At 41.0% G+C, this 288,358-nt stretch overlaps 5 protein-coding genes and 1 non-coding gene across 20 annotated transcripts; 4 read left to right on the top strand and 2 right to left on the bottom strand.

The window, feature by feature from the left end:
* The first annotated feature begins 68,581 nt into the window (after positions 1-68,581).
* On the top strand, positions 68,582-163,470 carry JAM3 (junctional adhesion molecule 3). 2 transcript variants are annotated; one of them, XM_045080335.1, is made up of 10 exons: positions 68,625-68,729; positions 96,619-96,693; positions 149,855-149,920; positions 150,431-150,544; positions 155,930-156,082; positions 156,579-156,781; positions 157,761-157,860; positions 160,222-160,351; positions 160,447-160,501; positions 160,806-163,470. In XM_045080335.1, exons 2-10 carry the CDS (start codon positions 96,633-96,635, stop codon positions 160,839-160,841), a joined length of 918 nt encoding a protein of 305 aa, XP_044936270.1. In that variant the 5' UTR covers positions 68,625-68,729; positions 96,619-96,632; the 3' UTR covers positions 160,842-163,470. The 2 variants fall into 2 exon arrangements, with proteins under 2 accessions (XP_044936269.1, XP_044936270.1); XM_045080334.1 differs by lacking the exon at positions 96,619-96,693 and having other exon boundaries at positions 68,582-68,729.
* Positions 163,471-164,321: 851 nt separating this feature from the next.
* Positions 164,322-234,611, bottom strand: NCAPD3 (non-SMC condensin II complex subunit D3). Of its 2 annotated transcripts, XM_013062140.2 has the most exons (35): positions 234,453-234,610; positions 231,905-232,059; positions 230,268-230,430; positions 217,659-217,843; positions 216,361-216,525; positions 216,191-216,252; positions 215,927-216,014; positions 213,599-213,732; positions 211,998-212,070; positions 211,078-211,203; positions 210,697-210,949; positions 209,263-209,319; positions 208,925-209,014; positions 202,860-202,933; positions 201,767-201,901; positions 200,610-200,830; positions 194,509-194,700; positions 193,884-193,981; positions 193,673-193,788; positions 189,549-189,656; positions 187,302-187,416; positions 187,101-187,208; positions 185,324-185,562; positions 184,316-184,395; positions 178,438-178,575; positions 177,993-178,126; positions 177,541-177,740; positions 175,205-175,315; positions 173,100-173,237; positions 172,208-172,374; positions 171,844-171,983; positions 170,671-170,748; positions 165,214-165,285; positions 165,075-165,135; positions 164,322-164,984 (listed from the first exon to the last, which is right to left on the bottom strand). In XM_013062140.2, the coding sequence occupies exons 1-35, from the start codon at positions 234,514-234,516 to the stop codon at positions 164,876-164,878; spliced, it is 4,449 nt and encodes a 1,482-aa protein (XP_012917594.1). In that variant the 5' UTR covers positions 234,517-234,610; the 3' UTR covers positions 164,322-164,875. The 2 variants fall into 2 exon arrangements, with proteins under 2 accessions (XP_012917594.1, XP_044936262.1); XM_045080327.1 differs by lacking the exon at positions 189,549-189,656 and having other exon boundaries at positions 234,453-234,611.
* Positions 226,728-226,829, top strand: LOC123392213. The gene has a single exon (XR_006606920.1). It is a non-coding gene; the product is annotated as a U6 spliceosomal RNA (small nuclear RNA).
* A 588-nt stretch (positions 234,612-235,199) lies between the features above and the next one.
* On the top strand, positions 235,200-257,510 carry VPS26B (VPS26, retromer complex component B). Its single transcript, XM_004763958.3, has 6 exons — positions 235,200-235,894; positions 244,753-244,909; positions 249,786-249,950; positions 252,856-253,031; positions 254,634-254,776; positions 255,185-257,510. Exons 1-6 carry the CDS (start codon positions 235,672-235,674, stop codon positions 255,329-255,331), a joined length of 1,011 nt encoding a protein of 336 aa, XP_004764015.1. The 5' UTR covers positions 235,200-235,671; the 3' UTR covers positions 255,332-257,510.
* Positions 257,511-257,944: 434 nt separating this feature from the next.
* On the bottom strand, positions 257,945-263,681 carry THYN1 (thymocyte nuclear protein 1). 9 transcript variants are annotated; one of them, XM_013062148.2, is made up of 9 exons: positions 263,531-263,681; positions 262,677-262,804; positions 260,830-261,011; positions 259,956-260,024; positions 259,741-259,800; positions 259,519-259,611; positions 258,859-258,954; positions 258,473-258,623; positions 257,945-258,142 (listed from the first exon to the last, which is right to left on the bottom strand). In XM_013062148.2, exons 2-9 carry the CDS (start codon positions 262,717-262,719, stop codon positions 258,096-258,098), a joined length of 741 nt encoding a protein of 246 aa, XP_012917602.1. In that variant the 5' UTR covers positions 262,720-262,804; positions 263,531-263,681; the 3' UTR covers positions 257,945-258,095. The 9 variants fall into 9 exon arrangements, with proteins under 9 accessions (XP_012917602.1, XP_012917601.1, XP_012917598.1 ...); XM_013062147.2 differs by lacking the exon at positions 263,531-263,681 and adding an exon at positions 262,996-263,117; XM_013062144.2 differs by lacking the exon at positions 263,531-263,681 and adding an exon at positions 262,915-263,101.
* On the top strand, positions 263,166-283,221 carry ACAD8 (acyl-CoA dehydrogenase family member 8). Of its 5 annotated transcripts, XM_013062141.2 has the most exons (12): positions 263,293-263,397; positions 264,191-264,278; positions 269,227-269,327; positions 269,764-269,933; positions 270,709-270,818; positions 271,231-271,307; positions 271,709-271,846; positions 272,717-272,852; positions 272,948-273,045; positions 273,379-273,531; positions 274,164-274,308; positions 280,751-283,221. In XM_013062141.2, exons 3-12 carry the CDS (start codon positions 269,295-269,297, stop codon positions 280,801-280,803), a joined length of 1,113 nt encoding a protein of 370 aa, XP_012917595.1. In that variant the 5' UTR covers positions 263,293-263,397; positions 264,191-264,278; positions 269,227-269,294; the 3' UTR covers positions 280,804-283,221. The 5 variants fall into 5 exon arrangements, with proteins under 5 accessions (XP_004764017.1, XP_004764016.1, XP_012917595.1 ...); XM_004763960.3 differs by lacking the exon at positions 264,191-264,278 and having other exon boundaries at positions 263,166-263,397; positions 274,206-274,308; XM_004763959.3 differs by lacking the exon at positions 264,191-264,278 and having other exon boundaries at positions 263,166-263,397.
* Positions 283,222-288,358: the final 5,137 nt, after the last annotated feature.

The following is a 288,358-nucleotide window of genomic DNA, read 5'->3' as shown; positions in this document are numbered from 1 at the left end:
GGGGAGTAAGAATGCTTACTGCCTAGGGAAGTTGTGAAATACCACCTGACACGTACCAAGCAGCTATTATCATAATGGCTTAAACAGACGGCATCATTTCCAAACGAAGCTGTTTCAAGCTCTGAGAATATATTGTCAGAAAATTTCCCTGACATCATAGATACCCAGAGGAAGCAAGGAAATTCCTTGAAATGCACCCCCCAATGATAGTATTCCCTCCAGATTCCACTTCTACAGCAATCAGCTATCCAGTTTGAGGTGGATTCTGATTGAAATTATAAAAAAAAAAATTGGCAACAAGAATGTATATTGCAAAACAAAATGTGTTGCTTTTAAAGTGATTTTGGAGCCTCAGTAATTAGTCTAGCAAGTTCCAAAGATACATTCTGTAGTCATCATTCAGTATTTGTTTCGTTTGGTAATCTGCCTTTCTAAAAAAATAAGATAAAAATAAAAATAAACTGTGGAAAAAACATCTGTTATGAAGCTGTTTGGGACCAAAGGACCCCCCCAGGTTTTGTTGGTCTCCATATTATAAGGAACCCCTCCTTGGATGCCACATTCTCTCTTCCTGCCAGGCTGCTCCTGGGTCACTTCTCAGCTCTGGTGCCTGCTGAAACAAGACAGATGCTGCTATACAAAATAACTCAAGAACATACCAGAGCCTGTTGCTTCCAGCACTTGGAAAATTTGACATTCAAATATGCAAATATTTTATGGCACGAGGAGAAAAAAAGAGAGAGAAGGAGCTGGAAAGTCACATTTGAAATGAAACATACTAGAGATGTAAGCAAACTGGAATTTACACTTCTCGATTATAATTAAACTGGTGCTATTATCAGAGAAAAGCCCAGAATTTGCCTTGATCCACCGCAAGGGTCTCCTGTTACTGCTGAAGCCACCAGATGGGGCACCCAGACTTCAGCACCTCCTGCCCGCGGCATGGCTGTATTTGAAGCCCCAGAGTGCATAACTTTCTCCACCCCAGTGAAAACACTTATTGGCACAAAGGGCCACAGGGAAGTCAGAACACTGTCTTCACCCCATTTTCAATAGTGCGATCTTTATGTTGTTTAGGAAATGGCATGTCTTTAAAAAGGTGGGCTAAAACTCTGTCAAACAATCATCAGAGTGCTCCGAAACTTTGAGTTGGTTTTCCAGGAGCCAAGTCAGTCTTACTGTCTCAATGATGAAGTGAAGAGAAAAACAAACCAGAAGTCCAAAATCAATCTGGGTTGCACCATTAATAGCTGAGCTATTTTGATCAGTCGCTTAACCTCTTGGAGTCTCTATGTCCTCATGCATGTTAGTGAAGTTAGTTCATATGCTTTCGAAGTCACCTTCCAGACCTTCGAGTCTATAAAAAACTACCTCGGAAAGACTTGAATCAGATGGACCTGAGTTCGAATAACAGCTTCATTATTTACCTGTTTGGTGGACTCAGGCAAATTGCTTCATAGCATGGGGCCCTGGTTCTCATCCATAAAACAGGTATCATAATAACTTCTATCACACAAGGTTGCTGCAAAATTTAAACGCAATTATGGAAGTGAAGTCCTTGCCATAAGGTAAAGTCTGGTTTTACTTTCTCTCTCTTAGAATTTCTTCTTTTCTGGGATGGAAACCTCAGAGTACAACTAGATGAGAGAAGCGAGAGTTTGTGGCTGGGATACCTGCAACGTTAACTTCATAAACCCCAAGATAACCTTCAAAGGTCTAGATTCAGATGCAGTCACACATGGGACTAGTCACTTAAATGAAAGACTCCCGCTTCACGTGCACTTATATTGGCCATCCTCTAAAGTCAGTTACACTTCTGCTGCCCTACCATCATGATGTGGTACGTATTTAGTGACAGTGGTTATTTTTAATACCAATCTAACAATAACTTGACTGACTTTGCCAAATTTACTACCTGACTTCCCCTCCCATATAAGTCACAAAAAGATGTACAGAAATGAGTTTTATTTTGCTTTAACTTTTTTAACATTAAGATTTATTTATTTATTTTAGAGACAGAAGGAGAAAGAGGACATGTGAATGGGCTATGGGACAGAGGGAGAAGGAGAGAAGCAGACTTCCCGCTGAGCGTGGAGTCTGACAGGAGGCTCCATCTCAGGACCCTGAGATCATCACATGAGATGAAATCGGTAACACTATTCTCCTTTATTTAACATGGAAACGTGGAATTCCATTTGATTTAATTACTTCAGCTAATTCCACTAACATTTGCTTCCTATTTTTTAATACTGAGATATTATTTACTAGGCATTATGCTAGTATTCAAAATAAATGAGAGGAACATTTCTTTGTTTCGGTCAGTAAAGCAACTGATTTATCAACAGGTGTGGCTACGTTAAAAGACATTATTGGAGGGGTGCCTTGGTGACTCAGTCTGTTAAGCAACCGACTCTTGATTTCAGTTCAGGTCATGATCTTAGGGTCATGAAATTGAACCCCACATCGGGCTCCATATCCAGTGTGGATGTGCTTAAGATTCTCTCTCTCCCTCTCTTCTGCCCTTCCACTCCCCCCACATGCACGTGCACTAACTAAAAAAAAAAAAAAAAAAAGACATTACTGGCAAGGATACAATGAAAGAATACTAGTCCTAGAGAAAAACATTGTAGTGGTTGTCTACCACTGTTTAACAAATTACTCTGAAACTTAGTGGCTTACAACAATAAAAGTTTCACAAAGTTTGTAGAATCCTGGAGGAATCCAAAAGCAGCTTAGCTCAGAGGTGCTGGCTCAGGGAGTCTCATGAGACTGCAGTCAGGTGTCAGCCTGGGCTGCAGTTATCAGAAGGCCTGCTTGGGGTGGGGGATCCACCTCCATGGTGACTCATTTCCATGGCAAGACAGTCTGTCTGGTTTCTGGCAGGTGCTCATCCTCTAGGGTACCTCTCCATAGGGCTGCTCGGATGTTCTCATGACCTGGCAGCTGTGTTCCCAAGGTGAGAGCAGTCCAAGGGACAACGAGGTACAAGCCAGCGCCTTTTGTGGCCTTACCTTGGAAGTCATGCTGTCACCTCAGCAGTTTCCTACTGGTCACATGTGGAGCCAGTTCAGTGTGGGAGGGGACCTCGAAGGATGGGAGGCTGACCACCACATGGATTGAACAGAATGAGAATTTTGACTTTAGGCCATGGAGAGGACACCTGGGCAGTAATTCTAACCAAAGAGTAAAAGAAGAAGGAACAAAGCCATCCATTGGAATAAAGATCAAAGAAGAAACTGTTCGATACATATCACCTCTGTTAGGAAGGTAGGGAGTGGCTCTGATCACTAGAGGCTAAGCACCCACCACAAGGAGTGTAGGCAGGAAGGAGACTGTGGAAGGGTTAGAGGCACTGGGTCTTGGGAGGGCTGATGCTGTCCATCTGGGGTCCAGTGAGCAGAGGAAAGAGGCTGTGTGGGGCCGAAGTCATGAGTAGTGCCATCACCTCCAAGGCAACATCCTGTCACAACATCTGGGACACAAAGTGGGTGGGAGGGTGTGCAGATGGCCGTGTACCATCACCCTGGACTCAGCCTGTGGTTTGTTTGTTTTTTTTTTTTTCATCAAAGAAAACAGATCAACTCTTACATTTAGCCCACCCACAGGCTGGACTTCTAGTTTCCATTCCCTTGTTCCACATTCCTCCTATGAGCCCAGGACAATCCCAAGAAAGAAATATTATAAAGACCCTTCATTAAGAAGTTTTAACTGGACATCAATGTCCATGTGGCCCATCAAATTAGACCCTGAAACTGGGTCTGGCTAGGTTTTTTTCCCCTTTTAATTTATGTGGTCAGTATTGTCCTTCAAAATGATGATAACTTATATTTCAAAGTGTTATCATCTAGGGCACATTCCAACACTCCCTGCTCCCTATTTCCCATTAAGCAGATAAATGTGGTTTCCTAAGGCTCTCTTTTCTTGCCTAGGCATATCCTCGAGGGAATGCCTTCTTGCCTCTAGGCCCGGGTCTGGATAGCTCCTCACAAGTCTACCCAAGCTGTTTGCTAGCCTCTACCCCAGAGTGAACCCCTAAGAGCAGAGATGATTGTGTCTCTCCTCCCCTTTGAGATGCTGATAAGTAATAAAGTGGGCCTCTTCTTTCCCTTCCATGTCCGGCCCTGAAGATCCCAAATGTCAAGAAGAGGAAGGAAAGGAAAAACTGCCTACCAGTGCATTACTCTCCTTCAAGGGGCTGACAGAAGAGGGCTGGTGTTGTCCTCCTGGGGTCCTCAGTCCTTTGGGGGAAGTGAATCTGATTTCGGAGATTGGTGGGCTGTGCTGACACTGTTTACTCTGGTGAGGCGAAGAATAAAATCAGGATCAAGTGCTCAGAACCACCTGGGTTTTTCCCTCAAGGGACAACATGGTGCAGAATGCTGACCGTGAGATGGAAAGGCAGCTGGGAGCTTGTCACCCCGGAAAAGGACAACCTCTGACAAGAGAATCATGCAGAGATCTTTAGCCTCAGATCTCCTGGGGGAGAGCTTCTTTACTGGCTTCTATACCCTTTAGGGCCCCAGTTAGGTGCCAGGATCTCTGCCAGAATGTGGCAAGTCTGGCCAAATGAAACACACTATGCAAATCATAAGATCTGCCAAAGGGGGAATTGAGATGCAAATATGGAGAACAGAGATCAAATTGCCCTAAACTCATGTTTCAACAGAAAGATGTTCACTTTCCACTCTGTCCGTCCATCTGTCCGTCCATCCATCTCAGAGCTCCTTAGTTGCCTGGAGAAGTCACCAAACCCTTGCCAACTCCTCTGCCTGCGCTCCACTGCCCCACAGTTACGGCAGGCTCAGACTTAGCTATTTGGCCTCGGGGTCCTTCCGTTTCTAGGTAGCCCCGATACCTAAAAGATTCAGTCATCTCACTTCCTGAGAGCTGTAAAACGTTACTCTGCTTCACTCTAGTGGTTTTGCATGGATTATATCATACATGGGTTCAAATCTTACCTTGGTTTAGAGCCATCTTGTTTCCAAAATGCAATATTTGTTTCTCCTGGCACAATGTCCAAAAGAGAAGAATCTGCATATATTCCCCTTCAAGAAGAAAAGTGCCTAATCTGAATCCCAAATCCGAGTCTCTAATCCTTTACCTAATGGCCTGGTAAAGGCATCCCTACCCTGACAAAGGGCTTGAATACACACACACACACACACACACACACACACACACACAATACTCACACACACATTCTAAGAAAATTTTATTTCCAAAAACGTATTTAAAGAATATTTTAAAATGCAGGCACCCCAAAAGTAAAGTGGACAAGAAAGCTGAACAGGCAATTTACACAAAAGAATATCCAAATGGGGGGCACTTGGGTGGCTTAGTTGGTTAAGCGTCTGCCTTCAGCTCCGGCCATGATTCTAGGGTCCTGGGATGGATCCCCACATCGGGCTCCCTGCTCAGCGGGAAGTCTGCTTTCCTTCTCCCTCTGCTGCTGCCCCTGCTTGTGCTCTCTCTCTCTCTCAGTCTGCCAAATAAATACATAAATAAATAAAATCTTTAAAAAAGAATATCCAAATCACCGTTATATAATGAAAATATCTCAGCTTAAATAGTGATCGAAGAAATGCAAATGAAACGCACAAAGAGATACCACTACACACCCATCAGGATAGTTAAAATTAGGGGCGCCTGGGTAGCTCAGTGGGTTGAAGCCTCACCTTCAGCTCAGGTCATGATCCCAGGGATCATGGGGTCAAGCCCCATATCAGGCTCTCTGCTCAGTGGGGATTCTGCTTTCCCCTCTCTCTCTGCCTGCCTCTCTGACTACTTGTGATCTCTCTCTGTCAAATAAATAAATAAAATCTTTTTTAAAAAAAAAGGATAGTTAAAATTAAAAGGAGTGATAATATAAAATTTTCACTGGAATATAGAGCAACAGTAATTCTCATATGCTGCTGGCAGCTGCTCAAAATGGTACAGCCCCTATGGAAAACTGTCTGGCAGTACCCACTAAAATCGAACACATGCATCCCCTATGACTTAGCAGCCTTACTGTTAGATACATACCTGACAGAAGTGTGTACACATGTCCTCCAACAGACATGTATTGGAATGTCATAGCCGCAGCATAATCTTTAATGAAGACTGGAAACAAGCCGAAGGTCCATCACCAACGAAATGAATAAATTATGTTATATTCATATAATGGAATATTATTTACTGATGAAAATTAACAAACTGTAACTACACAAAACCATATAGATGAATAACAGGAACAATCATTAATCAAAGAAAGTAAGCATAAAAAAACATGCTGCATGATACCACATATATAAAATTTGTAAGTGGGCAAACTACCACCAGTCTTAGGTTGTTTTCATAAGAGAAATGTTCATGATTACCTTTAGGGCAATGGGAGAGATGGTGATTGGGAGAAGTTACCAGGATACTGGCAGTGTTCTGTTTTCTTGACTTTGGTAGTCAATATTTGGTTTCAAATTTTTGGTTTTTGATAATTCATTGGGCTGTACATTTTTCTTTTTTTTTTTGATATTTTATTTATTTATTTGACAGAGAGAGATCACAAGTAGGCAGAGAGGCAGGGCAGAGAGAGAGAGGGAAGCAGGCTCCCTGCAGAGCAGAGAGCCTGTTGCAGGGCTCCATCCCAAGACCCTGAGATCATGACCTGAGCTGAAAGCAGAGGCTTAACCCACTGAGCCACCCAGGCACCCCGGAGCTGTACATTTTTCTGTATGCTGTTCTGATCATGTATATGTTCAGCAATAAAAAAAAAATAGACAAAAAAAGATCACCCCTTCCATCCCTACATGCTCCCCATAAGATGTGGGTTAAGGACACAGATGGGCCCAGGCCCACATAGGATTAAGCCGTGGCTCCTATCTTACCACTTACATGACTGTGGCAAGTTACTTAACTTCTATAAGCCTCAGTTTCCTTTCCTATTTGGTGGGATGATAATGATTAAAAAATAGGGTTAATGAAAGAGTTAAATGTTCAAGAACATATTAAGAGCCCAGGATAGGGCTAAAACATGGTAGGTGTTCAGCTGGGGGTAGGTGAGACTGGCAGCTGTTAGTGCTTCTTGCTCTGCCATGAGTTCGCCTTGATCTATTCAGCCAAAACTGTGAGAGAGGAAAGTACTCTGAATATGAAATTAAGTTGAGAGCCATTTGTCTTCTTTAAGATTCAGTTACCGTATCTTTAAAATGGGATGAGTAATACCTGCCCCAGATAGCTCATAAAGATTAAGTGAACTAACATGTGAACATTTCTGGCACACACTGAAACCCCGAAGTTCATTTCTCTAGCAGTTTTTTTTTTTTAAGATTTTATTTATTTATTTGACAGAGAAAGAGAGGTCACAAGTAGGAAGAGAGGCAGGCAGAGAGAGGGGGAAGCAGTCTCCCTGCCGAGCAGAAAGCCCGATGCAGGGCTCAATCCCAGGACCCTGAGATCGTGACCTTAGCTGAAGGCAGAGGCTTAACCCACTGAGCCACCCAGGGGCTCTGAATTTTTTGGATTTTGTTTTTAACTTGGGATCATCCTTTAGTGAGGTACTATAGGAAGGACTGCGTAGAAAAGACTGGCTAGGAAGACTGTGGTGCTGCTCTGGTTTTCAACTGCTATATAACATTCATATTACCCCAACTCAGCAGCTGAAAACAATTTTCTTTTATAAATTTCTTTTATAACTCCATGGGTCAGAGAAGGGAGGGAAGGCAGGGGTCAGCTGGGTAATTTTCACTTGAGGTCTCTCATGCTGTTGCATTCAGATGTCAGCTGAAGCTGCAGTCATTTGATGGCTCAACTTGGCTGGACATCCAAGAGGTTACTTTCTTTCTGGCGGTCAATACTTGCTTTTGGCAGAGAGCTCAGTTGGAGCTACAGACTCTGACTGAGCACCTCCACATGACCTCTCCATCTGGTTTGGACTTTCTCAAAATATGGTGGCCCCAAGACTCCAAAAGGGAATGGGCTGATGGACAAAGCAAAAGCCACATTGCTTTTGATGACCCAGCCTTGGAAGTCATCTAGTGTCACGTCCCCCAGAATCAGTTGGTCAAAGCTATCACACACCCGCCCATAATCAAGGGATAGGGACATAGAATTTGCAGCCATCTTCCAAAGACATTTGTTTATTTATTTATTTTATTTATTTGACACACACACACACACACAGAGAGCGCCCAGGTAAGCAGAACAGCAGGCAGAGGGAAAGGGAGAAGCAGGCTGTCTGCTGAGCAAGGAGCCTGATGTGGGACTCGATTCCAGGACCCTGGGATCATGACGTGAGCTGAAGGCAGTCTCCTAACCCACTGAACCACCCAGGCACCTCATGCAGCCATCTTTTAAAACTGTCATAGGTGGGTGCCTGGGTGGCTCAGTGGTTAAAACTGTCATAGGTACACTAAGACTGCATGTGAATTCTAGAAACCTTCCCTCTCACATTATAGGCAACATTGCATGAAGGTTAAGAGTGCTGCCTGGCTTCAAATTCTAATTCTACCACTTGCCGCATATCCTTTCAAAGTTACCTGATGATCCTGTCTCTTAGATTCTTTATTTGAAACTGGAGAGTAAAAAAAAAAAGAAAAAAGAAAAAGAAAAGAAACTGGAGATAAATAATAGTACCATCTTCATTGGTCCTTCATAGTGGTCCATGGTAAACAAGCTCAATGAATTTTAACTTTTAATATTATTTCTACCCACAACTGTATCCAATTCCATAACCCTGGACTCTAGTTGTATCACTCCCAACAAACATGGACCTCTGCATTTTTTCCTATCAGATATCACCTTATTCCTGGGATGCTTGCTATTTGATTGTTTCTGGGGAAGATGGAACACCTATGTTACAGTAGGATAAGCACTTGAGTTGGAGTCAGCTGGTCTTCAACCCAAATCCTATTGCTGCCTTTTTTTTTTTTAATGGATATGGGATAAGTTGCACATTCTCTAAGATGCAGTTTCCTTTAAAAATAAGAAAAGGAGAAAAATAATACTTCCTTGACGAAAGGGCTGAAAAAATTAAATAAGGAATTTATAAAAGCACTCAGTACAGAGTCCAGCTCTGGGTACTTGGTATTTTGGGGTTTGGAGTTTTTTTGTTGTTGTTTTTTAGTTTTCAGGAGAAACAAAACATCAGTCTCAGAGAAGGTAGTCAAAGAAGCATTTCTCAGTGGCTGAATAAAACACCTTAATTAAATCATCCCCTTCAGCCAAGAAGTATAAACTCCTGGTCAAGAACAGCATGGTGATTATACTCCCAAGCATCACGTTCCCTCTTTCCTTGTCCCCTCCTTGGGACCTCCCTGCGAAGTTCCTTGCTTTCCCTGAGCCCTGGACCTCACAACTTGCCAGCCATTCTCTACAAACACACAGGCTAGATGGGCAGGTTCATGTGGCTCTCAATGTCTCTGATTCTTTCTAATGCCTTATTTTCCCACTGTGGTTGCTTTGACACAGTAACTTCGATGCTGGGCTTTTCTTGGGCTCTGCCCTCGATCCATCTCATGGACAATTCACTCTGGTACTTACAGGAATTTTCCAAAGAACAAAACATCAAGAAAGGACTTGGGATCCTTGCTGGGAGCAGGCCATGTCCTTCTTCATCTGCTCATTTCCTTTTCTGTGTCTGCTTTGTATCAAAGAGCTCTTATTCTCTGCCTCTTCTTCTCTCTGCCATATTCATTCATTCAGTCATATTCATTCATTCAGTAGATATTTATTAAACACCTATTATGCATAAAACAACCAAAACCTCTCCTCTCCAGGCCTTCATTTTCTTAGTGAGTGTGTCTTCACTGCCTCCCCAAGGGTCTCCTCCAATGGCTGCCACAGAGGAAGGGACGACCCACCCAAATGGCCCAGATGGGGTACTGCAGAGAACAAAGGTTTACTCTGGTGATGGCCCCTAAGAGCTTGTGATTTACTGCCATGCCTGGACCACAAGGATAGCTTGGCCGAAGGTAAAATGGGATTAAGGGGGGTCAGTGCAGGAATTCAGAAGCACAAATACCTCCTGAATTTGTAGAAAAGTATCAGTGTCAGAACTGGATGAGGCGCAATGGTCGGGGGAGCTGCACCTGGTCGGGTCAATGCAGAAAAGAGGGTCAAGAGACTATGGGGTCCAGACACAGTTACTTCTTCTCTCAGGGACGCATGTGTAATGTCAGTGGCCTAAAGATGGAGGTTGAAAACCACTCTCCCACTGCGGTGTGACAAACTGTAAACTAAGGGATAGTTTTGCTTTTGAAAGCAGAAAATGCCATCAGACTCAGAGTCCCTGTTCCAGAGGCTCTCCTGTTCTCATCTCCGATGAGAATCAGATACTGGGCATAAAAAGGGCTCTTGGCTTCAAGAAAAGTAGAGCTGCTTCAACTTCCCTGGATTCCAACCAACGGTGAATTTACCATTTGTCCAACCATAAGATGTGAAGCACTTCAGAAAGATAAAGCGGAGCCTACCTAACCCCAAAGCAAACTTGAATGTTAACTTTTTTTTAAAAGATCTTATTTATTTTTTTGAGAGAGAGACAGAGAGAGCATGAGCAGCAGGGAGGAGCAGAGGGACAGGAAGAAGCAGACTCCCACTGAGCAGAGAGCCTGAGGCGGGGCTTGATCCCAGGACCCTGAGATCATGACCTGAGCCAAGGTCAGATGTTCAACCAATTGAGCCACCCAGTTGTCCTGAGTGTTAACTTTTTAAATAATGATTATATATACTATATACACAAAAAATAAAAATTGTAGAAATGGGTCAAACCTGAACAGATGAGAACAGGTATTTTACAATTTTGAAAAACTGCCCAAGAGTTCATCAATAGTACTCAGTTCTCTTGAGTCACCTCATGACCTCTAGCTCAATCCGTCCTCACAAATTACGAATCAACATCAAATCAACATCTCTCACAAATCAGCAGGAAGATTCTATCATCAGAAGGTTACACAGATCTCAGATCTGTTGTCTCTGTCCTCTAAAAAGAATAGACTTAGAAAATCCTTTTGGGGGGCGCCTGGGTGGCTCAGTGGGTTAAGCTGTGCCTTCGGCTCAAGTCATGATCTCAGGGTCCTGGGATTGAGTCCCGCATGGGGCTCTCTGCTCAGTGGGGAGCCTGCTTCCTCCTCTCTCTCTGCCTTCCTCTCTGCCTACTTGTGATCTCTCTCTGTCGAATAAATAAATAAAATCTTAAAAAAAAAAAAAAAGAAAGAAAATCCTTTTGGGTATAAGGGAGGGAAAGTTTCCTTCATGAGGGAACAGTTAGGAACAAATTAGCCAAATTACATCAGGGTGGCATATATATTTACATTGATCTATGCATGATATAAATGCTTAATGTTTTCTGTTACTTTTTAAAACTTTGTTCTTTGTGCCCTATAGATGGTTGCCCATATTGTGACATCTGTCTTTAGACTACTGATTTCTCCAAGACAACTCTTTGTCTCAAGTAATAACTGTTATTTTAAAATATGAACAGGTATATGATTCTGCATGTTTTTCAACAACATGGAGAATATGATTCTGGGTGTGCTCTCAGGAAAAAAGCAAATCTGTCCCCCAACCCACCATTTGTCTTCTATCCCATCTTTTGCCCCTCAAGTTAAGAGGCACTTGAGAGGAGGTTAACACAATTTGGAAACATCTTGAGCAGAGAGATTAACAGGAGTGGGGCCATTGTGCCTGGAGAGTGAGAGCCTGAGTATTCTTAAATTGCGATGGAAGAAAGGAAGAGAATGTGCCAATGGTAAATGTTCCCAATCACTAAGAACAGAAGGTTCATAACTGGAAAAAGCAGACTAGAGAAAAGATTTGTTAGGGACACATGATTTAGTGTTAGAAGAAGTAGGATCCTGAAACAGAGGTAGACAGAGAATGAGGAAGCCATTAAAGCCAAGTTATAATTGTTATAGAGAATAGTGGGGAGCCATCAGAAGGTTTCAAAAATTCATGCAAACTTTCCCCCAAAGTGGGTGTGTTTTTAGATTTTTAGTTCTAGGGCTCATTGAACATATAGGCTTCACTATCAGACTGGACTATTTCAAAAATATAACAGAATCTAAAACCAGATGTAACGTTCTCCCCAACCTTACCAAACTGACTCATGGTTCAGTCCCCAGAGCAAGAGCCTGAGATGTGTGCTACAGTCGGCCCGTGCTCTAAGTCTCACGCCTTCCATGGAGAGCTCACACCCATCCCTGCACTTTTTGATCACGCTGTTCCATGGGTATTTTTAGCTTGGCTTCTTGGCAGTTTCTCAAAAGCTTTGCAAGATACTTATGGGCACATATTGAGAACTATACTGTACCAAACTGGGGAAACCTGCCCACTGCATTTTTACTCTACATCCTCCATCTATGAGGGTCCCTATCCTGCTCTCTGTCCCAGTTTTTCTTTCTGACATGCTTGGGTGCCAGAAGCCCAGGCTGGATCCAGTGTATAAATCAGCTTTAACTTTGGCATGAAATAAAAGAGAAAGCTTTTAAAGATATTACTTTTTTGTCATTAGGCAAAGAGTCAGTTCTCCAATAGACTAACCTTTATTTGACTTTAGGGGGCTAAGTATATGGCTTATGAGCACAGAAGTTCTGTTACATTAACTTCAACAAGAGAAAGCTAGACCAGAAGAGGGGAGACAAGGCTAGAGGAAGGACAAATTTGCCTATTTAACACCTATGAAAAAGTATGTAAGACTAGATCCCCTTTTTCTATTCACCGCAGAAGTTTAAGAAATATGGCAGCAAGACGAATGAAAATCAGAGTTTGTTGATGTTAGTTAGATAGCATGTCCTGTCTTAAAAGATTTAGAAACACTTTCCCTTATAAGATGTTTAAGAAGAGGATGGCTTGAAAGGAATTGTACCTAAACGCAAAGGCAGAATGAGCGTATGCTGAGTGGGAGTAGTAGGAAGAACATTGAGGAAAGAGTGACTTGAAGGTCAAGTCCTTTAACATCTCTGGACTGTAGATTCCTCTTCTACTGAAAAAGTTTAGGTGAAAATCTTTAAGATCTCCCTTGGCCTCTAACATTTTATAATTCTGGAGGTCTCATCCAGCTTGAGAAGAATTTGATTCTAAATGGTGATTCTTGGAGTTTGTAAGGTTACATCACTGGTAAATGGCAAGTCAATGTTCTCAATTATCTGTAGTAGTGTCTTGGACTCCTCTGATGCCACACACACACACACACACACACACACAAAAATAGATCATGGCCAGGCAGAATGCAGGCTCACAGAAAACCCCCATTAACAATGCAAATGAGACAGATAATCTTTGAATTACTGAAGACTTTCACTTGGAGGGGGTTAGTGGAAAGAATGGGGGCTAGGGGAGACATAAAAAAATAAGGCAGGAGAACCAAGACTTTCTTCAAAAAAAACACCATTTGGGGACTTGGAGCAGGTGGGAGGGGGCCTATAGATCCCTGTTCAAAGAGGAGAGAAAATCTTGTCAGAGGAAAGCTTGTGCATATTTATTCTTGCTCCTAGACAAATCACAAGCTGAGCTGGGAGACACTGACCTTATCATCATACTAATGTCCAGATCTTCCACGTCCCTTTTAGACAGGAGGCCAGTGACAGGAAGGGCAGAATCACAGGGAGGGCAGACTCACTTCTCTCTGCCAGTGATAAATGGTCCTACTGCAAAGGAGTAGCATTCACTAGGGCTGAAAACATGGCAGGATCTTAAAGCAATTGTTCTTCATTCAAACATCAGTGCCGCTTTCCTGTTCTGTATTTCCCTCCATCATCGGGAAAACCCATTGCTATGTCCTTTGATCAAATGTATCAGCATTGGCTTAAGCAGTACAGTCTAGTCAAAAAGCACTATGATTGGGCACTAGATGCATATCTGCCCCTCCTTTGAGAACTCACCACTCTTTCCCACCTGTGAAATGATAGACATCAAATTGGCAAGTTGCCCTCCCTGTGGCCTTATCTCCCCTCCTCTGGTCTAGACTTCTCTTTTTGAAATTAAAGAATGAGAACTTCCTAGCTCATGAGTTATATGCTTAGCCCACTGAAGTCAAATAAAAGTTATAATCGGGGGCAGGCGCCTGGGTGGCTCAGGGAGTTAAGCCACTGCCTTCAGCTCAGGTCGTGATCTCAGGGTCCTGGGATCAAGTCCCGCATCAGGCTCTCTGCTCAGCAGGGGGCCTGCTTCCCTCCCTCTCTCTGTCTGCCTCTCTGCCTACTTGTGATCTCTGTCTGTCAAATAAATAAATAAATAATCTTTAAAAAAAAAAGTTATAATCGGCCTCCTCTCGTAGGGTGGTAAGATGATCAAATAAGTAAATGTTCCTGAGAAGCTCTGTGTTAAGGCAGGCTGTTGCCCCTGGCTTCTCTGCTCAGTGCATCCCTGCCGTCCTAGACTTAGTTGCCACACAGAAGATTTCTCTGTCTCCCGCCACCTGGCACAGACATCTTGCTTCTCTCTGTTTCAGAGGTTGCTGTCTAATTCTCTTCCTTGCATAAAAAATCTCTTCTCTCTGGCTGATGTGTCTTAATTTCCCTCTCCCTTGACTGTTATTTCAGCAGCTCTGCTATTTAGCTCCATGGTGTCATATCAGACAGTTGGTAGATTGGTGGGGTATATCAGACAGTTGGTGGGTTGGTGACATAGCATCAAAATCCAGGACTGGCTTCTTGGTGGTGAGGAAGCCCTCTTCATAGCTCATTGCCATTTCATTGCTTTGCAGGGAGTTGTTCCCTTTGGTGAGAGAAGAGAAAACACCCTTTAATCCCACTTCTTCACCCACCTATTGAATACACCACGTCTTCCCCTAAGAAGTCATCCTGTAGGCCTTTAGGGCCAACAATGTCACAGCTGTGACTGCTGTTCCTATCCTAGTGGAAGGAGACAGAGCTGCAATAGGAGCTTGGGTATGCCAGTCCCTATTCTAGAACCGCAAGAGCCTGACTGCCTCTTGCTGTTAGAATATCTGCAGAGTGTTTCCCTATTTGTACGTTTTCTTCTCAGCACGCTTGAACTTGGTAACACTGGAGGTAAAGCTGGTAGGCTGCCTGGCATGCGTGACGATGCCTGCTGGCAATCAGGAGACAAGAGTTCCATGCCAGGCTCAGCCTCTTACTTGCTGGGTCATCGTGAATAGTCAATTCCCTTTTCTCTACAGCCTCAGTCTCTGGATTTATACCAGAGTTCATGGAACTGTCAGGACACTGCTGCCTTCGTCCTTTCCCCAAGAAGAACCACGGTGCAGTAGAAAGAAAATGAGCCTTGAATCAGGTGGTGTTCTAATCTGATCCCTGTTCCTACTAACTGTGTGACCATGGGTGAGATATAAAATGAGAATCAAATGATGAAATATGTAAATCTTCCATTCCTACCCACGTCTTTAAGGATTTTAAAGACAAAATAATATAATGTATGCAATGCAGGTCTGTGAGGAAACTGGCTTGGGACTTTAAGACCCTTTATGTTCCAACAGTTCATGATTCTGATTCTTTAATAGACTTATAAATCCTGAAGCTAGAGTTATAATCATCAGCAAAATCAATTATTTATTATTTATTAAAAACCTACTGTGTATTACTCTACTCTTTTCCTTGAAAGGCTTAAAATATAGACGGGCTGTATTTTCTTTAATCACTAACATATAAGAGAGCATATGCTGAATGACAAATGATGCAATTGTACAAACAAAATATCCTCCTGGTTTCCGAGGAGGAAGTGATTATCCAGGGACACCATGGTAACATGCTCTTCCCACCCCATCCCTCACATGACTCAGGGCTCCACTTGACCTTAACCAATCTCCATTTCAGTCAGAAGTCAAGCAAAATGAGTTATGGGCAGGATTTTAAAAATTCCAAGGTTTTAGTTTTCCAAAGGTACAGCATGTGGTCCTTAGGTCTTCCATGAAAATGTTCCTCTTGCTAGCCTAGGGTGCTAGCCTTGCTAGCTGGTCTGGGCTGTCAACAGGAATTCCATATGATGGCTCTGTGGGAGAAAAGGGCAGTGCTCTCAGCGATGGTCACCATTTTCAGATGGGAACAATGACAGAAGAGAGAGGCGTGGTTTTGATCTAACCAATCATCAGGCTAGAACTGAGTCCTAGCATTTCCCTGGGCTTGTAAAGGAAAGCTGGTGTCAAGAACTTTCCTCCCCACTTCAGAGATAGAAACTATAGCACAAAGTCAGAGAGTGCTGATTAGCCAGGCTTCAAATACATTCAAAGTAGAAACTTGTAGAAAGCACTGCTAGCCCAGGACTGTGAAGGCAAAGCATTCTGGGCAGACTCAAAGATGAAACCAAGCTCCTCTTGTGGACCACCCCTGCAGCCCTTCCCACACAGAGTGGGCTTACAGTGAGTGTGAAGCAGGTCCTATGAGCATGGGGACGGCTTGCAGGAGGAGAGGAAGAGGACAGAGCTCTCCTCAGGGAGCCAGTTATTCTTTTGCTGTTTGGTTTATGTTTTTGGAATAAATTGCTTGGTATAATAATAGAAATGAAGGCGCTGGAGTGAAACATCGTGACAGGAAGAGTTCCCACTGGCATCTCAATCAATTGTGGGTTTTGGCCCCCATGTCCTCTTGCTCATAAGCAAAGAGAATACTGACCCAACAAAGGGGGATGAGGTTCTCTTTTCCCCTCTGGTCCAATCTACCCACCAGGAAAGGAGAGTTTCTCTCACCACCATCTTTAATGACCCCAGTCTGACCTCCTAGGAGGAGGTCTTAGTGTGTTTGAACCTTATTTGTTTTCGTTTGGTTTCCCAAATGTTTTAGAGGGAGAGGATTGTTCCAGAGCTGGAAGAGACTTTAGAAGTCTTGTCCAATTCTCTCACCATACACAAGGTAAGGCTTAATGATTTGCCAAGAACCTATAGTTAGCTCACAGCAAACCCAAGGTCTGTGCCTGTGTCTTTTTACTTTGCTTGTTGGAAGGTTCTTTTTGCCATAACATCCTATCCCTGGTGAGAAGACTGCTTACTAGGAGCCCAGACATTTCCTGGATGGAGAGATATCCAGTGAATTCAAGGCAACTGTAGGCTTGCCCAGTAGTCTTCTACTTTGCATTTTCCCAGGTGAGAAAAGGAGTAGCTTTCCCTCATGCCCTTCCCCTCAGCTTTATTTGCCCAGTTCAATTCACCCCCATCCATCCTCCAGTGCTCCAGACAGGCATGACTTTCTCTAATGCTTTCTACTGCCCTGGTTTGTTTGACTGTCCCTCCATTTTGTTTTTAAAACTCCTTTTGCAGAGGTTCGTTATGAGCCAATATATAGGTCCATTATGCTGTAGTGAAGGCATTGGTGTACCTGGTTGCTTCCTCATTTAACCAAACACTCCTCTGAGGGCAGAGACCCTCTTTTAGGTGACAGTGCACCCTCAGCGTCTGGCATAGTGCCTGACACGTAACAGGTACGCAATAGAAATTTGCTGGTTATGTACAGAATTGCTTACATCACCAGCAGGTTTCTGGTCTGCTGAAAGATGTATGCTCTATCTCTGGGTCCTGGTGAGCCTCACTATGCTCTGTTCCAGCTTGGGGAGAAGAAAGTATGCCTAATGGGGACAGAGCGGCTATACAGAGTACTGAAGGGAGCAACACCTGGAGTGGAGGAGGCACCCGTGGAGGTGGAGGGAGGGGAGGGAGCACCCTTGAGATCAGCTGTGGGAGTTGTGATGATGACAAGTCCAAGTACACAGAAATGACAGCAGTCACTGGGAAAATCATGAGCCACCTTGGATGTAGGAGAAATGAAGGAGACTGAGCAGAAGAGCCCAAGTAACAGAACCAGGAGATTTAAAGAAATTTGTGACTTTGTTCAGAACTCTGATTTGTGCAAAGTCTGGGATCCCTCTTCAGGTTTAATGCCTAAAGTGTCATGGCCTCCCTGTATGTTTCTCCCAGATGTTTTCAGGCTAGGACAGAACTCAGAATGTGCATGACCCTTGGTGAGAGGCACAGGATGCCTGAAAAGTATCTGAGGTAACAAATGATTGGCAGGGTTGCCATTCAACTGCCAGAGTGGTGCAGCCCTATCATCAGCAAAGCTCCCTGCTTAGATAGGCTCAGTCAGCAACAGAGAGGGCCAGGAGTTCAATGACCTGAGTTTTAATCTTGCTCTTCTGCCATTGTGCAAGACCTTTGGCAAACCATTTCATCTCACAAGACATCAGTTTCCCAGTCTGGAATCCCAAATGTATTTTCTAAGTCTATTCTCCTATGGTTACCTGTCCCTCAAGCTCCCTCACCCCATGTGATCCCATGCCCCCAATCTGCTCTCCCATGCCCCCACACCTAGGGGGGATCAATGTTGCATCTTAAATGCCTCACAGTGACAGGACTCAGCAAAGATCTGGTTGCGGCAGAAATTCAAAGTAAGTGGATTCAAAGAGGACCAGGATTCAAATTCACAAATAGAGGATGTATAGCAGAAATCTTCCCAGCAAGGACATGTTCTGAATGATCACCTGGTGACTGACAGATGAAGGGAGGAACAGAACACAAGTCAGCAGGCTGGGCCCAGCTTAGGTCTTCCCTTCCCCCTTTCTTTCTGCTCCTGTATGCTGCAGGTGGGGGTAGGCATTGTGATTAAAACCCCCTGTTAAAACACTCTCCACCTCCTTGACAAAGTGACAGAAGCAGCTGGTTTCCCCTCCTCCAAGAAGTTATGTTCTCCCTAGAAGAGGCTAACCTGGCTCCGTAACATTCTCTTCTCCTTTCTCACTTTATTCTTTTTATACTAGCAGCTCAATCTATATGCTGATTGTTGTTGTCCGTGCATTAAGTGGCAAGAGGCTGCAGCCCACGAATGTTAAGTGGGGAGGAAACTTCATGGGAGAGAGTGGTTTACTGCTCTGCAGCTGGTGGAAGCTGAAGCATTTGTGAGAAGGACTTGGGGGAGAAGAACTGGACTGCATGTTGTGGAGAAGGGTGCTTCATAGGCCACCACAGAGCATTGTGCTTCGAGGTAGGTGTAAGAATTAGGACTTTCTTTCTTTCTTTCTTTCTTTCTTTCTTTCTTTCTTTCAGTAGGCTCTACGCCCAGCATGGAGCCCAACACAGGGCTTAAACTCATGATCCTGAGATCAAGACTTGAGCCAATATCAAGAGTCAGATGCTTAACCAACTGAGCCACCGAGGTATCACTGGGGTTTTATTTCTAATGGTCTCCACGGGTAATGTGTTGGTTAAATGGCTACCCAATCTGATGGTTAAGTCATCTCAATTGTGGAGTTCTCATGGCTAACAAAATGCTCTGGATATAGTCTGCATTCAGAATTCAGACAGGCTCAGAGCCCAGACCTACCAAGGGACACTCGTGAAAAAAAATGACCTTTGCTCTTCCTAATTTCATACTAAACACTGAGGGATGGAAGGAAAGCTCTGTGTAAATCACTTGCACCTGCCAAGCAGACTGAATCATGGCAGGAGTCCCTAAAATGGTCAGTCAGAGGTGGCATCAGAGCAGGAGGGAACTAAAAAACAAAAGAAACAAACACACAAACAAACACAGAATAGAGAGAACATCTCAGAGTGAGCAGAATCCTAACTCCCTTGGTTGGGCCACCTTCAGCCGTGGATCCTCACAAGAGCTCTGGGGCACTTGAGGAGCTGTCTGGGAGCACACCCTCGTCTCTGGCTCATGTGTCCTTGAGGTTAAAGATATGACTTTCCGAATTTTGTCTATTTGGATCTCCTGTCAATCATCCCATCTCTACATTCTCTGCAAAATCTAATCCTCATTCTTCTTACTGGTCAAATTTTCTCCTGATTTGGGATAAAGAGAAATCAAAAAGAGTTAGATCTTCTTTCAAGGCATATGTTTGATGCTGCCGCAGGCAGAGATGGAACAGCCGATGAACCCATCCAAAACCTAGCCACTGCCCCATGATATGGTCTGCTCAATCTCCCTCAGAATGACAGCATGAAAACAGTTAGACTAAGGTATCTTCATTGTTCTATACTCAGCTCTTCTGAAAGCTCGCTGCCTAATTTCTAATTCTGAAGACTCTGAATACAAACAGAAGCAGCACCAACTAAGTCTCTTCAAAAGCTAACTAGGCACTTTCAAGATAGGTATGCTTTGGTGCCTTCCCAGAAGGTGGTAGCCAAAAATAAAACAGTCTCTTTTATTAAATATTTGTTGTAATTTTTGGTGATTTGTATCTTCATGTCATCCATCTTACTGTTTCACTGTGAGAGTGATGTGTAGGTTTTCTTCTCTTTGGAATAGGGAAGAGAGAAACTAAGAAGTAAGCACTTCTTTTTCTAAGGTGTATGCTTTGTGTTGTCTCTGCCTGTGGTTGCTGCCCCCAGAGGTCCAGTCTCCACTCTGTCGGAGGCTTCATGTGAGCCATCTCAGTCCCCACAGTACCCTGTGGGTAGGAACTTTTCTCCTCTTTGTGGAGATGAGGAAACTGTCATTCAGTGAAGTTGAATTATTTGTGCAGATCTCGTGCGTGCATATTAGGATCCAAGTCCACATCTCTAGCTATAGAGCCTTGGCTAGCATCTCACACCAGCAAGTTCCCCAGATACCCTGCTTCTTCCTATGGGGGCATATCACTGTCTAGCCTGTCCAGAGACCTAGGAGCTCCTGCCCCTAGTTCTCAGAGAAGACCTCCAACCCCTTCACATTACCACTGGAAAATTAAAGAAAATATCTTTGCTTCAGAGTCTCAGAAGTTCCACAGCTTAAGAAATGCTGCTTTTTTTAACTGCCTCTGAATCACTCACCTTTTCAACCAGCCTCCCCGCTCCAGGCTGCAAGCGGGGCAGGTAAGGTGGGAGAACAGAGCAGCAATGAGCCAGCTTCATCCCTGAGTCAGTGATGACTCCCAGCGGTTTCTCCTCCACAGATTAATCACCTCCAATTATGGCTTCTGACTGGGCCGCGAGTCATTCGCAGCGTCGCCTCCTTTGTCTGACCCGCGCCTCCCCACCATCAGGCTGCCTCTTTGTCCAAAATGCTGGCTGCGTGATACACTTCCCAGCACCCCGAAAACGTACCCCAGCAGCCAAGTGACTCAAGAATAAGGACTCCACCCTCTTCCCCCTCACCATCTGGTCTCAGCACCATGAGTCTTTTAGGGGCAAAAAGAAGAGGGAACATGAAATTGCTCCCCTTAGGAGCCTATAGATGACTATGAACCCTCCATTAGCTGATTGGATAATACCTTGTTGTGTTTCTCCTCAGTAGTGACTAATAAAGCTTTTTCTCATTTCCACTAATTACCCCCTCCTCACGGAGAAGGATGCCACACAGCCGTAAAGGGTGTTCCATGGCTCATCCCGCACCCTCAGCCTCACGTCCCTCTCTGGCCCCACAGGAACACCTGCCTCCCTTCTATCCTGCCAACAAAGCCTGGGGCAGCTGGGCCCCTGCTGCCTTACTGCTTCCTCTTTGCAATTCCTAAGCATTCTCACTTTGGCTGCTGACCCAGGCACATGGGTACCCAAAGACACGGTGCCATCTGCCCACCTCAGGGAATATCACACTTGGCTTCCTGCCTTGGGCTGCCAGCCATGGGCAGGGCACCAAGCCCCCTGGGGGCATGAGCGAGAACTTAGTGCAGAGAATTGGGTACATCTCTGTAGTCTGGCTAAGTTTATGAGAACTTTCCCAGACCTTGTTTCATTTGATCTTCATGTCAACAATTGTGATTCTTACGCACACTATCCTCTGAGAAGAGGTAGTGCATAGTATTCCTGTTCTTTAGAGATAGGGAAAATGAGGTCCCATCTGCAGATCCGAATCACTCTCACTCAGTGAGTGGCAACCCAAGTCTAGACCTTGTTTTCTCCCTGATACCATGGTCCAGCCCTACCATTAGGATTGGGAAACACTGCCTGGGCATGATATAGGAGCTTAGAATTAGATAGACCCATGGTTGAATCCTACCCTAGTTCTATTTTATTTTGTGACAGATACTATTCTAAGCACTTTTCAAATACAGCATCAGCCCTTGTAACTCCCACAACTTCCTTTGGGCAAGAAATTATCAGTACCCTCAATTCGCCACTGTGAGAACGGAGGCCAGGCCACAGAGCTAACAAGGAATGTCTCTGGGGTCAGACATACGCACTCTGGTCCAGGGCCAAGCTCTTAACCCCTCCAAGATGCTGCCCCTCACTTCTGCAACTCCTGACTGCATAAAATTGGGCAACCACTTCGGTTTCCTCATGGTTTCAATATTCTCATCTAAATGTGATGACAACCTTTCCCCCGGGCATTGTGTGAGGTTTAGATGGGAAGATGCATACTGTATATAAAACACCAACCTCAGGGTCTCATACACAGAAAACAGTAGTGATTAGCACAGTGGACCCAAGGGCAAAACTGCAAGACAGAGGAGAATGAGAAGGACAGAGTATTTTGGATGGCATTAGGAGGAAGATTCCCGGGTCCCTATTCCCAGAGGTTCACTGTGGGGCAAACAGCAAATCTTAGGACACTCTGTGGATAGGGACCAGGTAACATGTCATCTGTTCCTGCCCTGGCCACACTCATTCCTTTTTCTAAGCATGTCTCTCAAGCCTGTCTGATAATCAGGATCTAAAATAACTCAGAGTCTGAAAAGCAAAAGGCTCTGTAATTAAGGTTTTTACCTACTGGGGACCTTAGTCATCTTTGAGAGACTGATAAAAACTATAAACCATTTCTCTAGAAAAATCTACATATACCCAATACATGAACTTGTTCTTCGAAGTTCAGGGATGATCAGCAGATTGCCAAAGGTCCATGTGACCCCAAGTTTAGTATCCTTATAATTATCATAGCTAAGCTAAGCCTGCCAAGTCTTTTCTTTTCCAACTTCTTACCTTGGTGATCTCTCCCCCCCACACACACACACAAAATCCCTAAGACCCCCCACCCCAGGTTTCCTTGGACACTGCTCCTGGCCAGTGCAGAAGCTGCAGTGGTGGTTGCTCCGGTAATGATGATGGTTGTTGCTAAGGGAGCCAGGAGGCAGTGAGGGGGGAGGTGAGTGGGCAGCAGCCCAGCAGGGCAGCACCCCCCCCCATATAAGTCTGAGCGCCTCAGGCCCTGGAAACGGTGTTTCCAGCTGGCTGCCATGGCAACAGCAGGCTTGGGAAAGTATTCATCATGGCCTGGACAGATTTCTCCAGCTTGCACTTGCTCTTTCTTCTCCCTAAGTGGCTAATTGAGGTTTGAAAAGGTCTGCTGTGAGTGGGCAAGGGGCACAAAGGGCAAAGGGCTGGTCACATATCCTGAATGGAGCAGGCTTCCCGGGAGGCTAAGAGGCTGGGGAGGGTATAAGCCAGCACCCAAGCAGACACCCTAACTGCTGGGGAAGCAGCCCCAGAACACAAAGATATTCATCTCTCTTCCGGGGAACTCTGCCCATCTTAGTGCTTGGAAGCACTCACTCCTTGCCCAATGAGTCACCTTTGGAAGGAGACTCACTGGCTATGTCCAGGTAAACTAGCAGCTGGGTGGGATCTGGTCATTTCCAGCAGAGCCATTCATGAGATGCAATGACTATGGAGGGTCAGGCTAATGGGAAGAGGTTGAGAGATGGGGTCTAATTTAAGTGGGGCTAAGGGACAGATGAGGTGAGAGGTTAATGGAGCAGTTTAAAGCCTCACCACAGTGTCAAGATCACCAATTCACTGGTCTGGCTGTAAGTGATTTTACCATTATCATCTAAAAGTACCATCCCTGTTACCAATGTATTGGGTGGTTTAAATGGAGTGCCTATCTTGACTTGATCTTCTAAGCAATTTTCTGGGTGAGATATTGTTCTTTTTTTTACAGATGGAGAAACTGAGACTTAGAGAGTTCAAACCACTTAGCCAAGTTATACAGTCAGAAAGCAGTAAAGCTGAGACTTGAACTTGGCATCTGTCTGCCTACAGATCCCATCTCTTACTGCAGGTAGCAGAAGGCCTGATGTGAGCATGACCTGTTCACCTCTCAAGGCAAGAACAAGCACCTCAGTGTGGGGCTTTGGGGTTCAGAGCCCTCATGGCCAAAAATGCTGTCTGCTACGATGCATTCTGCAACATGTGGTTTTTGAGCAGCTAAATTTCTTTTGAACCCCAGAACCTACTATGGTGATCAATTGGTGTCATTTTTTTTAAAACATATGTACAAAAGTAGAGAGATCTCATCTATGACCCCAGGCTCTCATTGCTAAGTGTGACTCCCAGGAGGCCCCCATTGGAAGAAGACCCTCAATGAGAACCACTGGACTCCCCCACTGCCAGAACAACCAGGGAGATGGGGCATCTCAAGGAGGTGGCCTGGTCTTCTCTGTTCTCAGAAGCTGTAAGTGTAAATGCAGTTGGCTAGGCCCCTCTGGGATTATGGAAGGAAACAGAATTATAATCTAAAAGTACCTACTATATTATGGGAATTCTGCACGTGTATTTGTTTAATCTTCACAATAACTCTTTATGGTTGACATTATCATCACCCCATATTATGGAGTGAGAAGCTAAGCTCATAAAGATCAGGTAATTTGACCAGGGGCAAACAGGACTTCAGCCTGAATACAACTGGCTCCAAAATCTGTCTGGTCGCTGCTCCCTTTTCTGACCTCCCACAGGTACTGTCTGCTCCTAGTGGCCTATTGAAGCCAGGAATCCCTAGTTCAGTCTCTGAGTGGAGAGTCCACTCAGAGTGGTGTTTGTCTTCCTTGGGTCTCCCTCACCCCCACTGAAGATGAGCATCTTTCATCTCACGCTATTTTATTTCTCTTTTCCCATTCTTCTTACTCTCCTGTTTCCATCCAAGCAGGAGATCAGGAGTCACAGCCAATAAGCCAGAAGCCAGAGCCCAGCTCTCACCATCTTCCTCCAGCTTCAGGCAGAGGAGGAGCGCAAAGAAGAGTCACCAGGGAGGCCTGGAGATTGGGTCTCCCTCCTTAAGCTGGCCTTGCCACAGGCTGTGCCCTCTCCAAATCTTACTCTATGATCTCTGCTTCCTTGGGAAGTTCTTACATCAGCAGGACCTGCTGGGATAAAGGAGGAGGTAGGGGTGGGAAAGCGAGTGCCCTTGGTATACCATTCCTTCTCTTGGAGAGACTCTCAGCCTGTATCTGGTCTCCCCATCCATATCAGAAGTAGACCTTAAGCTTACTTTGTTTGGAGTGTTGTGTCCCACGTTGAATCAATTGTGAGAAGGTAGTTTGCAGTCCTAGGAGGAGCTCAAGATGAGGAGTTAGAGACCTTTGCTCAGTTTCCAGTTCTGCCATCAAGAAGTTGGATGATCTTGAGCAATTCACTTAACCTTTCTGGGCCCCACTTTCCTCTGGTAACCACTGGACCAACTAGCCCCTTTTAACAGTCTACATTGTTTCTCTGAGCTCTGTAGTTCCAAATGCCCATTCCATATCTCCCTCCACAAACCAACGGTCCCTTCTACCCCCAACAGTCAGATGTCCTTATCCTATCCAGACCCACCAAGCTATAAAGAGTACAAGGCAGTTGGGTTGTTGCTGTTATGATTTCTTTTCAGGTAGAAAGTTGAATTTAAATTGTGCCCCAATCAGGACAAATGCTGGGATGCTCAGGGCTTCTACACAATAGATTATATAAAAACAGCTCACCTCTTATTTCCCTCTTTCTTTGTTCCTGCTCTTTTCCAATCACACAGTCAAGTAATATGTATTAAGTGGATGTGTCTGCAAGGCAAAGTGTAGAAATGTAATCCAAAATGACAAGGTCCTTGTCCAGGAGGAACTTACAATTCCATAAGGATACAACCCAGACAGCAACATTAAAGGCAAGCCTGCTGCCCTCATATAGTGAGGAATGAGAAAGGATTCCTCAATGACTTTTAACGTTTCTTTTACCCACTTTTGCTGTTAATTTCATGGTGATAACATGTATCTGGTGCCTGTCTTTGAGCCACGATCCTGTCTTCTGCCTTCTTATCTATGGAGAAAATCAAGCTCCCCGGAGACATCCATCCCCTCTCCTGCCAGGGCCTCGCTTTCCTACCTGATTGTGTTGACCTAGTTTCCACAAATCTGCAACGCAAAGGCAAGGATTTGAAGGCTGGGACACGCCGTTTGCATCTGTCGGAGCAAAGGATAAGACTACATACAGATGGAGGTTGTGAAGACAGTGGAGATCTGCCCTCCTCCCCACTGCGGTGCCTTGGCTGCCAGGTGTCTGTGCTCCGAGTGCTTTCTCTGAATTCCCTCACTAAGCCTCTTAGAGGGCAAGTGCTACTTGCTGCCTCCCTCTTCTCCTTTAGTCCCGGATGCCTCAACATCTGCTCCATAAATAATAGCTTCTCTAGAGCTCTTTATAATTTACAAAGTGCTTCACTTGTATTTTCTCATTTAATCTTCTCAACAATGCTATGAGATAGGATTATTATTGCTCCTTCTTTACAGATAAGAACCTGAGGCTCAGAGAGACTTAGTGAGTGGCCCAAGACCTCACAGCTGGACCCAGCTGACCTGCCTTTGGACTTAACTGAGCTCTTTCGGCTGGAGATGCTCCCTCATGGTTTTCTACATGAAACCAGGGGAAAAAAACTGCTTCTCCTCTGGGGTCCCCACTCTCCTAAGACATCACAGCATCAAGCTCTCACTCCATCTCCTTGTACTCCATGAGAGCCCAGAACTCAAACGCAAGAGATAGGGCTCCTCAAAGGAGTGAGAACAAATAAGAGAGTCAAGGGTTATGCTGGTGCCCACTCCCCACTTGCTGGTCTAAGGACTAGACCAGGGCAATTTCTTTGGTGGGACTCTTTAAAATACAGAGTGGGTATTGAAGGGTTTGTTGTTTTGCTTTGCTTTGTTTTGTTTTGTTTCCGGACAGAAATAAAAAAAAAAAAAAAAACCATTAGGAAAAAAAGTAGGTCTTTGGTCCAGGAGTCCCCTATGAAAACAGGAAAATACCTGGGTATGGAAGAAAAGCCAAGCAAACCAGAGAGACAGAAGGTAGCAGTCTCAGGGCTACACTGTTCTCTTTGGCTCCTGTAGGCAGGAGAAAGAGTGTTGGGAAATTTCCCTGGAGAAGAAGAGGTCTGTCTACTTCATAGCTGCTAAAGGGTCCCACAATGGGGCCTCTAGGTGAGTCTCTGGGTGGGGAGCAAATCTGCTACCGGTCGTATCTCAGGTAGGGCCAGAGCCAACAACCCCCATGGTGGCTGTAAAGGAGACAGCTGCACCAGGAGCACTCTGGGAGCATGGAGCAGAGTCAGCAGATATGTCGGAGGGATGTGACAGGCCAGCTCCAGTCCATTCCTACATAGACCCTGCTTCTGAGACACTTTCCAGCCACCTTGAGAATACACGTGGTTACTTTGTCAGTGAGAGACAGATACCAGGGAGTCAGGCTTATGAGGAGGTATTCAGGAAACAAAGAGATGGAAAGAAGTGGGAAATACGGAAGAAACATGGTAGAGGGAAGGACTGGACCCCAAAGATACAGGGGAAGGACAGACAAGTGACCTGAAGATGGAATAGAGCATGAAGAATAAAGCAGGGAAGGAACCTTGAGACCAGATGGTGAACAGGTAGAAAAAGGAGAAGGAGAAACAACAGAGATGTGGTGGGGGTGGCTCGTTAACATGCGAGGACAAGAAAACACAGTGCTGCCGTGCTGCCAGCCCCACCTCCCACTACTGGTGCTCACCATAAAACTAAGGGGAACCAGGAAAGGACAAGTCACTGACACTGGCTCACCTACCACTAGCCCTCCTCCTTCCTCTCCCTCTGTTGTCCCTGGCCCTTGGTGGCCCTGGGCTTAGTTCCTCACCCCTGGGTCCTTTACTGCTTTCCCCTTCTTTCAGGTTCTTTCTGTTTGTTCATCTGCCACAGTCAAGGGGCAGAAAATCCCAAAGCAGAGATTCTGCTTCTAGCTTTGCTCCTCGAGTGCTGGGTCGTGCTGGTGGAGTGACTTCCAGTCTGAACACCACAGTTTCTTCATTTATGAGCCTCCCATGAGAGTTGTAAAGGGATAATAGAGCGGATGTAAAAGGATTGTAAAATCACCAAAGGATCAGACACTTTAGATCCTAAGTTTATTTCTAGGACTGAACTCATCAAATCCTTTGAAGGGGAGACTCTTGCCCCAGACACTCTGTGCCCTCCGCCGTGTGTCCTGACTGAGGCACTATGGCTTGTCGGCCTGACTTCTACATACTCTGCAACTGCCTGGTCCCAAATCAGAAGGGTTATGAGTAAGCCTTGCTTGTGGGGAAGAGCAGGGGGGTTTATCAACATTTCCCCAGCAATTAATCCAAAATGGGGTCAGAGACAGCGACCTAGAGTTACAGCCATAGACGTTTTATTCCTGAAGCAGATCTAGGCTTTTAGCACATAGAATCATCTAGGTAGATTCTCAAGGAGTCACTGAATATGCATGAGAGTGAGAGAGAGAGAGAGAGAGAGAGAGCGAGAGAGAACGAGAGGATATGAATAAGGGGAAAATAGCAGAGAAGCTAGAGGAAAGCTGGATAAAGACAAAGGGGAAAGAAGACCTCGGGGACTGAGTCACGAATGTGGTTGGGTAGAGACTGGGGGAAAGGCCAGGGAGAAAAGAGGAGCAGGAGGAAGGTTCTGGGAGAGAAATAAAGAGGCCAAGAGAGTGGAGCCAGGAGCTGGTGGCGCAGGCAGATGGAACAACAGAGACAGAGAACAGAGCCAGAGGAGTGGGCACGCAGCGAGGCCTGGCAGCCAAGCCCTGTGGGTTTCCGTGGGAAGCAGATGCTTCCAGGGAGCAGCAACCGATGGTCCCCAAGCACGTGGATGCTTGTTGACTCCAAGCCCAGGGCAACCTCCTCGGCAGCCAGCCTTAACCTGGAGGAGCAACGCAGGTCCAAAGAGGCAGATGAACGACAGTCCTGTCCCTGTGGGACTCCATTGCCTCTCCTCCGTCCTCCTCCAGCTCCACCACCCCCTTGTGTGTCCCAGGAAGCCATAAGCTGCCCTATCACGCTTGGGAGGAAGCAGGCTGCATTGGAGGGGTAAGTGTGAGCCACAGCATGGTGTACTAGTCTGTGCATGGGTGTGCAAGCTGGTGGGAGGGGCAGAGGAGGTGGAGCAGTGGCTCTGGCAGCGTGGAGCCTAGTGCCGAGAGTCTGCAACGTGCTGGGGTATTATTGATCCTCAGCAGGGTACTCCTGGCCAAGTGGGGGGAGGGCGGTCCCTTCTCCTCTGGGTACCCACTGTGATCATCATGCAGCTACCGGCCACCGCCATGTTTTTCTTTTGCCCAAACCACCAGACTGCCTCAGCCCCTTCTCTGCAGGAAGGAGTCTGAAGAACCCGGGGGTTGTGGGTCAGAAGAACCTTGCGGCTTCCCTGGCCTCATTCTTTCCCACCACTACTCACAGGTCACTTTTCAACTGCTGCTGCAGACAGAGAGCAGTATCTACAAGATGCTGACTTGGGAGACCCCACCTCCACCTCCAAGAATGCTGTCTGTTAGGAAGGAAATTCAGAAGGAGCCAGGGAGAGGGAGGTTTTCACGGGGACCTAGCCATCTTTCCAGTCCAAAGGCCAGTCCCATGCTGTCCTCCACCATCCTCCTCAACGCCCCTTTCCAGTGGTGTCCCCAGAAAACTGCAGTGATCCCCACATCAGGCTTCCCAGCTGTGCCTGGATCACTCCTACAACCTGGAGTCCCTCACGTCTCCTGCACCCCAGGTCAGGGGCTCCTGCCAGTGGCCCCAGAGTGAACAAGAGCTGTGCCCTGGGGGGGACGTGATAGAGGAGGGGAGCAGGGTGTGAAGCACAGCGTCGGCGTGGAGGCACAATTCACTCAAGTGAAAGACAGGTACCACGGGAGCCAGATGGGCCAAGTAGAAACAGAAGTTAAGTAGGAAGAGACGGATAAACAGCAGACACCAAGCAATCAGCCAAGCATATGCTCCACAAGCAGGCGACACAAGCACCCAGTAGGGTTTTGGGTGGGGGAGGGGACACAGACCCACAGGCATGGGGACATAGGGTTTGCTGTGAGCTGGCTATTTCCCGGTCAGAACTAGAACTAGGGATCTAATCTTTCTCCATGGAGCCTCGGAAAAATGGAGCGCAGCTGTGCTGGCAAGAAAAAGGTGCATTTGCCAGGGTTGGGGGAGGGGTGCTTGGGCGCGCTGCCAGAGGGATCTGTCTCCGGCACAAGAACCAGAGTACCAGACATGGAAGTCTGAATAGACAGGTGCCATTTCCAAGACCCCAAAGCAGAGACCCCTACAGCTGAGTGAGATTCAGGACAGAGCAGAAAACCACAGCGTGACAAAGCCGGGAAGTCCTTCAGCCCTGCAGGTGCCGGCTTCCCCGGATCCAAGCCCATGAAGGCTGGAGCCCTCAGTCTGGGTGATGTCATCCCCTTGAGCTCCAAGCAGGGAAGGGGTGGAGCCAGGCTGGAGCTTTGCGGTGTTAATAGGCTCCGCCCCCAGACCGACTCCGCTTCTGGGCCCTGTCTGCCCAGCCCCCTCCAGGCCCGGCTTCCCCGCCAGCCTCTGGAAAGCTGGTGCAGGGGCAGAGCAGGAGAGGGGAGGAGGGTCATGCAGAGTCACCCCCTGCAGAAAGCGGGGCCTGTGCAAGGCATAAGCTTACCCTCCTCCACGACATCCATGTTCATTCCCATGTTCACTTATGATAGCTCAGAGCTTCCAAGACCACCTAGCCCGCTGGCAGGAGCCCAGTTTCTTAGTACCCAGCCTCCACCCCCTTCTACCTCTGAGCACGTCCAGAAATGCTCATCTGCTCTGCAAAGTACCAAGTGTCCACTGGAATTTCTTCTCTAGATACTGCTCCAGGGAGGAGTAACTGAAGGAGGTAAGTGCTACCCCAAGTTTGTTAGGGTTGAGCTAAAGAAATAAAAGCTCCGAGCTGAGTCTGAGACAATTCTAAGCCCCAAATCTAGACAGCCATCCTGCGGAAAGGTCCCTTCACCTCCCACATGCCCCTACTGGATATACGCCAGCTCCGTGACAGTTGCTGGCCTCTTTCCAAAGCTGACATTGGCCTCAGTGTCCTGCCTCCCCTCCTCTGGGGCTGCCCTAGCCCGTACCAGGCACTGTGGCTTGGAACATTGAGGGCTCACTCTGGGCTAGGCAAAAATTGGCCTTTCTGTGCCCATTTTAGATGTCAAAATGCTATTTGGGGGTTGCCACATACCTAGCTGGGAAGCGAAGATAAAAGAATCAGCCCTGGCCTGGTCTGTGGAGTTCACCACACCACCAGTTCTGGGTTGGGGGGCGGGGGGGGGGCGCTCTAGTTCTAGACACAGCTGGCTGGCACAGCCCCAGGGTCCAGGAGTGGACAGAAGCTCTCCCAGGTGTAAGCCCGGGAGCCAGGCCCATGTGTGCCCATGTGCCCAGGGCAGATGCTTGGCTTAGTGCCAGGGATCCTTGGTTCTGTAACCATGATGTGTCTAAAACTGACAAGAGTAAGAATGGGGGTGAAGAAGGAAGAAAGTCAGGACCAAGAGCAAAACTTCTACTTTGATTCCTTGAGCCCTAGACTGGGAGACTTTGGCAACACACGCCCTAGGACCAGCTCACACCAGAAAAATGCTACGCCTACCTTTGTCACCTGTCATGTGGGCCTCAAGACAGAGGAGCACAAAGTGTGCATGTGGGACACACAGTCCTATCTCCAGGTGTGTGCACACACTGCGTATTTCAAAGGCTGAGTTAAGAAAGGGTATATGCGGGGCGCCTGGGTGGCTCAGTGGGTTAAAGCCTCTGCCTTCAGCTCGGGTCATGATCACAGGGTCCTGGGACTGAGCCCCGCATCAGGCTCTCTGCTCCGCAGAGGGCCTGCTTCCTCCTCTCTCTCTGCCTGCCTCTCTGCCTACTTGGGATCTCTCTCTGTCAAGTGAATAAATAAAATCTTAAAAAAAAGAAAAAGAAAAGAAAAGAAAGGGTAGTATGCACGAGCTTGAGATAATTCATGGTTTTATACGTTAGTGTATATACTGATGACAAATGCATGTACAGGAAGAAAAAAAGAAGAGAAGAATGTATTTATGTAGAGATGTGAGCAGGGTCTGCATATGTTGCTTCTTCTAAGAAAAACATTATACAGACAGGTTCACAATGTGTCTGCAAGCACAAGCCTGGTGTACTGGGTGTGCAAATGTGTCCCAATGTGTAGGCACGGGTGAGTAAATGTATGAAGAAAACTAGCACCAACTGGAAAGGAGCACTTCCTGGAGCTGAGTCAAGGACTTCTGTGTTTTCCTTTTCAAGGGATTCTTAGAGGGTCTTCCTCCCTGAGGCAAAAAGCTGAGCATTGCTGAGCCCCCGGTAGTTGCCCCATGAAGATTGTGCTGCTTTGCTGCACCTCAGGCCTCCCCTGCTCTCCCCTCTCAATCCCACAGAGGGCCTGAGCAGATCAGTTATAGTTAATAACATTTAAATTCTGGCCTGAAGGTGCTGAGGAGGCCCTGGGAGAGAAGAAGGAAAAGGTGGCATGGACTTTAAAGAAGGGACTTGGAGTCAACAGATGTTATCACTTGCTGCCTGAAGGGTCCAGTCTCAGAGTCAGACCCGGAGTCCCCTGATTTGTGACTGGGCCAGAAGCTTAAAAGTCACAGATCACGTTAGGAACGCCCGCTTCCATGCCAGGGAACAGCACAGACCCACAGTCCATCACATCCCTGGAGCAGACATGCTATCCTTCTCTACCCCTCTCTACCCCCCCACCAGCAGGTGCCCCAACCAGAGAGTGGGAGGGGAAGGGCCTCTTCTGTGCAGGGCACCCCTTCTGTGATATCTGTAATGAGTTCCAAGGAGCAGAGAGCCCTTGCGAGATCACACAGGGGCGGTGGGTGCTGGGGGGAGGAGGAGGCGGCCAGCTGCCCAGGAAGCCCCCGGTGGTACCACGGAGAAGTCCACTTCCCCTCCATCACTGGGTATTTGGGCTGTTCTGAGCCCTCTCCCACAGAACTGCGATTTATAAGGCTGTAACTTCTACCAGGGCACACAGCCTGAGCTTCAATCACCATGAATGGGGTGTTAAATTCTAAATCCCAGTAGCAGCCCCTGCAGCCCCAGCCCCAGAATTCAGCTGCTAGGAGAAGCAGAGCGATGCAGAAGAAGGAGGTCCTGAGCGATGGCCAGGAGCACAGTTTTGACTAGCAGCTGGAGTTTTCCTCGCCAGGGCTCAGGTCCAGCCCCTCTGAGGGCCGCCACACATTTTCTCCTCAGTAAAGGACATACCGGTGTGGCACTGTGACAGAGTCAGGGCACTTTAGAGCTGGAAGGAACCTCAGCTCTGCTTCAGTGTCCCAGCCCTTTGTCTCTTCACAAGCAAGACAACAGATACCCCAAAGGAAGGAAGGGACTTGGCCAAGGTCACGAAGCTCATTGGTAGCCACACCAAGATTATCATTTAGGATTTTTGCAAATGGATTTCTATAGTTTGGTAGAATTTAGAATTTTTTCAGAAAGTTAGATAGTCTGAGCTAAGCAGCCAGCTTCCCCTCATCCACACTGGTAGAACACTGTGATTGCAATTCAGCTACACAGCTACCACTGCGAAATGCAGTACCGGCCCTCGGTACCGGCCACACAGCTGCCTGCCACTCTTAAAACAGGGGCTCCAAGTCCCAGGTCAGAGTACCAGCTTCCCAGGCTCATAAGCCCTTCAAATTGCAGGCTGATTTTTGAGTGTCTGTGCTCTAGATGTTTTTCTGGAGAGAAGTTCACAACTTTCATCAATTTATACAAAGATGCATGATGTGGAACAGGTTGAGAATCATTGTCTTGAAGCATCAGACATCCAGGCTCCAAAGAAGTCAAATCTTTGCAATCCGTTGCTAGGTTCTTCAGCAGCATTCACAGACATCAAAGGGTTGGGCTGTGCTTCTCTAGATATACGACTGTATATATGTTTTGTGGTATGAAAGGGCTTCTAAGCTCTAGAATATAAGTTCCTCAAGGGTAAGGTTCTCTATTTGTTTACCTATCTGAGATATCAGCCCGGGTTAGGGCGTGGAGCAAATACAAATTTGATTAATTTATTAATCTGTACAGTACTTCTCTAGAATCCCATATCCAGTGATGCTTGGTCTCCAACAATGACAACAATTATTTTTTCTTAAGATTTTATTTATTTATTTGACAGAAAAAGAGATCACAAGTAGGCAGAGAGGCAGAAGAGGGACAGGGGGAAGCAGGCTCCCTGCTGAGCAGAGAGCCCTACGCGGGGCTCAGTCCCAGGACCCTGAGATCATGACCTGAGCCGAAGGCAGAGGCTTAACCCACTGAGCCACCCAGGTGCCCTGATGACAAGAATTATAACAAAGAAGCCCTGAGGTAAGAAGTGCAAGAATTGTTTTATAATTCAATGTTGAGTTTCAGGACCTTTTTCACCTGTGTTAAAGGCTGATCACCTTGGGGAAGTTGAAGCAGTGAACCCAAAGCCCAGATTTAGATCTCCTGTTGAAGTTTATGTTGCATTCCACAACTGCCCCAGAACCTTCCCAGAAGCTTACTGCTCCAGTCAGAAAGCGAGAACTCCTGCAAGCAAGGGCGTGTCTCGGACCCTGGACCTCAGGAGTCTGAGTTCCCCATTATAAAAAGAGAAGAATTCTAAATCTGGCAAGGATCAGGGTAGACCCTGGCCTCAGGACACAAACTCCAATTCCTCAGCCTCTTGACCTTCTGTGTGATTGTCCTACCTTGTCCCCTTTTGCAGCTTCTGTAGCTCAGCTGCTAAGCCCACTAGGGATTAAGAAATTGGGGGCGGGGGAGGGAAGGGGAGAGAGCTCTCCCTGGAGACGTGGCTTTCTGAGGAAGGAGGAGGGGATGGGGTTCTCAGGGCACTACTGGGCCAGCTTTCCTCCCTTTCCTCAGGCTCACCCCCATAGGCTGGACCTCCTTTGGAGAGACATGCTTTGAGAGGTGGTTGTACAGCTGCTGCCTCTGTCTGGTCCTAAAAATAACCTCCTCTCTGCCCGGGTCCAGCTCAGGGCTGGGCCAGAGCTACACCGAGGGCTCACAGTCAGGAAGGGACAGAATGTGGGGTAGGATGCAAGTGTCCCCAAGATGGGAAGACAGGAGGAGGGAGGTTACCACCTCAGGACCTGCCTCTTGACTCTGGTCTTCTCTGTTGCCCCAGAAAGCTCCCTAGAGAAGGGACAGGTTTTCTCATCCCTGTGTTTCTGAGGGGACAATGAGGCATAGAAAGGCTAAGCCAGCTGACCTGGGTCATATACTAATACCTAACATTTAGGAAGACCTTACCATGTGCCTGTTTTCACTATTTTAAGCCCCATTGACATAAAGGACCCTATGATGTAGGTATTTTTAGTATTATTCCCAGAGACATGAACTCATCAAACTTAGGGTCAGAAAGTAGAGGCAGAATTCTACCTCAGGCAACCTCACACACACCCAGGCACAGCCAAAGTTGAGAACCCAGCGCACCCAGGGCACAAAAGGCTGAGGAAGAGGAAGTGAAGTCCCAGAGTTGCTCCAGAGGAGGGTACCCCAGGTGAGATGGGCATGGTGGCCTAATACCCACCTTCTAACAAGTTCATTATAATCACAGACACAAGGCATTCCTGAATCTGCTGCCCAGCAACTACTTGGTCAGACTGGCTTTGAATTTTTATTTTATTTTATTTTTAAAGATTTTATTTATTTATTTGACAGAGAGAGAGAGATCACAAGCAGGCAGAGAAGCAGGCAGACAGCCCGATGCGGAGCTCAATCCCAGGATCTCGAGATCATGACCTGAGCCAAAGGCAGAAGCTTAAACCACTGAGCCACCCAGTTGCCCCTGGTTTTAAATTTTTATATATATCCTCCCTAGCTATCCCATTTACCTCACATGCTGCCACTTAACCCATTTTCTTTCTTTCTTTTTTTTTTTTTTAAGATTTTATTTATTTATTTGACAGAGAGAGTGATCACAAGTAGGCAGAGAGGCAGAGAGAGAGGAGGAAGCAGGCTCCCTGCTGAGCAGAGAGCCCGATGCGGGGCTCGATCCCAGGACCCTGAGATCATGACCTGAGCCAAAGGCAGAGGCTTTAACCCACTGAGCCACCCAGGCTCCCCACTTACCTCATTTTCTGAAAAGGCTCAGGGACATGGTACCGGAGCCAGGTCTTGGGGAGTAAGGACCGCAGAGAGTCAGTGGATCATGCTCCTGGGCATAGGCAGGTGGGAGACAGCAAGGAACCTTTCAAGCCTGAGAGATGTAAATGCCCAGAATCAAGCAGACTTGGGCTTCACAGACAGGTGTGAAGATGGACAGAGGATGGAGGGAAAGAGATGAAAGGGAAAAGCGGGGGGGGGGGTGGTGGGGGAGAGGAAAGGAGGGAGAAAGAAGCGGGGGAGAGGGGAGAGAAAGAAACTGAGCAAAAAGTAGGTTCTCAAGACTAGCTGGCCACACTTTCTAGACTAGAGGAGGCCAAGAGGGGAATGACTGGGCCTGCGGAGCATGACAACAGAGGTACTGGAGAGAAAGCCCTTGTGTCAGCAAGAGGGTGGGGAAGGAAAGGACCATGCTGGCCCCAGGATCTGGATGCTGTAAACACTGCTTCAGTCCTGTCTCCTCTCCAGTTCCTCTGTTGGACTTGTCTGTTTAAGGCCCAAGCATACAGCATCCTCCCACAGAGACACTAACACAATTAACAAAACACATTCATAAATCTTGCATGGCGTCCAGAGCTGTCTCTTCTCTCCCCAGCATGGGGCCAGCTCCGGAGATCCTGTACAGAGAGCTGTCTGGCTCTCTCCAGAGTCAGAGCCTCCTGAAGAAAGCAGTGTGAACCTTAGTAGGACAGCAAGACCACTTTTTTCCTGTGGGAGCCCCATCATAAGGCGGGGACCGGGAAATACTAAGTAAGAAGAAGCTGGTGGGGAGGTGGATATGAATATGTGTTTGCGGAGGACTGGGGGAGTGGATCATGCCTTCTAAGCTCCAAATGAGAGCATTCCGCAGAGGCCCACAGAATCACCCATTTGGGGGGTATTTTACTGGGTAGGAAAAAGCAGGAGAGTCTATGAGACCAAGGGCATCTGCGTGAGGGTATGGGCATGACCTGGCAGCGTGGTTCGGTGTTTATGTTTTGTGGGGGGTTGTGTGTGTGTGCAGTCAGTCTGGAAGACTGGTGACTCACTAAAAAAGGGAGCTTTCTGATCTGAAGAGCTTATTTTCAGCTATTTTTATCTCCTCTTGTCTCTTGGCCCTTTTTTTCCCCCTTGTCTTTTTCAAATGTGGGGGCTGTGAATACTGTGTGTGCCTATGTGAATTTTAGCTTGAGCCAAGAGGTGGAAACCCCCCACCCCGGGGTTAATGCACAGTTGGGCTCTACAGGTGCACAGCAGGGGCACACTGAGACACAGAATATCCTATTCTGGTATGTCCATGTACAAGCATATAAGCAAGTATGTGTGAGGCCAGAGAGGTCCCTGGATGTTTCCACACCACCCACCTGAACCTGTGGCCACAGGCACAAGCCTCGGCTCCTGTCTTGGGGAGTGTCCCTGACTCCTGCCTTTTCTCTCTTCGCTCAACCACCCTCCGCTCCAAAATGTTGACATCTTATCAGGAAGGCCCTTCTCTCCTCTGTCAACAGGGAAAAAGAAATGAGCTGCTAACTGAGCTTCTATTATGACTCATTCTAGCCCATCCTCCTCACCCACCACCTTTGGCCCTGAGACACCGCTCCCCAGCCCTGCAGTCGTCCAGCCATCTGGGGCCAGCTTGTGCCTGGGCTGACAGTCCAGGCCTGAGAGATATATTCCTCCTCGTGGGAGCTCGCTCTTCCAGCCCATAAAGAGGAAGAGGAGAGGGAGTTTTCTGAGTGCTCTAGCTCCCAGGAAGACATTCCAACACATCCTTCCCTCCCTCCACTCCACAGAGGGAGCAGGCAGAGAGCAGACTGCATTCTTGAGGGTTCTAGAATGCCCACAGGTCCCTTGACGTAGGGTCTATGTTGAGATGACCGTGTACATGCTCACGTGGTAGTATGACAGTATGCACAGGTGCTGACAGCAATATACACAGCCTGTGGCAGATGCTCTCCGTATCACTCCACACACGCACGGAACCCCACTGCCCACCTTCCCACACAGGCATGCACATTGGCACAGACCCACGGTCAGCACACACCTGCACGCTCACTCCTGCTGGACCCCATGAGTGCTAATGGGAGGGCTAATGATGGGCAGCCTGAAGTCCACCACTTCCTTAAGTTTGCAGTGTATGCGTGACTGAAAGGCCCCTGGCCAACAGGGCCCAAACCGAGCCACTTGTGCCTCCTTGAGCCATGTAGTCTTCTGAAGGCCCAGAGGAGGAAACATTTGTCTAGTTTGTCTGCCCAAAGGCATTGTAGCTCCTGTGTCCAGTGGGCACTAGGGTATCAGCTCTTGAAGGAGCTGGCTATCTATCCATTCACCCACCTCATCCCCGTCCACAAGCATTTGGGGTGTGTGTGCTCATGTAGGTCATTATTGCAGAGGAGGACGAACTAGAGCCCTCAGAGTCTGGCAAGGAAGACAGACACCTATACAACTAGCTTGACAGAATATGCCACCAAGACTGTCTGTGCATGAGCTGCAGGGAGTCCCGCTGGGACCTGGGGGCCTTCACAGAGACGAGGGTAGGACTTCTGCCTCTGCCTTAAATGGCAAGTATACTTCACCAGTTTGAGGAGGAGCTTATGCAGGGGAAGCAAAATATAGCCGGTGACTCGGGAAGGGCATGGTGAGTGGTAGAACAGCAGGCTTGAAAGTGCACAAAGAGAGAGAGATCACATCCAGCCAGCAGGTAACTTGGGTTCAAATCCTGCCTTTACTAGTCTGTGGCCCTGGCCTCAAGAAAAGATTTTGAATTCTCTCTCTCTCCTCTCTCTTCTTACCCTACTAGAAGGAAAAAGTCTTTGCCTTTCTTGAAAGATCTGGTTGGCTTCCAAATGGGTGCCCTCAAGGCATCCATGCAGTAAGGAAACTAACAGGGCCTATCCCTCTGTCATGTTCTGAACTTAAATGAGAGACTCCATGGGAAGCTGTTGGCACGGAGCTAAGTAGCTTTGTACTGTTATTAGCTTCTTTTATGGCTAAAACAGTGGTTCTCAATGGGGGCAATTTTGCCCCCTGGAGGACATGTTTCAATATTTGGAGACATCTTTGTTGTGAAAACCTGGGAGGCAGGGTGGGGTGCCACTGGCGTGCAGCTGAGAGAGCCCAGGATTCTGCTAAGCTTCCTGCAGCACCCGAGAAGGACCCCACAATGCATTAGGCAGTCCCAAATGTAGATTGTGCAGAGACTAATGCTAATGCTTTCTAAGGAGAAATGACATAATGAAATCTAAGTTCCAGAAAGAAAATCCCATCAGAATGTGACACACTAAATAGATCATTCAGGACCCTGTTGGTCTGCAGAGGGGGTCTGAGTGGCAGCGTGACCAGCAAGGGAGCAGCAGGGCACAAACTCAAGGGGCATAGGAGAAAGGCGAGGGTTGGCCAGAGGTGGCTGGGGTTGAGGGAGGAATAGGCATGGGTCTGGTCTCCGGGGCGGGGGGTTCTGAAGCTTGTGAGACTGAGCCAACGGTGATGTTGCCTTTCACCACAGCCTCTGAGGAGGAGGCTGTTTGGCCCACCAGCATGAAAACACCTCCAACATTCTGGAGGTTAGCCGTGTGCCCTCCATGCCATCTGCTCCCACTCCTCCCTCCCCGCCCCCAGGTGCATAGGACCGCTCTTCAAGAGACCACTCACCATACCTCTCAGGGCCCAGGAAAGGTGGGCATCCTGCTGTGCCCCTTCTCCCTCCTTTTCCTTCCAGCTGTCCTTGAATGGATGGAGATGGAGACCCTGAAAGAAGGAAGGACTGCCCATGGCCCTAAGCAAAAGTGCCACAGAATGAAGATGACCACTCTGGGCTCCTGATGTCTAGCACCTGTCCATCTTTCAAGACACTGCAGCTCCGGTGGCCTGCGGAGGGCAAAGGAGAGGGACTCCAGAAGCATGGGCAGACTTGATCAGAACAGAGATTGAGCCTCCTTACCACCCCAAGTCCTCATGTCCCCTTGAATGAGCCCTAAAGACAAGTTAAAGGAATTGGGGAGAAACCCCAAGCAGTCAATACATCAGCAGGTGAGCATGTGATGTGTCCTCATGTGTGCTCAGTGTTGAGAAAGATGGTAGAGACATTTAGGAACTCATTCCTCACAAATATCAGAAATCTAATTGGGAGGGCAAGACAAAGAGACAGAGAATGACCAAAAGACAATTAATGGGCCTTGGTAGAGAATAAGGAATCCTGGATAAGGACTAGACCAGAGTTATGTCTGGGCCTTGGGGCCTGAAGCAGGGCCCTCACACCTCAAGAAGCTCCAGCTACCTGATCCATATAGACTACTTCTAGATGTCTGGCTTAGGGATGGTGGTAGCACTTCTATTGGGTTGGTTAGTCTTGATTGCCCGAAGCACTGTGTTGAGGACTCTGAGGCAGCCTTCAGGCGTAGCAAAAGTGCTGTGGTTAGTTAGCGCTGCCTAGGCTGAGTGCTAACAGATGTGGTATCAATGAGATGGCCGCTGACTACTCCGGAGTAAGAGCAACTGACCGGGATCGTTTGTAAGGACTCATCTGGTTCTCAAATTCTCTAATTCTGTGATTTCAATGGTAAATTTCAAGGTACTAGCTGGAAGCACAATAAGTCAGGGGAGGAAGAGCTCTGTGTGGGTTAGAATCATCAGGGAAGGCTTTGGGAAGGAGGCGGAACTTTAGCTAGGCCTTGAAGTGGGGGAGTGTGAGTAGCTGTACAGGAGGTGGGAGGACATTTAGATGCATGAAAATGGGGCTGAGCATGGGTTGTGCTTGGTACAGGAAGGAGGAGGCCAGCCTCACTAGAAGGCACTGTCTTCCTTTGGGCAGATAAGATTAGACATGCAAGGCTTGGTCATATGGAAAAATAAGAACTAACATTTATTGAGAGCTTACTATGTGGGAAGCCACAGAACAAAGATGACTTTCCACAAAATATTTCATTCAGTCATCACAATGCGCCCACAAGGTAAGTCCTATTATTAGCCTTCCTTTCTAGAAATGGAAACACATTTACAGACATAACGTGACTTGCTCAGGGTCACACAGCTAGTTGGAGGTAGAGTTAGGCTTTCAGGCCAGGTAATGTGTTGTTTGCAGGTATAACCTCTCTGCTCTTGCTTCTCCTCTCCTCTTAAAAGTTTGGGGCGCCTGGGTGGCTCAGTGGGTTAAAGCCTCTGCCTTCAACTCAGGTCATGATCCCAGAGTCCTGGGATCAAGCCTCACATCGGGCTCTCTGCTCAGCGGGGAGCCTGCTTGCTCCTCTCTCTCTGCCTGCCTTTCTGCCTACTTGTGATCTCTGTATGTCCAATAAATAAATAAATAAAATCGTTAAAAAAAAAAAAAAGTGGGGCAGTGAGGGAACCCAACCCTGCTTCCCCGAGGTCCAAAGAGAGAGCAGGAACAGCTGCATCTTGAAGAAGGAAGACCTAGGACATCAATCACATGAACAAACCCATGCCAAGAATGTGGTAGTATGGACACACGTCCCAGGAAGCACAAAGAACCGTGGTTCCGGGCTCTGGCACTTTCCCAAGCCCTAAATAATCTACCGAGTGAGGTCCCGGCATTGCAGGTAAAGCAGCATGTCATGATATTCCGAGGGTTTGGGGCGCAGCATGTGAAGGTAGAAATAGATTCAACCCTACTCATACCTCAAGCTCAGGAAGAGAAGGCAACAGCCTTGAATGATCTCATTTCAGAGATCTTAGCTTATAGCCCTGCCTTAGCCCAGGGCTACAGCCTCTGGCCATCTCAGCACTGTCCCTGCCTGGCACCTGGTGGTGTGCAGGGGAACTTCTGTCCCTTCTCCCTCTTTTCCTAGCCCTCTCTTGTCCCTTCCTCCCTTTCTGGGTTCAAGGGCAAGCCCAGCCTCTCCCCAGCTTCGACTCTTAGTTCAGTGGGACCCAGGGAGATACTGCTCTGCATCTCCCTGCCTCTAAGCCCCTGAGCAGAGGAAGAGACTCATGTCTTTTCATTCTTTCTTCACCACTAATACCACTTGTTCCTGACCACCCAACAGCCCTATACCATGCAGGCATGGCTCAGAAATTGGGAGATCAGTATGAAACCAGCCCGGGAACTCCCAAGCCTTTCTCACAATATCTCTCTGCTTCCTGACCCAGGCTCTCTGTCTCAGCTGAGTAAACTCACTCTCAGGACTCCCTGAAGGCTCTTCCTTCTGGCTTCTCCATCTGGCTTCAGGGCAGCCTCTGGGCTTCACTGACTGAGGAAGATACAGAACCATAACAATGGACTGGAGGCTCCCACAAACCACCTGCTCAACTCCCACTCTTGTTGTCCAGAATATGCTCATTGACTAAAGACCTAATTTTGTACTCTCTTTCTAGAACTTTCCTCCTTTCTAGACCACTGGGCCACAGTGCCCATCCCCACTGTCAGGAAATTCATCTTCATTTTCCATCTTAACTTCTCAACTGTCTCTATTCCTTCTTGTTCTTGGGAGTAGCGTGGTCTAACCCCCCCGCCCCAAGTGACACTCTTTGTTAGCAGTCCACCCCCCAAAAACATAAATCTGTCTTACCTCTTCTAAAGCATACAGTCCCAGTTCCTTGGACCTGAGGCACAGAAAGAACAATTTCCTTCCAGCCAGTAAGTGACAAAGAGGAGCAAACCTGGTCTTTTCCTTCATATACCTTGAAGAACCTGAGTGGAACTCCCCCCACAGCTCTCCCCAGCCCCCTGCGCTTTGCTCTTTCTTCCCAGTGGACCGAGTGGCCAGGTGTCCTCAGTCAGGCAAATCTCCAGCAGCCAACTTCCCATCTCTCTTGTTTCCTGCTCTTCTTGTGTATCTCTTCCCGTTACATGGGTACACATACACAATCATTTCAGGCCTTCTCTGGAGCTGTCCCCAACAGAACTCACATCGGCTCCAGTGTGAGAGGCAGGACATGCTGCTGGGTCTCTCTCTGTCTGGAGAGCGAGGCCATAAGGGAGCAGAGGCAGAGCTGCTCAGGCAGCAGCACTGGAGAGGGTCACAGCTCAGAACGGAAGTCAATGCCCTGTCCATCACCTGCTGCTTGGCTCACACACACACACTGAAGTCCCGGGGTACTTATTCCCACCCCCCGTATCTGCTGTGGAGCTTATAGGAGAGAATGGAACAGCCCCCAGAAGGCATTGAGGCATGCCCATGGAACTCATGAAGACAACCCAAACCTTTTTCCAGTGAGAGTGTATGTTATGGCCTTTGGCCCTCAAAGTGCTACTTCCTAAGGGAAGGGCACTTCACCTGGCTGGTGGGTGGGATGGACTGGAATAGGTGAGTGCCATTGTGGGAGGTGTAGCAGCCATTCTGACCCCATCATACCCTGTTGTCTGTGGAATGGAGCCCCAGTTACATAATGCTCCAGCTGACTTGGTATAAACTATGACTAAGAAAACTTTCCAAAGACAGTTGGTGGTCCTCCACCCCCCTGCAACTGGTGAGAACTACCCCCACAGAGAGCAGAGCAGAGATTAGGGCTCCTAGCTCCATGGCCCTGACTCATCACACACACAAACACTCCCCAACACTTTTTCCCAAAATGGTTCCCCTCCTACCCGTCCACCCTCCTACCCGGGCTGGGTGACAAAAATGAACGCCCCAGAGATCTTGCCAAGTTCTGGGCCAGGCTGAGCCCAGGGAACATAACATTCTCCATAGAACGAGGAGGCCAGCTCTCCCACAGAAACAAAGTCCATTCAAAGGAAAATCACCACTGACCAACCCTACTATGGTCACTGCATTGTTTCCCAACAACTTGGACTACCTGCCCTCAAAACAGAGCTCAAAGCTCTGAAATCATAAAATATTAGAGCTTAAAGGGAACCTAAAGGTCATGTTTAACTTCTCTCCCTCCTTATTTCCATGCATCTACTCACACATTCATATCTATCCACTCATCACTTAGTTATCGAATTCCTACTACATACTGAATTCCTACTATATACATATGGTGCAAGCAGTGGGGTCCTAATAGATGTACCCTCTTCTCAAGTAGCTTATCATCAAGGGTGAGAGAGGCAGGTTAAAGGGAAGTCACTACAGTATGATAGGTGCCATGACAGGAAGGACACCTGTTCCCACGGGGGCGGGGTGTCCATGGACACTTACTGGGAGAAATCTTACCTAGGTTGAGATACAAAAAGAAGGAAATCCCATTTCATTCAACAGGGGGTCTGTTCAACAGTAATATGGCCAAAGTACAGTGTTAAGCATGCTATATGAAGATGAGTTAATTGTAGTATCCACCAACGAATGGAGGATATAAATAAAGCTAAAAATTACCAGTGAGTAAAGCTAAAAATTAGCAATATGAAGGACCCAAGAAAAGGACCCATGGAGCCCTAAGGAGAATTTAAGAAAGGGTGAGGTGAACTATCCCATTGGATAAATCAGAAAAGCTCTGAGGAAGAAGTGGAATTTGGGTTTATCTTGGGAATGAATAGAATTTAGAAGCACAGGGTCACTGAGATGGCTCAGTCAGTTAAGCATCTGCCTTCAGCTCAGGTCATGATGCCAGGATCCCGGGATCAGGCCCTGCAGTGGGTTCCCTGCTCCGCAGGAAACCTGCTCTCCCTCTCCCACTTCCCCTGCTTGTGTTTCCTCTCTCGCTGTGTCTCTCTCCGTCAAATAAGTAAGTAAATAAATAAAATCTTTAGGAAAAATAAAAAAGAATTTAGAAGCACAGATGGGGTGGAGAAGGCATTCCAAGCAAAACTAATGGTATTAGCAAAGCTTAAGCACCAGCGATGTCTGTTTGGGTGAATGATAATATACCAGTCTGACTAAAGCTTGTAAGACAAAGCAATGGTAGATACAGCTTAAACATAGGTCAAGGTCTTATAATAAGGGATAATTCTTTTTTTTTTTTAATTTTTTATTTTTTATAAACATATATTTTTATCCCCAGGGGTACAGGTCTGTGAATCACCAGGTTTACACACTTCACAGCACTCACCAAATCACATACCCTCCCCAATGTCCATAATCCCACCCCCTTCTCCCAAACCCCCTCCCCCCGGCAACCCGCAGTTTGTTTTGTGAGATTAAGAGTCACTTATGGTTTGTCTCCCTCCCAATCCCATCTTGTTTCATTTATTCTTCTTCTACCCACTTAAGCCTCCATGTTGCATCACCACTTCCTCATATCAGGGAGATCATATGATAGTTGTCTTTCTCTGCTTGACTTATTTCGCTAAGCATGATACGCTCTAGTTCCATCCACGTTGTTGCAAATGGCAAGATTTCATTTCTTTTGATGGCTGCATAGTATTCCATTGTGTATATATACCACATCTTCTTGATCCATTCATCTGTTGATGGACATCTAGGTTCTTTCCATAGTTTGGCTATTGTGGACATTGCTGCTATAAACATTCGGGTGCATGTGTCCCTTTGGATCACTACATTTGTATCTTTAGGGTAAATACCCAATAGTGCAATTGCTGGGTCATAGGGCAGTTCTATTTTCAACATTTTGAGGAACCTCCATGCTGTTTTCCAGAGTGGCTGCACCAGCTTGCATTCCCACCAACAGTGTAGGAGGGTTCCCCTTTCTCCGCATCCTCGCCAGCATCTGTCATTTCCTGACTTGTTGATTTTAGCCATTCTGACTGGTGTGAGGTGATATCTCATTGTGGTTTTGATTTGTATTTCCCTGATGCCGAGTGATATGGAGCACTTTTTCATGTGTCTGTTCGCCATCTGGATGTCTTCTTTGCAGAAATGTCTGTTCATGTCTTCTGCCCATTTCTTGATTGGATTATTTGTTCTTTGGGTGTTGAGTTTGCTAAGTTCTTTATAGATTCTGGACACTAGTAATAAGGGATAATTCTTAAATTTAAAGCTAAGCCCAGAGAGGCTGGGCAATTCAATCAAAGTCATAATTAGTAGAAGGCATGTCTTCTGGATTCAACTTCAAGACTCCTTCTGCAGGTCCGAGGCATTCAGGTTTCTCCCTTACCATGACTCAGGCCCCTCTCTGTGGGGGGAGTACTGTAGCTGACTCCTCTGTCCCCTTGTAGGTGGGGCTCTCACTGCAGAGCAAGCAGACCCCAGGCTAGTAATCCCAGATGCTCTTACTCCCACTTTTTTAGATGAATATGTAGATTTTCTTAAAGAAGGTAGAAGAGTCACCCTAACAGACTGGATTAGGTTCTTACTTTGGCCCTTGCCCAGCACAGTTTGAAACATCTGGAATTACTATAGCTAGTGTCCTTTCTTCTTGCTCCCATTAGCACCCGACCTGTGGTCTTTAGGGTTAACACTTTTTTGCTTTAGGTACAGCCCCAGTTCTATGCTCAAGTCCACATGAGTATTTATGACTGCATGCTCTAAAAATACAGAGACACTGTACCTAGAATTCCCTTTGAACAGTCAAGCACAACACCAAACAGCTCAGCATCTGAAGCTGGGAATTGGCATTAAAGGGCGGGCTTGATGGGGGCACCTGGGTGGCTCAATGGGTTAAAGCCTCTGCCTTCGGCTCAGGTTATGATCCCAGAGTCCTGGGATCGAGCCCCGCATCGGGCTCTCTGCTCAGCAGGGAGCCTGCTTCCTCCTCTCTCTCTGCCTCCTTGTGATCTCTGTCTGTCAAATAAATAAATAAAATCTTTAAAAAAAAAAAAAAAAAGAGGGGGCGGGCTTGGTTGGGGTAAGGGATTGTAATAGTAAGAACCAGCCACAAGGTGGTGCCGAGAGGCTGACGGAAGGGTTTGCCCAGGCTGGAAGCGATCTGCGTTCCTGCCTCAGCCAGCGTGGCGGTTCACAGGGGATTCTTCTCCTAGGAGCGCTGCACATCAGGGCTGGCAGCGGAACCCAGGAATGTGGGGGAAGACTCACAGATACAGTGTTTGCTGTTTGCTCTCCTCTATTCCTTTTACAAGCCATCTGTGACCGAGAGCAGGACAGGGAGCCCCTGAGGGCCATCGGATTTGGATCCTGCTGTAAGATGGGATGGGGTGTGGGGTGTGTCCGTGTCCTTGAGATTTGAAAGACTGGTTGGCAGGGTCGAGGATGCTTTCTTCTTAGTCTAACAAACATTTTGGAAATAAAGCCAGTTCCTGGAGGGACACTGTGCCCTGGACATTTGCTCATGCCCCAGAATTGGACATTTTAAGAGAGTGCCTGGATACTTCTAAGAAGTACAGAAGAGTTTCCTTTCTATTATCCATCCAAAACTCACCTTACACATAAGCCATACAAATCAATTATTTCTCTTAGTTCAGTTCATATCTGTGGTTAACGTGCATTTCTATGAATGTCCTTTTCCGGACGTCCCTCGATATCTTTCTGCAAAGTACTGCTGAAAGAAACATCTGTGCATGCACAGATGCACACATATCCATCTTCTATGCATTCCACACATACCACTCCCATCCTCTCTCCACATCTGCTCCTACAGGGATCCCACATATAGGTATTTCTCCACCCAGAAAGGCAAAAGCACACATACATACCCCCCCCCCCAAGGTGGTACACAGTGTAATGCAGAGACCAGAATAACAACACCCTTGCAGGATGAGGGTTAGCACCATTTGGCCTTGTAGTGGGAAGTTTGTTTCCAACTTACACATACTGGTTCGGAGCTCAGCTCGGGAGATGGGTGCGGAGGAGGAGAAACAGAGGAGAGCTTATCAAAGAGTCTGACTGCAAAGTCTCTCCAGCTATAAGGACAAAAATTACATAAGAAGAGGGAACTTTTGATTTGGGTTTGTGTGTGTTGGGGAGGGGGGGGTGTCAGCAAAGTGTGAGGTAGCTGCCCCAGTCTCAGTAGGAGCCAGGAACTTTTGCCTCAGACCTTTGAACTTATCTTTCACAGGTCAACCAAGGGTCGGGGTATTTACTGTTGCAGGAAAGAGAAATTAAGTGTATGGATTTGTGTGTGTGAGGGTGTGTATGTAAAAAAATAGAGAACAAGTAGGGGAGGAGGAAAGGAGAAAGCCAGAGAGGCAGAAGTTAAGGAACTGTGAAACAGTACAGACTGTTAAAATAGAAAGAACAGACCCCCAAATGGAGTCATATGCCTCCCCCAACAGCAGCAATCCAAGACATAATTAGTTCCCACCTGTCCTAGGAATGTGACCTTAACAGTCCATCTGAAATTTCCTGAGCAGCTCTAGTGAAGTCATCTGCTTGATAAAAACCTTTCTTCACAAAAAAAGATGTCCTGGCCTGAAATAATCCATTCTTTCCTTTTGCTGGTAACTTCTTTGCCCTACCCTCCTTTCCATAAAAACCTCCGAATTTGTAGGACTCCTCAGACCATCTCTTCATTGCCTAGATGGGATGCTGCTCAATTTATAAATTGCTTAATAAAGCCAATGAGATCTTCAAACTTAGATGATTTTTTTTTTAAACAAATTTGGTGGCAGTGGTGGGATCTGAAGCAAACATCTGATGGTATTTGGAAACAACCGGATAAACAGGCAGAAAGCCCAGAAACCCTTTTGAGTTCATGGTCTTTCTCACCATTTCTAAGGGTCATGGTTAAGTTTCTGTCAGTTCTAAGCTCTGTTTTCTTTGCACTGAACTCCCAATCTAACTGGCTTTCCTTTACAGGGAAGGTCAACTTGAGCTGGCTGACTGACAGTTCTGCCTGGAGCCAAGGCCCTAGCCTTTCAAACTGCAGTTCTCCAGAAGCAAAACCCCAGACCTTAGCTCTGTCTCTGGATTCCACAATGGGAATTCTGATGCTTTAGTCTGCAATTCCCACGTGTTTGGCATCCTCCCCAGATTCCACATTAGGAATCACTGGCAACAGCTGTGGTTCTGCATTTGTTTAGAATCAGCCCAAAGTCCCCACTCTTTGGGGCCTGCAGGGTCAGTCCGCTCCCCATTCCTCAGATTATTACCGTGACTCCAAGACAATGAAAGGCCTAGCTAAAAGAGATGGGATTCTTTATTTCCACAGAATTGAACATGTCACCTTCCAGCACACGTACTCACTTTATGTATAAGAACTATATTTCCATAAGTTGAAGATGATCTAGCAAGATGGAATTTTACTAAAAAAAACCTGGGATTCCAATGGCCATTATGGGGAACACTTTAAATAGATATGATCATTGTTTTTAAAGATTTTATTTGTTTGACAGAGAGCAGGAGAGGACAAGCAGGAGGAGTAGCAGAGGGAGAGGGAGAAACAGGCTCCTGGCTGTGCAGGGAGCCCAGTGTAGAACTCGACTCCAGGACCCTGGGTTTATGACCTGAGCTGAAGGCAAACACTTAACCGACTGAGCCACCCAAGTGTCCCTAGGTATGATCACTTAAAAAGTGCACTTAGAAGCAAGGGCTTTCAAATCCAACAAATAGAATAGGATACTTATTTTAGTTGGTATGCAGAAACCTTTCAAAATTCCAACATATCTTCATTGGATGATTCATTACAAAAGGCTAATAAAAAATTAAAGAGGAAAAATGTACCTAAAACAAAAGCTACAACCCTTTTCTTTGGGGAATTGAAAATAGATGCTTTCGTCTTATAAATCTCTGCCAGGCCAAAGGTGTGGCACTAGTAGTTCAAAGTTCACCTGCCCTGCCAGTTTTGCCATTCCCCTAAATTTCACCTATTCCTCTCAAAATGCTTGAAAAGATCAAGACATTGGAAACAGGATTGTTCTACATTTAATCTGTGCTTTTGTGATATAAATTTTCATCCCCATCTCTAGGACCAAAGAGCCATTCTTTGAAACGCAAACCTTAGGGAGACGTTTCTAATCAGAAGGCTAAAGAGAGAGAGGGCAAAGTATTTGGAAATTGGGCCTAAAATGTTCTCTCCACATATATTAGTAAAAACAAAAGCTAAAAGATCTTCATATCTGTGTGCGTGTATGTGTACACGTGCACATAGTAAACATGAGATATTTTTCAATTTCCAGATGGTATTGCTAAAATTAATTTGTGAAAGAACTCTATTTAGTTGGTTTGAAGACAAGAGCTTCTAAGGATGGGCCATTCTAAAACTCTCAGAACGTTATAAAATAACTCAAATTTTGGGGCACCTCGGTGACTCAGTCAGATAAGGATCCAACTTTTTATTTTGGTGCATGTTATGATCTCAGGGTTGTGAGATGGAGCCCTGCATCAGGCTCCATACTCAGCAGGAGTCTGCTTGTTTCTCTCCCTCTTCTTCTCCTGCCTCTCTCAAATTAATTAATTAATTAATTAATTAATAAAATCTTTAAAAAAAATAACGCAACTGCTTTTCAAGTTCACATGAGCTGAGATACTCTTTGGCAACTAAAAGCTAGTTTAAGTTTATTGATTTCATTAAAACAGACATATCTTTGAAGTTCTCAATACTGAATGTAATGCAAATGTAAGACATTAGGGGTCAAAGCCAATGGCCAAGAAAGAATTTTTTGTTTTTATTGTGTTATATTAGTCACCATAAAGTACATCATTAGTTTTTGATGCAGTGTTCCAAGATTCATTGTTTATGTACAACACCCTGTGCTCCATGTAATATGTGACCTCCTTAATACCCACCACCAAGCTCACCCATCCCTGCACCTTCCTCCCCATTCAAACCCTCAGTTTGTTCTCAGAGTCCACAGTCACTTACTTGTGGAACATAAGAAATAACATGGAGGACCTTAGAAGGAAAGGAAAAGTGAATTGGGGGAAATTGGAGGGAGAGACTAACCAAGAAAGAATTCTTGAGACATCTTCAGTGCAAAAAGGTGGTTTTATTAAAGCACAGGAACAGGATCCATGTTCAGAAAGAGCTGCGCTGGGCATGAGACCCTTCAAATGTGTATCGGTGGGTCATATGCTTAAGGGACGATTGCAAACATGTATCTTGGGAGGGAGGGTAGAAATATAGGAAGTTTCCAAAGGAATTTTTATATGTACTGGGGTTGGTCTAAGATTCCCTTTTGCCTTTAGCAAAATATTAACATTGAGGCAGTTGTGTCCCTAGAGGAATGTCACTCTGCCTATTTCAAGGACTTGTCAGTGGGCTGTAGGTAGTAGGGAAATGTAATAATTTTCCTTCTGCCTTTGTTTCCCATGTCACAGATAAACAACTTTTATTCTACCTGAGTTTACTAGTTAAATTTTACTAGTTAAATGTTATCTCTGTTGCAAAGCTGTAAGCAAAAAATAACTTGGAATGACGGCTGATTTTGTCTCATGTCTTGTGAATTTTTCATGAATAATCGAAATATAACTGTTGGAAGCAAATGACTTAGATGTAAGTGAATAGAAGTTTATAGATAAATTTTTCACTAACAATTACATTTTATGGTATGTGTACTTAAAAATAGATTCCTAAATCTCTAGTAACTTGAAGCTTTAGAGTTTTGCTCCATTATATTGCATAATGGAAATTGGTTGAAGATTTAGATCATTACCAAATAAGATATAATACTGAAACATTAATTACTGGACATAAATTAATTTACTTTTTCTCCCCATTATAGAGGAACTGAAGATATTTGGACCTATTAGTAAACACGTTTTGTGTCATGCTGAGAAATTTATTATGAGAAAATATATGTTTCTAGAAATTATGAATAGTATTTGTAAGTGTATCCAACCACAGAGTGCTAACATAGTTTATAATTGCCTACCTCTGAGGTTTCACTAGAAATTAAGGCTTCTAAGGGTGGAGAATTCTAATTAATATATGTAATTAATCCTGCTAGAAATTTATTATTTCTCTGCATGCGAGGAAAGTAAAATGTGTGTTTTGGTAAAAGAAAGTATGAGGAATGGAGATGTATTTTTGAGCAAAGATAAAGTTATAGAAAATTTGTGATAAAGGAATCTTTAGAAAGGAATTTTATGTGTACTTTGAACTAAGATGGGAATGAATAAGTTTTAAAATCAAAAGTAAGCTGGTGCCATAGTGGAGGTGAGTGAAGGGGATTAAGGGTATACTTCATGATGAGCACAGACCAATGTATAGAACTGTTGAATCATTGTATTGGATGCCTGAAACTAATAGAGAAAGGCATATTACTTATACTAGAATTAGAAAAAAAAAAACCTAAAAAGGTGATGTGAAATATTGGGGTTCAAGAGCAGACTGTCAAGAAAGAATTCTTGAGATGTCTTCAGGGCAAAAAAAAAAAAAAGGTAGTTTTATTAACGCATGGGGACAGGACGCGTTGGCTGCACTGGGGTTATGAGGAGTGGCTGGTTATGTACTTTCAAGTTGGGAAGGGGTTAGGAATAGCCTGTCTCTAAGGATTTTGAAACAAGGTTTCCAGAACCTTAAAGAGGCTAGCCATTGTCAGGATAAAATCATTATCACTGTCTAGTGAAACCTTACTCATGAGACCCTTCAGATGTATATTAGTGGGATATATGCTTAGAGGATGGTTGCCAACATATATCTTGGGGGTTATAGATGAAGGAAATTTCCAAAGGGATTTTACAGGATCCTGGAGTTCTGGCTAATGTCAAGCTAAGGCTGCCTTTTGCCTCTAGCAAAGTGTTAACATTGAAGCAGTTGAGTTCCTGGAGGAAGGTCACCCTGCCTGTCTCTGGTATTTGTCAAAGGGCTGTGAGTTATAAGAAAGTTTAATTTTTTTTCTTTTGCCTTTGTTCTCTACATCAAATATAATTTAATATTTAAAAAGGTAAGCTGGTGCAAAATTAGAATTTGGTTTTCTCTTTGGCGTTTTGGTCTAATTTTGATAACAGATTGTGAAAGTTTCTTTACCTTATTTAAGTGATCTGCCTAGACAACAAAGATTCTGTGCTTTATCAAAATAATAGGTTTTTCATTACTTAGAAAAACAGAATTGTCTTAACATGAAAAGATGTAAGATCTGTTGGGATGCCTGGATGGCTCCGTCAGTTAAGCGGTTGCCTTCAGGTCAGGTCATGATCCCAGGGTCCTGGGATGGAGTCCTGCATCAGGCTCCTTGTTTACTGGGGAGCCTGCTTCTCTGTCTGCCTCTGCCTGCCACTCTACCTACTTGTGCTCTCTCTCTGACAAATAAATAAATAAAATCTTTAAAAGAAAGTAGTTTTGTTAATAGATAATGATGTATTAAGTTTCAAAAAATCTGTGATTCTGTGTAACCAAGCTCTCTCTCTCTCTATATATATATATATACATATATATATATATCTCAAAATCAAATTCTAAATAAAGTGTTTTTTTTAATTTATTAATTAATTTTTTTAATAAACTAAATAAAGGTTTTTTGACCCAGAAGAAAGTTCTGCAGTCAAATGCTCTGCTCTACCCAGAAGAAAGTTTTGGATTTTTTTTAGAGGGGCTCTGGAATATTCCAAAGGGTTTGTTAAACTAATTAGGTTTACTTGCTATGTTAAATTACATGGGAAGGTTTTTCCCATCAGAAGTAATACTAAGCTTTCTTTATGGTGTATTTGTACAGGTATATACATGTTCTACAAATTATATAAAACCCCTAGAAATTTTATATGTTCTGCTATAATGTTATCACTTATAATTCTAGTTATTATCTTAAAATGTTGTGTTTTGTCCTCTGGGGTCCCAATCAAAAATGAGCAACATTTGGTGTGGTGTTACTGCTATTCTCTTACCTTCTAAAATTGCTGTCATCAAAACTGAGGCTCACATTAAAAGGACAAAGCCTGAGTATCTGGGAAATGCCCCAGCTGCCTTTGATGCAAAAACAGCAATAACAGAATCTGTAAGGAGGAAACCACCGCTCGGATGAACAGGCCCATGGTTCTTGGAATTTCCATCTGAGCCACCTCAGGGTCCTAGGGCTCCTGTCACTATCCTGTCATCCTTTAATCCAAGACAGGGTCAGAACGTACAAATCTCTCCCAGCAAAATGTTGCACAAAGGGAGTGAGGGGAAAAAGATTGTGGCATATGTGGATGAAGTCCATTCTGCTTCTGCAAAAAAAATTACCCCTCATTGTCAGACTTTTTGCCATCCTGATGTCCTTGAAGCATGACTACAGTCTGCTCCTGAATCAGAAAATTACGGTAAGTAAGTAATATCTGTAAATTGGGGTGTGTGGCTGGCTCAGTTGGGGGAGCTTGCAACTCTGGATCTTGGGGTTGTGGATTAGGGCCCTGTGTTGGGTATAGAGGCTACTTAAAAACAAAATCCTTTTAAAAAATAGCTGTACGGGACTCCTGGGGGGCTCAGTCGTTAAGTGTCTGACTCTTGATTTCAGCTCAGGTGATGATCACAAGGTTATGAGATCAAGCCCCATGTCGGGCTCCCCACACAGTGCAAAGTCTACTTGTCTCTCTCCCTCTGCTCCTCCCCCACTAGCTCTCTTGTTCTCTCTTACTCACTCTTTCTTAAATAAATAAATAAATATTAAAATCTTGTAAAAAAATAAAAGCTATAAATTAAACAAATAGTTGGAGCTGTGGTAAACCCAAGACGGCTGCTTGGTTCTTTTTGACTCCCTGTCAAATCCGATTGTTTGATTTTTTCATTTGTTCACTCACCTTTGCAATCAAGACGACTGAAATTATGAATTGACATTGGTGGGGATACTTCTACAAAATTGCAAAAACAGTTTACCAGCAGTCTGACCTGTTAGGTACATTATCCTGGAAAAAGTATTTATGTCCCCAGAGGCCTCAGACCTCCCTCTGGATCCTTTGAACATCTGTAGTGAGATTTCATTCAACTGTCACTTAGTATAGGTTGTCAATATGTTCTTGTTATTGTGTGTGTGTGTGTGTGTGTGTGTGTGTGTGTGTGTGTTTTCCATGTGGGTTGAAGCTTTCCCCTGCCACAAGACCGATGCCCTCATAGTGACAAAGAAACTGTTTGAAAATGTGTTTCCCACTTGGGGTATACCTACCATGATCTCCAGAGATCAACACACCCATTTTGCTGGATAAATCAGACAAGCCTTAATGAAAGCCTTGCAAACTCTGTATTTATCACTGTCCTTATTACTCTCAACCATGAGGCAAATTCAAGAGAGCAAACAGGATGCTCAAACTTAAAATTTTTAAACCTGCGGTAACTACTGGCCTTCTGAGGCTTAACGTGTTGACTCTGGTCTTCCCAGATGTGTGCAGTTCCCACTCTGGGAAACATAAACTCACCCTACATGAGATAGTCACTGGCAGACCGGTATCTATTTGTATACAACCTTCTGCTGATCACTTGTCTCATGCTAGTCTGGGCAGCTACTATGAGGCTCTAACGTCCGATGCTCAAGTTTGTCATCAACAGGCTAAAGAAGACTTCCCAGATCCCAATTCAAAGGATCCTATTGGTCACCATCTAGAGCCTGGTGACTGGGTTTTCTGGAAATATTATCAGAAAAGTCAGTCCATAAGCCCCATTGGAAGGAACTTCACCAGGTATCCCTGACTGACGTAGGAAAGAATGTTAGGATTCAAACCCGATAGCCAAGAAAGAATTCTTGAGCCGTCTTTACTGCAAAGAGATGATTTTATTAAAGCATGGGGACAGGACCCATGTGTAGAAAGAGCTGCACTGGGGTCATGAGGAGTAGCCCATTGTATATTTTCAAGTTGGGGGGGTGGTTAGGAATAGCATAAGTCTCTGAGGAATATTGGAAGCAAGGTTTCCAGGACCTTGAGAGAGTTAGCTATTGTTGGGAAAAGGTCATTTATTACCATCCAATAAACCTTAGTCACGACACACTTCAGACGTATACTGGAGGGCCATATGCTTGAGAGATGATGGCCAACAAGTATCTTGGGGGGTTTAGAGATAAAGAAATGTTCTAAAGGAAGTTTTATATGTTAAAGTAGACTTAAAGGATTCCTGGCGGGGAAGGTGGTCAGGCTAGGATTGTCTTCTGCCTTTAGCAAAGTATTAACATTGAGGCAGTTGAGTCTCTAGAGGAATGTCACTCTATTTCAAGAATTTGCCAATGGGCTGTAGGTAGTAAGGAAATTAAATAATTTTTTTCCTGCCTTTGTTTCCCACATCATTGACTACTGTCATTGCTGCAAAATTAGAAGGTATTAAACATTCAGTACACATCTCACAGCTAAAGAAGGCTCTACCTAACAGCTGATTCTGTGAAGACAATGGAGATCTCTGAATCAAATTGAGAAGGAAGAGAAATAGTTGACATTGGGGCAAATTGCTTTCAGCAAAGATGATACATCAAGACTTCATACTTTAAGCCTAAAACTCTTTCTCCTTTCCCTTTTCTTTTCTTTCTTTCTTTTCTTTTCTTTTTTTTTTTTTTCAAATTTTGCTTATTTATTTATTTATTTGAGAGAGAAAGTATGAGCATGAGCAGTTCTGGAGCAGTGGAAGAGGGAGAAGCAGACTCCCCTCTGAGCAAGGAGACTGATGTGGGACTTGATTCTAAGACCCTGAGATCATGACCTGAGCTGAAGGCAGAGGCTTAACCCACTGAGCCATCCAGGTGCCCCTTCCTTTCCCTTTTCTTTATTCTGACGCTGGCTTGGAAAGATAATGCCTTTATTCATATATCCTAAACCATTGTAAACTCTGGAATTTAAAACAACCTTTTATTTCAGGCTAGAAGAAAATCTAAACATGTCCCTAACTTTTCACAAAGCAAATAAAACATTGCATTGATAAAGGCTTCTGAATTTACATTGTTAAGTTAGAAAAGACCTGCCAGGAGTCTTTCATGATTCAGGATTCAGGTCCCTCCTTCCCTGGCTAGGAATAAATGTAAATGAGGCTTTGGTAAAGAACTTCTCCTTCATTCTTTAAGTCATTGGAGAATCTGCTGCTGAAGCAATAGTGAACCAAAAAGTTCCTTAGACTCTGGCCAAAGTTGTTCTGGAGAATAGGGTAGCCCCTGGTTATCTTTTAACTGAGCAAGTTGGAGCCTGTGCTATGGCCATCTGCTTCCCCTCAATCAACACTTATGAGGAGGTTGAAACTCAGTTACATAATGCCACTGAGCAAGCCTTTTTGCTTGAAGGGGTAACTCCTCTAACAGGATCTTTCTTTGACTTCTTTGTGTGTGTGTGGGGGGGGGTTGTTTTGTTTTGTTTTGTTTTTTACTTATTTGATTTTGATTGCTGTGGGTTTTGGGGACAATGGCTTCAAAGTACACTCCAAACATTGGGAATTATCCTGCCTATAATCTCCCTGGTGTGCTGTATCTTCTCAAGAGCCTTAAATGCATGTTCACAGCTCCTAACTACCAAGCAGATGAGCTCCTCAAGACTGGAACATTTTGGAGGAGAAGCAAAAAGCATGACTGACTTAAGGATGGTGAGCCTGGAGTTGTGATCTGAGAGTATCACAGAGATTAAGCAAAAACATCCTGACCTGTGAATATCACACAGAGGATCAGTGAAAAACCATGATAACTACAGAGCGGTAGCTGAGAGTGGCGCTAGTGCCTTAAATTTTTATCACACCTCTCTGGCTGAGAATCTGATCAAAAAGGGCAATCATTAAGAAAGAAACAAACCCAAAATAGAGCCATTCGCCCTCACAACAGCAAACCAAGACTTAATTACAGTTTCAACTCTCCCAGGAATGTGACCTTTTAACAATCAATCTGAAATTTCCTGATTAGCACTGGTAAAGTAATCCACACAATAAAACCCTGTTGTTCCCTTCTTCACAAAAAAGATATTCCAGCCTGAAACAAACCTTTCTGGTCTTTTGCTAATAACTTCTTACCCCACTCTCCTTCCTATGAAAACCTTCTACTTTGTACAAATCCCTGGAGCATCTCTCTATTTGCTGGATGGGATACTGCCCGATTTGTGATTTGCTTAATAAAACCAATTAAATATTCAAATTTACTCAGCTGAATTTTTAAAAGAAGGCACAAGATTAAGTCTTTTTTTCTTTTAAGAGAAAACAGGAGCCAAGGAAGATAAACAAGGAATGTTAACTTAGAAGTGGAAGAATAATAAACAAGAGGAAAAGGAATCAATCTAACAAGCGAGTGGAGAGAAAAAGGACAAGGAGAGACCTTGAAGGCAAAGGAAATGAGGGCGGGTGGGAATGGCTCAGCCGGGGTCCTTCGAGTTCTGCTGTCCGGTGCCCACTGTGCCTATTTGAGTACCAGCCCAGCAGGGCCCCCGGATGGCGGCTGGCTCATCTGTAATTTACAAGCACAAGCTCCCCTCAATCCTGATTAACAGGAATTAAGTGACATATGGCTAATCCTCCTGGCTACAGTTAATACTTTTCAGCCCTGCATAGGAAACCAGTCAGCCTTCCGTATTCAGGGAGGAGGAGGCTTCACCCAACATAGCATCTCAGGCACTGGCGGAGCAAGCCATCGATGTGGCTGGAAAACTTTCTCTACCTCCTTGAAGAGAGTACTAATCCTCTGCATGTGTACCATTTGCTTTCCTTCTTCCTAAAGGCTTTTGTGTCTGCTGTTTCACTTAAATAATCACAGAAACCCTGGAGGACAGGAGATACATAATTCCCGTGAAAAAAAATTGGGAAAATAAATCCTAGAGAACTGGAAGGAACTGAACAAGAACTATTCAATAGCCTAGTCTGGGGGAACTTGCTCCCAGTCCAGCCTGAATGTGGAAGATGGTGGCTGATTTATTCCATGCACACAAAAGAGAAAGGAAAAGTGAAAGAAGAAAAGGAGGGAAAATGGGGGAATGGGAGAGGATAGGGGAAGGAAAGAAAGGAAGAGGATAAAGATGAATTTCTGACAGTGACCAGGATAAAGCAAGGTATATTGTGAGCTCCAAATGAGTGCCTTGTGATTAAGGATTTGCTCTGTTTTATAATTGAGCTGTGTATAGAATCCTGGATTGATTTTCCACTTCCCACAGCACTTTGAAGCAATGATTCCATTTTTCCAGCCTGTACTATCATTATTGCTTTTTCCTATTAAATAGCCTACCTTTTCAACATAACTAGTGTTGAGATTTTTCTTTTAATTTGGCGTTCTAATATTTCACTCTGACATGTGGCTGGGGTAACTAAACAAAATGAGATCTCTCTTTCTCCTGGAAGGTTATGTTTGGGAGGGATTCTTCAAATTAGGGATTTTTTACCTTCATCAATTCTAAAACATTCTCAGTCATCACCTCTTCAATGACTGCCTTATCCTTGTTATCACTTCATTCCTACACAACTTCATTCTGTTTTGCATATCTCTTAACATCTTTTTCGACATTTTCATGTCTTTAGCTCTCTGTGCCTCATCCTTGGGAATTTCCTAAAATCAGTCTTTGATTTCACTATTTTTTTCAGTCAACCACTGAAGTTTTTTCTTCCATATATATATATATATATATATATATATATATATGATATATAAGTATAAAGATAAAGTATATAGATAAGATAAATAAGTATATATATAGATATATCTATATATATATGCTTATATATATAGATATATATATGCTTATATATATAGATATATATCTATATATATACTTATTTAATATATATATATATATATATATTTTAAGAAATTCTGTGTGGTCCTTGCTTATTCTTTTCTAGTACCCTGTTATTTCTCTGTGTTATCTAGTCCATTTTTCTTTCTAAATTTTTTTAAACTTTTTTATTTTTTATAAACATGTATTTTTATCCCCAGGGGTACAGGTCTGTGAATCGCCAGGTTTTCACACTTCATAGCACTCACCAAAGCACATACCCTCCCCAATGTCCATAACCCCAACCCCCCTTCTCCCAACCCCCCTCCCCCCAGCAACCCTCCATTTGTTTTGTAAGATTAAGAGTCCACTTATGGTTTGTCTCCCTCCCAATCCCATCTTGTTTCATTGATTCTTCTCCTACCCACTTAAGCCCCCATGTTGCATCACCACTTCCTCATATCAGGGAGATCATAGATAGTTGTCTTTCTCTGCTTGACTTATTTCGCTAAGCATGATACGCTCTAGTTCCATCCATGTTGTCGCAAATGGCAAGATTTCATTTCTTTTGATGGCTGCATAGTATTCCATTGTGTATATATACCACATCTTCTTGATCCATTCATCTGTTGATGGACATCTAGGTTCTTTCCATAGTTTGGCTATTGTGGACATTGCTGCTATAAACATTTGGGTGCACATGCCCCTTTGGATCACTACGCTTGTATCTTTAGGGTAAATACCCAGTAGTGCAATTGCTGGGTCATAGGGCAGTTCTATTTTCAACATTTTGAGGAACCTCCATGCTGCTTTCTAGAGTGGCTGCACCAGCTTGCATTCCCACCAACAGTGTAGGAGGGTTCCCCTTTCTCCACATCCTCGCCAGCATCTGTCATTTCCTGACTTGTTGATTTTAGCCATTCTGACTGGTGTGAGGTGATATCTCATTGTGGTTTTGATTTGTATTTCCCTGATGCCGAGTGATATCGAGCACTTTTTCATGTGTCTGTTGGCCATCTGGATGTCTTCTTTGCAGAAATGTCTGTTCATGTCCTCTGCCCATTTCTTGATTGGATTATTTGTTCTTTGGGTGTTGAGTTTGCTAAGTTCTTTATAGATTTTGGACACTAGTCCTTTATCTGATATGTCGTTTGCAAATATCTTCTCCCATTCTGTCAGTTGTCTTTTGATTTTGTTAACTGTTTCCTTTGCTGTGCAAAAGCTTTTGATCTTGATGAAATCCCAATAGTTCATTTTTGCCCTTGCTTCCCTTGCCTTTGGCGATGTTCCTAGGAAGATGTTGCTGCGGCTGAGGTCGAAGAGGTTTTCTTTCCAAATTTTTAAGTCTACTTATTTTATTATCTCTTTTGGATTATTTCATTGTCTTAAGATTTGAAGGTGCTTATTCTCCCACTTGTTATGTGTGCTGATTCTGCCTATGGCAAGTTATTTCCTCCTGGGGCTTGGAAACTTACTGTTAGTTTTCATCAGAGATTATTTTATTCTGTGGGGACCCTTTATGTTCTCAGAACATGGTAGGAAGTGTTGTGCATTAGCCTCTACTGGTTGGCCCAAAGGTTTCTTCCATGACTAAGGTAACAAAAAAAGAAAAGCAAAGGAAAAGGTTTTACATTAATTTTGGGGCTTGGGGACCCAATGAGATAAAGTTAAATTCGCATCCCACACCAGAATGTGACACAAGCTTGGAAATTTGAATTTCTCACAGGAAACTGTTTTCTTTCTTCCCTAGGGCCTAGGTCAGAAACTGATGGATGGAGGCGCCTGGGTGGCTCAGTCAGTTGAAGCCTCTGCCTTCAGCTTGGGTCATGATCCTGGGGTCCTGGGATCGAGCTCCACACAGGCTCTCTGCTTGGCAGCGAGCCTGCTTCCTCCTCTCTCTCTCTGCCTGCCTCTCTGCCTACTTGTGATCTCTGTCTGTCAAATAAACAAATAAAATCTTAAAAAAAAAAAAGAAAGAAAGAAACTGATGGATGGAGATGTTTTTCCTATCCATCTTCCCCTGAGGGAGCAGGATTTCAGTTCTACAGCCCTGCTTTCAGTGGGTCCTAGGATGATTGCCCTAACACACATGGGTGTTAAAATGCTACCCCAGTTCTAGGGCTCCCTTCTTCTGTTCACATCACCATGGCTCTGGTTTACAAACTTACTCTTTTGGCTTTAAATTCCTTCCTTGTTTCTATCACTTGAGAATTTCTTTCTTTACTTCAAGCTTAATATGCATTTTAATTTTTCTGTTACACTTTATTCAGAATTTCCCTGCATGATGCAGTAAAGCTGTAGATATCCACATTAACTTGTTTCTGTGAGTTACCAGACCCTTAAGGCATAATTATTTTTGCTCCTGTCTCCCCCACTTAACTGTGGGCTCCATGAAGAAAGAAATTATGTCCACATTGTCTCTGGTTCCTAAGTTGTAGCAGTCACAAACACAATATAATGTGTGCTGGATGGATAATTAAATGATGGAAAGTGATTATCAAGATTATACAGTTGTTTCTACATCTCTAGGAAGATTTTCTCAATCATTCCAAGCACGAGGATATTCTTTTCTTTCTTTTTTTTTCTTTCCTTTCCTTCCTCCCCTCCCTACACCTTTCTCTCTTCCTTCCTTCCTTTCTAATCTCTACACCCAACATGGAACTCAAACTCATGACCCCGAGATCGAAAATCACATGCTCCACTGATTGAGACAGCTAGGTGTCCCAGCAGAGGGATATTCTTTTATTCTGAAAATCTTTATAGGAGATTCTGTAACATATGTCATTGTGACACTTATGTAAGTATGTTTTTCTTTTTCTTTCTCTCTCTTTTTTTAAGATTTTATTTATTTATTTGACAGAGAGAGAGAGGCAGGCAGAGGGAAAGGAAGAAGCAGCCTTTCTGTTGGGCAAGGAGCCCAAAGTGGAGCTTGATGTGGGACTTGATTCCAGGATCCCAGGATCATGACCTGAGCCAAAGGCAGATGTTTAACTGACTGAGCCACCCAAGCATCCATATATATATATATATATTTTTTTGAAGCTCTATACCTAACCATTAAAGAATACATTTTTTAAGCATGCAGGAAGCATTTAAAACAACTAGCCCTCATTAAGCTGCAAAGTCAGTCTCAAAGAATAGGAAGCACTGATTTCACACAAATCTTATTCTCTGGCCATAGTGCAATAAAACTAAAAGGCAGTCATGGCCACATGTTCTCCAGCCCCCAGATATTGAGAAATTAATAAAGAGACTTCTAAATGATGAATGGTCAAGTAAAAGTCATATAAGAATAAGAAAATACTTGGAACTGAGTGACAATGAAGACAATATATAGCATACTTTGTGGGATGCAGCTAATGAAGTATTTAGAACAAAATTATAATCTCAAAGGCACATGTTAGAAAAGAAGGAAGGTTGAAAACTATTAAACTCTAGAAGCCTGAAAACAACTGAAGAGTAAATATGACATTAGAATATGGTGTGATGAAGTGTAAAATATATGAATGCATAGTGTATTATAGGAGGAGGGCCACCTCAATCATCTTGGAGGAACAGTGGGGTCAAGAAATTCTCCCACGAACATGCAATGCTTGGAGTGGTTCCTCAAAGACATGATACAGCTAAGAAAACCGAGCAAATAGGAGGAGAGGTGATGCAGGCCAACAGGACCCCATGGGTAACTCCAGGAGTTCAAGAGAGCATGACGAGTCATAGGAAGTTCAAATGAGTCAGTGTAACCAGATTCAAGAACATTGATGAGGCTGTAATATGAGATATTGTCTTGTTGCTCATGACCAAAGGACTTATTTATTTCAGCTATGACTTTTTTAGTTATAGAAGGGATTTTAACTGGATTCTGAGGATAATATGGAGCCACTTAAGAATATTAAGTAGAACACTATGAGCTGCTGTTGGTTTGGTAGGATGCAGGAGTGTTTTTTTTTTTTTAAGATTTTATTTATTTATTTGACAGAGATCACAAGTAGGCAGAGAGGCAGGCAGAGAGAGAGGAAGGGAAGCAGGATCCCTGCTGAGCAGAGAGCCTGATGCGATGCGGGGCTCGATCCCAGGACCCTGAGACCCTGACCTGAGCCCAAGTCAGAGACTTTAACCCACTGAGCCACCCAGGTACCCCAGTAGGATGCAGGAGTCCTATTGACATTCATTCCACGGATACTTGTTGAGCATTTACCAATGTTCCAAGCCCTATACTACTCAAAATTTTGAAAATAAAAGTCTAGAGACAGAAGATACATGCAGGTGCTTATAGATCATTTTCGCATTCTGAATGAAAACTGATGCAGCTTGCTCTAGGTTGGTGGCAGTGGGGTGGCCATTGCTGTGGGGAGGTGCACAAGGAGGATATTGATACTTAGTAGAATTTCCCACCCTTTCCAGGGTCTATCTTGTGCATCTGCTAGTGCTGGGCCTGGACTACACTGGGCAGTGCAATTCTAGAGAATAAGGTGTGGCCAGAATACAAAATACTGCCTGGAAGGAATGACGGGAATAAGGCGAGACCTCAGAGTATAAATGTGCAGAATACAGACATTCTCAGGAGATGGTACTCTGTCCTTTGTAGAGCTAGAGTAGCCTCCAAACTGCAATAAATCTCTGCTGTCTTATGGAGTATTTTGAGGACTTGATATCATCGCAGAGGACCAAACACATCCACTCCTCCTAATCCTAAATTTTGTGGAATACAATTCCATGGGATTAAAGAGAAACTTCAGAATCCTCTCTAGAGCCTTTATCTACTTGCTTAAAAGACATGGTATTAAATAATCTCTGGGGGAAAAAGGCTTGGGGTATAATCCTCATCATGTTAGAGATCTGGGAAATAGAATCAAATACTCACTATTTCCAGTCCTGGAACAGGCTATCCAGAAACTCTGCAATGACAAGTAGAAAAAATACCCTTCCACCCTTGGAAAGAAAGGAGCAGTACAAGTTACCAGCCCAAAGCCTGGGCCCAAGACCATCAGGAAGAACTTGCCTCTTCCCCAAACTGTGCAGTAGGGAATTGACCCTGAAAGGGACTCTGAAAAAAATGCAAGATTCCCTGAAGGACAAGAGAGAGATAACAGAGGCCCTGGTCTCTCTTTGGTGCTGCCAGGAGGTAAATACTTGATGGTACAATTTGTATGAAGAGAAAATTACTTCTAATAGGAGGTTGAGATAAAAATATCTCCAATCTGTAAACAAAGTAGTTGGAGCATCCCAGAGGCACACAACTTGAACTGAAGAGCTGCAGATACACTGTCTGCCCACTGTTAGGAGCTCTCCTACCCCTGCCTCTGAATCTGCTCCTTGGCTGGGCTCCAAGATAGTCCCAATAGCTTGTGTGTCCTTTGTGCTAATGTTTGTCTGTGTCCCCAGTCCTGAAGCACTGATGAGGAGAAGTTTCCCATCTTCTCCCCGGGCAGTGGAAATATTCATCAAGTCAAGTAGAAGAAAGAGCTTGTTTGTTTTATCTCATGACAGGTGTCCTTCTGGGAAGTGTTTGCTGGCTGTCCCTAACACATTTCCCTTGGTGTCTGGAGGGAACATTCAGGCAAACCCTGCTTCTCTTTTTCCTCAAAGAAGGAACTGAGGCAGACACCTTTACAGGGATCTCGGGATTCACAGTTCTTAGAACCTTCAGTGCCAGAGTATAGCAAATCCTGTGTCAGGCCTCGGTTGTGGTCATGAAATTGTCCATTCAGTGTTGGTTGTTTTGCATTTTCAGGGGCACTGGTGAGTAGAGATCCTGGCTAGTGGTGATGGGACATTCCAACTCCTCCCCTAGCAGAGGTGAGTGAGTCTTTCTTTCACCCATGGCATGTATGATATACTTATTTATTCCACACACAAACACATACTAACACACTCTAGCATATGAACATCAGCTTCCTATTGGTGAAATATGAAGGGACTGCCAAATAGCTTCTTATAAAGTTCTCTCCTAGGAAGACATTTTAAGCCAAAATTTTTGGCATTAATACAACCTTTCTCAACTGAGCCACTACAAAGGAGAGGACCATGCAAATAAATTGAATAAAAAATTATTTATTTTATAAATAAAATATATAACTTCCTTATATAGCGTGAGCAGCATATCTAGTTAGAGGGGATGGAGGTTTTCCTTCCTACTGTTGCCTTGGATCGGCAGGGGAGAGATAGAAATCCTCCTATTTAAATGAAATTCAAGAAGTACTTTGAAAAGAAGGAGCAGGGCCTGATAGCTGAGAGAAAGTGTGAGAGAATAGAGTTGAATATTTCAAGGAAGAGGAAACTTGAATGGAGATGAGATGGAGCAAGAATCTTTGATAAAACCTGAAGAGGAATGCTTTCACAGAATGACTCTAGGGTCAGAGACTTCCCTTAGTCAATGGATCTTGCTTCTTTTTTGCTGTGAGGGTTGACTTCACGTGATTGTTCAGGTGTATAATGGCATACTGAAGGGACAGAAGCTCTTCATGTTACTTTTTAAGAATATAGGGTGCCTGGGTGGCTCAGTGGGTTAAGCCGCTGCCTTCGGCTCAGCTCATGATCTCGGGGTCCTGGGATCGAGTCCCGCATCGGGCTCTCTGCTCAGCGGGGAGCCCGCTTCCCCCTCTCTCTCTGCCTGCCTCTCCGTCTACTTGTGATTTCTCTCTGTCAAATAAATAAAATCTTAAAAAAAAAAAAAGAATATAATCACACCAAGAGAACAAACACACATTAATGTAAAACTTCCTCTTTGCTGCTCATTCTCTCTGAACCCATATCCAGGCTGAAGATTGTTTTCATTATCAAGACTCTCCAGGAATATTATATCATTTGGCCCACTCTGAGCCAGAATAGTAGGAAAAGGAAGGGGCATAGAGCACAAACATCTACTGAGCACCTAGTATGTTCCAGACCTTTATTTCACATGATCTTCACAATGACCACTTGAGGTGGGTATTGTTATCCCTATTTTACAGACAAGGAATCCAAGGTCTAGCGAGATTAAATAGCTTTCTTAAGTTTACAAAACCCAAGAACTTGAATCATTGTCCATCAGACTCCAGGGCTTATATTTCCCCTCCTGTAATTGCTCCTTCCAGGACCTCCAGTCTGTTCAGGAGTGACTCTCACAGGAAAACTCTACTCTTTGCTACTTGATTTATACTTTGCATTAATATTGAAAAGTCTCACAAATGCTTCTGTATAAGGTTAGCATATGTGTATTTAGTTCCCTGAGTGCTTCTAAGAAATGTATCTCTCCCTAGTAAATCACACATTAGAAATAAACATATTCAGTTGGATAATGTGGTGATAGAAGCATAGACTTCACAACCCCACTCATTGAATGCTTCCAGAACTCTGGTTCCCTTCTGAACAGAGCCAGAGCTCTCCTGGGAACAGTTAAATCATGTGGAGAAGCAGATCATTTGACAGCCAAGTACATCCTACCCTGTCTTGGTGCATCACTAGTTAGGCTCCAATCCAGGATTGTGTCTCAACCACCAGCCATGACACGCAGACTCCATCTGTGGAGGAAAATCAATGTTTTACAACGAAGTACCTGCATTTGCTCTAATAGGAACCTCTTTTCCATATAGAATATTCATGGATCCTTTCTGTCTGGTCTTGTTCTAAGTTTGAAAAGATTCCTTAACAGAGAAGACCATTTAATAGAACCATGTCACAGTGCAAACACAGGAAATACAACAGGAGAAAAGAGGCACTAGTTTTTGAAAACGACTCTGTCCACAGTAGGAAACTTCATATTTCTCAGGTAACCAAAACGGTTCCTTCATTTAGGCAAATAGGCCTAGCTATATATTTGGGAACCAAAGGGAATGATAAAGAAAAGAGAAAGCAAAAGGAAAAAAGTCAGTGGGCCTAAGAAGAATTTTCCCCTTTAAATTTCTGTATGTTGTGTTTGATGAAGGGAGAAAGGCTGCCACTATAATATAATTTTCACATACTTTTACTTGTGACTGGAATATAGTGAACTGGAACAGAAAGATGGGTTAAGAAAGGAAAGATAAAATAATAATAAATTGTTGAGTTATTTTAAATATTTTATTCTGTCTTTATGAGATTTTGAGAATGTAATTAATTCACAATTGCAAAGTTTTGAGCAATTATAAAAATTTATAAAGAAGATCATAAAGTGTGGCAGTTGAAGCATATCCTTGGCAACAACCTCAATCTATTTCATGTTTCCTGGCATTCGTAATTTGGTATATATGGAAATTACAACACACACTCACTGTTCTACTTTGCAAAAAATAAAAATGCTAAAAAATATGTAGGGTGACTGTATGAAAAATGAAGTCCTTAAATTAAACATAAAAAAATCAGTTGTTGGAAACTCTGGCATATTTTACTAATAACTACACTCAGAAATCCGTTTTTACCCTACCTATTGCTTTCTGGAGCATTAGGGGTGTATTTTCTTTTTTTAATTTTTAAAAAATTTTATTTATTTATTTGACAGACAGAGAGAGAGAGATCATAAATAGGCAGAGAGGCAGGCAGAGGGGGAGGGGGAAGCAGAGAGCCTGATGCAGGGCTCGACCCCAGGACCCCGGGGTCATGACCTAAGCTGAGGGCAGAGGCTTTAACCCACTGAGCCACACAGACACCCCAGGGGTGTATTTTCTATATTAGATATAATACAAGCTATATTTTAAGAATTTTCCACAGTATTGACACACAAAACTTCCTGCATCCTTAGAACCAGTTTCCAGTACATTCTATCCTTCATCTTATCCGGTTGTCCTCATAAGATTCTGCTCCATTTTCTACCCTAGCCTTACCATTTTCCGAAATTCAGAAATCAGACAAAGAATTATCCTGCTTTTCTGCAGAGGAAGCTATCCTCGTGTTTTTGATCTACCACAGAAACTATAGATTACATTTATTTTAGGAAGACATCAGTTTTATGTACTACCTAATATATGTCTTGCTTTGTGGGGTTTTGTTTGTTTTGTTTTTGTTTTTTGGTCTTGCTTACGTTTTAAATAGATTTCAGTGCTTTTTCCTTCCATCACATTTGGAATCAGGATTTCAAAAGAGGTTCAGGCAATAATGCTTCAAAGACAATTAGATTGTACCCTTATTTGTGAGGGAACGCTTCATTTCCAAGTTTTAATTGAGTGTTTCTTCTTTGATCTGTAGTGCCGGATTCATTTTATAGCTATGGAAAATTTACCCTGCCCCAATCTCGAACAAGCTTCTTTACCTCTTCCCATCGGATTCTTTGAATGAGACCACATGGGCGCGGGTTCAGAGCATCCCTGCATCCATAGCAACCATATTCAGCTTCTTTTGTCACCATGGTGACGGCTGTGCCGGGGGCCAGGAGGTCGCTATGGTAACTAGGGGCGGGTAGCAGGGGGCCCCGGCAGGCAGGGCGCATGCGCGCGGGGAAGCCTAGCTGCGCCTGGAGCCTGCGGCCCCTCAGCTCCGCTCGTCATGGCGCTGAGGCGGCGGCCGGCGGTCCGGCTCTGCGCCCGGCTGCCCGACTTCTTCTTAGTACTGCTTTTCAAGGGTGAGTGTGTTTCTGTCCCTGGGAGGGGAGGATCTGGGGCGGATGGGAGTTGAGCGAGCCCGGAGCGGCTGGAGTCGGTCCAGGCGGGAATAGCGGTCCCGGCTCCGGGAAGGCGGGGGACTCGGCCGGAGGAGCGGCGCGCGCCCGGGTCCCGGCGGGAAGGGGTGCATGCGGGCCCTCCGGGCGGGGGTCTCAGGCGGGTGGGCGCGGGGCTGCGAAGGGCCCGTGCGAGGCCCGGGTAGCTCGCCGGTCCCCGGGCGGAGGGCACAGCTCTCTGGAAAGGGGATGGCAGCTTAGGCGTGGGCTCGGAACTTAGGGGAAGACTCTGCGGAGCGAGCGCCTTGCCCAGAAGTGGATAGTGAGGGGCCTGCGAAGTACCAGCGAGGCACGGCTCCGAGGCCTGTCTTCTTGGTCATAGCCTTCTGGGGATCTGCGGTTCATTTCTTCCTTGCTGTAAACAAAGGAACTGATCGGGCAAACCCAGCTTTACTTCGGGGGAAATAAAATGGCACAGATCTCAATCAAGTATCCCTTTTGTCTCCAGCCTGGCCTAGGAGACCCCGCAGACCCTTAACCTGAAATAGCATCTGGGCCATTTTGATGAGGTCACACTGATAAACTTGGGAGTCTTGGCTTTTCCACTGTCCGGAATTCTCTTCGATTTGTATGTCCCAGGACAGTTGGACAGAATAAAGTAGATTGTATTTCGTGGAAATGAACTGTGTACTGGGCACTTCGAAATCTTTATCTCATTTAGTGCTTACAAGAACTGTGTGAGCTGGATTTTATTAATCCATTTTCAGGTAAGAGAACTACGAACCAAGTCAAATCTCCTTTCCAAGACAGTGTTCTGAGTGAGGCATAAACTCACGTTTCCATAAAGCACTACCACACTTCTGTGGTGGGCATCCAGAGGCAACCAGATCCGTAGCACTATCTGCAGACCTTTTCAGTTTTTAGGTCATTTTATTGTTTGAGTTTCTGTTGTCATCCCATGATGTTTTCCAAAATATACAAATTAAAGTACGAAGTGACTGGGAGTGGGGGTGGACAGACTAGGAAGACAAAGCACTCCTGTGTTTGATGCTCATTCTTGGGGAATGTTCATAATGGTGGTAGATAAAAGTAATGGTCCTAGAAACTGTGTAAACAGGATTCTATGATGAGGGATCAGTTTCAGGGTATAGATTTTGTCCATATACTTTGCCTGAAAGTGATCCAAAAACGTGGCTGGGAGATATAAATGATCAAAGGCTAGCCAGGGGACAAGGGTGTCAGGAATGTCCAGCTCCCAGCTTTGTTGGTCACACTGACACTGTCCTATTCACAGACTGGAACAACTCCCTATTGTTGAAAAGTTCTGTTCACATGGAAGTTTGCAGTTTTTATTGCAGACACATTTGGCAATTTAGTTTAGGAATGAATTTCAACTTGGTGTCTTGTTAATAAAACTAGAAGATGCTAAGGACCTCACATATCCTTAACTTTATTTTGCTCTCCGGGAGGTGCAGGTTTTGTGACTTTATTGATATTAAGGGCTGGGATTTACTGGTAGGACATAGGAGGAAGAGTGAAATTTTGCAAAGTAGGGCTGATGACAATCACTCTGAAGGGATGCAGCTCTCTCTCTTTTCTTTCTTTCTTTTTTTTTTTTAGTACGGAGCTGTTTTTCCTGTTATTTTGTATGTACTGTAAACATACTGTGATACCTTGAAATTTTATTCTTTCATAGGTCATGACACCTGTGTCTTTTTTATTTTTATGGTTATTCTTTTCAATTACTATTATTTTTCAGCATTGTCATTTGAAAAAAAATTTGTTCCCCATATAATATGTTTTTTTATTAGCCTTTGCCAGGCTCTGTTATAACAGTTTAATATTTATTCACTTGAGGTTGATAATAACTCTCAGAGGTTTTTACTATTATTTTGCCCATTTTGTGGATGAAGAAACAAGTACAGAGAGATTCAGTAACTTGCTCAGGGTGATAAGCCCGTGTGTTCTAAATTTAGAAATCTTGAACTATTTTTGTTAATCTAATTTCTGGTTACTTGTATTGCATTTGACAGTGGATTTCTTGTTATGTTAGTTTAACAGTTTATTAAATGTTCAAAGCTATGTGGTTTGTATATATAAAATATTCTTTTGTTGTATTGGTGACAGGTGCAATTCAACCTTACTAGTGTTATGCCACATGTCTTTTTTTGAGTGATTATATGGTAATTACTTTTTGGTTTCCAAATCTTTTGACATCCTAGAGAGAAGGGCTTCATTTAGAATTAAAACAGTAACAGTTCGTATTCTTGGGATTAGACAATTTGTGTGCTGAAGTTTAGCAAAATCTGAAAATTGAAACTTCCAGGAAAATTTTTTGAAAAATATTCTGAAACATTTTTTAGAATGACGTATTTTATATTGTTTTAATTCTTTTTAAATTATTTGGCAGATATAATTACTATCAGACTTGTGTGTGTGTGTGTGTGTGTGTTCAGAAAAACAAAGAACCACCTGCCCTGTAGCATGCACTTTCTCAAATCAGCTGTTCATTCCCAAATGACTTGTTGATAGGCATTTCTTCTTGAGTGCTTCAGGCTGCCGAGACTGAATGGATAGCTATTAGAGATACTTCATCATAAGTAATTGCAGTATTACATCCAGATAAAATTATCCTACACCCAGCCTCTAAGTTCTATATAACTTGCTCTTAAGGAAGCCCAGTAAGTTAGGCTTAAACCAGTTTCTTTGAAAGAAACCAGATTTGTAATTAAGCACACTTTCTGACATGGACATATACTATAACTGAAGGAGAGATAGATTTAGTATATCCAGCTAGCAGCTGTTAGAGATGTGATATTAGCAGATCACTTCTCCATAAATTCTTTGAATATTTTCAAAGCACAAGTGGGGTAAAAGAAAAGAAAATATGTGTGTGAATGAAGTTAGGATGTTGAATAAGACACTACTCATGAAGCTGGATTCTTTTTTTTAAGTTAGGTTTAGAATCAGGTGGTGTGTTTGTGATGGTGTTAGGGTTGAATACAGATTTAACCACATATGCAAATAGCTTCACTGGGGTATAAAGAGATCCTGAAAGAAAGTTTTGGTAAGCACATTCTTTTACACCTAGTTTAGCAAAGACAGTATCCACTATGGTACTGTATGTGGAGATCTAAAGCCTTAATTTGCTGCCTCTTTGCCACTTGTGAAATACAGAAAGCTTCCTGAGAATTAGACTTTGTTTCTGATTTAAAGGAATGCTGTAGTATTTTGTGTTGGTGTATTTTCTTTGTTTTTAGGTAGAATCTACTATGTGTTATATATTATATTTCCCATGAATAGTTGGTGTATATTCAACAGGGGTTTCAATGTTAATTGTGTAGAAACCTCAAACTGTTAAATAAATTAAGACTATAATACAAACATTTTTTCTTATGTTATCTTTCATTTTCACAGAATCCCAAAGCTTCTTTGGTTCAGCCTTCTTTCTGTAAACTATTGCCAGAGTCACATTCTGCTATATTCATGCTGCTCCTCTGCTTAACCTAACCTCAGCTCACAGTGACCTTTCCTATTTCCATATAAGCATAGCTCTTAGTTTGTAGTTCAGTTTAGTACAACAGTCATTTACTGAGTATTTGTTATATGCCCAGTACTGTTCTTCATGCTAAGGGTGCAGACATGAATGAAGTATCCCCTGCTCCTGAAGAGCCAGGACAGTTGTTTACTGGGTTTCAGTTATTGGGTATAAATACATTTTATCTTCTCAATGGTATTAAAAATTCATTGGGAACAGAGGCTGAATTTAATTTTTTTTTGTATCTTTCCAGATATGACATAGTAAATATTCTCTTCGTCACTTGCAAGTCAGTTAATTATCTTAAAAACTTCCTGTGTATCTGGGCATTTTTCATGTATCTTAGCTCTAGTGGCCCCAGGAACTTTGGAAATTCTCAGTTTTTACTAAAGTACTTTCCGTGAAAGAAAGCAAGTGAAATTTCTTGGTTTAATTAAAAATCTTTACCATCTATGCAGTTATACAAGGTTCAGAAAAAAAAGGGGGGGAAATGCTTATGGTATAACTTAAGTGACACAAGCTGCAGATGCGACGAGCATATACTATATGATTACAGTTAGGCAAAACTAATCATATGCTTAGGGGGCAGAAAACCCTGAAATATAATGAACCAAAATTTTGAGAGTTGCTTTTTTGAGTGGTATAGGTCTTATGGCTGATTGTTTTCCACTCTTCTCTTTTTCTGGCTGATTCTTTTGTCTTTTTTCCAAGTTTTCTTTAGTGAGGATTTTTTAATATAATGGAAAAAATTGCATTTTGTTTTGGCCTCTAATAGATACAGTAGTGGAATTTTAAATTTGACACTAGTAAAGATTTTCTTTTAAAATGGAAAAACTGTTTAGTTCAATGTGATAGCATGTTGCCTGTGCTTCTTAATTAATGTCAGCCACAGAGAATAAAGGAGGGGCTGACTAGATTCAGTTGCTTGATCATGCATTGTTTGTGACTCATTTGAGAAATTTGCTGTCAGTGGCTTTTGGGTTGGGGAGCCAGCTGTGGCATCCTTAGCAAATGGATAACTGGAAAACTGAAAGAAAGCTGATGAGAAAACCTGTCCCCCCCCCCTTTTTTTTTGAACAAACAAACAGAATAAGCTGAGTAGTTGCTGTGGTCTGGTCTGCCTGTTCATAGTCAGCCAGCATTTATTGAACACCTCCTTCGTGCCAGCTGGGCAACTCCTGGAGGACTGTTTCCTTTGTCTTGTGTGAGAGGAACACCAGGTCAAATTGACTTCCTTGGAAAATAGACTCTGAAAGATGTTTCCTGAAGTAAGCTGTCGGCTCATGTACCCTTATCACTTCTTCCAGCCCAGCATGGACTTCCTTGTTTGATGTCTTTCTCTAAGGAAAAATACATAATGTCTTTAGAATGAGGTGCAGCTGTCTGGAGGGTTACAAAGAATGCACAAATCCTAAGACAGCTGCCTTTGAGGAGGGGCATGTTTTTGCCCTAGAGTAGCTCTGTCAGGGTGCTAAAACTTAACCAGCCAATCCATATTTATTTGGCAGTCTTGGTTTTCATGGCTGTAAAGCTTTCCATGAGCAAAACAGGGAAATCTAAGAAGAATACCTCTCCAGATGAAAAGAAACATACAGTTTAGATAGTGAACAGAGTAGCATCTTGGGAAACATTTTATTTTTTTAAATATATTATTTATTTATTTGACACAGAGAGAGAGATCACAAGTAGGAAGAGAGGCAGGCAGGGGGGGAGCAGGAAGCAGGCTCCCCTCTGAGCAGAGAGCCCCATGCGGGGCTCTATCCCAGGACCCTGAGACCATGACCTGAGCCAAAGGCAGAGACCTAACCCACTGAGCCACTCAGGCACCCCTTGGGAAGTATTTTAATGTGTTTAGTTAGAAGCAAGAGCACTTACTTGTGCTTGGTTATTAGGGGAGAATTTCAAGAAGGAGCTGGACTTTCAGGGATAATTTTGATTTTCCTAGTGCACATATGAGGGAATGGAGGTGTTGAGGGCCAGTAAAATGAATATTATGAGCAAAGGCATGGGGTTGGGAATGCATATGTTATATTTTAGGACCTATGAGTTATAATGAGAAAAATACCATCTACCATTTATTGAAAACTGTGTGCCAGGTGCTGTGCAGATAGCTTTACCTGGCTATTTTAATTGGTCTCAGAAATCAGTTTTATTTTGCAGATGATGAATCTGAGGTTTAGGCAGGTTAATTATCAGCTTAGGGTTACGCTTAGTAAATTGAAGAGCCAGATCATCCATTGTAAAAAAAAAAAAAAAAACCCTGGAGAGTAATTAGATTGTAAAGTGCTTTCAATGCCAGGCTAAGAAATTTGGATCTGATTATGTAGGTTCTAGAAATTCATGTGGCAGTTTGAAGCAGGGAAGTGATAAGATCAAAATGATTTTGGAAGTATTAGTCTGATATTAAGAAGATTGGAAAGGGAGGGTTGGTTAGGAAGTTCAAAATCATTTCCAGGGTAGGTCTCTTGATCTTCAATTCACTTTTTTAAAAAAAATTTTTATTTATTTATTCGACAGACAGAGATCGCAAGTAGGCAGAGAGGCAGGCAGAGAGAGACGGAGAAGCAGGCTTCCCACTGAGCAGAGAGCCCGATGTGGGGCTCGATCCTAGGACCCTGGGATCATGACCTGAGCGGAAGGCAGAGGCTTTAACGCACTGAGCCACCCAGGTGCTCCTTCAATTCTCTTTTATGTGTATCTAAAAATATATTTATTTTGTTCTTAAAATATAGATTTGCTTGATGTGGATTTGCTTTGTTAACAGTTATTTTGTCTTGGAGCCTGGAATATGTAACACAGTTGCCATTATTATTATTGTGAAGTCTGCAGTTAGTCATATCCTTAGCCTTCTCTATGTTGGCCCTCTTCTGTCCAGCTACTTTAAAGATCTTTTCTTTGTCTTTGGAATTCTGAAATGTTACTACAATGTGTCTAGGATGTGTTTCTTTTTAGTTATTTTCCTTGTTAATTTGTTATGCTTTGTGTATCTATGACTTTATATCTTTCCTGAGAATTCTCAGGTATTATCTGTTCAAATACTGTCTACCATCTGGTTCCTTAATTGTTTCCTTCTGAGACTCCTATTTGATATGTATTCAGTCATTTTCTCTTCTAAGACTGTTAACCTTTCTGTCATAATTTTGTATTCTTCCCTCTGTGCTATTCTGGGTTATTTACTTAGCTTTGCTTTACAGCTCTTTCTTTTTTCAGCTGTGTCTAATCCGTTATTTAACCAGTACATAAAGGTTGTTTTTTTTTTTTTCTTCCCCCAGTTATATTGCTCATTTCTGAAATTTTACTTCATTCTTTTTATAATTTGATCTCTTTTCTTTGCTAATTTTTTTAAAAGTCCCTTCAAAAAATCATTTCATGCATCGTTGTTTTATGTTCTTTATCTGATACTTCAAACATCTGTCATTCTTGGATATCTTAATCTAATGTTTATTGTTTCTCATGACTCTTATGGTGATTTTTTTTTTTTTTACGCAAAAGCTGATATTTGACTGATTGTAAATAGTTCAGGGTCTGACCTGAAGATGCTTTTTGTGAGAGTATGCTTCCACTAGCCAGTGGCCACCTGGGATGGCATTACTCCTTTGAGAGTCCCTGGGATTATTGGAAAATTTCAGGCTCCATTTCTCTGCCTTCCTGCTGGCTCAAGGGCACAGTCTCCCCACTGAAGTGTTAAAAATGAACATTTGTTCTCAGAGTCACATCCCTACCCATCTTTCTGGTTTCAGCCCATAGCAATTTTATTTGCCCTTTTAAAAATCTCCCCACTTTGTGGGAGCCCAGAGATGTATTAAAAACTATGGTTTACAGGGGTGCCTGGGTTACTTAGTCGGTTAAGTGTCTGCCTTTGGCTCAGGTCATGATCTCAGGGTCCTGGGTTTGAACCCTGCATTGGGCTCTCTGCTTAGTGGAGAGTCTTTTCCCTCTTCCTCTGCCTGCTGCTCCCCCAGCTTATGTTCTTTTTCTCCCTCTTCATCTCTGTCAAATATATTAAATCTTCAAAACAAAACAAAACAAAAAACAAACCAAAAAACCCCTATAGTTTACATAGGACCTTGTTGCAGTGGAAAGCCTTTTGTAGTATCTAATCCACTGTACTGCTGGGAAAAGGAATCTCAGTTTTTACTTAACCTATTTCCCCTTTTAATTAATTTTAAGAGTTACATGTCTTTATTTTTTTATTTTCTTAAAAGATTTATGTGTTAGAGACACAGAGAGCATACACACTTGCATGAATGGGAGGGGTAGAGGAAGAGGGAGAGAGAATCTCAAGCAGACTTCACACTGAGCTTGGAGCCTGATGCAGGGTTCTATCTCATGACCCTGAGGTCATGACCCGAGCCAAAACCAAGAGTCAGATGCTTAACTCTCAGCACCATCCAGGCACCCCTCACATACCTTTTTTTTTTTTTTTTAAGATTTTATTTATTTATTTGATAGAGATTACAAGTAGTCAGAGAGGCAAGCAGAGAGACAGGAGGAAGCAGGCTCCCTGCTGAGTGGAGAGCCTGATGTGGGGCCTGATCCCATGACCCTGAGACCATGACCTGAGCTGAAGGCAGAGGCTTTAACCCACTGAGCCACCCAGGCACCCTTACCTTTCTTTAAATGTCCATATTGTGAAGGTAATTTTTTTTCAGTTTCAAATAGAAAATAAAAGTATTATTTTTGCAGAAGCACATATACCTCCAGACAGGTTATGATATACTTGAAGGGAGGGATTGTATGATTCTTGCTAAGCTTCACTGCTTTGGGCATTGAGATTTTATATATATATATGTGTGACTATTTATTTATTTATTTATTTATTTTAAAGAGTGAGACAGTGTGTGTAAGTGAGGGGAGGGGAAGAGGGAGAGAATCTTCTAGCAGTCTTCCCACTGAGAGTGGAGCCTTGTGCCAGGCTTGATCCCACTACCCATGAGATCATGTCCTGAGCTGAACCAAAAGTGGGATGCTTAACCACCTGAGCCACCAGACATCCTTAGGGGTATATTATTTTAAAGATATACAGAATTGTACAACTATAATCTCTGTCCTTAGATTCTCTGAGAAGCAACCATCTATCATTTAAGATACAGCAACTTAAAATTTGGAGAATTACAGCTGTTCTGCACTAAACAGGCAAGGTGAAGGTGAAGACATTCAGAGGTAAAATATAAAAGTAAACTTGAGCTTTATAGCTGAAATCTGAATCTGAGATTCAGATTCCCACAGAATAAAATGTTGGTTCTCTGAAAGGCTCAGCACATGCACAGTGAGGAAGAAAACCACCCACTGTATCTTGGGAAGGCTCCATTGTTTGTAGCCTTTCAGATACTTTTCTGGGTGAAGGAAGGAGCACAGCATCGTGGGTGTTAGGCATTCTGGATTCATTTCCCAGCATTGCATGTGATTCATTTTTGGACCTTGCAGAGATAATACTGGTTTTAATCCAAATCATTTGAAAGTAATTTAAACACCATCCCTTTCACACTACCAGCAAAACATCCACATTTCATTCCCCTTATTAGATGACTCACTTTAACTATATAAGTTTTCACATCCAAAGAAGTGATTTTATGGGAATTTAAGAGAATTTTAAATTGATTAGTTGAATTAGTTTTTTAATTGAAAGTTTATTAGAAGGTTTTGAAAACCTAGTTTTTAGAAACCTCTTTTTCTTCTCAAAGTTTAGAAGTGTATTAGGGCCAGGTGAACTTTGTTTGATCTCCAAGAGGTTGGGAGCATTCATATTTCAGAGCCTCAGGTTTTTGTTTGTTTGTTTTTGTTTTTTTAAGACTGCTACAGCCTTACTACATCTAATGTTTTAAGAGTTTCTGTGTTTGTTTACCCAAATTAAAAACTAAGAACTATTTGGTTGGGTTGCTGTTCTTAATTCAGTATGATTTCTTTGTATTAGGTATGAAGTCTCACTCACCAAAAGTCTACTGGTAATAAAGAACAGGTTTAGAACTTTAGTTGTGAATCTTTAGAACACTGATTCAGTAGGAACAAATATTGAAGTATCTTTAATTTACCAGGCAATTGTTTTCATACCATTAGGGTACATTGATAAAGTACCTTATGTTATGAACACTTTATAGGAACTAATGAAACCTGTAGACAGACTCTTTCCTCCAAAGAGTATTCTTAAGTACATATATAAATCTTTTATATACTATTTTTGGGGGTTTGCAGCCCCCAGAAAATTATTCATGCACCTTAGGTTGAGAAGCCTGCTCTAGGGCTTAGGATGTGGGACAAATCCTTAGAATGAATGTTTTTTGAAATAGATGCTGACTGCGAGTAGAGTTCAGGAGGATTACAAAAATATTATTTTATTCTTATTTCTTCTTTCCCTTAATTCTCTTATAGCCTAACTTTTCTGTTAGACTATGTATGGATAATGACTGTTAGTGTCAAACATCTGGTTATGGGCACCTAGGTGGCTCAGTTAAGCATCTGCCTTTGGCTCCGGTCATAATCCCAGAGTCCTGCGATTGAGTCCCACATTGGGCTCCCTACTTAGCAGGGAATCTGCTTCTCCCTCTTCCTCTGCGCCTCCCCCGCTTGTGATCACTCACTCTCTCTCGCTTTCTCACTTTCTTAAATAATAAATAAAATCTTAAAAAAAAAACCCATCTGGTCATATTCTTTATGTATTTTCAATTTAAATTACTTTGTAGATAAGTCAGAGAATGAAGACTTCGATGTAAATGGAAAATAATATACATGTAACTTTCAAAATGCTTAATTCTATAATTTTTACAGTGTTTTATCATGTTAGTACAGCTTTAGGAGGTGTGCAGGGTTAAGCCAATGAATAACAGAATGAAATGTTGAGATGAAATTATTGCTGGAATTCCTCTTCCATCTACCTCTGGTTTCTGTTTATAGCAACTCCCTCTCTGTGTCTGTCTTTGCCTCCCTGGCTCACTCTCTCTTTCTTTTTCTTAGGCATTAGTGATGAGAGAAGAATCCCAAAGACATTTAGTAACATTGGATTAGGAATTTGGACTTCATTGAAGCCAGAACAAATATTTTCTCCTTCTAGTACCCTGTGGCTAATATTCCACATGCTGTTTGCAAATTACAGCAAACTATTCCTTCAGAGTGAGTTCAGGGTCAGGTAACTTTTTTGACAAAGAGTGTGTTTTTGTGTTTTGTTCTCTCCAACTCACAGATTTTACTTTCTGTTCTCTTCTTGTCAAGTACATTTTCTACATGTAGGATAAATAAAATCTGTTAAAACTTTGGTTGCTTTTGTTCTTACATCTGAGCAGTCCTTTTAGCTTGTATTTTTTTAAAGTTACTTTTAATGAAACCTTGAGGAAGAAAATTTAATTGGAATTTAGAAGCTCCAGTTTCAAGCCTCATAACTTACCTATAGCCCGATGATAATGTGATGTGCTTGGTTGTACAACCTTAGTTTCCTATGGAAATCACTGCTTTCCCTTCAAGAGAAAAACATTAGACTTGGGTTTCCTGATGACAGAGGTAAAGCAGTTCTTTGAATGTCCACATCCACCTTTTCCTTTGAGGAGTTGGATTCTAGAGAAATATTGCTTTCCTTTTTTTTTTCTTTTTTAAGATTATGGCTATATAATGGAGGAAAAATTGATAAGACTTACTTTATTCCCTTTTTATTGGGAATCATGATTTGGAGCATGGTATTTGGCTCTGTAGAATTGTTTTTTCATTGTCTTCTGAGTAACCCTTGTTTCTTCCATTCCTATTTTCTTATCATGGTTCATTTACCCCCAAATATAGAGCATACTATTTTCTTCATTGCTACGCATTCCCTAGTATCCAGCTTAGTGTACTTCTCTGTAAAGTCTTGTTTAGAGCTCTAACCTGTAGTGATCTCATCCTCTTCTGAATTCCTATTTATTACGAAGAGCACAAATTAGACCAAGATTTGGATCTCAACTCTGCTATATTACTTGCCAGTAATTTCCTGTTCTATAAAAGAGTAGTGATAATTTGTAAATTTGTAGGATTGTCTTGCAAACCAGTGACTATATATAAAGCTCCTATCAGAGTATCTAAATGGTAACAAATATAACATTAATTAAGGTAGTAAAATTAAAATTAATTACATGATTCATATAAGTGCTCTGCAGAGGGCGTGACATAATAATAAGCTCATAGTGTTATGTTTGTTTTTTGTTTTGGGGTTTTTTTTGGTCAATAAGTAGTAAATATTTACTTTATTATTAACTGTTGTTGCTACTACTTCTATTACTACTTATCATCTGACTGCAATTCATTTGATCCTTAATTATTGAGAGGCAAATTTAAAGTGAGGTTTATCAGGCTTGGGCATTTGGACTCCTCACTTACAGAGGGATCCCTTTCAAGGCCCTGGATTTCATACTAGCAATGTGTTCTCAGATTTGCATAAATTAGATGCCTTAGCCATAATCAACTAAGACTGTTCTTTTCTTCCACTCGCTTTCCCTTCTGTCATACTCTTCCTCATGTTGAGTACCGTTGTAATGGTCATAGGCATTTTTTCCAGCTAACAGGAGTTGAGTTGGGAACACATTCAGTTCTGGTTTTAGTGGAATTGTTTATGTGGTCCATAGTCACTGTTATGTACAGTTGTTATTGCTAACCATCTCAGTGTAGGCATGGTTTCCAGGAATATTCTACGATGTTGTTTGACTTACTAGGATGGTGATAAGAAGTTGTAGAGCCCACTGAGAATGCCAATTTTAAGTCCTCTTAATCCTGCTGTAGTGAGTATGTGGTTGAAAAAACCGGGTAATGAGTTTTCTCATGTCAAAGAGTATTTAAGATTTTTCACTGTAAAAGAAAACCTGAAATATCCTGAAGTCTTAGAGCTTAAATGTGAAAGAAACTATATAGTATGTTTTTATTTATTTTTAAATAGAGAGGAGCACCTGGGTGGCTCATTTGGTTAAGTGTCTGCCTTTGGCTCTGGTCATGATCCCAGTGTCCTGGAATTGAGCTGGGCTCCTTGCTGTCAGGCTCCCTGCTTAGTGGGGAGCTTGCTTCTCCCTCCGCCCCTGCTCATGTGCTTTTCCTCACTCAGTTTCTCAAATAAATAAATAAAATCTTTTAAAAAAATAAGTAGAACACCTGCATGAGCAGGGGTGGGGGAAGGTGCCAAGGGAGAGGGAGACAGAGAATCCTAAGCAGGGTTCACATTCAGTGTGGAGCCTGATGTGGGGCTTGATCTCACAACCATAAATCATGACCTGAGCTGATATCAAGAGTTGAACACTATCGACTGAGCCACCCAGGTGTCCCTGAAGGAAACTTTAAACAGAGATTTTCCCAAATTTAACAACAGTACATTCACTCTTTGCATGATTGCCAATAATGAGTATTTCATTTTCCTGTGATATTACCAGTAATGAATAATGGAGCACCTTAAAGTGTTTGTTTTTTCATTAACCATGCTGAAAGTGGTTTTTTTGTTTGTTTGTTTGTTTTTTTTGTTCTTTTTTTTGGATTCACTTATTTTTATAGAACATAGTGACATAGTGGCAGGGCTGAGGGAGAGGGATAGGAAGAGAAACTCAAGCAGACTCCCTGCTGAACACAGAGCCTGATGTGGAACTCAGGCCCATGACTCCAATTCAAGAATTGGATGCTTAATTGACTGATCCACCCAAGTGGCCCTGAGTTAACTGACTGAGCCAGGCATCCCAAGGCACCCCTGAATTAAAGTCTTGATTATCATTATTATTTTCATAGACAGTATTATGAAATCATTGTCATATCATGATGTGCTCTAAAAATCCTCAGATGTGGGAAAGATTTTAGAGTACCAAGGAGTTAATGAAAATATGATTATATGTCTAGGTTTTGTGATATTTGTGCAGCCATCTTTTTTTTTTTTTTTTAAGATTTTATTTGACAGGCAGAGATCACAAGAAGGCAGAAAGGCAGGGGGAGAGAGAGGAGGAAGCAGGCTCCCTGCCGAGCAAAGAGCCCGATGTGGGGCTTGATCCCAGGACCCTGGGATCATGACCTGAGCCTAAGGCAGAGGCTTTAACCCACTGAGCCACCCAGGTACCCCAGCCATCTTTTAAAATTTGTATTTTTTTGTGATTTTTGCTCTCATTCTTTTTTTTAAAAGATTTTATTTATTTGAGAGAGAAAATGAGAGAGAGAGAGAGAGAGAGAGAGCGAGAGAGCATGAGAAGGGAGAGGGTCAGAGGGAGAAGCAGACTCCCTGCCGAGCAGGGAGCCCAATGGGGGACTTGATCTTGGAACCTTAGGATCATGACTTGAGCCAAAGGCAGTTGCCTAACCAACTGAGCCACGCAGGCACCCTGTTCTCATTCTTAATAAATATTCACTTATTACCTAATTTTGTATTCATAATTTTGTATTTGTTCTCCTAATGAGGGACTCAAAATTATATCCACTTTAGACTCCAAAAAACTTGGTTTACCCTAATTATAGTCTAATTTGAATCATATCTTTGGTTGTTAAATTGACCTATTAATTTAAATTACCAATGACAGTGTATTTTCCTATTTGTGTGTCTTGACTCTTCAAGTAGTTTGTAGTTTGAGGGTAGACAATTTGTCTTATGCCTAGCATAATTCTTGAAATAGGTATATAGATATAGTTACACAGATATTCACTGTTGAGAGAACAATGTGGCATAAGGAAGTGTCTATTCTTTAATTGCAGGTTTGGGAGCTTCACTAGCTATTTTAGATGTGGGCTGATAAATATTTATGTTCAAACATATTATAGCCTGAATAGATGAGAAGCCATGGTCTAATTTGTATGTTTCTTAATATTTATTTTATTTTTAAAGATTTTACTTCTTTATTTGACAGAGAGAGAGAGAGAGAGATCACAAGTAGGCAGAGGGAGGGGGGAAGTAGGCTCCCTGCTGAGCACAGAGGCTGATGTGGGGCTCTATCCCAGGACCCTGAAATCATGACCTGAGCTGAAGGCAGAGGCTTAACCCACTGAGTCATTTCCCAGGCGCCCCTAACCTTATTTTAAAGTAATTCGGAGCTAGAAGACCTGGTTTTCACTTTGATCTCTGATACTTTCAAATTTTAAAGTTATAATAGTCTCCTAATATATTTGAGAATTATTCTCTTAATCTATAGTGAGATCATTATAATACCCATTTTCTAGGATTGTTACATGGATCAGATGAGATCGTGAGTGAAAGTGGTAGTATACATTATAAAGTGCTATACAGATGTAAACAGTTACCATTCTTCGCTTTATTCCCTTTGGGTTCTAGAATTTCATTAGATCTCCAATTCTCCAAAACTTTAACAGTACTAATGAGAGGAACATAATTGTATTAAAGCTTCCCTGATGGTTTATTTTGATGAGATAACCAGTTTTTAAATTTATTTTTTTTCTATGTAGGGAACATATTTCAACTAAGGTACAGATGGTGTCCTGAATTTTTCTTAAAAAAAAAAAAAAACAAATAATTTTAAGTTTCAAGAGTAAAGAAGAAAAATTTCTCTTTGACATTCCAGGATTTAAAAAGTGGTTCAGTGATATTTGTAGAAAAAGACCTCAGGACACCTGGGTGACTCATTTGTTAAGTGTCTGCCTTCTGCTCAGGTCATGATCTCAGGGTCCTGGAATTGAGTCCCTCATTGGGCTCCCTGCTCAGGGGGGACCCTGCTTCTCCCTCTGCCTGCTGTTCCCCCTGCTTGTGTGCACACACACACACACTCTCTCTGAAAAACAAATAAAAATCTAAAGAAAAGAAAAGAAAGATTAGACCTCTTATTGGGGAAATTTTCATGTCTGAGCCAGCAAGCTTTGAGTAATACGAAGCGTTGGTGGGAATTTCAGCATATCTTTAAGTAAAGGGGCTGCCAATATAAATCATTCAGTTTACATTAAAAATAAACATCTTATGAGATAAATAGCTGGTAAGAATGGATGAGTTTGGGATAATAAAATGCCATATGAATGAATACATGTCCATATTTCATAGGCTGAGAGTTTTAGTGTTGCCTTTTCCCCAACAATGAGATAAGGTGACAGAATTTCATGTCCTGAGATCAGTGTGCCATGTAATGTTAGCTACCCTTTACATGAAGGACATTTTTGTTGCTATTGTTGTTTTTTGGTATATGAAGAAAAAGTAGGGGGGCGCCTGGGTGGCTCAGCGGTTTAAGCCTCTGCCTTCAGCTCGGGTCATGATCTCAGGGTCCTGGGATCGAGCCCTGCATCGGGCTCTCTGCTCAGTGGGGGGCCTGCTTCCCCCTCTCTCTCTGCCTGCCTCTCTGCCTACTTGTGCTCTCTATCAAATAAATAAATAAATAAATCTTAAAAAAAAAAAAAAGAAAAAGTAGGGGAGTGTGAAGAAAAGCATTCTGAAACTCACCAAAATACCTCTGTTTTAAGACCCAAAGAATATATAGTTTTCAAAAAATGCTATAACAAAGCATATGTTGGGTATTAAACCAGAGCTTTATGGGCATTAAATTCTGGGTCTCCAACTCTCTCATAGATTATATTCATACTCATTTCAAATCATTAATTGAAGTTAGTTGAAATCTGGAAAGTCTGAAAGTGTTAACTGTTCATTCATTGGAGAGCCAAAATTTGGAATCTGTCTCATTACAGACCTATATAGGTAAGATACTTTAAAAAAATTTCCTCTTCTCTTAAATGTTGTTCATGTTGGACTTCTCTGGAAGAGGGAACTATCTTATAGGCCAAATCTAATTGCTCAGTAACTGGACTAGTTATCAGGAGATCCAGATTTTTGTCACTGATGTACATGGTGATCTCAACAACTCATTTAATCATTTTGTATTAAGTTTTCAACCCTCCAAGGTAATATTTACCCCCTCTCAACTTATACAGAGTTGAGCTTATAGAACTTAAGAGTTGAAAGGCATTGTAAGAAATGGTTTCTTAACATTGGCACTGTTGACATTTTGAGCGGGATAATCCTATATTATAGTGGGCTGTCCTGCACATTGTAGGATGTTTAGCAGCGTCCCTGGCCTCTAAATGCCAGTAGTAGCACTGCTAGTTATGACAACCAAAAACGATGCCAGAAATTTCCAAATGTTCTTTGGGTGGCAGTGTCTCTCCCAGTTGAAAACCACTGCTGTAAGAGATTATTCAAGACTGAGACAACTGAGGCCTAGAGAAGTTCAGTCACCAGCTTTAGATCACATAAATATTAAGTGATTGAGCTGGAACTAGAACCCATCTTTATTAATATACTCCCAACCCAGTTCCCTGGTTTCCCCCTTAAATTAATTTAGGGTTTTGTTCCATATCAAAAGCAGTGGCATACATTAATTATTGATGCCAAAAGAAATATTGATAAATCTTCTACATTTACCAGTTACCAATTATGTTTTACCCACTGACTTCCACCCCACAACTTCCAGAGCTCTACCATACATCCTAAGGAATCCCTGCCTTTCTCCACTCGTAAACACTTGATAAATGCTTGAGCACCACTTGAGTTCCAGCTATCCCAAAAGGGCACCCGGTCCAGAGAGCTCTGGCCTATGCCTGTTCTATCTCCAGCAATCTCACCAGGGCCTTTGGCACGGAATGCCCTAGACTGTGCCCACTCCAACTCTAGCCATCCTTGTGGGGGTGGCTCCGGTGCGGTGTGTCCTAGGACTACTGACCCATCCTGCTTCAGCTCCAGCTCCAGTTGGCCAGCCAAAACTTCTAGGCACTCACATTTTACACTGAGGATGTTTCTTCAGGAAGCTGCTCCGTCAAGACTGGGAGATGTGACTATTTTCCTTAATTCACAGAAACAAAGAAAACCAAAGAAAATGAGGAGACAAAGAAATACGCTTCAAATAAAAGAACAAGGCAAAACTTAAGGACAGGATGAAATGGAGATAAGCAGTCTTATAAAGATTTCAAAAAGTAAGAGTCATAATGTTACCTGACTTGAGAGAACAGTAGATAAGCTCAGTGAAGACACCAGCAAAGAGAGAGAAAATATAAAAAGAACCAATAAGAGTTTTAGAATACAATAACTGAAGTGAAAAATTCACTAGAGGGAATCAAGCAGATTAGAAGATACAGAAGAATGGATCAGTAATCTGGAAGACAGGATAATGGAAAGCACTCAAACTGAACAGAAAAAAGATAGAGATATTACTGTCTATCTATAAACATATATATCTGTTAAAGTTTTTATATATATACAAACTTTATATATGTGTAAAATATAAATGTATATATAAATATATATATAAACACACATATATATAAACATTCTATCCAAAACCAGCAGAATACACATTCTTTTCAAGTATACATCGAACACTTTTCAGGATCACATATTAGGCCACAAAATAAGTCTCAGCAAACTTAATGAAATTGAATTCTTATTAAGCATCTTTTTCATTCACAACACTATGAAACCAGCAATCAGTTACAAGAAGAGGCCTGGAAAAGGCCCATAAACATATGGAGGCTAAACAACATGCTCCTAAATAACCAATAGGTCAACAGAAACATCAAAGAAGAACTCAAAAAAATAAGTTTTTTTTAAAGTTTTTATTTATTTATTTGTTAGAGAGATTGAGAGCACAAATAGGGGCAGCAGCAGGCAGAGGAAGAAGCAGGCTCCCCCTGAGCAAGGAGCCTAGTGTGGGATTTGATTCCAGAACCCTGGTATCATGACCTGAGCTGAAGGCAGATGGTTAACTGACTGAGCCACCCAGGAGTCCCACAAAAGAAGTTTTAAGAGTGAAGTTTATAATGATACAGGCCTACGTCAAGAAACAAGGAAGATCTCAATCTAACCTTATACCTAAAGGAATTAGCAAAATAAAAGGCCCAGAGTTAGTAGAAGGAAGGAAATAGTAAAGATGAGAGTGGAAATAAATGAAAATGGAAACTACAAAAACAATAGAAAAGATCAGTGGAACTAAGAGCTTGTTCTTTGGAAAGATGAATAAAATTGATAAACCTTTAGCTAAACTTATCAAGAAAAAAAGGACTCAAAAATTAGAAATGAAAGAGAAGAATTAAAACTAACACCATAGAAATACTATGATAATAGGAGACTGCTGTGACCAATTATATGCCATAATTGGACAACCTAGAAGAAATGGATAAATTGGTAGAAATATAGAGTCTTTCAAAATTGAATCAGGAGGAAAGAGAAAATCTGAATAGACCAGTTAACAGTAATGAAATTAGATTGACAATTTAAAAGCTACCAACAAAAAAAGTTTAGGACCAGATGGCTTTACAGGTGAATTGTACTAAACATTTAAAGATTAATGCCTATCCTTTAAAAAATATGACAAAAAAAATAGAAAAGGGAAAAAATCTTTTCAAATTCATTCTGTGAGGCCAGCATTACCCTGAAACCAAAACCAGACTAAGACACTATAAAAAAAAGAAAATTACAGACTAATATCCCTGATGAACATAAATGCAAAAGTTTTCAACAAAATATTTGCAAACCAAATTCAACAATACATTAAACAGATTATTTACCATGATCAAGTGGGATTTATTCCAGGGTGCAAACATGGTTCAATATCTGCACATCTATCACTGTTATAACACATTAACAAGATGAAGGATAAAAACTATATCATTTCAATAAATATAGAAAAACCATTTGACAAAATTCAACATCCATTCATGATAAACTCTAAACAGAGTAGGTTTAGAGGGAACATACCTCAGCATAATGAAGGCCATATATGACTGACCCATAGCTAACATCATATTGTTGAAAAGCCAAGTGCATTTTCTCTAAGATCAAGAACGAACTAGGATATCCACTCTTTCCACTTTTATTCAGCATAGTGTTGAAAGATCCAGCCACAGCAGTCAGACAACAAAAAGAAATAAAAGGCATTCAGATTGGTAAGGAAGAAGTAAAACTTTCACTATTTGCAGATAACATGGTACTATATGTAGAAAACCTGAAAGACTCCACCAAAAGAGTACTAGAACTGATAAATGAATTCAGTAAAGCCATAGGATACAAAATCGATGTGCAGAAATCTTTTGCATTTCTATACACTAATAATAAAGCATCAGAAAGTGAAATTCAGAAAATAATCCCATTTACAATTGCACTAGAGATCACAAGATACCTGGGAATAACTAACTAGACTAAATAACTAACTAAAGAGGTGAAAGACCTGTACTCTGAAAACTGTAGAACATTGTTGAAAGAAATTGAAGATGACACAAAAATGTGGAATGACATTCCATGCTTATGGGTTGCAAGAGCAAATATTGTTAAAATGTCTATACTACTCAAAGCAATCTATACATTTAATGCAATCCTTTTCAAAATAGCAACAGCATTTTTTACAGAAGTAAAGCAAACACTAAAATTTGTATGGAACTACAAAACACCCAGGATAGCCAAAGTAATTTTGGACATCAAGTGCCAGACTGACAAAGCTGTAGTAATCAAAACAGTATGGTACTGTCACAAAAATAGACATATAGGTCAATAGAACAGAATAGAAAACCCAGAGATAAGCCCACAAGTGTATGGTCAATTAATCGCAACAAACAAGAAAAGAATATGCAATGGGGAAAAGAGTCCAGCAAATGATGTTGGGAAAACTGGTTAGCTCTATGCAGAAGAGTAAAACCAGAACACTTTCTTATACCATACACAAAAATGGATGCAAAATGGATTAAAAAACAGAGCAGAGGCAGTGATTTCTCTTACATTGGCTGTAGTTACATTTTTCTAGATGTCTCCCGAGGCAAGGGAAATAAAAAATAGACTGTTGGGACTACATCAGAAAGCTTCTGCACAGTGAAAGAAACAGCAAACAAAAAGGCAACCTACTGAATAGGAGAAGATATTTGCAAACTACATACCAATAAAGCTTTAGTACCCAAAATGTCCGAAGAACTTATACAACTCAACACCCAAAGAACAAATAATTCAGTTTAAAAATGAGCAGAAGAAATGAATAGATATTTCTTCAAAGAAGACATACAGATGACTAACAGACACATGAAAATATGCTCAACATCACTCATCTTTAGGGAAATGCAAATCAAAACTGCAGTGGGAGTTGTCTGGGCGGCTCAGTCAGTTAAGTGTCCAACTCTTGATTTCGGCTCAGGTTCTGTTCTCAGGGCCATGGGATCAAGCCCTGTGTGAGATTCCATTCTCAGTGCAAGTCAGCTTGAGATTTTCTCTCTCTCCATCTTCCTCTGTCCCTCCCTCTACTTGTTCTCTCTAAAAATAAATAAAAGCTTAAAAAAAAAACTACAGTGAGATATTATCTTACATCTATCAGAATGGTTAAAATCAAAAACACAGGAAACAACAAGTACTGACAAAGATGTGGAGAAAGGGGAACCCTTTTATACTATTGGTGGGAATGTGAACTGATGTTACCACTGTGGAAACAGTATGGAGGTTCTTCAAAAAGTTAAAAATAGAAATACCCTATGATCCAGTACTACTGAGTATTGACAGAAAAAATACAAAAATACTGATTCAAACAGATACATGCACCCCTCTGTTTATTGCAACCTTATTTGTGGTATCCAAATTATGGAAGCAACCCAAGTGCCTATTGATAGATGAATGGATAAAGAAGATGTGGTGTATATTTATAATGGAATATTATTCATCCATATAATAGAAAGAAACTTTGCCATTTGCAACAACATGGATGGAGCTAGAGAGTATATTGCTAAGCAAAATGAGTCAGAGAAAGACAGATACTGTATGATTTCAATCATATGGAATTTAAGAAATGAAACAAATGAGCAAAGGGAAAGAAAAGAGAGACACAAACCAAGAAGCAAACTCTGAACTATAGAGAATAAACTAATGGTTACCAAAGGGCAAGTGGGTTGGAGGATGGGGGAAATAGGAAATGGAGATTAGGGAGTGTGCTTATCATGATGAGCACTTGGTAATCTATGGAATTGTTGAATCACTGTAATGCACACCTGAAACAAATATAACACTATATGTTAACCATACTGGACCTAAAAATAATTTTAAAAAGCCCTAGAGACTCCATGAAAAAGTTAATTAGAACTAGTAAGTTCAGTACATTTGTAGGATATAAAAATTAATATACAGAAATCTGTTGCATTTCTTTCTCTTTTTTTAATAGATTTTATTTATTTATTTGACAGAGGGCGGGGAGAGAGAGAGAGTGAGAGTGTGTATAAGCAGGCAGAGAAGCAGGCAGAAGGAGAGGGAGAGGTGGGCTCTCCGCTGAGCGGAAAGCCTGGTATGGGGCTTGATCCCAGGACCCTGGGATCATGACCTGAGCCGAAGGCAGATGCTTAACCACCTGAGCCACCCAGATGCCCCAGTCTGTTGCATTTCTTTACAGTAATAGTGAAGTAGCAAAAAGAGGAAGTAAGAAAAGAGCCTCATTAACAATTGCACCAAAAAGAGTAAAGTACGTAAGAATACATTTTACCAAGGAGGTGAAAGACCTGTACTCTGAAAAACACAAGCCATTGATGAAAGAAATTGATGACACAAATGGGAAGATATTTCATGCTCATGGGTTAGAAAAATTAATAGTGTTGGGGCGCCTGGGTGGCTCAGTGGGTTAAAGCCTCTGCCTTCGGCTCAGGTCATGATCCCAGCGTCCTGGGATCAAGCCCCGCATCGGGCTCTCTGCTCTGCAGGGAGCCTGCTTCCTCCTCTCTCTCTGCCTACCTCTCTGCCTAATTGTGATCTCTGTCTGTCAAATAAATAAAAAATCTTAAAAAAAAAAAGAAAAATTAATATTGTTAAAATGTCCATATTACTGCAGTCTGTAGAGTCAGTGCAATCCATATAAGAATACCATTAGTCATCTTCACAGAATTAGAACAAATAATCCTAAAATTTGTATGGAGCCAAAAAAGACCCAGCATAGCCAAAACAATCTTTTTTCTTTTTTTTTTAACTTAACTTCAATTTAGTTAGCATGCAATGTATTGTTAGTTTCAGGGGTAGTATTTAATGATTCATTAGTTGTGTATAACACCTAGTGCTCATTACATCAAGTGTCCTCCTTAATGCCCATCACCCAGTTAACATCCCTCACCCACCTCCCCTCCAGCAACTCAATTTGTTCCTTATAGTTAAAGAGTCTCTTATGGTTTGCCTTCTTCTGTTTTATCTTAGTTTTCCTTCCCTTCCCCTATGTTTATCTGTTTTGTTTCTTAAATTCCACACATGAGTGAAATCATGTATTTGTCTTTCTCTGTCTGACTTATTTCATGAAGCATAATGCCCTCTAGTTCCATCCACATCTTTGCAAATGGCAAGATTTTATTCTTTTTGATGGCTGAGTAATATATAATATTATATATATACAGCACATCTTCTTTACCAATCTATCTGGGTTCTTTCTATATTTTGGCTATTGTGAACATTGCTGCTATAAACACTGGGGTACATGTGCCCTTTTGAGTCACTATTTTTTGTATCCTTTGGATAAATACCCAGTAGTACATTTGCTGGGTCAAAGGCTAGTTCTATTTTTAGCTTTCTGAGGAATCTCCATACTGTTTTCCAGAGTGGCTGTACCAGTTTGCATGCCCACCAGCAGTGTAAGAGGGTTCCTCTTTCTCCACATCTTTGGCAACATCTGTTCATAGCCAAAGCAATCTTAAGAAAGAAGAACAAAGATGGAGATTTCAAACTATACTACAAAAGTATGGTAATCAAAACAGTATACTGGCACTGACACAGAAATAGACACATAGGTCAGTAGAGTAGAATAGAGAATAGAATAGAATAGAATAGAATAGAGAACCCAGAAATAAACCCACTTATTTGGTCAATTAATCTCAGCAAAGAAGGCAAAAAATACACAGTCAGGAAAAGACAGTCTCTTTTATAAATGGTAATAGGAAAACTAGATAGCAAAAGGATGAAACTGGGCTTTTTTTTTTTTAAGATTATTTATTTATTTGACAGAGATCACAAGTAGGCAGAGAGGCAGAGATAGAGGAAGGAAGCAGGGTCACTGCTGAGCAGAGAGCCTGATGCGTGGCTCGATTCCAGGACCCTGGGATCATGACCTGAGCTGAAGGCAGAGGCTTTAACCCACTGAGCCACACAGGCGCCCTGGGCTACTTTTTAATACCAAGTTTATTAATATTGAGTTCATTTAAGAATAAACTCAAAATGGATTATAGACCTAAATGTAAGACCTAAACCAAAAACTTTAAAAAAATTGGGCAGTAAACTCTTAGATATTGGCCTTAGCAATATTTCTCTCGTTCTGTCTCTTCAGGAAAGGGAGACAAGAGCAAAATAAAGTATTGGGATTACACCAATATAAAACACTTTTGCATAGTGAAGGAAACAGGAAAACAAAAAGCAGCCTAGTAAATGAGAGAAGGTATTTGCAACTGGTATATTTGGTAAGGGATATATATCCAAAATACATAGAGAGCTCTTAAAACTCAATATCAAAAAAAAAATTATCTGATTAAAATGGGCAGAGGACTTGACTAGACATTTTTTCCGAAGAAGAAATAGAGGTGACTAGAAAACAGTTGAAAAGATGTTCAACATCACTAACCATCAGGGAAATGCAAATACTACCATGACGATAGATAACCTCACAATGGTCAGGATAGCTAGTATCAATAAGGCAAGAAATAACAAGTATTGGTAATGGTATAGAAGAAAGGGAACCCATATGTGCTGTTTGTGGAGGTGTAAATTGGCACATCCACTATGGAGATTCCTCAAAAATTAAAAATAGAAATGCTACATGGCCAGGGCATGTGAGTGGCTCAGTTAAGTGTCCAACTCTTTATCTCAACTTAGGTCTTGATCTCAGGGTCATGAGTTCAGGCCCCACATTGGGCTCCACACTGGGCATGGAACCTACTTTAAAAAAAATTACCACATGACCTATTAATTCCCCTTCTGGATATTTCACTGAGGAATGGGATAACATAGATGTTCATAGATGAACATCATAGATTAATGGATAAAGAAGATGTTGTGTATATATATATTACTCAGCCATAAAAAGGAATGAGATCTTCCATTTGTGACAGCCTGCATGGATGTCGGGGGTATTCTGCTAAGTAAAAGAAGTCAGAAAAAGACAAATACTGTATAATTTCACTTACATGCAGAATCTAAAAAAGAAATGGGCAAAACCAGAAACAGACTCTAGAGAACAAACTGCTGATTGCTGGAGTGAAGGGGGTCAGGTGATGGGTGAAATGGGTGAAGATAATAAAGAGGTGCAAATGTCTTGTTCTAAAATAAGTCACAGGTATGAAAGGTACAGCAAGGGTAATATAGTCAACAACATTGTAACAACTTTGGTGACAGATGGTTTAACACTTATGGTGGTGAGCATTTGGCAATGTATAGATACCATGTTGTACACCTGAAACTAATAAAATGTTGTATGTCAACTATACTTCAGTAAAAAAGTGCTTGAGCAGCATTTAATAAGAACATTTGGAATGGCTGGTATGGAAGGTTTCAGTTTGCCTTATAAGTCATATAGATAAGTTTAAGTTGGATATAATGTATTGGATATTGAAAAGTAGTGAATTCTGTTGTAGTAGAGAATCTAGAAGATGTATCTTTGGAATCTAGTGCCTGTGTATCACAGTGAAATCACTGTGATATCTTACGTTTATACTGAATCATTTTGTGTCTTCCATTCTTTACGTACTGCAAAGTTACATGATTTTTAATAAACAGTAAATTTGGAAACATAGTAGCACTTAGTAAATTTTGATTATTTGTTTAAATCCATATCTGATGTTTATCATAATAACTTGGGTTTTCAGTTTATCATAATATCTTGGGTTTTCAGTATATAGAAATTCAGTTTTAGCTTGGGGACACAAGGGGAAGACAAAAGAAGGAGAACCATATAAGAGAGAGCAAATTGGGTAAAATTTGTTGTCAGAAAAACTGTCAGGTAGGAGAACTTGTAAATATACACTTTCCTTTAAAGTTAGGGTAAATCATCTGAACATTTGAATTCTGGAATTCTCTCAAGCTCTGTGCTGAGGACATCTTTGGATTTCTTATGGTCTCATTAACAGAACCTTTTCTCTGATAGCTGTGCAGCACAGCTGTCTATCTTTTGAAAACTCCAGACCCCTGCAATGTTGAAAACCTCAGACACTAAGCTTTGAAGATGCTTTTTTAATCTATTGAAATCTTTGAACTTAGATACAATTGGGTTGTTATGTAATATTCTGAACATGCATAAATTCACAATATGAAAGTGCTTGAAGTCCAAACTCAGGGGTTTGCAGACTAAGAGAAACTATAGAGTAAGAGCCAGTAGGCATTAAGTGTAATTATCTGCCATGGTTATATTTACTTGCTGTTTTTCCATTCCTCCCTCTATAAGTATATTATAAACTGTCCTAAGCTAAAGTATTAATTAGATAATAAGATTTTTTAAAAAAGATTTTTATTTATTTATTTGACAGAGAGAGATCACAAGTAGGCAGAGAGGCAGGCAGAGAGAGAGGGGGAAGCAGGCTCCCCTCTGAGCAGAGAGCCCGATGTGGGACTTGATCCCAGGACCCTGAGATCATGACCTGAGCCAAAGGCAGCGGCTTAACCCACTGAGCCACCCAGGTGCCCCGCTAATAAGATTTTTAAAGATATCATTCTTCTCACTGGGTATCAATATTCTTAGTGGTATTTTCCACTAGAAAATGAACTAACACTAGCCATTAGGGATTGGCCTAGTACTGAAGGACAGTTAAAAGTGGTCCTTGGGGCACCTGGGTGGCTCAGTGGGTTAAAGCCTCTGCCTCTGGCTCAGGTCACGATCTCGATCTCAGGATCGAGCCCCGCATTGAGCTCTCTGCTTGGCAGGGAGCCTGCTTCCTTTCCTTTCTCTCTGCTTGCCTCTCTGCCTACTTGTGATCTCTGTCTGTCAAACAAATAAATTAACTCTTAAAAAAAAAAAAGTGGTCCTTAAGGGGCACCTGGGTGGCTCAGTGGGTTAAAGCCTCTGCCTTCGGTTCAGGTCATGGTCTCAAGGTCCTGGGATCGAGCCCCACATCGGGCTCTCTGCACAGCGGGTAGCCTGCTCCCTCCTCTCTCTCTGCCTGACTTTCTGCCTACTTGTGATCTCTATCAAATAAATAAATAAAAAATCTTAAAAAAAAAAAGTGGTCCTTAAACTTAAGCTTGGATAGTAGGATTGAGGGTCAAAGAATAGGTTTGGGGGGCAGGATGTATCCTATAAGTAAATGTGTGTAGTGATGGAAAGGTTGCATGACGCAAGGGGACAAGGGAGCCACTACCATGTAGTAGTTGGGGAAATGGCCTTTTTTTTTTTTTAACTGTAAGAATGATGGTCAGTAAAACTTGGTAAGTTTAAAAAGTTTACATAAGAAAAATAATTATTCACAATCTTATCAGGGCAGTGTTGCAACAATTTAACATTTTCACATATTTGTTATTTTTCTCTACATTTTAGAAATAATTGAGTTCATACTTTAAATATCCTTTTGTATTCTGCCCCTTTGCTCACTATAGTTGGTTTCCTTGGCTTTTATTTTCTCACAGCTGCTCAGAGAGACTGCACATGTTTCCCAGTGCATGTAATATATTTTTGGCCACTTTTTTGCAGGGTTGAATTTATTTACCCATCAGAGTCAATCCTAAATGTTATTTTCTTAGAGAAGCTTTCCCTAATTCTTGGGATTAATACCTCCTGTTACATACTTTTGTAGTCCCCTGTACTTTTCTTTATAGCCTTTATTGCAATTATAATTCATAATGTATGCAGAATTAGGATGTTGTATATTGGTTAAGTATGTGTTGTTAGAATGCAAGATTCATGAGAGTAGGAACTGTTCACTCTATCTTTATCTTCTACCCAATACAGAATGTGGTAGGTGCTCAGTAACCTTCAGTATATATTGAATAAATAAATGAATGAACAAACATTATAGGCAGCAGTCTCCCTCCGTCATACATAATACCTTTGTTAAAGTGTATGTTTGGTAGTGGGTGTCTGAAAGTCTAATCCTGGATTCTTTTTTCTAGGAGCTAATAAATATATATATAGATCCCTAAATATGCTTCTTGGAAGCACTGCTCTTTTTGACCAAGGAAAATGAGTTCAGAGTCTACCTTGTTAGGCATCAGGGGTGGGAAGTGACTGCTAAGAATGGCAGTCACCAGCTGCTCCCTACTGATTTGGAATTTTGTAAGTAGAATCAGGAATCTCTTCCTCCACAGGCTCACAGACCCCTTCCCTGATCCTTTTTAGTCCATGTTACAAGATCAGGCAACCCACAATATTGAAATTTCTGCTTTAGGATGCTCTTGGTAGCATCCTGGGTGGAAAAGGGGAGACAGTGTTCGTTTTTCTTGTCCAGGCAGCAAGATCTGAATGGAGCTTCAGCCATTTGCAGTCCCCAGTCCCACTTACAAAAATCACGATCATCATCCAGGTGGGTCTTTTCACCTGCATTTAAATTCCTGAGATAATAGAAGAGGGAGAAGACTAGTGGGGTGAGATTACAAGTATCCCCAGAACACAAAAAGTCTGACTTCATCATTGAAATGAAGGAGAAAGAAATAGGGGCACCATTGCTGTCAAAATGTTTTCCACTAACAACAGCAGCACCTGATAGGAGCACTGTCCTATTTTAATCCTGATTAACCATTTGGATATATGGGTTAGGGCCTTGCTGCTTAGGGTGTAGTCTATAGACCAATAGCTTACAAAAAATGGATGGGCTGGGGGCACCTGGGTGGCTCAGTGGGTTAAAGCCTCTGCCTTCGGCTCAGGTCATGATCCCGGGGTCCTGGGATCGAGCCCCACATTGGGCTCTCTGAGAGGCAGGGAGCCTGCTTCTCTTCCTCTCTCTCTACCTCTCTCTCTGCCTGCTTGTGATCTATCTCTCTCTCTCAAATAAATAAATAAAATCTTAAAAAAAAAATGGATGGACTTATAAAAAAAAAAATGTCAGGTTTAATTCCAGAGTAGTGAATCAGAATCTTCATTTAACCAAAGCTGGGTGGCCTGTGTGCATGTTAGCTTTTAAGGCAAGCTGGGTTAGGTTGCTGTAAAATGTACAGACTGAGTGGTTGCAAGTCAAGGACATAAGTATTTGGAAACCTGAATATCTATTTATTTTAAGATTTTATTTTTAAGTAATCTCTATACCTAATGGGGGGCTCAAACTCAACAACCCTGAGATCAAGAGTTGTGTGGTCTACTGGCTGAGCTGCCGGGCACACCAGAAACCTGATTTTTAATCTTAGACCCTGATACTCAAAATATTTGATATACGAGTTTCTTTCTGAGAGAGAAAGAGTAGCCACTCTTTAAATGTATGGCCATGCAGTAAGTTAATGGCAGTCACAACTCAGTATTTCTGTGGTGTTTTAACCTAGACTTGTTTTCTATTTAATTATTTAATTCACTTTGCCTGATTTTATATTAGGGCAAAACTTTTAAAGATAGTCTTAGGGTGCCTGGGTGGCTCAGTTAGTTAAGCATCAGACTCTTGATCTCAGCCCAGGTCTTAATCGCAGGGTTGTCAGTTCAAGCCCAGCCACTGGGCTTCATCCTGGGTGTGGAGCCTATTCAATAAATAAATAAATAAATAGATAGATAGATAGATAGATAGGTAGATAGAGAAATAAATAAATAAAATAAAATAGAATAAAAATTAAAATTAAAATAAAAAATAAAATTGTCTTCTTGTACCAACAGAGAAAATAGAGGTTTCCTGTGTTTGTATATACAGAGACATTTAGAAGGTATTCCAAGCAGTATATTTCTCCATTTATATTTGGACTATTTTGTTTGAAAACCTAATTTTAACAAGTGGGAAAACAGGTCAGCTTCTTTTCTCTTTTTCTGTTGGAGTTTTCATCTGTCATATTTGTTCAACATAAGTCTAAAATTTAACACACAGCAAATGAATTATCTTTTCTTTGCTAGACTCAAATGCAGCCATTAACAACATCTGCCTTTAGAAGCCATTTATTTATACAGTGAGCTGCTTTTTGCTGGAGTGAGCTCTGAGTTGAGTATAAATAGGAAAGGATCCTTATTCTCTGATCTTATGGGTCCATTCAGTTCCATCCAGAAGTTCTGGGTTTCTGGGTTGTTACGGTGGCTTTGTATGTCGAGACAAACCTTAAATGCTTTTACTCTTCTTGTTTTACTTCATATTTCATAGTAAGTATATAGCAGAATTTGGGAATTTCCTCTATTTTAAGATTCTTCTCAAATCCATTGTTTGGTAGAGGTTTACTGGAGACTCCAATCACCTGTTCTTCCCCCTGAGGAAAGGTAGTACGTTTGAAGTCTCAGTTCTGTTATCCAAAAGCTGGTTATGCATTTACCTGCTTCTGGTCTTTCTTACTTCCAGGAGAGGCTGACTCAACACTTCCAGCTACCTTGTGCTTTGAACTGACTTCTTTGGTGTGTTGGGGTACTCAGTTTATCAGAAGTGGACATAATTGGATGCTTCTTTCCTTTGGTAGCTGCTGGCCAGAATTACTTTTTCCCTTTTACCTGCCAATAAAGGACTCTTCAGTTTGTGGTTTTACATAATTCACTAAATTTAGTGTATTTAGTTAGGTTTATCAGTATAATGTTTGCTGAGTGTTTACATTGTGCCTGACACTTTCCAGAACCATTTGGGAGAACCATTACTCGGAGAGTACATCTTTGTGTCTTGGGTGTTGTGGGAGAGGGCTGGAATATAACATTGCCCTTTATGGGTTTTATTGTGATATGTAATATAGAAGAACTTTCTTCATGGGCCCCTACACATGTTTATGCCCACTTTAGGCAGATCTTCTTGAGGTAAAGGGGAATACCTTAAAGGAGGAATAGAAAATGGTGACAATGTCTTAATACCCCCCTACTGTCCTCTTCCCCCAATAGTTTGAATGTTACTTAGAAACAGTTTCTAAGAGGGAATTTCCTTAAATAAGTATTACGGAAGTTGGCAAATTGTGGAAACAATTTTAGCATCTGTGGTTGATGTTCTACATTGCAGAACATTTTTGCATATAGGTTTGAGTCTTAGCTGATCACTTTGCCTTCTACATCATGCATGCAGGAACAGGGTACAATAATGACACCTTCATTTTAGACTTAGTGAAATTTTTAACAAGGATCTCTGGAATCCTTTGATGAACCTCTTTGGAACATTTAGTGACAAAATGTCTTTTGCAGAGACGTCTCTTCTTCCATCTCATGAGTCCTTAGCCTGTGCTGGTTTTCAGGAGTAGGCTGACTTCTAGTTGTATAATCAATTAAATTTTTTCCACTAGTGGAGAAGAAAGGCATTATCAGTAATGGAAAATCCAAATTACAAAGTATTAGAAGAAATTTTTTTAGAAGCAATTTAAGGGTATAGTTTAGGGGTGCCTGGATGCTTCAGTCAGTTAAGCATCTGTCTTTGGCTCAGGTCCTGATCCTAGGGTCCTGGGATTGAGCCCCATGTCAGGCTGTCTTCTTGGCGGAGAGCATGCTTCTCCCTCTCCCTCTGCCTGCCATCCCCCCCACCTCTTTTTCTCTGTGTATCAAATAGATAAATAAAATCTTTAAAAAAATAAGATTATATTTTACTTTAAATAATATTTGCTGTATGTCTGACCTAACAGTGTTTATTTCAGGATAATGTTTTCTTGATTTCTTTTTATATTAGAAGATGCCACCTTATCTTCCACATTACAGAATGTAGTTTTAAGGCATGATCTTTAGGTTTTTAAAATTTTAAAATCTATTCTTAATTTTCTTATTCAATGTATATGCTTTCTTGGTCCTGTAAGATTAATACTGCCCTCTCAGCAAATCCCTCTTAGAGGAAACATGCCTTAACATAGTAAAAACCATATATGAAAAATCCACAGTTAACATCACACTCAATGGTGAAAAACTGAGAGCTTTTCCTATAACATCAGGAACAAGACAAGGATCCCCACTCTCACCACTTCTGTTCAGCATAGTGGTGGAATTCTTAGCCACAGAATTCAGACAAGAAAAAGAAATAAAAGGCAATGGGGAGGAGCTTAGATGGTGGTAGAAGAGGAGGACCCTAAGCTTGTCTCCTCCCTCAAACACAACTAGATAGCTATCAAATCTAAATACCCCAGAAATCAACCTGAAAACTGACAGAACAAACTCCACAACTAAAGGGAGAGAAGTATCTACATCAAGGAAGGTAGGAAGTATGAAATGTGGTTTAGGGGAGAAACTGGGTGCTTTGGAGGGGAGGGAGCCATGGTTGCAGAGAAAGATAGAGAGAGAGAGAGAGAGGAGAACACCAGAGAATACACAGGGAGACTATTTTCCCAAAACCATTTCCTGGAAAATGAGATGGGCTGATTTTCATGAGTTCTTACAACCATCGGGACATAAACACTAGAATTTTAAAAGTCAGTGGGCTCTATAGACAAACTATGGAAAGAACCTAGATGTCCATCAACAGATGAATGGATAAAGAAGATGTGGTGTGTGTGTGTGTGTGTGTATACGTATATATATATACACACACGTACACACACACACACACATACACACTCTGGAATACTATGCAGCCATCAAGAGAAATGAAATCTTGCCATTTGTGATGATGTGGATGGAACTAGAGGGTACTATGCTGAGTGAAATAAGTCAATCAGAGAACGACAACTATCATATGATCTCCCTGATAAGAGGAAGTGGAGAGGCAACATGGGGGGCTTAAGGGGTTAGGAAAGGAATAAATGAAACAAGATGGGATTGGGAGGGAGACAAACCATAAGAGACTCTTAATCTCACAAAACAAACTGAGGGTTGCTGGGGGGAGGGGGGTCTGGAGAGGGGGGTGGACTTTGGGGAAGGTATGTGCTATGGTGAGTGCTGGGAAGTGTGTAAACCTGGCGATTCACAGACCTGTACCCCTGGGGATATGTTTATAAAAAAATTTAAAAATTAAAAAAAATAAATAAAATCTTAAAAAAAAAAGTCAGTGGGCTTCGCAGGGTTAGAGCCATGAGAGCACTGCAGTGCTCCTGAAGAGAAGGCAGGCAAACAACCTGGAGGTGTTCAGTATGGAAACAATGATCTGGAAAATGCCTAGGTCACACATGGGGGAGATTATTCACTCCTCCCGGAGTACTCCCCTGAGAGGTGGCAATCAGGGAGATGCCTTTCCAGGGACAAAGGAGCCATCTGCACCATTTCCCTCTCCCACGCCTCAGCATAAGAGCCACCTGCAATAATCAATGCAGTGCCAACACTGCCTAACCTACTTATATCAAGTTCTACACCCTTGTGCTCTGGCAGGACTGCCTGTCTTGGTCAAAATTGCCTTAATCCCTATGCAGCAGGCCCCTTCCCCAGAAGACCAGCAGAAACCCCTACCCACATAATGTCCCCCAACCAGAGAGTTCTGCAGGGCTTCAGTTCTAGTTGAAGTAGTATCAGGTCCCATTTAACAAGCAGATCAGAGCACATCTAGTTAAAACTGGTGCATTCTGGCCAAGGACCAAACACTGTCCACTGTGGGCAAGGAGACCCTCTGTAAATGAGTATATTGAAGGATAGAGCAGCCAAAACACAACAGTAGAGCTCATGCAGCACATACCAGAGACCTTCCCTAAAGAGCCAGGTCCTGGACATTACATGATCTCTTCTTCATAAAATCATTACTTTCAGGAATAGTAAACATAACAGGCTTTTTTCTAAAAAATAGAAAAAGACAAGGACTTAGACAAAATATCAAGTTGGAGGAATTAATCCCAAATGAAAGAACAGGATAAGGTCATAGCCAGAGATCTAAGTGAAACAGATCCAAGTAACATGGCCAGTGGAGAATTTAAAGAAACAAACATAAGGATACTCTCTGGGCTTGAGAACAGAATTGATGATTTCAGGGAGACCATTAAGACAGAGATAAAAGAGATAAAGCAGCAGAAATGAAAAATGCCATAACTGAGATTTGAAACAGGCTTGCTGCAATGAACACAAAGCCAAAAGAAGCAGAAGATTAAGTGATATAGAAGATAAAGTAATGAAAAAAAAAAAAGAAAACAAAGTAAGGGAAAATAGTGAAAGTGAACAAAAGAGAGAAAGAAGAATTATGGAACAGGAGAGTAGACTGAGGGAATTCAGTGACTCCATCAAACGTAATAACATGTGTATTACAGGAATCCCAGAAGAGGTTGAGAGAGAAAGGGGGGCAGAAAGTTTATTTGAGGAAATAATATCTGAAAACTTCCAGAATCTGGGGAAGGAAACAGACATCCAGATCTAGGAGGCATAGACAACTCCTGTCAAAATCAACAGAAACAGGCCCACACCAAGACATTGTGATTGAATTTGTACAATATAATGATAAAGAAAAAATTTTAAAAGCAGCAAGGCAAAAGAAGTCTTAACTTACGAGGAAGGCCCATAAGGCTACCTGGAAATTTCTCAACAAAAACTTGGCAAGCCAGAGAGTGGCATGATATAATCAAAGTGCTGAATGTGAAAAAAAATCTATATCCAAGAATACTGTATCCAGCAAGGCTGTTCTTCAGAATAGGAGAGGTAAAGAGTTTCCCAGACAAACAAAAACTGAAGTTTGAGACTACTAAATCAGCCCTGTAAGAAATATTAAAGGGGACTCTGAGTGGAAAGGAAGGACCAAAAGTGACAAAAATAAGAAAGGAACAATGGAAATGAACAGGAACAGCAAAAAAAAACCAGGTAGTAAAATGGCAGTAGACACATATCTATCAATAATTACTCTGAATGTAAATGAACTCAATGCTCTAATAAAAATATATAGGGTGTCAGAATGCATAAAAAGATAAGACCCATCTATATACTGCCTATAAAAAACTCATTTTAGATCTAAAGACACCAGCAGATTGATCATGAAGAGCTGGAGAAACCTTTGTCATGCAAATGAATGTAAGAAAGCCACAGTAGCAACGTTTAAATTGGACAAATTAGACTTTAAACCAAAGACTGTAACAAGAGGTGAAGAAGGGCACTATATCATAATACAGGGGACAAATCCACCAAGATCTATCAATTATAAATATTTATGCAGCCAACCTGTGAGCACCCAGATGTATAAAACAATTAATAACAAATATAAAGGGGGGCACCTGAGAGGCTCAGTTAGTTAAGCACTCTGCCTTTAGCTCAGGTCATGATCCCAGGGTTCTGGGATCAAGCCTCATGTTAGGCTCCCTGCTCAGCTGGGAGCTCTCCCTCTACCCCTCCTCTGCTTGTGTTCTCTCTCTCTCAAATAAAAATAAAATAAAATAACTCATTGATAATAATACAATAATAGTAGGGGACTCAACACTGCATTTATATCAATATACAGATCATCTAAGCAGAAAATCAACAAGGATACAATGGCTTTGCACACTGTATCAGATAGACTTAAAGATACATTCAGAATATTCCATCTTAAAGCAGCAGAATTACACATTCTTTTCAAGTGCACATGGGACTTTCTCCAGAACAGAGCACATACTAGGTCACAAATCAAGCCTCAGTAAGTACAAAAAGATTGAGATCATACCATTCATATTTTCTGACCACAATGTTATGAAACTTGAAGTCAACCATAAGAAAAAATTTAGAAAGACCACAAATACATTGAAGTTAAAGCACCTTCTATTAAAGAATGAATGGGTTAGGCAGGAAATTAAAGAAGTAAAATATATGTGGCAACAAATGAGAATGAAAACACAGTAGTCCAAAACCTTTGCCATGCAGCAAAAGTGGTCCTAAGGGAGAAGTATATGGCAGTAGAGGTCTACCTTGGGAGACAAGAAAAATCTCCAAGAACCTAACCTTATACTTAAAGGATCTAGAAAAAGAACAACAATTGAAGCCTAACACCAGCAGAAAAAGGGAAGTAATAAAGATTAGAGCAGAAATAAATGATACTGAAACAAACAAACTAGCAAACTGAATCCCAGCAGTACATTAAAAGAAACATTCACCATGATCAAATGGGATTTATTCCTGGGCTGCAGGGGTACTTTAGTATTCACAAATCCATCAGTGTGATACATCACATTAATAAATGAAAGGATAAGAACCATATGATCCTTTCAATAGATGTAGAAAAAGCATTGACAAAGTACAACATCCATTCATGATAGAAACCCTCAACAAAGTAGGTTTTGAGGGAGCATACCTTAACATATGTACAAAAAACCTGCAGCTAACATCATCCTCAATGGGGTAAAACTGAGCTTTTCCCCTACGGTTAGGAGGAAGACAGGAATGTCCACTTTCCACCACTGTTATTTAACATAGTACTGGAAGTCCTAACCTCAGGAACAAAAAGAAATAAAGGCATCCACATCAGTAAGGAAGAAGTCAAACTCACTATTTGTAGATGATATGATACTCAATGTAGAAAACCGGAAAGAACACCAAAAAATTGCTTGGACTCATACATGAATTCAGTAAAATTGCAGGATACAAAATCAGTGTATTTTGTTGTATTTGCAATTTGTATTTGCAGTGTATTTGTTGCATTTCTCTACACCAATAATGAAGCGGTAGAAAAATAAATCAAGGAGCCTGTCCCATTTACAATTATAGCAAAAACCATAAAATACCTGGGAATAAACCTAACCAAAGACGTGAAAGATTTGTACTCTGAAAACTATAAAACTATAAAATAGTGATGAAAGAAGTTGAAGGTGACACAATGAAATGGCAAATCATTCCATGCTCTTGGATTGGAAGAACTAGTATTGTTAAAATGTCTCTGTTACCCAATGTAATCTAAACATTTATGCAATCCCTATCAAAGTATTAGCAGCATTTTCACAGAGCTAGAACAAACAATCCTAAAATTTTTATGGAACCACAAAGTAGCTAAAGCAACTTTGAAAAAGAAAAACCTTGAAGCTTTAGAATTCCTGACTTTAAGTTATATTACAAAGTGGTAGTGATCAAGACAAAATGGTACTGTCGCAAAAATAGACATCTCGATCAGTGAAACAGAATAGAAAAAGAATAGAAAACCCAGAAATGAGCCCATAGGCAATTGATCTTTGACAAAGCAAGAAAGAATATCCAATGGAAAAAAGACAGTTTCTTCAACAATGGGTGTTGGGAATACTCAACAGCAACATGCAAAATAATAAAATTGGACCAGTTTCTTACACCATACACAAAAATAATTTCAAAATGGATGAAAGACCTAAATGTGAAACTCAAAACCATAAAAATCTAGAAGAGAACACAGGTAGTAACCTCTTTGACATTGGCTTTAGCAACTTCTTACTAGATATGTCTCCTGAGGCAAGGGAAATAAATGCAAAAATGAAGTATTGGGACTACATCAAAGTAAAAGGCTTCTGCACGATGAAGGAAAAATCCACACTAAAAGCCAGCCTATGGAATGGGAGAAGATATTTGCAAATGACATAGCTCATAAGGGATTGATATCTAAAATCTATAATGAACTTTAAAAACTCAACTCCCATAAAGCAAGTAATCCAATTAAAAAATAGGCAGAAAACACGAATAGACATTTTTTTTTTCAAATAAGACATCCAGATAGTCAACAGACACATGAAAAGATGCTCAGCATAACTCATCATCAGGGAAATGCAAATCAAAACCATAATGCAGTATTACCTCACACTGTCAGAGTAGCTAAAATCAACAACACAAGAAACAATAGGTGTTGTCAAGGAAGTGGAGAAATCTTACACTGTTTATGGAAATACAAACTGGTGCAGCCATTCTGGAAAATGTATGAATGTTCTACAGAAGGTTCAAAATAGAACTACCTTTTGATCCAGCAATTGTACTACTAGGTTTTTACCCAAAGAATACAAAATATTAACTTGAAGGGGTACATGCTTCTTTGATTTTTATAGTAGCATTATCTACAATAGCTAAATTATGGAAAGAGCCCAAATGTGCATCAACTGGTGAATTAATGGGTAACAAAGAAGTGGTATCTCTACAATGGAATATTAGCTATAAAAAGAATGAAATCTTGCTATTTTCAATGGCATGGATGGAGCTAGAGAGAATAATGTTAGGCAAAATAAGTCCGCCAGAGAGAGATAAATACCATATGATTTGACTCAAATGTGGAATTTAAGAAACAAAACAAATGATCTTGGTGGGGGAGGGGAAGAGGAAAATCAAGAAACAGACTCTTTACTATAGAGAACAAACTGATGGTTACCAGAGGGGAGATGGTATAAATTTGTGATGGGGATTAAGGAGTGTACTTGTGATGAGCTGTATGTTGTATATAAATTGTACATCTCAACTAATATGACACTGTATGTTAACTAAGTAGGATTTAAATAAAAATTTTAAAAAGAGAGAGAAAAGACATCTAAATTGGTAAGGAGTAAATAAAACTTTGACTCTTTGCAGGTGATATGGTACCATGTATAGAACACTGTACATTCTCCACCAAAAAACTTTTGAAACTGATAAATGAATTCAGTGAAGTTACAGGATACAAAATTAATATACAGAATTCTATTGTATTTCTTTTTAATAATAGTGAAGTAGCAAAGAGAAATGAAGAAAATCCCATTTACAATTGCACTAAAAATAATGAAATTAATAGGAATAAACTTAACCAAGAAGATGAAAAATCTGTACTCTGAGAACTATAAAACACAAATGAAAGAAATTGACACAAACAAGTGGAAGGATATTCCACGCTCACAGATTGGAAGAACCAATATTGTTAAAATAAGTCCATAGTAAACAATCTGCAGATTGGATGCAGTCCATCACAAAATAGCAACAACATTTTCCACAGAAGTAGAACAATAACCCCCAAATTTGTATAGAACCACAAAAAACCTTGAATAGCCAATGTAATTTTGAAAAGGAAGAACAAAGCTAGAAGTACCACAATTCCAGATTTCAAGCCCTACTACAGACCTGTAGTAATGCAACTAGTAAGGTATTACACAAAAAAATAGACACATAAATCAATGGAACAGAATAGAGAGTCCAAAAATAAACCCATGCATATATGGTCAACTAACCTATGAGACTGGGGTCAATAATATACATTTGGCAATAATATACAAAGATAGTCTCTTCAACAGATGGCACTGGGAAAACTGGACAGCAACATGCAAAAATGAAACCAACCACTTGCTTGAAGCATAAACAAAAATATACTCAGAATTGGTTAAAGATTTAAATGGTGAGACATGAAACCATAAAACTCCTAGAAAATAACATAGGCAGTAATTTCTTTGACATTAGTCATAGAAACATTTTTCTAGATATGTCTCCTCAGGCAAGGGAAACAAAAGCAAAGTTAAGGTATTGGGACCACAACAAAATAAACTTTTAAACAGGGAAGGATGCCAGCAACAAAACAAAGCAACCTGTTGAATGGGAGAAGATATTTGCAAATGAGGGGTTTTTATCCAATAAGGGGTTAATATCCAAAATGTATAAATGATTTATATAACTCAGCACCAGAAAACCAAATAATCCAATTAAAAAATGGGCATAGGATCTGAATAGACACTTTTCAAAAAAAAAAAAAAAAGACACAAAAAAGGCCAACAGACACATGAGAAGATAGATGTTCTACGACACTCATCATCAGGGAAATGCAGTTCACAACCATGATGATATATCACTTCACACCAGTCAGAATGACTAAAGTCAAAGAGAAAAAATAGCAAGTATTGGCTGAGATGTGGAGGAATATAAACCTTGTGCACTGTTGTTGGGAATGTATATTGGTCAGCCACTGTGGAAAACAATATGTAGTTTCCTTGGAAAACTAAAAATAGAATTACCATATGATCCAGTAATTCCACTACTGGGTCTTTACCCAGAGAAAATGAAAACACTAATTCAAAAAGGATATGCATCCTGTGTTTATTGCAGGATTATTTACAATAGCCAAGATATGGAAGCAGCCCAAGTGTCCATGAATAGATGAATGAATAAAGAAGATGTAGTATGTATCTACAATGGAATATCAGTCACAGAAATGAATGAGATCTTGCTATTTACAGCAATATGGATAGACCCAGAAGGTATATGCTCAATTAAATAATTCAGACAGGGAAGGACAAATACAATATGGTTTCACTCATATGTGGAATTTTAGAAACAACAAATGAAGAAAACAGAGAAAACAACTCAGACTTTTAAATACAGAGAACAAACTGGTGGTTGCAAAGAGAAAGTGTGTGCAGTGGTAAGTAAAATAGAATAAAGGGGATTAAGAGTGATGAGCATTGAAAAACTTAGAGAATTCTTGAATACCAGAAATTGTACATCATAAACTAATATTATAAAGTATACTTCAATTAAATTTTTTTTTTAATTTTAAAAATAAAATATTAATCCTATATTTTATGTGAGAAGACAAAGTAAAGAGAATTTGGATTTTCTTAAAAACAAAGCAGTGATACCTGGTAATGATACTCACATGGGGGATGCTGTGTAAAGGCTTATTAATGAATAAGGCCCAGGCTCCTGCACCAAGGCTCAACTCCTTACTACTGCCCTCAAATGCACTAAGAATCAAAGTTAAAGTAAGAGGTTTTCAAAAGGACTCGGGGCACAACACCTGTAAACCAGACTTAGCAGTCAGTTTAATCCCATCCTGCAAACTCTTTGACAGCCAGGTAAGCAGGACATGTATGACTCTGGAAGCCTGCTGTCCTGCCCTGCCCTTTCCTTCTGTCACTCTCTTTTCCCCAGGCTTGCAGGGTCCTTGCTGCATTCTCTAGTTGTCTGCTCCCCTGGAGTGTCCTACAGGGCTCAGCCCAGGCCTGACATCCATACCTGTCCCACTTGAACTTCCCAGATACTGTTCCTTCTGTATTTTATAAGCTGCCTAGATGAACTAACCAGATAAACTAAGTTCTGACTTGAGGTTTGCCTATGTTTCCCACGCTTGGTAAGCTCCACCTGGGAGTAATATCTGTGAGACTGGAGCTAGACATGGCATACCTTCCTACAGCAGCAATATTACTCCAGGACTTGGGAGAAAAATATTATTTGAAAACACATATATTATTGTGGCAAATAGTATAAAATGCACTTGATTTTAAGATAAAACATAAAATATAAAAACATAATACTATTAGTTAAATCACATCTCTAGACACTTCCCCTTCATCCCCATGTCCTATCCCTATTTATAAACCCATTCATTCTCTTCTAGAATTCAGGGCATCTTGAGGGGAAAAAGGATGCTCAGTTCATGCTATTATTAAGGGCTCTAGCCCTTGAGTTATGAAAATTTAGTGCTTGCTCTTTTGTGATGACTGTTAGTTTTTTCTGATCACTTCCAGTCTGTGACAAAGCTATACACCTTACGGGGCACACAGGAAACATCTTCCTCAATATTTTCCACTTCATTCCCCAAAAACCTTGATTGGGTCCATCCCCTGGGTCTAGTGAGCATTTATTGAGTACCTGCTGTACCCGCAGGGCTTAGTGCTAGAGCATGATGAAGGCCCTGTCCTCTAGGAGTAATACTGTAGTTGTAGAAAGGACCAAGCTGCCCACACCATGTATGCATAGAACATGATGCCTATGCAGAAGCTTCAGCTGCATATGGGCTACTTTTTGAGGAGAGTGTGGACACAAAAGTCCAATTTCAAAGAGGGAAACTAGTAGCAATTCCAAGTTAACAGATTTTAATCTGTTTTGAAAGAGGTCTGTTTATGAACTGAAGCTAGTTCTTACAAAAAGTGCAGTAACCAAAGACAGATAAAACCCATTAGAAGGTTTGTTTGAAATATATGATATTTACAAAATTAGCTCTAATGGGTCAGGACAAACAGTAAACTATTTCTACCTGGGCAAGATTTTGCTTTTCCTGTATATCTGAAGTTAGAACCAGTCGTCCCTGAGGCTGAAATGCTTCCTCACAGGTAGGCCACATAGACAGATGTGCATTCTCTTTTTAGTTGGGTCAGCCATCTTTCCTATGTGTTAGGGTTACCTCTAATAAGATCGCTAAGGTGGCAGGGAGAGATTCTTTTTTTGCCCAATACCAAGAGCATTGTCAGAATACACTGAACTATGAATTAGGCAAATAGCAACACTTTATCTTTCATTTTTCTCAGCTTGATTTTTTATTTTTATTTTTTAAAAGATTTTATTTATTTATATGAGAGCTGGGGAGAGAACATGGAGAGGGAGAGAGAGAGAGAGAGAGAGAAGCAGGCTCCCTACTGACTTGGGGCTCCGTCTCAGGACCCTGAGATCATGACCTGAGCTGAAAGCAGATGCTTAGCCTCTCAGCCTGATTTTTATGGCATACTGATCTTCCTAACTGATTCTGAGCCAACTTTCTGAGCTGACATGATGGACCTCCCTACCTACTAAAGGATAGCTCAGTAAGTAGTTTCCTTCTCCCAGAATACCTATCCCATTGATATTTTACCATTAGAGAAATATATCTTTGGGTTCGGTCAGAGTCTCCACAAAGTCTCCAATTAAGTGCACCTATGCTCCACAGGGGAGGAATGAGATGAGGTAAATATAAGGTGTAAGATGAAAGAGGCATCTGGCTGGGACAGGTAAGCGCAGGAACAGGTTTCAGAGTTTTATCAATATTTTTTTTAGAGTATGTTTCCATTTTCTAGATTTTTTTTCTTACCCATTCCCTGCTACTTAAAAGAAGATTTGAGGGTGCATACATAATGAGGAGTCTATTTGAATTCTTTTCTCTCTCAAGTTTTTATTCTCTATTCAGTGATAGTTGTGGAGGATGAGACATATTTATCGTTTGTAATGTAATATAACTGATTAAACTGTTCTCAAACTTCTATTTCTGGTTAGAAGAACACTTTGAGATGAATTCCTTTTCCCCCTTTTTCTAGTACCTTTCTCTGAATCTTTAAGGAGTTCATCACTTCTATCTAATCTAGACAAATTTCTGTGACTCTTAATTCTATAGGGCCCTTGTGTCCTCTGAAGAGTGATGCTTTCTGCATAACATCCAGTGTTTTTTGCTCTTTCCACCCACATAGCGTTTCTTGTTGAGGAGGAGGTGTGATGTAGGAAAATTATGAGTGCTTTTCAAACCTATTTGAATTGATGGCCCAGATGGTGAGGAAAAATCCCTTGGGGAGCTAAAAATTGAATGGTGATAGCAGAATTTTTAAAAATCGTAATTTTAGGATCATTTTAGAGTTTCCAGTCTTTATTTATGAATCTGAGTTCCACTTCTTAATTGATAGTGATCTCCTTGAGGGCAGTCTTGGTTTGTACACCACTGAAACTCCAACACCTTAGAAAGTAGTTCTTTAATACTATCATAATAATGGCTAACATGGATTGAATGCATTTTATATGTTAAGTTCTGTACTGAGTACCTTACATATGCTACCTTATTTAATTCATACAACCTTAAGAGGGAGGTATTGTAATTTACCCCCATTTTATGGATGAGAAAACAGAAGTTGACTAAGACGCAAGTTACAAGTACCCTGGTAAGCAGCTGGAGAGTATGAACTCTTAACCACTACATAGTACTACTTCATTATTAAATACTTAGTTTTAAAATAAGTATTTGTTGAGCAAAGGAAGAGCGAACCAAACCTAAAATTAATTTTCTGAAGTCACATAGAGATACTTTACTCTTTAGTATGTACTGCTCAGTGTAAGCAGTAAGCTAGGATGCACAGTGCTGTGCTTGGTGCTACTCAAAATTCAAGAAGATACCACCCCTTTTATAGACACCCAACATGGAATAAGAGTGTTAACACTGAAATTTCTTCTCTTTTTATCACCTTCAAACAAAAGTTCAACAGTGATACTTGGCTTACAAACTTAACATCTGTTGTGCAACTTGGTAATGGCAAGTTAATGTGGCATTGATGAGGCGGCACTGTCATTTAAGTACAAATTAAAATGTGGGTTTTCATTCCAGTTCTGTATGTATTAAGTAGTGTGCTCTGGGAACCACAGAGTATTCTCAAGGAGGATGGCCATTTAACTCTAAGCAGAACCATTTGATTTATGAAGACCAGAATATTTGTTAAAAGAGGGTAGCAAGAAAGTGACTTGGGTAAAGATACTACTTCATAGTGGAGAGAACACTGGACTGAGAGTCAGGATATCTAGATTTTAATCCTGTCTTCATTTTAAATTTCTCTTGGGTTTAGCTAAAGCATTTCTGCTACTAATACTTTAATATCAGAGAGGTTCGTAACTACACTAGAAAATATGGTCACCTTCTTTGTGTCTTTGTAACAGTACAGTATTCTTTTGGTAGAATTTTCTGTCCACCACCAGCCTTGCTTTTTATCTTCTTAAAAACAAATCTGATCACATTACTCTCTTATTCACTCCTATTTTTATTAAGTGCTTGCTCTGTGCCAGAAATTGCTATAGGTCATTTGTATGTAGTAACTCATTTAATTATCTCAGTTATCTTATGAGGCAGGCTCTGATACCTACATTTCACAGATGAAGAAACTGAAGCACAGTAGTACCAAAAGTAGCGTAATAATTGATGGTGCTAGTATCAGACCCAAACAGTTCAATGCCCAAACTGACACTATGAATTACTACTCTTCACTTCCTGTCAGTAAGACATTTCTTTCTTGAAAATCATCAACAAAAACATTTATGAGCTCCTAATTTATGCCAGTTACTGTTCTAGGCACTGAGGATTCAGAGGTGACCAAAATGTAGGCACTGGGGGCAGGGGGAGGGGCGTGTGGGTGGCTCAGTCAATTAAGCAGCTGCCTTCTGCTCAGCTCATGATCCCAGGATACTGGGTTGAGCCCAGCGTTGGACTGTCTGCTCAGCAGGGAGCCTACTTCTTCCTCTCCCTCTGCCTGCCACTCCGCCTACTTGCGCTATATATCTCTGTTAAATAAATAAATAAAATCTTTTTTTAAAAAAAGATTTTATTTATTTATTTGACAGAGAGAGAGAGATCACAAGTAGGCAGAGAGGCAGGCAGAGAGAGAAAGAGAGAGAGAGGGAAGCAAACTCCCTGCTGAGCAGAGAGCCTGATGCGGGACTCGATCCCAGGACCCCTGAGATCATGACCTGAGCCGAAGGCAGGGGCTTAACCCACCGAGCCACCCAGGTGCCCATAAATAAATAAAATCTTAAAAAAAAAACAAAAACATGTAGGCCCTGGGGTTCAGATAATCTGTACCTGATTAGAGTGCTTTCCTTGTAAACTTTCTGGTGATTTAATCAAAAACATGGGGCCACTCCAGCCCCCACCCTATTACACAGAAAGCAGAATATTAAACTTTCTCCAAGACTAGTCTGTGGCTTTTGGCCTCAGGCATGATAGATTTTCATCCTTCAGACTTCCCCTTTTCTTATCAAATGTCCATGTCAGCATCCCCTTATTCTATATGTAGACAGGCAAGGGAGTACAGCAGCATAAGTAAGAGCAGCACATATCTAGAGCCACAAGCTGGTTCATCTCCCCTGTACCTTATTTTTTTTTTTAAATAAATGTTTTATTGGAGAAAAATAGAATCATCATGTACACAGGGAAAAGAGCACAAAAATTTAACTGATATAGAACAATGGAAAGTCGTCATTACCCAGTGTTGTTTGCAGTTACTTTTTAGTTTCTTAAATACCTCCCCTCAACTTATTTGTTTTTCTTAAATATTTATTTTAGAGACAGTGTGGGAGGAGGGGCAGCAGGAGAGGGAGAGAGAGAGTCTTAAGCAGACTCTGTGCTAAGTGTGGAGCCTGATGCAGGGCTCAAACTTACTACCCTGAGATCATGATCTAAGCTGAAAGCAAGAGTTGGATGCTTAACCAGCTGAGCCACCCAGGTGCCCCTCAACTTGTTTTTTAATAGTCTTGCCAATTTTTCAGTTGAAATAGCATCAAATTTTCAGAAAATTGAGAGCCTTGGGGGAAGGGACCAGCTTTCAGGATAACAAAAGTGACATCAAGAGTCTCCTCCTAACAGGGACAAATTCTACCTCAACATTCCTTAAGACTAACTATTGAAAAAGTTGTATATCTCAGAGACCATCAGCGATGAGTTAGGACACTGACCTAGATGGTCCAATGTGGAGAGAGGATTAACAGACTAGCTGCATTTCCTTATCAGATGGGCTCATGCAAAGAAGCCAGGGAGAAGCTAAGAAAATAGAGGCAATGGCTTCTCAGAAAGAATTAGGAAGGCATTCTAAATATCAAATATTGTTAACAGTGTGCAAGTTGATGCAGTTAGAAGCAGGCAACTTTTTATAATTGCTGGCTGGCCACAGGTCTTAAGAACTCAAGAAAACAAACAGTAGTAGACACAAGAGCCAAAAGTTTCTTCAGTTGACTGTTAAGAGCTAAGTATTCTTCCTAATGGCTCCAGTTAGTCAGGGAAATAGAATGTTGCCAGAGGCATCAAAGCAGTTCTGATTTTAAAAAATCCAAAGTTTTCTGTTTCTCCTCCAAGATCAGATCTCTTCAATGAAAAAACAAACAAAAGACAAAAACAAAACAAAAACCCACAAAAACAAATGAACAAAAACCTCACTGATGCTAAAGAGCTTTTACTCACATTATCAATCTGAATAAAGTACTTTGCTGTTTTCTCTGTATGAACAATCCTAAGACATTCCCCTGAAAAGTAGATGTCCAGTGGCTATGAGAAGTCTTCAAGAAATTTTGAAAGGCATAAGATCAGCATAATACAGATTTTTGAAATTCCAGATTAGGGAGTATATGGGGAAAATAAAGAAGGACCTTTTTATCTAGGATTTTAGGAAGTTAGAAGATGTATGATAGGAAATGTTTATTTACCAAGAAAACTCTTGGGGTGCCTGGGTGCCTCATTAAGTTGAGTGGCTGCCTTCTGCTCAGGTCATGATCCCAGGGTACTGGGATGGAGCCCTGTATTGGGCTCCCTGCTCAGAGGAGAGCCTGCTTCTCCCTCTCCCTTTGTCTGCTTTTTTTTTTTTTAATTTTTTTATTTTTTATAAACATATATTTTTATCCCCAGGGGTATTTTTTTTTTTTTTTAAAGAAAGAAAGAAAAAAGAAAATCCCCATGTACCTTAGTTGCTGTGAGACTTCTCTGCAAGTCTTCTCTTCTGTGATGGGGATAATCACTGGCTCTGCCTCACAGGATCATTGGGAAAAGGAAGTCCAGTGTTTTAGGAACTTGGCACATGGCCCCAATGTTCATAGCGGCAATGGCCACAATTGCCAAACGGTGGAAAGAGCCAGGATGCCCGTCAACAGACGAATGGATAAAGATTTGGTCCATATATACAATGGAATATTATGCCTCCATCAGAAAGGATGAATACCCAACTTTTGTATCAACATGGACGGGACTGGAGGATATTATGCTGAGTGAAGTAAGTCAAGCAGAGAGAGTCAATTATCATATGGTTTCACTTACTTGTGGAGCATAAGGAATAACATGGAGGGCATTAGGAGAAAGAAAGGAAAAGTGAGTTGGGGGAAATTGGAGAGGGAGACAAACTACGAGAGACTGTGGACTCTGAGAAACAAACTGAGGGTTTTGGTGGGGGTTTAGGGGAGCCTGGTGGTGGGTACTAAGGAGGACATGTATTGCATGGAGCACTGGGTATGGTACATAAACAATGAATATTGGAAACCTGAAAAAATAAAATTAAATTGAAAAAAAAAGGGACTTGGCACATGGCATGTAGGAAATACTCCTGAAGGGGTTTGCAGAGAGGTGTGTGTGTGTGTGTGCGTGCGCACGTGCATGCGCACCCACATGCATATGTGTGTAATGACACACAAACATATCTATATGAGCATGTGTAATTTATGTAATGTACATATATATAGTATTCGTTTAGATTATGATTATAATTTGTGTTGAAAGCTATACTTCCATTTCTGACCTTGAATTTATAGCTCATTTTAATTTGCTTTCTTGTAAGAAAAATGTTAACCATATGAGATGGTAGTTTTCACATACAAACTATTTTTTCTATTTTTAGAGGCCACTCTTCTCCTTAGTTCTAAACATGTAATTCATGGGATTATGGAAGTTGTGGTAGGAGGGAGATGCTAGACTCCAGATTGCTGGACTATTTATTTGGGTGTTGTGAGCATTTTGGGGTTCTATAATAACTCTGAAACTTGGTATGTGGGTATCCTATTAATTTTTGGATCTACAGAAGTTAAAAATGAAATCCTCCATTTATAGGAATTGTCTAAAAAGAATGTGGATATTCCTGTTTTATTACTTATCTGGATGTGTGTTGGAGTGGAGTGCAGGCATGTGGTACAGGTATAGAAAATGTATAGTAGGGATGAAGAATCATCTTCAAGGAACCATATTGGTCTATATTCTTATACACTATCCTTCTCCCAGAAGGAAAAGGTTAGGATGCTTCCATATCTATGTTCAATTTTGGGATTGAGGAATTCTGGTTTAGAGCTACTATATTCTTATTCAGCAGATTTCTGTGTCACAGGGCCACACATCAGAGACCTCTTTTACAACTGTGGATGTTTTAGAAAACAGTGAGGTATAATTAACATACAATAGGCTGCACATATTTAGTGTACAGTTTGATAGGTTTGGCATATCTGTAAACTCTTGAAACTACCACCACAGTTAAGAATTGGACATAATCAGCACTTCCAGAAGTTTTATAGTGCCCCCTTGGAATCCTCTTTTACACCTCCATCCCACCCCATCTGCCCTTTCCCCAGGCAACCATTTATCTGTCTTCCATAATTTCATGCTACTTTGGATTTCCTAGGATTTTTATATAAATGGAATCATACCATGTATTTTTTTATGTCTGGCTTCTTTCACTCAGCATAATTATTTTGGGATTTATCCATGTGTGAGTATGCATCAATAATTCATTCCTTTTTATTAGTGAATATTAGTATTACATTGTATGGAAATGCCACAGTTGGTTTTTCTATTCACTGTTCAGGGGCATTTGGGTTGCTTCCAGTTTTTAGTTATTACAAATAAATTGCTGTGAACATTTGTGTGCAAGTGCTTATATGATTATATGATTTTATTTTCTTTCATAGGTATCTGGAATTAGAATGATTGAACCAAATGACAAGTGTATGTTTAAATTTTTAAGAAACTCTGTTATTTTCCAAAGTGGTGATACCATTTTACATTCCTACCTGCAATAGATGAGAAATCCACTTTTTGAAATTCTTGTTAACACTTGTTATGGTCAGTTTTTAAAATTATAGGTATTATATGAGGTGTGCAGTGGTATCTTACTGGTTTCTTAAAAATTAATTTATTTAAAAGTAATCTCTACATCCAGTATAGGGCTCAAACTCAGCACCCCGAGATCAAGAGTCTCATGTTCAACCAACTGAGCCAGTTAGGTCCTCCAAGTATCTTACTGTTTTAATTTGCATTTCAGTAGTGGCTGATGATGTTGAGCATCTTTTCTTGTGTTAATTTTTCTTCCATAAGATCTCTGTCAGAGTTGCTCAACTCTGCCATTTTAGAGCGAAACACCTGTATGTTAATGAATGGGTGTAGCTGTGTTCCAGTGAAATTTTATTTACCAAAACAAACAATAGCACAAAAAAACAGAGCAGGGAAAAAATTTAAAAAGCAAGTTGTACATAGACTTTGATTGTAGTTTGCTGACTCCTGTTGTATGAACATGTCATCTACAAATAAAAACAGATTTTTTTCTTCTTTTCCAGTCTGGCTGTATTCAAATATTTCTTTTTCATGCCTGATCGTACTCTCTAAAATGTCCAACACAGTATTGTCTAGAGATGGTGAGAGCAGATATCCTTGTCTTATTCCAGCTCTTAGGGAAAAAACATTCAATCTTTTATGATTAGTTATATTCTTAACTGTAAGTTTGTTGTGGATACTATTGATCAGGATTAGGAAATTCTCTCTATTGTTAATTTTGGTTTACTTGAACTAGCTTTTGGTTTATTAATTTTCTTCTATTTTTTTTCTGTTGTTTATCTCTGGAGGTTCCTTTCTATTCTGAATATTTTCTATCAGGAATGGATGTTGGACCTTGTCAGATGATTTTTCTGCATTTATTAAGAATATCATATAGTTTTTAGCTTTTTATGTGATGAGTTATATTGATTGGTTTTCAGATGTGAAGCCAGTCTTGCATTCCTGGAATAAACCTTAGTTGGTCTTTTTTATATTTTTGGATTTGGTTTGCTAAGGATTTTATTTGGAATTTTTTCTTAAGTTTTTACTTATTTGAGAAGGAGACAGAGAGCACAAGCAGGGGAGAGGGAGAGGCAGAGAAGAGGGAGAAGTAGACCCCAATGTTTAGGTAGCCTGCTATGGGACTCAGTCTCAAGACCTTGGGATGATGACCTGAGCTGAAGGCACTTAACCAACTGAGCCACCTATGTGCCCCTTTATTTGGAACTTTTGCATCTGTGCTTATGAGACACATTGATCTGTAGTTCCCCTGTAATGGTTTTGGTGTTAAGGTAATGATGGACTCTTAAATAAGTTGGGAAATACTTCCTTCTCTCTACCTTTTTGGAAGAGTTCAGATTTGGTATTATTTTTTCTTTAAATGTTTGGTAGAATTCACCAGTGAACCTGTCTGGGCTTGGAGGATTTTTTATTGTTGTTTTTTTGTTGTGTGTGTGTGTGTTTAATAGACATAACGATACTTCAATTAATCATTTGTTCTCGAGTGAGCTTTGGTAGTTCGTGTCTTCCAAGGAATTTATTTTCTTTAAGTTGTCAAATTTGTATAAACTTGCCTATAATATTGCCTCATTTTAAAAATACCTATACAATTGTAGTGATGTCTCCCTCTCATGCCTGATATTGTGTCTTCTCTCAGTTTTTCCTGCAGTCTAAGTAGAGTTTTATTAATTTTATTGCTCTTTGCTCAAAACCACCTTTGGTTTTATTGCTTTTTGTCTGTTTTTCTGTCTTCTATCTCAGAATTTCTGCTTTGATCTCTATCATTTTCTTTATTCTGATTACTTTGCATATAATTTGCTTCTTTCTTCCTACTTTCTTAATGCAGAAGACAAGGTTATTGATTTGAGACCTTCTTTCCCATGGTAGGCCATTAGTGGTGCCAATTTTGCTTTAATTACTGTGTTAGCAGTCTACCACAAATTCTGCTATGTCATTTTTCATTTTTGTTCAGTTCAAAATACTTTCTTTCCCTTTAGATTTTTTCTTCGATTGAACTGTTATTGAAAAGTGTTTAGTGATTAATTTTCAAATATTAGGGCCTTTCCAGATACCTTTCTGTTAGTGATTTCTAATTTAATTTCATTGTGGTTAGAGAACAGACTTTGTATTACTTGAATCTTCTAAATTTTTTGTGATTCATTTTATTGCTCAGAATGGTCTATATGGTAAATGTTCCATGTGCATTTGAGAAGAATGTATTTTGTTGTCTTTGAATGAACTGTTCTATAAATATCAACTAAATCAAGTTGATAGTGCTTTTTGAAGTCTATGTTCTTACTGATTTCATATCTCCTTGTTCAATTAATTATTGAGAGAAGAGAGTTGAAATTTAATAATTGGATTTGTGCATTATCTATTTTGCACCTTTGTTATTAGGTACATGATTGTTTAGGATTCTTATGTCCTCTTGATGAATTGACCCCTTATCATTATGCATGATGTTTTTAATCCCTGGTAATATTCTTTGCTCCAAAGTCTACTTTGTCTTATATTAATATAACCACCCCACTTTTCTTTTGACTAGTGTTAGCATAGCATATCCTTTTATTTCAAACCTATTTGTGTCAATATTTAAAGATGTCTTTCCCTTTTTAAAAAAAGTGTATCTGATAGTCTCTGCTTTCTAATTGGGATATTTAGACCATTTAATTTAATGTGATTATTTATGTAGTTAGGTTTAAGTATATTCTTTTGCTGTTTGTTTTATATTTGTCTCACCATTTCTTTTCTTTTTTAAAGATTCTTTTTAAAATTTTGTTTATTTATTTGACAGACAGATTACATGTAGGCAGAGAGGCAGGCAGAGAGAGAGGAGGAAGCAGGCTCCCTGCTGAGCAGAGAGCCCGATTCGGGGCTCGATCCCAGGATCCTGAGATCATGACCTGAGCCGAAGGCAGAGGCTTAACCCACTGAGCCACCCAGGCGCCCCTGAAGATTTTATTTTTTATATATTTATTTATTTGACACAGAGAAAGAGAGAGATCACAAGTAGGCAGAGAGGCAGGCAGGGTGGGGGGAGAAGCAGGCTCCTTGCTGAGCAGAAAGCCTGATGCAGGGCTTCATCCCAGGGCCCTGAGACCATGACCTTGTAAAGGCAGAGGCTTAACCCACTGAGCCACCCAGGTGCTCCATGTCTCATCATTTCTTTATCTTTTCCTCTTTTTTTTTGGCTTTCTTTCAAATTGAGTAGTTCTTATTCTAATTTATCTCCTTTGCTATTAGCTATATTTCATGACCTTGACATATTTAAATAGTAGTAGTTGGTTATTTTGTAGAGTGCCACTCAATTTGAGTTTGTCCAGTATTTTCTCATGATTAGACTTGGGGTGTAGTAATAACCTTCTCATCATAGATATGAAAGGGTACGTGGTATTATCATGACATGTTAACTGATGTTACCTGAATCTCTAGGTTCAGGTGGTATCTTCAAGGTGTCTTCACCCTAAAGTTAATGTTTTTCCCTTTTTGAACTCTGTTATTTATAAGAACAGACTACACTCAATGGGAAGGAATTAGGTTTCTCCTCTTAGATGGAGGAATATCAATTACTCCTCCACATGTAGACACATAATAAAACCATCACAATAACTAATAAATATTTTGGGGGATCAGATACTATGAAACTATGCAAATACTCAATTTCTCCTTAAAGATTTCCAACAAATTTTGGCAATCAGTGGATTTTGCCAAAAACAATTATTACTCTGGTCCAAAGGTAATTTGTTTATTTACCTAGTTATTTCTACATTGACTAACTGGAATACTTTTTTTTTTTTAAGATTTTATTTATTTATTTGACAGAGAGAGATCACAAGTAGGCAGAGAGGCAGGCAGGGCGGAGGGGGGAGCAGGCTCCTTGCTGAGCAGAGAGCCTTTTGTGGGGCTCAATCTCAGGACCCAGAGACTGTGACCTGAGCCGAAGGCAGAGGCTTAACCCACTGAGCCACCAGGCACCCTCAGAGTCACTTTTGACATGAGAAAATAGGCAGGTTAGCCAGGGCTGGAGTCATTAAGTTTTACTAGGTTGAAATCTGCAGTAGGGAAAATTAAGCTAAGTTTTGCTTTGTTTTCTTTTTGTTTTAGAATGATGATGGTCTTTGATGTGGCTTTCTGGAGAATATTTTCATCTCCAAATAGGCATCTCTAATTTTCCTATCCATAGTAGACCAGTTGAAGATGAGTGAATTGTAATTAACCAGTTTAAAAAGAAAATCAAAGGTCACTGGTTAGTGATGACTATCCAAAGCCTGCGACTATTAATATTTCAAAATTCTCTGGCACTGTAATGATATAGCTAGCTGTTGTTCCATTTTTTCTCTTTTTACACCTTTGCACTTTTTCACTTTTCCTTTCATGCTCATTCCATGTTCATTTATTCATTGAGCCTTGTATATTTAGTCCTGCCTATCATGTGTCACTAAACTCTATGTTAACCTTTGTACTACTAGCTTTATATAAAATTAAAATATTTTTTAGCATTAGTTGTATTTATTGAATATATTCTGGTCTTAAAATGTAAATGGATGAAATATTTTATTCTTCATTGAGGTAAAAAAGTAAATTAAGGTGCTTTTTATATGATTTGTTTAATCTATGTATGTATCAGTGGTCATCAAGAGAAAAAGGTATTCCTACCCTTGTATCAAAGTAGAAATACTCGATCATTTATAATCTCTTCTTCTACTTTAGGTGGGATTGCACTAAAACTAATGTGAACATAGGATATTTTTGTGAAGACCACCCCTTCTATCCCCCCCCCCAATAGCTCAGTCCTCATTGGAATATTTCATAGCATTTAAAAAAAAATGTTAAACCTAAAGCCCATGTGTTGTAGCTTGAATATGTTTTCTCTTACTGATACATTAGCAGAATAAAACAAAAACAAAAATAACTAACTAGTCCTTGTCTTTTATCCAGTGGTTATTGGCAGGTGAAATTACCATACATGTTTAAGTCTAGCGCACCTGAGATGGCTTACCCAGTCAGCTTCTAAAGTAGGGTGGTAAGCATGTACTGCCTTTCACCTTAACAGCAAAGGCTATTTCCGTGCACCTCTGAAGGATACAAAGATGGAGTGAGCTATAGAGATCACAAGTAGGATGGGAAGATTGCAGTGTTTGCAGTTGGAAAGCAGATGTAACTTTGAATTATTTCTCTGTAGCATGTGAGAGAACACAGTTTTCAGAATGCTCTGATACCAGAATCTGTAATCCATAGGAAACTGTATTTTAGGACTGGGCTCATGCAGAGAGTAGCATCATGCTAAAGTCTTATGCTCAGGGTATGTTTGGGGTAATTTATTCCCAGATGAGATGTTTTACTGAATAAGAGTATGCCTTGATACATATTCTGTATTTAGTTACATGTATTTGTCATGCCTCAGTACCTTTAAGATAGATCTCATTGCAACAGACAGAGAATTTTATGTGTTCATCTGTACTTTAATGCCAAGAATATTTTACAGTTGGTCTGATCGGTCTGCAGTTAGAAAAGTGATGGTGTACCTGGTTCATGTAAAATTGGTGACTGCCTCTCCACCAAGCATTTGTATAACTTCATTTCCTTATTTTAGTTTAGAGGAAAGCTCCTGGTGAGTAAAGGTTTTGTGCAGTTTTGTTTCCATTGCATATAGACTCTTTAAACCGTCGAAAACATTGAGAAGTCATTGCCTTGTTATGATAGAAGTAGTGCCATTATTCTAGATAATTCTTTCCTTTCTTCCTCTCTTTTTCCTCAGCCTTCGCTCTACCTATTCCTTGCACTTCACTCTTCTCTCAGCTCATCTTCTTACCTTCACCCTCCTCTCTTCTCCCTTTCTAACTTTTTCCCAACCACTAGTTTAGGAGATTTTATCCTTGTTTTTACTTGGTGGTTTGTTTAAAGGGCATATAAGACCTAGCCGTCTCCCTTTCCCTTTTGGTCTTCTCCCAAAGCTTCCATTCACATGACAGTAATTTCTTACCCTTGGCAATCCTGGATCTCCTACTGAAGCAGCATAAACCTGTCTATTAGACATTGAAGGGGGATGGGGAAAGTCCTTTCAAGGTACTTATTTCTTCAAACACTTCTATCTAGATGGATTTTCACTCTAGTGTTTATGACTTGGTTAGTCAGACTCATGGTCAAGAAATCTTTGGTTCAGCATAGAAACAACAAATAGTATACTCAAATTAAGAGCATCTCATTTCATTTCATCCTGCTGCCTTAACGTAGGAATACAACATGATACTGTTCTGACTCTGCATTTAGGATTGCCACTGAAGGAGTTCATGAACTATATGTGCAGTGAAATTACAGATTTTTCTTTTAAACTTGAGATTCAAAACAAGAAGCAACATAGCCTAGTGTATTTGTCAAGGTTCTCCAGAGAAATAGAACCAGTGTGTGTGTTTGTGTGTATAGAATAGAATAGAATTTATTTATTATATGTGTGTGTATGTGTATATATATATATTTTTTTCTTTTTTTCTATATACAAAGAGCTTTATTATGAGGAATTGGCTCATGTGATTAAGGAGTCTGGCAGGTTCAAAATTAGCAGGTACCAGCAGGCTAGAGACCCAGGAGAGCTGAAGGTGCAGATGAACTCCAAAGGCAGTCTGCTAGAGAAATTCCCTCTTGCCTGGGAAAGCTTATCTTTTTGATTTATTCATGCCTTTCAGCTGATTGGATGTAGCTCACCATGTTATAGAGGGCAGTGTGCTCACGGAAATTTTGCAAACTTAAATGTTAATCTCATCCAAAAACAGCTCCAAGTTGATATATAAAATGAAACATGACAAATCAGATGTATTTGGAATTCCATGATATTTGGTTTGGTCTTATATTTTTTATGGGTTTCTTTGTATAAACATTTGATTACCAGAGTAGCAATGGGTAGACTTTAACCCGAGATTCAACTGGCTACGTTCTTCTCACAATCCTTTTTTGCTTGATTTACTATATATTCTTAGCTATGTGTATGAGTGAGTGTGTCTGGAAAATATCATTGATTGACATGTACTTTCTTCTGCTCTTGCTCTTAAATTCCTTAAAAAATTGGCTAAGGAATTGAGACAATGTTAAAAAGATGCTGTTTTATGAGATATTTTCTTCTCTAAGATGGAGTCTGCTAAGCAAGCACACAGAAGTAGTCTTGAAGAATAAACATGTAAATATCCTCCACTGGAAAGCCTGCATTGCCATTTTATATTTAGACTTGACCCCAGTAGACCAGTGAGGTCCCACAGTGATGCATGCTGACGTGCACCCACGCTGTTCTAGTCTCAGTCAGGGAAAAGTTTCTTTTGAGCAGGGGAAAAACTGGACAGAATGCCAGAAGTCTAATTATAACTCTTTAGAGAGCCAGACATACATAAACTAGTTCTTAGTGAGCAACACATCTGACTTAAAGTGAAAGCATTTTCTAAAAGAACTTCTTTTCCTTCTTGGTATATAATAATGAGTATAAACCCAAACTAATTTTTTTGTGGTGAGCTTAGACGGCTATTGATTTTTCTCTTTTAGCTCTCTCTGCAGTTAAATGATAATAGCCATTATGAAAGATAGAAGGAAGCTCCTACATCTCCCTGTATCCCAGGCAGTATGCCTGTTCTGCTGCTCAAATTGGTTTTGTTTCCGTAAGTGGAAAAGACAGGTAGTTTGGAGTTTGAGACGTTGATCTTCCTGGCTGTGGGTTGGATGGTCACTTTTGGAATTTAGTCTTTCCTGGACTCTTCCTCCTCCTCAGGATGCTTGCACTGGTGTGCTAAGGCAGTTTGAAGAATCAATCAAAATAAGCCAGACTCTACTGAATCAGGGAGTTTGTGGGTTAAGAGTAACATTATCTCAACAACTGTTATGGTTTAAATGTATTTTTTATTATAATATTCTGTGTTGTTATTAGTTTCTTTGCCTGTGGATCTGGAAGCATTTTATAGCCAGTAATTCTTTAGAATAATAAAGGAAAGCAGTCGTCATCCTCATGCCCAAGAAAGGGCTGTCCTGTGAACACAACCCTAGATTTCTCATTGGGCCCATTCAGAATGAATGACTTAGTTGCAAGGTTCCATAAAATGGACTGCACATAAGAGTCACCTGGGAGGCATGGCAAAAACAAACAAACAAACAAAAACAGATCCAGGCTTTTCCCAACCCACTGAATAAGAATTCAGGGTTTGTGTGCTCTAGGGACTGAGGAGGTGTATTGGGAAATAGCATTTCAAACAAGATCCCGAGGGAATTGTCATGCATCTTGTCTGGCATCAGATACCCAGACTCTGGCAGAATTTCCAAAAGGTCTCTCAAAACCAAAATAAGAAACTGCAGTTGTTGTCCACAGCTGCTAAAACTGTTTCAGATTAGGAAAGGGAAGGGCAAACAAAGAACACAGTAGTTTCAGAGAATAATCTGAGGAGCCTGCATGAACTGGGAAGGCCATTGTGAACCTCAGCGTCAGCATTTCCTCCCCTGCCTTATCATCCCCCCATCTGCCTGCTCCCTTCACTGCCCCTTAATTCAGTTCCACATCTTCCCTAGAAGGAAGAGATGGCTGTGTTGAAGATGCCAGTGCTATCTGCATATTATACCAGAGGCTTTTTTTTTTTTTTTTTAAAGGCCACTTCCCCTGCAAACTCATCAGAGAAAGGGTTTTAGTAGAACAATGGGATATAAGTTTAGGCTTCAGGGTCTGAGTCATGTTTCCCTTTTGGTTCCAGATCCTCTTTGCCTGTATTTATTGCAATCTCTTTTAGTTCTGGATAGATTTTAATAATACGTTTCTTCTTATATAGGAAAGATTATGAAATAGAGCAAGAAGTGGGGTCTCAGAGTCAGAACTCCTGGCTTCTGGTTTTTACTTTGTGCTTATAGACATTAACCTCTAGGACTTGGTCCCCTAACTGGGAAATAAGTGTAGTCATCCTTACCTACATTGATGGAATGCCGGAGGCCTAATTAGTGTTCCCAATGTGCTGTCAGACAACCTAAACAGTTTTCAGAAGAATGTACAGTTCATTGAATGCCTAACAGCACTATGTACTCACCCTTTAGTTCCCTCCTGCTTTGTTAATTATCAAAATATTGGTGGGAGGAAGTACAGTGTCTGCTCTATTCTATTATCTACTTTATCCATCATGCAGGCTAGGTTGACTCTCCTGTTCAGAGAAAAGTGCCTTAACAAGTCCAGTTTTCTTTTTTAGCAGACTAGTGAACTGAACAACAAGGAGAAGCTTACCATCACATCTGCCACAGTTCAATACAATACTGCTTGTGAGTCTAAAGGTCTCATTTCTCTGTGTGCTCTTCTTTCTCTGAACACTGCTGATTGGCTTTTTATAGGTAGAATTTTATGCTCTATATGACCTCCTTTCCCAGCCCACCTTTGACTTCTTAGAAGCATGTATTTTTATTGTAGACCAGTGGCCAGAGATACTTGTAGTTCTTGAGTCCAGTTGCTTAACTAGATTATTCTGGAATTTAGAAATTGACACCAAGTTCCTCTGGCTCTCTGTTCTGTATGTGCTATGCTCCAGGTCCCTAACCAAATGAGGCAAAGGCTTATGTCAAATGTGGTGACTAATATGTAGATGAATGGCCACAGTGTGTTCCATCCCTGCCATCATCTGTTTGTTTTTCTGCCGAGCCTCGCTGCAGTGCCCTGCAGGTTCATTTATATGCATGTCTCTGGCATCTGTTTCTAAGAGCAGAGAGGGAAGCTCCTGACTGGGAAGGGCCTGTGCTCTTTCTTTTAGGGCAGTCCCATATTTCTCCCTTCTCAAGGCAGGATTCCTATCTCATTTACTTCTCTCCATGTAGTGCCTTGTTCCTTTGGCTTTTTCTTCATGTAGTTTAGGCAGGGGCACACAGATGTGGGGGAAGGTACACTTAATCTGGGAACTATGTAGATGGAGATGGGTCAGAAAATCTGTGATAGATCTAGGACAGCAGTCACAGTTTCTAGAAAACTATTGCCATACAACACTATTTATGACATGGTACGTGTGTTTGGAAGTAGATCTGTCCCATGTGTAACCTTTCTTCATCTTGGTTTTGTCTCTTCCTCCTCAAGTCTTGCTGATTCTACCTAACTGTTGGACCTTAAAGATATCACCATGCCTCTAATAATGTATGGTTAGTATCAATATATTGGTGATAACCTGGTCTTCATGCATTGTAGAATAGCATTGCCTTTGGACCATCTTAGAGCCATTTAGCATTTGGGAAATAACTGGTTAGAAGAATTCTCCAACTTTTTTTTTTTTTTAATCTCTTGCCACATTTCTTGTCAAGTACACCCACAGATGAAACCAACCAAATGTTAATTTCTTCCATGGATTCCGTGGGGAAAAGAAGAGGTGTAGACAATACAGTGTATTGGAAGGAGTGTTCAACTTGGAGTCTGAGGATACAAATTGAGTACTAGCTTCATCAGTTAGCTGTAGACTAGAGGTTAGTCAGTTAGCCACTTCTTTCATAAGTTGGAAATAATACCACTTACATCAGTATTTTAGAGAGTGATCTAAGGAATAAATTGGAATCTTATTTTCACTTTCCTCCTCACCTCTGGAACTATGACTTCTTTGATGACCTTGGTTTCGAGAATAAGAAATCAAGCCATTATCCTAAGCCACTTCAAAGCTTGATCCCTCTGGAAACCCAGAATTAGTTTCATATTTTTCAAAAAAAGTAAGCCCAGTGGAGAATGGTGTGACAACTGCTGCTCCTAGAATAACATGAAAAGCAGGGGATAAAAAGAGGAGATAAAAAGAAAGAGACAATGTAAGCCTAGGCCATTTTCAGCTGGCCTTCCCATCATTACATCTGTCCTTTCAGAGCTCCTTACTCTCCTCTCTGCCCTTATGTCCAGGCTGACATGGACCTTATGCTGGGTATGAGGTACCTCCAGGCAGAAAGCATATATTGACTCTCATAGTGAACCAGGCAGTGGTACCTTTTGCTTATTAATAAAAAATCAGAGCCTATGGTTGTTGTTTACAAAAAAAAGAAAGAAAGGAAAAAAGTGGCTTCCTTCTTGGATTTTAGCTTTGGCTTGCCACTGAGCTGGTGTATTTTCATAATTATTATCAGCTTGAGACTAGCCTCAAGTCAAGTCTTTTCCTTAATATAGTTGGAAATGTCATATTGTGTGGCTTTGTAATTCCTTTGTCATCTCTGCTCATCTGCAAAGCAGCCCTCCAGGACTGAACCCCCGTGCCTACATTCTCAGAAATCCTCCATTACTATGCTGGGATTAAATACTTTTGGACTAAAAGACCAAGAAACTTTGCCAGCTATGAATTCAAGCATATTTTGATGCTCAGAAATTTAGATTTTCTGGATTTGGTGTAAAAGGAATTATCATTTTTATATTTTCATTTATTTTACTTCTTCTTCTTCTTGACACCATTTAGTTCTTCTGCCACCTTTCAGTTCTTCTCACCCTCCCTTATCCTACCTCTCCTTCACCTGCCTTGGACCTCATATTGAATTTTCTTGGGATTCTCATTTTTATTATTCTACTCATGGTATTTACGATTAATATATTTCTGGCTTCAAGTCTAAAGCCATTCAATTTAAAACTTAATGTTCTTGGGCCACTAGAAAGGCATTGATCTCTATATAGCAAATATAATAATGACAATAAGATAATAAGTGTTTCTCTTTCTCTATTTTTATTTAGTTTTATTTATTGGTGGAAGAAGGATAAAGTTTCTAATAGTATTTTATACTTGGGAAAATAGGGTCAGATTTCTTGATAGTAATTTATAGTTTTGGCATATAGAAGAACTTTGAAAATGGAATTTTAAGCACAAGACTGTTTACCTCTATATTAGCATCTGTCACCTAGTTCATCTGGTTGAAAAAACATTTGTCAGTTCTGTTTGAAGCAGTTAAGTCCTAGGAAATCATGGAATCCAAAATGCTAAAAATTTCCTAATTTATAATGAGAGCTACATTGTCAGAAGAAACACTGAAAGAGCAAAGACAGTCCTGGGTTTGAGTCCTGGCTCTTTGGTCATACCCTCCGTGTATTACTGACATGTAGATCATCATATTTTATTGAAATTGTGTCTCTCCTCCACTTTGTAGTCAATAGCATTTCCAAAACCTTCTTGTATTTCAGGTATGATTGTTGGGAGGTACAAGGATGAATAAAAATGGCTGAGATAACAAATAAAAAATAAAAAGAGCCATAATGCTAGTTTGGAGTGACATCAGCAAGAGCTCTTGTTCTCCCATAGAAACATTGAAAAAACAAACTAACAGAAGTTGAACCAACTTTGTAGGAGCTTTGGAAACCAGTTAAAGTTTTATAGGAACCAAATAAATGCCCAGTAGAGAAAAAAATAATCTTCAAAATGGTAGGGAAGTTTTTTGACATTTTTACTCACTCCCTACCACAGTCTCTCCCTCTGTCCCCCTCCTCCACTCCCTAAATTGGAGGGAGCAGAACAAACCTTATTTTCAGATCGTTTGATACCTTTATTCTAACTTCTCTGAGCATAACTGAAGGACAGACATCAGGTGCTCATCTTTGTCTCACATAAGTTGGAATGCAGGTGGGAAAAATAGTAGGTACTGCTTATAAAAGCTACAAGGGGACTATAAACCCACAATTGCTCTAAGAGATTCTGGGTAGAGATAAACAACAGGCCATCTGGGGCTCAGAAGAGAAGCTGTGATAAGAGTAGGAAATTAGGACATTCAGAGCAATAGCATAACATCTCAGGTGATCCCTAGACTCAGAACAAACCTAAAGAAGAAAGGGGAAAAGGAGTGCCGCTGTACGGAGCCAGTCTGCAAAGATTTGGGAGAGGGGGCTGTTCTCTCGTGTGTGTGTGTGTGTGTGTGTGTGTGTGTATGTGTGTTTCAGTTCTTGGCATTCAAGGAAGTCTTTATCAGAACAGGAAATGTCTGTCAGAACACTAGCTGAAAAGAAGCTAAAGGAATCTCAGTGACCATGTTCAAAAAGGAATAGTGTTTGAGGGGAAAAAAAAAAACATTTGGAACTTTCAAAACAGAGAACAACAGTTTTCAACAATAATTAAATACACACACACACACACACACACACAGCAAACCCTGGGGAAGGAGAATCTGATTTCCTGAATAATAATTTTGTAATAGTGAAATGCCCAATTTTCAACAAAACTTGGAAAACATACAAATAAGTAGGAAAATGTAGCTTATTCAAAGAAACAAAGTGAATGAAAAGAAACTGTCCCAGAGGAAGACCAGACATTGGATTTAGTAGAAAAAGACATTAAATAATTTATCTTAAATATGCTTAGAGAGCTAAGGGAAAAGGAAATCAGGGAAACATTTTTGAGCGTCAGAGTATCAACAAAGAGAAAGAAGTTGTAAAAAGGAATCAGAAAGAAATTCTGGACCTGAAAAGTACAATAACTGAAAAGAAAAATTCACTGGAGAAGATAAATAGCATATTTGAGCAGGTAAAGGAAAGCATCAGTGAACCAGAAGATAGGGCAATATAAAGTATTATTCAAGTCTGGGGAGCAAAAAGAAAAAAGAATGAAGAGTGGACATAGCTTGTATTATTTTCCTAGGCTGCCATAACAAAATGCCACAGATTGATTGACTTAAACAACCAAAATCTATTTTCTCACAGTTCTGGAGGGTAGAAGTCCAAGATCAAGGTGTCAGCTGGTTTGGTTCCTCTGGAGGCTTCTCCTTGGTGTACATATGGCTGCTGTCTTGCTATGTCCTCACACAGTTTTTCCTCTACATGTACATCATTCTATGTGTCCTAATTTCCTATTTATGTAAGACATAAGCCAGCTTGGATTAGGACTCCTAATAGCCTCAGTTTAACTTACCACCTTTTTAAGGGCTCTGTCTCCACATTTCGTCATATTCTAAGGTACTAGGTGACAGAACTTCAAAATATGAATCTTGGTCAAGGGGAGGTAGGTACACAATTCAGCACATAACAGAGCTTAAGGGACTTGTGGGACACTGTCAACCTGACCAACATGTGCTTTATGGGAGTCCCAGGAGAAGAGAGAGTAAAGGAGGCAGAATGATTATTTGAAGAAGGAAGAAATAATGGCTGAAAACATCCCCAATTTGATGGAACAAATCCAAGAAGCTCAATGAAATCCAAGGAGGATAAATCCAGGGGGATTCATTCTGAGACGCATTATAATCAAACTGTCAAAAGCCAGAGACCAAAAAAATCTTGAAAGCAGCAAGAGAGAAGTGAATTATCACTAGGAATCATCAATAAAATTATCAGCTGATGCCTCACCAGAAGTGTTGGAAGCTAGAAGACCGTGGAATGGCATATTTAATGTGTTGAAAGAAAAATACTCTAAACTGAAATTTTTATATCTGGCAAAACTGACCTTCAAAATTGAGGGAGAAATTAAGACACTTTTCAGAAAAGCTGAGGGAGTTCATCATCTGCTCTATATAAAAATGTCAAAGGGAATCCATCAAGTTGAAATGAAGGAACACTAGACAGTAACTCAAATCTATGTATCTTCATGGGTGCCTGGGTGGCTCAGTGGGTTAAGCCGCTGCCTTCGGCTCAGGTCATGATCTCAGGGTCCTGGGATCGAGTCCTGCATCAGGCTCTCTGCTCAGCAGGGAGCCTGCTTCCCTCTCTCTCTCTCTGCCTGCCTCTCTGTCTACTTGTGATCTCTATCAAATAAATAAATAAAATCTTTAAAAAAAAATCTATATATCTTCAGTAGAGATAATTACAAATATAAAAACTAGTCTTATAATTGTGGTATATAATTCTACAGAATTTAAAAGACAAATGCATAAAGTAATTATATTTTATTGACAAGACATACAACCTGTAAAGATATACTTTGTGTCAATAATAATATAAAGGGAAGGACAGAGTAGATTTTTTTCATACAGTTGAAGTTAAGTTGGTATCAGTTCAAATTTGTTATAATTTGAGGATGTTATAAACCTTATGATAACTGCAAGGAAAATATCCATAGAGTTTACAATGAAGAAAATGAGAAGGGAATCATAATTTGTCACTCCCAAAAAACAAAACATTAAAAAAAAGGCCATGGAGGAAATGAGGGACAAAAAATAATACATACAGAAAGCAAGTAGTAAAATAGCAGAAATAAGTTCATTATTAGTTAATTACTTTAAATGTAAGGAACTAAATTCTTCAGCAAAAGGCAGAGATTGGCAGAAAGGATAAATAAATAATCCAGCTACATGCTGTCTATAAGACATTCACTTTAGATCTAAACACCAATGATTTGAAAGGATGGGAAAAGATATTCTATGCAAATAGTAACCAAAAGATAAAGCAGACTTTAAGTAAAAAACTATTAAAAAAGACAAAGAATGTCAGTAATAATAATATAATATATAATAATTAGAAACGTGTGCATCAGACATCTGAGCCCCTTAATATATGAAGCAAACTTGACAGGATTAAAGAGAGAACTTGTTCTACAATAATAATTGGAGATTTTAGTGCCCACTTTCAATAATGGATAAACAAGATAGAAGGTCAATAAGGAAATACAGGACTTGAATAACATTATAAACCAATTGGACCTAAAAGACAAATATAGAGCCCTACACTCAGCAACATAGAATACACATTTTTCACAAGTACACATAGAACATTCTTTAGGATTGATCATATTTTAAGCCAAATTAAAAAAATTAAACCATATAAAGTATCTTTTCTACTCACAATAGAATGAAACTAGAAATAAATAACTGAAAGAAATTAGAAAATTCACAGATGTGGAAGTCAACACACTCCTAACCAATGTGTCAAAGAAGTTACAAAGGAAATTAGAAAATACCTTGAGACAAGTGAAAACACAATATACCAAATTTATAGGATTCAGAGAAAGTAGTGCTAAGAGCTAAAACACTTAAGATTTCAATAAAGAAAGATCTAAAATCAACAGCAATGTTACACTATAAGGAACTGGAAAAAGAAAAATAAACTAACCCCCAAACCAGCAGAAGGAAGGAAATGGAAAAGATTAGAGCAGAAATTAACAAAAAAAAAAAGAGAGAGAGAGAGAGAGAGAGAGAGAGAGAGAGAGAAAGAGAAAATAGAAAAACAATAGAAAAAAAATCAATGAAAATAAAATTATCTTCTTTGGAAAAATAAAAAAAAATTGACAGAGTTTAACTAGATTGACTAAGGAAGAAAGAAGGTTTGAATTACTAAAATCAGAAAAGGAAGGGGAGGTGTAACTACTGATTTTATAGAAGTAAATGGATTATGAAAGAATGCTGTGAAGAAATAGCCAAACTATTGGAAAGAACCTAGATGTCCATCAACAGATGAATGGATAAAGAAGATATGTGTGTGTATACACACACACACACACACACACACATGCAAGCACAATGGAATACTATGCAGCCATCAAAAGAAATGAAATCTTGCCATTTGTGATGATGTGGATGGAACTAGAGGGTATTATGCTGAGCGAAATAAGTCAGTCAGAGAAAGACAATTATCATATGATCTCCCTGATATGAGGAAGTTGAGAGGCAAAGTGGGAGGTTTGAGGGGGAGGGAAGGAAAAATGAAACAAGATGGGATTGGGAGGAAGACGAACCATAAGAGACTCTTAATCTCACAAAACAGGGTTGCTGGGGGGAGGGGGATAGGGAGAGGGTTGTTGGGTTATGGACATTGGGGAAGGTATGTGCTATGGTGAGTGCTGTGAAGTATGTAAACCTGGCAATTCACAGACCTGTACCCCTGGGGCTAATAATACTTTATATGTTAATAAAATAAAAAAAAATACTGTGAAGAAGTGTACATCAACAAATTGACAAATTGCTAGAAACAAGTAATACTAAAACTTAATTGTTAAGAAATAGAAAATCTGGAGATCCCTGGGTGGCTCAGTTGGTGGTTCAGCCCAGGTCATGATCCCAGGGTCCTGGGATTGAGCCCCGCATGGGCTCCTTGCTTAGCTGGTAGCCTGCTTCACTCTCTCATCCCCACTTGTGCTCTCTTCTCACTATCTCTTTCTCTCTCTGTGTCAAATAAATAAATATTATCTTAAAAAAAAAGAGAGAGAATCGGAAAATCTGAATAGATTTTCAACCAGTAAGGAGACTGAATCCATAATCAAAAACAAAGAAAAGCTCTGACCAGATGACTTTACGGTGAATTCTGACTAACATTTAATTTTGTCAAACTTAACTGAAAAATTGAAGAGGGAATACCTTCTTTTTTCTTTTTTTTTTAGGGAATGCCTTCTAACTCATTACCCTGATATGAACAATAGAAAAAGACACTAGAAGAAAAGAAAGCTATAGATCAGTATTCCTAATATTGATTAAAAAATGTTACAGAAAATAAAAGCAAACTGAACTACACACCCTGAACAAATGAGATTTGTTTCCAGAATGCAAGAATTATTTAACATATGAAAATTAGTTAAGGTAATAACCAGATTAATAGAATAAAGAACCACATGGTCATCTTAGTTGATGCAGTAAAAGCATTTGACAAAATTAAACTCCCTTCATAATAAAAAAACTCAATAAATTAGGAGTAGAAGGGACTTACTCAATATGATAAAAATAAAACCACATATGAAAAACTCACAGCTAATGTCATAAGTAATGGTGAAAGACTGGTTTCCTCCTAAGATCAGGAACAAGACAAGGATATCTACCTACATTCACCATTTCTGTTCTACATGTTTTTGGAATTTCTAGCCAGAGCAGTTAGGCAACAGAGGAAAAAGTAGAAGTATTCATATTGGAAAGGAAAGAGTAAAATGATACTAGAAAGAAAGAAAGAAAATTATTTCTATTCATAGATAATATGATCTTATGTGTAGGAAACCCTAAAGGTTACATCAAAAGAAGAAAGAAAGGAAGGAAGGAAGGAAGGAAGGAAGGAAGGAAGGAAGGAAGGAAGATGGAGAAAGAGAGAAAGAAAGGGAGAAAAGTATGTAAGTGTGGAGGTAGCCCAGAGCTAATAACAAGGAAAACAACAAAAAAAGAAACTCCCAACACACAAAAAGTAAGTTGCATTTCGACATTAACAATGAACAATGAACATAGAGAAAAGGAAAATAAGAAAACAACCCCATTTATAATAGCATCAAAAAGAATAAAAAAATAGGAATAAATTTAATCCAGGAAGTAAAAGACTTGTACCCTAAAAACGGCAAAACTTTGCTGAAATTAAAGAAGACATAAATAAATGGAGTAAATTCTGGGTTTATGGACTAGAATATTTAATATTGTTAACAGTACTCAAAGGGATCTACATTTCAGTGTAGATTGGGATTTCAAAATGCCAAAGGTGTTCTTTTCTGAAATATAAAAATCCATCCTGAAATTTATATGGTATCTCAAGGGGCCCTGAATAGCTGAAGTCATGTAGAAAAAGAACAAAGTTGGAGGACTCATATTTCCTGATTGCAAAACAAACTATGAAGCTACAGTAATCAAAACAATGTGGTAGTGGAATAATTGCAGACACATGAACCAATGGAGCAGAATAGACCACCCTGAAATAAACCCTTGCATACCTGGTCAAATAATTTTCAACAAACAATTTTCAATTTACAGACTATTGAATGAGGAAGAGTAGTCTTTTCAAAAAATAATGCTGGGAAAACTAGATATGAACATTCTATATAATGAATTTGGGCTCTTATCATACACAAAAATGACTTAAAATGGATGAAAGACCTAAATATAAATATAAAGCTAAAATTCTTTGAAGAAAACATTGATATTGGATTTGGCAATGGCGTCTTGGGTAGAACACCAAAAGCACAGGCCAACAAAAGAAAAAGATATATTGGACTCCATCAAAATTGAAAACTTCTGGGGCTTCTGGGTAACTCAGTCATTGAGTGTCTCCCTTTGGCTCAGGTTATGATCCCAGGGTCCTGGGATTGAGCCCTGCACTGGGCTCTCTGCTTGACGGGGAGCCTGCTTCTCCCTCTCTCACTCTCCTTGCTTGTGTTCCCTCTCTCACTGTCAAATAAATAAGTAAAATCTTAAAAAAAAAATTAAAAACTTCTGTAAATCAAAGGACACTATCAATAGAATAAAACAGAATGGGAGGAAACACTTGTAAACATATATATATATAATAAAGAACTGATATCCAGAATGTATAAGGAACCCCTACAACTCAACAACAACAACACCTACTTTTTTTTTTTTTTTTCTTTTTTTTTTTTTTTTTTTTTTTTTTTTTTATTTTTTTTTTTTATAAACATATATTTTTATCCCCAGGGGTACAGGTCTGTGAATCACCAGGTTTACACACTTCACAGCACTCACCAAATCACATACCCTCCCCAATGTCCATAATCCCACCCCCTTCTCCCAAACCCCCTCCCCCCGGCAACCCTCAGTTTGTTTTGTGAGATTAAGAGTCACTTATGGTTTGTCTCCCTCCCAATCCCATCTTGTTTCATTTATTCTTCTACCCACTTAAGCCTCCATGTTGCATCACCACTTCCTCATATCAGGGAGATCATATGATAGTTGTCTTTCTCTGCTTGACTTATTTCGCTAAGCATGATACGCTCTAGTTCCATCCATGTTGTTGCAAATGGCAAGATTTCATTTCTTTTGATGGCTGCATAGTATTCCATTGTGTATATATACCACATCTTCTTGATCCATTCATCTGTTGATGGACATCTAGGTTCTTTCCATAGTTTGGCTATTGTGGACATTGCTGCTATAAACATTCGGGTGCATGTGTCCCTTTGGATCACTACATTTGTATCTTTAGGGTAAATACCCAATAGTGCAATTGCTGGGTCATAGGGCAGTTCTATTTTCAACATTTTGAGGAACCTCCATGCTGTTTTCCAGAGTGGCTGGACCAGCTTGCATTCCCACCAACAGTGGAGGAGGGTTCCCCTTTCTCCGCATCCTCGCCAGCATCTGTCATTTCCTGACTTGTTGATTTTAGCCATTCTGACTGGTGTGAGGTGATATCTCATTGTGGTTTTGATTTGTATTTCCCTGATGCCGAGTGATATGGAGCACTTTTTCATGTGTCTGTTGGCCATCTGGATGTCTTCTTTGCAGAAATGTCTGTTCATGTCTTCTGCCCATTTCTTGATTGGATTATTTGTTCTTTGGGTGTTGAGTTTGCTAAGTTCTTTATAGATTCTGGACACTAGTCCTTTATCTGATATGTCGTTTGCAAATATCTTCTCCCATTCTGTCAGTTGTCTTTTGATTTTGTTAACTGTTTCCTTTGCTGTGCAAAAGCTTTTGATCTTGATGAAATCCCAGTAGTTCATTTTTTTCCCTTGCTTCCCTTGCCTTTTGCGTTGTTCCTAGGAGGATGTTGCTGCGGCAGAGGTCGAAGAGGTTGCTGCCCGTGTTCTCAAGGATTTTGATGGATTCCTTTCGTACATTGAGGTCCTTCATCCATTTTGAGTCTATTTTTGTGTGTGGTGTAAGGAAATGGTCCAATTTCATTTTTCTGCATGTGGCTGTCCAATTTTCCCAGCACCATTTATTGAAAAGGCTGTCTTTTTTCCATTGGACATTCTTTCCTGCTTTGTCGAAGATTAGTTGACCATAGATTTGAGGGTCTATTTCTGGGCTCTCTATTCTGTTCCATTGATCTATGTGTCTGTTTTTGTGCCAGTACCATGCTGTCTTGATGATGACAGCTTTGTAATAGAGCTTGAAGTCCGGAATTGTGATGCCACCAACGTTGGCTTTCTTTTTCAATATCCCTTTGGCTATTCGAGGTCTTTTCTGGTTCCATATAAATTTTAGAATTATTTGTTCCATTTCTTTGAAAAAGATGGATGGTACTTTGATAGGAATTGCATTAAATGCGTAGATTGCTTTAGGTAGCATAGACATTTTCACAATATTTATTCTTCCAATCCAGGAGCATGGAACATTTTTCCATTTCTTTGTGTCTTCCTCAATTTCTTTCATGAGTACTTTATAGTTTTCTGAGTATAGATTCTGTGTCTCTTTGGTTAGGTTTATTCCTAGGTATCTTATGGTTTTGGATGCAATTGTAAATGGGATTGACTCCTTAATATCTCTTTCTTCTGTCTTGCTGTTGGTGTAGAGAAATGCAACTGATTTCTGTGCATTGATTTTATATCCTGACACTTTACTGAATTCCTGTATAAGTTCTAGCAGTTTTGGAGTGCATTCTTTTGGGTTTTCCACATATAGTATCATATCATCTGCGAAGAGTGATAATTTGACTTCTTCTTTGCCGATTTGGATGCCTTTAATTTCCTTTTGTTTGTCTGATTGCTGAGGCTAGGACCTCTAGTACAATGTTGAATAGCAGTGGTGATAATGGACATCCCTGCCGTGTTCCTGACCTTAGCGGAAAAGCTTTCAGTTTTTCTCCATTGAGAATGATATTTGCGGTGGGTTTTTCATAGATGGCTTTGATGATATTGAGGTATGTGCCCTCTATCCCTACACTTTGAAGAGTTTTGATCAGGAAGGGATGTTGTACTTTGTCAAATGCTTTTTCAGCATCTATTGAGAGTATCATATGGTTCTTGTTCTTTCTTTTATTGATGTGTTGTATCACATTGACTGATTTGCGGATGTTGAACCAACCTTGCAGCCCTGGAATAAATCCCACTTGGTCGTGGTGAATAATCTTTTTAATGTACTGTTGAATCCTATTGGCTAGTATTTTGTTGAGTATTTTCGCATCTGTGTTCATCAAGGATATCGGTCTATAGCTCTCTTTTTTGGTGGGATCCTTGTCTGGTTTGGGGATCAAGGTGATGCTGGCCTCATAAAATGAGTTTGGAAGTTTTCCTTCCATTTCTATTTTTTGGAACAGTTTCAGGAGAATAGGAATTAGTTCTTCTTTAAATGTTTGGTAGAATTCCCCCGGAAAGCCGTCTGGCCCTGGGCTTTTGTTTGTTTGGAGATTTTTAATGACTGTTTCAATCTCCTTACTGGTTATGGGTCTGTTCAGGCTTTCTATTTCTTCCTGGTTCAGTTGTGGTAGTTTATATGTTTCTAGGAATGCATCCATTTCTTCCAGATTGTCAAATTTATTGCCGTAGAGTTGCTCATAGTATGTTCTTATAATAGTTTGTATTTCTTTGGTGTTAGTTGTGATCTCTCCTCTTTCATTCATGATTTTATTTATTTGGGTCCTTTCTCTTTTCTTTTTGATAAGTCGGGCCAGGGGTTTATCAATTTTATTAATTCTTTCAAAGAACCAGCTCCTAGTTTCGTTGATTTGTTCTATTGTTTTTTTGGTTTCTATTTCATTGATTTCTGCTCTGATCTTTATGATTTCTCTTCTCCTGCTGGGCTTAGGGTTTCTTTCTTGTTCTTTCTCCAGCTCCTTTAGGTGTAGGGTTAGGTTGTGTACCTGAGACCTTTCTTGTTTCTTGAGAAAGGCTTGTACCGCTATATATTTTCCTCTCAGGACTGCCTTTGTTGTGTCCCACAGATTTTGAACCGTTGTGTTTTTCATTATCATTTGTTTCCATGATTTTTTTCAATTCTTCTTTAATTTCCCGGTTGACCCATTCATTCTTTAGAAGGATACTGTTTAGTCTCCATGTATTTGGGTTCTTTCCAAACTTCCTTTTGTGGTTGAGTTCTAGCTTTAGAGCATTGTGGTCTGAAAATATGCAGGGAATGATCCCAATCTTTTGATACCGGTTGAGTCCTGATTTAGGACCGAGGATGTGATCTATTCTGGAGAATGTTCCATGTGCACTAGAGAAGAATGTGTATTCTGTTGCTTTGGGATGAAATATTCTGAATATATCTGTGATGTCCATCTGGTCCAGTGTGTCATTTAAGGCCTTTATATCCTTGCTGATCTTTTGCTTGGATGACCTGTCCATTTCAGTGAGGGGAGTGTTAAAGTCCCCTACTATCATTGTATTATTGTTGATGTGTTTCTTTGATTTTGTTATTAATTGGTTTATATAGTTGGCTGCTCCCACATTGGGGGCATAGATATTTAAAATTGTTAAATCTTCTTGTTGGACAGACCCTTTGAGTATGATATAGTGTCCTTCCTCATCTCTTATTATAGTCTTTGGCTTAAAATCTAATTGATCTGATATAAGGATTGCCACTCCTGCTTTCTTCTGATGTCCATTAGCATGGTAAATTCTTTTCCACCCCCTCACTTTAAATCTGGAGGTGTGGGCTTCGGGCTTAAAATGTGTTTCTTGGAGGCAACATATAGATGGGTTTTGTTTTTTTATCCATTCTGATACCCTGTGTCTTTTGACAGGGGCATTTAGCCCATTCACATTCAGGGTAACTATTGAGAGATATGAATTTAGTGCCATTGTATTGCCTGTAAGGTGACTGTTACTGTATATGGTCTCTGTTCCTTTCTGATCTACCACTTGTAGGCTCTCTCTTTGCTTAGAGGACCCCTTTCAAGATTTCCTGTAGAGCTGGTTTGGTATTTGCAAATTCTTTCAGTTGTTGTTTGTCCTGGAAGCTTTTAATCTCTCCTTCTATTTTCAATGATAGCCTAGCTGGATATAGTATTCTTGGCTCCATGTTTTTCTCGTTTAGTGCTCTGAAAATATCATGCCAGCTCTTTCTGGCCTGCCAGGTCTCTGTGGATAAGTCAGCTGCCAATCTAATATTTTTACCATTGTATGTTACAGACTTCTTTTCCCGGGCTGCTTTCAGGATTTTCTCTTTGTCATTGAGACTTGTAAATTTTACTATTAGGTGACGAGGTGTGGGCCTATTCTTATTGATTTTGAGGGGCATTCTCTGAACCTCCTGAATTTTGATGCTCGTTCCCTTTGCCATATTGGGGAAATTCTCCCCAATAATTCTCTCCAGTATACCTTCTGCTCCCCTCTCACTTTCTTCTTCTTCTGGAATCCCAATTATTCTAATGTTGTTTCGTCTTATGGTGTCACTTATCTCTCGAATTCTCCCCTCGTGGTCCAGTAGCTGTTTGTCCCTCTTTTGATCAGCTTCTTTATTCTCTGTCATTTGGTCTTCTATATCACTAATTCTGTCTTCTGCCTCATTTATCCTAGCAGTGAGAGCCTCCATTTTTGATTGCACCTCATTAATAGCTTTTTTGATTTCACCTTGGTTAGATTTTAGTTCTTTTATTTCTCCAGAAAGGGCTTTTATATCTCTCGAGAGGGTTTCTCTCTAATATCTTCCATGCCTTTTTCGAGCCCGGCTAGAACCTTGAGAATTGTCATTCTGAACTCTAGATCTGACATATTACCGATGTCTGTATTGATTAGGTCCCTAGCCTTCGGTACTGCCTCTTGTTCTTTTTTTTTGTGTTGAATTTTTCCGTCTTGTCATTTTGTCCAGATAAGAGTAAATGAAGGGGCAAGTAAAATACTAAAAGGGTGGCAACAACCCCAGGAAAATATGCTTTAAACCAAATTAGAAGAGATCCAAAATCGTGAGTGGGGAGAAAGGGGATAAAAAGAGGTTCAAAAAGGAAGAGAGAAAAAAAGAAAAGAAAAAAAAAAAAAAAAAAAAAAAAAAAAAAAAAAAAAAAAAGAAAAGAATTTTAAAAAAAAAAAACACCTAAGAAAAATGTAAAAAATATATATATATATATATATATTAGATAAACTAGTAAAAAATCGTTAAAAAAGAAAAAAGGTAACAGTTAAAAAAAATAAAATTTTACCCGAAGGCGAGAAAAAAAAAAAAAAAAAAAAAAAAAAAAAAAAATTAAATTAACTGCAAGACTAAAAAAAATCACAGGAAAAAAGCCATGAGTTCCGTGCTTGGCTTTCTCCTCCTCTGGAATTCTGCTGCTCTCCTTGGTATTGAAACCGCACTCCTTGGTAGGTGAACTTGGTCTCGGCTGGATTTCTTGTTGTTCTTCTGGGGGAGGGGCCTGTTGTAGTGATTCTCAAGTGTCTTTGCCCCAGGCGGAATTACACCGCCCTTACCCGGGGCCGGGGTGAGTAATCCGCTCGGGTTTTGCTTTCAGGAGCTTTTGTTCCCTGAGCGCTTTCCGTAGAGTTCCAGAGGACGGGAATACAAATGGCGGCCTCCTGGTCTCCGGCCCGGAGGAGCCGAGAGCCCAGGGCCCCACTCCTCAGTGCGCCCTCAGAGAACAGCGCCCAGTTACTCCCGTCTGCCTGACCTCCGGCCGCGCTCCGAGCTCACCGAGCCTGCGACCGGTTCAAGGTAACACGGAGCTGCGAGATTACTGTCGGCTCTGTCTCTGTAGCCGGCTTTCCCGTTCCAATACCCGCAAGCTCTGCGACACTCAGACACCCCCGATCCTTCTGTGACCCTGCGGGACCTGAGGCCACGCTGACCCCGCGTGGGCTTCGCCCCGGTTTAGCCTCTGGAGCGATGTCCCTCAGCGGAACAGACTTTTAAAAGTCCTGATTTTGTGCGCGGTTGCTCCGCCGCTTGCCGGGAGCCGGCCCCTCCCCCCGGGGTCTATCTTCCCGTCGCTTTGGATTCACTTCTCCGCTGGTCCTACCTTTCAGAAAGTGGCTGATTTTCTGTTTCCAGAATTGCTGTTCTTCTTCTCTTCGATCTGCCGATGGATTTTCAGGTGTTTGCAATCTTTAGATAAGCTATCTAGCTGATCTCCGGCTAGCTGAAGCAGTCTCAGCTTGCTACTTCTCCGCCATCTTGACTCCTCCCCAACAACACCTACTTTTAAAAAAAGGCAAAGGACTTGAATAAACATGTCTCCAAAGAAGATATACAAATAACCAATAAGCACATGAAAAGATGTGCAACATCTAGCTTAGGGAAATGCAAATCAAAATCACAATGAGAGACAATGAGTAAAAAACAAAAATCAGAAAATTACATATGTTGGTGAGGATATAGAGAAATTGGATATCTCTTGGGCATTGCTGATGGGGTCATAAAATGGTATAGCCACATCAGTGAAGTTTAGCATTTCCTCAAAAAGTTGCACATAGAATTACCATATGATCCAGGAATTAAACTTCTAGGTTCGTACCCAAAATAATTAAAAGCCAGGACTCAAACAGATACTTGTACACTATAGTTCAGCATAATTCACAATAGCCAAAAGGTAGAAACAAACCATGTGTTGATGAATGATGCATGGGTAAACAAGATGTGGTAAATATATACAGTAGGATATTATTCAGCCTTAAAAAAGAGTGAAATTCTGATACATATTACACAGATATACCTTGAAAACATAATGCTGTGTGAAATAAGCCAGACATAAAAGGACAAACATTGTATGATTCCACTTATATGTGGTACCTGAAATAGGCAAATTCATAGAAGGTAGAATGGAGGTTACTGGAGGCTGGAGTTTGGTGGAAATAGGAAGTTACTGTTTAATTGGTATAGATTCTGTTTAGGATGATGAACAAGTTGTGGAAGTGGACAGTGGCAATTGTTGTACAACATCATGAATGTCCTTAATGCCACTGAATTAATTACACATGTAACAGTGGTTAAAATGGTGAATTTTCTGTTACGTATGACAGAATAAGAAAAAAAATTTTTTAAATAGTAATGGTGAGAATGTGGGAAAACTGGATCAGTCATAGACTGCACGTAGAAAACACAGTAAGGACATAAGGGGTGGAACACCATGTCTCACATTCAATTCAGATGTCTTATTGATATAAAAATACCACAGTCAGTAAAGAGAAAATCTTTGTCACTCTGACTGATTTTCTCTATTCACTAACCATCAATTGGGTAGGAAAAGCAGATACTCTGCCTGCTGCTATGGTTTTTTAGAGAGCCCAAAAGCAAAACCTCAAAACCTTCATGTTCAATGAAATGTCAGAAACATGTAGACCACTGCCAAATTATTCATGATCACGTAAGTGTTTTCACTACATACTTTGATCATGAATGCAGTTAAGCCAATTGATTTTTTAACTTATATATTCATTGAAAGAATTCAGGAAAATTTATATAACATTTTTTTATTAACTTTAAATAGTTCTTAAGTATCTATTTTTTGAAATATCATAAATGTTAATACCTTAAAACTGTTCCTTCACTTTTTTTTTTAACTGTATCCAGTGGATTCCAAATGCCCTGTTATTAAAACAAAACAAACTTTGATCATGGAAGTTTCGAAATTCAGATTGGAATTTTGAAAGCAATGATTTTTTGGTACAGCCAACTCTGGAAAACAGTTTATGAGTTTCTTAAAAAAAAAAATCTAAAACAAAACTGACCATGCAACAACATACAGTGGGGCACATGTACTTTTGGGCCTTTATTCCAGAGGAAAGGACACATGTTCATACAAAAACCTGTAACACATGTTCACAGCAGCTTTATTCGGAATAGCCACAAACTGAGAACAACCCAGCTATCTTTTAATGAGTTAGTAGTTAAACTGTAGTACATCCGTACCATGGAATACTACTCAGCAATGGAAAGAAATGAACTATATATAGTTAAACCGAAGTTGGATGGATATAAAGGGCATTATGCTGAATGAAAAAAGTCATTCTCTGAAGGTCACCTACAGTGTATTTCCATTTATATATATATTTTTTTTATATGTTTCTAAGTGACAAAATTATGGAGATGGAGAGCAGATTAGTGGTTGCTAGGAGTAATGGATATTAAGGGGGTAGATGTGACTATAAGGGGTAGCATGAGGGCAATCTTTGTGTCGTGGAATAGTTCTGTATCTTTTTTTTTTTTTAGTAGTTCTTTATATTGCAGTGGTGATTACAGGAATCTTTACATGTGATAAAGTGACATAGAACCATATACATTTTTTTTCTACAAAAGTGGAGACATATACATGTCAGTGTTCCAATTTTGATACTGTGCTATAATTATGTAAGGTGTGACCAATGAGGGAAACTGGATGAAAGATTTACTGAATTTTTAAAAAAGTACTTTATTTTAGGGGCATCTAGGTGACTTAGTCCATTAAGTGCCTGCCTTTGGCTCAGGTCATGATCCCAGGGTTCTGGGTTGGAGCCCTGGAGTAGGCCTTCTGATCAATGGGCAGTCTGCTGCTTCATCTCCTGCTTGTGCTCTCTCTCTCTTTCTCTTTACCTGAAAGTAATAGAGAGTGACAGAGAGTACAGAGGGGGAAGAAATGGAGAAGCAGGCTCCCCGATGCAGGGCTCAATCCCAGGACCACAACCTGAGCCGAGGGAGACTCTCGACTGAGCCACCCAGGTGCCCCCAGAAAAAGATTTTATTTTAGAGAGAGAGAGCACGAACGAGCAGGAGAAAGAGCAGAGCAGAGGGAGAGGGATAAGAAGAATCCACACTAAGCACGTGGAGGTCGATCCCACAACCCTGAGATCATGACCTAAGCCTAAACAAGAGCTGGAAGCTTAACCGACTGAGCGACCCAGGTGCCCCAGATTTACTGAATTTTAATAACTACATACTGAAACCATAATATGCTTAGGACTTAACCACACCTGCCTCTAGAGGGGAGTCTTAAATTTGGTTAAGACGTTTTGAATACAGAGAGACAACTATACGTATCTTAGATCGTTCTAAGTTCAAGACTCAATAATATATTCCTAGGCAGGATGAAGAAGAGAGTGACCACATTATAGCCCTGTGAGAAAACTGAATTCAACCAAATGATTTTTTGGAAAGCTCAAGTCAAGGAAATCCAATATAGAATGCAAAAAAATGCACCTTGATTTATTCAGCAACCACTTTCCAAGTACCTACTAAATATCATTCAGTGTTAGAATTGAAGATAGAAAGATGAGTACACCTAATAATATTTATTCTTTTATACTAGAATGTAAGCTCGATGAGAACATAGGTCTTTATCTGTTTTATTCACGTCTGTAATGTTCAGGCCAGTATCTGGCATATAATAGGTGCTAAATAAAAATTGCTGAATGAATGGATTCTCCTAAAAAGCCTTGAGTCTGATAAGCCAAGATTGGAAATAGGGACAAGAGCATGTGATAGATGCTATCATAGATATGCTGCCTTTTTCTCCTTCCTTTTCCATCTAAAGTGGTATCTCTTCATGAGTATTCTGATAGTACTGGGTTCAGTGTGTGCACAGTTAAACTTTAGCAGTCACCACTTCAGGGCTGGCTTCTGGAACCCATTTCCCATCTGGTTCTGTCAGAATCTTACCTTCAAGCAAGGGTAGTTACTCCAAGTTCCAGTGAGTTACTTGCGATACCTTTAAGAGTTAGGTTTGTTCCAGGCCTCATAGCACCGTTCTTTTACACAAGTTATTGCTATTCAGTTGACCCTGGGACAGCATGGGCAAATAGGTGCCGCTTCCCCCCCTCCCCGCACAGTTGAAAATCCTGTAACTTTTGACTCCTCTGAAACTTAATTATTAATAATAGCCTACTGTTGACCAGAACCCTTACCTATAACATAAACAGTCGATAAACTAATATTTTATATGTATTATATCCTGCATTCTTATAATAAAGTAGCCTGGGGGAAAGAAAAATTTTAAATCATAAGAGAAAGTACATTTACAGTACTGTATGGCTATTTATTTTTTAAAGAATCCTCCAGGTGGGGCTGGGACAAGGGGTGGTGGCAGCAGGCCTGGCCCCAGGGGGATGATGTTCTACAGCTGGTGGTCTCTGCTCAGTGGTGGTAGCAGCTGGGCGGCCTGGAAGTTCAGTACAGTTGACCCACCTGCCTGGATGGCTATAACCATCAGCAGCTTTGGAGACAGAAGGAAGAGGGACTAGAGGGACTCAGGGCAGCCCAGAGCCCGGCACACAGAGGACCCTCTGGGCATGTTCTTCCTCTTCCTCTTCAGCCCAGGCTCCTGTCTGCCAGCTGTGGGTGCTCAAACCGACCACCCTGTTGGCATATGGGCCACCTGTAGCTCTGTCTGGTACTGAGGCTTCCCTGGGGCTGCTGACGGCTCCCTGCGGGCCTCTCCTGTGTTCTCAGAGGGTAGCAAGTATGACTTCTGTGCCAGTCACCTTTGATTCTCCTGAGGAGACTGGGGTGGGAAGTTGTAAATAAATACTGTGTGGTTTTTGCTGTCAACCCTTAAAAACCCACCTGTAAGTGGACCTGTGCAACTCAAACCCGTGTTGTTCAGGGTCATCTGTATTTTAAAGTGGGATCTAGGCTATTGGGGAGGGTTAAATGAGGCGTGTAGAATGTTTATAAGTTTAAGACTTGCTTAATAATAATAATAATAATAATAATAATAATAATAAAGGCTTATTTAAGAATAGAAGGAGAACTCTGAAGTATAGGACTCTCAGCATGGGCCGCCTCAGCTCAGGCCTGGCTGTGGTGAATCCTCATCTGGGCTAGAGTTTCACTTGCTTGTAGTGGTCCTCTGTTGTTTAATCTTCTTGGGACAAACCATCTTTCAGGATTGGCACAGAATTCCAGGATTGCCTATGAAACTTATCCAGGGTAATTGGGCTGGAGAGGGTCTGGCAGAGCCTTCATTAAGGAGTACAGAGCATTCACCTCTTTGCTGCAGAGTAGAGGGATTAAAAGAGGTGATCATTTCCATTATCTGAGGCTGTGTTACCTTAGCTTCTTTTAGATTGTAAGAAGCACATTAGTTTACTTCACTGTAGGGGTTTATTATAAAAAATGTGTCTCAGTTGGCCTTCATGAAAAATCGACATTGTCGCAGTTACGAGAGTAGCTTTCCTGTTATATCCTCTTTGTTCTCCAGTTCACTTGTTACCAACTATAGTGTTTTAACCATTTTGATAAGTCAGTTAATCCTTCCCTCTACTCTTCTTCCACTCTGTTTCTCTGGTGACTATGAACTCTCTAATGCATTCTTCATTTCTCTTAGCATCATACTTCTTAAAGGAAAGTGGCAGATTGGGTTTGTCTAGTTGTTTATTATCCAGTTATTTGAAGCTCTCATGAGTTACCTCAAAGGCCCCTTAGATGGCCTCTGGGTTGGAAGGTGTTTCCTGGTCATAGTCATTTGTAACTAGAGTTTCAGTGTCTCATCATCTAAATTATAGTGATCTCACTGGAAGAACTGTTTGTGGTCATTTACTTAGAAGGAACCGGTGGGGCCTTGGTAGATACTTGAAGCATCATTTATTAATCTTTCTCAGTGGTCATTGGGAGCTTTTGGATTGAAGGAGAAGTAGAAAGTGCTGCACATACATACATGGGATATGTTTCTGGTTCCCAAAAGGAGTAGCTCAGGTTAATCAATACAAAATAAAATTATTTTTACTTGTCCTGGTTCACTAACCTTTTGTAGAAGTCATTGTTCTAGAAATTAATATCAACTCAGGTATATGTATTATATTTCTGATTTTCATCCCTGTTAGTTAATTTTTATGGCTTTTGCTATAATTAATGAAGTCTTACTAAAAAAGAAACAAAGGATCAAGATGTATACTGGGATTGTACACGTCACTGAACCATTAAATAAGACTTAAAAAAGGGAAAGACTGGATTGTTGTGACATGCATCCCACCTAATATACAAGGAGTTAGCTACTCAGGAGTACATGTCTTTCTGCACTTTGTCCTTAGCTGAGATAGTAAGCTAAGATCCAGAGACCTTCATGAGGGTTTTGTATGAAGGCCCTCTTTGGGGAATGCATATTTTCCTAAAGGCCAGGTGGCTGAAGAATGAGATTTTGTGGGTGGTCATTGTAGCTTCTATGTCTTCTCCAAGAAAATAGGTAAGACGTTAGAGACCATGATAAACTGGTTTTAATGTTTGTTGAAACATGTGGAGAGTCAGATGCTAGTTTTGAAAGGGATTACTGTACAGTTGGCATGTCTTGATTTTATCAGTAGCTTCATTCAATTTCGCTTAATGAAAATTGTTATTTTTCTCATTTTACCAAAAACTAGTGAAAAAAAATTTTTTTAAGATTTTATTTATTTATTTATTTTAGAGAGACAGTGCACGTGAGCCAGTGCAGGGAGGTGCGGAGGGAGGGAGACTCCCACTGAGCGGGTAGCCCTACATGAGACTCGATCCCAGGACTCTGAGATCATGACCTGAGCTGAAATTAAGAGTCAGACATTTAACTGACTGAGCCACCCAGGTGCCCCCAGTGAAAACTTTGTAATGGATGGGAATCACTGGGTTATATGGTTAATAGAGCGAGGTGGTCTCTTTGCTGGTTGATATCTATACCAGAGAATGTTGTGCTATCCTGAGGGGGAACATACCAGACCATGAGTCTGGGCCATATCAAATCCACCAAGGGTGCCATTGCTGTGTTGGAAGCTTGGAGGAGAGAATCTGCAGGATGCAGGAAAGACAAGGCCCAGGTGGGTCTGGTTGAAAGACGTTTACAGGATTAAGAATGGCTCTGCGCAAGAAGGAAATTCTTAGAACTCTAGCTCCAGGGTGGTTATGCTCTAGATCTAAATTCTCAGAACTCTTCCACTCAGTTCATTCCAGTGAGGTTAGACTAAGAAAGAAAGTTGTCAACTTGCTTTATCTAATAGACTTTGTTTTGAAATATACTATTTTTCTATACTCTGTGGTTAGTGATTGTAGTCTACCTAGAAGGGGAAAAATCTGAACTTGATTGGAGGATTCTCTGCTATTTTAGAGTTGCATTGTCTCTAATTTTACTTTATTTATTTTTTTCCTTCAGGTTGCTTGATTGGAGCCGTGAATCTCAAATCCAGCAACCGAACCCCAGTGGTACAGGAATTTGAAAGTAAGTACAAGGGAGACTACTAAGAGAATGGGCACCATCTAATGGACATTTGGTAGTCTTGCAGCCTACTCAGGACAAACACAGCACATCCATACAGTGCCCAAGAGATGTTTGGGTGGGTGGCTCTGTAGCAGTGCATTTGATGTGCACATGTGTCAGTGAAGCCCTTTTCAGCAGGCCGACAGGGAACTCTGCAGGTTTTATATTGGCTAGAATCAGATTCCTGCCCTGGTTTTGTACATATATAACAAAGAACTTCCTTATATACAAGCAGAGTATTAAGGCCTTGCTAATCACCTTTAAAAATTTTTCTGGCTAAAATTCATCTTTTCTTAGAGTCATTTGGAACTTGAAGATAGATTTTTTAAATGTACATTTAAGACTTCTTTCAAATTAGAGATAGCGTGCAGGGTCCAGATATACAAGTGATCATAAAATTGTTTCCCATTCTGCAAGAGTTCTTCTTCTTCTTCTTCTCCTTCTTCTTCTTCTTTTTTTTTGGCTCATTAGGTGTGGAATTATCTTGTATCATTACGGATTCACAGACAAGTGACCCCAGGATTGAGTGGAAGAAAATTCAAGATGACCAAACCACATATGTGTTTTTTGACAACAGAATTCAGGGTATGATTCTCTAATCCCCTCCTTTATTCACAGGGCCCAGACATATACTTGTGCCCAGAGACTTTCCTCTGACTGGTCCTGCATCTGTATCCAGGATTGGTTTATTTTTTGTTTTGTTTTGTTTGTTTCACTTCTGAAAAATTCAAACATGGAAAAGTAATGAGAGTAGTCTATTGAATCTCCCTGTCCCTGTTACTCAGCTTCAACAAGTATCACCTCATTAGTTATGATTTAAATCTATCTGTAGCCCATCCTATTGTGCAATGAGAGTGAATGCTGTCCTATGCCATCCTCTTATCATGGTCCCATTCGTGATACCAGCTGCATGAGTTAATCAGAAGGATCACAGGGAACAGCAAGGAGATAAGACAGGTATTTGCTGAGCACCTACTGTGTCCCAAGCTTCCTACATTGAGAAAGCATTTGCTAGAACAGACATCAGCATAAGGTATCTCTGATCACATGAAGTAGGAGCAGGGCAGCTGGTGGGGGAAGCTTCCCAGAAGTGGCATCTAGGCTGAGCTGTGAAGCTGGTTATCCAGGCCAGATGGTGATGGGTGGGGTGGAGGAAGGTGTTGGGCAAGAAAGAATGCTCTGCATATAGACGTGGAAGCAAAAGGCAGGTTGGCTTAAGGAAACTGCAAGTTCTCTATCACAGGTGGGATTTAAGGAAGGGAGAGAGGAATATCTCCACACAGCTGGTGAGGCATGCCAAGGCCAGGCAGGAAGTACTGAACGCCATGCAAGAATGGACAGCATCTTGAGTTCCGTAAAGATTTTTTTTGGAGGGAAGGGAGATGACTTCATTTTCAGTTTAGAAAGACTTGACTCGGCTGCTTTGTAGAGGAGATTGGGAATGGGGAAAACTCAGAGCAGGGGTGCTAATTTAGATTGTTTTGCAGATGCCAGAAGGGAGCTGCTGATGGCCTGAGCTAAGATTGAGGCATTGTAGAGAGCAATGGGGAGGGCTTGCTAGGAGCTGGCTGTGGCGAGTGAGGGAGGGAGAGAAATTATAGATGACATGCAATGGTACCTTACCTTCATTTTGACAGAAGGGATGGGAGGAACATGAGGGACAAATGCAATAGCTTCTAAGGGCTGGCTTTGTTGTTCTCCGAGAAATTGATAGTTGAGGCTTCAGAGAAGAGGAGAGATGTCGAAACAGCTAAATCTCAGTCTTCCTGCTTTGGGTCCCCAATATCATCAGGCTCTTAAAAATCTTTTGGGGACACCTGGGTGGCTCAGTCAGTTAAGCATCTGCCTTCAACTCAGGTCTGATCCCAGGGTCCTGGGATGGAGCCTGCTGCTCAGCGGGGAGTTTGCTTTTCCTTCTCCCGCCCCACTCCTCCTGCTTGCGCGCTCTCTCTCACACACACTCAAATCTTTTTAAATATTTTGTTGTTTTTTTTCCTTCACCAGTATATCTCCCACCTTTTAATTTTGAAGAGATGGAAATGTTTTTTCCAGAAAACAAGTCTGGTTTCTCTGGCAGTTTAGGCTGCTGCTGATAAAGCCTGTACGTGCATTTGTGATCATCAGAGAACCTAGGTGGGGAATTTTTTCTTTTTTTTTTTTTAGGTGAGAATTTTCTTAAAGAACTTCCTGTTTGTAGGCACCTGGGTAGCTTGGTTGGTTAAATGACTGCCTTTGACTCAGACTATCATCTGGGAGTCGCAGGATCAAGTCCCACATTGGGACTTTTGTCCTGTTTAGTGGAGAGTCTCCTTCTCTCTGTAACTCTCTCTCTCTCATTCTTTTTCTCTCTCAAATAAATAGGATCTTAAAAAAGATTCTCTTTCTGGGAATTAAACACCTTATTCTTAGCCAGAGGGATGAGGAGGATATTTATACACAAAATATGAAGGCTGCAGGAAAATTTGAATCTTTCTTGGCCTCATCTCTTGTCTCAATTCAGGACTGTGCCAAAAACATCCTGATATATTTTTTTAATGCCCTCCCCCCTTTTTAAAGATTTTATTTATTTATTTGACACAGAGAGAGCACAAACAGGGACCAGCAGAGGGAGCTGCAGAGGGAGAGGGAAAAGCAGGCTCCCCACTGAGCAGAGAGCCTGATGTGGGGCTGGATCCCAGGACCCTGGGACCCTGGGATCATGCCCTAAATTGAAGGCAGACATTAACTGGCTGAGCCATCCAGGCACCCCAATCCTGATAGATTTTTTTAAAACTTTATTGTTGAAGTATGGGTGATATACAGTGTTATATTAGGCTCACGTATATAACATAGTGATTAGACAAATCGTACTCAATGCTCCCTGCAAGAAGAGTAGTCACCATACAACATTATTACAATATCATTGACTCTATTTCCTCTGTCATACTTTTTATCTCCATGACTTACTTATTTTATAACTGGAAGTTTGTATCTCTTAATTTCCTCTTCACCTATTTTGCCCTGCCACCCACCCCCTCCCCTTTGGCAACCACCAGTTTGTTCTCTATATTTAGTAATCTGTCTTTGGCTTTTTTTGTTGTTTGGTTTGTGTTTTAGATCACACATATAAGTGAAATCATATGGTACTTGTCTTTCTGTCTGATCTCTCTTCACTTAGCATATATTCTCTAGGCCTGCTGATGTTATCACAGATGAATAGATCTCATTCTTTTTTATAGTTGAGTAATATTCTCAATTATACACACACACACACCATATCTTTGATAGATTTGCTTACATGGTAAAAGTCTAATCCTCCACTAATGGCTACTGGATAGCAACCTTCTTATTAGAAAATGCCTTTGCAAGTGTTTATCTTTTGTCCTAAGCATTTTTCTATTTTTATTATATTATGGTGAATCCTTCCTGTTCTTACCACCAGTCATCAGGTTTTAGTAATAATTATTTTCTATTTTTGTGTCCTTTTTTCCCCCCTAATTCCTTCCCTTATTTGTCTTTTTTTTTTTTTAGGATTTTATTTATTCATTTGACAGAGAGAGCACAAGCAGGGGGAACAGCAGGCAGAGGCAGAGGGAGAAGCAGGCTCCCCACTAAGCAGGGAGCCCAATGCCGGACTTGATCCCAGGACTCTGGGATCATGACCTGAGCTGAAGGCAGAAGCTCAACTGACTAAGCCACCCAGACGCTCCTTTATTTGACATTCTTTAGGTTCTTCATGCTTCTTTGAAAGAGCTACCATCTTTTTATACTTTAAAAGTTTTAAATATTGAGATATAGTTCATACAGCATAAAACTCACATTTTTTAAAGTGTATACTTCAGCAGTTGTTAGTATATGCAACAAAGATGTGCAACCCTCACTGCTATCAAATTCCAGAACACTTTTATCAACCCCAAAAGAAACTGCATATCCTTTGGCAGTGACTTCCCTTCCCCCGTGTCCCCACCTCCAGGCAACCACTAATCTACTTTGTCTCTATGTATTTGCCTATTCTGGGTGCTTCATATAAGTAGAATCATACAATACGTGGTCCTTGGTGACTGACCTCTTCCACTTAGCATATTATTTTCAAGGTTCATCCACGGTGTGGCATGTATCAGTACTTCATGCCATTTTATATGGGTGCATAATATTTCATTGCACTTAGGCCACTTTTTTTTTATCCATTTATCAGTTGATGTACACTTGGGTTATTTCCAGTTTTTGGCTGTTATCAATAATGTAGCTATGGATATTCATGTAAGAATAATGTTTTTTGTGTAAACATAAGTTTTCATTTGGGGATGGATAAATCACCAAAAGTACAATTGCTAGGTAATATGGTAGTTATATATAAACTATATAGAACCTGTCAAACTATATTCCCAAGTGGCTGCACCATTTTACATTCTTTCAGCAGTGTTTTTCCCTATATCCTCCCTAACATTTGTAATTGTCCATCTTTTTTTTTTTTTTAAAGATTTTATTTATTTGTTTGAGAGAGAGAAAGAGAGAGAGAGAGAGAGAGCATGAGAGTGGGGAGGGTCAGAGAGAAAAAGAGACTCACTGCTGAGCAGGGAGCCTGACTTGGGACTCAGGATCATAACCTAAGCTGAAGGTAGACGCTTAACCAACTGAGCCACCCAGGTGCCCCTGTAATTGCCCACCTTTTCAATCTGGCTGTCCTAGTGGGTGTGAAGTGATATTTCATTGTGGTTTTGATTTGCATTTCACTGGTGACTAATGATGCTGAGCATATTTTCATGTTCTTGGGGGCCATTTCATATACTTTCTTTGGAGAAATGTCTACTCAAATCCTTTGTCTATTTTTAATTAGGTTTTGTCCATTTATTGTTGAGTTGCAAATTCCTTATATATTTGGATACTAGTTCTTTTTCCCAGATACATGATTTGCAGATACTTTCTCCCATTTAGTGGATTGTCTTTTCAAAACTTGAATGTGTTGTTTGAAGCACAGAAGTTTTAAAATTTTTTATGAAAGTCCAGTGTCATTTTTTTTTTTTATGCTTGTGGTCTTGGTGCCATTTCTAAAAAATTATTGCCTAATCCAAGGTGATGGTGATTTTTATCTGTTTTTTCCTGAGAGCCATACTGTTAACTCTTGTTTTAAGTTTTATTTTTTAGAGAGTGAGTGCTTGAGATACAGAGCACAAGCAGCAGGGAGGGACAGAAGTATAGGGACAAGCTGACTCCTCACTGAGCAGTGGGGCTTGATCCCAGGACCCTAGGATCATGGCCTGAGGCATGATGAAGGTCTTAACTGACTTAAGCCACAGCTTAACTGACTGAGCCACTAGGATCCCCCATATTGTTAACTCTTAGAGGAAAGTCTTTGTTGTATATAGTGTGAGGTAGGAGTTCAGCCTCATTCTTTTGCATGTGGATATCCAGTTGTCCTAGCACCATTTATGAATACTGGTTGTTTTTTTCATGTTGCTTGTTTGATTTTTTTTTTTTTCTCTTTTAATGGGGAGTCCTGGCTAGGAATGAGAACGAAATAAGGTCCATGCTTGCTTGCTTGCTTGCTTGCTTATTTATTTATTTATTTATTTATTATTTTAAAAAGATTTTAATTTATTTGTCAGAGAGAAAGCATGAGCAGGTTGCAGGGGAGAAGTGGAGGTAGAAGGAGAAGCAGGCTTCCTGCTGAGCAGGCAGCCCGATGGCAGAACTCGATCCCAGGACGCTGGGATCATGACCTGAGCTGAAGGCAGATGCTTAACTGACTGAGACACCCAGGCGTCCCAAGGTCCCTGCTTTAACAACAGAGACACATGTAATGAGTCCTTTTACACACCAGGTACTATTTTGGTGCTCAGTGTCCTTAGTTTACCTCTCTTTTACAGGAGCAGAAGGAGAAGCCAGTCTGCAGTGTCCTTACTGAGGCATTAAATGCTAGCCCCAGAAGCCTCCTTCTTCACAGGTGACAAAGATGTCTTTAAAGTCTTTTTGTGTTCTTCTTTTCTGTAGGAGATTTGGCAGGTCGTGCAGAACTATTGGGGAAAACCTCTCTAAGAATCTGGAATGTGACCCGGACAGACTCAGCCCTTTATCGCTGTGAGGTGGTTGCTCGAAACGACCGGAAAGAAATTGATGAGATTGTCATTGAGTTAACTGTTCAAGGTAGGAACTCACATAAAGTTAAAAATATGTTCCCCTTTTTAGACCTCATGAATCTGTCTATAAAATAAAAAAGATTGGGGAGGCGGAAAAATAAATAAAAATTAAAAAAAGAGATTAGCTCTTTCTTTCTTCCCAAAGGCATATCCCTGAGGGTATTGCAGGCCTTAGGGGGCAGGCGGTTGTAGGAGCTTGGACTGCCTGAGTTGGGATAGAAGGTGAGAAGGGAGGTGGAGCTACGGCCACCCACCCCCAACCAGCTGTAGGAAGTGCTCCTCAGGAGGTGTGGGCATTAGAAATGCACTGTGGGTTATACATGGGGGTGAGCTGTGTGTGGGGCAGATGCCATGGCAGATCCAAGCCCATGGGCGTGACATGGCTGTGGCAGTGGTGCATCCCCAGGCTGGTTTTCCTTTTTTGTGAGCATGTTTATTATGGGCTTTCAGAAGAATCAATCCATGTGGCTGATTTGAAACCCCAACTCGAATTTCTTCCACAGTGAAGCCAGTCCCTCCTGTGTGCAGAGTCCCGAAGGCTGTACCTGTAGGCAAGACGGCCACGTTGCACTGCCAGGAGAGTGAGGGCTACCCCCGGCCGTACTACAGCTGGTACCGCAACGATGTGCCGCTGCCCACAGACTCCAGAGCCAATCCTAGATTCCGAAATTCCTCTTTTCTCTTAAACTCTGAAACAGGCACTCTGGTAAGATCTCTTCTTGGACGTGAGGATAGAAGAAAAGTCTTTGTTGAGGAAGGGATACTTATGGTGGGAAGAGCACTTACTAGGAAAAACAATAAACTTTATAAGACAGGAACTAAAAACCTATAATGTTGGGGATTCTGTGGGAAAAATGAACCCTCCCTCCTTTGTATAAGCAAGTAAGTTCTAAGAGGATTAAAATAAAGGAAGGGAAACTTGTAAAATAAAGGTGATTGTGTAGGTCTATTAAAGAAATATAATGGATGAGTGATGTTAGGGTCCTGATGTGAATAACCACCTGTAAAAATCACGAGACAGGGAAACTGGATTACTGGTGGCATATTCGATGTTAAAGAATTGTTCATTGCTTTAGGTACAATAAGGTATTATAGTTATAATCTGAAGAAGTCCTTGTCTTTCAGAGTTGCATGCTGAAGTTTTTATGGATAAAATGTGTCTAGAATTTTCTTCAAAATAACCCAGTGATGGTAGTGGAAAGTGGTTGGGGGGCAAGATGCAGTTACATTGGTCATGTATAGAAGACAGACTGCCCTCCGCAGCAGCATCTCAGCTGGGCTTTTCTACAGCCAGCCCTCCTGATCCTTGGCGTATTTAACTACAGGTAGTAACAAGTCAGGTTATATAAGATCCTCTGTATTTGTATTGCCCAAGTGTTGCTGAGAAACAATTCTTCTTATTATCTTCACACTGCATTCTGAATGTTGCTTTGATATCTTCAAAAATCTGAGGGGATCTCATTGTTCAGGAGCTCTTGGGCAAGACTGCTGGGGAAGAATATCAGGGAAGAACCTGACAGTGCAGGAAACTGAAAGGAAGCCAAGAGCAAATGAGATATTTTACTGAGCTCTGGACTTAGCACCTTGTTGGGAGGCGGGGGTGGCGGAGCATAGTGATGTCTTCAGTCCACAGAGGTCTGCCCTCATGATTGGTCTCATAATTTACTTGTAATTTACTGAAATAGGTTTTCAATGCTGTTCACAAGGAGGACTCTGGGCAGTATTACTGCATCGCTTCCAATGATGCAGGCTCAGCCAGATGTGAAGAGCAGGAGATGGAAGTCTGTGAGTTACTTTTTGAAACTATTTCATCTGAAGACTGGCAAGTGGATAGAACATTTTTAATTTAATATTGGACCATCTTTAGACAACTGGTCTCCTTTCTTCTGGAGATGACTAAATTCACCAAAACCCATCCGGGTACATTGAAAGGAAAGATGAGAAAGTTCGGAGTAACAGCTAAGTGACTAATAAGTGGTTACTTGAAATATGTTTATCTCCTCAAAATAGACTGGTGTTGGGAACATAGCTAATCATGTCACTTTAAACTGAGTTTGTTTTTTTAAAAAAATTTTAAAGATTTTATTTATTTGACAGAGAGAGCAAGCCAGAGAGCACAAGTGAGGGGGAAAAGGAGAGGGAGATGGAGAAGCAGGCTCTCCACTGAGAAGGGAGCCTGATGTGGGGTTCTAGGTTACTGGGATTATGACGTGAGCTGAAGGCAGCCACTTAACCAACGGAGCCTCCCAGGTGCCCCTTAACTGTGTTTAATAAACTCCACTTCTGGGATGTAAGCATCTGATTCTTGATCTTAGCTCAGGCTTCATCTCAGGGTCATGAGTTCAAGCCCTGTGTTGGGCTCCATGCTGGGCGTGGAGCCTACTTAAAATAAATAAATATATGGATAGATGGAGGAAAGATAGAAAAAATTACTTCATTTCTTTGGTAATTGATAAGATCAAAACATAATGTCATGTAAAGTCTCTAGAAATTTATCCAGTTATAACCATTTTGTGGTAAGCTGACAGTCAGAGGTTTAGCCTTAATAACTTTACCATGCATGTTCTGTGATGATGCCATCTCTAGGGTGCTGGTTCTAAAGGAGAGGTGTTGAAGGCAGGATGGGGCAGATGGAGCATGTCACATTCAGTCACCTGCGGAGCTATCTCAGCCCCTCCCTCCTTCCTGAGCATAACTGACCCCAGAGCAGTGTTTTCCAAGCTTGCCTAATTATGAGAATCCTTTGCACTGTTTCATGTACGGATTCCAAGGCCCCACCCCAGGCTTATGGACTTAGTCCTCAGGGGAGGTCTGGAAATGTCTGTGTGTCAAACACAATTCCAGGGGATTCTTGTCATCTGTCAAATTCAGGAAACTGCTCCAGGGCAGGAGGAAGACTCTTGGACTTTGCCCCAGACCTACTGAATCTCTCTGTAGTGATAGAGCGTGGGAATTGACATTTGAAAAGTTAAAATTCCAATTTTTAAATGCACACTTGCATTTGAAACCCCTGCATTAAGATAAGGGAGAATTTAACAACTTCCAAGTTAGCTGGCTTATGTTGCTATATCGCTTGCATGTTTTCCATTGCATTTTTGTCTGTGTGGAGGAAACAACCCCAGTGCCCCACACTGATGTGGACTGGGGCACCTATGTGGACTGGGGCACCTTTGCCCGGTATAGAGAAATGGGAAGAGAGGGTCAAGGGCCTTCCTCCAAGAGACTAGAAGATATGAGGCCATGCAGCTGAGAGTGAAAGGTCATGTTCCTACCTCATATTTTTACTTTTCAGTCTTGTGCAACACTAGTTCTTTTTCCCCCAAATAATGCATAGCAAAGGAAATCCGTGGAAATTAAGAATTTTTTCTTTGGGATTCCTGGCTCCTTAATTCTGTCTCTATAAAGTGAAACAATTTTCTCCATTAATAATATTTTTAGGAATTTAGCCAGAAGATTGTAAAGCCTTTTAAAAATGCTAAGCCCCTTTTTTAAAGATTTTTTTAAAAATTTATTTATTTGACAGAGAGAGAGAGATCACAAGTAGGAAGAGAGGCAGGCAGGGGGGTGGGAAAGCAGGCTCCCTGCTGAGCAGAGAGCCTGATGTGGGGCTTGATTCCAGGACCCTGAGATCATGACCTGAGTTGAAGGCAGAGGCTTAATCCACTGAGCCACCCAGATGCCCCCTAAGTCCTTTTTAATATCAGATTAAGTATAACAGCATTTGAACTTTGGAGGTCTCAGTACTTTTTACAAGTGAGAGCAGGGGTTTGGGGTCCTGTATGTTACGGGCTAAAGTGTTAAAAAGTGGGGACACCTGGATGGCTCAGTGGGTTAAATGGCTGCCTTTGGCTCAGGTCATGATCTCAGGATCCTGGGATCGAGACCACATTGGACTCCTTGCTCAGCAGGAAGGCTGCTTTTTCCCCTCCCAGTCCCCCCGCTTGTGTTCTCTCTCTCTCGCCATGTCTCTCTCTGTCAAATAAATAAATAAAATCTTAAAAAAAAAAAAAAGTTGAAGTGGTCTCACTCTGCTCTTCTGGCTGGAGTAGGCATGACAGGGCAGATGTGGGAAGTGGAAGGATGCAAAAAAGAAGTGGGGTCAAGGACTTTTCTAAGACCAGATCCCTTAATCCCTTTTTTTTCCAGATGACCTGAACATCGGTGGCATTATTGGGGGAATTCTGGTGGTCCTTGCTGTACTGGTCCTGATCACTGTGGGCATCTGCTGTGCGTACAGACGGGGTTACTTCATCAATAATAAGCAGAATGGCGAAAAGTGAGCCTGTCTTCCATCTTAAGTGACCAAACCAAAGTTTAAGTTGGCATTACATGAAAAATCAGTCATTGAAGCCCTCTCTCCTTCCTTTTCAGTTATAAGAGTCCGGGGAAGTCAGATGGAGTGAACTATATCAGGACAGATGAGGAGGTAAGGAAAGGAGTGAGGCAACAGAGCAGACATTGATTAGGAAACCTAGTAATTGAAGTGTTTCCAGAAAAAATGACATTCGTCCTTGGAAACCTTCCCAATGCAGAGTTTTTACACACCCCTGGCATTCAGTTTGCAGGCTCTAGTAGTAGATGTTACCTTTGAAGAAGGGTTTCATTTGATTTGTTTTGCCATAAGTTTCCTCAGGGAAATGGGGATTAGATCTGGCTTCCAATTTCTCTCTCCCACTTAGGCCCCTAGGTTTGTCAAGGATGGCCGTTTCTAACCTGTTTTGGCCTTGCAGGGCGACTTCAGACACAAATCATCATTTGTGATCTGAAATCTGATGGTGTGACTGACGGAGCACATGCAAATACCTCTACCAGAAACTCCTATCAAGAGCAGCCCGGGAGCCAAGTGCACTTGGACAGAGCTAGACACTTGCGCAAAAGCTTTTTGTTTTGGCCAAAGTTGACCGCTACTCCTTTCTTACTTTTTAACAAGCCACATGAATAAAAGAATTTTCCTCGAGGTGGGCATAGTCATCACAAGGGGGAAGAAAAACCACACAACTGTATTTCACTGAGGCGGATTCCCAGTCTGTTTCTGGCCTGGCTTCCACCTGAGCGTTAAGGTGAGCGGAAAGCTCTTGCTCACAGAGGCCGGGCTGGGCATTGTGGCCTGCGAAGCCAGTTTATTTGCCGCTCACTTACATTAGCCCAGGTGAGTCCCATGTGTGTTCCCACAGGCAGCCATGTAGCACCAGCATTGCAGGGCTTGGGAGCACAACCCACTGCAACACCCTACAGCTGCAGAGTTTGAACAGTGAACCCATCTATGTGATGGTCTTGTTTCACAGCTGCCCATAGCCAGCATGGCAGATTCTTCTTGAAGGTTTTGTTGATCAGTATTTTAGTGTCCATCTTGGAAAATCTATTTGGATCAGAATTTTATAAAAACAGCCCAAATCAGGAAGGTAAATTGCTTGTCCATGGGCGGGGGGGGTAATATTTACATACAAACCTTCATCTTAGGCAAAATCTGAAATGGTACTGAAATAATGCTCTGCTTTTCTATCGGTGTTTATTTTATAAAATTTTACATTCTAAATTTTTGCTAAAGATGTATTTTGGTTATTGAAGGAAAATTTCTATTTAAACTGTAAATATGTTGTCATACAGTGTTAAATACCTATTTTTTTAAAAAAAATTTCAACTTAAGGTAGGAGTTCCAAGCTACTAGTGTTAAATTGGAAAATACCAATAATTAAAGAGTATTTTAACCCCAAAAAAATCCTCTCGAGGAAGCTTACTGGAACATTCCTTTTTCCCACATAAGTTTCAGCATTTTTCACAAGAGAACTACATTGTCTATACATCAAACCATTGTTACTTAGGAAACTTTTTTAAAAATCCAATTGAATAATGTCAAAATCTGTTTACATCTCTCCAGAAGAAAATGTAACCTCTAAGGTTGGCTTTGAACAGTGTCTTCCTGGATTACTCAGACTACCTAAGCCCAGAGACACCACCCATAAGTGCTTGGATGTACCTGTGAAACCATGTTAGCCAACCCCCGGGCTTGAGTCCTGCATCACTCTCTAAGTCGATATTGGCTATTAACTTTGAAGGTTAGCCAGCATGTGCACTGCCATCTTTATTGGCTTGACAGTGGCTTTGTGTGCTGATTAGCTTTACAGTTAGTTGTAAGGTGGACATTTCAAGAAGGGTGGGTGTCTTCCCTGTGCTATCCCAGCCTTTGGATCCCCTGTGACAGAGCTCTTTGTGGATGGCTTCTGAAACAAAGCAGCCTCTGCTGTTTGGTTTTAAAATTCATTTTACTTATTTGTGTAGTTCATAAGACTGTCCAGGGCCAAAGGCCGTTCTGAAAACTACAGTAATGTTTTTTAAGAAAATGAATTCCACTCTTCCTCTTTGCCATGAAGAAAGCACAGAGACACCACAGGTTGTGTCTCACTTCACAATAAACCCATTGTGTGGTGGCGGCGAGGCCATCCCTTTGAAGAACATCAGGTATTGTAGCCAGAGCAGAAAGTCTGATGGTGAGGAAAGCGAAATGCCTGAATCAAAGGCCATATTCTGATTTTTTAATTTTAAAGTCTACCCAAGACACTGTTGCTCACTGGGTGTGGGACATTAGAAACATCATTCAAAAGCCTTTGTTCTTCAAGAGCAGATGTTCTTCACCTTAGATACATTCTGTGTTAAACTCATGATGTGAAGCTGTTTGAAGAGGGAGCTTCTCAGAAGAGCGCCTCCAGTCCCAGTGCCTCCAGTGTGCTTCAAGGATGGTTCTTATTCAGAAGGATATAGTCATCTTGAGATTAAACTTCCAGTGTCTTAATTTTTTATACTTGGAGGGTGTTTTTTAATTGAATACTTGAGACTTATGTTGACTTTTCTTTTTTAAGTTCTGTGAATACTCTGCCATGGGCTATTTGGCAGAAGTGGTGGGCAACTCTTCATAATTGCTTAATGGTACCCATCTTCTTTTGCGTTTGTGTCTTGAATGCTTAGACTTAAGATATCCCTTCATCTTCACCCCATCTTGGTAGAAAGGGATAGTGTTCCTGTTCTCTAATTGTTGGGGAGTAACACTCTAGCTGCCATCTTGGTTGTCCAAGTGATAGGACGGCCTTGTTGACTCCCTTCTTGTGACCACAACACCTCCTATCCTAGTGCCATGTGAACTGGGTCTGACAGAAGTGAGTATGGAGTCTGGGAAGTTGTTGCCTAATTTGTTGTTTACATTACTGTAAAAATGTAAACAGAAAAGGAACATTCATGTGTTTTTAAGATGTGAATGTGATTGAAGACTTGGAGCTTCTATAAGGCTACTGTGGCTTCTGGTGTGGCTGTTGCTGTACATAGACTTTGCAGACTTGTACTAACACACCTATAAGTTGGTATTTGTTAAACCTCATTTATAAAAGCTTTTAAAAAAATCAACTTTGTCTCATTATTTCTCCTCCTTATGTGCTCTTATGTTGAGATTACCTCATCTTCCTAGCATTTTGTTAGGAAGGTATACTTAAAATAGCACAATCCCAGGTTTCAAAAGAGGCTGCCATCAATTACCATCTACTTGATTTGGAGATAACTGTCCTTACTCAAGGGCAGCTTTGTGACTCTCTCTGCCAATGACATCTCCATGTGTGTCACCATTCATATATGGGAGGACTGTAGAATAGACACAATGCACAATGACATTCTACCCCTCAAATCCAACTACCACATTTATACTAAAAAAAAAATACCAACACAGTAACCCTGTAATTTTGCTTCTATAGTACTGGGATTAAAAAGGGAACTGAATGAATTTTTTCCCCAGTCACTCTTGGATAAAACATGAGTGTACATGTGTTTTAAGGTTACCTAACGGTATCAGCAGAAGACACCAACACCTTCCCCCTTCATGGGAGCAATCTTTGTGGACTGTTAATACAAACCAGCATTAGTGCATGCCACACATAGGTGGAACTTTCAGGAGCCAGCCCATGTTTACATTTGAAGACAGATGTGTGCTATTAGGAGGCAGACAGCTTCTGTCAGGGGACAGAAGCAGAGGGACAGATGAGCTGAACCTTAAAGGGAGTCATTTTTTTTCCTAAAAGGAAAGTTGGGTTTTATTCTTTTTCTTCCTTTTTTTTTTTTTTTTTTTAAACAACACACATTTATTTCTCACAGTTCTTGAGGCAGAGAAGGTTTTATTATTCTTAAACACTTAATGTGAATCAAAATGACTACCAGTAAAAGCTCTGTTCTAAAAGTAGAAATATTCTATTAAATAACCAGAAGGCTATATTTATGCTTGACCTTTATTATTCCATTTTATAAAGCTGTACACTTTAAAAACCTGCAATTTATAAATAAGAATAAAAAAAATAATTACAATGAAAATTTCATCATTAGATACAGGAAACTACTGTACTATAGGGAATTCCGACCATATAACAAACAGAGCCTTCATTTATATAAAAGAAAGCTGATCTGTTGAGTTCCTTAAAGGCCAGAGTATGCTTTATCAGAATGAACATGATACTTTCAAATGGAGTAAAATTAGAATATTAAATAGCTAAGGCAGTTCTATTATATATATATATACACATATATATGTATATATATATATATTTTAACCACGTATTGCATAAAGAGAAATGCAAAAGTTTGGCCAGCCACACAGATAAACAGTTAGATAAACAGTTAGAGTTAGAGTCACAAGAAAAAACTCTGGTATCACACAGTAAAAGTCTCCCTCACCCTGAGAGTAAGGGAGGTGGACTCTGCCTTTCCACAGGCAGGAGACAACATCTCCTTAGAGCTCTTGCCTCCTGGATACTCCTGAATGACTGTTTCAGTTGGCTGTTTTCAGGGGTGTCTTTCTGAGTGACCTCCTGCTAGGGGCTGGGTTATCTTTATTTCTAGCCGGGGACTTCACATTCCACTGCTGAGGCTGTGGCGGCCTAGGGAAAGGAAAGAGACAATCATTCTGGAACTAAAGATAAAACCCTGACACAAACATTTACCTCAAAAGGAACTCTTGGTAAACTTACGGTTTATCAGGAAGCGATAAACATAAAATGTCATTTCCTTGACATTGGGCTTCAATTTTCTCTGAAAGGGAGTCAGACACAAATTCAGATTTCCCAGAACTCAAAAGCGGCTAATACATTTGACAGGAAAGGAACTTGCCTTTGACTGAAGGTGTCTGTGGTGTACCTATGTAGCTGACTCCTGCTCCAAATGTGACATCATTGATGGTCCCTGGGTAAATACGGGGAAAACAACACCATTAACGAAAAGCCAGTAGGAGACAGACCTACATAAAGTCACCTGCGCAAGGTCAGTCATGGAGCTTCCGCTCCAGTTTTACTCAGTCATTGTATCAATCCCTAAGCACTGTCAAATCTAAATCCAGGGGCCCTGTCAGGCCTCAATTTTACCTTTGTTGTGGGACTCAAATGAAGTTGGAGACTCTCCTGGATACTCATCCCACCAATGGTCTCCTGGCTCCTTCCACCTCTGACTACTCCCTCAGATGGCTCTGTGGCCCCTGCATTCCCACTGCCCACTGCCTCTGGCTTCTTGCCCACCCCACATCTCCAGTTACTGCCAACACACCAGTGACTCCATCCAGCTCTAGCCTCTCTCGGAGTCCTACATTTCCTACTGTCCCTCACTGCACTCATTACCCCCACTTCTCAGCACATTCCTTCTGAATCTCCTATCAATGGACTGCCCAAGTCAGAACTGTCAGGCATGAGAGGCTCCTTCTCCACACCTAATCACTAACTGGTTACATTTACCTTCCTCCTATCTCCTCCTCCTCCCATTGCCTCCTCTCCTCCTCACTTGCTGTCTGCTCCTCTCACCCTGACTTAGCTTAGTGGTTGGTCTCCACCCATGGCCTCTTCTTCTTTCAGTTCTCCCCTAGGAGGCAGGGAGCAGAGTGTAGGAACAGACCTGAATCAGACTTGATCTGAATACTGGCTCAGGGTCTTACTGAATTACTCTAAAAACCTCAAGCTTTTTCTTTTTTTTTTCTTAAGATTTTATTTGACACAGAACAAGATCACAAGTAGGCAGAGAGGCAGGCAGAGAGAGAGAGAGGGAAGCAGGCTCCCTGCTGAGCAGAGAGCCCGATGTGGGGCTTGATCCTAGGACCCTGAGATCATGACCTGAGCTGAAGGCAGAGGCTTAACCCACTGAGCCACCCAGGTGCTCCAAAACCTCAGGTTTCTTTAGCTCCAAAATGGGATACAGATGTACTCACCTCAGGGGAGTTGTAGGGATTAAAGAGATTATTTATGTTAAGTCCTTAACAGAGGAATTGGGACAAGGTAAGTGCTGAATAAAGGTTATTACTATTGTAACTTATTAGCTGTTACTCCCTATGTCACTAGAGTTAAGTTTAAAGATGTAGTGAGTTGACTGCTCCGCTTAAGGGTCTTGCCAGATCAGTGTTCTAGGGGAAGGCCTAAAATCCAGCCTCTGAGCTGGACAGACCCACCTTTGTGTAAGTTGGCCCCCAGCCACCCTTAGGAACCCATTTGCTGCATTCCCACACTACAGGCCACCATGTCCGATCATCACGGTTCTCTTCCTGGCCCTGGTCTGAGCGTGCAGTTCTACCTGGAGTGCTTCCCTCATCTTATCTGACTACCATGCCAGTCCTTGGAGACCTGGGAGGCGATGCATCTCCCAGGGACTTGCTCCCTACTTTGTGACCTGTACCGCTCTACATGAGCTATCAGCACATTTGTTAGGAATAGAACAAGGCTCAACACTGGCCGCTGACTGTTCTGTCAGAGCCCTCATGCCTTCCAAGAACACGTGTGCTATGAACCTTCTCCCCTACACCGTGGCCTTGTTAAGAGTACTGATTAGATGGGCGCCTGGGTGGCTCAGTGGGTTAAGCCGCTGCCTTCGGCTCAGGTCATGATCTCAGGGTCCTGGGATCGAGTCCCGCATCGGGCTCTCTGCTCAGCAGGGAGCCTGCTTCCTTCTCTCTCTCTCTGCCTGCCTCTCAGTGTACTTGTAATTTCTCTCTGTCAAATAAATAAAATCTAAAAAAAAAAAAAAAAAAAAGAGTACTGATTAGATTTTTCTAGTCTGTTTTAAAGTCCACAGTGCATCTGCAGTGCTGTGTGCCCATGAACCACTTAAGCTACATTAACTGCTAAGAGATTGTATTTTCATAATGTGTGTTGGAGAGGATGTGGAGAAAGGGGAACCCTTTTACACTGTTGGTGGGAATGCAAGTTGGTGCAGCCACTTTGGAAAACAGTGTGGAGATTCCTTAATAAATTAAAAATAGAACTTCCCTATGACCCTGCAATTGCACTACTGGGTATTTACCCCAAAGATACAGATGTAGTGAAAAGAAGGGCCACCTGTACCCCAATGTTCATAGCAGCAATGGCCACAGTCACCAAACTGTGGAAAGAACCAAGATGCCCTTCAACAGATGAATGGATAAGTTAGATGTGATCCATATACACTATGGAGTATTCTGCCTCCATCAGAAAGGATCAATACCCAACTTTCGTAGCAACATGGATGGGACTGGATGAGATTATGCTGAGTGAAATAAGTCAAGCAGAGAGAGTCCATTATATCATATGGTTTCACTTATTTGTGGAGCATAAGAAATAACATGGAGGACATGGAGAGAAGGGAGTTGGGGGAAATTGGAGGCGGAGATGAACCATGAGACTATGGACTCTGAAAAGCAATTTGAGGGTTTTGAAGGGGCATGGGTTGTGAGGTTGGGTAAGCCTGGTGGTGGGTATTATGGAGGGTGCATATTGTGTGGAACACTGGGTGTGGTACATAAACAATGAAAAGAAATTAAAAACAGAGAGAGAGAGAAAGAGAGAGACCAGTATTTTCATCATGCTGCCACTCAAATAGCTCAGTTGTGCTTATTCCTGTTTCTAGGAGGTCTCTCCTTGTGCTGCAGTTCAAACTCCCCTTCCCTACGTATACATTCCTTTTCCGGTTTGGAAGCCTGAGCACATCCAGGCAATAGGTCTCCAAACTTCACAAAGGCAGCTATGTGGTAGCTCTCAGATCCCCTGTGCACTTTGTAACCAAAGGCAGGAGCATCTCTGCTGCCTGAGTGACAGCAATAAGAGGGACTTACCTGCATGGATTTTCAGTTAAGATCTAGCTCTGAAAAGGACTAATTTACATTTCGCAAAGCCCCTCTGCTCATGCTGAATACCACTGGTGTGCCAGAACAGTGGAACTGGCTAGCATTTTTCCTCCTACCTTCTTAGAGCTGAGACCACTTCCTGACAGTCACCCCACTAAGAGTTGTCAATAGAATGTGTATTTATAAACCACACAGAAAACAGAACTGAGTGTTTTACATGATCTGATAATTCTTCCAGGAAGGAGAGCTAATAGGAGACCCTTCTTCAAGCATTCCTTCCTGGTTCAGAATAAGGAAAGATGGCCACGAATTTTATATTCAAGGGCCTAGAGAGAGAAAAAGTAGTCTGTTGACCTGGGGTCACCTGACAGTCTTATTTTCAGTGCAAAGACGGCTCCATGCATGCACATTCAAGCAGTATTAATGCAGCATGCCAGACTTCACAGCTGAGGAACTCAGGCTGCTAGGAAACCAACTAAAGACTGGAATCAGGGACTCCTGGGGACGAACAAAACTAAAATGAGATGCATTCGCCCCATTTCTGCAGCATATGGTTTCTAATGCCAAAATAGAAGCACTCTGAACCAGGAACAAAGAACATACAAAAAAATTTGTCTGTTTCAAAGGGTTGAATTTTTCCACATATATAATATTACGCCTATTCAATATAGAGGAACCCCAAATTACAGCTTTTAATGACAAAAGCAGTCATGATTCAGTTGTCATCTAAGGAGATGTGGGGTAGGAATTCTGTTCATCTGTTAATCTCCCTTAAAAGGAGGACTTGATGGGTGCCTGGGTGGCTCAGAGGGTTAAGCCTCTGCCTTCGGCTCATCGGTCATGATCTCAGGGTCCTAGGATCAAGCCCCGCATCTGACTCTCTGCTCAGCAGGGAGCCTGCTCCCCCCGACCCCTCTCTGCCTGCCTCTCTGCCTACTTGTGATCTCTCTGTCAAATAAATAAATAAAATCTTAAAAAAAAAAAGAGGACTTGATGGAAATTCTCTACAACCCAGTATATACTCTAACAGATCACAGCATCACAGGTCATAGAATTGTCCAGCAACTAGCCAGAACACACTAGGTGCTCAATACATTTGTATGACTGAATGTACAACTAAATGAATGGCTTGCCCCTGGGCTGCACCATAATCGAAGAGAAGAACACCTTAACATGTTCTCATCTTGCAGTCATGCCCAAGAGCAGCACTGGGAGAGCAAAGGCTGTAGAAGGACATAGGACTTGCAGTCAAGAGACTTGACTTCAGGTCCCAGTTCTGCCATTTGTCCCATCACTTAACTCATTAACATCTGTTTCACTCCTCTCATGTTCCAGGCACTGTGGCAGGCACAGTGGGTACAGTGAAGAGTAAAACAGCTTATGAACTGCAAGGACAGGTGAAGCAGTACAGATGACCCTGAACAACGAAGGAGCTGGAGCTGCCAACCCCACCAACAGTCGAAAATCTGTGTATAACTGCCCCCAAAGCTAACTACCAATAGCCTACTGTTGGCCAGAAGGATATTACTGGTAATATCAATTAATGGTGCTGCACTGTAAACAATTTATGGTGCTGCACTGTAAACAATCCGCGCATAAGTGGACCTATGCAGTTCAAACCTGTGCTGTTCAAGGGGTCCCCTGTGTCTGGAGGTACGGTGAGTACTGCTGCTGGAGGGTAAAGCAGCGAACACCAGGGAAAGGGAAGTTGTAGATGAGGACATGGTGCATGAACGCCCCGTGGCAAGCAAGAGCAGGTGTACGCAGGACTTTGAGAACCCGGCCCAGGAGTGGTAGACAGAGGAAGGGGGAGGTTAAGAGGGAAGAGGCAGGAGGCACAGTGAGACACGCTGTGGACAGTAAGAAGGTAAAAAACAAGGTAATAGGGAAAAAATCCTCTATACTTCTAACTCACCTTGACTTTGAAATAATAGGAAATAACAGAAGATTAGAAAAACCACCCAATGGGAGTGAGAAGACAGAGGTTCTCGACACAGCTGGTGGGGGGGGTCCTCAATAGGACACTGAACCCGAAGCCTCAGCCCGGCTCTGGAGCTGGCCTCAATGACGTACACGGAGCATGCCAGCATCAACATGTGACAGCTACAAAGCAGGGCTGCCCGAGGCAGGCCGGAGTGCCCAAGTGCTGGCTCTAGATTGGCAAGCATGGCGCTGCCAAGGGAAGTTGTGCCTCAGCCTCCCCGTGTGTCAAACAGGGATCCTCAAAGATGGCTGGGAGTTTAACTGAGTTCATGCCTGTGAAATCACTTAGAAGAGTGCTTGACTTACATTCAGCTAGTTCTTGGGCTGTTGAGTTATAATTATCATGAGACACCATGTGACAAGGCACCACAATGTTGTTGACCACAAGAAGTGCCTTCATCTAGTACAAGACCTTTCTTTCAAGAGAAGGAGTCTTACTGCAGCTCCCGCAGACACACAGTGGCTGAGGAGAGACTTAGCAGAAGCTGGCTTGTCACAGGAGTACTTACTCTCGGGAGTACTGATCGCTCGTTTAGTTACGCGGTCCACAGCTCCACTGGACTCCTGCTCCAGGCTGTAGGAGTTTGCTAGGACAAAACAGGGAAATTTTAGCTGTCCAGAAAAACCCCCAACATGATTAGCAAGATCTATGATAAAGTTAATATCCCAAATAAAGTGTTCTTATAATAAAATAATTCAGAAAGATATAAAAAAATGATAAACATGAGAAACAATGTCCATTTTCACTAGGATTCAAAGAAAAGGAAATTAAAACCATCACCAGTTTGACCTATAAAGGCTGGCAAAGAAGGGAAATTGTTAGACCAATGTTTTGAAGTAGGAAAACAAACACCGGTGCACCACTGGCTCCCATCAATGTACAACCACGGGGAATTACAGAAGGCAACCTGACACTAGCAAAGGCTTTAAAAATATCCACGGCCTTGGAGTGCTGGGAATCAATCCTAAAGATTATATACTTTATTGTGACATTACTTCAAAAAATTGAAAAACACCTATATTTCCAAGAAGAGGGTAACAGTAAATAGGTTTCAGTACTTTCACAAGATAGAATGCCACGAAGCCACAGGAGAAAAGTTAGGAAAGAAAAGTTCATGAGCAAATGTTCACTGTTATTGTATGTGTAGGGAAGTAGATTACAAACCAAAAGTGCGCACTAAGATTAAAACTTTATGGGGCGCCTGGGTGGCTCAGTGGGTTAAAGCCTCTGCCTTCGGCTCAGGTCATGATCCCAGGGTCCTGGGATCGAGCCCCACATCGGGCTCTGCTCTGCAGGGAGCCTGCTTCCTCCTCTCTCTCTCTCTCTGCCTGCCTCTCTGCCTACTTGTGGTCTCTGTCTGTCAAATAAATAAATAAAATCTTTAAAAAAAAAAAAAAAAAAAGATTAAAACTTTATAAATAAGGCCAAACGCATGTGTGTGGGAAGTAGAAAGATGGGAAAAATGAACACTAATGGATGAGTTTTCCACTTCACTCGTTTCCAAATCTCTTCTTACAGAATCCCAAATGCCCAAAATTGTTTGTTTTAAAGATAAGAAAACAGAAATCACTTCGAAAAGGATGAGAGGGAGGCCTGTTCTGTATTTTCATCTGTAACCTCACTGTGTCTGAGGTACAAAACCCAGCACTTCTTTCAGCCCCCGGAGCCACTTGGGGCTTACCACGATTGCACATTTTGTCCAGGCTTTGAGAGCTTAATGGGAATGGCAACGCTCCTGTGCTCCGACTCCGGTGCCTGCTATTGGACTCCACAGCTTTCTTGACAGAATTCAGGATTGCGATGGTGCTCAAGGACATGGGCCTGTAGAGGAAAACATGCCACAGACACGCAGAGAGAAGGAGGGTGAAAATGCTGGAGTCACCACCCTCTGCCTTTCAGGTGCACCCTCAATCACACTCATTGCAAATCTGAAGGAGAGGAGCCTGGAGGAAGTGTTCATGAAACACCCAGTGGGGAAGGCACAGACATCATGGAGAATGTGGTGAGAGGCAGTCTGCCCCATTCCTGATGTACCAGCTCCATACCTGCTTTTGGGTATGAACCTCTTCAATAGCCCAGCCTCAAGGGAAGGAGACAGAGGCGGTGCTTGGCCAGCAGCCGTCCTGGGTGTTGAGGGCTGGGTATCAGTGGCAGGCACAGTGGCACCTTCCTGGACAGCAGAAGATGGCATAACTTCTGAACTCGGGGCAACCTGTCAGAGAACAGAAATAAAGACTATTTACCTACTGCAACTTTTTTTTTTTTTTTAATGGAAACTTTACATGCCCTGAGCAAGTCCAGAAGTAATTTATTTTAAAACCATATCAGCCCTTGTCAAGTAGAACTTTTTCTTCAGAAAGTTATGGCAGATGCTATGGCATTAAAGAGAAAAAGGATTAAGTTAGTTTGCCTTCATCAGTTTTTAATGCAGCAGATCTATCTGGATTTCTCAGAGAAGTGACCACACTTTGTCTGGAAGTGAACAGCAGCTTACTAGAAATAACCCAAGCAACATTTTGTCCTGAACAGGGGCACATGGGGAGCAGGACCACAAACAAACTGAGATACCTAGAGGGATCTAATTAGCTATGATCACTAGAATCACACATTAAATAACCCAACCACCAGCTTGCTTTTTGGGCATTCATACGTGGCCCCCAAGTATTACTACGATGACTTTCCAGAAAAATTCACGTAGCCTGGGCATGAGGGAAGCGAAGCCTCTCTGATCAAATAATCTGTGTGGCACACGTGGCAAAGGAACACAAAGCGATCCACAACCGGCAACCCAAAAGGTCTTGTTCCAACCAACCTTGGCTCCTATGTGGGTTTCAAGAAGCACTGGGAAAGCTGGCAGTGGAAGGCAGACTGGAGAGGAGGGTCACATGCTACTGGTGCTCTTTGTGTCCCCCGGGCCCTGTAAGCCACCCCACTCACATCTGCTTGTTCTGCCAGCTCCTGCTCCTGCGCTAGCTGCTCGTTGTACTTCTTGATGTCGTATTCAAGTTCTGATGCAAGCTGCTTGTCTAATGCAAAGAAATCCTTTATTTCATCACGGTAATCCTGCATCACCTCCTAAAACAGACCCAGAGGCATCTTTTAGTGTTTTCTTGAATAAATACATAAGCTCTGCAACACAACCTGATAAATATTAACAGGAATAATAAGATGTGTTTTGTTGAGAGCAGACTTATTTCTAGTATATCAACCAACAAGTTAAGTAACATGATGGTATTATCCTGGGAAATGCCAACTGCACTCGTATTGACCACAGAAGCCAAGACTTGAGAGATTAACTATCAGTTCTGATCTCTTAGGGAGCGTCCTGTCTAACCACCACTCAACAGGCAGTTTCCCAGGATCCTGATAAGGAAGAAAGAAAACAGAATCACACAATCTGAGCCTCAAGCAGGTCTTATACAAGGGCACAGACTTGCACTAATAAGCTACCCCCATCTATTCCTGAAAGTAGGGATGGGGATAGTGATGTAGCTAGGTGATCGGGCTTCGCTCTGGGTCACTACCAGTTTAAAGGCTTCTGTAGTGTCACTGAGGCAGGTCCTTTAGCAATTCAAGTCAGAGGTTAGATGGGCAGGTGATATATGGCACTGTCCTGGCTCTGACAGGACCTCTGAAGCAAGTTACAGGAAGCTGTGCAGTCTAAAAGTTGCTCATCTGTCTACACTAGCTTTCTCAGAGGACTGCAACTATAGCTCTAATCCCATCGTTCTGTCTTCCTCTGAAGATAGAACAGAAGAGCTTTCATCATACAAGGCTAAGAACATTCTCAGGCCTTACGGGGAGATGCCAGGGACCAGGCCTCTTTGCTAAGAGGAAGAAACCATTTCATCTAACAGTATCAGAAGGAGAAGATTTATCACAGCCCTACCTGCGAGGGAAGTCCTAACAAAAGGTAGGAACTCTATAAACGCTTCCAGGTACCATGAAGAGGGGGCTGCACAGGCTGGGGGAGAGGACGGCTGGAGCTGCTTTCACAGAAGGCTGCCAATGCACGAGCACTGTGCTGCTCAAATAAGGCAACTGTGTGGCCATCCTCTGGGCGTGTGCTCAGAAATAGGGGAAACTTATTGTTCATAAGCCTTTAAGTAGTTTATTGAAGATCTAAACTCTTTTTTTCCTCTTAGAGCTTTAAAACAGTCAGGGCAGTAAAAGCATAAGAATGACTGAAGTTCTCATTTGGTCCACACAATGAGCCTATCTTTTCTACCTTAACTTAACTTTCCTACCTTAACTCTTTAGTTTAAAGAGCTATTTGAAGAATTTACATTAAATGTAATTTGGTTGTAGCCCTTATGGAAAAATTTTTTTTTAGCATTTCTTGAGGAAGAAAATAGCATCATGTAAACAGAGAAAGGAAAAAAAAAGTTCCATTTATTTCTGATAGAAAAATGTAAACAGAGAAAGGAAAAAAAAGTTTCATTTATTTCTGATAGAAAAATTTTACCAGAAAGGTCAGGGGCCTCATTTATGTCTGCACAGCAGTTCTACATATTCTGAGGGCTTAGACCATTTTTCATGGCCTCGGATACCACCAGTGATGGTGGCCCAGCCCCCATCAGTGTGCCCCCAAACCCACTGTTATTTCCTGATGTGGAGGCAGTGTTAAAGGCAAACATCCCCAAACTGAACATGATGCCCAATTTCACTTTATCCCTCCCCAGAATGACTAAGATGAAGTCTTTGTACTTGACCCCAGTTGAGAAAGCCTTCAAAACTGAATCTCCAAACTGGCATCAAGGACACGCAGGCTCAGCACAGTGAGTCAGCCCTTCATAAACTCAACAGCCATGAAAAAGGCAAGAACCAGCTTCTGTGGAACCTATGGTCAAACACTCTCTCTGTTCTCCCAACAGTCAAAGGCCTATTTGGCTGGTCTAATTCTAAAAAAATATAAAGCTGGTTTTGTAGCATTCTGAGTTCCTGTGTTCACTGACCAACTACACCATCATAACTGTGACAGATCCTGAATAATGAGCTAGAGGCAGGAGACAGAGTCCACAAAGCACAAAGTCCTCTTTTACCCTGAGATAGGTCATGAGTTCCCGCAAAGCTGGGATCTTATTTTTCTCTAGTACGGTCTTCAGGGAGATGATTATTGGAATAATATTTTCTATAAAATTCTTCTTCTGAACCTGTAGTAACACAAACAAAGGCATGTTTTAGATGGATAAAGTTCTGAGACAAAGATTTCTCCACCTAGCACCTTCTGCATGGCCGAGCTATATAGTACTACAAAGGCTTCTTGTTTATCTTTTATCATGATGCTGGGAACTCTAGCACCTTTGTCCTGGAAACTTTATAAGCATGATCTCAAAATACTCAGAAGGCTTTGTGAAGGAGGATGGGGGCAAATGCTATTCATATTTTCTAAACAAGAAACAGGAATTAGAAATAGGATGAATACTTGATAATAAGCTCTCAACCTCTACACAAACCCATCTCGGATCCAGTCAATTCTTCTACTCAGCATCCCCCCTTTGGAATAAAAATGAGTTCACTTCTGGCTACTCAAAAAAGACATTTTATATTCCTGCTGTGAAATGACAAATGGTTGAGAATGTCTAAGCATGAAAGAGTCAGCGTCGTATTTCTCTCTTTTTGTGTGTATAACTTCGCATACATTTAGAAAAGGTTTATGTATTTATACAGTACCTGATTTGACCATGCCTTCATATTCTTACCATGAATCCTCACTAACCATAGATATTTTCTAATAAATCTCTTAGAATTAAAAATAATCATTATAGTAGCCAACATATGTAGAAAGATTTCTCCTTCTGGATTTGGAAAGTGTTCTTTTTCTTCTTATTTAAAGTCACTAGTATATGTTCCTTGCTTGTAAATCACCATTTCTAAAAAGGCTTATCAGTTCCTGAAATAGAAGTTCAATCGGTAGAGAAATAAGCACTTTAATAATTATGAGTCTGAGCAGATCGTAAGTATAGGGATAGCCTTAAAATGTGGTTTAAATGCATTCAACTCAATAAATATTATCAAATGCCTTCTTTGTACCAGACACAAAGTTAACCTCTGGGGATGTAAACATGAAGCCAAGAATTCTTGCCTTCAAGCTACTTCCAGACCAGGCTGTGTGCTATGATGTATGACATGATGTGACAAGTGGCAGGATGGTGAGCAACTTACACAAGAGGGATGCCTACGTAGGCAGGTGAACCTTTTGAAAAGATGTAGGAATTTGGCAGCAGGAAATGAGGACAGCGTGGGAGAGGTCCTGCGGGGGCGGGGGGGGGGCAGACAGTGTGCAAAGGCAAACAGCAGGAGCACACACCTCCCACTTGAGGAACCAACAGGGACCTGGAATGGAGGGGTCAGGGAGGGGAGCATGGAGACGGGAGGCGCAGGGGCAGTATGGACACTCAAGAGTTCCACGTGCCTGGGAGAATAATAAGGATTTTATTCAGAAGGTGATAGGAAGCCACCAAACTACAGACTAAAGGTAGCAGTGGTGAGGTATAAATTATATGCAATAAAATTTACCCATGTTAAGTGAACAGTTTGACGCATCTGACAACAGTATAGAGTGAGTAACCAATACCACAATCTGCTTAATCACCCATAATCCATCACTCTGAAAGTTCCCTGCTGCCCTCTGCAGCCAATCTTCCTCTAGTCTCTTTTAAGCAGAAGAATAAAATGATCAAATTTGTCCTTAAGAAAAACTGCTGGGGCAGCAAGGTGGTACACAGCCTGAACCAGGAAGAAACTAGTGACACAAAGGGTGTTGAGTGAGGAAACCACTGGGAACGGCACCAGTTTAAGTAAGTGAAGAATGGGTGAGAGAGATGGGTTTGTGAGATAAAATGGACTAGATGGCATCAAGGTCTATTTTTTTAGGGTCCAAAGCTCTTAGGACTCAAGTGGGAAATACAACCTAGTGATCGAGGCTAGTTTAAGAACTGGACCCTGGTGAGGACTATGGCAATTAAGTGCCATTCTAAATTAGCCTGATCCCAATCTGGATACTCTGGTCAAAGGAAGCATGCACTTGGCATGCCAGACTCCAGACGGAGGTGGCACTGGGTTACAACTTGGTAGATAATGGTTTGTTTCCCCACAATAAAGACAGTGAGAGAAGAGACAAAGAGGAGAAGAAAAGAGGAGTAACTCAGTTTTGACAGAGGAAGTCTGAGATGCCTGTGGCATATCCAAGCAGACAAATGGGATGGGCTCAGGCCATGAGAGAAGGTGGAGCTAGAAACAGAGGCAGAATCATCATCACTAGGGTAAGTGTTAAGGCCATGGGTGAGAATAAAAGTGAGGTAGACCACCAGGACTCAAGGGGTGGACGGAGGAACACAGGAGTATAACCAGGCCCATTTACGGAATGACAACTCACTTGCGAGATGAGCCTCTTTTGAGCTTCCTGCATGACTGCACTGGCCAAGGCTGTGTCATCTTCTTCTAAAAGAAGGTCCTTATCTGCTTTAGATCTCATGGCCAAAAGCTTGATCTCCTTTGAGCTGAGCACCTCAAATGTATCTGAGAGCAATTCACTGGCTTCCATGTCTAGGGGCAGGATGCCGTCAGCAAAGGATGCTGAGAAAAGAGCACAGAAGATCAGCTTCTGAGAAACAGTCCAGCTCCAGGGGGAAGGGTATCCCACAGAGCTAGGAGGGCCCATCTTGGCTTCGAGTGGGGGTCTGCATGGGCACAGCTGATGTCAAAGAAGGAAAAAAACGGGGTCTTCCCATAATATCAGGGTCTCATTTGCTACAGATCTGCTGAGCCATTAGCCACAAGGCATTTCATTTTTAAATATACATTTTATCCCAAACACATCAGGCCTACCCAAAATACTAAGACAGATTTTAGAAGTGATATTGAATCGCTGTTCATCTGTGAAGTGTTCCAGAAGAAATTTGTAGATTTTCATTCGTTTCTGCTTATTTGTCTTTCCCTTCAGTGAAAACAGCCGCTTCTCTCTATGGTGAAACAGGACAATTTTACCACATCACATGGACAAGGATACAAGGGTACAATTTCAACAGCAGTTTGCAGCATCCTAAAAAAATTGTCTACCCAAGGTGTAAGTGCACAGATCAGAGGACTATGCTTCCTGGAGGCACTTCCCTCAGGACACTATCACAGGGCAAACTGTCTCGGGTCACTTTGCCCAGAGAGGGCAGGCCCGCCACACAGAGTGCTAGGGCCGGGGTCTGTGCCTCATCACCTGTACAAAGCAGATGCCCACCTCCCACTGTTTTGCCTAGCCCTTCCAGAGAGCTCCACTGACCTCTCTGACTGGGGAAACTTGTTATACTTCTCATGCTTCTCGTAGTTATTGAAGTGGAAGATACATTCAATGAAGTGCTGGAAGAACATGACAGGGTTCCTCTTCAGTAACAGATGAGCCAGGCAAAACTCCCCAAAACTATAGAGAAGAGGAGAGAAAAGAGAAAGAAAGAGACCCAATTCCTGTTTGCAGACAGCCTCTAAAATTACACCAAAAACACAGGGGCCAGGGGAAGCTACGAATAAGGGAAAGAGATACGAAATCTATCCCAATATACAACTTCATTCAGACCAAAAGCAAGATACAAATTTAGCTTCTTTTGTCTGTCCTTGCTCAAGTGCATAAAGGCTTTTTCTACCTAGATTCCTTTCAAAATTCTAACAAGGTGTTATTATTCAGCTATATTTCAAATGCAGGAAAACAACCAACCGACCCGAAACTGCTCTTCAAGTAGAATTCTGTGGTCCTTATAGCTGATGCAACAACAGACCACCACCTGAAAATGAACACTTGGTTTCCTTCCCCCACTTCAACTTGAGGTGTGTTGTCCACAATAATGAACAACAACCAACTTTCGTAATTGGGACTTCTTTAAGAACTGGGATTAGTCATAAGAGCCTCAAAGTTTGGGTCAGCCCAGACAGTGAAGCACTCTCACTGAGCCTTAGACCCATCAGCAAGCCCCAGGCACTCTCCTTTCTCCCGTGGCCCCAAACCTAGAAGAGGCATCTGACATGCACATACCAGGCCACCCAGTAAGACACAGATGTCACCAACACTGTGCCGATCTGAATGGCAAAACACTAGTGGTTTCCAAAGCCAAATGTATATGGACAAAAGCCAACTGCAGGCCCTAGACAGTTTATCTAGTAGGGGAGAGAAGGCCAAGGCATGAGCATTTGCTCAGAGGTCAGCATGGGGTGGTACAGGGCTGGCTCTGATTCATTTAGACTGTCTAGAGCAATGTTTTAATTTCATTTCAGAGTTAAATCCAATTTCCACCTACACAGGGGCACCAGTTAGCTCTCAAGGAGGGAGGAGCAATGACGAGGATAACCCAAAGTGATTCTTGGCTTTGGGAAGCACAGGACTTGCAGGAGAGTCACCTTCTCCTAATGGTCCTCCTGAGGCTAATATTAAAATCACTTTGTATTCAAAGAATACACATTGATGATGACTCAGAGTAGGTAGTTCTGGAAACTTGACTGAAGTAAACCTAGGAAAAAGCTCCACTGCAAAAAGCGGCACTCTGACCACTTATCTAGGAGATAAGGGAGCAGCCTAACACAAAACCAGCAAAACTCTAATTCCCTTAGGAGAAGTTCATATAAGGCCAGCTAGATGCCCCTGCTGATCTAGGAGCAATCGGTATGTTCTACACAAACTGCTGTTTTGTAGACCTGGCTGAAGAACAAGCAAGGTCACAGCATCAGGTGAAGTTCTTTCTAAACAAGGGTTACTCTGGTAAGCTATCTGTGACCAAGAGTGGAGAAAATCATTAAGTAAACAAAAACCATTTCCCTAGAAACAAGGCTTTACCTCCCTTTATTACAGTTAACCTACAATAGCATAGCAGTTCTTACAACTATCTGCATTTTCTCCTCGTATCTGAAATCATTCATGTCAAAATAAGATTAGACAGAATACAACCCTTCTACAAGAAGAGGGGCTACTGTGAGCTTCAATTTTTGAGCTTGGACTTGATCTTCAGTGTTCATCTGCTCAGAATTTAGGTCAAGAATACATACCAGTAAAGGTAACTGACGGGCAAGATACTGCAATCGACTCCCTAGTGAGTAACTGGCTTAACCAAGTATACAGATAAATCCAAGAGTAACACAAATTATGCAAAGGATTCACATGCTCAGGGCTGGAAGCAGAGTTAAAGGGCTTTGCATCATGAGAAGCCAGAAACCACAGTCAATGGGTAACATTCAGCACTCGTCTTGCTATTACATTTACTGGGACTAAAAGGACACATTTCAGCATTACACTTACCAATCTTTCTAGCTTGATAAACTGGGAAGAGAGAGAATTGGGGATTTTTTTTTGTCAGCTGAAAAGTTAAAATAAATGAACAGTAGTCTAAGGAATGTTTCCTGGAGCATTCCTTTTAGAGTGGCAGAGGACAACACTTTCCAGATATATAAAACAGGAAACTTTAACACTTCCAAAGACACCTTCCTAAGAACTCCACTTCCTTTCCCACCTCTTCTCATCCCTCAGGACAGCTGAAAGGAACTGGACAATTAAAAGGAACCGTACATAATCACACCACCAATTCAGGGATATTGTCTAGACATTTTACACCGCATTAATTACATTACACAGAAAACAAAGAGAAGACCAGCTAAATCGGAGTCATAATAATCGTTTACAAAACGGTTGTTACTCTCTTACTAAGAATCCAAATCCAGGTTTCAAATAGCCTGGGAGGACAGGAGGGCTAGATTCCTCCACCTGGCCCACATAATAGTACGTAGCCTCCTCTACTGAGGATCTGGCTATCTTTTTTCCTTCACTGCTTGGTAACTGCTTCCTAGTTTTCTCCCAACAACGCTTCTGTGGTCTGAATGTTTGTGTCCCCACAAACCCCATTCCTATGTTGAGAACCTAGCCCCTAAGGAAACAGTATTAGAAGACTGGGCCTTTGGGATTACTGAATGAGATTAGTGTTCTTATAAAAGATGCCCTGGAAAGATCCCTTGTCCCTTCTGCCATGTGAAGACACAATGAGAAGCCTGCTATCTGGAAGACGACCTTCATTCACCAGAACCCAATCATGCTGGTGACCTGGTTTCAGACTTCTAACTTCTAAACTTTAAGAAAGAAATTTATGTTGTTTATAAGCTACTCAGTCTGTATTATTTTTTTTTTAATATTTTATTTATTTATTCGACAGAAAAAGAGAGACCACAGCAAAGGGAGCAGCAAGCAGAGGGAGAGAAAGAAGCAGGCTTCCTGGTGAGCAGGGAGCCCGATGTGGGGCTTGATCCCAGGACCCTGGGATCACAACCAAGCTGAAGGCAGATGCCTAACGGACTGAGCCATCTAGGTATCCCCAGTATTTTGCTATAGCTGCCTGAATGGACTTAGACAATTTCTCAGGGATTCTTCAATGTCCATACAGATAACCTCAATTAACCCCTAACTTTCTATTTTTCTGATCTCATCAACTCTAGTGACCCTCCCATGCATGTTCTATGTAGCTACTCTGCAGCCCCATCCTGAACCATGTCACTACATCCAGAACACCCGCTTCTGATGTACGATAATCTACGTCATGACCACACACACCTAACCTTCCAGCTTTCTGACACCCCCTCTTCCCGTCCCTTTTGCTCTACTTCACTAACCCCTTGACATGCTCAATTACTTCCTCTTTTTCCAACCAGTCCGTCTTCACTTTCTTTACTGACTCAATGACTACTATCTTAGTCACTCTCTTGCCTTGAACCTCTCTGGCCCTGCCTTGTGACACTTCTGTGGCATTTCCCCAGTTAAGCCCAAACAACCCACTTTTTACCTATCACCTCTTGAGTGCTATACTACAAGGACACCACCTAGTGGGCAGAGGGAATTTTTTTTTCTTTCCACTGGAGACAGGTTTTATTGAGGTTAATGGTCATAGGAAAGGCTCCCAAGGAACCTGGGGAAGGGGTTCCCTGTTGAGTCAGTCAGCGGATGCACAAGGCCAGGGCACATATGTGGGAGGTTAGGGCACATTCATCTTCTCAGGATTCTGTCGCTCCTTCTTTGGAGAAGGGGGAGAGCATCTTAAGGGAGGAGTAATTCAAAGAGAGCAAGGGAGAGGTTAGGCACAGTTGAGAGCTCCTAACCTGAGAGAAGGCAACACAATAGGCAGCAACATCTGTGTGGAAAGCTGGATACATCATACATCATACAATTCTGCAGACCCTAAACTTTAGTGGGTGTATATGACCAATTAAAAATGTCACTCAAATTTGCAAGAATCTTCAGGAAATCCACCTAGGCCAGAAATAAATGCATCAGGCTGTGCCACTACAGTTTTTAGAAGACTGTATTAGCACACATGTATGGAAAAATTAATGTGTTTCATGCAAGCAGATAGGCCTGACCTAAAAATAAGGGAACAGACTAATTTAAATTACAGTTAATAAAGGTAATCATCAGCTTATCAAAGCTGAAAATCAGGGCCCACATTTAAGCCATGTGGTTTAAACAAACACAGAATATGGAGATACAATGGAAAGATTTAAAAGGAAAGTATCAGAATACTGCATTGATAATCTACTATAAATACCTATCTATCCTTTTTTTATTTAAGATTTTATTTATTTACTTGACAGAGATCACAAGTAGGCAGAGAGGCAGGCAGAGAGAGAGGGTGGGGGGAAGCAGGCTCCCTGTTGAGCAGAGAGCCTGATGGCCTCAATCCAGGACCCTGGGATCATGACCTGAGCCGAAGGCAGAGGCTTTAACCCACTGAGCCACCCAGGCGCCCCCCTATCTATCCTTCTAATTTCTTTCTGATTCATGCTCTGATCACCTTTTTTTTTTTTTAAGATTTCATTTACTCATTTGACCGAGACAAAGAGAGAGCACAAGCAGGGGGAGCAGCAGGCAGAGGGAGAAGCAGGCTCTCCACTAAGCAGGGAGCCCAATGTGGGGCTCAAGTCCAGGACCCTGAGATCATGACCTGAGCCAACTGAGCCACTCAGGTACCCTCTGATCACTTCTATAATGGGTTCTGTGTATGTTACATACTGACCAATGCTCTTGTTCACATACATGTAACGAGGCTGAGAAAAGGGAGTAAACCTAGAAGGGTAGGTCTCACCTCCCCGGCTCATCACATGAAAGCCTCTCAACACTTCTAATTATAGTTGCTGCTGGGCTATACATTGCAGAGAGGAGAAAGCCAGGACAGCCAGTCTTATGGTAGCACAGTAAAGGTAAGAGGGCATTACATTGTTATTTTGGTCCTTTCTCAGTTATATAAACAACAAAAAAAGTAATAGTCTCAGCTTTTTTTTTCTGACTCTAGATAGCATTAATTAGAATGTTAACCTTCTACTAGTTTTCTATGTGAAATATTCCTCCTTGGAAAATTATACCCAAAGAAAAACCAAACAGAAATTCTTCCATGGAAGTCAGAGTAAATCACAGGTGATCATATTTAGAACCACTATTATAAGCTATTTATAGCTAATGAACTCTATAAAGACCTTTTCCCAACTGTGGTAGCTTTTGCCATGGCATTCAACATTCTATTTTCCAGTTGTAGAACTGCTCCAAAAAGAATTATTCATGCAACATAATCAAGGTAAACAAATCATTCCTCAACCTCCTGAAAACAATCCTCAAAAACACAGAATGACAGGAATTAACAATTCTCAAGAAACACCCATTTCCAAGAAGCCTTGTAATTTGTATACTCTCATTTCACATGTGCAATTATCTCAAAATTCCTAGAATATCTTCCTTACAAGTTCTGTACTTTTAAAAAGCATGAACTCTATCAAAATTGGCATTTTATTGACCTAGAAATCAACATAGTTAAGTCAACAATTAATGGCTACAATTCCGTATAATTTACTATGACAAACTCATACACTGCTCTTCATTACTCCTTTAGGGAGAGTCAACATTGTTAGCAAGTGTAGTCAGTGCTGAGATTATTTAACGGTCAAATTGGATGAGGCATTTTTCTTTTAAACATATGCAAAATAAAGCTTTGTTATATAGCTTACAAATCTGTTAATTCTCTGGCAACTGCCAAAAGTTCACTAAATTCTAAATAACTCAGCTCTAAACCAGTTTTAAGGAAAAGAGCTAAAATACACAAGAAATTAGGTAAATCATTCAGTTTTCTGACATGTGAGGGAAGAGTTACCTGGCAATGTCCGGGTGTGAATCTATCAGAGTGCTGACAAATCTGAAGAACAGAGAGCCCTTCCATTTCACAAATTCTTCCTGTATAAAGAGAAACAGGCTTACTTAATAAGGATGAATTTTAATATACAAATCCTAAAATCAGTCATAAAACCAACTGTTAACTTTCTTTTGTTTAACATCACACCTGTCAGCTACTTAGTCTGTCTGTGGCACATTAGCACAGTCTGTTAGCACTCACTTCCCGACCATCTTGAAAGCATGTGTATTTGTTAATCACAAAGAGAAGTGGAGGGATATTTGGATAGAACAGCATCATATCTACTCTATTAGGAAAATGACTCAAAGCACATAGCTTTAAAAGGGAGAGTGCCAATGGTGCCTTCGTCAGCCATCTAACCATATGAAAAAGTAAGTATATAGAACATATAAGAATAGACATACATCTTAGTTAAATGCCTTCTTTTTAAAGATCAATTATTATTTCTCCTTCACTTTAGGCTAAACATATGTTCTTGATAGCAAGAAAAATATTGAGTGCTCTGTTCACTAAGTTTAGAGTTCACCAAGTTCTTTCGCATACTAAAATTTCTCATTAGACTCTCAGAGCAACTCTGAGCTAGCCAAGGCAAACATGATCCTCATTTCACAAAAGAAGTTATGTCGAGAAACACTGACTTGTTCAAAGTCAAGGAGAATGACAGAATAGTAACTAGAAGTACTCATCCACTGAGTGTGTTCTTCTCTATATGGAATTTATTCACAAAAATGAAACCTCACACTGGTTGACAGGATATCTGAACAAACACCCAAAATAAACATTAGGAAGTAATGATCTGTTTAAAAGCCTGTACAGAACATCAGAAGAGTGATATTTTAAACTAGAGCCAAGGCTGATTATTTTTGGATTCTACTACAGAGCAGCACATTTCCTATTTACTCAAATATTCCCTGAAACCAGAAGAAATAGTGGAAGGAAAAATATGACAGGTCCTGTTCTAAGACATACCTGCAAGAGATTAGTAAGCAAGATGAGTGTTTGCTTTCGGATAAATGGATTTGAATCCTTTAGACACATGGAGATATTGGGAATGTACTTGTCCACCATGACAGTGTACCGGATACAAAGATCACACATGACGATGACGACATTGTTGCGAACAGCCACATCATCACACACTTCCAGCTCTCGCACAAGGGCCGGGATGCTCTTCTTTGCAAGATCCTCATGCTGTAAGCACAACTTACCTGTCAGAGAAGAGATTAAGATTCTTAATTCTAATCCTATGCTTACATTTTCTCCAGATATAGCTTGCTAAAATATATATTTTACTTGATCAAAGTTAAAATATCATGCCAACAATCACAAAAGGTCAAAGGCAGGCAAACTCATACTACTAAATATAAGGAAGTTCAAAACACCTAAAAAAACAATATTCCCCTACCCCTTCCAGGGTTTTATGAGACATAGACTAAGAGATGTTCCTTCATTGGAGCAAAACTATTCTCCTGGTTTTTTTTTTAAAGATTTATTTATTTGACACAGAGAGAGAGAGAGAGATCACAAGTAGGCAGAGAGGCAGGCAGAGAGAGAAGGAAGTAGACTCCCCACTGAGCAGAGAGCCCAATGCGGGACTCGATCCCAGGACCCTGAGATCATGACCTGAGCCGAAGGCAGAGGCTTAACCCACTGAGCCACCCAGGCACCCAAACTATTCTCCTTTTAAAGTCAACATATGAATTTCAGAATTATCTACTCATCTGGAAAATGACCAATAAAATCTAAAAGATGATACTTTTTATTTTGATTATACACATATTCCACTGAAGCCAAAAAGTTTAATAATGAATTCGAAATCTGAATTAGGTAAATAGGAAAGAATGACCACCTCATTTTATTTCTTGTTCATGGTTAGGAGAAGGAAAGCTGTAAATGAGTTTTGTTTGTATATTTTTTTAAAGATTTTTTTTTTTATTATTTGAGAGAAAGAGCATAGGCAGGCAGAGGGAAAAAGGGGCAAGCAGACTCCCTGCTGAATGGGGAGGGCTCGATCCCAGGACCCTGAGATCACGACCTGGCCAAACTCAGGAGCTTAACTGACTGCACCACCCAGGTGCCCCTGTTTGTATTTTTTTTGCAGCCCAGAGAATGTTTTGCTCTTATTCACAATTCTTATATTTCTGAAAAATAACCATTATTACAAAAAACATTCATAAATCTTATCCAGCATAAGATAAACAAGCATACTAAAACAAAATTAAAATCACAGCACAGAGGTCAGTCTTTTTGAGATTCACAACAATTTGAGTCTATAAGGAAATATGTTTATTAATTAGCTCATCTGCCAGTCCTGGAAGGTATCAAATAAACTATTTCCTTTCATGAACTGAACTGCAAATTAATTTTTTCATTCCCAGCAATCAGTGTAGTACCCGGCATACAGTTCCAGATGAACAGACTTCGTGGTGCCACATTATGAGTATTAAAAAAAATAAAAACAAAAACAGGAACAGGTATAATTGTAATAAATTAACATAAAAACCAAAAGCTCCCTATAGGGGGTGTCTTGAATCTGACTGTCTTGGGCGGCTGCCAACCGAAGGCTCTCATTATCAGCTCTCTGGTATGCCTCTGAGGTGGGAGCACCTATCAAATTCACAAGAGCTAGAGTAAATACGAGTGTAGCATATGTAATACATTACTAAGGCTGCCTTATTTAGGACAAAAAGCTACTCATGGAACTAGACTGCACCAGCAATACTTTCCCTATGTTATTCTTGCTTACCCAAGGTAATGATGGCATGTGCTCTAATCACGGAAGGCATGACACAGCTTCTGACTGGGGAGAGTGGCTGGAAGACTGGGGCTTCACTGCCACCTTGAGAAGATGTTGCTATAAGGAAGGAAAAGAGATCTTACTTATAGTATCTCAGAGGCTAACCGTGCCTTAAGACAGCCATGCAGAAGATAATTTCAAGTGCCTTACGATGATCTGTATCAACAGAAGAAGCTAGAATGGACTGAATCAGAAGGAATGCTCGCTTCTCCACTCGGGCTGGACAAAGCTGGGCTATATCTCCTAAGGTAAAAATGTACTTCACCTGCAAAAAGAATTGGTTTTGCAGTAAAAATAAGGCAAAAGAAAAATTAACTGTAGCTCAAGACATGTCAATTTTTTTGTACCCCAAATTAACTATTTTTTTTCCATAGAAACATATAGCTACTGTAAAAATTCAGTCACTAAATGGCAAAATCACCCAACCATATATATATATATATAAAACATAATTATATATGTATAATAAATTTTTAATGACTATATAAGTATGTTAAGAACTATTGATATCATCATAATTTACTTCACTACTAGCAAACATTTACACTATTTCTAATCCTTTACTATTATTTGCTTTCCTTCTGAAGAATACCTTTGTACCTTTAAACACTGTTTTACTTCCTTAGAAGTAATCCAGAGTTAAAGGGCATAAAACTGTTTTACATTTTATTTTATTTTTTTTTAAAGATTTTATTTATTTATTTGACAGAGAGAAATTATAAGTACACTGAGAGGCAGGCAGAGAGAGAGAGAGAGAAGGAAGCAGGCTCCTGCTGAGCAGAGAGCCCGACGTGGGACTCGATCCCAGGACCCTGAGATCATGACCCGAGCCCAAGGCAACAGCCTAACCCACTGAGCCACCCAGACGCCCCCTGTTTTACATTTTAAAACATATTTCCAAACTGTCTGCTTGATTGGTTTACTATTAAGACTCCTATCAAAAACTTGTAACTTCTGTCTTCCTCACAGCTGCTGTGTTTATGAAGACATTCCACTTGATAATTAATAACACTGCTTTTTTTTATCCTAAAAATGCAGGGGTGAGGCTAAATAGTAAAATGCAAAAGGTTTTTTTTTTTTTTTTTAAGATTTACTTACTTATTTTAGAGAAAGTGTGTGTGCAAGCAGGGCGAGGGACAGAGGGAGAGAGAGAATGTTAAGCAGACTTTGCCCAGAGCAGAGCCCAACGTGGGGCTTCATCTCATGACCCTGAGATCACGATCTGAACCAAAATCAAAAGTGTGTATTTTTAATCTTAGTGATTAAAGGAAAATTTCAATTCTATTTAAAGAAGAGTGATGTAAACAATATGATACAGGGCAAAACATCTCCATATATATTTTGACTGAAGGGAAGATTTTGATGACATATTTAATAGTTGGAAAAAAATTTAGAGGGAAAAACTCATTGGTCATAATAGGCATTTTTCTTAGTTTGGGCAGTGACTGCTCAGACAAATTAGAGGCGTGAGACCCCCTAGAAACCCTGGGACAGGGCCATATTACACATCAAAGCCCTCTGAACTGAAATGTCTAGATTCCTAATGATATTATTTTTATTACTAAAGTTGTATATTAATACCTCGGCACAAATGGTCTCTTCTCACAAATCTAAACATGGTCTTCAGTTTCTAGGTACAAGTGTAAGGTGGCAAAGAGGAGAGCTCAGAGGAGAGGTGCTCTACTAATTTTCAAATAGATGAGAAAAATGGCCAATTCTGGTGAAATGCTGGCCTCTATTGAAGGGCATCAAAAAGTTTTCTTTCCCAAGTGTCAGATGTTGGCAGTCAGAATTACTACAGCATGTTTTGTTGATGGTCAGCCACTCAAATCAGGAAACTGGCCCCACATATCCTGGCCCACAGAAATTAACTGCACCAACACAATTTCTAAAGAAGTGTGCCATGTCATACAGTTTTGCTGCTCCAAGGTTACTTGTATCTTCAATTTTTAAACACTCCACTGTATTACAGACAAGGCTTCAGAACTGCTCAGCCCTAGTCCCTAGTTTTACAGTCTGATACTCAAACAGCTTAGCAGACACATTATAATTTAAGTACACACCAAACAAATAAGCCAAAAGAACAAAGAGCATACTCTCTTTATTACTTTCTTACCTTATTATTTCAGTGCATACTGTGTTTTCCCTGTTGGATCAGGTACCTCACAGGCTCTAGCTGGATGAAGCATATCCCAACCAGTTTTTCCCCAGATAATATATACATGAGAGAAAAATGAAGAGGCCACCAACACAAAAATTTTTCTAAAAAAAAGTAAGGTCTAGGCTTGGAAAATCCTTTTCTTGCTAATAGGATTAGAAATGCACATTAGAAAGTCATTTTTAGAAAATCCCGCCCAATGTAAAGGAAAGGAATGTCTGAGAAAAGTAATTACTTACAAATAGGTCTTCATCCATATTCCCAGGTCCACTTTGCTTCAGAACTATGTCAGAGAGTGACTGCACACAGGTGGAGAGGATATCCCCACACACCTGTTTCAGTAGTTCCTGTGACAAGTCAAAGGTAATCTCTGAAGGATTCCATAGATCTACAAGACTATCCATGAAACAATTTTCTCAGAAGAAACTCTATGGTCTTCAAAGGCATAAACCATGAGAAGTCCTAGCCATCATGCTTTCGAATCTTTGCTCTTTTTAGCAATCTGGCTAGAAGAACTAAGCAGAATTCACAAAGAATAGTATATATAGATAGATAAATAGATAGATAGATGTACACTATATATATATAGATAGATAGACAGATACATATATAGACATCTATATATATATCTCATAGGTGTGTGTATAAACACATATAATACACATACATACACACTTTTCTCTTTCTCTGGGAAGATCTAGTACCCTGATAAGAAATCTATAATAGCGGTGCTCTTCCATTAATAGAGAAAAACACTGGAAACCTGGGTGGTATACAACCACCCAGTGGTATACAACCACCCAGTGGGTAGTATACAACACTTCCATGCCAGCTGAGAGAGCTCAGTCACATTCTGTAGCTCTTTGACTACATTTTCTCTAGGAGGCCAGTCCCAAAACACCGAAGTTTAGCTAAGAGGCTCCACTCCAAGATTTCCATGTTATTTCCATGTTTATTTATTTGACAGAGAGCAACTGGGGGTCGGGAGTGGACAGAGGGAAAGGAAGAGGGAGGAGCAGACCCTGCACTGAGTGCAGAGCCCAAGCTGGGGCTTGATCCCACAGCCCTGAGATGGTGACCTGAAATGAAATCAAAAGTTGGGATGCTCAACTGACTGAGCCACCCAGCAGCCCCAGAAATGATTATAGTACATGTTGAAATCACCTGTTTCCATGTGCATTTTCCCTGTTGTGTTTTGAGTGCCTTAGGAAGGGACTCTGTTTTAACAAATCACCCCAGGGCCCAGCAGCACTACCACAAAACAATGCTTAATGTTTACCATACTGTAGCCACTATGACTGTGATCCAAATGTTTTTTAGTTTGACATGGCCTAAAACATTTCAAAATGACTGTCTTTATTACTTTTTATGGAATTACTGTACTTATTTTAATAGATTGCACTGCTTGGGCTATAATGCTGTCCAAGAGAACTTTTGAAATCTGTATGCTCTATCCTGGCAAGAAGACAAAGGTCAGCTTGTGTGAGACCTCAAGCCTAGAACTGGGCTGGATAGTTGGACTAGAACTTCTGTAATCACAGAATCTGGGAGAGAACTGTTATGCCCATCTAATCCTGGGATTCTCTCCACATAGGGAGGGACTCATGTCAAGTTGTCTAGCTTCTCTCTGAACACATCCAATGACTTAGGATGTATTCTGAGGGAAGTCCCTCCATTTTAGGCAGACCTAGTATTTTTTATCTTTAGTTGGCCAATTATTTGTCTCCTTGCAATTTCCCACTCACTGGTCCAAATCAGTTCTCTGTGATGCCAAATAAATCTAATTTTTTTCATTTTAAGGTCCTTCATATATTTGAACTTAGGTAGGCAGTGTATCCCACATAATTCTTCTCTTCATCAGCTAAACACCCAGGTCTCTCAGCTGTTCCTTATACAATGTGCTTTGCAATTGCCTCACCGAATTGCTTTCCCACTGATATATTCAATTTTATCAACATTTCTCTAAGGAGTTGCCACTGAAGTTAAATTAGAACACCCCAACTTAGATTTTACCAATATAAAGAAGAGGACAATCACCCCTCTTACTGTAGACACTGTTTCTATTAATACAGTCCAAAATCTCACAGATTGTTTCTAGTGATAGCCACAAAACACTATAAACCAGTAACAACCTTATAGATAGCAACAATGCCCCAAGACCTATGTCTTTTCATATAGAGTGCTGTTGAGCTTTGGGCAATTTGTTTTTCTCAGTAAAATATAGAATGTTCATTTACAGAGAAAAGAGATGTATGTTTAGGGGACACACCAGATCAAACGAATTTAAAATATCCCAAGATTCTGGAAAATCTCAGGGTGCACTGTCTACTACCAAGGAAATAGTATTGACAAAGCTACAACCATGGTGGTAGTAACCTCTCTTCTAGTTCTGTTTTTAAATGTGAAAATAACTGTTTTCCTCACAGACTCTAATAATGATATAACTTACTGTGCTAACAACTGTGGGCCATTAGTGAGCAGCCAGTGGCTTCATAAGGCCCCAATGCCTCCAGTATTATAGATCACTCTTCCTCCAGCCAGTGCTGGTGAAAAAAAAGTTCCAGAGGTCTTAGTTCCAGGCAGGGCTCTGACATTAATCAATGTCATCAAGACATCACAGTTTCATAATCTAAGAAATATACATTTCCCCCCACTTTTTCCTACATCACTCTTTCTTCATGAATAGCTTTTTGTTTTGTTTTGACCTGTTTTCTGCTATTCAGATATGCTCCCTACTTAGGTAATGTTCCCCATTTAAAAAAGTTTTTCTTGGATGAAGAGATAAACAGTTAGAAAAATCAAACAAAGCAAGTATCTCTTTCACCAGATGAGCCAAAAGGTAGACTCCAGGAAAACACCAGACACTATTTACATGGAAAGAACAGGGCATTTTTAGTTAAGTACATTTCAACCTGTTTTCAGTCCTAAGGAAAAAAAAGTTATAATATATTTTCTTATTATATCTGTTGCTACAAATAGAAGATGTAACTTATCAAGGAAGGACTTTCTTTAAGGAACTTATATAAGAAAAGGAAGCATAGGAATGTAGCTGAATGAAGCAAAAATATTTTTATTCTGGGAAACTTAAAAATATTCCAGCAGTTATTTAAATTAAATTTTCACTTCTAGAATCATTATTAATAACCTTAGTCCTAAAATTTTTCATTATGATTAGCATTGTCTAGGAGTATATTTGACATAGAGTGCTGTCATGTCATATAGAGTGCTGTTGAGCTTTGGGCAATTTGTTTTTCTCAGTAAAATACAGAATGTTCATTTACAGAGAAAAGAGATGTATGTTTAGGGGACACACCAGATCAAACGAATTTAAAATATCCCAAGATTCTGGAAAATCTCAGGGTGCACTGTCTACTACCAAGGAAATAGTATTGACAAAGCTACAACCATGGTGGTAGTAACCTCTCTTCTAGTTCTGTGACAAAAACAGAATACATGGTAATAAAATAACTTACTAGAGAAACTGAATCAAATATTAGAGAAAGGGGCGCCAGGGTGACTCAGTGGGTTAAGCCACTGCCTTCGGCTCAGGTCATGATCTCAGGGTCCTGGGATCGGGTCCCGCATCGGGCTCTCTGCTCAGCAGGGAGCCTGCTTCCCTATCTGTCTCTCTCTCTGGCTGCCTCTCCATCTACTTGTGATTTCTCTCTGTCAAATTAATAAATAAAATCTTTAAAAAAAAAAAATAGAGAAAGTAATGGCTCTGTCTCATGCGAAACCCTGGTTTGGATTTGTGTCTATGTCTACTGAAAACATGAGCTGTAGGCTCTGACCAGCTTTGGGGATGTGACACAGGAAGAGATATTACAGTAATAAGGCTTATAGTAACAGACAGGTATTTTCCAGGAGTATGACCTCTCAAATGGTCAGAAATCATTTCCTAGAAGACACCTGTACCTAGAACCAAAATGGGTGACTTCCTGAGGGAACCCTGGGTCATTAGTACCCAAGATCTTCTCGGGGAATGTCAACTGCTTGTCACATAAGAATTTGCTTGGGGGCGCCTGGGTGGCTCAGTGGGTTGGACCGCTGCCTTCGGCTCAGGTCGTGATCTCGGGGTCCTGGGATCGAGTCCCACGTGGGGCTCTCTGCTCAGCGGGGGGCCTACTTCCCTTCCTCTCTCTCTGCCTGCCTCTCTGCCTACTTGTGATCTGTCAAATAAATAAAATCTTAAAAAAAAAATTAAAAATAAAAAATAAAAAAAAGAATTTCCTTGTAGTATCAGTTGCTGGACACTACCCATTCCTGTAGGTTCTCCAAAGAGAACACAATTCAAACTTCAAAACAGAGTAATATGTCTAAGTACAAATAAATGACAAACATCCAGGAAGAGTTTGTAGCCTACCTGTTCTTCCATAGGTGTCTCTGCAGATGCTCTACAGAGTCTTTGTAAAGTATCAACAGCTGAGCTGATCAACTCTAGAGACCACTGGAATCCATTCAGCTTACACTTGACCACATCTAAAAGGAATGTCAAAACCTTCCAAATGTAACTGCTTAAAACATATATAAAGTGAGAAGCAAAGCCTTTGCAAGATTTTCCAACAGACACTCACCGGTCACCTTGTCCCGGGTACTCTTAGGAAGATGCTTCGCAATATGCCCAATAACACACAGAATATGTCCTAAGGTGTTTGAATTGGGATTCTGTTGACTAGGAAAATGACATAAAGAACATCAATCTAGAGCCAAAATAAGCTCTGCTGCCAACAAAATAGTCTCTGGATTGTTAATACTGGAGGAACGTAGGGTAGCATAGTTTAGGAGTCAAGTTGTAGGAGCATTAAGGCACTTAAATTACCCGGACAAAGGGTAAACTGAAAGCTTAAAACTTATTCTTATGTTCCTGTTTGTTTTTATTCCAGAATATAAAGATAAGATCTATGTATAAGAATAGCTATGAAATAGCCCACTTCCTTTTTTTCTTTTTAAAGATTTTTTTTTTTGACAGAGAGAGATACAGTGACAGAGAGAATATAAGCAGGGGGAGTGGGCATGGAGAACAGGCTTCCTGCAGAGCAGGGAGCCTGATGTGGGGCTCGATCCTAGGAACCCGGGATCATGACCAGAGCTGAAGGCAGAGAGATGCTTAGCCACCCAGGTACCCCAAAGAGCCCACTTCCTTAAGACATGAGCTCTGTTTACAAGAATCTTCAGCAACTACAGTATAAGCATGCAAACCTGCTGATTTTCTCCCAAGACTCTATTATTTTGGTGTAGTCCAGCTTGGGGGATGAGCAAGCAATCTCGGAGAGCAGCATCCAGGCTGGTGCAGAATGTTCTGTGCCAGTGTAGGATATCACATTGTTTATAAAACTGGATGAGAATTTCTCTTTCTTGGACCAGATATGAAAAGCCTTATTTAAATAGCGGCTGGAAAAAAAGATAGGAATGAACAATTGTAACTGTAAATATACAAAACTGTTCAGAGCAGCCCTCAGTGAAAAGTTACCACCTTCTGTTGCTCCAGGACTCCTCTGGTACATCAAACATCTATGCAGAAGTTCCTGGCTAGTGACATATTTGATATCAAATTAGGTATCTTTAAAAAATATTTTTTTTTAATTTTATTTATTTGACAGAGAGCGAGAGCCCAAGCAGGCAGAGTAGCAGGTAGAGGGAGAGGGGAAGCAGGCTCCCCGCTGAGCAAGGAGTCTGATGTGGGGCTCGATCCCAGGACCCTTGGGATCATGACTGGAGCCAAAGGCAGTCACTTACCCAACTGAGCCACCCAGGCGCCCCTAAAATTTTTCTTATACAGGATAAGATATATTTATTTCTCCCCTTATAAAGTATTTATCATTTATTTATTTACTTATTTATTTATTTATTTTAAAGATTTTATTTATTTGACAGACAGAAATCACAAGTAGGCAGAGAGGTAGGCAGAGAGAGAAGGGGAGGCAGGCTCCCTGCCAAGCAGAGAGCCCGATGTGGGGCTCGATCCTACGACCCTGGTATCATGACCTGAGCCGAAGGCAGTGGCTTAACCCACTGAGTCACCCTGGCGCCCCTTTCTCTAATATTTGATTCAGTTTCTCTAGTAAGTTATTTTATTACCATGTATTCTGTTTTTGTCACAGAACTAGAAGAGAGGTTACTACCACCATGGTTGTAGCTTTGTCAATACTATTTCCAGGCACCCCGAAGTATTTATTTTTAAAGCAAAGAATAAAATTTCACAATTCATTTGAGACCCTTCTTATCCTCGTTTCCTCTAAAACTAATATACAAACATAAGAGATGAGTTACCAACAACAAGTACATGAGCTTAGAGGGTTTTAGTGACAATAAACGTAGACATTGATTTTTCAATGGAAAGACTGGAGACAAATGACATTCTAGCATTTAAATATGGTGATATTAAACAACCTAAACTTTGCCATGACCTGCCAATACCACTCAGAAATATATATTTCTAACCCTTTAAAAATAAGACAAAAAATGCTTCTTGTGTATTAAAATGCTGGTGTTATTTTTATATCATTTATCTGACTTCTTCGCATGTACTTCACATGCATGTACTTCACAAGAACATGTGACTGATAAGACGAATGAAGTGTTACCTATCTAAGCAAAGAGAAAAATACACTTCTTCCTCCAATTAATACTTCTTAAAATTCTAGGAACACAAACACACTCACACATACTCATATACCAAGACTTTCTCACTAAATGAAAAAAATTCTCAAAGCATGCAGAAGACAACGGAAACAAAATAAACACACCTACACATAATAAGCATATCCATATAAATTAATGGTTTTAATAAATTAGCTACTGTTTATCTATCTATAAATACCTAGAATTTTACTGCAGGTAGCTCATACTTTATATCTGATTACAGTCCAAAAGCAACATACATACAATCAGCAAGTATTTTAAAATTTATTAAGAATCACACAAAATATTAAGTAATGTCTACTGTAAGAAATGAACAGAATGGGAAAAAAAAATCCTCTGAACCTCCCTGTTTTGAAACCTCAAATTTGACAACTCACACCCCTCCACATCAGCTGAACAGTTCCCAAAAAGCCTCCCTCAATTAGCTTACCCTTGAGTTAGCCCCACTGTTGATCACAAGTCACTCCCTATCAGGTCAGAATGTTGTCAACATATACTAACCTGGTTCTTTTGTACAATACCACTGACCTCTATCCTAATATCAAAACCAATGGACTATGTTCAGTCCCCATTTTCCATGATCTCTGCCAGACATTACTGACTACTCTCTCTGCCCTCGTACTCTGGTCTATGGTCTACTTGTTGGATCTCTTTTCTTTTCCCTTCCCTAATCCCTTTTTCTTCAAAACACTCTAATGGCTGATTTTGAAAAGTTCTATTCTTAGTCCTCTTCTCTTTCTACAACAGAACCTAGATGATCTCATTCATTACCAAAAGGTTTCCACTTAGACATAACAAAACAATGCAAGCACACATCAAGTTAGTTAACATATAGTGTAGTATTGATTTCAGAAATAAAATTTTGTGATTCATCACTCACATAGAATACCCAGTGCTCATTCCAACAAGTGTCCTTCTTAATACCCATCACCCCACCCACATCACCTCCAACAACCCTCAGTTTGTTCTCTATACTTGAGTCTCTTATGGTTTGCTTCCCTCTCTGTTTTCATCTTATTTTATTTTTCCTTTCCTTCCCCTTTCCATATTCATGTTTTGTTTCTTAAATTCCACATGAGTGAAATCATATATTTGTCTTTCTCTGACTTATTTTAACATAATATAGTCTAAGTTCCATCCACTTGTTGCAAATGACAAGATTTCATTCTTTTTGATCACAGAGTAATATTCTATTAAATACATACCACCCCCCACATCTTTATCCATTCATAGTTGATGAACATTTGGGCTCTTTCCATAATTTGCCTATTGTTGATACTGCTATAAACACTGTGGTGCATGTGCCCCTTCAAATCAGTATTTTTGTACTATTCAGATAAATATCTCACAGTGCAATTCTGGGTCATAGCACATCTCTATTTTCAACTTCTTGAGGAATCTCCATACTGTTTTCCAGAGGGGCTGTACCAGCTTGCATTCCCAACAGTGCAAGAGGGTTCCCCTTTCTCCACCATCCTCACCAACATCTGTTGTTTCCTTACTTGTTAATTTTAGCCATTCTGACAGGTATGAGGTAGTATCTCATTATGATTTTGATTTGTATTTCCCTGATGATGTGTGATGTTGAGCATCTTTTAATGTGTCTGTTAGCCATCTGGATATCGTCTTTGGAAAAGTGTCTATTCATGTCTTCTGCCCATTTCTTAACTGGATTTTTTTTTTTGGGTGTTGAGTTTGATAAGTTGTTTATAGATTTTAGGTACTAACCTTTTACATGACGTGTCATTTGCAAATATCTTCTCCCATTCCATAGGCTGGCTCTCAGTTTTGTCAATTGTTTGAAGTCCTTTGCTCTGCAGACATTTAAATTGGACTTCCATCTCCTGCCCTCCCTCTGTTAAGAAATCTGCCCTGATTCTGCTTGCCATACCTCAGTGAATGGAAATCCCAATGACCAGTTCTTTTGGACAGAATCAGGGAGCCTTCAGGCCTCTATTGCTATTTTTTTGTCTGGGAAGTCTCACTATTATGGCTGCTTGGTTAATTCTACTTAGTCTACCACTGGGAATAATTCAGCTCTTGCCACCATCGATAGGAAGCCAACTGAAGCTAAAACAAAACAAAACAAAACAAAACAAAAAACCACCAAACTGCTCTATGCCCTTCCTCTTTGCGCCTAAAACTCACTTTCTACCAAAGTTGTGAATTTTTGTCTCTTTCCACTAGACTGTGAGCAGCTTAAGAAGAGTGAAAGTGCACTGATTCCTTTCAAATCAAAACTTTACCAATTCTAAACTTCCACTTCTTAAATATACTTCATTCTCTTCACTTCTAATGCCTTCTCCTTGATGCAACCCCTCATCATCTTTAACTTACACTTCAGTGTAAGTTCACTTACATCTTTAACAACACTTCAGTGTTGGCCTGTTTTCTTAGATTCTAGTTTTCTCCTGGTCACCAAGCACAAGTCCCTTTCTGCACTTCTCTGAAACTGAAAGTGGAGCTGAGAAGCCAGCAGGGGGAGCTCTCATGCCTACCACTGGTCATCAATTTCAGACCCAAAAGGAAGGGTTAGGACTTAGACGCCCAAGAGGAACAAGCTGACTTGACTATTCCAGCCAAGAGGCAGGATTCCTTCTAGCCTGGTGACAGCCCAGCTAATTGAGAGTATGTCACAATTCAGCCAGTGAGAAACAATCACTACCTTGAATTCTCACTCAGTTTTAATGCTTTCCTTCGAAGCAGCCCCTCCCAAAGTCCCCCTCTCTCTAAACACTAAAAGTTCCTCTCCTTTGATCTCCAGACTTGCCTGTGGTTTGTCATAGCTATGCTATTCCTGTATAAACCCATTTTGCTGATAAAATAATTGGGTGTTTTATTTTTAAGGTTAGTATTTCCAAAAATATAAAATCCTGTATTACCCATCCACTTTAAATTCATCAGCAGCCTCCCCCTCCCATTCTGTTTTCTATCTAAAGTCAAACTCCTTGGTATGCTATTTTAAAACTTTGCAGTATGTGGACCCTGCTTAACATCTCCTTTCATTTTATGTAGTCTGACAGGCACCATTTCTCTACCCACAGTGTAATCCTATAGCTCCTAACAGGATGCACTGCTTATGCTTCCATGGCTTTACACTGGCTGTTTGTTTCCCCTTCTACCTCCTTATTAGCCTTCAATATTCAAATTCAAATATCCAATATTCATCTGTTCTGTTAAGTCTCTCCTCTTGAACATGTCCTAATGTTCTAGCTATTTTCTGTTAATCAGAGAACATGCCAAAAGATTTTGTTTACAAATGTTTATAGAACTCTGTTCCTTCTACCAGCCCATACTTTCCTTAATAATCCTTTCTGAAAAACTGATTCCAAAGCTCAGTGGTTCTCACACTTTTTCATCTTTGGGCACTTTTGAGCTAAAAAAATTATGCACCACCTTGAAGAGCTTTGGTTTATGTGGGCTATATCCTGCTATGCAGAAATTAAAACTGAGAAATTTAAAAATACCTATCTATTAATCTAAAAATAACAATAAGCCAATTATAAGTTAACATAAATGCATTGTTTTACAAAAAAATAATCTTTCTCAAATAATCTTTCTCAAAAAAAATAATCTTTGTTTTTTAAAATAATCTTTCTCAAAACAAACTTGGTGAGAACAGTGTCATTGCTTTTACTTTTTGTAAATCTCCTTATGGTCTGGCTTAAACAGAAGATACGTGGATTATTATAATTGCCTCTGCATTCTATTTGCTTCAAATACTATCATATGGTTCCAGAAAACTCTACTGTACTGTGAAAGAAAAAAAGTGAAAAATGGCACATAACATCTTAATATAATGATCAAAATAGTCTGAGCTCATGAATCCATCACACTTTGAGGACTGCTGCCCTAAATCATTTTCTATAATGGCTATTCCAAAACTTTTTTACACTTAAGACTCTAATTCTATACTCTCCTTCCTAATTTTGGGCAAACAAATTTTTTTTCTTGTGGTAAAATACACATAATAAAATTTATCATTTTAATGATTTTTAGGTGTATAGTTCAGTGGGGTCACACGGTTGTGCCAATCATCCATCCCCAAACTCTGTTATCACCTCACAGTGAAACTTTGTACCCATTTAACAATAACTCCCCATTGCTTTCTCCACAGCCCCTGCTAAGCACCATTTTACTGGTGATTTGTCAGAGCTACAGAACAGCATTTTACAATACAAAATCTAGTATGTTTCTACTGTGTGATAATTCCTTCATGACTACATGTAAACAAGTTGGAAGTGTTTCTTACCCGATTAAAAAAAAGTCACTCAAGGTAGGGTAAACACAAGCTAACTGTAAGATTACTACAGGATAGGTAAAATTTAGCAATACAACAGGTGTTAACCCTCACTACAGTATTCACTGCACAGTGTATGCTCAGTAAATGTTATTAAATGGGGAAAAAAATACTGCTGTCATACTAAGTCAACCAATCCATTAAAATGTCAGGAAAAGTTTAATTTGAAAGAACTAGAAAGTAATCTTTTATAAAAATGAGTATCTGGAAAGGTACTATTAATATATCATGTCCATCAGTACTTTCTATTACATAATAAGACATTAATTTAAACACTCAGAGAAAAGCAAAAGGAGGTAATCAAAAGCTTCACAAAAAACTGTCACTACAAAAATGCTAAGCAATTTGAATTACATACCTCAGTTCCTGGTTTTCTGTACTAAGGAGAGTAAGAAGTGCCCAAGCCAGTACCTGGCTATTGTCTCCAGTATGGAATTTATTGTAATGCTTAATGTTCTGTAATAGGAGCTGGTCAAGGCATTCCAGAGCCTTTTCCTGCACTGTGCTCTCACAGTCCATCACAGCTGGGATGGTCCCTATCAGCCAGGCTTTCTGTATCTGGACACATCCAGGTTGGGCCTTAGGAATTAAACATCATGAAGTCATAAAGAAGTCTGATGTTACCAGAAGTCTAAATACAAAGCAGTGAGGCTGTGGTCAATATTGAGACAGATTAAAAATAGTCACTCATACAAGTACAAATAAACCATCAAAGTGAAAAAAAAATCAACATTTGAAATACATGTTAAAACAAAGTTCAATCCCCAATTACTGTATTATCAGTGTGTATTGAAATTTTAAACTTAGGAAGCCATTGCAGTATTATTAGTAAATCAGCACTTTTTGGTAATTCAAGATCAAGAACAAAAGATGAATGTTTATTCCAAAGGAACAATTAGAATAGATGCTGATAGAGGAAGTAAATATATGCATTGCCTGTTGCTTTCTATCATGAAGTAAAGAAATAAACATGCTTTTAAAATTCTTCAAAAGCTAATTATTTGGCAAAAGCAAATCACATATCAGATTAGTGGATCTGTTCTTTTGACAATATCATCTAATAGGTTTTAATGTGGAAAAATTGATCTAGGTCTCCGACCTAACAAAATTCATTTTAAAATTCACATTTCTATGGGAGATTTAAGTTAAAGTAAAAAAAAGGGTAACCTCTAGCATTCTCTAGTATTAGTTTATAATTTATATTAATATGAAACATTATTATATGTAATTGAAAGACGCCTCTTCCCTTACACTGTATATAGTCCTACAATACACTTGGTAGAATTTCCACTAGTCAACTTAATATTTAGCAAAAGGTAATTATTTATGCTGAATTATTTTTCACGTAAAAATACACTGTTCCTGGGGTTATGGACACTGGGGAGGGTATGTGCTATGGTGAGTGCTGTGAAGTGTGTAAACCTGGCAATTCACAGACCTGTACCCCTGGGGATAAAAATATATTATATATTTATAAAAAATAAAAAATTTTAAAAAAAATACACTGTTCCTCACCACAAGAAGTTCCGTAAGAGACTGCAAGGCCTGCTTTCGGACAGATACTGCAGGGTCCCGACACTGGTCTTGCAGAAGTGATAGCTCTTCTTTCATACTGGAGATGTCACAGTGTTTCAAAATACTCACTAGTACCTAGAAGGAACATATGTAACAGGGCTGATAACTTATTGGTAGTAAAAAGACACACTGTAGACAAAAATAAGACTTAAGTCTGTGGTACTTAAAACTTTTGAGGTCATAGATCCATCTCTCCACCCAGTAACATCTCACCTTTTCAGAATCTAATCAAAGCTACGGCCTCTCTCTGGAGAAAATTTGACATACATTTTACATAAACAAGTATTTACAAACAAATTCAGCGGTTACATGCACCCTAACAAAATCCATCCATGGTTCCTAGATTAAGAATCCCTAATCCAGGGCGCCTGGGTGGCTCAGTGGGTTAAGCTGCTGCCTTTGGCTCGGGTCATGATCCCAGGGTCCTGGGATCGAGTCCCGCATCAGGCTCTCTGCTCAGCAGGGAGCCTGCTTCCCTCTCTCTCTCTCTCTCTGCCTACCTCTCTACTTGTGATCTCTCTCTATCAAATAAATAAATAAAATCTTAAAAAAAAAAAAAAAAGAATCCCTAATCCAAGAACAAAACAAAAAAAAAGCTAAGGCTATATATATCTGACTTTTTTTTTTTTAAAGATTTTAATTATTTATTAACTGATTGAGATCACAGGTAGGCAGAGAGGCAGGCAGAGAGAGAGAGAGGAGGAAGCAGGCTCCCTGCTGAGCAGAGAGCCTGATGCAGGGCTAGATCCCACGACCCTGGGATCATGATCTGAGCCGAAGGCAGAGGCTTTGACCCACTAAGCCACCCAGGAGCCCCTAAATATCTGATTCTTAAAAAGCCAACAACCCACCAGGAAACTTAAAAACAGACAAACCTTTAGATCATCTCTGTAATTTATATATACAACAGTGAACAAATGTTAAATAAAAAAGAAGTTAAATAATGACTATGGCTGGGGTTTTTACAAAATATTTCCAAGTTTTTAGTGCTAAAAAGAGAGCATATTCAAGGATATCTAGAAAAAATTCACACCTGCAGTGCAGACTTCCTGACATTTGTCTTCTCTTCCCTGATTCTCTTTCTCAGCATTGCCATGATACATCTCACTGTTGAGGAAATGCCAAAGAATCATTATGGTCTGAGAAAAACTGTATTTACAGTATCTAACACCTTACTACATAGTACTGAGAAAATACTCTAAAAGATTGACCAATTAGTCAATGTAGAAAAGAAGAAAAGTCAAATAATTAGCTAGTCAAAATAACACAAAGGACAGAACAGTATAATTTTTGAAGGGCATAAATTCTGGAATATGAAAAACTCAGTTTTTAATCCTGGCTCTTATGTTTAAAATGCTGAATTATTTAGCTTTTCCATTTTGTTTAGCTATAAAAAGGAATCTCTAAATCACAATTTTTTTTTTAAAGAATAACAGCAGCTTTAAAACTTTTTGATCACAGGCTTCTTTACCCTATTAATTCTCTGAAGACTCCTAAGGGCTTTTTTGGTAAAAATCTCTAGTAAAAAGATTTAATAGTTCATTTTAAAATAGGAAAATGTATCACTATAAATGGTACATTTTTAAAGGAAAACTAATTCTATTTCCCCCTCAAAAATATTAGTGACAATGGCATTGTTTTACAACTTTGCAAACTCTTTAATACCAGGCTAAATAAAAGAGAAAGTTCTCATCTCTGCTTCAAAATCAGAATGCTTTACAGTACAGAGTCTTGGTGTTATTATGAGATCAATATTAACTTCAACGACCTGCTGAAGGAGGCTAAGGGATTCCCAACTACACTCTGTGAGCTGCTGATGTACAAGAAAATATATTACGAAATGAAACAGAGAATGGAAAACAATAGAAAAAAATCAATGAAATCAAAAGTAGGTTCCTTGAAAAAGATAAAATTAAAGTTTTAGCTAGAAAAAAAGAAAGAAGACTTAAACTCTTAAAATCAGGAAAGAAGGAGGAAACATCATTACTATCATTACAGAAATAAAAAGGACTTGCAAAGAAATACTATAAACAATTTTATGTTACAATTTACAATTTTATGTAATCTGGATGAAATGGACAAATTTCTACAAACATAAAAACTATGGAAACTGACCCAATATAACAATAACAAGTAATCAAAAACCTTCCCACAAAAAAAAAAAAAAAAAAACCCTCAAATAAAACAAAACAAAATCTTTCCCACACATGCACAAAATCCCAGGACCAGAGGACTTCAGTGGAGAATTCCATGAAATGTTAAAGCAAAAACGAAAACCAATTCATAAACTCTTTTAAAGAAGAAAACACTTCCTGCTACATTCTAGTAAGCAGTATTACCCTGAGAGTAAAACCAGATAAAAATATCTCAAGAAAACAACAGACCAAAATCCCTTCTGAATACATACACAAAATTTTCAACAAAATATCAGCAAATCAAATCTAGCAAGATACAAAATGGATTATATACCATGCTTGGGATTTACCCCAGGAATGAAATGTAATCAATCAATGTAACTAATATACCTTTATATAATATAATATAACATAAGATATAATTATACATAAATTATATATATTAATTATATATAATTATATATTTCATTACATATATAGTATATAATTATATATAATATATATGATTATATATATAAATATAATATATAATATAATAAAGGAGAAAGACCACATGATTATCTCCACAGATAAGGAAAACGTGCAAAATCCAACACCCCTTCATAATAAAAACACTAAATAAACTCAGAAGAGAAGGAAACTTCATCACACTGATAAAAGTCATCCTGAAAAAACTCAAAGCTAACATCACACTCAATAGTGAAAGACTGAAAACTAAGTACAAAAGAAAGATAAGGCGGTCTGCTCTCCCCACTTCTTTTCCACATTGTACTAGGGGTTCTCGCCAGGGAAAGCAGGCAAGGAAAAGACGGAAAAGACAGAAAAGGCATCCAGATGGAAAAGAAAGAAAAAAAACTCTCTCTGTTCAGAGATGGCATGAGCTTATACAGATATTCTTAAGGAATACACGCACACACACACACACACACACAGAACACACACATAGAATTAACAAATTTAGCAAGGTTGCAGGACACAACGTCAAACCATCAAATAGCAGTTGTAAAAACTAGCAATGGACATTTAGAATATGAAACTAAGGAAATACTGGAATTTATTATAGCATCAAAAAGAATAATGTATTTAGGAATCAACTTAAAAAGCAAGAGTTGTACACTGAAAACTGAAAAAATATCACTGAAACAAATTAAAGACCTAAATAAATAGAAAGGCACCCCATGTTCATGAACTGAAGGGCTCAATATTATTAAACTGGCTTTTCTCCCTAAAGTCATCTATAGATCAATCCTTACCAAAATTCAAGCTGGCTTTTTTTTTTTTCTTTTCCCCAGAAATTGACAGATGATCATAAAATTCATATGGAAATATAAGAGACACAGAATAGGGGCACCTGGGTGGCTCAGTTGGTTAAGCAACTGCCTTTGGCTCAGGTCATAATCCTGAAGTCCCAGAATCAAGTCCCACATCGGGCTCCTTGCCTGGCAGGGAGTCTGTTTCTCCCTCTGACCTCTCCTCTCTCATGCTTTCTTTCTTTCTCTTTCTCTCTCTCAAATCAATTAAAAAACCTTTAAAAAGAGAGAGAGAGAAAATATTTATCTAGAAAAACAAGAATTTATCTAGAAAAACAAGAGCAAGGATGCAGAAGCTATACTTCCTGATTTCAAAATTCCTATAAAGCACCAGTAATTAACAGTGTGGTACTGCCATAAAGAGAGACAATGGAATGTCAGGGGAACAGAAATGAAAGTACAGAATAAGCCCATGTGTCTATGGTCAGTTGATTTTTGACAAGGGTGCCAAGAGCATTCAAAGGAGATGAAAGTCTTTTAAACAAACAGTGCTGTGTCAAACTAGTTATCTGCATGCAAAAATTGGACGCCTACCTCAAACCATATGCAAGAATTAACTAAAATTGATTGCAGACCAAAACATAAGAGGTAAAATTACAAAACTCTGAGAGGAAAACATAAAAGCAAATCTTCATAAAAAATTAGGCAGTGGTTTCTTAGCTGTGATACCAAAAGCACAAGGAAAAAAAAGAAAAAGTGGACAGCTAGAATTTATCAAGGCTACAATGTTTTATGCTTCAATGAGCACCATCAAAAAGCTGAGAAACTACACCCCAGAATGAGAAAAGAAATATTTGCAAATCATATATCTGGTAAGGAATTTGGATCCTGAATACATAAAAAGCTCTTTTGACTCAAAAATAAAGACAAATAACCCATTTTAAAAAATGGGCAAAGAAGCTGAACAGACATTTCTCCAAAGAAGTCATATAAATGGCCAATAAACACAAGAATATTTGCTTAACACTGTTAGTCATTAGGGAAATATAGATCAAAACTACAGTGAGTAGGTATCAATTCACATCCACTAGGATGACTACAATAAAAATAGATATGACAAGTGTTGGTAAGGATGTGGAAAAATTAAAATTATTACACATGCTAGTGTGTAAATGTAAAAACAGTATGGTCACTCTGGAAAAAGCCCAGCAGTTCTTCAAAATGTTAAACATAGGGATACCACATGACCCAGCAGTTCCACTCCTAGGTATTCACTCCAAAAGGAGTGAATATATTTACATACAAAACTTGCACAAGAATGTTCATAGCAGCATCATTTGTAATAGCCCCAAGATGGAAATGACCCAAAAGCCCATCAACTGATAAGTGAACACACAAAACATAGTCTTATCCACACAATGGACTATTTTGAAGCTGTAAAAAGTAATGAAATATTGACATGAATATGGATGAAAATATTATGCTAAGTGAAAGAAGCCATCCACAAAAGAACACATATTGTATGCTTGTACCTATGTGGAATAGGTAGAATAGGCAAATACAGAAATAGGCAAATCTGTAGAGACAGAAAGCAAATCAGTGATTGGCAGAGACTGGGGGAAGGTGAGAATGGGGAGGAACTGCTAATGAGAATGGGGTTTCTTTTTTGGCAAAGGAAAAATTCTGAAAATCGATCAGTTTTGTAAAAACAGTAAAAACCACTAAATCATAAAAGCAAATCTTCATAAAAAATTAGGAGTGGTTTCTTAGCTGTGATACCACTAAATCATACACTTTATTATTTTTTTTAAAAAGATTTTACTTATTTATTTGACAGAGAGAGACACAGCAAGAGAGGGAACAGAAGCAGGGGGAGTGGGAGAGGGAGAAGTAGGCTTCCTGCCAAGCAGGGAGCATGATGCAGGGCTTGATCCCAGGACCCTGGGATCACGACCTCAGCCAATGTCATATGCTTAACGACTGAGCCAACCAGGTGCTCCAAATTATACACTTTAAATGGTGAATTTTTATGGTATGTGAATTACATCTCAAAAAAAAAAAAAGGAACCCCCTCTGCCTTTGCCAAGAAAACACTTAGCACTCACCTTGTTAAGACTGGAGTCAACACAGACATTCAACACTTTTGGAGAATAAATTTTTATAATATTTTAGGAAATCAGTTTATATACATATTGAGTTTTTGCTCTGAATTTGAATAACACATCCTAATATCTAGTCATATAAATCAAATTCCATGCTGATCTTTCAGGCTAAAATAATAAGTAATTAACTTCATGGCACTTCACATAGACCTCAGCACTTACCTGACAACATTATTCTTTTATATAAACATGTAGGTAAAATTTGTAAAATTTTTTAAAAGTAAAAAGTAAAATCTTTTTAAAAAAAATAATAAAGTGTATGATTTAGTGGTATCACAGCTAAGAAACCACATATTTATTATTCCTACTGCTCCTCAACACATGGAACTATGTTTTATTAAAGTCTGTATCTACAATCCCTAGCACAGATTACAAGGGGCCAGATAAATGTCAATGGAACAAATTAATAAATCTAATTATATAATTAATTCTCTACACATATATTCTCTCACTTATCTATCTTGAAAAAATCACTTCTCTAAACTTCTTTTCACAGACTTTGACAATGGCCCTCTGTGAAAGACAGGGAGGGTGTTAGACTCAGAAAGTTACAGATTAAGGTGCTGGGTTAGCGTCCATGTCTTAGGCAGCTATTTAGTACCAGAATTAGTACAAGAATTCAGAACAACTCTCATTTCTAAATAGTGTTCCCCATTATTTCATGCTATGTCATCTTACAGATGAAAAAGGCACCCAGAGAAGGAAAGTGACTTTTTCAAGATCACAATGGATAGACAGACACAGAATCTGGGAGTAGGGTCCAGATCTATCTACTTACTAGTCTAGATTTGTTTTTTTCCCTCCTAAATCACATTAGCACTTAAGCCAACCCAGATTACTCTGGGTTCAGCAAGTCAATGAAAGTGCTCAGGCATCACTTGTATTCAGAATCCTTTGCTGGAGGCCATGGGAGAGAGGACTCCACAACCATCCCATACAGTATGTATGGTTTATCTTACTCATCAAGAGAAATTATAATCTAAATTCTGAATTTACTTTTTCAACGTGAGCTTCAATTCACAGTTCCCCATCATTTATTAAAAGTGAATTCTGGGATGCCTGATCAGAGTCAAGATGAAATGGTGAAAAAAGTAATGAAGAATTAAAAGTAGGAACAAGATTGGGTACTTGGGTTCAAAGGTATTCTTCATCTTTTCCTTTTTTTTTTTTTAAATGATGCCAAACACAAATTTATTATGTGCGGCACTTTTTCTAGCAGCTGGTCCCTTTTTAGGTCAGCAATCCCAAGAGTTCAAAATGACTGCCTTTAATAAGGAAATAAAGTATTTGCTAATATTCTCTTACAGAAATACTGAGATTCAGGACATAGTCAGTGGAATGTAGCTTTTCTTTACCTTAAGATGAAAGTATAGTGTGAAGATATCAGAGATACAATAAAATAGAAATTATTCCACTTTTAAAAAGAAGGATGTTCCAATTATTAAGGGTGAATTAATCAGAAAAAAAAAATCCAAGGTTTTTAGATTCTACTTACAGTTGTCTGAAATACAATAGTTATTACTCATCTGATAGTAATAAAATCTGACATACCCCCAGATCCATCTGTTTCACCACTGTTGTCTATATTGGTCACCCCTGAGCCTCCAGAAGGGTTAAGTGTTTGCCTCTGACAGGAAAAAGCTTAAAAATAATTAAAAAAAAAGATAAGTCATTAAGATAAAAATTTGTTATACCTCTTAGTAATAATAAGCATGGCATTATACACATTTAGATTACTACATCATTATTGAAATGAATTTCAATTTCCTTGATGAATAAAGTTCATTAAAAAGGTAAATATGGAAATAGAAAAAAACATGTCAAATACCCAGCAAGTCCTTTAAACAAAAGACAATTATTCAATATTGGAAAATATATTCACCCATTACCTGATGAATTTCTCGGTAAGATACCAGGACGGCTCTCTATTCTTGAAATTGCAGTACCTAAAAATAAGCAGATTGAAAAAGAGGGAAAATGTCATAGTATCATCAGCACCAAGTAAATATTCAAAGAATCACCAAAATCAAGATAATTAGGCCTATACACAAAACAGATTCTAAACTGCTGACAATAATGTTCTCTTTGGTATGCATTTGAAATGGTTGGATATTAGGCCCAATATAGCCAAGACCCAACAATGCAAAGTAGTGGTACAGGCAGCCAACAATCTCACCTCTAAAACATGAATATCTAAAATACTCTAAAAGGCCTTTCAAATTTGTCAAGCTTGTCTAACAGGTGTACCTTGTTTTATCACACTTTGTTTTACTGCGCTTCATAGATACTGCAGTTTTAACAAATTGAGAATTTGTGGTAACTGCAACAAGCAAATCTATGGGTGCCATTTTTCTAACAGTATTTGCTTGCTTTGTGTCTGCCAGGTTTTGGTAATTTTCAAAATACTTCAAACTTCTTCATATTGATGGTGATCTATGAGCAGTGATCTTTGATGTTACTATTATAATTGTTTTGGGATACTATGAACCATACCCATATAACATAGCAAACCTAATAAATGATATATGTGTTCTGACTGCAGATGTGCAAACATGAAGAGAAGCAGAATTAGAAGCAAAGCCTGGAAATATGACTGAATTGCTGCAATCTCATGACAAAACTTGAACAAATGAAGAGTAGCTTCTTACAGGTGAGCAAAGACAGTGGTTTCCTAGGATGGAATCTACTTGTGGTAAAGAAGCTGTGAGCGTTGGGAATGAACTCCAATTTTGGAAGAAAGTGTCACCTACTACAGAGAAATCATTTGTGAAAAGAAGAGTCGATTGATGTGGCAAACTTCATCACTGTTTTATTTTAAGAAGCCGCCAGAGCCACCCCATCCTTTAGCAACCACCACACTGATTGATTGGTCAGCAGCCATCAACACTGAGGCAAGACCCTCTACTGGCAGAAAGACTGCAACTTGCTGAAAGCTCACATGATACTTAACATTATTAGCAAAAAGTATTTTTTAATTATAGTAAATACTTTTTTGAGACATAATGCTATCGCCAACTAACTGACAACAGTGTATTGTAAACATAACTTTTATATGTACTGGGAAACCAAGAAATTCATTTGACTTATTTTATTGCAGTATTTGCTTTACTGTGGTGGTCTGGAACCAAACTCAAAATCTGCAAGGTATGTCTATATTTAAGAAGTTATTGAACAAAAAAATGTACTAAAATTGGTTTATGAGGGCAAAAGTATATCATACTGTATCAATTACTTTTGCAACAGCAAAGAATGATTTTTCTTTACAGTCCAATTTCTTGAAAAGCACAAGACAGGTTCCATGTCCCAATGGTTACCACACTTACTGTTACTCAGAAGTTCCAGTATGCTCTCTGATGCAGTGGTAACAGATACCTCCAGGCAATGTGCAAAACTGGACAGTGCCTTGCTGCGGACAGTCGGTGACTTGTCTACACAACGGTCAAATATAATTTCCTGTACCAAGAACTTATGCTTTAAGATCTTCTGATGCTCCATCGAGAGAGTGTTATCTACCGCTCTTTCAGGCAGTTCCAATAGAGCTAAGACAACATCTAGAGTAAAAACCCTGTGTGGGATCTGATAAAGCAAAATCATAAGAATCTCCATCAGACAGGAATAAAAAACAAAGTATCCCTTGTGTATTCAGATCTGTCTGTCAGGAGGTTGCAAGAGCCAGGAATCAAGATTTTATGCATATCTCCTACCTTGGAACTTCGTGAATATCTGTAAAGCCAGGCAATGAATGTAGCATATTCCCTACTGGGAAGTTTGCTGAGCAGCTGGACCAAGGACTGGGCCGCATAGGTCCGATACTCTGATTTATCAGTCACCTGAAATATAAGCATTGAGAGGCTGTCCAGCCCATATCTACCTATAGGACAACTGAAATACATGTTGTGATAGAAGCAGAAAATTAGTGAATGAAACTATTCAGTGAATCTTTAAATGTTATAAAAATTACTAGCAAATTTTAGGTTCCAGACCCCTTTGAAAACTAATCTATAAGCCCTTCCCTCAGAAAGTCAAACTTAGCACAAAATTTCGGAAAGTTTATGGAACCCCCCTAGAATCTACTGCATTCAAATTAGGAATCATTTGTCCAAACTGCTATAGAAACTGAAAAGATAATCATAAAAATTTGAACATTAACCAGATATTTGATGATATTAAGGAATTATTGTATATTTTCTTTGGTGTGTTGGTATTTATTGGTTATGTTTTTAGGGTTCTTATCCTCTAGAGATACATATGAAATATTTAAGCATCAATGGATATGGTGGAATTTGCTTAAAAAAAGAAAAACCCAATGTTTACATGTGTTGACGAAATTATACATTATAGGGGTATAAGTGACACAAAATTGTTGCAAGTAGGTGCTTATCACCATATTCTATTTATTCATATGTTTGAAATTTTCCAAAATAAAAAGGATCCCCCCCAAAAAGAACACTGTCAATGGGAACATGTAGTGAAAAAATTAAACAAAACTACTTTCCATAATGAATAATAGATTCATTCACAAGAACAAATATACACACAAACATACACATTTACCTTCACATCTAGTATGTATTTTTATCATCATCTTTATCATTCTTACTATTACTATTAAAGCAAATGGTACCTTGGCACAGATGTGCTGGAGTAAGATGCGAAGAACTGGGAATACATTTTCCTTTAGTTCATCCACAAGTGAACTATTTAAAAAAGAAACCACACCCACTGTTTACAATACACCAATTACAAAGAATAGTAATTTTTCAATTCTGTTCTCAAACACCATGACTTCTATGTTTTAAAAGTCCTGAATATTAAAAACTATTTACCCCATATTGTAAGCATTGCTTCAGTGAAGAGAGTAAAATAGTTTCACAGCAGCAGATCATTCACTATGTCCTATGTGTGTTTTTAGAGAGCTGCTGCCAAGCAGACAGCTACAGTCAGGGAAGAGCAAATGCGAAACTTTGTATGACTTTTTGGCTATGTACTAAATTTCATATTGAGACTCTAAAATACATCTTTTTTGGGGTAAATAATAATAAATAAGACATGGCACCACCTTGTGGTAGCTGAGTGAAATGCAACATTTCAACAGCTTTGTTAATAATACGTCTCCAAACTTTAATCCAAAATTATTATTGTGTGTTTTTTTTTAAGTTTACTTACTTATTTTAGTAACCTCTACCCCCAATGTGGACTCAACCCCATGCCCCAAGATGAAGAGTCACACACTCTTTCAATTGAGCCAGCCAGGTGCCCCAGATTATCATAGTAATGCCCAGATTTGATCCATCTTTAGTGTTTATCTGTACCATTATGTGGATACTACAGCAATTGGAGACATCATGAACTGTTATGGAAGAACCAAAACGGGTGTTTCCACTTAAAGCATCTTAGCTATTTAATGTTTTAAGAAACCCCCCACAAGAGATACTTGCTCAATGATCAGATGACAGCCTATATATATCTGGATTCTACCATCCACACCCCATATCTCCAACTACATTATATTCCATGTATACCTGCAGGCATGTACACACTCATATACTTACCACTTCATTCCACCACCTCCACAGTGCATGCCAAAAATTCAATAAAGGAGGGAAAGAAAAGCCAATGACATAGCAATATGTCTTCCCCAGTAAAGATGAGAAATGGAACTTTTTAGGGGAAGCTATATGATTCATGAAGGGAAAATTGGTCTATCAATTATTGTTAAAGAAGTAAAAATTAATTTAATTCTTCCCTTTAGGAAGTATGGTTGTAGAGGGAAAAGGATAGAAAAGAGAGAGGAAACATGGAAAAAGTGGCAAGGAACAAAAAGAAAGAGACTAAGAGAAGACAGAAATACAAAAAGGAAAAGAAGAGGCAGACTCGTAAGAGAGGCAAACACTGAGCCAAATGATAAAACAGATGAGAAGCAAACTGTCATTCCTCAGAGCCTGACTTTATAGGCTCGTGGGAATCAGGCTGGAGGCCAGTGCTAGTCCATGAATTACAGACTCTGTATCCCTTAACAATGACCCTGTGCAGAGGCTACCAACAATGAACTCCGGGCCATGTGAACCAGAAGAGCTCGGAAGTGCTTTACTTTGACCCCCAAAACCATAACAGGCCAGAAATCTGTTAGTTTCCATAGGTGTTAGAAATTTTGGCTAGTACAGGGCCCAGGAGGTTTAAGAGAGAGTGATAAAGAGAGTGAAAATCTACGCGTGTATGCCTCACCTGATGAACTGGACCGCCTGCTTTCTACCGTTGATAACTGATGTTGTAATACTAAGGGGAGCACGATGGGCTCCTTCACCTGCTTCTAACATTAATATCACATTCAGCATTTGATGGAAAACACAACCTATAACCTGGAAGAGAAGAAAATTTTATTTAAGGATTGATAAAGAATCTAAGGGCCTCAAAGAGAGTAATGCAGACCACAGTAAACCACTTCTTTTTCTTTTCTTTTTAAGAATTTATTTTTTTGAGAGAGAGAAAGAGCACACTTGCACAAGTTGGGGGGTGGGGATCAGAGGAAGAGAGAGAAGCAGGCTCCTCATTGAGACAGGAGCCTGATACAGGGCGCAATCTTGGGACCCTTGGGTCGACCTGAGCTGAAAGCAGACGCTTAACCAACTAAGCCACCCAGGTGCCCTAGAGTAAACCATTTCAAGCTGTGTGAAGATAAGTTGGGTTGACAGAGTTTTTGGATGAACACCAGAAACGTGTTTCTTGGACAATTACCAAGTACTCAATAAACACATGATGGAAACAATGTGAAAACACTGCTTACAGGTAGTGATAGGAATGCCATCTAGTTTTTCTCCCTACCCTTTCAAACTGTAGCTCTGAAATTAGGGTAAATAGAGGATTAATTGTCACTTCTAAATGGCAAAAAAATGCTACTGCTAATCCCTTATACAACAAAGGAAGAATGGTATTTTACACTTGTGTTTTACCTGAAGTTTACAACATGCCTTCCAATGTTTAACACCTCATATAACTTATTCAATTTAACCATTCATTCACCCTGTAAATAAAACATGTGCAGAAAACCACATATGTGGCAGGTATTGTGTTAAGCACATTCATATATATTACTAGATTTAATCTCAAACCTCACAACTGCATAAGTGAGGCATTTCATATATATATATATATATATATATATATATAATTTCCACTTTATATCTGATAAAAGAGCCTCCATGACTAAAACCAACATGTCTCACATCTAGTCAACCCTCTCACAATTAAAAAATACTACATCTTGAGAAAGTCTGTAGACCTAGGCATATATTTCCCCATCCAGCTTTTACAAATGTTACAAAGACCACAGAAATTGAAAGCACTCATGTGAATTCTATCCCACCCATATTTTAAACACAGAAAGGAAAATGGTATAATAAATTATAAAACATGGCATGTTTTCTAAACAGGCATGGCACTCAGCATCTGACAAGCATTCTTTCATTTCCTCCTCCTGGCAACGCTGTGGAAAGACTGAGGCTTTGGAAAGGCTGAGTACCTCATACAAGGAGGCACAGCTGTAGGAGGTGGAGCCAGAATTCAACCACTGCTGTACACAATCTGGCCCAAAGTCCCGAACCTATTTCTTTATGAGAAAGAGAGAGAGAGGAAGAGGAGAGGGAAAGGGACGACCAGACTCCATGCTGAATGCCAAGCCCAATGTGGGGCTTGATTCCAAAACCCTGAGATCACAACCTGAGCCAAAAAGAAGAGTCAGTGGAGCTACCCAGGTGCCCTCAACCTACTTCTTCCTCTTCCTCTTCTTTTTTTTTTTTTTGTTCCCCAAAGACTAATTGACTTTATTTTATTTTATTTTTTAAAATTTTTATTGTGTTATGTTAGTCACCATCTTTGAACCTACTTCTTAAGTAGGGACTCACTTTCCAGGGACTCACCCTGGAAATTAAGTGTAGCACAGACACCGAAAGTCATAGGACCTTGTTCTATTACATTTCTTGTAAAATCTTGTTTTATTAATCACATCCAAGTCTAGTAATACCATAATGCTTGAACAACCCTGACTCCAAAGTTTAGATAGTGATACTCTCTTAGTGAGGAAAATCCATATATAAATATTGACTAGGAATGATAACCAGTGATATTTCTATAGAATTCTCAACTGAAATGATATAAACACTAATAGAAATACTGAAGCACACATGAAACTTGCCAAGGAAAACTTGAAAATTCCACGACTCTCTGTTCTTTTGAGAACAATCTGGTGACTGTTTCTCTAAAAGTGACATTCTATTCCGTGTTCTTCCTATCTAATTCACACTGGAACCATTTTTTGTATGAAACCTAACAGTAATTTGCCATACCCTGCAAGTATTTGAATACCAGTTTGGTTATGAAAAACAGGTAGCAAACAGAAACAGTGATGCTTTTTTTGCCAAAAATGACGTAAGATCATGAAAATGACTTGGTAAATTAAAATGGCAATTACACCAAATGCTGCCAATGTTTTTCCATTATATGATTCAGATGCTTTCAATTCAAATAGTAATTAAATTAAATCTTTTTCTCCTTTACCTTATCTCCTTCTCCATGAATGGGGGAGCATAGCAAATACAATCCATGATAGGCTAGTTCTGGTACATATTTTACTTGGTTAAGGTTTCTAAAGAAAAAAGGCAAAAGATTAATTAATGGACACAATATTATTCTGAATCTTCTGTAACCCTGTAATAAACCACATCCAAATGAATAAATTCTTCTTGTGTGCCAGTTAGGATAATATGGCATTTATACTTTTGCTAGAGCAAAATTTTAGCATTGGAAGAATTAGTGGCTCACCTGGCCTGGGTCACATGAAATTCATGATGAACTGGTTCAAAATTAGTTAATGCAACAAAGACCTGGAAAACAGATACAAAGAAGACAGCTGATTTTTCCTACTTATTAAGTATTAGCTATCATCTCTGCCCTTTGAGGTTGCCCCAAGGTTTTTTGGAATTCTCACTTACTTCTATGCAATTCTGTATGCACTGTGGCTTTTCTTTCAGAGAAAATTTAGACAGCAGCCTTAAAAAATTCTTCAAAAGGTGAAAGATGGTATTTCGAATTTGACAAAGGTCTCGAGCAGAAAAACAAATACTTTCTTCATCTTCCTGTTCTTCTATTTCATCCACCTAGATTATAAAGATATGTATAGGTGATGCCTGCTTCACCTGCTGCATAGTAATGCCTAACACTTTGTCCCATGGTTTTTAATGTACTCAAATCCAAGTCCAGTTACACTCCACGTGATTGCTGAATTGCAGAGGTGATATGACCCTGATCAGGTCCCTTAACTGCTCTGTCTCCAAAGCCAGAAAAATAAATCATTGGACTAGATGACTGCAGAGTAGTTTCTAGCTCTGTATTTTTGTGTCAATGGGAATCCTTTTGTTTCTTATAAGTTTTCATGTCAAAGAACATCCACCGTCCTACCAAGTCATCACACAAGAATTTAGAATTAATATTATTCCATTACACTCTTACAGACATGAGTCCTCAGATACTTCAATCCTCCTCTTTAATGACGGTAAGATAATGTGGCAAATAAATCTGTTGGGATGTTGCCAAGCATACCTGGGAATAAATCTGGTGAAAGATTATGGGGAGGTTGGAAAGATGACAAGGCAGAAACGTATTCTCAGTAGTATACAAAGCATGAAACAACTTAAGGTCATACTGGAATACTGGATAGCTGATGATACTTTGGGATCATTTGGTTATAATCATGATGCCCAAAACCATAATATATATATATATACATATATACATACATACATACATATATATGTGTGTGTGTGTGTGTATATTTTTATTTGACAGAGAGAGTGAGAGCACAAGTAGGCAGAGAGAGAAAGGGAAGTAGGCTCCCTGCTGAGCAGAGAGCTCAATGAGGGGCTTGATCGCAGAAACCTGAGACCATGACCCGAGCTGAACGCAGAGGCTTAACCCTCTGAGCCACCCAGGCGCCCCCCCAAAACCATATTTTAATATAAAGTTAATCATTGGGGTGCCTGGGTGGCTCAGTGGGTTAAGCCTCTGCGTTCTGCTCAGGTCATGGTCTCAGGGTCCTGGGATTGAGCCCCGCATCTCTGCTCAGCAGGGAGCCTACTTCCTTCCCCCCCCACTCTCTGCCTGCCTCCCTGCCTACTTGTGCTCTCTCTCTCTGTCAAATAAATAAATAAAATCTTAAGAAAAAAAAAGTTAATTCTTAAATCACAATCTTGTGTTGATACAGGTATGTTTTATTATTACATTTACTTCTTACCTCAATATCTTCTTTCCTAGGTGGCTTTCCTCTTTTCCTATTCCCTCTTGGATTTGCCTCAGAATTCTTAGGCTGCTCTTTCTTTCTTTTCCGATTCAAGTTAGATTCCTGAGGCCAGCTCTTCTTTAGAATCTGAATACATTTGTCAAACATCACTTGGTGGAACACTTGATTGGCTACACTGCCTATTTATAAAGAATAAAGAGTAGATGGGTTAGATTTAATTGTCTTGAGATAGGTCTATAACAACAGATGAAAAATTAATAAGTAAAAATGAGCTTATCATTAACTCTAAACAAACAATGACCCTTTAGCAAATAAATACCATTCAACTTCAGCATCAGGAGATGAGAAATCGTGCTGATCAGAAATAAATAAGATATTCACACCTGACCAGGGAGTAATTGAGTTTTATACCTGTCATGCGGCCAAAAACTATGTAACTGGACAAAAATGTATAAAATAACTATTTTACAGACATGGAGCAATAGGTAGCATAGAAACACAGTGTCTGAGGAAACAAAAACAAATTAGGTAAATCCTAAAATTGCCCCAGTTTTGTGTTTTGAGGTAATTTTTGGACAACAGCAGAAAATGGTGAACCCAAATACATTATGACAGTGTTTCTAAGTTGAGAATACAGAAATTAGAGTCAGGAAGGCAAGGGTAGCTGGAGTTTAAGGAGCAGGGTATTGGAGAAGCAGAAACTATACAGAAAAAGAGCTTCAGAGATCTCCATAGGGCTAAATATAAGCTATGTCCACAGAGGGTAAAATTTTATGAAAGTAAGCAAAGAACAATTTCCAAGGAGCTAGAAGATGAATAGCTTTTCTAACTTATACAGGGTTGAGAAATATTTGAGTTCTGGCCAGCCAGTGCTGGAAACGTAGACACCTAGAGCATTTAGTAGCCTCTTTGGAAAGAAACACACCTTAAGAGTAGGGCTAAACTAGCTCTAGAGTAAAGGCTACCTTATCTCTACTCCAACAAAACTTTAAACAAGCCTCAAAAGGATCAAGTTAATCCAGGAATAACTGCTTATCAAAATATACTTAAACACTATTTGAAAAGAAACAATAATGTAACAATGTTTCTAAAACCGATTTTTGAATATGACTATGATACTATATGCAATACAAATTTTTTTTTTTTAAAGATTTTATTTATTTGCCAGAGATAGAGAGTACACACAAGCAGGCAGAGAGGCAGGCAGAGGCAGCGAGGAGAGAAGCAGGCTCCCCGCCCAGCAAGGAGCCCAACGCGGGACTCGATCCCAGGACCCTGGAATCATGACCCAAGCCGAAGGCAGCGGCTTAACCAACTGAGCCACCCAGGCGTCCCTGCAATAAAAATTTGTTAAGGATTCATTCATTAGTGTATAGGGTAGGCTACCCTAAAGTAATCTTTTTTAAAGATTTTATTTTATTCATATATGAAAGACAGAGAGCATGCATGTGTGCACTCATAAGCAGGAGAGAGGCAGAGAGGAGGGAGAGGGAGAGAAAGAATCTCTCAAGCAGACTCCATGCTGAGCTCAGAGACTCACATGGGGCTTGACCTCATGACCCTCAGACCATGACCTGAGCTGAAACCACAAGTCAGATGCTTAACTGACTGAGACACCCAGGTGTCCCAAGAATACATAATATAATACATAATATAATCAATAACATCAGAAGTGGGTTCTCTGAAATGACCAATACAATTAATAAACCTCTAGACTAAGGAAAACAACAAAAATATACAAATTACCAATCAGACCTGAACGCAAACAACATATCACTATAGATTTTACAAAAAAATTTTTCTCAAAGAAAACTCCAGGCCCAGATGACTTCATTATTGATTCTACCAAAAATTTAAGGCAGAAAAACAATCCTGTCTTCACAAACTTCCAAAATATAAAAAAGGCAAGAACACTACCCAACTCATTCTATGTGTGATATTATCCTGAAACCCAAACTAGACAAAGGCTTATCAAAAAGAAGAGTGTCTCTTGAGGAGGCGGGAAGATGGTGGAGGAGTAGGAGACTAAAATATCATCAGTCCTAGGAGTTCAGCTAGATAGTTATCAAACCATTCTGAATACCTACACACTCAATAGGAGATAGAAGAGAAGAGCAGCAATTCTAGTAACAGAACATAGACCACTTTCTGGAAGGCAGGACACGTGGAAAAGTGAATCCAAAGCAACAAGACAGATCGCAGGGGGAGGGGCTGGCTCCCAGCAGTGGTAGAGCAGCAGAACACAAAATTGGAACTTTTAGAAGTCTGCTCCACTGAGGGATATTGCTCCAGACGCTAAGTGGGGGGTGGAGCCCTCACGGGGATAGTGTGGTCTCAGGACCCAAGGGGTTACAGAAAGACCGGGGGTGTCTGAGTGTGGCAGAGTTCCTAGGTATTGGAGCAGGAAAGCCAGCTACAGGGACGGAGCTAAGGAGTGCGCTCTCACCTCGGGGTTACCTAAAACCGTGATCCAAGCACAGTTGGGACACTGCTCTTCAAGCAGTGACCCCACAAGTGGCAGACCTGGAGAAACCCCCGCCCCCGCCCCCGTTTCCTCCTCCGGGAGGAGCAGTGCAGGAGCACGATGTAGGAACCTGGTGTGTTTGGAAACTCCAAAGGGGGCTGTGTACCAGAGACAGAAACACACGGCCACAGGCTGGGTAAGACAGGAGTGCAGCCAGAGACCAGGGAGACAGGAGGGATTGAATGCTTTTCTCTGAGGGCACACTGAGGAGTGGGGCCCTGAGCTCTCAGCTCCTACAGGCTGGAGATTTGGAGGAAGCCATCCTCATTCCCCTCCTCCAGAGTTGTATGACAATCATTCAGGAAATAAAAGCTACCAACAGTGAACCCAATCAGATTACTTAGCCTGGCCCCTGGCAAGGGTGGTGCAATTCTGCCTCAGGCAAAGACATTTGAGAATCACTGCAACAGGTCCCTCCCCCAGAAGATCAGCAAGAACAACCAGCTCAGACCAAGTTCACCAATCAATGAGAACTCTGGAACTCCAGAGCTAGGGGAAAGCAACACAAAGAACTCGGTAGCTTTTTTCCCATGACCCTTTAGTCTTGCAAAGTTCAACTTTTCAAATGTTATTTTTTTCTTACTCAATTTTTTAAATTTTCCTCTTTTAACATTTTTAACTATTTTATCAATACTTTTAAAAAAAGCTTTAAAATTTTCATTATTATAGTCATATATTATCCCTTCATTGTATTTAACCTTATTTTTTGTACACATATAGGGTTTTTTTCTTTTTTAAAATTTTGGGATACGATTTCTTCTAACAGATGGAAATATACCCTAGAATCTAGCACATGCCTTTGTTCTATTCTCCAGCCTGATCACATTCTCTGCACTTTTTTTTTCCAACCAACTTCTTATCTTATCAATTCTTTTTAGAATCTTTTTAAATTTTCATCTTTACAGTCATATTCTATCCCTTCATCATGTTCACCTTTATTTTTGTATATATATGTTTTTCCTTGTCTAAAATTTGGGGAGGTAGTTTCTTCTAAGAGATGAGAATACACCCCAAATCAAGTGGGTGGCTCTGTTCTATTCACCTCTCTAACATATATATATTTTCTTATTATTTATTTTTTCTCCCTTTCTTCTCCCCCCGGTTTTGGGTCTCTTCTGATTTGGTTGGCATATATTTTTCTGGGTCTTTGCCACGCTTTTAGTATCTTGTTCTCTCATTCATTTATTCTTATCTGGATAAAATGACAAGGCAGAAAAACTCAACAGAAGAAAAAGAACAAGAGGCGGTACCAATGGCTAGAGACCTAATCAATATGGACATTAATAATATGTCAGAACTAGAGTTCAGAATGATGATTATCAAGGCTGGGCTTGAAAAAAAGCATGGAAGATATTAGAAAATCCCCTTCTAGAGAAAAAAAAATCCCTTTCTGGAGAAATAAAAGTACTAAAATGACCAAGTTGAAATAAAAAAAGCAATTAATGATGTGAAACTCAAGAAAGGTCTTAAGTACACAACCTAAAAAATGGAGGCTTTTACTGTTAGGATAAATGAGGCAGAAGAGAGAATTAGTGATATAGAAGACCAAAAGACGAATAAAGAAGCTGAGCAATAGAGAGACAAACAACTACTGGACCACGAGAGGAGAATTCGAGAGATAAGTGATACCATAAGACGAAAATATATTAGAATACCTGGGATTCCAGAAGAAGAAAGAGAGGGGGGCAGATGGTATATTGGAGTAAATTATTATATAGAGAATTTCCCAAATATGGCAAAGGAACAAACATCAAAATCCAAGAGGTGCAGAGAACCCCTCTCCAAACCAGTAAGAATAGGTGCACACCCCATCACCTAATAGTAAAACTTACAAGCATTAGTGACAAAGAGAAAAATCCTGAAAGCAGCTCGGGACAAGAGGTCTGTAACATACAACTGTAGAAATATTAGATTGGCAGCAGACTTATCCTCAGAGACCTGGCAGGCCAGAAAGGACTGGCAGGATATACTCAGAGCACTAAATGAGAAAAATATGCAGCCAAGAATACTATATCCAGTTAGGCTGTAATTTAAATAGAAGGAGGGATAAAAAGCTTGTAAGAGAAACAATAACTAAAATAATTTGCAAACTCCAAACCAGTTCTATAGGAAATATTGAAAGGGGTCCTCTAAGCAAAGAAAGAGTCTAAAAGTAACAGACCACAAAGGAACAGAGACAATATACAGTAACAGCCACCTTACAGGCAATACAATGGCACTAAATTCATATCTTTCAATAGCTACCCTGAATGTAAATAGGCTAAATCCCCCAATCAAAAGACATAGGGTATCAGAATGGGGAAAAAAAAAAGACTCACTGATAAGCTGTCTCTGAGAAACTAGAGATTTTATTTATTTGATAGCCAGAGATCACAAGTAGGCAGAGAGGCAGGCAGAGAGAGAGGGGGGAGCAGACTCTCTGCTGAGCAGAAAGTCCTATGCGGGGCTCGATTCCAGGACCCTGGGATCATGACCTGAACCAAAGGCAGAGGCTTTAACCCACTGAGCCACCCAGGCACCCCTGAGAAACTCATTTTAGACCCAAAGACACCTCCAAATTTAAAGTGAAGAGGTGGAAAACAATTTACCATGCTAATGCACATCAAAAGAAAGCTGGGCTGGCAATCCTTTTATCAGATAAATTAGATTTTAAGCCAAAGACTATATCAAAGACACTGTATCATACTCAAAGGGTCTGTCCAACAAGAAGATCTAACAATTTTATATATCTATGCCCCTGACATGGGAGCAGCCAACTATATAAACCATTTAAAAACAACATCAAAGAAACACATCAACAATAATGCAATAATAGTAGGGGACTTTAATACTCCCCTCACTGAAATGGACAGATCATCTAAGCAAAAGATCAACAAGGAAATAAAGGCTTTCAATGATACATGGACCAGATGGACATCACAGATATACGTAGAACACTCCATTCCAAAGCAATAGAATACACATTCTTCTCTAGTGCACATGGAACATTCTCCACAATAGATCACATCCTGGGTCACAAATCAGGTCTCAACCCATACCAAAACACTAGGATTATTCCCTGCATATTTTGAGACTACAATGCTCTGAATGAAACTAGAATTCAATCACAAGAGGAAAGTTGGAAATAATTCAAATACATGGAGGTTAAAGGGCATCCTACTAAAGAATGAATGGGTAAACTAGGAAATTAAATCAGAATTTTAAAAATTCATGGAACAAATGAAAATGAAAACACAACTGTTCAAAATCCTTGGGACACAGCAAAGGCAGTCCTGAGAAGAAATAATATAGCAATACAAGACTTTCTCAAGAAACAAGAAAGGTCTCAAGTACACAACTTACCCTACACCTAAAGGAGCTAGAGAAAGAAGAGCAAAGAAAGCCTAAACCCAGCAAGAGAAGAGAAATCACAAAGATCAGAGAAGAAATCAATGAAATAGAAACGAAAAGAACAGTAGTACAAATCAATGAAACTAGAAGCTGGTTCTTTGAAAGAATTAATAAGATTGATAAACCCCTGGCCAGACTTATCAAAAAGAAAAAAGAAAGGGCCCAAATTAATATAATCATGAATGAAAGAGGAGAGGTCATAACCAATACCAAAGAAATACAAACAATTATAAGAACATATTACGAGCAACTACACGCCAGCAAATTTGACAATCTGGAAGAAATGGATGCAATCCTAGAGACATATAAACTATCAAAACTGAACCAGGAAGAAATAGAAAACATGAACACACACATAACCAGTAAGGTAATTGAAGGAGTCATCAAAAATGTCCCAACAAGCAAGAGCCCAGAGCCAGATGGCTTCCTGGGAGAATTCTACCAAACATTTAAGGAACAATTAATACCTATTCTCCTGAAACTATTCCAAAAAATAGAAATGGAAGGAAAACTTCCAAACTCATTTTATGAAGCCAGCATTACCTTGATCCCAAAACCAGACACACCATCAAAAAGGAGAATTACAGACCAATATCCCTGATGAACATGGATGCAAAAATTAACACCAAAATACTAGCCAATAGGATCCAACAGTACATTAAAAGTATTATTCAGCACAACCAAGTGGGATTTATTCCTGGGCTGCAAAGTTGGTTCAACATCTGCAAATCAATGAATGTGATACATTAATAAAAGAAAGAACAAGAACCATATGATACTCAATATATGCTGAAAAGCATTTGACAAAGTACAGCATCTTTTCTTGATCAAAACTCTTCACAGTGTAGGGAGAGTGCATACCTCAATATCATCAAGGCCATCTATGAAAAACCCACAGCAAATATCATGTTCAGTGGGGAAAAACTGAGAGCTTTGCCCCTACGGTCAAGAACATGGCAGGGATGTCTACTATCAGCACTGCTATTCAACATAATACTAGAAGTCCTAGGCTCAGCAATCAGATAAAAAAAAGAAATAAAGGCATCTGAATCGGCAAAGAAGAAGTCAAACTCTCATTCTCTGCAGATGATATGATACTTTATGTGGGAAACCCAAAAGACTCTACTCCAAATCTGCTAGAACCCATACATGAAGTCAGTAAAGTGTCAGGATATAAAATCAATGCACAGAAATCAGTTGCTTTTCTTTACACCAACAATAAGAAAGAAGAAAGAGAAATAAAGGAGTTGATCCCACTTACAACTGCACCCAAAACCATTAAGATACCTAGGAATAAACCTAACCAAAGAGGCAAAGTATCTGTACTCAGAAAACTATAAAGCACTCATGAAAGAAACTGAGGAAGACACAAAGAAATGGAAAAATGTTCCATGCTTATAGATTAGAAGAACAAATATTGTGAAAAAACCTATATTACCTAAAGCAATCTACACACTTAATGCAATACCTACCAAAATACCATCAATATTTTTCAGAAAAGGAACAAATAATCTTAAAATCTACATGGAAACAGAAAAGACTCTCCCAATAGCCAGAGGATGTTGAAAAAGAAAAACAAAACTGGTAGCCTCACAATTCCAGACTTTAAGCTCTATTACAAAGCTGTAATCATCAAGACAGTATGGTACTGGCACAAAAACAGACACATAGATCAGTGGAACAGAACAGAGCCCAGAATCCATCAACTAATCTTCAACAAAGCAGGAAAATTCTTTCTAATTTTTTCCAAAATTTTCTCCAATGGAAAAAAGACAGTCTCTTCAACATGGTGTTGGGAAAACTTGATAGCCACATGCAGAAAAATGAAACTTGACCATTTCTTTACACCACACACAAAAATAGACTCAAAATAGATGAAAGACCTCAATGTGAGAAAGGATTCCATCAAAATCCTGGAGAAGAACACAGGCAGCAACCTCTTCGATGTCAGCTACAGCAACTTCTTCCTAATAACGTTGCCAAAGGCAAGGGAAGCAAGGGCAAAAATGAACTACTGGAACTGCTTCTAGATCAAAAGTTTTTGCACAGCAAAGGAAACACTCAACAAAACCAAAAGACAACTGACAGAATGGGAGAAGATATTTGCAAATGACATATCAGATAAAGGGCAAGTATCCAACAATCTATAAAGAACTTATCAAACTCAACACCCAAAGATCAAATAATCCAATCAAGAAATGGGCAGAAGACATGAATAGATATTTCTGCAAAGAAGACATCCAGATGGCCAAGAGACACATGAAAAAGTGCTCAACATCACTCGGCATCAGGGAAATACAAACCAAAACCAATTTATACCACCTCACACCAGTCAAAATGGCTAAAATTAACAAGTCAGGAAACTACAGATGTTGGCAAGGATGCAGAAAAAGAGGAACCCTCCTACACTACTGGCAGGAATGCAAACTGGTGCAACCACTCTGGAAAACAGTAAGGAGGTTCCTCAAAGAATTGAAAATAGAACTACCCTATGACCCAGCAGTTGCACTACTGGATATTTACCCTAAAGATACAAATGTAGTGATCCAAGTGATCCAAAGATACAAATGTAGTGATCGGGCACGTGCACCCGAATGTTTATAGCAGCAATGTCCACAATAGCCAAACTATGGAAAGAACCTAGATGTCCATCAACAGATGAATGGATAAAGATGTGATACACACACACACACACACACACACACACAGAGAAATACTATGCAGCCATCAAAAGAAACAAAATCCTGCCATTTGCAACGACACAGATGGAACTAAAGGGTATTATACTGAGCGAAATAAGTCAGTCATAGAATTATGATATGAGGTACTTGAGACGCAGAGTTGGGGGACTGTGGGCAGTAGGGAAGGAAAAAAATGAAACAAGATGGGATTAGGAGGGAGAAAAACCATAAGAGACTCTTAATCTCACAATACAAACTGAGGGCTGCTGGGTGGGGGGGTAGGATAGGGTGGCTGGGTTATGGACATTGGCAGGGTATGTGCTATGATGAGTGCTATGAAATGTGTAGTCTGATGATTCACAGACCTGTACCCCCGGGGGCAAATAATACATTATATTTAAAAAAAAAAAAAAAGAATATCTCTTATGAATACAGATGCAAAAATCTTCAGTAAAATATTAGTTGTGCGCGCTTCAAGAGCACATATACTAAAATTAGAACAATACAGAGAATATTAGCATAGCTCTGGGCAAGGATAACACACAAATTCACAAAATGTTCCATATTTCTAATAAATAAATAAATAGATAAATAAAGCATTAGCCAGCAGAATCTGGCAATACATAAAAAGGAGTATACACTATGATCAAGGAAATGCAAAACTAGTTTAACACGAAAATCAATCATCATAATACCATACTCTATAATTGGAATAAGGATCAAAATCAGATGAACATCTCATAGATACAGAAAAGTAAATAGTAAGATTCAATACCCTTTCAAAATAAAACACACAACAAAGTAGGAGTAACAATGTCTTAAAGGTGATCCTCAAAACACCCACAGCAAATATCATCCTTAAGAACAAAAGACAATGTTTTCCTCCTGAGATCAGAAACAAGACAAGATGTGCACCTCCTGCTCAGCACTATACTGGAGGTCCTCATCAGGACAACTAGACAAATTAAAAAAAAAACAAAACAAAACAAAAAAAAGAAACAAAAAGAAATACAAGGAACCTAAACTGTAAAAAAGAAGTAAAATTATGTCTATTCACATAAGATATAATCCTATTAGATAAAGATAAAATAGTAATTGTAGAAATAGAAACAGTAATTGAATTCAGTGAGGTTTCATAGTATAAGATTGGTAATAAAAAAGTCAATTGTAGTCCTTTAATTAAAAAAAGGGCAGAGGACACGAATAGTTTTCCAAAAAAGACATAAACTGTCAACAGGTACTTGAAAAGATGCTCAACAATACTAATCATCAGGGAAACACAAATCAAAACCACAATGATATTACTTCATACCTATCACAATGGCTAAAATTAAAAAGACAAGAGGGGCACCTGGGTGGCTCAGTTAAGCATCTGCCTTTGGCTCAAGTCATGGTCCCAGCGTCCATGATGGAGCCCTAAGTCAGGCTCCCTGCTCAGTGGGGAGTCTCCTTCTCCCTTTGTCTCTGCCCCATCCCCTGCTCGTGCTCTCTCTCTCTCTCACAAATAAATAAAATCTTAAAAGAAAAAGACAAGAAATGACAAATCCAAGGATATGAAGAAAAAGGAACTCTCATGCACTGTTGGTGGGAATGTTGGTACAGCCACTGTGGAAAGAAAATAGCATGGAAGTTACTAAAAAAATTAAAAACTAAAATACTGTAAGATCCAATAATTCCACTACTGAGTATTTAACCAAAGAAAGCACTAATTAAAAAATTTACATGCACCCCTATGTTTACTGCAGCATTATTTACAATAGTCAATAGATGGACGCAGCCCACGTGTGCATTGATAGATAAATGGATAAAGATGGGGTACATATATATAAAATGGATTACTCAGGTACAAAACAGAATGAGATCTTGCCATTTGCAACAATACAGACTGACCTAGAGGGTAGTGTGCTAAGTGAAATAAATCAGACAGAGAAAGACAAATATATGATTTCACATATATGTGAAAACTAAAAAAGTAAAACAAACAAAAAAAGCTGAAACAAACCAGTAAATACAAAGAACAAACTGGTAGTTGCTTGAGGGATTGGAGATGGGCAAAATGGGGGAGGGGAAATAGAAGGCTTCCAGTTACAGAATGAATAAGTCATGGGAATGAAAGGCACAGCACAGAAAATATACCCAATGGTACTGTAATAGCATAGAATGGTGACATGATAGCCTCACTTGGAGTGAACATAGCATAAGGTATAGGCTTTTCATATATAGACTTGTTCCATCACTATATTGTATTACTGAAATTAATGTGACATTGTACATCAACTACACTTAAATATTAAGTAAATAAATGTAACTTGTACCTCTACACACTACCAGTAAACAATCTGAAAATGAAACTGAGAAAACAATTTAATCTACAATAGCAAGGAAAAGAATAAAATACTTAGGAATAAATTTTACTGAGTAAGCGCAAGAGTTGTACATTGGAAAGTATAAAATATTGAAACAGATGAGGGAAAACCAAAATAAATGGAAAGATAGCCTATGTTCATGGTTTGAAAGACTTAATGTTGTTAAGATGGCAACACTCCCTAAACTGATCTACGGATTCAGTGCACTGTCAAAATCCCAGAAGCCTTTTTTGGGAGAAATTGACATCCACCTCCTCTAATTCACATGGAAATGCAAGGGACCTAGAATAACCAAAACAATCTTGAAAAAGAGCACACTGTGATTAAAAATTGAATCTCAAAAGCATTGCAACCACAATGCAGAAACATTTAAAAACAGAAGATAATTGGCAAGAACACCACTTGCTGGAAAGCTGCAAGTAGCCTATAATGAACAACACTCTTCACTTTGGCATACATTTCCACCTTAATCAGAAGGAATTGGATCTAACAAGTGAAGAAAAGAACAAAAGTGGGTTCCTAAAACCACCACTTTTCTGTAAGACAGCTCAGTTACAACTGAGATACTGTTTAGCAAGAAGAAAGTCTTTAGAAACTCACTTCAGAAGTCATTATTGGGAGCTTTTTTTTTTTTTTTTAAAGATTTTATTTATTTGACAGAGAGAGAGATCACAAGTAGGCAGAAAGGCAGGCAAAGAAAGAAAGGGGGAAGCAGATTCCCCGTTCAGCAGAGAGCCCGATGCAGGGCTCAATCCCAGGGCCCTGAGATCATGACCTGAGCCGAAGGCAGAGGCTTAACCCACTAAACCACCCAGGCGCCCCTTTGAGCTTTAATAATAATACAAATTAATGTCCAAGGCTTTATATGTCTTTTTACCATCCCCCAAATCATATGGGATAATCATCATCCTTTAACAGTTATTATAAATGACAATAAATATAAATAAATATAAACATACAAATGACAATAAATATAAAAAATGACAAGCAGTAACTTTAGGTTCTCCAGCTATATCCCCCTCTATGTACCATCCTCTCTTGCCTTGGGTTTGAGATGGGTAGAAGAGATTCTTACTGCTCACAGGAGGAACAGCCACCTAAGTGTTCTAACAATAAAGGAAGTAAAACAATGCTCATAGACTACTTTCCTGTGCTTTCCTTCATCAAGCATTCTCATGCTTTCTTTATTAGAATGGTTTTAAAGTATTTTTTCATATATGCATAGGAAAGAGATTATATATAACACAATGACTCCCCAGTCTTTCTCAGTCTGGACAGGGAGTCAGAAGATGAGCAGGCAGTATCAGTTTTTTATACTAGGTGGGGGTGGGTGGGAATGGAGCTCTTGTATCTTAGAAATAATTCCCCTCCTCAAGCCTTTAACTCTCTCAGATTAATTGCATTAGGTTATAGACACAACATATTTAAAAAAAAAAAAAAAAAAACAAGGGAAAGGTATTTCTTGAACACCTGTAACATGCCATATATTTTATAGACATACTCTCATTTAACCCTCAGAACAACTGTGAGATGGGTTACTATTACTCCATTTTAGAAGTGAGAAGACAAAATGTAAGGCCTCGAAACAATGTAAAAATTTAAAACAGAAGTATATTTATTCTATCATATCAAATATACATACCTGGTACTTCCAGCAACAGAAAATAAAGCCCAGCAGCATGAAGGCCATATTGTCGATACTGCACGCTGACACTTTTCTTATGAACTGTTTGAACAAAGTGATAGAACAATGCCACCAGTGCCCTGTGAGAAATACTGTTCTCAATGAAGAAGGTCCATATGCTCTGGGGAGAGGGAGAGACATAAAAGCCAAGAATTACAGAAATGGGAAAATCTCTTGTTATTTTTGATTTTACCAAGTATTTAGTATCTCATTAAAAAAAAAAAACAAAACAGACCAACCTGGCTCCTAATTATAAATCTTCCAAGGGACTGAAGCAAAAAATTAAAATGTAGTATTCAAAACTAAAAAATAAATTAGTATATAAGAAACATAAATAATCAAATTTTCAAAAATAATTTGGGGATAGGTTTGAAGCATATATATTTCTGAAATTATCATAGTTAAAAATTATACTAAGACCTTTGGGGCACCTTATATTAGTGTTTACTCAAACAAGTTACCCCCTATATTAAAAGTATTCAAAACCATTTATCACTCTAATTACTAACTGAAGAAATCAGAGCCATTTACTTAAAATTTAAATGCTCTATGGGCAGTGGGAACAGGAAAAGAAATACCTGAAAGCTTCTCCCTCAGCATATTTCAGAAGTGACCTAGGTTAGAAAAGTAATACACTTGCAACTATAAATCACAATTTTATTAACTGTATCATTCCTCCATGTTTAGCCAATTAAACACATGAAGAGGAACACTTGAGGGTTATTTCTATAAACCAAACACAGCAGCAACTAAATATGGTTTATCCTGGAATACCTTTAAAAAACCTTGGGCCCACGAAAGTTCAAGAAACAGACCTTGTACTTCCTGATTTCCTGAAGACAGGGAAAGTGGGAGGTAATGTCTTGGCTTAGCCACACTGCTTAGCACGTGCCACTTTATAGAAGAGCACATTTAGAATCCTATGAGCAGTCTGCATTTTTTTCACCTGAAGCTTTCAGAAGAAATCACCTCCTACTTTTATAGCAGTCACCTCCTCAATCCTAATACCACTTCAGCTGTACTCCACTCACCTGTAACTGTGACCCTTCAGGTCACCAATGATGATCCAATCATCTCTGCCCCAACTTCCTTGTGTCAGAACTCTGCCTGCCCATGACTCTACAGCACTTGATGCCTGACTACTCCCTAGTCTTCATATTAACACTCACCACATTCTGACTGCTTGCCTGCACATCACTTTGAACCAGCTTTCTCAGTCCTGTCCTCTTTTCTTCCCCACTGACCTCATGCATCACTGCACTTCACCTATCCCCTTGATTCAGATGGCTCTTCCTATCTATGTGGTTGAATTTTTACTTCTTTCCTAGTCTTCCAATTCACATTGCCAGTGACCTATTACATCTCCCTAAGAATTTCCTAACAGAATTTCACATTCAAAAGCCTAAACTTTCTTCCCACTTGACTTAGCTATTAGCCATTACAATTTTATAACAAATGAACCACATTCTCTATGCTATTCTTATCATACTCCATATAAACTGTATACTAAAAAGGCTAAGCCTCAGATTATAATGACTTTCATCTTTCACTTCTGGCTTAATTTTTAATTTTATTTATTTATTTATTTACTTTACCTCTGTAGATCCATGTTCTTCAGTAGCAAAGGGGAAAACACTTTCATATAGTTTTGTGAATGCATTCAACCCAGTCTCTAGGATTTCTGCTTCTATGCTGGGATCCAAAGGCTCAGTCTCTGTGAAATCCAGTTCCCATACTGTGTCCACCCATTCTAGTAGGAAAATGCAATTAAATAAAACGTTTTTATAATAAGTAAAACATCAATAACCTTTAGATTTTAAGTATATTTATAAAGAGAAAACTTGGGTGCCTGGGTGGCTTAGTTGTTAAGGGTCTGCCTTCAGCTCAGGTCATGATCCCAGATCCTGGGTTTAAGCCCCACATCGGCACCCTGCTCAGTGGGAAGCCTGCTTCTCTGTCTCCCACTCCCTCTGTTTGTGTTCCCTCTCTTGCCATCTCTCTCTCTCTCTGTCAAATAAATACAATCTTTAAAAAAAAAAAAAAATGGAGAACTTACTAGTCACAACTCACATTTAAACATACAATACAGGTGGAGCATAATTAAAAGAGAGCAAGAAATGCTAAAAATCTTTTTTAAAATCAGAACTGGCAGCTGGTTATTAGATTGATGATCGCCTAAAAATACCAAGAAAGAAAACACTTTTTAGATATGAATGACACTTCAAAACACTGAACGATATGGCTTTCCCAGAATTCAATCTGGCGAAAAAAGAGAGGTTAATAAAAGATTGCCTCAGATGTCCCTTTGTGAAAATCTTACAATCAAGTTAATAAACCCAAAGAAAGTATGCAGCACAAAGGGACACCTGAGGCAACGGTTTAACATGCTTAATTATTCACTCACTCTTTCCTAATCATTCTCCTAACAAATACAATCCTCTTCCTAAAAATATTCTTGCATCTTTTCCTGCTTCTTTTTCTCTCATATTCTCCCATTTAATTAATATGCATATTTTTAAACACATACCAATATTTCAGATCTCATTTCTGGATCACAACTACTCAAGCCCCCATTGAAGAGAAAAGATCTGGTCAGGAAATTAATAAATTGAATAAATGATAGGCACTATCTTTTTTTTACGTTTATTATTTTTTCAGTAGACCAGTGTTAAAACAGTAATAGGTATGTAAAATACAGAGAGCATAGAAGAAAATATTATGGAGGAGGTGGGAAGGATAAAAGAAGTGGGAAAGATGATTCTGCTTCAACTGGACCTAAATGTAGGAGTTTATCAGGGAAAGAAATGCAAAAAAAGTATTCCAGACAGAGAGAATAAAGAGAAAGTAAGAATAGCCTGTTTAAAAATAAACAAAATAGTTATAACACTGAGCCTTAGTGTAAAGGTGAGAGTCATTATTAGTATTTATTTATGCTATAAGTAAATAGTATTTATTCGGCAGCTACTATGTGCCAGGTACTAAATTAATCTTCACAAAACTCCTGTGAGGTAGATATTATTATAATCCCCATCTGACATGTAAGAAAACTATGGCTTAGCAAGGTTAAGCAACTCACTCCGTGATACAGAGATGCTAAACTGAAGAGCCAACCCACAGTTCTGACTCCAAAGGATCTGCTCTTGGATAAGAAGTGAGTGGTGAACCCTCCTACAGGGCATGCCAAAGACTTGGTCATTTATTTAAGAAATAAAGGAGAAACATCAAAGGCTTAAAGACTTGATAGGGTCACGTTTGTGTTTTCTTTCTTTCTTTTTTTTTTTTTTTAAGATTTTATTTATTTATTTGACAGAGAGAGATCACAAGTAGACAGAGGCAGGCAGAGAGAGAGAGAAGGAAGCAGGCCCCCTGCTGAGCAGAGAGCCCGACGTGGGACTCGATCCCAGGACCCTGAGATCATGACCTGAGCCGAAGGCAGCGGCTTAACCCACTGAGCCGCCCAGGCGCCCACGTTTGTGTTTTCAAAACTGATCCTGGTAGAGGTGTAGGGAACAGGCTGAAAGAGTTGGCATGAGAAAACGGCTAGGATACAGGCTGGCTATCATGAGGGCTTGCTGCTCGATAGCAGCATCAGGAAAAGGAGCAAGGACGACCTGAGAGACATCTCTGAGGGGAGGACAACCGTGTGGCTGTGAGCAGTAAGGATGAAGAAGGCATGCCATGACTCCCAGGTCTGTGGATTGGCTGGTACCAACAACTGGCTTTGGGAACCCCAGTTTCACGCATGTAACGTCTGAAGTCCCTGTGAGACGTCCATTTAAACCAACGAACACGAAGTTCAGGAAATAAGTCTGAACGAAGAACCAAATTTACTATTTTAAAACCAAAGAACTCCATGAGACAGCCAGTGAGGATTTACAGAATAAACAAGGGAAGGCCGAGAAAACATGCAAAAGAACTAAAAGAGATCGGATCATAAAAGCTCTCTTTTTCCTGATCCTTCACTAGGTTGACCCCCTCTTCCACACCCGGCTCGCCACTGTCCTGGAATGCACAGACCTGGAGACCCCAGCCTCTGCTGGGAGCCGAGCGCCCCACCCCCACTCCAGGCCCGGGCAGAGGAACACCGCATTCGCAAAGCACCACAGCCTGGCCTCCCCGAGACTCACGGCCTCGTTTTCTCACCAGGGCTGAGATCCAGCGGACACCAGGGCTGCAGACCGCTCCCAAGGCCCGGCAGCGCCACCATTATCGCTCAGGAACCGGTTAGCCTCCCCGGTGGTCAACTTTCAAAGCTCGCTCCCGCGCGCGCTCCGAGACGTTCCTGTGGACCAATCACAATGTGGGGAATTTCCCACCGACTAATCGTCGCACCCAGCAGTTTTCCCTATATTAACCAATCAGCAGGGACTTCTGCCGCATGCGCAAAGAATGGGGCGGGCCAAGCATTGTTATTGAGCCAACGTTCCACGGGGTGATTTTTTTTAGGTTTCCGTTTAAAGTGGGGTTCAACTATTAAATAAAAGCTTAATAGTCTTTCTTGCCTTATTTTGGGAGGACACTGTAAAGAGAACTCGAGACAGGATCTTTCCTCTTGCTTCCCTGCACCCATCTCTCAAGCGGCATTTCCCGTGCGTGTCAAAGGGCTACTCTTACTTCATCAGGCAGCACTCGAACGTCGTATATATTTGAATGTGGATGGTAGTCTAATGTTTACCGAACTAAGACAATAAAGGAAAACAAAGCACCCAGAAAGAATATTTGTAGTTCTTTTAATTTTATGGGACGTCTTGCCCGGGATCCTGGCAAAAGGCTGTAACGGCCATGTCAACTAAGGGAAAGATAGGCCGCGCAGTCTACCAGTGCACATGCGCAATGAGCACACCTCGGTGGGGGGGGGGCGAGTGGCGAAAGCTACAGCGGCAGAGGCGAACGCATGCGCGTGGCGTCCCCGAAGCGTTCCGGCTGGAGACTGAGCACCCCCGCCCCGCCCCTCCTCACCCCCGCTTAAAGCCGCGGAAGCACCTCCGTGCGTTTCACCGCCAGAGGCCGGGGCTGGCTCGCTGTGCTGCTCGGCGCCGCACCCCACCCGGTGGCCCGGCAGCGGCCACGCATGTCCGGGCTGTGTACTGCCCCCCTCTAATTGCATTGCCGGCCCTAGTCCCTCACTGCCGCCGACGGCTCGGACTTGCCCGGGACTGGCGAGTCGCGGTGCACTGGTACCCACGGCGCTGCAGCGGGCCCTGCCCCCTCCCCGTGGAGCCGGGAGTCGTGCCGTCGCCCCCCGTCCGGCAGAGAGCTGGGTCCGGCGTCCAGCCCTCCGGCCTTCGCTTAGGGCTCCTCCCCCGCAGAGAGGAGAGGTTCTACCCGAGACCGGCCCGGCCTGACCCGGCCCGGCGGTGAAATGAGCTTCTTCGGCTTCGGGCAGAGCGTGGAGGTGGAAATCTTGCTGAACGATGCCGAGAGTAGGAAGCGGGCCGAGCACAAGACGGAGGACGGGAAGAAGGAGAAATATTTCCTCTTCTACGACGGAGAGACGGTGTCTGGGAAGGTTAGCCTCGCACTCAAGAACCCCAATAAGCGGCTGGAGCACCAGGGCATCAAGATCGAGTTCATCGGGCAGATCGGTGAGTAGGCACCCGGGGCCTCCCTCCCCGGCCGCCTCCCCCGGGCCAGAGACCGACTTGGGGACGGGGGAGCGGGCTGGTTCCGGGCCCAGCTCCGGTGAGGCCTGTCGGAACCCCTTGGCCACTGCAGTGTGAGGCCCGCCGGCCGGCGACTGCCCCTGTGTTGACGGCTTCCCTGCCAAAAGTGACAAGCGCATCGCGAGGACGGTGGGGGTGGCCGAGGGCGACGGGGAGCATCCCTGCCACAGCATCATTGTTGTGGGCACCTTGCCCTGGGATACCTAGTTGTCCCTTAAACATGTTCTCAGCTTTGCTTCCTGCCTCCAGGATTTCCAAGTGAAACGCTCCTGCGGTAGCCTGCAGGTGGATTTGTTAGGGGAAGACCTTTCTCCAGTACTGCTTTTGCCATTGTCTGGACACCCACAGCTGTCGGACCCAAGTTAAGCTGGTCCTCTGAGCCTCACTTAGTTTACTCCCATCCACCCCCTTTTTCTTTCACATGTGATGTGGGAGAGAGCTCACCACCTTTCTGGCCTTAGCTCTGATCTCCTATCCGTGGACCTGTTTTGAGAAAGAAGCCCTGCAGCCTTCTGTCTTTCTGTCTACTTAGCCTGTGTTTCTAAGACTTCTTCATTAGAATGCTAGTTTTCAGTTGACTAATTTCCTCCTTACAGCCAAAAAAAAAAAATCCTTCTCAGTCCAAAATTAAATGATCAAAATTTCTCAATGCTCTAACAATCTTCCAACATAACTGTTAATAATTAAAACTAGACAGTAACAGGCAGTAAGAATCAGAAAATTTGGGAGCTGCCAGTCAAAATGGAGTTGTCTCTAATTCTAAGACTATTTGAAGTCTTGTGTTTTTAAAAACTCTCAGGTACTTCTGAAATAAATGGTCTTTATCACTGGGTCACACTGTGGATTCAGAGTAAATATTCATGTGGGCTGAAAAAAAACTTCTGGCTAAAGATTCATTCCTGTAGCACAGGCTGCCTGTATGACCCTGTTCTTACAGACTTCTTGGGAAAACTAGTTAAATACTCTCATATTCTGAGAGCACAGCAAAAAATCTGTTCTCCTGTTTTACAGGGGCAGGAAACACTGGCACAGGTAGGAGGAATCCTGGAAAAAGGAGTCTGTGTGGCCAGTGCTCTGGCTGAAGTATTTGCTTCTGATATTTGAGAAAATAAAATTAGGTCAAAGACTGGCTGATCATATAGGAAACTTTTTTGCTATTTTAAATCCAGAATTTGAGTGGCCTTTTATGTATCAGAAAAGGGCTAAAGAGTGAGTTTCATACCCTCTACTCTCCTGCCTGTAGCTTGGATAGGGTTTCTTAACAGCAGTACTGTTTACATTTTGGGCCTTAATAATTCTTTGTTGCCTCAGGATATTTAGCGGGATATTAACATGAGCTGGACCCACCATGTACCAGAAACACCCCCAAATAGCACCCCCAAAAATGTCTTGGGATATTTCCTTATGTCCCTGGAGAGTAAAATCACCCGTAGTAAAGGACTACTGGTAGACGGGATGAATCCGAAGCATTTGGCGCTAAGCATGAGGTATGAGATAGTCGAGAAGTGCTTGCCTGCTTAGCAACGCCATTTTTCAAGTAGTAGTTTTAAAGTTATTGCATGGATTCTTTGGCTCTGTAATATGAATGTAAATAGGCACATTTAGTCCATGTCTTATACCATCACTCCAGGGAGTGGTGATACCACATCAGTACGTGAAAGATAACCAGAATGTCTCCTACCCAGCACTGTGAAATGAGCTGTTGGGGGGAATGGAGTCAAAGCCTCCCTCTAGTCTACGTGAAAGGGAAGCTGAGGGAGCTGCTTGCTGTACCTGCCCTGCCCGGTTTCTTGTCTAACTCCTTGAATCATCATCCCTGCTGGGTTTTCTCCCAGCCTTTTAGCTTCCATAGATAACTCTTCCTGAGCCTCTGAGCACTGTGGGCTATTGTTGACCCTGTGACTTTGAGCAAGCTGTGTGCCTCTCTGAGCCTCAGCTTTCTCACCTGTAATGCAGGGATGACAAAATCTTGTGAGAAGAATGTTGAGCTGTCAAGGCCTAATGCTTCATGCAGAGTATGGTCTATCTGTCAACAGTCTACTGATCTCAGGGCACCAGAGCGAGGCTAGCGAATAGCTTTGCCGAGGTTGTGGTTGTGTGGTTTTCTCCTTCGTTGCATTCCTTGACTGTGAATGAAGTGGGTGGAGCTTTGGTCAGGCTCCTAGGTCTGGCTCTGCGAGTGATGATGTACAGTATAGGTCTTGCTATATGAGAGTAAGAAAGTTGATATCATCAGTCTCTGTCCACCTTCCTCACTGAATTCCATTTTAACTTTAAAATGTTCTTATAAACTATCGTCTCTTGGATTTGATTTCTTTTTTCCTTCCCACCTTCCTTCCTTCTGTGGAACAGTTCCACAGCTTGAAAATCAAGTTCTTTATGTAATTAACCTTCTTATCCTTATGATTAATTTCTTTTTCCTCCTGATGAAAGTATATTTGTCCCACTTGTGTATTCATTAGAAAGACAGCCTGGTACATGATTGAGGGTCATGCAGACAGGGTGACTTAAATTAGATAGGGCTCCGTTTATAATAGAACAGTCTTTGCTAGGGTCTTGTGAGGACTAGAGATAATATATGTGATGTGCAGGTCTTAGCACATATAATAAGGTACTCAGTAAAAGGAAGTTAAGATGATTATTGTCATTTTCTCTTTTCCTATTAAGTTTGACCCATCAAGAGGTTTCCAGGCACTAGACGTTTAAAATATGTCACTGTGTAGTCACCCTGATTCCTGTGCAGGCGGTCCATGGGGAATGTTTGGACCTGGTTAGCCTTCCCTTTGGTCTACTTGTCTGCTTCCCCCCATTGCCTTCCATTGTCTTCTTCCAAACGGCATGTTAGCCTAAGTGGAAACCTGTGAAAGGGACTCTACAGAGTCCTTGCAGAGACAACCGTTTAGCTTTTTGTTGCATTGGACCTCTCTGGACCCTTCTCAGAAAAGCTCCTGTTCCAATCTTGGTTTTAGAGGTAGGCAGGAACACGCATAACTTTTGTTTCTTGTCTTTTCTCTGTAAGTTGCTCTGACAGTCTCATCTGCACCCGTAACTTCTGTGTCTTTTTATATTCTAATGACTCCCAACCTCTTTCTTTGTCCTGACCTGAACTCTCTACTGAGTTCCATGCCTGTGTCTCCAACTGCCTCCTAGGCACCTCTCCACCCGAATACCCCACAGATCCCTCAGAAACACGTCCAAAACAGAAACCTCTTTCTCTGCTCCAGGTCCAGCCCTGCTTCTTGTCCTGTGTGCTCCATTGTGGCCTATGTCACACTCAGCCTCAAAGATCTAGAAGTCATCTTAGACTAATTCCTCCTCCCACACTCCCAGTCTGTTCTCCCAACAGCTCTCGAATACATCTTCAGTCTGTGCTTCCTCCTCTTGCCAGTGCTGCTGCCTTTATTATCTCTTTTTTTGTGGCTCCCTCCTAACTGGTCTTCCTGCCTTTGCTCTCCTCATCTTTCAGCTCACCTTCTGTAAGAGTGAACGTTCTAAAAAACGGTTCTGACATTGTCAGTTCTCCCCCTTAAAATTCTGCTCAACTTCCTATTGGCTACAGGGCAAAATTGTACCTGGCTCCTTCCTGAGCAGCCCTGCTTTTCTCCCCAGCCTCATCTCTCCCTTACCCTGTAACCCTCACCTCTTATAGTTTCATCAAAATATGTTCTTTCTAGAATCTTAGGCATCTTCCCTTTGTATGTGAACATCTTTCTACAGGGTCTGCACTTCCACTCAGGCATTTACCCATTCTTAAAGTGCCCAGCAAACATGTTTGGGGAAGCAAACATGACAGCCTCCCGCAAGTTCCCCAGGCTGACTGAAGCCCTCCCTCCACTCTTCTTCCACAGGTCTCATTAATACCTCTTTTCAAACAGGATATGACAAACTTGAGACTTTTTTTTTTTTTTTTTCCTGGTCTGCCTTCCTCACTAAATTCTGAGTCCCTGAAAACCAGGGACTACCTTCAGTCCATCATCAGTAGGTGTTTGATAAATATTTGCTAAGTGGATACCTGGTCAGATCTAGGAATTTACAGAAGCAGTTCTCGATTATTTTCTCAACTCCTCCTAGATAAACCAAAGTTACTTGAATGAAAAGGGGGAGTATAGGTTGCTTTGCGGCTTGCTGTGATGAGGGAGGGCTTCCTCTGGCGCTTGTGGTAGAGGCATTGGTAAGCTAGGTGTGGCCATTACTCTAGGGCACTGAGAACTAAGATGACTCACCTACCAGCAGGCACCCGTGCAGCCTCTTCCCTAAGGGAACTAGGACACAGAAACATTAAAGCTGATGTCAGTTCATTTGCTGTTGCACATTGCTTTGATCACACTTTCTTAGGCCAACCTGAGGCTGATTTCTCCCTGTATATAAGAAAATAAGAGTCATCGGACCATGATTCAGTCAGTTCTACACCAACTACTTGGATGTTGCAGTTTGAATGTTGCTTCTGAGAGTATAGGAAGGTCTTATCTATTCACCTGTATTGTCTATGTTTTCTCTTATCCTTAGTAAGTTTGTGAGCCACCTTGAGTTTCTTTCTTCATCTAGTGTGCTTTTTCCCATGGCTTGGTCTGTTGTAACAAAGCTAACAAATGTGTGGGGAGGGCTTCTCCCATGTCACTCTAGCATGGGATGGCCCACATTTTAGAAAAATGCAATGTGGTATATAAGAAGCATGGGGGAGAATTTTTTAATTGTTAGACCATTTTTCAGCTGCACTCATTTGGGGAACTGTAATGCATGATATAAGGCAGAGCTGGGCCATCTTAGAGAGTAATGGGATTAAATAAACCAAAGGTAACTAGAAGGTCAGAGTTACAAAAGAGGGCAGATACTCCTGTCCTCCAAAACCAAATAGATAATATCTGGATTTTTTTTAAAGAAAAAAATTTTTTTAAAGTAATGCCACTGGGGGCGCCTTGGTGGCTCAGTTAGCTAAGCATCTGCCTTTCCCTCATGTCATGATCTTGAAGTCCTGGGATCTGGCCCCATGTCCAGGGCTTCCTGCCCAGCTGGGAGTCTGCTGCTTCTCTCCCTTTGCTCCTCCCCCCCACCACCCCTGCTGGTGCTCGCTTTCTCTCTCAAATGCATAAATAAAATCTTAAAAAAAAAAAAAGTAATGCCATTGTGTGGATCTGAACCCATCAGTACCAATCAAGCCTGTACTTCTAAAGATTTTATTTATTTATTTGAGAGAGAGAGAGAGCACACAAGCTGGGGGGAGAGGGAGAAGCAGACACCCCACTGATCAGGGAGCCCGATGTAGGGCTTAACCCCAGGACCCTAGGATCATGACTTGAACTGAAGGCAGGTGTTTAACCGACTAAGCCACCCAGGCGCTGCACGCCTGTACTTCTAAAAATTCCAGAGGTTTTCTGTATTTTATTTCATTAACCCATGAAAAGCTATGTAAAAGACACATCGAAATTAAGTGAATTGATTCTGGCCTGTTAGTGAGTTGTTGCAGGGCCTGAGCTGAGCTGTGTCTTGCTGGGGATGGGCAGCCCAGAGGTGTTACTGCTCTAGCAAGTATACTAGGGTACAAGAGATTGGAGTGGATGTGGCCAGCATGGTTTTGATTGGGTTGCCAGTTAGCCGATAGTGGCTGGGAAAATCAGAATGGGGCTCTTTGGAGGTCTTTTTGGCCTTGCTCACTTAATGTTTCTTCTAAGACCTGCATGAAGCTTGGATCAAACATGGTCCCGGCCCAGTAGCAGGTTTCAGGCTGCCTCAAATGATGACCCTGTGATGCAGAGTTGGCTCAATTTCCTTACAAAGTGGTAAATTCATCCCTCAGCCGTTGGTGGCAAGTTTCATCATGAAAACATCCTGACTACAAAATCACTTCTTCCTGTTGGATCAAAAGAGAGGCTCAAGACAGGGAAGTTACCTTAATAAGAAACATGGTCAGTTCCTACTTCTAACTTGAGATGGCTGGTTGCTGAGGGCTTTGGAGGTTGGGGAGAACCAGGGATAACTTGTCATTGCATCTTGGGGATAAAATACAGGCAATTTATAACCTCTTGATGGCCCAGCCTCTTGCTAAAACAGCCTTGTAGTTTCTGTTCTAATTTATATGAGAGGAAACCAAACTTTCTGGCAAATAGCAAAGTATGGCTGTTATTTCTGCCCCTTTCCACCACAATGTTTGCAAGAGCATTGGAAAGGGCTTATAAATTATAAATTAAAAAGCCCAGTCCAGCTCCACTCAGACTACACACTGCCACTCTTATGTGACATTTAGTGCAGGACCTGATATTAACATGTGTCCAGGAGGAAAAGCACTGGGGAGAACGTGACACTATGTAGGGAAGGACCTCTCCTGCCAAAGGTGGCCACAGCCAGGTGCCCCTGCTAGGTCAGGCATAACATTACTAGGTTTCTCAGATGCTGGCCATCTGTTCTCTGGGCGTTCTTGGGTCCTTCTCAGTTTTGTTTCTCTTATTGCCTTTGGTATGTGTGATCACAGTTGTATATTTTTCCAACCTTCTCTCTCCCTCTTTTACTCAACTCTGGATTTCTCATTTAAAGTTAATGGACACTGGGGCTCTGCTCTGCCTGCTTCTGTCCCCTGAATCTATGGCCAGAACCCAGTGCTTGGGAGCTAAGATACCAGGTCTACCAGTTAAGGTGTCACTTCCCACACAGGTGTCAGGACCATCAACAAGGACTTCGGTAGCAATGGACCAGTGAGAGTAAGTGAGAGAGCCCTTGTTGCAGTGGTTCTGTTCCTACCTGATCACTGCACTTCCTTACATTACTGGGGGCCACAGTTTTTGGATTTCAAAATAGAAGCAATGGATTGTTCACCTTTTCCTATCCTTTCCCTCTATAGGTTGTAAGTGTGATCTCCCATTTAGTGACTTTGTAGATTATTACTCACTACCCAGAATGTTTCCTGCCATTGATTCCATTAAGTATTTGAAGAGAAGGTGGTTGTTTGCAATATAAAGTGGATCAAAGTGTAACTATATAGGAAATCAGCAATAAACTATAATTAGAGAATATAGTGTAAGTTCATACTTAAGTGGCCGCACTAGTTTGGGATTAAACCACACTAATGCCGCCTTCCTGACTTGGAAGAATCTTAACACAGAGCCCACTCTGCTTTGAATGCTTCCCTTTGGGGGTTTAAAAAAAAAAAAAAAAAAAAAGGCTCCCTATGGAATAGGCTTGTCAGGGGTTGATTTTGCACTCAGACTGAAAGCACTATCTGAAACCATTTTCTCTTTCTTGACATGGTTCTCCCCTGGGGCAGGACTGGACACTTCATTTCTTGGGCCTGAAGATGCAGTCCTAATCAGGGTTCAGCCCTTAAGCTACCTGAGGCGGACCCACACAAATGCAGCTCTGTCGCACTGCCAGGATGCTCAGTTTGTCCCTGAGAGGGATCGCCTGCTGTGCTCTGGAGATATGGGAACTGGCCTAGTAGGCCATTGTCTCCGACACTCCTCTCTGTGGACCTGTTTCTTTGTCCCCAAGCAGCCGACAGCAGTAGTACTGAGTGCACTCTACTGGATCTAGTTCTGATCTACCCTGTTGAAGGTTGTACACTGCCATAGGACTGGAGCCCAGAAATGCCCGAGAGGTAGTGCCTTGACTGTTATGTGGCCTTGTATACTCAGAGTCAGTACTAAGTGTTTTCTCTGGACGGCTAGGTACTGAGGGGGTGCCAGGAACTAGGCCTTAACTCTAAAGACCATGCATATAGAAGAGTTAACACTTAAATAGCAGAGTACAAATAGGCATAAAATAATAGAGGATAAATTGATGGCATGAACTTATAATTAAGATTCGAATGCCAGAACTATTTCCAGAGGAGGATAAATTTAGAGCAGTGCTTCTCAAAGTGTGGTCCCTGGGCCAGCAGGACCAACATCCCCTGGAACTTATTAGAAATGCAGAGTCTCAGGCCTCACCCCATACAGCAGGACTGAGTAATCTGGTTTTAACAAACCCTCCAATTGATTTTGGTGCTCACTGAAGTTGAGGATCACCCCCCCCCCTTATTTAGTTGGAGGAAATAACACTAAAATTTCTGCATCATGTAGATTCCTCTTTGAAGGATCATAACAGCTAGCAGCTAATATGTTTTGAGTATTTGCTGTCAACTGGGTACTATTCTGAGTCATTTACCTGCATTACTTCCTCTAATTCTTACAGAACCTTACAAAGTGTAATGTTATTACTCCCTTTGCACCAGGTCATAGAAATAGATTCATTCTAGCAGTAAATCTGCTTTAATCTGAGCCCTGCAGTCAGCAATGATACTCTAAGCCAATCATTTGACCATGGTATGCCTCAGTTTCTTTCTGTTAAATGGGTGACAAGGCCTGTCCTAGCTACTTCAGCTTATTATAAGGATGATATAATTAAAGAACTATGAACATGCATTCAGAAGTTAGAAATATTTTTAGAAATGTTTTTAAAGCAATGTAGTATTTTTGTTAGCAGTTCCCCTGATACAGCTCTCACTAAGGCACTGCCGTGATAGGCTGAAGCAGGGTTATATTGGGTTTTTATTGTGCCACTGGATTTCTCCGGGTAAAACCGGAGTGTTTAGAAAGTGGGGAGGAAAAGAGATCAGTATACGGAGAATGCAGTGAAGAAGTGCAATTAGGTAAATAAAGGGAATCGAAAATAAGGGCTAAGGGGAGTTTGTTTTGCGGGCGGGAGTGGTGGGGGGATGTCTCTCAGAAGAGGGGATCCTGTATCCTGGAGCCTCCTTGCTAAGCCTCATGTAGGTTGGGGTCTGATAGTAGAGGTTGATGCTTTCTCCCCAGAGCTCTACTACGACCGTGGGAACCACCATGAGTTTGTGTCCCTGGTGAAGGATTTGGCCCGGCCCGGAGAAATTAGCCAATCACAGGCCTTCGACTTTGAATTCACCCACGTGGAGAAGCCGTATGAGTCCTATACAGGCCAGAATGTAAAGCTACGGTGAGTTGTGCCTGCTTTTTCCCCCACCTTCCCCTGAAGCTGTCCATGTTTCTGAGGCTTTTTAATGTGGGTCTCAAGAAGAAAGAGAACTGAGCTGTGGTGTGCTGGTAAATGGTTAACAATGGGCTCTCTGGGAGGAAAAGCCCTGGTTTGTAGCATTTGTCTCTGTAGTGTAAATATTGCCACCATGGCCAATTTCAAGCTCCCAGCCAGATGTCCCTAATTACAGAGTTGGGGAGAGATGTTCAGTAGCCACCTTGACACAGCTAGATGTAAATTCCCCCAAGAGCAGAGAGAATTGTGAAAGGTAGCAAAATTATTAGGAAGCAGTGAGTTTGTAGTAAGTATTACTTTTGTTTTTCATATTATCTTAATTATAAATTTTTATAATTTAATTTTAAATAATCACTATGTTTAACAACCAGTTTTTGAAAGTCCTGAAGAGTCAACAGTTAGCTTTCATACTGTGATACATGCTGTCCCCAGCATACCCTGCGCTGCACATCAGGACATACAGATCCTCAGTCCAGCTTTGCCATACAACAGCAATGTGATCCTGAGCTCTGTCACTCAGCTTTCTCACTTGAAAAGTAGAATAGATTTGGATTCTAGATCGGTCCTCCATCATTCGGGGTAATGGGAATGTAAAACATAGCACAGTGTGACCAGCTTTTAAAAAATTAATAAACGAGTTTAAGTACATTGGACTGTTTTTAGTGTTCCAGGTTCTGCGGATGGAGACTGATTCCAGGGGCTGCTGAGGTTAAAAAAAAAATCCAGAGAGGTTCTAGACTCTTGGATGTAACCTGAGATTAGGTGATGTCACTGAGATAAAGCAGACTTCTCTGTTACTTTAGACACCTGGTTCAAGATCTTGATGCTATCTTATAAGATCAGCTCGTCTTCATCACCTTAAGGCCTGGTAGTGCAAACTACAGGAAGACATTTCCTCCCCTTCCCTCCCCTTTTCTCCCTTTCTCTTCTCTCCTTGGTCTCTCCTCTTCCATCAGAAGCGTGACTGTAGGCTCTCTTTTTTCAGTCTGTGCAAAGAGGTCTAATCACTAACATCACTCAAACTAGAGAGATTGCATTCAGAAAAAGCTTCACAACCATGAGGATTATCTAGTTGTCACCAAAGCTTGGCTGTGGGATTTATTGTTATTTTATTTAATTTTTTTTGAAGATTTTATTTATTTATTTGACAGAGAGAGGCATGAGGAGGCAGAGTGGCAGTCAGAGGGAGAGGTAGAAGCATACGCCCTGTTGAGGAGGGAGCCTGGCATGGGGCCTGACCCAGGACCCTGGGAGCATGACTGGAGCCAAAGGCAGCCGCTTAACCAACTGAGCCACCCAGATGCCCCTATTTAATTTTATTTTTTACAGTGGATTGCTCTTAAATGTTTTTAAGACAGAGAGAAAGGTGTTGAAAAGAGTGCAGTGATTCCCCGGAATAATAAAAATAGAATTACCATATGATCCAGGAATTCTGCTTTTGGGTACAAAGCCAAAAGACGTGAAAGCAAGGAATCAAACACAGGCATATACACTCACACTCATAGCTGCTTATTCACAACAGCCAAAAGGTAGACCAATCTGAGTTCCATCAGCAGATGAAAGGGTGAACAAATGTGGTATATACATAAGTGGGATATTACTCAGCCTTAAAAAGGGAAGGAAATCCTGTGATATGCTACAACATGGATGAACACTGAAAGCATTATGCCAAGTGAAATTAGCCAGTCATAAAAAGACGACTGCTATTGGTTTCACAACAGCATGAATGTACCTAATGCCACTGAACTGTACACTTAAAAGTAGTTAAAATGTTAAATTCTTATGTGTTGTAGAGAGGAGAAAACTTTTCCTCTATCCATCTTAGGTTTGTAGACTGAGGCCCTACTAATCAGACCGACAGAAGACATGCTAGCAAGAGAAAAGCAGACTGGTTGATTCACATGTATGTTGTGCATATGCATGGAACTCAGGGATTGGTAACAGAAAGGGGTGGTTAGGACTAGGAGCTTATACAAGCATCTTAACAGAAGAATGATAATTTTGCAGAGAAGCAACAGGACATAGGGAAGGGACTTTGAGCTTCTTGGGACAGCAAGTTGTGGGAAGGTAAATATATGGGAGAAACAAATGGAAGGTAAGAATCCTTTAAGCAAGATTTGTTCTGTGGATTTCTCTAGTGCAGTCCCTGGGCTGGTAACAGTTGTCTCTGGTGATTAAGAAGGTCTTGCTCTTCTGGTAGAGAGTGGGGAGGGCAGAGAGTTTTCTTTCCTGTGTCTGCTTCTTGCCTGTTGCTTTATAATATCAGCTTAATAAAACTGTCATGCCAGGGTGGTGTATTTTGGGGTGGTGTACCCTGAACTCCTTTTATGTTTTACTACAAAGTACGTAAATGAATAAAAGAGAAAAAGGTGTTGCTGTCCACGTAGATGAAGACATTAGGATTCATGCTGAGAAAGTGAGGAGGTCAAGAAGGGAAAATTAGTTAAGGGCAGCTTATAGATGTGATTCCAGATGAAGGGCTTGTATATTATTACTTACACAGCGGTGGGGGGGAATCCAAAGATCACTCTGAACACCTCTTTCTTTGTTTTTAGGTGGGGCATTGGTTCTTTGGATGGTTAATATAAAGTCAACATGTGCTATTTGATGAAGAGTAGAGTGCAGAGACAAAATTGTTGGAAGGCTAGTACAAGGACCTGAGCATCTTACCTTAGAGGACACAGCTGGAGCGGGCAGTAAATGAGGAATTTAATGGACAACCACAGAAATGACCAGTGAATGTAGGTGCAGGTAGATGGCTATTAGGAGGAAGGGATGACTTGTAGTGAAGATGGTTCATCCAAATTTAAAGGCTAAGGCACTGACAAAATACAGAGGTATGAAAGTTCACTAGACAATTAGAAATGCAAGCCTGGCACTCAGGACAGAGAAATACACTGTTGGGAATCCTCTGCTCAGTGCTAAAAACTGGTATATTTTTCAAGGGGGTGAGTTGAGGTAAAGCCCTCCTGTGGAACCACAGGAAGAGCATTTCTAAGAGAGAAGGAAATGTTTTACTCTCCAGTGTCAAAACTGAGGCTGAAAAGCAAGGCCACTGGGTTTGGCAATAGGGAAGAAGCTGCAATAGTTAGAACAGGACCCATCTGTGACCACTGTCCTGATGAATGGGCAGGAGCACAAAGCCTAGAGATTGTTTTGGGGATTGAGGAGTTTGGACCTTTGTATAAACTCAAAAGAGGAAGTCTTTACTGGAGAGATTCGATAGATTGAGAGAATTGGAAAACTTGAGGGATCGTGATGCCAGGTAGTAGTTCTCTACCAAAGCTCCCATATTAGAATCACTTGGGAGGCTTCAAAAAATGTTGATGCCTGTGTGCCTCTGCAGGACAGTTAAATGTCAGCCTTGCCTAGGCATCTGGATTTTGGAAGCCCCTCCTCCCCAGGGTGGTTGTAATGTACACACAGATCAAAAGTCTTTCTACCAGATGGAGAAGGAGAGGGGTCTTGAGAGACGGAGGTGCTGTTGGAAGGAGGAAAGTTTGGGCAAAGATACAGACGTGTTTAGGACGGAAGTAAGAGACAGTGCAAAGCAGAGAAGTGAGAGAATTATCAATCTTAAATTGGAAGGCTTTCCTCTTCTCAGTAAAGTTAAAGCTGTGTCTTCCACAGATCAGGGGGAGAGGAGACTGGAGAGCCTGAGCAGTTAGAGAAGGGTTAGGAACAAATATGTGTCTTGGAGAATGTGGCAGAAGTTACTGAGATGTATAAATGGGTTGCTGAGCATGGTTCAGGTCTACACAGAGGAGAGGAGCCTAAGTGTGTCATTGATCTGGTTGACAGGTTTCTGCAGGCACAGTTGACAGGTGATACAGATCATCTAAGTTTGGGTTAGAAGAAAATATCATTAACGGGTTGTTTTTCTCCATTCACTGGGTACGAGCATAGAGTAGGTCAAGGGGACAGGGACGCCATGATCGAGCAGCTGACCAGACGGTCAGGCTTGCTAAGCCCTTCAGGTTCTGTGTCTCTGTGTTCTTCACCACTTGTCCTCTACCACAGCAACATCTCCCAAGGATCCAAGATTTAGCCAGAGACTTCCTTTGTTTAAACCGGGACCTCTCCCATCTCTGCTGCTTTACTTACAAGGTCTGCTCTGCCTGAATGCCCTTTTTCCTCTCCCCATAGACTTGATTCCTTTACCTGAATTAGCACTTGCGTGTGTTCTAATTTTTCTGTTTATTGACCCACCTTCCCTAGTGGACTGTGAGCTTCCCATAAGACTATATCTTATTCATCCCATGCCTAGCAGTAAATGTTTGCTGAATGAAGAGCTGACTTACTTTCTCCATTCCCTATCACTCCCATTTAACTTGAAGGACATGGAAATTGCTTAATTTATTGAATATTGTTAAGTAGAGACATGGGAATATAAGAGTTTAAGACAGATCCCTGTGCCTGAAGACCCAGGAGTTAGTTGAGGAAAAACCCATACACAAATACATGGTAGGCAGTGGTGAGGGGCTTGAAAGTTATTAGGATAACCTGTTGTGGGAGTACAGAGCAGTGAAATCAATTTTATTTAGGACAGTGCTCTGAGCCCAGAGGATGGGCTCAAAAAGCCATTTGTGGGGAAGGCCTTTGAATTCCATTGTACTATAATTGCAAAATTTTGTGCTTAAGTACGTTCTTTTTTTTTTTTTTCTGAGAAGAGGGTCCATAGAGGTAAATTTTCGAAGGAATAAAAAGCCACAAAGGCTAACCACTATTAGAGCTTCTCTCCAGTGGGTCTGTTTGGTGCATGGATTGAGGCAGCATTGTGGAGGCTGGGAGTATTCCTTTATGACACATCCATCTCCTACAGGTATTTCCTTCGAGCCACCATCAGCCGCCGCCTCAATGATGTCGTCAAAGAGATGGACATTGTAGTCCACACACTCAGCACGTACCCAGAGCTGAACTCTTCCATCAAGATGGAAGTTGGGATTGAGGACTGCCTGCACATTGAGTTTGAGTATAATAAATCCAAGTAAGTATCTGGGGCCCCACCGTCGTGGAGAACTATTGAGGGAGGTCAAGAAGGGACCCGATGAGAATCCAAGAGGTTGGTGCCCTGGCCTTGGCTGGCTCATAATGCCGTGCTGGAGGGGAGGCCACTGACCTGGTACTATGAATATTTGTGCCAGGCTGCTGAAAGGTGGACCAGGAAATTAAGCTTCATTTTACTTAAATGGAAATTAAGAAGGTACATTTAAGTTAAATATCCTACATTGTCTTTTAAGGTCAAGCCAAATTAACTTTAAGGTCATTTGTTTTGGGTGTAGATACAGCTCTTTCCTTCTATTGATGAAAATAATCTCAGAATACAATTCCCATTAGCATTTGTATCCTATATACAGTATGTCTATAGAAATCAATGTGAAGAAGCCACGCAATGGCCGTAGTTTGCTGCTTCCTTCTGAATTAAATGAATTATGCAAAGAATACCCGATGCCTTTTTATAAAGGTCTTTAAATAATTCTAGCTAGCAAGTTGGGAAGCCATGTGTTTTATACTGTTTGCTGTCTGAACATGAAGATACTTAAGTGTGGAGCACTGGGGTATCTCAGTTGGTTAAGCAGCTGCCTTTTGCTCGGGTCATGATCCCAGGGTTCTGGGATCAAGCCCTGCATTCTCCATCTACCCCTGCTTCTTCCCCTGCTTGTGCTCTCTCTCTCTCTCTCTCTCCCAAATAAATGAATTTTGAATATCTTTAAAAAAATATCTAAGTGATTATAAATCACAAAACTTACTGACACTTCAAAAATATACCACAAACATATTTCTTTTCAGTATAATGCCTTCCTGAAAATGTTTGAAAATCAGATATGCAAAAGTAAAAGTGTATTCTATTCGCAGAAAGCAAAAAAAAGAAATTAGAGTCTCTAGGGTTCTTATTGGAGAGACCCCTATTATCCAGGTAGTGCGGGTTAGGAAGGGCTTTTTTAAAAATTAACAACATATGTGCTTCCTAGAACAGGGGTGAGGGAAAGGCATATATTTCCCTCTGCCCCTGGCCTATAACCCCTCATGACCCAGAAGAGGCCCTGCTTGGCAAAGCCTCGCCTATGGGACAGGGAGGGGAGAGCTGGGAGGGAGGTTGATCTGGGCCAGGCAGGGACATGTAAGGGAACAGCCTTCCCCTTTCTCTTCAGCCTCAGGGCTCTGTGGGCTTTCTGGAAAGGAGCCACCAAATAGTGCCTACCCACCAGCACTCCAGCTACCAGGTAAAAGAGGTAGCTGGCAGGCAGTACTGCCTTGTAGATCTCAAAATAACTGTCAGTCAGCAAGGTTCAAGACCAAGTGTGGTATGTGAAGGGCACTGTGGAGAGTCTATCCCATGACCTTGGGAACTGGATGTTCACACCTGTCCTGCTTCCTCAGAGTAGGCTGCTGTGTAAGAGCACACTGTCTATATCATGTAGTGCTATTCTGCCATTAGGGATTGCTCTTGGGGTAAGGTAGCTCGTACTACCATGTTTGTACCTTGGGAATCTCCTCCGAGAAGTGGAGACAGGTTAGTGGGTTTCAAACACATAAGAAGGGATAAAGTAAAAGAAGAGTGGGGTCCAGGGTTCTAGGCCCTCCACAGGAGTTTCTCATATATTCATGCTTCTGCATAGGATTTCATTTAGAATAAAGGAATGTTCTGTTTACCAAAGTTTGAAAACCCCTAGAATCTATGATCTCTTAGCATTCCTTCTGAAATGCTGTGAGCAGCCTCCATTCTGACTTTGTAAGTGTCCTTACAAAGTCTACCTTGTAAGACTTTATCTACTGAGAGTATCTACAGTTTTCCCAGTTAGACTGTAAGCAGAAAGGCAGCCTGAAATAGTGGGGAGAACACAAGCCTAGGAATTAGGCACTTGAGTTCACACCCTGTGTCTGTCCCCTACTCAAATCCTTGTTCAAGTATCTGTCTTTGAACTTCCTTTTCTCCACATGTCATATAAGGAGATTAAATTCTTATTTTTTAAGATTTATTTATTTATTTATTTATTTGACAGAGAGAGATCGCAAGTAGGCAGGCAGAGAGAGGTAGGGAAGCAGGCTCCCCACTGAGCAGAGAGCCTGATGCGGGGCTCGATCCTGGACCCTGAAATCATGACCTGAGCCAAGGGCAGAGGCTTAAGCCACTGAGCCACCCAGGTGCCCCAAGGAGGTTAAATTCTAAAATCCCTGCCAACACTCCTATTCCATGATTCTGAGCTTCAGGTTTGAAGATTTTCCTTTCTTCCTGTATGCCTGTTACAGGGCAGTGCACACACAGACGACTGGTATTCCATACTGACTCAAAGAGAAATGCTGGGAAGGGCAGAAAGTGTAATACAGCATGGCCAAGCTCATAACAGCCCACAGAGCACGAGCCATGTGAGTAGGGCCCAGAGAGAAGGTGCTGATGGAGCATAATGCATCGTCTTGCTCCACTGTTCCTGCCTGAGCTGTCACGTACAGCAGACAAAACTCTTTGCTACAGGCAATTGAGGTCCAGTTTCCAAAAGACGTTTTGTGAGCTCAGATAGCGAGCAAATCCTGTTTCCTGCATTTGTGGGGTTTGCCTCCCACTTGTCAGGACATCTAAAACAACCTAAACACAAAAGGTATAAAAGAAATTAAAGTGCTGAGAAGATAGATCAGATGGGTAAGCATAGAATGGGTGATGTAACATGCAAGAACATCCTGTGAGTTGCTTATGGAAAAATGGGACAGATTCCAATAAAGCACATACTGGGAAATCATTCTGCAAGGGCAGTGGTGGTAAGAACATGGGTGCGTGTGTACTGTGACTCCATCTTCAGCCAACCTGCTTGGCAGTGTCCCCTCCCCTGAAACCCAGGAGACCTGGAAGTATGCAGTTTGGCTGCCGTATTCACATCTTGTTTTCTGTTCCCCAGATACCACTTGAAAGATGTCATTGTAGGGAAGATCTACTTCCTCTTGGTGAGAATCAAAATCAAGCACATGGAGATAGATATCATCAAGCGGGAAACAACGGGCACAGGCCCCAATGTGTACCATGAGAACGACACGATAGCCAAGTATGAGATCATGGATGGGGCTCCCGTGAGAGGTGAGCATCCTGGCACCCAGCCCGCAGCTGCCTCACCCATTCGCCTAGGCCCTGCAGAGTTTTAGAGGGGCTCAAGAGATTATACTGCTAAATTAAGATTTCCTATTCACCTATAATTTCTCATCTCTAATTGCTCACTGTGGATCCCAATAAAGAGGAAAAGGAGGGCTGGGTATGTGAAACCCCAAGCTCCTTCCCCACCTTCACCCAGAAAAGCCCCACTTTTGGCCTCGTCTACATACCGAGCTTGTACTGTCAAGAGTTATGCCTCTTAAATAACAACAACAACAAAAGCTTGAAAGTACTGGCTTAGCAGATAAAATTATACATTTTGCTACTTTTTCCTATTGGTGTTCTTTGCTGCTCGGAAGCCAGAGATTCATGCAGAATAATCATTTATGTTCCTTAGCTCTAGCTCTGGCAAAATGATTCATTCTCTGAATTCCTTCACCAAGGGTAGATACTTTGGGCAGCACTACCAGGTGCCACAGACCACACTGGGAATGGGACAGAAAACGATACTGCCCCCATCTACCCCCAGAGCGGACATTACATCTGGAATGAATGGAGTTGAAAGCTTTACTTGGGGAATCTGTGATTATTTGGGAGTAGCAATCTTTATGTTCTTCTGGCCCTGCAGCCGCTGATCAGAAAGAATGTACTTTTTCCTTTAGAAGTGCTTGGTTATGCCAAGGTTCTGTTCAGTTTATTCTCACGTGTGTGTTCTGTGGGGAAGGTAAGGACAATGACAGCAGATTCTTGAATGTCACCATGCCGGGTCCTTAGGGGGATAGGACTGAGCTCTTGACTCTGTATATGCCCTTTTGTTCACCAGCTGTGGAAGTAGAGCCACTTGTCATTTTCTCTGAGAAGTAAGACAAAACAGCAGATAATTAATGGTGCATTTTATATTTAGCTTCAGACTACATTATAGGTTTGGCCTTTCTCAGTAGAATTACTGCCCTAATTTCATTTCACTTAAATTAGGAAAGGCAGGGTGTTAGAGCTGGAAGATATAAAAAATACCACGTAGTCTGATTCCACAGTTTTCCACAAGAGAAAATTAAGGTCCAGAGAAAGCAATAGACTAACTCAGAAGTCATACAACTAGTTAATGGATAACTAAGACCAGAATTAGGATTTTCTCTTTTCCAGGCCACTATACCACTGCCAATCCATCTCAAAGTAGAGATGTATTTTGGGGGGCATACACTATGTAGGATGGAGGAAGGTGGCATTGAGATTGCTGGGTGACATGATGAGTTAGCTGAGGTTTGACAGTTGCCTTGTGAAAAACCAACAACTAGACACAATACATATAATCAAAAGATGCTTAGTAGTAGTGTCCTGTGCTGTTCATACTCATGGGTCTCTGTATTGAGGTGGTTAGAGAAGACACAACGGGACCTGGAGTGGAGCTGCAGTCATGTTTTTGCTTCAGCAGATCACTGAGCCACAGAATGCGAATTCCCACCAGGCAGAAGCATTCCCTTGAGTGTTCCATGACATGCTCAGGTGGCATCTCATGGGCGGAGTGTGACTTGGTGTCAGGTAGGATGGGTCACTTTGCCCTTCACTCTGATACCTGCTTGGCCTTTACAGGAGAGTCCATCCCTATCCGGCTCTTCCTGGCGGGCTACGAGCTCACCCCCACCATGCGGGACATCAACAAGAAGTTCTCCGTGCGCTATTACCTCAACCTGGTGCTGATAGACGAGGAGGAACGGCGCTACTTCAAACAGCAGGTGAGGCCCAGGTACCTCCCCAAGACCCCTAGTGGCCCTAGAGCCACATTAGGAATGGCATCATTCCTGTGAAGATCAGGCTCCATTTCAGACAGATTAAGCAGAACAGTACAGGGGAGAGAGTTCACTAGTCTCTGTGCCACTTGTTGGTTCACCGAGAGGGAGTTGCACAGCAAAAATGAGGGTTCCCAGTTGACACGTGAGTCTGCTTCCTGTGACTGCTCTATGCTTCCTGCCCACACCATCAGAAGGAGCCCTAAGGTAGTACGGATAACTGTTGTCATTGGAGAGAGAGAAGCAGAGGAGGTTTTACTAAGGTGCCTGGGAAAGAGTTGGAGCCTTTGGGAACCCCCACCCCCATGCCTCCCTCTCAAGGTAGCATGTTGCCCCCCTCCCCCAATTCTACAGGAAGTGGTGTTGTGGCGGAAAGGTGACATCGTACGGAAGAGCATGTCCCACCAGGCAGCCATCGCCTCACAGCGCTTCGAGGGCACAACCTCCCTGGGTGAGGTGCGGACCCCCAGCCAGCTGTCTGACAACAACAGCAGGCAGTAGGCCCCCAGGGCCAAGAAGCTGCTGGGCTTCCAACCCAGCACCCCCGTCTACCAAACACCAGCGGCTGGGGGAGGGGGAAGACAGTGTGATGCTCAACTGACCCGTTACTTGCAACCTGAAAACAAATCGTGTTTTGACTTTAATTCTTTTTTCTGAAGAACGTAAGGGGCTTGGGTCGGGAGGCAGTCTCCTTGAGATTCTGCGGCTGACGTGGGAATAGGGATAGCTAGTCTCTGTGGGGTAAGAGCCTTCTGTTGAGGCCTTCCATGTGGGGGTGCCTTGCATTTTACAGGAGAGCAGAGAGCGGGCATCCTTGATTCCTGGGTCTCTGAGCTTCCTGATACAGGATCTGAGCATGTGCCTGGGATTCTGAGCTGCCAGTGGGGCCCGGGGTAGTCACATCTTATTCTCCCCTCTACTATCCCTGCCCTATCCTAAATGGCAGGGGGGAGACTTAAGATCAGGAAGCTACCTCTTTGGGAGTATTGGATGTGGTGCTTTGACGTTTCCACAAGCCAACTCCTTTTGGCCTTTATGTCACTGCTGTGAACGAGACACCTCCCTTCTCCATCTTCTACGGACTCTTATCAGTAACGTCCTGGAACAGAAGCTTGTGGAAGGGCCTTTGGCTGTTGTCCCCTCACCTTGAGAAATTCTGGGCACGGAAACACCCTGGGGTCAGTGCCATGCATGGATGGCAGCATGTTGAACGCAGGAGGCCAAGCAGGCCCACTGAGGAAGAAGCATGGTGACTGTGCGTAGCAGCTGCCTGCCTTCACCCCATGACTGTGCTCCCCAGCCCCTGGGGCTGGATGGTTCTAGGGTATTGCTGTGTGCTACAGCAAGCCTAAACAAGGGCATCTGTTTCCTTTAAGAGATCCCGGGAAGGGGCCTTGATCTCTTTGCTTTCCTACAAATGGATCTTCATCACTCCTTACTCTCCCTCCACTTACTTTGTGGGAATTGGGGCTTGGGAGTTTCTTACTGATGCCCATGTCCCCTCATTCTCTGAGTTTCAGAAGAGAGATGAGAGCTTCAGCAGAAGACCCTGCTACACAACTTCAGAATAATTCTGCTTGCCAAATTATGTTTTCACCTTCACCAGTTGACTGACCAGAGTTTAGGACCATTGATGTTTTGTTTAAAAACTCTCATGGGTATTCTTGTTATCCTAAAGGAGAGGGGGACTTCCCTCTGTTGCACGGTGTGTGGGCCTACTGGAGTAAAGATGTTGACATCCTTTTCTGCCTCATCTGGAAATGATCTAATGGCCTCCCTTCCCTTCAAGCAGACCCCACTGGCCAATAAGTACAGTATTTGGTGGTCTAACTTCTCCATAATTTGGGAAGCAGAGAGGTTGGTTCCTGTGTCATCTTTTAGTGTGGAAAATTCAGACTCTTCTTTTCCTCAGAAATCAGTGCAGTCATGGGCCTCTGGCTGGGCAGGCTCATGGGTCAGGACTGAAACTGGAGGAAAGGATACTAGGATGATACTTGAGGTTGACTGGGGACAGCAGAACCAAGGAAGGTAAGGTGGTTCCCCTTCCCCATCCCCCATGCTAGACCCCAGGTACAGGTGCGACGGACAATCCCGTGGGATCAGGATTACCCATCCAGCTGCCCCTGGATTATCAAGGTTAGGGGCTCAAGTGTATGGGGGAGGCAGGTTCTGTGCTCCTTGCCTTTTCCACAACATGAGATTAGGCTCTGGTGTGCCTCCCATTATAGCTGGTATTCTAACTAGAAAGGACCTGTCAATTCCTCTGCCTCCCAGCTGACAACCCAAATTCATTTTCCAACTTTCCTAACATCTTAGATGTTTCTTCTGGGAGAACTAGAAGGTAGAATTTGATTTTATTCTCTCAGGAGCTGTGCATAAGCCAGGTCTTCTGTTTTCCCTCACTCTGCCCCCATTCACTCCTTGTCCGTGCAACTGTGCAGGTGAGGGGAGGCCCCACCCGCACCTTCACAGGTTCCCATACCTGGGAGTGCATAGGTACTAAACCAAGCAGTGCAACTTGTAATTAAGCAGCTGCAGTGTTTACATGTTTCTTAATGTGTCGTCTTTTCAATGGCTGTATTTTAAAAAAAAGAAAAAAAAAAGAACACTTGTTTCAGTTGTCTCTCTCTGATTAAAGGAAGCCCCTGTGGCTTGGGGGCATTGTGCCCATGGTCCACCAGGGTCTGTGATTTCTTGTCTTACACTGTCCCCACTCACACCCAAGGGGAGATAGACTCCCACCTTGATCCAACACAACCTCTGCCCTCACTGTGGCTGTACCCCCTGGTGAACAGTGATGTTTTATGAATGCCCATTTTAGACCAGCACAGGCTGAGAAAGGAATGCCAGCTGTACCCTCATCTGGCAAGCTGTGCTGAAACTGCTGATGGTTTACCCCCCTGTGGAGTCCAGATGACTTCAGGGGCAGGTGTGGGGCTGGTGTAGAAAAATGAAATTTTGTTTCAGTAGGTGGTAACAGACTGAACCCTGCACCCTGGTATTTGCTACAGTAAAGGAAGATGGTGGAGGTCAGCCTGCATCTTAGAGAGGGGCAGAAAGATCTGCAGGGGAGTAGTCTAGTCCAGTGCCATTTTAAAAGAAAAGCTTTCCATCTTGGATATTAATGTTTTATTGGAAAAGGTACATAAAACCATCTACGTACACAACCCCAAGTGAACGTAACACGCAAGCCACCTTCTTTTGTCTTAGAAAAACTTGACTTCTTTGGAGTAATGTCTTGCCCATTCCAGCAACAGTGTCCCAGTTAACTTGGCTCCTTTTCCTCCAGGCTCAAAATAAAATAAAACTCCTCTACCAAAGAAGGGGAAAAAAAAAAAGAAATGCATTAGGTATGTCTCCTCTTGAATAGAAAAGTCGTGCCAGGCACTTCACATTGTTACTGAGGCAGGTAGTCATTCATTCAAAAACTATTTATGGAGGGTTTTACTGTGTGCCAAGCACTGCTGGGTAATAGGTACGGAGTATTGGGTAACTCCAGACATAGTTCCTCCCTGGGTGTGACAGGTGAGGAGACAGACTCAGAAAAGTTTAATACTGTGCCCAAGTTAAATCACTAGTAAATGTGAGTTCACGGAGTCCTCCTGGTGTGTGGATAATATAAAGCAAAGGGCCTGCTCTTACCTGGGGTCAGGGTTTGAACTGAGAGTCTCTGGCGAGTGAAAAGAGCCATATCTTTTAAGGGGCCTCCAGTGGTTTTGTGAGCTTGGTAATGGGTTTTGAGCTCAGCCAGAGTAATGTAACGCTTCATCATCCGAACAAACTGTACATCCACCTATATAACAGAAAGGAATGTTTAGGCAGTTCCTGTCTACTGTGTTATTTGCTTCTTGTGGGAGGTTCTTAGGGGCAGAGCTGCCAGTGTTCTGTTCTTATCCCCAAAGCCAGGTAACCTCTTTTGGGTGTAAGAGCTGGACTGTGTACCTTGACCTAAAGACAGCACACACCTTCCTCCCTCGCTTTGTCCATCCTTTTCCTCTCATGAAATAGGAAAAATAAGTACTCTTTACCATGGACCATTTAGGGTTGTCTTCTTTGCTGGATGGGTCATAATAGGGACTGTTTTTCTCAAACTGTGTGTGATCTGGGTAAGCCTCCTTCACAATCTGAAACCAAAACCAAATCTCTAATCATTTGCCTGTACAGTCAACTCCATGGCCAATTTTTAACTCAAGTGCAACTTTCTCTTCTGACCCTGTACATACTCAGCTCTTCTGCCTTGCTGTAGAGCCACTATATCTGGAAATAATAATACAGTCTAGAGCAAGCATAGGAAATCAGACCTGTTTTGACAAAAATCTTGAAAGTAGGTTTTAAAACCACGTATTAAAGGTTATTATTGGTACCACTGTTTTTCCACCTATAGTTAATATTATTCTAATAACTTCTGGTTTGAAAGAGCCATCATCAGGCCTGTTTTTTGAGTGAAAGACTGAGGCAGAGAATGAAGAGAAGTCTGTACCAGTGGGACTGAACTGAGGCTTCTCTTGTTACAGTCCTTGCTGTACTGGAAAAGGCCAAGGTGGTTTTACCATATTCTTGTGACATCAGGGATGGGAAGGAGAGTATTTCTTTTTTGTTACAGATCTAAGCTGTGTTCCTTTATATCGATATGAGTAAGTCTCCTTGAAGGAAGAGGGATTAAGATTAATGCTTATTGTACAACTAACCTTCACAAGTCCTGCGATGCCTGGCTCTTTGCAGTTGCTATGGTAGAAGAAGGCTTCTTGCTCCAGCTTCATGGCTCGAAGGAAGTTCCGGGCCTACCCAGGAGAGAATAAACAACAACTATCCTCCTCACCCAGTGGAAAGCACCAATTAGCGGAATCAAGTCTGCTTTATTGGATGAGTTTTTCTCTTACAGTTTCTTCCCCATTCAATTCAATACTTGCCTTTGCTGAGACACCCAGACTGGTATGCAGACACTGGCCAGAACACAGGCCATTTGTAAACTGTATGCAGAGGAATTAAGATAGTTTTGAATATACAGTTTGGGATCTTGGAAAAAAACAATGCTGGCCAAGAGATTCTGCTACTGAATAAGTCCTAAAAGGGATTCAGGCATTTCTTTGACCCTGGGTCTCAGGGCTTGCTCTTACCCTCTTACCTGGTAGTTGCGAACACCATCCCAGCATGCTGTCTGCTTGGGCTCTGCTTTAAGATCCTCAATGCTGAACTAGGCAACAGGAAATGAATTCATTCATTAAGCAGTCTTGGGGCCAGTTGGTAGCATATGGAAGTAAAAAGGTTTTTCCCCTATGTTGAGGGTGCCACTTGCTGTAGTGGAAGTCTGTAGTTTACTGGGAAGTAGTTACACGAAGCCACTTCTATTGGGCAAATGTAGAGTTAGCATTGCATTATCTTGTTATCCTTGCTAATTAAAAGGATTAGTGGAATAGATAATTTAAATGATAAAATAACCTATTGGTTATTCGTATTTCACTCATTAAACTATTATATATTTCTATTTTCTCCAGGCTGTTACTAAAGCTGATTTATATTAATTCAATGAATATATACTAATTGTTGCCAGAGAGATACATAGGAGTATGGTAAGTGTCAAGAGTAATGCAACTTAAGTTTGAAACGTTGCCCAGATCAGGGGTTGGCAAACTACAGCTTTGTGCCCAGGCCTGACTTTGTAAATAGTTTTATTGGAGCACAGCCACACCATCTGATTACCTATTGCCCATAGCCATTTTCTTGCAACAACAACAGAGCTGAAACAGGAACCATAAGACCCCAAAACCTAAAATATTTATTATCTGGCCTTCTACAGAAAAAAGTCTGCCACCCCTTGCCCTAGATAAAGGATTCACAAAAGAGTTGATGGTAGTAAGTACTGCTGATTTTATTCCTTATAATCTATTCCCTAACCCTACCCTTCTAAGAAGTTGGTGATAGAACCCTGTGGTGTCCCATATTCACTTCTCACCTAAAAAAAAATAGCTTGAAGGGATTAGAGAGGTATCTAGTCTCACCTTCACATCGACACCTTTCTCTAGTCGACTTTCTGGCTCGGACTTCATCAGCCAGTAACTGCTTAGATTCTTCCCACAGTTTTTAGAGGCTGAAGTCTTCTCAGGGCTGGAGTTACCCATTGCAGCTAATGCCCCTGCTGGGTTCTTAGTCTTGGTATGTTTTCCTGCTGGCCCCTTATTGTCTGCAGTAGAAGCAAAAAGAAGAAACTGGTGAGAAGTAATGCTCTGTGTGGGGAAAGCACATTCTTTGGAGTCAGACCTGGATCCAAATCCTGCCTCTGTCAGTTACTGGCAGTAGCAACTGAATTGCTGTACTTCAGTTTATCTATAAAAATGGGGCAGGAATGCCCACCTTACAGGGTATCTCCTGGATTATCCATTCAGTGGGATAAAAATAGTGTTCATGGTTTTGGGTTAGGACTGACAGAGTCCCTGGTTTCTACTAAGTAGAAAGTGCCTTTGCTGAGGCTCTCTCTCCAATAAGGAAACCGAACACCTCCTCCACAGACTTATTTTGAAGATTAAACAAGGTAGTGCAAACAATGGGATTAAATAATGGTTGACACTATAATAAATACTCAGTACTAAGATTATTATCACCAACTTGTGGTTCTTTTTTGCTTGCTCACTGTACTTTCTGGCCTGCCTCCTGCTCCTTGAGGGTGCCAAGAGATGTTGGATAAGATAGCTCATTCTGGACTTCGAAGACGTGGCAAAGATGATTTTTTCCAAAGAGAATTAGAGCAAGAGTGCCTGGAATGTCGTAGGCACTCAATAGCTAAGTTGTTCAATTCTTACTATATAAACTCTATTTGTTATCCTAACAATAACTCAGTTAATCTACATAATGTATGAGATGTTCTGTTCATCTGCTAAATGTGTCCAGATTACACATTTCAGTAAACGGTATAATCAGGAACTGTCCCCTGGTCTATCTGAATCCACACTTCATGACCATATCTTACTACCTCTGAAGGTAGTATCATACTACCCAGGTCCTGCATTAGCTCTCATTAAGTATCATTCACAGAGGTCAAGTAGTTTGATCCTCCGTAGCCTAGTTTTTAGGTGGTCCCTTTGGAGTTAAGCACACTGCAAACACCATTATGTGTTGTTAATAACGCAATGTACTATAGTCAGTCCTAAAGCACTTTCTCTACCGTCAGTTGTTTTTTTCCTGTTCATCTTCCATTCGTCCTCATGAATCTAAAAATGGCATCACACTTTCTTTGCCTTTGGAAAGCCTTCCCATTTTTTTAAGGATGGACTCAAGTTCCACTTCCTTCTTAAGGTGTTCCTCCCTGCTCTCATACCCTTAGCCATGGTTTCCTAAGACCCTTTTCACTTATGTCTGTTTGCATTTTCCATGAGAGCACAACTGTATTTTCTTTGCCTTTGTACAAGCCACCCTGTATCTACACCAAACAACTACTGCTTCAGTGAACAGAAGCAGCTCTGGGTATAAGCTTGGTGGGAAGAGGAAAGAAGATGGAGGGCAGTTAAGGATAAAACACCAATCCACAAAGGATTCTCCCCACAGGCAGGGATTTGAAAGTGAACAGTATTTTTTTTTTTTTTGAAGATTTATTTATTTGAGAGAAAAGAAGAGTGTGTGTGAGAGCCTGGGTATGAGCAGAGGGAGAGGGAGGAAAGAAGCACCCTCCCCGCTGAGCACGGAGCCAAGTGGGGCTCCATCTCACCCTAAGCTCATGACCTGAGCCGAAAACAGGAGTCCCACGCTCAACCGACTGAGCCACCCAGGTGTCCTGAAAGTGAACAGTATTATACAGATCCTAGAGAAACTTTTCTTTACAGGGCTACCTTTTTGCAGCTCAGGGGCAGCTCACCTGGCCCCGCAGCCCCGCCGAGCCTCTTCCGGGGTTTCGGCATGGTTTCCCTGCGGGGGTCGAAGAGCAGAGGATTCCAAATCAACCGAGAAAAACAAGACGCAGCTCTGTTATCTGCCCCCAGAAACCTGTGCAAAGCAAGATGGAGACAACGAGAGAAATCTGAGTCTCAGCCCCGAGGGATTTTTGCGGAGCACCGATGCAACCGGCCTTGAGCCCCCTCAAATCCTTCCGTTACCTACGACCCCGTTTCCATCTTACAAAACCTGCTGCTAAAGTCTCATCGGTTCTCTCCCTGATCTTTCTCTCATTCATTCACCATTCTTCCGAGCCACTGATCCCACAACTCCGCAGAAAAACCCCAACCAGGCTCCAGAAGGCCGGCACTGAGTCCCCCGCCAATACCCGAGCTAAGTAGTACCACAAGGCACTTTTGCGCCGCGGCCCTGGGGATCTCTGGGAGTTGTAGTTCTGCTCTGGCATAGACCCGGCTGAGTCTGAGCCATGAGGGCGCTGGGTGCACTACAGCGCCCAGGGTACACTGCGGGGCCTGGTCTGTGCCCTGCCCCAGGTCACTGCGTGCAGGTTCTAGCTGGAGAAGGAGCTACTACTATGTTGCGGAGCGGCTGCGGGCGGCTGAGAGGGTGCTTCTACTACCTGCACGGCGCTCTGCGGGCCCCCGCCAAGAGCGGTCGCCGGAGCTTGGTCTCCTGCATAGATCGTAAGACTCACTCCTCTGGTGCAAGTGTCCGGTCCCTGGGCGGGCAGGGGGTGCCGTGGTCTGAGCGCCCACAGAGCGCTTGTCACCCTCGGCTCGCTCTGGCGGTCACCTGGGCCACCACCCCCAGGCTCACCTGCCGGTTCCCTAATGGGCTTTCCCCGCCGGCTGGTCTCCCCATTTTGTTCACCGGATTGCTTCTCTGACCGCCCTCGCTCTCTGCGGTCTCCATCTGTGGCGCCCATGGGCCTCGTTTGCTACTCTTTCACCCACCTCCAAACTTGTGGGTGGGAAGCCTGGCGTTGGAAACACGTGCTGCAGGCGGTCCTCTGGCTTTTTAACCCTATCTTCCCTCCTGCCTACGTCACGGGGGCCCTCTGAAGACCAATGAAGATAGGAGAATACTGCTTGGTCTTGGTTGCTGATGATATTTGTTAATTGTTCAGGTCTTCCACAAACATACTTGGTAGTATCAACCTCTTGATAACAAGTTTTTTTTTTTTTTTTTTTTTTTTTTTTTTTTTATTTTTTTTATTTATTTTATTTATTTGACAGAGAGAAATCACAAGTAGATGGAGAGGCAGGCAGAGAGAGACAGTTGATATCAGGTTTGAATAAACTAAATAAAACCATTGATAACAAGTTTACTTGATGAGGTTTAATAATAAATAAATTCATTTAGGGTTTTATGATGAACCTCACAACTCTGAGGGAGATTCTGTTACTATCCCTACTTTCAAATAAGTGGTGGGTGCATAGAAACTCCTGGTGGTGTTTTGTCTTGTCTTCATCCTAGGTGGTAAAGGATAGTACAGATGTAAATAGCTGGGGCTGGTTGTGGTGGATGAAGCGAAGCTCCTTTAAGTGATGCAACATTTGTTCAGGTAAATTTTGTGACTTAGCACCTATAGTTACAAAACACTTTTAGTGTTGAAATTCCCGTTGAAAAATAATTACTACTGAAAATGGGAAACTACCCAGAGTTGACAGACCTGAATGTCTTCAGACACCGGGCAAATAATTTGGATGCGAGTATGGGGGAGTGATGGTGAGCCTAGCCCCACCAGGAATAACCGGCGACTTTGTGACTCTGACCATTACATAATCGTGTTTTTGTCTTCTGGAAAAAAAAATCTTTTTAATAAGTGTCACTTTTCTTTATAACAGATTTGGTATGAATCCCTTTGATTGACACCCAGATCTATGACATACACTAGGATAGAATACCGTTTTCCTCTCCCTGTCCTAAAACTCCTTCACACGGTGCTGCCTGTTCTAGCAATTGGACTTAGTTAGGTAAACAAGGTCACCCTTGCTGATAACAATGCAAATAAGGAGTTGTTCTGGTAACAAATACATTAAATATTTAATAGGTTAATATTAAATACTAAATAACAAATAGGTTACATGGGCTACAGTATTTCTAGCAGCTGCTTGTGTAGGTTGAGCCCATGAGGTACCTTTACACCTTTTTATTTTATTTTATTTTTTTAAAGATTTTATTTATTTATTTGACAGACCGAGATCACAAGTAGGCAGAGAGAGAGGAGGAAGCATGCTCCCTGCTGAGCAGAGAGCCTGATGCGCAGCCCGAAGCCTGATCCCAGGACTCCGGGATCATGACCTGAGCCGAAGGCAGAGCCTTTAACCCACTGAGCCACCCAGGTGCCCCACCTTTACACCTTTTTAAAATAAAGTACCTCTTAATTAGTAAAATGAAAGGAAACTTACCCTTTCAGTGTATCATTCTACATACTAGAATATAAAGTTAATGGGAGTGATTGACAAACATTTGTTTCATTGCATATTTTAATAAGTGAAAAATGATTTTTAAGAGAATTATGATTTGTATTTTACTTATTATGTGGTATACATATTCATTATGTATACTTCCCTCATCCTACAGATGAGGAAATTTACTCAGTGTCTAATGCAGCCGCCTCATTTTACAATGGGATAACTGAAGTGGACTGAGGTACTTGACTTACTGAAAGTTGTACATTTAATACATTTAATAACTTCAGAACCAGAGCTCAAACACCTGATGGCTTGTCTAGTGTTCTTCCACTACACTTTGCTGCAGTGTCACAAGCATTCTTTGAAACTCCAAGGTTCTCAAATAGAACTGTTGATTCTCTAGTGAGGTTTCTACTTTGGATGCATTTAAGATTATGTTCTTTAGTTATTTGTTTTTGCCTGTTGCTTACACTTAGGTTGTTATACAATCAGGGGTTTCCTCATCTCATTTGGGCCCACTTTCCTTCCTTTTTTTTTCCCCTCCCTGAGATAGTGAGTGTGTGTGTGCATGTACAGGCATGTGGCAGTGGGGGAGCGGGAGCGGAGAAGGGCAAAAAAAAATTTTAACTTAAATTTAATTAATTAACAAATAATGTATTATTAGTTTCATAGGTAGAGGTCAGTCTTACATACATAACACCCAATGCTTATTGCATCACATGCCTCCTTAATCCATCACCCAGTTACCCCATTCCCCCATGTCCCTCCCATGGAGCAACCCTCAGTTTATTTCCTATGATTAAGAGTTTCTTATAGTTTGTCTCCCTCTCTGATTTCCTCTGGTTTTATTTTTTTCCTGTCTTCCCTATGATCCTTTGGTTCTTAAATTCCACATATCAGAAGATATGATAATTGTCTTTCTCTGATTGACTTATTTCACTTTGCATAATACCCTTTAGTTCCACCCACATTGTTGCAAATGGCAAGATTTTGTGTGTGTGTGTAGGTGAGTAGCGTTGCATTGTATATGTGTATACACCACATCTATCTGTGGATGGACATCTGGGCTCTCTCCATAGTTTAGCTATTGCAGACATTGCTGCTATAAACATTGGGGTACAGGTTCCCTTTTGAATCACTACATTTGTATTTTTGGGGTAAATACCCAGTAGTGGAATTGCTGGGTCATAGGGTAGCTCTATTTTCAACTTTTTGAGGAATCTCTATACTGTTTACCAGAGTGGCTGCACCAGCTTGCATTCCAGGCAACAGTGTAAGAGGGTTCCCCTTTATCTGCATCTGGGAAAGTGAAAATCTTAAGCAAACTCCGCTCCAAGGGCAGAGCTCAACCCAGGCTGGATCTCATGACCCTGAGACCATGACCTGAGTCGAAATCAAGTCACATGCTTAATGGACTGAGCCACTCAGGAGCTCCATGCCCTTTTTCTATTTAGCTTTGCCATTTTACATTTTACTATGTGTTGGCTTCTCGAACTCTGCTAGTAACTCTGTCCAACTTCCTTAAGTCTGGTTTTTATTTTGTTTGTTTTTAATGTATTCTGGGAACTGAGATGTTTTTACTTAGTTACCATGCTTTCTTACGTATAATTTGCTTTTTAACTTGCCTTTTCCGCTTTTTTCTGCCAAGTAGTGCTCTCATTTTATTGGCATTCCTTTATCAAAAAGTGGGTTGGATATTGTATTTCAAAAATGTGTAATTATGTTGTATATACTTGCACACAAGATTTTCATACAGTTGATCCCTAATATTTATTTAGGATACAATTCAAACCTATTTCTTAAAACATTTTGTTTCTTGACCTACTTGTTTTACTCTAATAAAAATAATAGTAAATGTTTATTGAGCTCTTTGCTGGGACTGAAATTCTGTAGCACTTCTCTTTATACTATAAGATTTACATTATCACCATTTATGTTATGCTTTGTGTAAATGGACTATATTCATTTTTGTAACCCCAGTACTGTTCCGTAGTAGACATTCAATAAATATTCTTTTGTGAATGGTCTTTAAGCTATGATCTACAAGAGCATTTCTGCAAGACTTCTGCAAACAAATGAATGACCTCTCAGTCAGGAACCATGAATTGTTTATTCCTAACCATATTCCTGTGAGTAACAACCAACATAAATTTCTGCTCTATCCAGGTTTCTCAAAGTAGCCTAATCTCTAATCCTTATAAGTATTCCTTTCTGAGATTCTCCAATACAGACCGACTGCTTTTTCCTGGCTCACATAGCCAGCCATTACTGCTGCTTATGTCTGCCCTAAAGAAACTGACTCTGCAGCCTGCTCTTCTTCTCTAATGGAAGGATTATGCATCACTATTAGGCACTGAAATAAATTCTTATTAATTGTGGCTCCATAGTCTTACTTTAATGCTCTTTAGCATCACCTCATAATGACCACATATTTAGCACTAAAGGATGAAACCTCAGTAGGTAATACAGAGCCTTGCACTTCTTCTTTCCGCCCTATATTGTACCTCAAGGCTTCGCTTGGAAAAGTATAGGCATACACTCTATTTTTTCTTACACACCTGCGGCAGGTTGTCCTTTCAAAGTGACAATAGTAAGAGACAACAAAAGAGACATAAATATGAACAACATAAGTCTGAGTCACTCTGTGTATGTTGCTGATCCTGATGCAGATTCCCTGGATTTGTGGTCCCATCTTTTCTGAATTGGCTACACTATTGCCAAAAGGTGGTTTTCACGGGAGATTTGCCTAGGCTGTTTACTTTCAGCTCTGGCCTGCTGCTAACTGGAAGTCTGCATCACTGCAGAATAAGAAAAATATTTTATACCTTACTTAATTAGCTAGTTGACTTTGATGTCTGCTTTCTAATTCAGTGTGATCTTACTCTCTGCAGTTTTTTTTTTTTTTTAATCTGTAAAAAATAGTGTTCGTGTCATTTGGGGAACTGGCTATTTAAAGAAAATGTATGAAGTAATGATACTGTGAATTGGTAGTCATTCGGTTTATATTAGTAGAAATAGTTCTCTTTCTCCTGAAGAACATCACCTCTGATAAAGGACTACTTTGGTGTAGTCTTTTATTAGGTGTTTAAAGTTCTAAAGAAACTTCTCCTAATGAGGCCACACTGTGTTATTTGTTGATGTCAATTCTCTGTCCTTAGCTTTTAAGTATCTTAAGCCCAAAAGTGAAGGAATTACCCAAAGTCACATCACTGATAGTTTATGATAGAAAATGTTCTGAGAATGCTAAATCCATTGGCTAAAAACAGATATAGTAGGGCCTTAACCCTGTTTTCAACACTGAAGACTTTTTTTTTCATCATCAATGTTATCAGTGAATGTCTGGGATTTGCCAAATGCATAGCCTTATTAGAAGATCTTTCCCTTAATTTGAAGGTAAACCAAAGTACACATATCTTCCTTTTCCTATTGACTTTTTTTTTTTTAATTTGTTTATTTGAGAGAGAGAGAGAACAGAAATAGGAAGAGAGAGCATAAGCCAGGAGGAGAGGGAGAAACAGGCTCCCACTGAGCAGGGAGCCTGACATGGGGCTCGATCCCAGGACCCTGGGAACATGACCTGAGCCAAAGGCAGATGCTTAACCAACCGAGCCACCCAGGTGCCCCCTCTTGATCTTTTAAAATGGATATGTTGAAACAGACAGCTATCCAGATTCACAGATAGGACAGATTTTCCCAGGATACTAATACAGAAAAGGTAGGACATTCTAAAGGAAAAAAAATGTTTACTATAATTTGAGGGTCAGTGTATGTTTACTATTTTTTTTTAATGTGGACTTATGAAGAGGAAGAGATAAATAAGAGTACCGAAAGAATAAGCAATTGGGAGGTAAATGAAGCCAGCCGATCCACTGGGGAGGAAAGAAGAAGGGAAAAGAGATAGTATATCAGATATTATCAACAGATCATATATAATATATTAATGGTGGGCAAGGACATTCTATGGATGTTAAAGGTTATACTGCATATGAGAAATGCTATAGCATGTTCCCTGTCTCAACTTCACGCCCCTTGATATTGGCACTACTCTTCCCTGACCCCTGTCCTGGCACTGAGTATATGCAATCTTACCCACAGCTTCCGTGGGACTGAATGAAGAGCAGAAAGAATTTCAGAAAGTGGCCTTTGACTTTGCTACCCGGGAGATGGCTCCAAATATGGCAGAGTGGGACCAGAAGGTGGGAGTTTTCCTTGTGGCTAGACATTCCAGCAAATGCCCCCTGTAGTGACCCTGTCTTCGTCCCCTTGTAGTCCTGACTGTTCTGTGTTTATTCCCCTTGCACAGCTCTTAATGCAAATGAGAGTAGTGGTAATGTGATTCTTTCCCTCATCTTGTAGGGACTAGTTTTTTGTTTATTTTTTTAATTGTACATAGATTTGTATACTCTTAAAACCAAGGCAGTTCTGTTGATGATTAAAAGGAACTTTAATGCTAGAAAACCAGTGCTTATAGAATGTATTTTAACTGCTACTATAGATAACAAATAGCCTGTTGAGTTAAGGTAGGATATACACACTCCCAAATGCAAACCTCTTAATCCCTCATTGTGCCTTTTGAAGAAAAGTTCGTCTATGAACCCCTTACTGATGACCCTGTTCTCTTTTTGTATGTAGGAGTTGTTCCCAGTGGATGCAATGCGGAAAGCTGCTCAGCTCGGCTTTGGGGGAGTCTATGTACGAACAGATGTAGGTGGGTCTGGACTGTCACGGCTCGATACATCTGTCATCTTTGAGGCCTTGGCGACAGGCTGCACCAGCACCACAGCCTATATAAGCATCCACAAGTGAGTGCCAGAGCTTGATGAGCACAATGAAGTACTCATCAGGTCATCAGGTTGACTGGGAAATTTCAGATAAATAGGGAAAAGTTCATCTTTTCAAGTTGATTGCTGTTGAGGAACCAGACTATAAAAGGTCATGATCTCAGGGTTGTGGGATTGAGCCCCGTGTCGGACTCCACACTGTGCATGGAGCCTGTTTGGGATTCTCTCGCTCTTCCTCTATCTCTACTCCCCACCCCCCCCTTACTCCTGAGCACATGCACTCACTCACTCTCTGTTTCAAAAAAAGAAAAAGTTCATTCTAGGTCTGCTGCTGCCTCTCAGACTTGAATCTGTCATCTTATTTGTATGTTGCTTAGCAAATGAGGTCTGTCTGCCTTCTAACAAATCCTAGATTGAGCTGGAAACAAACAGACTTCTCCAGGAGAGTGGTCAGGGCCCTGTTCCCATCTTTCTCAACCCAGAGATGAATCCCCCTAGGAATTTATCTAAGTACATATAACTCTTTGGTTTTTAGGGAACTCATTTAACCTAAAAATAGCATGGACATCCAAGTGAGAAACACTTTGGCCCTGCTTATCTCTGGGTAGTACAGGTTCCATGAATATGTTTTAACCAGGCCTTTCCTTTAAAGTTGAATCTTCTTGGTGGTGACTTTCCTCTTCCCACTCTCTCTTCCTGCTTGGCTGCTTGTCTTCTCTTGCCCCTTCCCTTCCCCCCTCAGATTTCCTTTTCTCCATATGAGCTCTATCATTGTCTTTTCTTCTTGGTATATCAGCATGTGTGCCTGGATGATTGATACCTTTGGAAATGAGGAACAGAGGCACAAATTTTGCCCACCGCTCTGTACCATGGAGAAGTTTGCTTCCTATTGCCTCACTGAACCAGGTGGGTTTGCCACACCACCAGCAAGACGTAGTGGGGGTGCTGCTCAGGTGAAATCACGGAGCACTCTCTCATCCCACTGACACACATCTGCCACGACGCTGGGTTGCAGAGTAACACATTCCCATGGCCTGTTCTCACAAGCCTAAGAGTGCTCTAGGGCAGAGTCTCTCCAGGCTGCACATGGGAGCCTCCTTGTATTCAGTGTGTTGGGAGATGGAAAATGGTCTAATTGCTGTCCACAGTTTTCACCAAATACGGAGAGTTCCTCTGGCTATCTGCATGTTGAAGTATGAAACACTGAGCTGTTGGTTATAAGGGAAGATTTCCTTGGAAGTGGAACTGTGCTGGGGCCCCCTTACCGTCACTGACTTTCTCCCCCACCTTCTCTGCTTCCTTTTGATCCCTGCCTCAGGAAGTGGCAGTGATGCTGCCTCCCTTTTGACCTCAGCGAAACGACAAGGAGATCATTACATCCTCAATGGCTCCAAGGTACCAGCATGCCCACCTTACAGAACACCTTGGAGATTGTTTCCATCTTTCTGCTGACATCACCTGGATCCTTGCTATCTACAAATTAGTATTTCCTAGGAGTTTTACACATTGGGTAGAGAACCTCTGACCTGTTTACCTTTATTTACCTTTACTTTCTCAATTTTCTGATCTGAGTCCAGATAATCCTGCTCATTTTTGTCTGTCCTTTTTATAGTCTCATCAGCTAGATTCCCAATTCCCCAGTCAGCACAGGTTCTTTTTACTCCTCCTTTACCCCTCTGTACCATCATGCCTCTTGGTGTCTTACTGTCAGGAGGACTCTGATTGTTTTCCCGGGTGTTAGGCTCCAGGGACGGATGTGTTTCCTTAACCCTGTACACCCCCTCTCCAACCCCCAGGCCTTCATCAGTGGTGGAGGTGAATCAGACATCTATGTGGTCATATGCCGAACAGGAGGACCAGGCCCCAAAGGCATCTCCTGTATAATTGTGGAGAAAGGAACCCCTGGCCTCAGCTTTGGCAAGAAGGAAAAAAAGGTGAGTGGCTCTTGGACACAAAATAAGGCAAGTTCAAACAATTCAAGAGTCTGGCACCTGTCAGACCAACCTCTGTTCTGTTTTAGGATATAGGTAACATATTTGCTAACTTGACTTGGACACAGTTGCTTCTATTAGGATTTCAACAGGAGCATATAGAATAGACTAGGGCATGGCTGAAGGATCACACCTCTGGCACCATGGCAGAGTGCCTCAGTAAGCTGATCAGCGTGAGAGATTTCTCGGACATCTGTCCCACCTTCACTTTTGGCCTGTATTTCTTATCCAGCTTCTTATTTTGGCACATTCTTTTATCCCAGGAAGAAATACTTACAGATCTGGTGGTGACTATAAGTCTTAGGGATGAAAAGCATATGGGCTACTTTTCATCTTTAAATAAAAATAAAAGAAAACTCATTGGAGATAATTGTGTTTCGGTAATAAAAAGGGAGAGTATTTCCACAAGTGCTTTGAAAAGACAGTCCTAGGACCTAGCAATCCCATAGCCAGACCATGAATAGTAGATGTATGATTCCATAGCTGTAGCTTGTGGGAAGATGAGAAGATGAGACCCATTCAGACTTGTTAGGTCAGGGGACCAGAATACTCATCTCCCCCTACTATGTACTGTTACAGTTAGGATTCTAGGGGAGAAGTCAGGTAATGAAATGACCCCTAACTATACTTCTCCTTTTTTAAAAAAAAAGATTTTATTTATTTATTTGACAGAGACAGAGAGAGAGATCACAAGCAGGCAGAGAGGCAGGCAGAGACACAGAGGGAAGCAGGCTCCCTGCTGAGCAGAGAGCCTGATGCAGGGCTCCATCCCAGGACCCTGAGACCATGACCTGAGCCCCTGATTTTTGCCAGGTGGGGTGGAATTCACAGCCAACCCGCGCCGTGATCTTTGAAGATTGTGCAGTGCCTGTTGCCAACAGAATTGGAAATGAAGGACAGGGCTTCATCATTGCCATGAAAGGACTGAATGGAGGGAGGATCAATGTTGGTGAGAATACAGCGGGATGGGGCAGGGAGGCTGCCAGGGTGGGGCAGGCAGCACTGTCCTGGCTCAGTTGAAATGTTCACATTCTTCCTTTCCAGCTTCCTGCTCTCTAGGAGCTGCTCATGCCTCAGTCATCCTCACCCGAGACCACCTCAGTGTTCGGAAGCAGTTTGGAGAACCTCTGGCCAATAACCAGGTAATTTCCCAGAGGCCCCTGAATCTGCTTTCCATGCTGCAAGAGACCTGCTCTATGGCCGATATTCTCTTGGAGGGTGAGGCTATGAGTTTTCACTGAAGTTCTGCCCCCATCTTAGAACTTGTGTTCTGATTTTATCAATAATCTTTCAGGAGGAAAGTAGGCTTGGAACTCACATGGCAGTACATTTTCTTTGTAGAAGAGGCAGGGTCTTTGAAGCTTGGGGTCAGTTAGAAAAGGGACCTCATGAGAGATGTCTTATAGAGGGTCCCGGATCAGTGCTGGTCTAAGCCTGTGTATCTTGTCCGGTTCTCTTCTCCCCTGTTGCTGTAGTACCTGCAATTCAAACTGGCTGATATGGCAACAAGACTGGTGGCCTCACGGCTGATAATCCGCAACGCAGCAGTGGCTCTCCAAGAGGAGCGGGAAGATGCAGTGGCCCTGTGCTCCATGGCCAAGCTCTTCGCTACGGATGAATGCTTTGCTGTGCGTGCTGATGCCCTCTGGCTGTCTTGGGTGGACAAGGGGCCACTACTAGGTCCAGGGATATTAAGAACCATTAGTCTACTCCTGGGGTGCTGCAAAGATCACCTTGGGGCGTAAGGATATAAATGAACTCATGAGAGGCCTGCTTGGGAGCTCTCAGAACTGACTTTTTACCTGCTCTGTGCCATTACACACTCAATCCTGTCACTGTCATTCTGTTGTGTTCTAGACGAGACACTACCTTCGGAAGAAGGTTTGGGGCAGCCCCATGCCTCTTGCTCAAATTTAGCACTAGGCTGTGCTTAAAATGTCAAGGGCAGAACTATTTCCACATGAGGCTACATTGTCACTAGATGGCATCATAGGAAGTTCACATGATCCCATTCAAAGTGCTTGTGGGAGGCTTGTCCCCTACAGATAATAAAGTAAGAAAGGCAGAGCTCTCTGAGTTGCTTGCCTGGTGGGAACTGACAAGTTTAGTAGGTAAACTTTCCATGTCATCTAACCACACAGAATATGGAGCCCCTCTTTGGGCTTGGCTCGTTATCTGTAGGTTGTTCTTCCTCATATTAGTTTACAGCAGACTGCCAGATTAGGGGCTGGGGTAGAAAGAAAAGCCTTATGTTCCACAGTCTTCCCCCAGTCAAAGATGTCTAATCCCTGTCTCCCTGAAGATCTGCAACCAGGCTTTACAGATGCATGGAGGCTATGGCTACCTGAAGGACTATGCTGTTCAGCAGTATGTGCGGGACTCCAGGGTCCATCAAATCCTAGAAGGTAAAAATTGCCAGAGCTGTTCTCCAGAATGCTTATAGGATCACCACTTTTCCCAGCCTGTCTGTCCCCATGCTGACTGGTTCTGAGGGTTCCATCAGGCCCTGTTGTCTTTTGCCTTTCTCCTTCCTCTTTCTCCTGACCCCGCTCTGGAGGTGTTTGTGGATGCCATACAGAGCACTAGCTTGGGAGTCCAGAGGCTCTGCTTTGTCACCATGAGTAAGCTATCAAATCACTCCATTTCTGCTTTTTTTCCTCTGCAAATTTTAGAGAACACTCAAATTCAGATAATATGTGGGAAAGCATTTTGAAAACTTCAACAATAACTCTTTTATAAAGTACTTGTTTCTCAGGGATCTCAAAACTTCTGTACAGGGCAGATGTGAGCTGATTGGATCACAGGCAACCTCTATAAATTGACAATACTCTATCAATATTGCTAATGGATTTTTCAGTTAACTAAATCATATGGGTATTTTTCTTGGCAATCATAGACTGGAATGGGCTGGAAAATGTGTGAACTGCTGGAGGCTGGTTCAGAGCATTGGCCTTTTCCTCTCTCCACACAAAGTGGGGATGTTTTAAAACTGCATGACTCCTCTCTCAGTTGGCGTAGGAAGTGGTTATGTGGTTAGGGTTAGTTATGTGGTAGGAGCCAGGTGGGGCAAAAGCTTATCTAAGTGACCTTCAGTGATGCAGTGTGGGGCTGCTTCCAAAGAGGCACAGGAAAGACCTGAGGGCATTGGTGTCTCTGTCATTTTCAAAGCATTCTTGAACCTGAGGAGGTGCCAGAATCTTTCAGAGGGCTTGTGAAAACAGATTGCTGGGCTCCACACCCAGAGGTACTGAGCCAGTGGGTCTTAGGCTTGAGCATTTTGCATCCCTATTAAGTTTTTCAAGTCAGACTGCTGCTGGGTATCTGGGAACCACATTCTGAGACATGTTACATCCGAATCACAGGCTTCTAAAAGTTAGACTTGCTTTGTTCTACAGATCTCATCCCTGGAATAATGTCAGTGAGCTCAGTCACTGGTGCTCAAGTTCCCCATAGGCTTTTTTGTGTTTACTTGTAAAGTTATTTCCCTACCCTGCATTTAGGAATGACAAGTTTAGTAGGTAAAGAAGAAATGGTGAAAGCCAGGTACATTTATTTGAGGCCATGCCATCATCCGCTTACAGAAAATTTGGGGCTCTAGTCTCACTTTGTTTCATTGTGGACTTTGTAATAGGATAAATCTGCAGTTTTAGATTTGATTTTATTTGAGATATGTGATTACTTATTTTTCATGGAGGTTCATATCTCTCTTTGCATTAAAAGCCACTATAAAATGAAGCAAGAAGGGGGCACCTGAGTGCTCAGTGGGTTAAAGCCTCTGCCTTTGGCTCAGGTCATGATCTCAGGGTCCTGGGATAGAGCCCAGCGTCTCTACTCAGCAGGGAGCCTGCTTCCTGCTCTCTCTCTCCCTGCGACTCTGCCTACTTGTGATCTCTGTCAAATAAATAAATAAAATCTTAAAAAAAAAATGAAGCAAGAAGTTGATCTTTCAGGGAAAATATTTTTGTCCTCTTAAAATTTACTTTTCTGATTACAGAAGAAATTGATATATTTATTGTTGAAAGCTTATAAAATATAGGAAAAGTAAAATAAAATTCATGTTTCCATATTCAGAATTAATATTTTGGATTCCTTTTATATGTAAATCCAGAAAATGTCCTTTGGGGCTTTTTCTGTGTTTTTGTGGGTACATATTTTTTAATGTGAAATATAGTTGCCATACAATATTATATAGTTTCAGGAGGGCAAACACAGTAATTAAACAGTTGAAATAGTTTGAGAAGGAAATATATTAACTCTTCTTTAAATGTTTGGTAGAATTCCCCTCTGTGGCTGTCCAGTCCTGGTCTTTTCCTGGTTCAGAGTTTTTTGATTGCCAGTTTAACTTTGTACTCATAATCAGTCTGTTCAGATTTTTTGTTTCAGTCTTGGAAAAGTGTATGTTTCTAAGGATTTATCTGTTTCTTTCTTCTAGGCTGTCTATTTCTCATTTTGGTATATCATTTTTCATGGTGGCCTCTTATAATCCTTTATGTTTTTGTGGTATTGGTTGTAACTTCTCTTTCATTTCTGATTTTACTCATTTGACTTCTCTCTCTCTCTCTCTCTCTTTTTTTAAGTCTGGCTAAAGATTTATCAATTTTGTGTATCTTTCCAAAGAACCTGCTCTTGGTTTCACTGAACTTTTCTGTTGTTTTTTTAGTCTCTGTTTCATTTATTTCACCCTGAGCTTTATTATTTCCTCCTTCTGCGAACTTTGGGTTTGTTTGTTCTTTTTTTCTAATTCCTTCAGGTGTATAGTTAGATTGTACATTTGAGATTTTTCTTGTTTTTTTCTTTTTTTTAAGTAGGCTCCACCCCCAATGTGGGGCTTGAACTCATGTCCCTAACTTTACCGACTGTACCACTCAGTTGCCCCAGTTTTTATTTCTTGAAGAACGCCTATATCACTATAAACTTGCTTGTTAGACTGCTTTTGCTATGTCCCAGAGATTTGGAACTTGTCTTTCCACTTTCATTTCTCTCATGGTATCTTTTTATTTCCTGTTTGATTTCTTTTTTGACCCATTTGCTATTTAATAGCATGTTGTTTAGCTTCCTTGTGTTTTTACCATTTTTTTCCTGTAATTGATTTCAAGTTTTATACCATTGTGGTTGAAAAAAACACTTAATATGATTTCAGTCTTCTTAAATGTATTGAGAGTTGTTCTGTGGTCTCCTTACATGTGACCTTAGAGAATGTGCACTTCCAAGTGCACCTGAACAGGATGTGTATTCTGACATTTTTGGATATGTTCTGTATATATCTGTGAAGTCCTAATGTCCTGTCTGTTCTAACATGCCATTCAAAGCCACTGTTTGCTTACTGATTTTCTGTCTGGGTGATCTGTCCATTGATGTAAGTGGGGTGTTAAAGTTTCCTACTATTATTATATTACTGTAAGTTTCTCTCTTTATATCTGTTAGTATTTGCTCTATATACTTAGGGCTTTGGATTGGGTGTGCAGATATTTATAATCATTATATCCTCTTGTTGGATCAATCCTTTTATCATTATGTAATTACCTTCTTTATGTTTTGTTATAGTCTTTGTTTTAAAATCTGTTTTGCCTGATATAAATATTGCTACCTTAGCTTGTTAAAAAATTTTCCTTCACTTAGAATATCTTTTTCTGGGGCACCTGGGTGGCTCAATGGGTTAGGCCTCTGCCTTTGGCTCAGGTCATGATCACAGGGTCCTGGGATCAAGCCCCACATTGGGCTCTCTGCTCAGCTGGGCCGGGGGTGGGGGGGGTGCTTCCCTCTCCCCCTCTGCCTGCCTCTCTGCCTACTTGTGATCTCTCTCTCTGTCAAATAAATTAAAAAAAAATTTTTTTTTAAATATCTTTTTCCATCCCCTCCCCTTCAGTTTGTATTTGTTTTTAGGTCTGGAGTCAGTCTCTTGTAGGTAACATATATCTGGGCCTTGTGTTTTGTTTTGTTTTGTTTTTACCCATTCAGTCACCCTTTGTCTTTTGATTGAAGTATTTACATTTAAAGGAAAGGTGATACTGTTAGATGCGTGCTTACTGCCATTTTGTTAATTGTTGTCTGGTGGTTTTTATTCAGTTTCTTTTTTCTTTTCTTGCTGTCTTCCCTTGTGATTGATGACTTACCTTAGTGTTACGCTTGGGTTCCTTTCTCTTTATTTTTTGTACATCTCTTACAGGTTTTTCATATGTGGTTACCATGAAGTTCATATATAACACCCTATTATATAGCAGTCTATTTTAAGTGATGGTTGCTTAAATTCAAACACGTAATAGGACCACATTTTTAGGACCCTCCCATTTTATGTATTTGACATCATATTTTATGAGCCTCTTAACTAATTTTCTATAAATAAGTGATTTTAAAATTACTTTTTCTTTTCTTTTGACCTTCATACTAGCTTTATAAGTGATTGATCCACTACCTATGTTAAATGTTGCTTTTCCTGTGAAAATTTTTTTTAATAAGTTGCTTACTCCTAGTTATTGCCTTTTCTTTTCAACTTAAAATAAGTCCCTTAACACTTCTTGTGAAGTTGGTATAGTGATGATGAGCTCCATTAACTTTTGTTTGCCTGGGAAACTTTTTTTAAAGATTTTAATTATTTATTTATTTGTTTATTTATTTAAGAGAAAGAGAGAGAGCACCCAAACGGGGAAGGAGCAGAAGGAGAGGGACAAGCAGACTCTGTGCTGAGCACAGAGCCTATTGTAAGACTCAATCTTACAACCCTGCGAAAATGACCTGAGTCGAAATCAAGAGTTGGACGTTTAACAGATGAGCCACCTAGGTACCCCTGTCTGGAAAACTCTTTATCTATCCTTGTAAGGTAGACTATTCTTGATTATAGGGTTTTTTCCTTTCAGCATTTTGAATAACATCATGTTGCTTTCTTCTGGCCACAAAATTTCTGCTGAAAAGAATCAGCTCATAGCTTTATGGGTGTTTTCCCTTGTACATAACTATTTGCTTATAAGAGTTCTCTTTATATGTAATTTTACCATACACACACACACACACACACAAACATATCGTGGTATGGCTCTCCTAGTTTATCTTGTCTGAGACTCTCTCTGCTTCTAGAAATGAGATGTCTCTTTTTTCCCCCCAGAGTAGGGAAGTTTTCAGCCATGATTTCTTTAAATAAGTTTTCTGCCTCTTTCTCTCTTCTCCTTCAGGGACCCCAATAGTGCAAATGTTAGTATAATTCATGTTGTCCCAGAGGTCCCTTAACCTATCCTTTTTTAAAATTCTTTTTTTTCTTTTTGCTGCTCAGCGTGGTGCTTTATTCTACTCTGTCTTCCAGATTGCTGATCCATTCTGCATCCTGTAATCTGCTGTTGATTCCCTATAGTGTATTTTTTCATTTTAGTTACTATACTCTGCAACTGTTTTTTGTTTTATGTTTTGTGTCTCTTTGCTGAAATTTTCACTAAATTAGACTACTCCTCTCTCAAGGCCTCTGAGCATCTTTATGACCATTATTTTGAAACTTTATCAAGTAAATTCCGTATCTCTATTTTGTTCATTTCTTTTTTCTGAGGTGTTGTTCTTTCATATGGAGAATATTCTTTTCTCCTCATTTTTGTTTTTGTGTATCAGGTAAGTCAGACTCTCCTGGTCCTGAAAGTAATGCCCTGTATGGAAGGCATCTATCTTGGAGGCTCGGTAGTGCAATCCCTCCTGGTCTCTAGAACCAGGCACTCCCAGGGTGTTCCCTATGTGGTCTGCATGTGTTGTCCTGTTGTGTCTGGGCTGTGACTACTGTGGGCATGCTGGTAGCTGGCTACAAGGCCTACCTGTGAGTCTTGGGGGTGTGTTAGTGGGCAGCAGTGACTTTGGGTGGGGGCGGGCAGTGGTCCCCACTGAGGTTGCCTGCCAGGTATGGTGGTTAGTACCTGATTGGAGGGAAGTGTGCTGAGTTGAGTGTGTTGAGCCCAAAAGATCTGCAGGCAAATGCCAGGGTGGGACAAGCAGTGCTAGCAAGGTAGAGTGGGTGTCAGATCTTGCTTCCAAAGCATCTGGCTAACTAAGCTGTAGGAGTACAAGAAAAATAGCACCTGCTAACATTTCCATTCCCAGAGAAAGTTCCTACAGATCCCTGCCCCTCTGGCACACAGCTGAAAATTAGTCATTAAACCTCCCTCCTGTGTGACCCAAGAGCTTTTCAAACTGCTGCCTCTGTGCTGGGCTCTGAATGACTGACTGATACTGTGTGTGGGCCCTTTATGAGTAGTGTCTCAGTTTCCTGTAGCCCTCTGGCTCTCCTAAGTTAAGCTCCACTGATTTTCAAAGCCAGACAGTATGGGGCCTCCTCTTCCCAGTGAAGATCTCCAGGGCAGGGGCTGTCTGCTGTGGGACTTGAACTTCTCACTCCTCAGGAAGGACCTCCACATACTAGCTTGTGGATCTTGTGCTCCTGCTTGTGGGTCACTGTGCTGTGGGTTTGGTTCCCAATCGTCTCTACTCCTTCAGCCTTCTCATGTGACTTTTTCTTTATATCTTTAGCTATGGAATAGCTGTTCTGCTAGAGTTTAGGTTCACAGAGTGAGCTGTGCCGTACATAGTGGGAGCCTTAGTGTATCCATGGGAGGAGGTGAGCTCAGCATTTTCCTACTTGGCTGTCTTCCCCTGTCCCAGGAGAGGTGTTTCTAAAGGGTAGATTCATTCCTTACTTCCCGACATTTTTCTGTACTTTGCAGAGAAGTCTGTGATAATCCATCCCACTCAGGGCTCAAGCAACAGTTGTGGTTAGAGCTGCTACTGCCCTGAATGAGGCTTGGAACACCTTGGTTTAAGCTTTACCAAGCTCTCAGACTTTGCTGCAACTAAATCCTTCATTCTTCCTCCCTCTTGCAGGTAGCAATGAAGTGATGAGGATGCTGATCTCTCGAAGCCTGTTTCAGGAGTAGTACCCAGACTTGATGTTCGCACGTGATGGTTAATGCACAACCCGAATGTTTCATGTGGACTGTTAAGTTACAGATGAATCATGGATGAGACTGAAGGGCTCAGCTTTTCTAGGTGGACCCAAAGTGGTGGAAGCAGCAGCAGCTATAGGAATGGGACAGAGTCCTCAGCAGAACTAGAGGAGTTGCCCTGATTGAGAATGTTACAAGAAGACAACAACAAGACACTCCAACAACAAGAGGACTCCTAATGAAAAAAGGTGACCAGTGAAGACTCATCACCAAGTCAGAGTCCTTTTTTGGATCCATGTTATCCTGATCTGTCTGCATTTGGTGGTTCACTGAATCCCTCTTCCAGGGATCTGAGCACTTCCACTGAGGGTTTTTCCTGATGATAAAGCAAAGGTGTGGGAAAGGAGAAATGGACAAAAAATGTCCTCCTATCTTTTCTTATGCTCTACTAAAGATGCAGAAGGTTTCTGTGGGTTGCATTTCCTTTGTAGTACTCCTATGAATGTAAGTAATGATAAAGTGAGTATTTGGGAAACCTTACTCCTAGGTGTGATTTAGGGTATATCTGCACTTGTACACTTTCTGAATATCAAGGGCTGAAGTTATTTGAAACTCTGAATATTTGTTGTTTTCTTTTTTAGAAACATGTGGTCTAAGAATAGTATTTAAGTTTCTGTAACCCTTTCTGATAAGTACTTTGAGCATAATTTCTTTCTATGTGAGTTTAAGGAAATGATAGGCATATAGAAGAGAGAGTGACCTGGCAAAAGTGATAAAGTTGGAAGGGATTCATAAACAAGGTAGAAATTAAAATCAAACTTTTATGAAAATGTGTAATACATAAAGAGAACCAAGAAAGTCAGTTTTAGACAGGAAGGAACCAGGAGCAGGAAAAGTACAGAATTTGTATGGGACCTGTTTGCAACTTTGTTGTGTTGTGCTTTGGGCTTGGCTTGGGATGGAAAGAAAATGTAAGTTGAATCTGGATGGAGAGTTATGAAAACCAAAGTGTGGGTTTTATCTCCTAATTGGAGAAACTGAGAAGGTTTTTAATGAAGATATGTTGAGATAATTTGTCGGTAAAAACGTTCTTGGAATGCACATGCAGAATGAACATGAGTAGGGAAAGACAAGATAAGGCATGTCCAGTCTGTAGGTTCTGGAAGTAATTAAGGTCTGAGGAAATTGAGCTCAAGCTTGAAAGGTAAAGAAAAGAGGAGAAGTGAGCAGATACAGACCCATGCTTAGAATGTTTGCTGTGGAACATGGAACATGAGGGTCTCCCTGGTAATTGGGCTGCTTTCTGGCATTTACTTCTAATGCTTCTGTTCAGATTTGAAGCAAAAATAGGTGTTGTATTAATGTCTTTCTATTTGTGTCCCTCATAAGAGAATGATGAAATGCTATTACTACAAATGCAACCCACACTGTCACACCCATCATTACTATTCAGAGTTCAGTTTCCCGGCAGCCTAGCAAGGGACTTGACCTCTGTGACAAGAAGTTAGGGACATTTCAAGCTAATTTCTATCACTGTTTATTTTGCTGTTCCATAGATGAAGCCAAAAGGAGCAGAACAAATATGTCTTAAGGAACAACCTGTGCCAGGTGCTATGTTACGTGCAGGATATACACGGATAAGCAAACACAACTTAACTTGGATGGACTTACAGGCCTGGAAGGCTAGAAATTAGATAACATAAATTCAGTATGTGGTAGCAGAAACAAACACATTTACTAAGTACACTGGGGCACAAGTAGTGTTGTGGCTCTACATGATGGCCTCAATGAAAATTGGATTTCCAAGTTGGCTTCATAATTTCTTTAAACTATCTCCCCTTGTAATAACTCATACAGTTACTATACAGGGGGAAATCTGATTGCTCTGATTATATGTCCATTTAAACAGAAGAATGTTTAGGTCACCCATTAAAATTTTCATCTTTTATAGATTCAGTAAATTAGAAGTATCTTATTTACTTATTTGCTTTAGTGCTTATCTGGTTATACTTTTATTTTAAAAACACTTCTTCAAAGTACTTTTCTGCAGATTATCTCCTATATCTCATGATTTTCACAAGGAGCTCCTTGCATGAGTATTTACTTAAGATAATTCTGTTAAATTGATCTGAGTTGAATTGAGTAACAACCGTGATGAAAACAGCAACTAACAATGTTTCTGTTCAGTTAAGAGACTGAACTATGGATTCAGGCTCCCATATCTGGATTTGATTGCTAGCTTTGCTCACTAACCATGTGACTTTAAGAAAAAAACACCTAAACTCTCTGTGCCTGTTCCCTTATGTATAAAATGGAGATAATAAGGATCTCTGCCTCATAGGGTGGTTGGTGAATCAAGCGAAAGAATCCAAATAAATGGCTTTGAATAGAGTACATTAAGCACTCAAATATTAGTATTATCAATCTCATTTTATAGGTGAGCATAGTGAACTGTAAAGAGATTAAGTGACTTTCTCAAACGTATACAGGTAGCATACTGAAGTGTTAAGACACATCTCTGCCAAGAACCTTTAAAAAGTTAGAATCGTGACTAGTAGTCATTTAGTGCTGAATATCAAATATTTCTGGTCTGCCTCTCTTCTAGGTAAGTAAGTGGCAGGATTGCATCTTCCTTCTGCCAACTTTACAGAAATATATATATATATATACCTAAACAGATTTCTAAGGTTTCTCCCAGGATCTTAGAAGGGACCCAGAGCTTAACTTTCCTTAATTTCACAGTAAATTTCTTATGGTCTGTCCTCTTTCCTTTATCTGAACATCTCCATATATATTCTTCTACCCAAAATTTGTTTTACATTTGAAACTCAGGCTGTTATCCCTAGGAATTATGATCAGCCAAACACCATATGAATGAATGCTCTCCTTTTGAGTGTGGATGGGTGAGGAGTTCCTGCCACAGCGTCACAACAAACCCTGAAACAGCATGGGTCCCTGTGTGCCCACTTCAACAATTCCCAATTAATGACTTCCATGGGAAGAAGAGAGGAGGATCTGCAGAAGCCAGGGTCAAGTGGGAGCCCAATGGACAAGTTTTTCCAACTAAAATCCAATCTCATGCTTCATGACCTATATGGCAAGTTCTACCTGAGAAGTAAAAAAATAAGCCAGGATAGAACATTCTTTCATTGCTTTGAATGGAGCAAAATCCAGCACCACTAGCAGGACCCCAAAACCTTTTCCTTCCTGCTCCAGGAGGACTCAGATTTCTCTCTGTTATTTGTAACTGAGGGTAGGGTTAAGTGTGTACCCAGGTCTTTTTACTTTTTCCTCCTGGCTACTTGTCTTTTCACCCAGTTTCTTGATCCAAAGTCCAGGACATTCTGGATCAGTCAGGAAGACTAAATACTCACTTCCTGTCACCACAAACAGAAAGGAATCTTAGCTCTCTCTGGTCAGGAATTCTTAATCCCCATAGAACAAAATGAGGAGTTGCCAGTTCTCTTCACACCAACAGAGAAGGATGGATATTTTGAGCCATCATGCTCAGGAAAAGTGGGGCCTGTGATTTATTTCTAGGGCAGTTCTACTTAGTGTTGGTTTGGTTCTGCCCACCCTACCCCAACTTTAATATGGGCATTACAGTTTCCTCAAGAACTATATTAAAAATATTCCAGGGTAGTCCACTGTTCCCTTCCCCAGCTGTCATCCAGATTAGGGCCCTGAACTGCTACAGTACTTGGTCCTTTCTACAGAAAATCTGTATTGCTGGTTTCCACTTTCTCTTCAAACCAGTCTGTGGTCTTAATGAGCCATAAGATTCGTCCACCAAACTCAGGTTGAAAGTCCGAAATACATTTGATTCATCTCTTTATTCTGGTGCATTCATCACATAGTAGGAGTTCAATGTGTTTTGAGCAGATAAAGACTTTAAAAAGCCAGCACCACCAATGTGATACTAACTCTAGCTGCTCGCAAATACTTTTTAGGAATAGGCAAGACACACCATCAAAAGTCAGCTAACTAGACACAAGAACTTGGATGGACCTCTAGGGAAGTTGGGTGAGTGAAAACCAAACTCAGAAGGCTGTATACTGCAAGATCCCATTCATATGACAGTCTTGAAATCATGCTATTATAGAGGTGGAAAACGGGATAATGGTTGCCAGGGACTTGACTGGGGAGTGGGAAACAGGGTCTATAAAAGGTAAGCATGAGGATGGGAGGGGCCTGTGGTGGTGGCCACAAGTAGGTTTGCAACTCTCTTAGTTTCCCAAATGTAATCTGAACATAGGCTTTGTATTGGGCTAGGACAGGCCAAAGAAAGAGGCAGTCCACTCCAGAATGGTAGGTTGCAGGTTTTTGTTTTTGTTTTTTAATATTTTATGACAGAGAGCACAAGTAGGCAGAGTAGTAGGGGAAGGGAGAAGTAGGCTCCCCGCTGAGCAGGGAGCCCAACATAGGGCTCAATCCCAGAACCCAAGGATCAATACCTGAGCCGAAGGCAGATAACTTAACCAATTGAGCTGTCCAGGTGCCCTGGTAGTTTGTTTGAATAAGCAAAGGCAACTTACATATGAGTCTTGAATTGGGGAGCAGCAAGACAGGTGGATCCCTGCACCAGCCTGTTAAATCTTAAAACTTTTTAAAAAGGGAGCCTCTCCAGTCCTTAGGTCCAACTCTCAGATTGTCACATCTTTTTGATCAGGTTCCCCAACACCACACAAAATCACAGGTGCCCTGGTAGCTTGTTTTAATAAGCAAAGGCAACTTACATATGAGTCTTGTCTTGGGCAGCATCTAGGAGAAAATAAAAAATATATTAGACCAACAGAAATAAATTTAATTATTAGGGAAAGAAATTCTGAGAGAAATTAAGGGACTTAGCTAAAGTCATCCAATTAAGTGAGAAATTGCTATTAGAAATTAGGATTTCTCAGTAAAATACTAGTAACTGAATCCAATAGTACATTAAAAGAATCATTCACCAGAATCAAGTGGAACTTAGTTCTAGGCTGCAGGCTTGGTTCAATATTCACTAATCAATTCACATGATATACCACATTAATTAAAGGATAAAAACCATATGATCCTTTCAATAGATGAAGAAAAAGCATTTGACAAAGTACAACATCCACTCATGATAGAAACCCTCAAAAAAGTAGGATTAGAGGGAACATATCTCCATATAAAAAAGGCCATATATGAAGGAGCCACAGCTAGTCTCATTTTCAATGAGGAAAAACTTGTTCCCTCTATGGTCTAGAACAAGACAGGAATGTCCACTCTCACCACTGTTGTTTAACATAGTATTGGAAGTCCTAGACTCAGCAATCAGACAACAAAAAGAAAAGACATCCAAATCGGTAAGGAAGAAGTCAAACTTTCATTATTTGCAGATGACATGATACTCTATATAGAAAATCCAGAAACTACCCCAAAATTGCCAGAACTGATACATGAATTCAGTAAAGTCACAGGATACAAAATCAACATACAAAAATCTGTTGCATTTCTATTTACTAATAATGAAGCAGCAGAAAGAGATATCAGGGAATCAGTCCCATTTACAACTGCACCAAAACCCATGAGATACCTATGAATAAACCTAACCAAAGAGGTGAAAAGATCTGTATTCTGAAAACTATAAAACACTGATGAAAGAGATTGATGATAACACAAAGAAATGGAAAAATATTCCATGCTCAGGGATTGGAAGAACAAATATTATTAAAATGTCTGTATACCCAAAGCAATCTACACATTTAATGAAATCCCTATCAAAATATCAACAGAATTTTTACAGAGCTAGAACAAACAACCCTACATTTGTATGGAACTACAAAAGACCCCAAATAACCAAAGCAATCTTGAAAAAGCAAAGCTGGAGGCATCTCAATTCTGGACTTCAAGTTTATTACTAAGCTATAGCCATCAAGACAGTATGGCACTGGCACAAAAATAGACACCTAGTTCAATGGAACAGAATTAAAAAACTCAGAAATGACTCCACAACAATATGATAAACTAGTCTTTGACAAAGCTGGAAAGAATAGCCAAAGGAAAAGAGTCTCTTCAACAAATGGTGTTATGAAAACTGGACTGCAACATACAAAAGAATGAAAGTGGACCACTTTCTTACACCTTACGTAAAAGTACATTTTATTTTTTTTAATTTTATTTGAAATCTTAGTTTTTATTTTTTTAAAGATTTTATTTATTTATTTGACAGAAATCACAAGTAGGCAGAGAGGCAGGCAGAGAGAGAGGGGGAAGCAGGCTCCCTGCTGAGCAGAGAGTCTGATGTGGGGCTCAATCACAGGACCTTTGGATCATGACCTGAGCTGAAGGCAGAGACTTTAACCCACTGAGCAACCCAGGTGCCCATAAAAGTACATTTTAAATGGACGAAAGACCTAGGAGTGAGACAGGAAACCATCAAAATCCTAGAGAACACAGCAATAACCTCTTTGGCATTGACCATAGCAACTTATATGTCAAAGGAAACAAAGGCAAAAATAAACTATTGGGACACCATCAAGATAAAAAGCTTTTGCATAGTAAACAATCACTAAAACTAAGAGGCAACCTATGGAATGGGAGAAGATATTTGCAATGATGTACCAATAAAGGGTTAATATCCAAAATCTATAAAGAACTTATCAAATTCAATACCCCACTATAAATAACCAATTAAAAAATAAGAATACCTAAACAAATATTTTTTTAAAGAAGACTTACAGATGGCCAACAGACACATGAAAAGATGCTTGACATCACTCATCATTGGGAAGTATAAATCAAAAATACAATAAAATATCATCTCACACCAGTGCAAATGGCTGAAATTAGCAAGATAGGAAACAACAGAGGTTGACGAGGATATGGAGAAAGGGGGATGCTTTACACTCTTGGTAGGAATGCAAACTTGTGCAGCCACTCTGGAAAACAGTATGGAGGTTCTTCATAAAGTTAAAAATAGAGCTACTCTATGACCCATAAATTGTACCACTAGCTACTTATCCAAAGGAGAAAAACAATGATTTGAAGGCCACCTGTACCCCAATGTTTATAGCAGCAATGTCCACAATAACCAAAATATGAAAAAAGCCCAGATGTCCAGTGACAGATGAATGGATAAAGAAGAGGTGGTATATATACACAATGGACTATTACTCAGCCATCAAAAAGAATGAAATCTTGCCATTTGCAACAATGGATGGAACTAAAGGGTATTATGGTAAGCAAAATAAGTCAATCAGAGAAAGACAATTATCATATGATCTCACTGATATGTGGAATTTAAGAAACAAACCAGAAGATCATACGGAAAGAGAGGAAAAATATAACAAGATGAAATCAGAGAGAAAAACCATAAGAGACTCATAATCATAGGAAACAAACCGAGGGTTGCTGGAGTTGGGGGAGATGTGGGGATGGGATAATTGGGGGAGGAGTTAATGGGCATTAAGGAGGGCACATGATAGAACAAGCACTGGGTGTTACATAATACTGATAATCACTGATCTCTACCTCTGAAACCAATAATACATTATATGTTAACTGAATTTAAACAAAAAATAAA

The sequence above is a fragment of the Mustela putorius genome, unplaced genomic scaffold (genome assembly GCF_011764305.1).
Source record: "Mustela putorius furo isolate JIRA1106 unplaced genomic scaffold, ASM1176430v1.1 tig00000460_pilon_pilon_pilon, whole genome shotgun sequence".
Classification (NCBI taxonomy): Eukaryota; Metazoa; Chordata; class Mammalia; order Carnivora; family Mustelidae; genus Mustela; species Mustela putorius.
Note: the sequence above shows the minus strand (reverse complement) of the source record. Positions and strands in the feature narration are given on the sequence as shown.

What these genes read in the sequence shown, in the direction of transcription:
- JAM3 (XM_045080334.1), top strand. Translation starts at nt 68,654, where the DNA reads ATGGCGCTGAGGCGGCGGCCGGCGGTCCGGCTCTGCGCCCGGCTGCCC. An exon ending in TTTTGACAACAGAATTCAGG is followed by an intron (nt 150,545 to 155,929) that starts GTATGATTCTCT and finishes TCTTTTCTGTAG; the next exon opens with GAGATTTGGCAGGTCGTGCA. An exon ending in CATTGAGTTAACTGTTCAAG is followed by an intron (nt 156,083 to 156,578) that starts GTAGGAACTCAC and finishes TTTCTTCCACAG; the next exon opens with TGAAGCCAGTCCCTCCTGTG.
- NCAPD3 (XM_013062140.2), bottom strand. Translation starts at nt 234,516, where the DNA reads ATGGTGGCGCTGCCGGGCCTTGGGAGCGGTCTGCAGCCCTGGTGTCCG. An exon ending in TCTGTTGCTGGAAGTACCAG is followed by an intron (nt 217,844 to 230,267) that starts GTATGTATATTT and finishes CTTTATAAATAG; the next exon opens with GCAGTGTAGCCAATCAAGTG. An exon ending in TACCCGGGACAAGGTGACCG is followed by an intron (nt 193,789 to 193,883) that starts GTGAGTGTCTGT and finishes CATTCCTTTTAG; the next exon opens with ATGTGGTCAAGTGTAAGCTG.
- VPS26B (XM_004763958.3), top strand. Translation starts at nt 235,672, where the DNA reads ATGAGCTTCTTCGGCTTCGGGCAGAGCGTGGAGGTGGAAATCTTGCTG. An exon ending in CGAGTTCATCGGGCAGATCG is followed by an intron (nt 235,895 to 244,752) that starts GTGAGTAGGCAC and finishes CTTTCTCCCCAG; the next exon opens with AGCTCTACTACGACCGTGGG. An exon ending in GGCCAGAATGTAAAGCTACG is followed by an intron (nt 244,910 to 249,785) that starts GTGAGTTGTGCC and finishes CATCTCCTACAG; the next exon opens with GTATTTCCTTCGAGCCACCA.
- THYN1 (XM_013062144.2), bottom strand. Translation starts at nt 262,991, where the DNA reads ATGAATGAGAGAAAGATCAGGGAGAGAACCGATGAGACTTTAGCAGCA. An exon ending in ATGGTGTTCGCAACTACCAG is followed by an intron (nt 259,801 to 259,955) that starts GTAAGAGGGTAA and finishes CTCTGCATACAG; the next exon opens with TTTACAAATGGCCTGTGTTC. An exon ending in GTCTGGGTGTCTCAGCAAAG is followed by an intron (nt 259,612 to 259,740) that starts GCAAGTATTGAA and finishes TCTCCTGGGTAG; the next exon opens with GCCCGGAACTTCCTTCGAGC.
- ACAD8 (XM_004763959.3), top strand. Translation starts at nt 263,181, where the DNA reads ATGAGGGCGCTGGGTGCACTACAGCGCCCAGGGTACACTGCGGGGCCT. An exon ending in CTATTGCCTCACTGAACCAG is followed by an intron (nt 270,819 to 271,230) that starts GTGGGTTTGCCA and finishes TCCCTGCCTCAG; the next exon opens with GAAGTGGCAGTGATGCTGCC. An exon ending in TGGAGGGAGGATCAATGTTG is followed by an intron (nt 272,853 to 272,947) that starts GTGAGAATACAG and finishes CTTCCTTTCCAG; the next exon opens with CTTCCTGCTCTCTAGGAGCT.